The sequence below is a fragment of the Bubalus kerabau genome, chromosome 14, assembly GCF_029407905.1.
Source record: "Bubalus kerabau isolate K-KA32 ecotype Philippines breed swamp buffalo chromosome 14, PCC_UOA_SB_1v2, whole genome shotgun sequence".
Classification (NCBI taxonomy): domain Eukaryota; kingdom Metazoa; phylum Chordata; class Mammalia; order Artiodactyla; family Bovidae; genus Bubalus; species Bubalus kerabau.
In genome coordinates this window covers 4,032,483-4,318,059 of record NC_073637.1, presented here as the reverse complement: position 1 = coordinate 4,318,059, position 285,577 = coordinate 4,032,483, and the positions used below count along the sequence as shown (strand labels likewise).

Genomic DNA, 285,577 nt, shown 5'->3' with positions numbered 1-285,577 from the left:
CTGCCGAGTGGTCTTGGCCAGGCTGGGCTGCCTGTCCTCAGCGACGGAGGTAGATGTTAGCACTTCTCATGGATTCCTGGGTCTCCTCTCTTCCAGGCAGGGGTGGCCTCCTCTTCCCATCCCCCTGAGGTTGGGTGGAGCCACATAACTGGCCATGGTGGACACGCATTGTGTAGAGGGATCTGCGCCACGTACAGATGGGACTGTGTGCTTGTGGACTGGGAAGCCCTCCCTTCCCTGCCCTCAGCCGGAGCAGGCAGGATATTCAGAGTGGCAGCCATTCTATCAGCCTAGGTACCCAAGTTGCCAGGGTGGACAAAGCATCCTGCTGACCTGCAAGGGCCTGAAAAACAAATGAGGGTGGTTTGGGGCCATGGACACATGGGGACTGTTACCCAGCTCAGCTCAGCCTGTCTGACGGACACGGCTTCCTGTTGGCATGTCTTCTTACCATCTCCTGGCACCGCAGGGACAAAGCACCACAAACCAGGCAGTCCAAAACAACGGAAATGTAGTCACTCATGGGTCTGGAAGCCAAAAGTCTGAGCTGAACGTGTTGACAAGGCCGGTTCTTTCCAGAGGCTCTGGAAGAGTCCGTCCCAGGCCTCTCCTCCAGCCACTGCGCGTGCCCGCCATCCTCAGTGACCCTCATTTGCATCATTCAACGTCCACCACTGTCTTCACAGGGTCTTCTTTCCTCTGTGGTGTCTCTGTGTCTCTTTCTATAAGGACTCCAGTCATTGGGCGAAGGGCTGCCCTGTTCAAATTTAACCTCATCTTGACCAATGACATTGGCAAAGATCTTTTCTCCAGATACGGTCACATTTTGAGATTCCTAGAGGATATGATCCTGGAGAAGGAAATGGCAACCCATTCCAGTGTTCTTGTCTGGAAAAATCCCACAGACAGAGGAGCCTTGTAGGCTACGGTCCCTGGGGTCGCAAAGAGTCGGACACAACTAAGCAACTTCAGTTTCACTTTTCAGAGGATATGAAGTTGGGGACCACTAACCTAGCACGTTACCACATCCTAAGTTTAATTCAGGTCAGCAAATGTTTAAAGACTCGCCACATGTCAGAACTACTGGGGTGCTTCCCAATGAGACAGGAATGAAGGATTCCACAGCAAGGGGAGCACTGGAGATGATGGGCTGGTCTGAGTTCAGAGTCAGAAGGCAGAGGGGGCAGAGTTCTTGGACGGTCCTGACAGAGTAGAAGTGTGCTGTCATGATAGCGGCGTGGGTGGGCATCCCGCTGGCCAGTGTGGGTCCCTTCGAGCTGCTGAGCACCTGTGCCTCGCCTGCCTCTGCCTCCAGCACCCAGCTAAGGACGGGCGCCTGGCGAGTTCTCCGTAGCTGCTGGGTGAGCCATCGCTCACTCACACGTGGTGCCCGCCTGTCTCCTGCCATCCTCACTATTTGTGGAGCCCATCTGTGAGGGACACCGGGCCAGGCTGGCGTGGCGGCAGCCCAACTGGAAAGGCCCATGGCCTGCTCGGCAGCAAGGCTGGCCCGGGGCCCCTGGCTCTGGTGCTCTGAGCGGCTCTCAAGAGCACCCATGGGGCCCATCCATCATGCCAGATTCCCTGGTGTGTGTCAGCCTTGCTGAGTGGGAAGTTGCACAAACTTACAGCTTCCTCTGATTTCTGGGTGGCAACTTCAACTCTGGAAGGTCCAGGGCAGCAGGGTCTCCTGCTCTGTTCCTCCCAGAGATCACCACGAACCCACCTCCTTGGGGTTAGCTCCCCCGTCCTCCCAGAGCAGATGTTCCTACCTTCCCATGTGAGTCTAGAGACCACCACTGACCCCAAAGTTGCCTGGACTACTCTTTAAGCCCAGGGTGTGATCTGGGACCCACAGTTGAAGACGTGGACATACAGGGGATCCAGAAGATGCTGCATCCACGGTGCCACCCTTGGGAGCAGGTTCTCCAAGGCGTTCCAGGAGCTGTCACCCAGGTCTGCCCCCTCAATCTGAGTGGGAGGGAAGGGATGGAGCTCAACTTGTCCCACACAGCCCACTGTGCCCTTTCCCCAGGGGCGACCATAGGAAGCAAACCCAGCAGAGCCTTTGGGGGTACGACCTCAGCTTCCCGTCCAACTTGGGCCCAGGCACTCTTAAGCTGTGTGATCAGAGCCAGCAAATGAACCTCTCTGAGTCTGTTCTCTAGGAGGCAGATAATAACAGGACTCACTCACAGAGTGACAATTAAATGAGGTCTTCCTTCAGCTGAGTCCCTGACTCAACAACGAGGACAGTCATTATCCTGACGAGGCCTGGGGGCTGACCTGCTTCTGAATGCCGGGGCTCCCCAGGGCCCCTCTGCCTGGGACCCAGGCCCTTCTGCATGGGACTGGCTTGCCCTCAGCTCCCCAGGCCCCAGGCATGCTGCGTGGGCTCTGCGTGCCCACCTCCAGGCTGCAGCCCGAGCAGCTCCTCCATTTCTCGAGGTGCTCAGAACACTCTACCCATGGGCTCCACGGCAGGAACCCCCAGGGCTCATTTTTACCCTATGTGAGTGACCTGTGGCTGCCCAAACAAGTGACCACAAACAGGTGGGCTTCACACTACAGGGATGGATTATCTCCCAGTTCTGGAGGCCAGCATCTGACATCAGAATGTGGGCAGGGTCTCCCTCTGAGGCCCCAGGGAGAGTCCCATCTGCCTCCTCCAGCTCCCAGGGCTCCAGGCACCCATGGTCCCTCCCGTCTCTGCCTCAATCATCACTTGGCCTCTGGGAGTCCCTGTCTATTTCCTTTACCATCTCTTCTGAGGACACTCTTACTGAACTTAGGGCCCACCTGGATCCAGAAAGATCTCATCTCGAGATCCTGGACTTCATCACGTCTACAAAGACCCTTTTCCAGGTAAGGCTGGTCCCACGGCCCCTGAGCTCCATCTGATTCGCTGTGCTGCCACTGTCCATCAGTCCAGGTCTGACTCAAGTGGTCCAGAAACCAGACTGGGACATGGGCTAGAGTGAGACCCCGGGCCAGCAATGACCCAGAAACAGGGCAGGCCCCCGTGACCTGACCGCCCCAGACACCCTGGGAAGGCCTGACATGGGGTCTGGTGCAGATGACATACCAGGGCTTCGTGTCTCAGCGAGCCTCAGAGTTATTAGTTCTCATGAGTGGTCAGAGAATAAATTGCCTGAGAAGGGCCCCCTGAGGCAACAGGGCACAGTAGACACACAGCTGGGATCAGGCCTTGAAACCTTCCTCCGGCAACTCCTGGGAGTCACTGAGCTGACCCGTGCGTCCACGTCCACCCCCACCAGAGGCACCTGGCTGCCGGCCGTCCCCTCCACCTCCTCTGTCTTGGCAGCTGAGGAGTCCAGGGACACAGGACAGGTCCAGGCAGGCCTGGGGTCTCAGGCCAGCAATGTTCCATCTAAGTGGGCCACACTACGTCCAGGAGAACAGAATGATTAGGGGAAATTTATGCCTCGTGCCTTCCTGGAAGGAGCTCTGGCTAGCAGCATGGACGAATTTTAGATTACAGTTTTTCAAAAGAGAGGGGGACGTCCTTCAAATGGATCTTTCTTGTTATATCCTTTCCATAAAAGTCAGGACATAACATTAAATCATCGCCCTGGGAAGGAGGCATTTCGGAAAGGAGCGCAGATGATATAAAGCTGGCGCGTCGCGTTCTGCTGGTTTAACCCAACCCAGGCCACATCATTATCACCTGTTTAATGTCCTGGATCCGGGGACGGGAAAACAACTGCGTTAGATCCTAAAACACTTACTAGCAGGCAAGGGGCTTCATCTTTCTGTTTGCTGAGTGCTTTATTTGCTTTACAATGAAATAATAGGATTTTTTTTCCGATCCGAGCTCTCACTGGGGCACATCCATCCTGGCAGGCGGCGTGGCCATGTGTGCAGGGACACAGTACACACGTGTGTGCGATCACACGCTTCATCCTCAGCCCTTGGTGTGGGGTGCTGGCTGCGTCGATGAAGAAAAAAGCAAGGCCAAAGTTTCATCCATTCATCATCCTTCATTCATTAAATAAATACTTGCTTGACAGGTGGCTCAATCGGTAAAGAAACTGCCTGTAATGCAGGAGACCAGGGTTCAATCCCTGGGTTGGGAGGATGCCCTGGAGGAGGGAATGACTACCCACTCCAGTATGCCTGCCTGGAGAATCCCACAGACAGAGGAGCCTGTTGGGCTGCAGTCCATGGGGTTGCAAAGAGTTGGACACGACTGAGCGACTGACACTTTCACACTTTCACTCCACGTGGGTGCTTAGGTAGTGACACTATCCAGGGACACAGCCTCAACCCACATGGTGCATGTGAAGCGTGACCTTGTCTGCGACTTTGGAGGGCATGATGGCAGCCGCTGATCTGACAACCTGCCTCCTGGAACTTGGGCAGTCTGCTTGGCAACAGCTCCAGAGGTGCCCGTGTGAGCCGGGAGGATCTCCGCAGTGCAGTGGTCACCACAGTGCTCACCACGATGGCCAGCCACAACTGAAACGCCTGCACAGGACCTGGCCACCCCGGGGGCTCCACAGCAGTTCCCACGGAAACGGACGAGTCTCAGGCTCTGCTGGGAATGAGCTCAGGACAGCAGAAGCCACGTGGCAGTGCGTCCAGGGCGGTGCCTGGACCTGAACACACAAAGGCCGCCAGCAGCCGTGGCCCACGGGGACTCGTGAAAGTGGGAAGAGAGTGAGGAGCCAGGGGAGGGACCCCAGCAGACTCTCCACACACCTGCTCCGCCCGAGTGCTTCCTGATATGTCTGATCCCGGCTGCAGCCTGTAGGTGAGTCCCAGGGCCTCTTACAGGGAGGGAACCCGAGCACAGACACGCCAAGGACGCGCCAAGGTCACAGCTCCCCCAGGGACGTCCTGGGCCCGTGGTCTGCACCCTCTCCCCCAGGCCAAGCCGTCCTTATTTCTCTCTCCCTCTCCGTGCCTCTGGGTCTCCCTTCCTCTCTTCCTGCTCCTCCCCTCCCCACCACCTTTGCTCTCTCTCTCTCTCTTACTCACATACATACAGGCACACGCGCATACACACACACACACGTGCGCGCACGCGCGTGCATGCAGCAGTGACTTGGACAAGAACCACGAGGCTGTCATTGTCTCACCATCTCGTTTCAGGGCAGATATGCACTCAGAGAGCAGAGCAGTCTGGGCCATCAGGTCCTCACCACGTGCCCCCGGCCATCCGTCCCTCAAACCCCAGATGTCTCAAGTGGGCTCTTGGTAAGCACCGAGTCACTGTGGCATCGTGGGCTCCGTGCTGGGCGCCTGGAGTGCCACTATTCTCGGTGGTTGATTGAAGAGCGTGATGATCTGGGTTAATGATGTAGCAATTGCCTGAGTGATTGGAATCGGTGAGAAGATATTACAGGAGCTGACCCAATTCTCGCAACTGCTCTAACTGCACACTGAGCCTTGAGACAAAACGGGGAGGAGATGGGGCCCGGGCTTACGGAGCCCCTACTACGTGCTGGGCATCTTGTTGGCACCAGCCCCGTTCACGCTCTCAGCAAAACACCAGCAATGAGCAATGTTTATGGTGCCCACAGTCTGGACTGGGCCCCGTGCCACCACTTTGCAGGCCCCCATCAATCCAGCGAGACCAGAACCTGTGTTTTGACTCCTAAGTGTCTGAAATTCATGACAGAGACGTCTCAGCACCAGGGTATGGTCAGGATGGGGTGCGAGGAGGACAAGGTGAACAGACCATGCGTGGCAGGTCTGTCTGTGCCTGGTCTGTCCCCAACTCCTTCACTGCTCCCCATGCCCCAGGGAGCTTTCTCCCCCACTACCCCACCCAAGACTATTCCAGACCCTCTTCTCTTCTCAAGTCTAGGGACCCCATGGGGGTCTGACCACACTGGGCCATTTCAAACAACTCATGACCTAGAGATATGTGAAAAGAAGCTTGGATTCTCTGCTAGTGACATCAGGTGCTGTTATATGCACCCTGATTTCACGGTCAAATCCCTGACGCTCAGTGTGGGTGAAGACACGTGAAGAGTGGCTGTCCTGGGTGTACGCTGGGGGTAACACCCTTCAGCATGACTGCTCAGGTGAACATGCCTCTTGGCTGGGCTGGGCTCTGGGGCCCAGGCATTTGGTCAAGCACCACTCTCTGCACGGCTGTGAAGGTATTTTGGACATGTGATCAGTGGCCACAATCAGTGGACTTGGAGTCAAGCAGGAGACCCTCTGTGGTGTGGCGGGCCTCGTCTAATCAGTTGAAGGTCATAAGAACAAAATGGACGTCTCCTGGAGAAAAGGGAATTAATTCATCTTGGACAAGAGTCCTGCCTGAGTTTCCAGCCCACTGGCCGGCCCTGTAAACTTCAGACTCACCAGCCCCACAACCACAGAGCTTGTGACCTGGCAACACGTGTCATTAGCCCTAACATCCCATGTTGGAATCCAGTTCCAGGGATGGCAAAAGCTCCCATGTGCAGAGGTGTTTGTCACCAAAGCCTTCGTGGAAATGAGCGCCTGGAAGCAATGCAATGCCTAGCAGTCAGGGAGGGGGAACAGACCCAGGGTTGTCCCGGAGGAAGACAAGCATCTCACAGGGAGGACGGCAAGTGGCCGGCAGCAGCGTGGATGTAGCTTCCTACATTTACAAGGACACAGAGATGTGCGCATGTTGTGTGTCTATAGGGTGTTATGGTTGGAGACAGTCTGGAAGAGATGAACCAGCATGAACACAGCCCACATGGCATCTTCCCAGAAACTGAAAGCCACCCCCGTGCCTCCCATCCTGCCAGGGGGATGCAGCCGCCCTCAGGGCGCGTGGCTGCTAAACAAACCACAAGCTGCAGCTGCTCCCTCCCCCAGCCCTTTGTGCACTGAGCTCCACCACAGCCACACGGGGCTGTCCCGAAATAGTGACTCTGAGGTGGAACTGGGACTCTGAGTCATCGCTGTGTTTTTACTTACGCTTTTCAACATTTTCTAAGATTTATGCCCTGAGTGTTCGCTATTTCCTTATCAGAGCAAAATAAGCACTGGAAGCAAACCAGGACTGCTCGCTGCTCCTGGCTGCTAGCAGAGGAGGCTGAGGACGGCGCCCGCCTGGCCTGAGATCAGCCCTCAGAGGAGGCTGAGGGTGGCGCCTGCCTGGCCTGAGATCAGCCAGCAGAGGAGGCTGAGGGCAGTGCCCGCCTGGCCTGAGATCAGCCCTCAGAGGAGGCTGAGGGTGGCGCCTGCCTGGCCTGAGATCAGCCAGCAGAGGAGGCTGAGGGCAGTGCCCGCCTGGCCTGAGATCGGCCCTCAGAGGAGGTCGAGGACTGTATCTGCCTGGCCCGAGATCGGCTCGTGCCTCTTGGTGTCCCTCTGCCTCCTGCCCCCAAGGCCTCCACGGCCCCTCTGAAGCCAGACATTCCAGGGTCCTGAGCCCCCGATGCTTCATGGAGGGGTAAGGCTCAGACACGGCCCAGGAGAAGGATGATCTGCATTGACGCCACCTGACTGCCAGCTCAGTGTGTAGGAAGTACTGTCCCTTCCTCACTGGCCACCCACTGAAGAGGCCCACCCGGGCCCGCCCCCAGGCCCCTCCCCACGCCCCCAGCAGCCTGACTCTCTCGCGCGCACACGCACACACACACACGCCCTGGCTCTTACTCATCTGACTGTGGCTTGGGGCTCATTTCTTAGGAAGCCTTTCTGACTACGCATAACTGCCCACCACGTGTGCCTCCCACCCTCGGATCCCGTCTTTACCTCCTGGATGCTCCAGGACAGCATCTGCTTCCTCTGCTGTATGAGAAAAGCAGCCTCTTGACCAAAGGAATCATGGTTTGGATTTGACCAACTCATTCACTCACTTCTTAACTCCACAGACTTGTGCCAAACAGGGGCTCTGAGCCAGGCCCTGGGGATGTCACGTGAACAAGTGGACACCGAGCCCACCCTCTTGGCTCGTTGTCCACCTGAGCGGGCACACACCTGAACAACAGTGTGACAAAGAGAGATGTCTGTCTGCCACCCCGGGGACTTCCAGACTCACGCATGTCAGCCGTGATGGGAAATTCTGCTCATAAGCAGCCCTTGTCGTAAAACCGGAGGACCACAGAACGCCCAGGCCAGCAGGTCGCTGTACCACCCATGACCATCACTCCTTGTCACACTGCTGTTCAAGTGTGTCCTCTCGGGTGGACAACGAGCCAAGAGGGCAGGCTCGGTGTCCATCTGTTCATGTGACATCCCCAGGGCCTGGCTCAGAGTGCCTGTTTGGGACAAGTCTATGGAGTTAACGAGTGAACATTAATGAGTTAAAGGTCTTGTTCTGGAGGGTCAGGGCTGAGTGTGTGACCAGGACCAGGTCTGAGTGTGACCGGAGTCTGGGGTCAAGGTGGGACCAGTCAGGGGTCAGAGTGTGGCCAGAGTCAGGCCTCAGAGGAGTGTGACCAGGGTCAGGGCTCAGTGTGTGACGAGGATCAGGGCTCAGAGTGTGACCAGGGTCAAGGGTCGGTGTGGTACCAGGGTCAGGGGTCAGTGTGGGACCAGGGTCAGGGGTCAGTGTGGGACTAGGGTCAGGACTCAGAGTGTGACCAGGGTGAGGAGTCAGTGTGGGGACCAGGGTCAGGGCTCAGAGTGGGACCAGGGTCAGGGCTCAGAGTGGGACCACGGTGAGGGGTCAGCGTGGGACCAGGGTCAGGGCTCAGGGTGGGACCAGAGTCAGGGCTCAGAGTGGGACCAGGGTCAGGGCTCATAACGTGACCAGGGTCAGGGCTCAGTGTACAGCCGTGCTGGTCAGAGCACAGTGTGGGCTTGAGACTGGAGCTTGGTCTGGCCCGTGGGCAGGGCTCTCAGCCTCCCAGCTGTGGCCGCTGTTCCGACTCTGGGAGTCTCCTTCTGCCTCTAGCTCTGGTCCCAAGGTGGCCTGGCCTCTGGCCCTGCACACTTTTTCCTATGGAAATCCCCTTTGGCTTTAGTCCTAATTATGTTTAAAACCCCCATCCTGGCCAGGGGATCTCATCAGAGAGCAGGAGCCAGGAGCCGGGATGCTGCAGAGAAAATGAGGGCTGGTGGCCTGGACAATTCCTCCACAACCCAATCAGGGCGCCTGCACACCCGGATTTGCATAAACCCATAAGCCGATTAGAGGAGCATTCAGAGTAAGCAGCGCGGGTACGGAGCCAGCAAAGCCACCCTCCTCTCCGTGTAGATTAATTGCTCTCGTCCCAGCTGGTCCCAAAGCCCCGTTCATTATCTCTCTCCACAAACCGGCACCTCCTCCCAGCTCCTTCCCTGCTTCCCTTGGTGGCACCCAATTATAGATTCGAGTCACCCTGAATGCCTCCTCTCCCCTGTCCTCTGTTCAGCCCACCTTGTCTGTCGCAGCCCCTGCAGCCTCAGCCTGGCCCATCCCTCTGTCCCCACAGCCCCACGGGCCACCCTCTCAGGCTGCACTCCTGCCACAACCCAAGATGCCTCCGGCATCGGCCCTCCTCCTGGCCACGCCGGCTCCGAGCCCAGGACAAAGGCCCTCTCTGCCAAGGGTTGCACAGAAGGGCTGGTGCCTGGGCTTCCTGGGCTCTTGCTTCGTCCTTCTGAAGAGGGCGCTGCTCTGCACGTGGTCCGCCAGCACCCTCCCCACTCCCCAGCTGGGCACTGAGGCTGGGGGCTGAGCCTGGCCCGGGCACACAGCCCACACACAGCCACACTCGCTGCCCTCTGTGTGATCAATCGCCTGCAGATGGGCCTGCTCCCCTTCATTCCCACGGCCTGGTTGCCTACTCTCCCCATGGGCAGGTGCAAGCTCACGCCTTCCTGGCCTGGCTTCTACCTGCTCCAAGAGGCTCCTGCCCCTGTTCTGCTGCCCTGAGATGCTGGCGAGGACACCTGTCTGGGAAAGGATGGGGCAGAGGCCGTGATAAGGGTCAGAGGGGGCCCCAAGGGGCAGTAGGTGTCAGGCGGCCGCACCTGGTCTGAAGCCGCTCTGTTCCCCTCACCACTGGAGCGACACTCGGTGCAGCGGGCTGGGGTCCCCGGGGTACCCCCACTGCTGCAGCCCGCACAGAAACTGTAGGTGGGAGGGGGATGAACCAGGATCTCAACCCTGGCCCCCGTTGGGTCCCCTTGACCCTGTGACCCTGGCCAAGCCAGCCCCTCATTGAGAAAACAAGAAGTGGGTTGGCCGACCTCTGGGCATTGCCTCTTTGCAAGACTTGAATCTGTAAAATGGGCTCTGAGAGCTTTAAACCAAACAATGCCGTCTCAGGCAGCCTCAGGAGACTCAGGCATGTGTGTGGGGGAGGGGGTGTCTCTGCTTCAGACTTGCTCCAGATGTGGGAGGAACTCTTTTATGCCATGAGACTCTGCTGGATGTAAGGTCGCCATGGTCACCACCATCATCACCATCAGCCCTGTCAGGGCCAAGCCACTAGCTGGTGTGACCCTAGACTGACCCCTTCATCCTCCTGAGCCTTGGATGGGCCAAAAAGTGGGAGAAAAGCTTTTCCTTCCTTCACAGGGCCTTCGGTTTAAGAGGTAGGGGGTGTGGAGGTGCCCTGGAGGAGAGAGGTGAGACACAGGCTCAGGGTGGCCGTTCACAAGATGGTCCCAGGGCTGGCGAAGAAGCTGGCGCTGGCTCCTGATGCCCAGAGCTCGTGTGGCCCTGCCCCGGGCACCGAGCCGAGTGCCCTGTGGGCCCAGCACTCCCCACCCTGCTTGGGACCCACCACCTCCAGCCCTTCCCAGCTGGAGCCTGGAGGCCCCTCTGTGAGCTCCACACGCCCAAGAGAAGCCACTCAGCACTGAGGAGCCCAGGCCTCAGGCCCACACAGAGGAGGGCACAGGCACAGAAAGAGTCCTTCCTGGCTGCACCAGGCTGAGCCAGCTCTCCGTGTCCGGGACAGGTGTGGGCAGAGGTAGTTAGCGCCCCGCACCTCTCTGGTGCCGAGAGCGTCTCCAATTTCCCGGTCACAAATGGCAGCTGGCTGAGTCCTGGGCCTCCAGGGCCTGGCTGGGCTGGCGCTCTGGACGGCTGACAGCTGCTGCCGCTGTGACGAGCATATGCTCGCCCGACCCCACTCCCACCAGCCTGCCTGGAGCCAAAGCTGGGTCCCTCCGGTTCCCATCCGTCTCCTGCAAGCCCGTGTGGCCCCAGGCGCAGGGCGGCCGGGCCTGCTGTGACGTGGCTGACTGTTGGCTCGGGCACCTTCAGGGGCCGCACGTCCCCCCAGAGTCAGGGCCGGTGGTCCCTCCCCTTCTACCCTCTCTGCCATCCCAGCTCGGTAGAGACCTTGGGTCCCCAGGAGACAGGAGGGGCTGACACCTGCTTCAGGGCCTGGGGGGGCCCAGCACCCCTCACTGTCCACAGGAGCCCCCCTCTTTTTCAGAGCCCTCCTGGTGCCCAGAGCTGGGCTTCCCACAACGCCTCCATCTCTTCTCACCCTTTCTGCCCCAGGGGCCCGAGGGCCACCCAGGATCCCCGAGGGGGGCCCCCTGCACCCTGCGCGTGAGCCGGACCTACCAGGAGTGCGGCGGCTCTGACCTGCGAGGAGCAGGGGCCATCCCTCGGGGCACAGCTCTGGGCCACCTGCCCCAGGGCTCCTCAGAAGCCAGAGGCTGGAGCCCCAGCTGCCCGCATGGGGTCCATCTGGAAGACACGTGTCCGTGTGAGCCCTCCTCTGCCGCCCTTCACCCTCCCGGCCTCTGAGGCCTGCACTCCTGAGGCATCTTGCCCATAAAAGCTGCCCTCGTGTTAACCTCCGTCTCAAGTTGCTTTGGGGGATGGCAGAGTCAGCCCTCAGTCAGCCCTTCCCAGAGTGGGCACCCTGGCAGCCTCCTGTTGAGTGTGGCCTGGCCTCACGGCTTGACTTGCTACCGACCAGCAGAACATGGCAACGTGTTGGGACACGGCTTTGTGATTAGGTCACGGGAGAGCGGGTCCTCTGTCTAGCTGACAGACTCCCTCCTCCTGGCTAAACCACTCGGAGGGAAGTCCACACACCAAGGAAGAGAGGGCAGCCTCCATCATGGTCAGGGAGGAGCGATGGCCTTGGCCAAGAAGACCTGAGCAACGGACGCCCCAGCACCAGGTGGGCCTAACCCACCCTCCCCGGTCAGACCTCAGATGAGAGCCGGCCCCACTGACACCTGGACTGCAGCCTCTGAGAACCCGAGCAGAGGCCGCAGCCAGGCTGAGCTGGGGTGCTGATCACAGACGCTGAGCTATTAACATGCGGTTTCACCCCTGCAGGTGGAGGCCACGCGTGATGGAGTCAAGGCCAATATAGGACTCTGGCTAAGACACCTGTCCCACGCTCCCTATTTCATATTCTGATGCTCCTGCCCTGCACCCCCAGACCCCATGGCTCTCAGCAGCCCCTCCCACACCACATATGCCCTAGTCCTGGTCCCTCGTCCACTCTGTGATGCAGGCATCTGCACTGATGTCACAAGGGCCCAGATGAGTGCTTGCCACTGGGTGGGTGCTCGGTACTCATTAAATGAGGCCTCACGACAGGACACCTGGTGTTGGGTCCAGGGATCGGGCGGAGGTGGTGCTTGCCAGCTGGAGTGGCCCAGTCATGCACTGACCATGTGATTGTCCCCAAACCCCCAGTGATCAGATGCTCAGGCAAGCACCAGACCCGGGAGGCGCAGGCAGAGCCACCTGTGAGCTCACAAGAGCAGTTACCAGTGTGGGAATAGCCCACACTCCCCCACCGGCTCTCACTGCCGCTTCTGTGTTAGGACACAGTGAAGCTCCCCAGTCCCCAGCGAAGCCCAGGTCAGAGCTGGGGGATGGGTTGGGAGGCAGGTGAGCTGCGGGAGCCCCGGGGGCCGTCTGCGAGGTAGGGGCCACCCACCCATGGGAAGGTCAGTACACCACAGAAATGCCCTTCCAGACAGTTCCTGGACGATTGCAATCTCTCCCGCTCGTGTTTGAAACGCGTTTCTGCTGTGGTCTGCCCTTCCTCAGGGACAAATAATTCCTCCAGTGCAGAGGGACGCTGACAGCCAGCTTTCATTTATCTCTTTGAGATGCAGATTCCCTGACCCTGGCATCCCTCCCTGCCGATCGCTCCCCAGCCATCCTGCTGGCCTCAGATCAGCCTGCAGGGAGGCCAGCAGGCCCAGCGGCCCTGGACTACCTGTCTTGTCAGCCCCCGGGGCCCGTCTGCCAGCTGCCCACCAGCAAGGGACCGCAGGGGGCACGTAGCCTGGAGGGCTGTGCAGGTGGGCGGCTGAGCTCCCTGCAGCTCACGCAGCTCCGTTCTTCTTTATCTTTGTTCGGGAGGCGGCCCAGAGGACTCGAGCTCAGCCTGAACTTTTGCTGGGACGTGCCCTGGGTTCATCTCAGGTCCCACTGTTCAGAAGCACCCCCTGCTAGTTCAGGCAGACAGCTGACCGGGGGAGTCAACCTTGGCCTGAGGGTGCCCCCTCTTCCCTCTCCTCCAGACTGGGTGTCCCTCCCCGAGGGTGTGCTGAAAGCCAAGAGACGTCAGGCTACATGTCACCTAAGTGAGAGGTGACGCCCTTGATCAGAAGAGGAGGTTCAGCAGTGACATCCCAGGCATCCTCAGGGAGAAGTGCCTTGTGGGTGCCCCAGCCTCGGGGCCTCAGGGGGCCTCGGAGCAGCCAGAGAGCAATGACAGAGGCCACTTTACCTGCTGGTGGCTCGGGGGCACAGGCGATGGTCAGCGTCTCCGACCCAGTTCCTCCTTGCGTCTGCCGAGCAGATGGAGCCTCTCAAAGCGGCTTGGACCCTCCCTTGAGGTCAGCCCACACCACAGTCCCTGAGATCAGGCATGCCAGGCAGAAGTGTGCCACCAGCTTGAGGCTGAACTTCAAGCAAAGGGCAGACTTGAGGTTGGCTGCCACGGGGACCTAAGCACGTGCTGTGCTGTGGGAGTGGAGGAAACTGAGGACCAAGGTTAATGCGTCAGCAGAAACTGTGATTCCTTGGGCTGTGCTGGCTGTACCCTTGCTGGATGGCGTTCAGGGTGAGGGGCAAAGCCTCTGTGCTATCCCAGGAGTGTGCAGGGCATATGCCATTGTGTCCATGTGCTTCTGCTTGTATATGCGCACATGTGAGCGTGGACACACACACACGCCTGTATGCATGCATGCTTGTATGCATACGAATGTATCTGTGCCTGGGCATTTGTATATGTATATGCACATGTGAGCAAGTCGATCGCAAATGCTCATGTGTGTGCCTAAGTGCGTGTCCCTGTGTTCCTATATGTTCACGTGTGTGTGTGTAACTAGGTACCCATGTGTGTTGCAGGTGTGAGCCCATGTGTATCATATGCGTGCAGGCATACACACGTGTGTGTGCACTAGTGCAGACATGTGCACACACGTGTGTGAAGTGGGCCTCACCCAGTAGCACCAGGCACAACCTCAGCCTCTCCCTCAGTGCATGCTTTCACACAGATGGTTGCGCTTTCTGGCTTCAACTGCCCTCTTCAGCTCAATGGTTCCCAAACACTATCCCCAACTGACATTTCTCTTTGAGCATCACGCACACAGAGCTCACATGTTCCCTTTCACTTATTCAACAGAGCCACTGCGCACAGGAAAATGAGCCGGCGGGAGGGGAGCCCCGGGTGCCCGTCGCTGGCGGGTGGCTGCAGGGTTTGCTGCCCGGGGCTGAGGGCCCAACTGGAGGACTCGGCACCCAGGCAGCCCCCCGCAGGCTGACTCTCAGGCTGGTTTCTGGGAGGAGCCTGCCATCCAGCCTCACAGTCTGACCCTCACACTTCTAGCCGCTGCAAGGAATTCAGGACCGTGTTCAGAACAGCTTCTTGGGTGTGACTCCTGGCAGTCGTGGGTGGCCTGAGCTTCAGCATGACAACTCTTCCCTCTCCTCTCTGTCTTGAGGAGGGTGGCCACAGCCCAGCCAGGGGACAGGGCCTGAGCAGACAAGAGTGACAGGCACGGGCCAGCGGCCACGTTGCTGCTGCCCAAAGTGATGGTAGGAGCCAGGCTGAGTCCTGGGCCACCTGCTGAGCTCGGAACCTGTGCCAGGCCTACCGTCTGCCTCAGTCAGGCACCATCTGCTCCTCTGGCAGGTGGCATGGTGCTCTGGAGTGATGGCAAACCAGACCCCGGGGAGTAGCTGGTGCGTCCGTGGGGTCCAAAGGGCCCTTACTCAGGACCATGCAGCTCTCTCAGAACCTTCAGGTTCAGGCTCAGTTCCTCACCTGAGAACATGGGGTAGTAACTCTCTCCTTTTTAGAGCCAGGGAGTTAATTCAAGGCCTTCATTCACTCATTCATTCACTCACTCATTCATTGGGCCCAGCAACTGGTTACAGACCTGGGGACAGGATTTGCCACTGACCAAGGGCCTGGACAATGAGATGCATTGTTAGCAGTCCCCCCAGGCGACTCCTCACCACTCAGGCCCCAGGTCCAGAGTCCCAGAGACCCTTCTGGCTGGGACAGTTCCCGCTCTGCCACTGTCCAGCTACGGGCTCTTTCCCTCCCTGAAGCTACATCTGTGTGTCTGCCCAGCTAACGACTCTGAGCCATGGCCCCTGAGGGTGGCTTCCTGTCTGTCTGGATCACTGAAGAGCCACTAGATCACAGTAGGTGCTCAATAAGCATTGGTGGCGATGGAGGTTGTCCAGGCCGGGACTCAGAGTAGAAGTCAGGCCTTCAGACAGACCAGGGCTGGCCCCAGTGGGCACTCACCACTGTCCCGAGGATGGAACCAGAGATGGAAGGGCCTCCTGTCTCCAGTCGGAAACTCGGGCTGGTGGAGGGACCTCAGTTTCCCTTGTGTTGGTGGGGGAAGAAGGAGGACAGATGGCCAGGAAGAAGCCAGACAGATGCCTAGAGCCCACAGCCCTCTCCTGCTTCTCAGACCCTGGCAGCTTACCCTGACTGGTCATCTCTTTGAAAGCTTGAGGAAGGAAATTCTATCTTTCTGGAAACACCCTTCTTCTCTTGACCTTTGGGTCTGCGTATCCATCTCCAACTCTGATCACCCAGTGAATCCAGGAGTCTTCCTTTATTAAGAAGCCAGGGAAGCCAGTCCAGTGGAGCTGGGGAACAGGTGAGAACACCTTGCCCTGAGGAGGCCCTCTGTCTGAATGAGAAACTGACATCCAACCATCATTTAATTTCCAGTCCTCAGACACTGCTAGATGGCTTTCTTTCTCCCGGCCCCCCTTGCCCTCTGTCTGAAAGTCCTTCCAGCTCTACTTTAAAACAGAAAATCAAGCTTGTCTCACCACCTCTGCTGCTGAGTCTTCCACCTGGGAACCTGCAGCAGCTCCCCAATCCTGCTGTTGCCTCTGATGATGATCCATCTGAACACATGGGCAGAGGGGTTGCCTGTCCCCGGGGTCCCCCTCCTGCCATCTGTAACTGTGACCCTTGGCTGAAGACAGGGCAGCTGTTAGGGGTGGACTACAGGCCGTGCAAGGCTGCAATGCAGATCGAGCTCCTCAAGCGGAAACCACAATGTCCGAGATGAACAGTACATTGATCAGATTAAAGATGGATCGGGGAGAAAAGGTTAGTGACCTTGATGGCAAAGCAATAGAAGCTATCCAGAATGAAAGACACAGAGTCCAAGAATTTGCAGAGCAGCAGCAAGCCAGGGCCTCCCAGCAGCCCGATGGATGTGTCCACAGTGCTGAAGAGGGGAGAGAGACAGACCAGGATGGAGGGAGGACAGGAATCATATTCAAAGAAGTAAAGGCTGCACGTTTTCCAAATGTGATGGAAACTACAAACCTACAGACCCAAGAAGTTAAAAACACACAAACACGCGCACACAAAACACACACACGCAAGAAGAAACATTCACCATGACTCATCGAAACCAAATTACTCAACACCAGTGTTAGAAAATCTGGGGAAAGAAAAAGGCATGTTTTATATAGAAGAGCCAAGATAAGGATGGTAGGAGACTTCTCACTGCAAATGATGCGTAAGAGTCTCACGGAAGTACATCTTCAAGGTACTGAAAGAAAAAACCCATCAACTGAAAATTCTCTACCCAACAAAAATAGTATTCAGAAACAAAGGCATAACAGACCTTTTCAGACATAAAAAGCAAAAAATGTCACCACCTGCTGCCTCGCCCTACGAGAAATGCTAAAGGGAACCCTCCAGGCAGAAGGAAAAAGATGCCAGACGGGAACATCAATCAGATACAGGAGTGAAGAGCCCCGAAAATGGAAACTACATGGGCAAAGGGACAGGATTTCTTTCTTTAAGTCTCTCTAAAAGATTTTATCGGCATGGCCACGTGTGGCTGGTGGCAGGCGTTCAGCTACGGCTGGCGTTGGGCTCCGTAAAGGGCCAGTGTTGGGAGGTCAGCTTGGGGTTGAGGGCTGCTGGTGTCGGAGTTTCTCAGGGCCTGCATAACACAGCCCCCAGATGGGGAATTAAACAACAGGTGCATATCGTCTCCCAGTTCTGGAGATCACGCCATCAGCAGGGCTGGTCACCCCTGAGGCCTCCCTCCCTGGCACGTAGATGCCATCTTCTCCCAGTGACCTTGAGTAACCATCCCTCTGTCCATGTCTGGGTCCTGATCTCCCCTTATAATAAGCACGCCTGTCAGACTGGGCCAGTGTGACCATTTCCCCATGACCCCATTCAGCCTTAATCACCCCTTGGAAGGTCTGTTCTCCAAACACAGCCCCATCCTGAGGTCCTGGGGTCAGGACTTCAGCACAAGGATTCCGGGACACAGTTGGCGATCAGGGCCAGAGGCTGCAAACCATGAACTCAGGATGAACGCGGACTTCAGAGGGTACGGGGAGGAAGGAGGCTTCCCCGCCATCCGTGGTGGGTACTGTGGCCCCTGAGCTGGCTGTGCGGAGGGCCAGGGACCACCTGTGCCAGGGTGCTCTCAAGGGTCCTCACTGGCTCTGGTTGGGCTTCCTGGAAACAGAGCAACATCTGTTCCTGAAAGGGAATCAGCTGATGGGCTAGGAGATCCGAGACTGCCTTCGTCCTGGCTGTCTCCACTTTAAGGAAGACTGAAAAACAATACCAGTTTCTGCTCCTCATCAGGACTGGCCCTTTGTGAGCAGACCCCATATTAAATGCCTCTTGGGGTTTATTTCCTCAACTCTGACAACCACAGAAATCAGTGTTGCTGCTGAACTTCTGACAGCATTCTTTTATGAATGCTTTTGGTGTCTGGCTTTCGACCACTGGGAGCCTTCGACCTCTGGAGAGCAGGGTCTGTCTGCGGTGTGAGTGCATGCTTGTGCACACACAGGCCATACGTTTCTCTTTGTAGGAGGACACGTGTGGCCTGAGGTCAGTGTGAGCAGACGTCTGTGAGCACACTTCTCTGATCATGGGCTTGCGTGTGCACCTATCCTGTGCGTGTGCAGCCTGGCCACAGGGATATGCAACATGTAAGCCACTGGCAGCATGACGAAGTTCATGCCCACGTGTATGAGGGCGTATCCATGGTGCGTGCGTGTGTCACACTTATGTGTCCAGGTGTGTGCACATGCTCCAGGGGGTGGACACAGCCTGCATGCCTCATTTGCATCCATCAGTGTGAAAACAGACCCATGGCTGTAAACTCTTTTCTCTGATCTGAACCAAAAAAGAGGGAGACAGACAGAGTTATTTGCATCGCTTAGCCCTGGATGTGAACCTCATTTTGGTGGGAAATGAACACAGCAGGAGTCTGTAAGGATCCATCAGTCCCTGTTCCCAGGCCTGCAGATTCAAATAAGCCCATGAAAACCTGGTTGGTAAGTGACATCTCTCTTCCTGGCTGCCTGCCTGGGCTTTCTCCGGAGCCACATTTATCAGCAATGCCTGGAGAAGGAAGAGCAGCCCCAGGGTGTCCGTGGGCTCAGCATTTACCTGCTGAGCAACCCAGGACAAGCTGCGGAGCCAGGCCAGCTTGAGAATCTCACGTGGGAAAAGGGTTCACACGGGCCCCAGCAAGGCACGTAGGTCCCTCTCTCTGGCCCACAAAGGGTTGCACTGTGGATTGTGGTTGGTGCTGTCTTCTAGCAATGCCAGCCAGAGTCTTAGAGCAAGGCTTGGGTCACATGCCTCTACCCTAGACTGTTCCTTGAAAAGAGCAGACGGTGCGGCCAGTGTCTAGCAATGGCTAATGACCGACAGGCCCCGGAGGCACAAGGACCCTTGTGCTCAGTTGTGTAAGTCCTCTGCCTCTCAACTCCAAGGAGTGTGATTCACACAGTGTCCTATGTGAACACTTAAGTTGGCACTTCTTGAGTTGGGCAGTATACAACCTGTGTACCCATCCATGGTAGACTTACACACCTTGAGACTTGTAGCGTCACTGGTGAAGGAGTAGGTAAAGAAATGCCTCAATAAAAGCACGAGGAGACCAGAAATTCACACGCTCCCCCCTGACCCGCTAGCCGCCTCTTCTGTTCTTTGGGAACATTTTGTTGTTCAGTCGCTAAGTCATGTCTGACTCTGCAACCCCATGGACAGCAGCACGCCAGGCCTCCCTGTCCCTTACCATCTCCAGGAGTTCGCCCAAGTTCATGTCCATGATTCAGTGACGCCATCCAATCATCTCATCCTCTGTTGGCCCCTTCTCCTCCTGCTCTCAATCTTTCCTAGCATCGGGGTCTTTACCAGTGAGCTGGCTGTTTGTATCAGGTGGTGAACATTTATCAAGAATTAATTGAGACATTTTCCAAAGCCAGACTGAGTTGATACCCAGTGCAAATTGTATAACTTTTAAATCCTTGTTATTCTGCAGAAACATGAAAGTCACAACCCAGGAGAACAAACTCATTAGGGGGCGGTCCTCCAGGACCCATTCTGAAAGATGAGAATTACTTGTGATTAGTATGTGACTGGACACAAACAGCATTCCTGCACACGGTCTTAGTCTCAAAAGCAGATGAACGTCCCTCCCAGAGCCCCGAGCTCTCCAGTCACAGTGCCCAGAGGCCCCACAAAGGTGTGCCCTCCACCTCCTGCCGGGGATCACGGAGTTGCATGGTCTGAAGATCTAATCACCGCTTGTCCACACACAGCAGGCCCTGTCCTGGGAACAGAAAGCCCACAGGGTGGGCAAGATGCTGGAGATCCATGACCACAGGGGTGCACTCTCCAGGGAGCGGGACAGGCAGTAGACACCTGCACCCCACAGGTAAATAAGAAAACAGCCCAGAGTAAGGGATGCTATGAGGAAGGCATATTGGCCTAAACTCCTGCCTGGAAAGGGCCCAGGCTGCTCCCCAACCCCAAGCCCCAGAGTCAGCTTCCAGAGGACAGAGGAGCTACAGCTTCAGCATCTGAGGGCAGTGGGGAGCCAGTCTGCAGGGGGAGGGCCACGGCTGCAGCTGGGCAGAGGGTGGTCTCCCGCTTCTAGTCCCAATCTGGCTGTCCCCGTCCCCATGTGCCTTCAGACAAGCCCTGCCCATCCCACGTGCAGATGACAGCACGAACACCCCAGGGTCCAGCTTGCCCCCGAGACCCTCCCTCCGTGGCCCAGGGCTGGGAACGGCACCATGAAATCCTGCCCAGAAGTCTTCCCCGTGGGGTGATGGGACCCCCGGACCAGACGGCCTGCCAAGGCAGTGGGTTTTCTGGTGCTCACCTGGGGCTTCCTGCCTGGAGCTGGTCCCTCCCGCACGTCAGGCTCAGGGCCAGCCCTTCCCAACACCTGTATCAGAGCTGGATGGGAGGTAAAGGATTAAAAACAGATTTTTTGTTTTTCTCCGTAGTAAACTTCAGTACAGAATCAGACTCAACTCCGAATGCAGCAGAAGCAAGGCAAGGAGCAAGTGGGGGTGTGGATGGAAACTCACTAAGAGGAAACCTTAGGGATGATGGGAGGTGGTCTCTGTTGAAACAGACCCAACAGGCCTCTTGCTAAAGGCAGGCCAGGCGATCAGACCTGGTGTGAGAGCGATCAGACCTGATCACAGCTGATCAGGGATTTGACCAGATATCAAGGGAGGGGATGCTAGATAATCCAGCGTGTTTGTAGGATTGTTGTAGAATTCTTCCTACACCTGGGCTCTTGAGGACATGCGAAGTGCTTGCCTAGTGAAAGAAGGGCTCCATGGAGATGGACCAGTCTGGTCAAGGAGGGAGTCTCTGTGAGCCCCCCTACTTGTTCAAAGACGGAACAGACCCCTTCTTTGTTCTGCACCACGTATGCCCACTTCTCACTCGATCACCTTTGTTCGCGGAGCAGCAGTTGAACCCCTGTTAGCACTTGGTAGTGGAGGATGCTTGCTGGATGATGAGAGCAGTCAGGCTTCAGATGAGGAGTTTCCATGAAAAGAGAAAAATGCAGATGAATGGTTGGAACGGACTATTTTCTGAGTCCAGAGAACAGCCCGCAGTTTCCAGATGCTGGATTCAGAGCGTCTTAGCGGTGGAGTGAGGGTGGCGGATAACATCAGTTACTTGCCTAGCTTGAGACACCACATTCTCACGGGCTTCCTGAGTGGCCCGCCTGGTGCGATGATAAATCCTCAGATGTTATAACAAATCGCCTGGTTTCAGCATGCAGGGCTTCCAGAAAAGGGCAGTTTTTGTTCTCAGTGATGTCAACTTGGGAGGATGGGAGAAAAATGGAAACGGAACATCATTTTCTGACAAAATATGCAAGATGGCAGGATCCAGTTTACAAAAAGGTGAGAATAGCTCAAACGCAATGAATAGGATTAGATTCTAATAACCCACAGTGCAGATATTCATTTTCTACTGAAACATAAAATTTATCTCTACCGTCACCTGCCTTTTTGATCAAAGATAATCAACCCCGAATACTTGTCAGAAGGATTGAGGGCACAAGGAGAGGAGGGCATCAGAGGATGAGATGGCTGGATGGCATCACCGATGAAGTGAACGTGAACTTGGGCAAACTTCGGGAGATGGTGAGGGACAAGGAGGCCTGGCGTGCTGCAGTCCATGGGGTCGTAAAGAGTCAGACACGACTGGGGGACTGAACAACAAAAGTCAGAGTAATGTCATTTTTGTTTACAAAATTAGTCTAGTTTCATTAGATTTGGCCAGATTATTTGCAAAAGTGCTATAAGGATGATACAGTAGTAGTGTGAGTTGCTCAGTCCTGTCTGACTCTTTGAGACCCCATGGACAGTAGCCCACCAGGCTCCTTTGTCAATGGGCTTCTCCAGGCAAGAATACTGGAGTGGGCTGCCATTTCCTTCTCCAGGGGATCTTCCCAACCCAGGGATCAAACCTGGGGTCTCCTGCACTATAAGCAGATTCTTTACTGTCTGAGCCATCAGGGAAGCCCATGTACCAAGAATGGTAACAGATCACTAAAGCCTTTTCTGGCTCACTTTGCTGGAACTTTACATTATGAGTCTCAGATTGAACTTTTAAGTCTCTCAAGTCTAGGAAGCTAAGCCAAGAACCCATCACTAGATTTTGCCTGTGATGCCTAAAGGTTTGGGTGAATTTTTTCTCTTCTCAAGGTCTCCAAAATATCTTCAGTTTTCTGGGCTTGCCAGGAAGTGACCTCTCTATTTATCTGTAAGGCTGGGAGCTGTGTACACCAGGTACCCAAGAGGGCTTTGTAACCACTGGTCCATGAAGTCAGCTTTTAGGTCTTTAAAATTGTTTGGCCATCGTTTTCAGATACTACTTTCCAGTCAAAGCCTTTGTTATATAACCAATATTTCTACTTATGTCCTATCTCAAGGAGGACAGATTCTTACCGAACTTTCACAAACAATTAAAAGACTATGAAAATAAATGTACTGAATAGTAGCTTTGAATTCTGGAGGAGTCAGGCAGGGAGACAAGATAAATGTTTTATCTCTGTCTACAAAAATATAATCTATTCATTGATACAAGTATAGATAAGAAATAAGGGACAGAAGTTTCGTTTCTTATATCCAGAAAATAGAACGTCATAGAACCAGCTGCTGCTGCTGCTAAGTCGCTTCAGTCGTGTCCGACTCTGTGTGACCCCACAGACGGCAGCCCACCAGGCTCCCCAGTCCCTGGGATTCTCCAGGCAAGAACACTGGAGTGGGGTGCCATTGCCTTCTCCAATGCATGAAAGTGAAAAGTCAAAGTGAAGTCGCTCAGTCGTGTCCGACTCTTAGCGACCTCATGGACTGCAGCCCACCAGGCTCCCCAGTCCCTGGGATTTTCCAGGCAAGAGCGCTGGAGTGGGGTGCCATCGCCTTCTCCAATAGAACCAGCAGTGTCCCTCAAAGAACTGTAACCACCCTTTATCAGATCACTTAGTCCCATGTAATTAATTCTTGTTCTGCTTGCTCTTGACTTAGCAGTTATATAAGCCCATCTTCTTCTCCACTAGACTTCTGGAACTCCAGACTCAGTCCACTGGGCTGATCTCAAAGTTATTTAAGCAACGATATCAAAAGCTTGTCTACCAGAACACCTGCCATGGTTCTTTCCTTGGATCTCTGAGACAGTCCCTTTTTATGAAGATGGAGCACTCTGACTGCAAATGCTATCAGAGAATAGAGTAAAACAAAAACTATTTGTGGAGGACGGGACACCTAAAATGGTTGTTAAATGAATGAGAGTTCATTTGACAAGAAACTTTGGTTATTTCTGTGGCATGCAACGTTTGAAATAATAGCTGGAATGATGACTGATACCATTTACTGGAAATATGATAGAAAATGAGAGTGTTGAGGCATTTCTATGGACTTCAGTCATTGCTGAAAGATCTATGCTAATAACATTTTCCCATCAAACATAACCTAGGCAAGGTTAATCATCTCTTCTTATTTGACAATGTTTTTCAGGCAATTCAACATAATAAGTAAACCAAATTATTTTTATGAATTCCTTTCTTTACAAGCTGACAAACAGATCCTTCACGATTTTGGAAAAACCTGTTGGAAAATCTCAAGGACAGTTTGAAGTCAAATTTTCACTTAGGATTTGATTTGGGAAAGTTGTCAAAAAGGCCAAAAGTTTTGGACACAATTAAGTAGGACCTGTGATAACTATGAAATTACACGTAGCTTCTCTTAAGTAATCAAAGACATAGCAAGGTTAAAACAAAACACCAGAAATGATTCTGACAAGACCTAGAATCTATTTAGTATGGAAATTACTCAAAATGTAAAGAAAAACCATTTACAATCTCTTGTGAAGGACAGACCAGTAATCCAAAAAAAGATTGTTGTTACAACAAAGAAAACCAAACTCTAGTTTTATAGTCAGTAGACTATTGAGTTTATTTTTCAAAACCTTATAAACAAATTCATTCAAACACAGCTTGAACACACATAAAATTCTTTTTTGAAGAATCTTCTCTTAACACATTTTTCTATATCTATTCAGGTTTTGGCCTATGTTTTTATGATTTCTTATTTTGAAACAGCCAGTCATCTTACTTTAAAAGAAAATTACTCTCATTTTTTCATTAGCAAAATACATTCTATTTTTCCTTGTATGCTTAGAATACAAAGGTGTGCCCCTCACTATTTTTGGTAGCTTTGTTTACATATATTGAGGATAATTTTTTAACCATGTCACCTTTCTTTTAAAGAGAAAACTAAGAGGCAAACAGTTGTGAATTGTCTGTCCCATACCAGCATTCTGTAGCAGATAGGCAAATTTTATCCATACATCATCTCACAATTTTCATAGGCATGTGCTTCATTAAAGTACAATTTTCTCAAAGCGGCAAAAAGAGCTTGTTTATTAACAGATTCAGATCCATTTAGTCTCAATACCATATAAGAACCCCTAATGATAGTGCCATAAATTTTTACTCAGCAATGAATATTTCTGTGGTTCATCTCACTGTAGAATGATCTGGACATTATTTCAGGCAGACATAGCATGTTATTAAACATAACTCACCATCATCTTAAGTTTTTCCCCTGTTAACTATTTTTACAGCATATGCATTTAGACAAGCATCAGACAGCAAAAATTTACAAAGTGAATGTTTTATTTTTTCTTTTACTGCTATGCTTGATACATAGGAAGTAATGCACATCAAGCAATTCATTTTTATGACATCTTTACTTATACATTTGTTCTTCAGCTGATTTTATAATGTATACAATTTAAAATATCTGTTCCTGTTCTGTGCTTAGTCATTCAGTCATGTCCGCCTCTTTGCAACCCTAGGGACCGTAGCCCGCCAGGCTCCTCTGTCCATGGGGATTCTCCAGGCAAGAACATTGGAGTGGGTTGCCATGTCCTCCTCCAGAGAATCTTCCTAACCCAGGGATTGAACCCAGGCCTCCCGCATCGCAAGTAGATTCTTTACCATCTGAGGCACCTAACATTCCCTTACTTTAACTGCTGCTGCTGCTGCTAAGTTGCTTCAGTCGTGTCAGACTCTGTGCGACCCCATAGACGGCAGGCCACCAAGCTCCCCCATCCCTGGGATTCTCCATGCAAGAACACTGGAGTGGGTTGCCATTTCCTTCCCCAATGCATGAAAGTGAAAAGTGAAAGTGAAGTTGCTCAGTCATGTCCGACCTCAGCGACCCCATGGACTGCAGCCTTCCAGGCTCCTCCATCCATGGGATTTTCCAGGCAAGAGTACTGGAGTGGGGTGCCACTGCCTTCTCCATTACTTTAACTAGTAAACCCAAATAGAACAAAACTGTGTGCTCATGGTAATAATTCAGGAGACATACTACCTTTTATTAAGCCAGCAATATTAAACTAATTACATTAATCAAAGGTTACCCAGATCACAAACTTGGAAAGCATCTGGGTTAGTTTTTATGTTTCTGGGACTTACAGAAATATTTAATTTATATGTAAATGCTTACTTATCCCTAAGTCAACTGAAACAGAGCTCTCTTATGAGATTTTATGAATTAATTTGGTAATACCATCCAGAGGTAGAGAAATACCACATATACAGCATATATATATACACACAGGCAGGCAGGCAGGCACACGCAGGACCTTGTAACTCTCAGATTTTAGCCAAGAGTCAGGTAAACACGGTGATACAAAACTCACTAGCTCACCTCCACTTTGTATTTCTGTCTAAATTATGTTTTGCAAGTGAAGATTTCCTGCTCGTTTTGAGGACTAATGTGCCCCACCAGCATTTGTGGAGTGGAGATCAAGGGTGAAGTATGCTAGGTGACCCTTGGGTCTGGAGTCGAGGTCCAAGAGCACACAGAACAGGAAGCTGCAGCCCAGCCCCTGCCCCTCACCTCCAGGAGGAAGCAGTTCCCATCCGGAAGGAACTCACCTTCCCGGGACAAGAAACTGGGGGACAAGATATATGAAAATCCCCCCCGCCATCCCACGTGTAATCTCATGGAGGCTGTGGTCTAAGCCTTAGAGGACAGACTGAGGGACATCAAGCAGCCGTCAGGACGTCTCCAAGCTCACAGGTGGGATGAACATCCTGTCTCTTCCCCGCTGGCCTTTTCTCCCCTCCTTTCAGCCTCAGGCAGCTGCTGCCGCGGTCCCTGAGTCCCCTTCAAGCCCAGTGGAGGCAGGCAGCCTGAAGCTTTGGTGACTGTGAGCTGAGGGCCTGGAGGAAGCAGGAGCTTCCCACAACAGAGGACTCCAGGTGAGGACAGCCCCCCGAAGAGGCAGCCCCCAAGCTGGTCGTGAAGACCGAGGGTCACTCAGAAACTAAGGGGAAGAGAAGACCAAAGGCCAGGAGGCCACAGGTGTGCTGCTAAGACAGGCAAGCGGGCGGGCCCAGAGGGTGGTGGGTGAGCTCAAAGCCCCATGGTCTCCCCAGCTGCTCCTGTCTGGAGAATCCGGCCACACCCCTGCCCCAGCTGCCCCCAAGAACCCAAGAAGGTGGCCTCCGTAGGACCTGGTGCTAACTGCTACAGGCAGATCCCTGACCTGGGGTCACCAATCTGTGAGTGACCAGTGGCCTCTCGCCCACATGAGCTGAAGAGACACAGAAAGAAAACCGGGTAGGTGGCGACTGGACCTGGAACAGAAAGGCCAGTGGAGCCAAGGATGGTGCTGACTCTGGGGTGGCCAGCGTGATCACAGCAGAGACCCCAGAAACAGCCAGAGCATCTGGTTAGCTGGGAGCTGGGAGGAGGTGTCCAGAGGGGAGCAGCCAGGAGGCCCCCGCCATGCTCAGGCCCAGCCCGGGGCTTGGGGGTCACCCAAAAGGGCACCGGCTGGACCCCTGAAAGGCACTCTGGGTCCCAAGGTCTGGGGGAGGGCTGGGTGTTGGACAGAATCTGAATCATATTTAATAATCAGCCTGGACGGAGAGGAATGGGGGTGTGTGTTTGGCAGCAGCTACGGGTAGGGCGATGGAGACAGTGAGAGGCTTTATTTTCTTGGGTTCCAAAATCACTGCAGATGGTGACTACAGCCATGAAATTAAAAGATGCTTGCTCCTTGGAAGAAAAGCTATGACCAACCTAGACAGCATACTAAAAAGCAGAGACATTATTTTGCCAACAAAGGTCCATATAGTTAAGGCTATGGTTTTCCCAGTAGTCATGTATGGATGTGAGAGTTGGACCATAAAGAAAGCTGAGCACTCAAGAATTAATGCTTTTGAACTGTGGTGTTGGAGAAGACTCTTGAGAGCCCCTTGGACAGCAAGGAGATCCAACCAGTTCATCCTAAAGGAAATCAATGCTGAATATTCATTGGAAGGACTGATGCTGAAGCTCCAATACTTTGGCCCCCTGATGTAAAGAGCTGACTCATTAGAAAAGACCCTGAAGCTGGCAAAGATTGAAGGCAGGAGGAGAAGGGGACGACAGAGGATGAGGTGGTTGGATAGCATCACAGACTCAATGGACATGAGTTTGAGCAAGCTCCCGGAGATGGTAAAGGACAGGGAAGTCTGGTGTGCTGCAGTCCATGGGGTCGCAGAGAATTGGACATGTCTGAACGACTGAATAACAACAGAGGTGGGGCAATGCATTTAGAATCAGCCTTGGAAAGACAGGGCTTCACTGGTGGCTCAGACAAGACGGTGAAGAATCCACCTGCAATGTGAGAGACACAGGTTTGATCCCTGGGTTGGGAAAGACCCCCTGGAGAAGGAAATGGCAACCCACTCCAGGATTCTTGCTTGAAGAATCCCACGGACAGAGGAGCCTGGCGGGCAACAGTCCATGCACTTGCAAAGAGTCAGACGCAACTGAGCAACTAATACTTTCTTTCACACTTGGAAAGACATCTGGGGAGGGGTTGAGATTGACAAAGGAAGACCCTGCTCACCGTCCAGGCGCTGGACCCCCCAAGGGAGGACAGTGACCCAGGGGGTGTTGAGTTCAGTTCAGTCGCTCAGTCATGTCTGACTCTTGGTGACCCTATGGACTGCAGCACGTCAGCCTTCCCTGTCCATCACCAACTCCAGGGGGTGTTAGGACACCGGAAAGGAAGCAGTTTTGAGTGTCTCCCCTCCTTCTTCATCAGCTGGGCCCAGAGGACGAGGTTCAACATTCCATTCAGGTGCGTATCTGCTGGGAACTCTCAGAATTGTGACTCAAAAACAGAAGTAAATGAGGCTTTTTTACAAGCCCCGGTTACAACAGGCTGTGAAGAGAGCTTACAGCCCTCGTAAGGCGCAGTATAGTCCCGGCTTCTTATAAGCACCTACTGTGTGCTAGACCCAGGGATGGGCACGCAACCCTGCCTTGGCAAAGGTCAGTCATTAAGAAGCGGTGATCTTGAGGAAGTTCAAGGGTAGCGGTGTGAGAGGTCTGGCCCTAGCCCAGGGTGGGGCAGGCAGGAGCCGTGTCTGGGGGTTCGAGCGGTCCTCGCAGGAGAAAAAAGGCCTGATGTTCAGGAGGTTTTCTGAATTAGGGGGACCGTGGGGACAGAGAATTGCAGAAAAGCCCTGAACGTCACACAGGGACCCTGTCTGCTCCAGGCCACTGGGAGCCAGGAGGGGATTCAGGCCAAGTGTTTTCCCTGGCCCAGGTTCGCTCTGAATTTTTGATGATACCTCTGAATTAACCAGAAGGAAACTTGAATGAGATTTGCTCCCCCACCCTTATAAGGGCTTCCTACAGGCAAAGAAGGACCACAAAGCCCATGATCTGATACCAGAAATTACATTTCTATATGTCAAAATCATAAGCAAAAACTACATGGTGAAGGAAGGGCAAGAAACGTTTGTAGCAATTATAGCAGCGCTGACTTGTAATTATATAAAGAGCTCCTAGAAATCGATAAGAAAAATACCAAGTCCCATGCTGAAAAATGAGCAAAATGCATGAAAAGACACTCCAGAAAATAGGACTCACAAATGCCAGACACACACATGGAGATAAATCAGTTATCCTCCCAAGTAATGAAAGAAATGAAAATAGAAATGGCACCAAGATGCCCTTCTGCCTATCGAGTGTGTGTGGATTAATTATTCTGCTGGGCCCTGGGGGAGTGCAGACCTTCCGCTCCTCTTCCCAGAAGCAACTTGACAGTTCATGCGGACATCATCCTGATCAGAAGGGCTGACCCAGTAATTCTACCCCGCCAACTCTGTCAGAGGAGATGGTCTGAAATGCAAACAAAGCTTTTGAACAAATTTGCCCATCAAATTGGTCATAATCAGGAACGCAGGGAGCAACTCACCAACCCGACCGCATGTAACATGGGAGAATCGACCCAGCGCCACCGCCATGCTCTGGTGACTTCGGACCAGGCTCAAGGGGAGCAGATGGGGCGGGAGGCCAAGCACAGGAGTGTGCTGTGTGCACGCGTGCTCAGAGCAGCGCGACTCACAGACACCCAAAGGTGGAGCTGCCGCCTGTGTCCATCAGCGAGCGGGTGGGTGGGGCCCCAGCGCGGTCCAGCCACACGACAGGCACGACAGGAGGGACTCGGTCCCCTGCCACAACGTGGATGGACCTCGAGGACACTAGGCTTGTGAGATAAGCTGGTCGCCACGGGACAAATGCTGCACGGCTCCACTTACGCAAGGAGCCCAGAGTCCACAAGCTCACAGAGACAAGACACAGGACCGGGAGCGGGTGGGAAGCGAGAGCTTATGGGGGCGGAGCTTCAGTCTGGGAAGATGGAAAAGTTCTAGAGACAGGCGGGGAGTGCGTGGGCGGGACAGCTGCATGCACGACAACGCCAGGGTACTCAGTGCCGCCGACCGGTGCACTTAGAAGCGTTCAGGTGGTAACTTCGGCGTTACGTGTGTTTTACGACAAATAAAAAACAAACAAGCTCATAAATAAAAGAAGCCTGCCGAACGCACCCTGTGACACGTGTGACCACAGCTGCCATGTGCAAACCCCCGGGGCACGTGCTGGAGCCGGGCCGCGTGACCTCACGCTCACCAGGGCCCTTCCCTGGATTTTCCAGACTTTCTACCAGGAGTTTGCGTTAAGGAAACAGGAGGAAGGTATCTTTCTCAGTTCGTGTATTTACTGAGCATTCTGCCCCCTACAGAGCCGGGAGGAATGGGCCCACGGGTGTGCGGACTGCGCCTGAGCAGGGTCGTCTGTCACATCCGCCTCCGAGGTCAACCCCAGGCCCCGCCCGCTCCTGCCACGACCCTCACCCGCCTGTAGGATGCGTGGAGATGCGTGGCCGCCCCCGCCATTGCAGAGCCACTCAGCCCACTCCGCAGCCCCTCCCTCCCCGGTCCGGGCAGGCTTTCCCACCTGGTCTGCATCAGGTGGGCCTCGCAGTCCACCTGTGTGACGGTCGCTGGCCATGTGTCCAGGGGCACCATGGCATCTGCCGCGGGCACCTCCTTCGCACCCCGGCCCCGCTCCTGTGCTCTGCTCGTCTCCGACAGTGCGCTGGCCTCACTCTGTGCAGACCCCTCCGCAGACAGGAGGCAGAGCAGCCCCGCCAGCCCCTGGTCTGGAAATCACTCTGTTGGGGGCGGGTACAGTATTTGTCAAATCTCCTTCTCAGGGGGCCTCTGATGGGCTCCATCAGGAGCGCCTGGCACTCTGAAGCCCTTCTGTGTCCCTGGGGTCCCCCTGGGGGTCCTGTGAGAGTCAGGACCTCCACATTCAGACCCTCGAGGCAGAAGGACAGGCCTGAGAGCAGGGGCAGTGGGTGGAAGGTGAGGGGCCGCAGTCCAAGGGCAAGATGGGGAAAGAGTCCCATGGGCAGTGGCCAGGGCGCGGCTGACCAGCAGGGGTCCCTGAGCAGAGAGATGCCCGGGGCCCTGGAGGAGGGCTGGAGGGCAGCGGGTGGGTTTGCGGGGACTTGCTGGGGGGCAGAACACCAGCCTGCTTGTCCTCACGAGGGCCTTGGCGTTCCCAGGTCTGCCCCTGACCAACCCCGCTGGGAGCCCAGCCCCTCAGAGCCATGACTGGGCCACGTCCGCCCAGCCCCGGGCCTTGGGGGTGTGGCCCGCGGCTCTGAGCCGCTGTCTGAGCGGGTGTGCAGACCGCCGACCGCCGGGCCATTACAGGGCCGCAGGGCCAGAGGCTGGCCTGACGAGCGGCGGTGCGGGATTTGTCAACAGCCGCGCTGGATCCAGGCGGCCGAGGAGACCCTGAGGAGAACACAAGCAATTACATGAACATCTCAGAACGCACGGCTCCCGCCTGCTCAGAGGCAACAACCCGGCTTCATCTTCCCGATCGCCGCTGAAGCGCGTCCCTTCAACATGTCACTTTGCCAAACGAATGAAATGTCCCTTCATGTCCCAGGAGACCAGCTTTCCTGTTCCAAGTCCACCAAGGCTGGCCGGGAGCCGGCAGCGGGGCTTTGTCAGCCCCCCAGAGGGCCTCCCACGGGCTCCACGGGAGCAGCGAGACTCTTCCCACACCCCTACCGAGTGATGGACGCTCTCTCGGGCCCGCAGCCACGCGGTGCCCGCAGCCCGTCCTGGCTAGGAGCCAGGAGAGGCCCCAGGACAGAGCAGAGGCCCGGGTCTGCTCCAAGTGGCCAGGGCATAGATCCCCGCCAAGGGATGCAGGGTGGGTGTCCGCTCCCCTGCCTGAGGGCTGACTGCAGCCGCCCTACAGGAGCAGTAGGTGGTGGTGGATGGGCGTCTCTGAACCTGGGCAGCCAGCCTTGGGCTCCCAGCCTGGAGGCTGAAGGCAGAGCCGACTTCTGGGGAGGTCTCTGCCTGCCTCGGCTCACATTCTCTGCCTTCAGCTTCCTCACTTGTACCACAAAGACCACAGGCCACTGGGCCCAGAAAGTGTGTCCGAAGGCCTAACCCTGAACCCAACAGTACCGACAACTTCAAGGCCAGGAGCCGGGGGCCAAGGCCGAGGGGCAAAGCTGAAGCAGGATGGCTGCCCGGCTCCCCTGCCCAGGTAGGGAGCTGCAGGAGGCGGGGCACAGGTCCAGGGTACAGGGCTGGTGGAGGCACTTAGGACTTGCCTCTGAGACCCCAGGCAGGCTCGCTTTGCCCATGTGGGCAATGAGTACAATGTTCCCCGCTCAGGGAGGTGGTGAGGGTTAGGTGAGAGCCACAAGCAGGACTGACAGGTGTGAGCCCCCCGCCCCCTACCCAGGCACCCAGGAAGGGCTACCCCGGCTCTCCCTGTCCCAGCCCCCTGCCAGCCACGCCGTCTGGCAGTGAGGAGCTTGAGCAGAAGAGAGCTGCTGGGACACAGTGGGGAGGGAGAGGACTGCCCGCTCACACCTCTGTGAGAAGCCTGGTACCCAGCCTGGTACCCAGCCTGGTACCCAGGAGGTGCTGGTAAAATCATTCCACGCTGATGCACACACGAGCGCGCATGCACACAAGTGAAAACTCAGGTGTGCACTTCATGAAGGCACCCACTCCCTCGGGTGGGCCCGTGCCCTGTGACAAGGGTCTCCCTCCGTTTCCTCCAGCCCATGTCCGCAGGGGCCCTCCCCACAGGCGATGCCATTGAATGAGTGAATGAACTGGTGCTTGAGTGAAGCATGGTTCTCGGACGTACCTCGACCGCTGCAAACGCACACACGGCCGGGTGCAGACACCGACCCTGCCCAGAGAGGGTGCACCCCCAGCTCACAGGCCGGTGTGCCCACTCCCCCGAGCGCTTGCTCCCGGGACCACATCCCTCCCCTGCAGGCATTCACCTACCCAAGTGCGCGCAGGCCAGCTGGGAGAGGATAATTACGGGGTTTTATGAGGGCTTTCCTTTTTATTAAAAAAAATCACTTGTGCGGCATCTAAGTGCACTTTTCCGCAGCCCTCACATTTTATCGGCTCTAGAAGTGGTTCAGCTCCATGATGTACCAGCACCCCCGGGCTCAGATGGGAGCTGTCCCCCAGCGGGTGCCGGTGCATGGAGATGAGCCGGTTCCCCCAGGCTCCTGCCAGCAGGAAGGAGGGGCTCCCTGAAGCTCAGGGACCCCAAAGGCTGGTGGGAGGGATGCAGTGGGTTGAAGAGTGTCTCCCCCAATCCACGTCCACTAGAACCTCAGATTGTGACCTTTTTGGGAACAAAGTCATTGCAGATGTAAATAAGGTAACATCCCAAGATGGGACTCGGGGGGGCTCCAAACCCAGTGACTGGTGTCCTCAGAAGAAGAGAGACACACAGACATGGGCGGGGGTCACATGGAGACGGGGCAAAGACCAGAGTGATGGGCCGCAGCCACACGGACCCTCCGGAGCCAGAGGGGCAGAAGGACCCTCCCCTGGAGCCTCTGCAGGGAGCCCGCCCTGCTGACACCCTGGCTTCAGACGCCTGGCCTCCAGCGCTGTGCGAGGACATAGTTCTGCTGCTTTACACCCCCAGCGTGTGGCACTTTGTAACAGCAGCCCCGGAGCCTGATAGCAGGGGACACCAGGACGGCCACGCACTGATCCACGTCCAGCAGGAGAGCCCTGGGAACCCCGAAGCCCGTGAGGCCAGCTATGACCCTGGGGAACTGGAGCATCCTTACCCCTGCCCCTCCTCCCGCCACGCAGGGCTCTGCCCCACCTCCTTGGAGTGTGCAGAGAACCCGGGCGTGGGGGGAAAGCCTGGAGCCCTGCAGTAACAGGAACCAGGGCCACGGTTGCATTGCCGGTTCCCAGGAGTCCTCACCTGGGAACCTGCAGACCCTGCAGAGCTTCATCTCTTCTGGCCGAGCCCGCCTGTGACTGTCCACCAGGGGCTCCCCGATGCCAACCGGGACCCCAGCTTCCCTGAGGCTCCTGTAGATCCCTATTACTGGGACCCTGCAGCTCTGTCTGCCCATATAGGCCTCCTACCTGTGCTGGACAGACTCTAGGGGGCCCCTGGAGCTCTCCTGGTCCTCACATCCCACATCTTCCCCATTCCAGGGAGGCTGGCCCATGACTGGCCCTTCTTTTTGTTTTAAATGAGCATTGTTTTGGGGGCTAATTGCAGGTTCACATGTAAGAAATAATACACACAGAGACCGTGTGTGCCAGGATCATCTTACAGCATGGCAGCACAGTGTCACACCCAGAACATTCACACTGAAACAGGACTCAGGACCTTTCCAGAAGCATCCTTCAGGAAGTCCTTTATGCACCACCCCTTCCTTCCGCCCCCACCCCCTTAACCCCTAGAGACTGCTCATCTGTTTTCTGTTTGCGTTGCTGAGTTGCAACCCACGGCGTGGAAGGACCAGAGTGGATTGAATGTCACCCATCAAAGGACACCTGGCTAGACTCAGGCTTTCAGCCCCCACATCCACTACGACATCCACGTGCAGGCTTTGTGTGAACAAAAGTCATTGGTTCTCTGCAGCGCACGCCCAGAAGTGCCATCCATCGATGGCTTGGGTGGTGCTTGGATGTTTAAGTAGAGGACCGAACCGTTTTCCAGAGCGTCTGCCACCTTCCACCACCCCCAGGGCTGTAGGATCGCTCAGTATCTGGGCGTCCACTCCAGAATTTAATGTCCTCACTCCTTCATTTTAGCCACTTTGGATAGGTACGTGCTGATATCTTACAGTGGTTTTAATTTGCATTTCCCCAGTGGCTAATTATGTCGAGCATCTTTTTATGGGCTCATTTGCCATCTGTATATCTCTGTCTGTGAAATGTCTCTTCCTGCTTTGTCCGTGGATTGGTTGGGGGCTTGTTTTTTAGTTTTGAGTTCTGACAGTTTTTTCTATATTCTAGACACAAGTCGTTTGTTGGTTGGTTAATGCTGTTTTCAAAAATAATCTCCCACACAATATTTTCACTTTTCATCTTCTCGAGGAGAACTTTCACAGAGTCAGGTTTTAAATTTGGATGAACTTTAATTTACCAATATTTTCCTTTTATAGATTTTGTTTTTAGTGTCAAGTCTAAGAACTCTTTATCTAGTTCAATATCCTGAAGATACTCTCCTATGTTTTTTTCATAAAAGTTTTATAGTTTGGGGTTTTACACTCGAGCCCAAGATCCACATTGAGTTAAAACGGGAGTTAGAAGACGAGTCAGGCCATTATTACCTAGAGCGTCGCGGCCTTAGACAAGGACAGCTCTAGGCTGCAGTTACAGCAGCTTCTTGGAGCCACAGAAAACTGGCCGTCCCTGGTCTGCAGACAGGAGCATGGCTGCAGCCCCTGCCAGGATCCCTGCAGTCTCTCACTGGGCTCTGGAGCCTTCAGCGCTAGCTCGTCCTTGGGAAATATGTGCGTGTGTATAGCATGTGCCGTCCAGGGGCCTGGGAAGCACACAGAGGAGCTCCTGCCGCCACCTGCTCCAGGCGCCGGGTCTCAGCCCGCTGGGCTCTGCCCACAAGCTGCCCAGAAGGCGGACCCAGAGGTCGCCGCCAGCACCCATGGACCAGGCCTGGGAGGGCGCTGCCCCGAGCTGGGGCTCCCAGGACACAATCAGCCTGTCACCCTGGGACTTGCCCTACAGCCGAGGTTCACCTGATTCACTCACGCTTCCCCTCACCAGCCGCCAGCCCGAGCCCACCAGACAGACCCCGCGGGAGGGTTCGCGCTGCGTCCCTGACCCCTCAGAATGGGACTGTGTGAGACAGGCCTACGAAGAGGTGTTTAAGGCAAAACAAGATCACGAGGGCGGCCCTAACCCAATGTGACCGGTGTCCTTACAAGACATCAGGACACAGACACACAGGGACAATCATGTGAGGACACAGCGGAGACAGGCCTGCCCATACCATGGACCTCCAGGACACAGTGGGTGAAGGCTGTGAGATGCTCATGCCTGGCCCAGGGCGGGGGCCAGCTGCAGACCCCTCACCGAGCCCACAGGCCTCCACGAGGGCGCTCTGCCGGACTGCTCCCAGAGCCTCTCCTGCAGGCCCCCTGCCAGGCACCCCTCACCCCGCCTTCTCACCCCCGCCCTGGCCCGGCTCACAAAGATCAGATTTTTCATGAAGAGTTGACACCCCTGTCTCTGGAGAGCACAATGAGTACCTGGTTTTTCAGGAGGAGTTCCGTCATCGGGCCATTGGCAGTTGGGGTTAGAGGGTGGAGGGCAGCCTCCTAATGTGGGGCCTGAGACATGGCCAGGTTGCGTGACCCCAGACAGCCCTGGGAGCCAAGTGGAAAGGGGTTCGGGGGACCTCTGTTCGTGGTGATGACTGAGGATCCCAGGCGAGGCCAGAGCCGTCTTCCCGTGTGGAGGGAGGCGGCGTGGCTGGGCGCGGGCCGTGCGCCAGGCCCGGAGGTAGCACGCGGACTTTATCTCCCTCACTGATTCTTAGAAGCTACATCCAATTATCTCTTCTTTACAGACCAGGAAACCACGAGGAGGATGTAATTGGGCCAAAACCAATTTGGTCGAGAAGAAAGTGGCCAAATATAATTTGGCCCAAAACAAGCTAATTGCCGTAATAATATGTTAGAAGCTATTTAGTTAAAAATGAGTATTTGCTGTCGCTGATTGTGGACATGTTAAGTTGTGTGTGTTAAGAGTCAGTTTTTTGCGGCTGTAAATGAAGTGGCAGGCTCGTTTCCCATCACGCGTTACATGGCCTCTTTTGCGGCTCTTTGATTCCCATCTCTTTGTCACTCAATCCTTTCTCCTCTACCCTGTGTGTGAGTGGGGGAAAAGCGGAAGCCCTTCCTAGGTTTAGAGAAGCTAAAAACTGAGCAAGAATGTTGTTTACTGGCTGCTTTTGTTGCTTGCACTTATATTTCTTATTAGACGAGCTGCTGGCACTTCTTACGGAGACTCAGAAGCTGCGAGGAAACAGCAGAGTGCCTCTGTGTTTTCCCCATGCACAGAGCACCACTGACCGGCGAGTCCAGACGCTGTACATCGAGGGAAGAGAGATGATTGTCCTACAAAAGAGGCCTGAGCCACGCCGTGGCCTTTTTAGTCCACTGTGGCTTTTTGCTTCTCACGGGTGCCGGCAGTCTGGCTCTTCCAAATGTCCCTTGGAGGCTCAACGTTTGCTTTGCACAAATTGCTCTGGGCCCAGGGGACCCGTGCCCGAGTCTGAGAGCTGAGAAGTGTCCCTGCCCAAGGTGCCCCCGCAGGGCACGAAGCCCGAGGCTAGAGGACTCTGCTCCCTCCATGGCAGAGTTCCGGAACCTTCTAAAGCTTGGGCAGACTTCACTTTTGGAAACCTCTTAGCTGACTGAGCGGCTTTAGGGGTGTGCTGACATGGAAGGAGCCGTGGGAACTCCCACCAGGACAAGGGCAGGGCTCCTGGGCTGGGGTGGGGGGAGCTGAGGGGTCTGCCCTGGCCCCCCACCCTCAGATCAGCACTCCATGTACTCACGTGGTGGTGCTGATTCTTTTGAGAAGGACACTGCTGTTTCCTTAGCTTTGGAAGCCATGAGCTGCCTGTATGGATGAGGAAGGAAATTGAGGCATGAAACGCAAGAATTTAACATTTGCACAAGGTCCCGAGGCTTCGACCGTGAGTCCACCGAGGAGAGTGGGGACGGTGGGGACACTAGAGTCAGGGGCAGACTGTCTTTAAATACGTAAAATGTTTCAGAAGACACTGAAAGCCTGAATGAAAGGGAGAGGCACCATTTCTGGGGGTGGGTGAGCCCCACTGCAGTAAAAACCACTCCAGCGTCTCAGGGGCTTCGTCCAGGAAGAGCGTGGTCAGGCGGTGCTGGTCCGTGTTTAGCAACAGGCTCCCCAGAAAGTGGCTCAGATGGTAAAGAATCTGCCTGCAAAGTAGACTGGCTTTGATCCCTGGGTGGGAAAGGTCCCCTGGAGAAGGGAATGGCAACCCACTCCAGTATTCTTGCCTGGAGAATCCCACGGACAGAGGAGTCTGGCAGGCTATAGTCCATGGGGTCGCAAAGAGTCTGACATAGAGACTAACACATCCCAGAACCACAATAAAGTTTTTAAGCAAAATAAAGAGCCTTGCTCTTCAGGTGGGAAAAAAAAAAAAAGGTGCTGATTTCTTGCATTTTTATATTTCTGTGGTGTGGATATCCCCACCATGGTGGACTTTGAGAGAGCACCATGAATTAAACCAGCAACATCCTTCAACTCCGGCTCCCCTGAACTGTATGCGCTGACGCTGGTACACGACCGTGCATGGCTCACCCTCCCTGCCGATCCACTGTGGGCTGCAGTGCCCTCTCACCTCTAGTACTGGTGGTCCTGGTGCCTGCCAAGGGAGAAGGGAACCCTTCAGGGACACACTCCCCCCCAAGGTGCCTCACCCAGAGGGACACGAAGTGCCACACGCCCATTTCTGAAAGGGAGAGGAGGGATGTCCAGTGCTTAGCACCAGTGACCACTGCTCACACCGTGTCCCCGGACAGAAAGACTCAGGACCTATGCAACAGGACTTTCCCCCAAAGTAGTTTGTAGGTCATTCCATTAAAATCAAATTTCAGTGGGCATGTCATGGACCTTCCTGGCCAATCAGGAAATGGATAAGGAAAAGGCCGATGTGTCCATCAGAAGTCAGAGCAACAGCACCTGCGTCCATGTGTCCCTGAGACAGAAAATGGACCGGAAGCCAGTTTCTTTTCAGGTGGGGGTTTGAGAAATGTCAGGGGAGGAGCTGGCTTCGTGTGGAACACCTTAGCTGTGCACTGAATAGCCAGGAAACAACTGTTCTCCATAATATAATAAAATTAGATCCTCACTCATTACCAGACACAAAAATAAATCCCAGGTGGAGTAAATCCCTAATGTGAAGAACACGACTTTCAAAAGAAAATGTTAGATTGCATCTCTATAAACCTGAGGAAAGGATTAATTAGAGATAAAAAAGCCCGTGACCTTCAATGTAGAGTCGTTTTGACTCAATTAAAATCAAAACGTCTTCTACAACAAAAAAATCCATAAACAAAGGAAAAATACAGGGAAGAGATGTACAGTGCGTGTGGCTGACAAGGGATTAGAAAAGAGACACTGTAGTGAACTCCTACCAACCAGTGAGATAAAACCAGCAGTTTAGAAGCAAGGGCGGAGGGGGGGCAGGGAGGGGACAAGTCACAAAAGAGGGAATGTGAACAGCCAATAAATGTATTTTTAAACATTCAACCTCACTATTCATCAGGGAAGTGCAATTAAAACAAGAGTATCTCACCCTTTTACACCCACGAATTGAGCAAAATCTGTAAAGCTGATGATGTCAACAGTTAGGGAAGAAAACAGAGGTACATGCAGCCAATGGTGGGGGGGGGTGATTCAGTGCGGCCCCCGTGAGAGCCATTTGGTGATATTTAATGAATCTGAGGATATCTGTCCTCTCCCTCCCACGGCAATCCTACCTCAGGCTGCATCTCCAAAGAGAGTCACCCAGAGTTACACTGTGACACAGAGGGGAGAATTATTAGCAAAAGAAAAAGAAAAATGAGCTGGGACGTAGCCCCGCCCCCACCCCCACCCAGGGATCCAGGAAGCAGGTGCTGCTTCCCCAGGAAGAGACTGAACTCTCGAAATCAAGGCCGTGGCCCAGGTCAGGTGGGTACAGGTTCAGAGAGGCTCCAGGGAGCCTGGATACTGGACTCTGCCCTCCGTGTCCACTCACGCCCTCTGCCACGTGGGTTTGTGGTGTCCAGTACCAGGGAGGTCTTGGAAGTGTTTGCGTCGTTTGATTTGACCGCCTGTGCCTCTGTTTCATGGGCTGCGGGAGAATATGCCCTGGCAGCCGCTCTAGAACATGGGACCTGTGGGCCAAACCTGGAACCAAGCCCGCATGATCCACAACAAACCCTCCAGAACACAGACACCCACAGGCCTGTGAGCCAGAAACCGGTGTCTGATGCTAGAAGCCGCGGAGCCGTGGGCATGCGTCACACAGCGTCACAGCCGCGGGCAGTGGGCAGATGCAGGCAACGAGCAAGGCCTCGGCTCAGCTTTTGACGGAAGAGCAAGGATTGTGGTGTCGGACGAGAGAGCAGCCCTGGGAGGTGAACCCTACGAGGACCTCCAGAGCTATCTCCTGGGCTCCAGAAGTTTACAGATCAAAACAACACCAACTGAACATTCTGAGATGGGGAATTGGGAAGAGGGGACCAGGCATGAAGTAGGGGACTGCTTCCGCTGAACTGGGTGCTGGACATGAAGATAAATGACACAGCCCAGTCACCGAGAGAGCCTGGGTCCCCTTCAGGGACTGTAGACCCTGAAAAACCAAAGGTCTGCAGCAGCTCTGAGCCTAAGTTGCCGAGATGAGGCCGCCAACAAGTGGCAGCAACTCATATGATTTATTTAACATTGCCGTATTTTATACCTAATGGATTCCTCCGCCCTGTGGCTAAAATCTTAAGAGTGTTTCTACAGTTCAAACATCTCTCTGTTTGCCACTTTGGGATCTAAAATAAACATATGCCCTGCAGATAAAAGAAGAACTCTGAAGCTGAGTCTAATTGTACATTAATAGCACAAAAATGCACATGCTGGGGGCAAAAAATAAAGGATAAGTACACGAGTGCACAGGAAAAGAATGCAAACCAGCTATGGTGTGAGGATGGAGTGAGACCTGGAGCAGAGCTGTGCCCTTGCCCCACTGGACTCAGGGCCCCGCATGCTCTGATGCGGTCTCCCCGTCCCAACATGGGAGAGAGCACAGAGTTCTTTCCAGTTCTGACACCTTAGGGACATTGGTCTGAGATTCTGAGAGATACAGACTCAGCCCCCACACCTGTCGAGTAGAAGGCATATGAAAACCAGAGAAGATGTGTGTCACCCGGCGATGAATTCCTGCGGTATTCCTCTCTCCCTCCTGACTGTCTGGCTTGCCCTCCAAGGATGAGTCCCTGTTCTTTCTTCATCCCCAAGGTCAGTTGCTCTGGCTTACATATATATATATATATGTCCTCTACCAAAAAATATTTATTTATTTGGCTGTGCCAGGTCTTAGTTTCAGAATGCAGGGTCTTTAGTTGCAGCATGGAAACTCTTAGCTGTGGCATGTGGAATCCAGTTCCCTGACCAGGGGTTGAACCCAGGGCCTCTGAGCTCCCCTGGGAGTGCAAAGTCTTAGCCACTAGACTGCCAGGGAAGTCCTCCAGCTCTGATGTATGAACTCTGAGCTCTAAGTCACCTTCATCCTGTGCACTGAAATGTTTGCAGCAGTAAATCAGGGGAAATGGTGCTGCCCACGGTTGAGGTGCTGTGAGGCTCGATAGGGATGGTGCATGTGGAGGCACTCTGGACCAGGAAACTCTATGTACATCTGCACTCAAGACGTGCTGGGATGGAGCAGGGGGACCAGATCTACCCTCCTGTCCAAAGCAATACAGAAAAAGGCAAAACACGAGGTTTTCAAAACACTGGAGACCAGAGAATGAGGCCTGTGGTCCCTGGGATGGGAGGCAAGTGAGACAAATGTCTGCTTTTGTGGCCGAGCATCCAGGCAGTCGTGGAAGGGAGACCCTAGCTGAACCCAGAACCCCTGAGATGAGCAGACAGTGCTGTGGGCCTGTGGCAGCCACAGTGGTCCGTGGAGTGGGGAAGGGCTGCCCAGAGAGCACTCTGGGGGTCTCCATAGACCTCCCGGGCATGTGTAACCAAGAACACGTGTAAAGAAACTAGCTGAGGTCAAAGACCCACCAGACAGGATCCTAGGAAAAGGTGGTCCTGCATTCACATAGAGCCCAGATATGCAACTGTCCCAGCCAGCAGCAGGCAAGCCTCAACTATAAGAAAACAAAGTCCAGATAATAAATACAGAGGAAACGAAAGAATAAAAAAGAACCTCCACCAAAACTCCACGGTGACAATTGCTTTAGGCGATAACCAGTGATGAATGCTAAAATTAGAAGGTAGCGTTAAGAAGTGGGATATTTGCAAAGCCTCAAAGCATGTCTTCCAGAGTATTTATTAATTACTGTGTTATTCTAACATATGTCCACAAGCGCTTTGATGCGGCTCCCTCCAGGAGGTGCGCTTAATTCGGCTCCCCAGAGAGGGGGCTGCACTTCAAAGGTGTCAGAGCTGTGAACAAGGAGCGGCTGAGAAACCATAGGACAGGAGCGGCTTGGAAAGCTGGCAGCTGAGTGCAGTGGACCTTGGACTGCACCCCGAAAATGGAAAAGGGCACTTGGGGAGAAAACTGTTGAAATTGAGTCTGTATCATGTAGATGTAGCGTCACTCCTGGAGCCCCTCTGCCCACCTTGTCCCCCTCCTTCCACAAAGACAGGAGGGGCAGCAGGATGCCAACGTGGGCTGGGGGCAGCCTGGGATCTGGAGTGAGTCTCACTCTTACTGTTCTGAGCAGCTAGGCCTTCCGGAAGCTCGCTGTCTACCAGAAGGCAGTGATGCCGGCTCCAGGGGAATCAATGAGCCAGAGAATGCTCAAGTGCCCCGCACAGCTTCACTCTCAGCTGCCCCAGCCTCTCCTTCCTTGCTGTGGATGAATGACTCTCCCCAGGGCGGCCGGCACGGCAGCTGCAGGCCTCTGGCTTCTGAATCCCGAGCGTCTTCCTAGCGCCATCTGCATCGCTCTTGCCATCATGCATCCTTGGCTGCTGAGGCCCAGGCTCCAGAGCAGATGGTACTCGAGCTGCAAGTGCCAAGGGTACTCGGCAAACGCGACCAGCAGACGTAGTTCCCTGGACCCACTGCCCATTAAATACGGCTGGTAACCCAGCTGCACTGGGGCGACAAGGGATGGGGCAGCCTCCTCCTAAGAGCAGAGGCAGAGTCAGAAGCCAGCCATGGAGGCTCTCAGCTGAGCACCCAGTTCCCAGAGCCCATTACCTCAGCTCTGAGTTCTGCCCCCTACCTCCAGATGTGAGCTCAGGAGAATGGACATGAACCAGAAAGTCGATGGTTTGCACAGACCCTGTACCCACGACAGTGATTTGCTTGCAGGTAGCCCAGTGCCAATGTAGGAAAGGCAGGTTCGACCCCTAGTCCAGGAAGATCCCCTGGAGAAGGAAATGGCAACCCATTCCAGTATTCTCACCTGGAGAATCCTATGGACAGAGGAGCCCGGCGGACTATAGTCCCTGAGGTCACAGAGTCAGACACAACTGAGCAACTGAGCACGCACACAGCATATCCCCACTAACATGCAGGAGAGACCTCCGTGTCCAGATCTATCAGCAAGACCTGGCCTCCACGGGTTCTCACCAAGGACCTCCTATAAGCAGGGAGATGGGGCTGCCATCTCACATCCTTGCTGATCAGGGTGGAAGCTTGGGATGTGCAGACCTGGCTTCACCCATCAGGTTTCCCATTTTTTACTTCCCTATTTCCTACAACAATCACCAAAGGCATTTAAAACCCACTTAACAGATGACAAGACTGAGGCTCAGAGTGACTGAATCAGGAGAAACAGTATGCGTGCACACAGTTTTTTCATTGGCATTCTCAAAGTGAGTCTTTGATTAATTAGTAATTCCAGGAGACATCCCAAAGGAAAAGGAATTCCAGACTAAACAGTTCTGATAAACCAAGCATTGCCGGGGACCAGCCCCGGCTGATCCAGGGTATTCGAAGGAGAGACGGCTAGGCGAGGGTCAGGGAACAACTGCTTAATTACACTTTAATTAAGGATACAAAGAGTAATAGAATAAGGATAGCTCAGTAGGAAAATTCAGTGGAGAAAAGAAGCTGAGTGGCTTGGTTTACGCGGAAAATCAATATAACCCGTGACACCAGGTTAGCTCTGACCACGGAGGCCGCAGGCGCCCTCTCGAATAGCGGAAGGTGCCCCACCTTAGACACCTTCTCGAGTGGGTCTTAGAAGCCCAGGCAAATAAATGGTCGCAGAGGACATCCGCGCTCCAGATGGACGCTCAGCCGGAAGTTAAAGGGAAGAATGACATGGGGAGACCAAGTTTCAGTGAACAAGGCCCGCACTTTATTTTCCAAAGTAGTTTTTATACCTTAAGGTATGCATAGAGGATAATGGGGGAAGGGGTAGAGTCATGCAGCAAGCCAGGCTTTCTTCCTGCAAACTTATCATATGCAAAAGTTCAGGTGATTGACATCATCTTCTGGCCCGGAGGCCTGTTAACATTTTAAGAAACTTATCTTTCTCTAAAGGTGATTATTCCAAAGTCAGGCGCCAGCCTTCCAAAAAGCATTGGACAAAGCGGCATTTTACATTTCTATACACCCATTATATCAATCAATACACTGCCAAGGACACAGTAGGTAAGGAGTATGGAGACTTAGCAGCAAACATTGGCCCAACAAGTGAAAAACCCTTCACCAATACAATTTCTAATCAATCTTTTAACTACTCAAAGGAATCTGTGTTTAGGCAGTTTAGAACATCTCCTGCCTCTCACAGTTGGGAGGCTCTGAACAATCACATGTGGCCGGAAAAACCTATTCAGGCAGGCTAGAGGATTTCCAAAGGAGTTTGTAGGTTGAAACACTGTCACATCCAAGAATTATTAACTGGAGCCGTAAGCTAACTCTTTTTTCAGAGAGAGGTAGTGGGAGACGGCCCCCCGTAAAGTCAGAGGTGTAGGTGAAAGCACAAAGCAGAAAGTAGGCAGACTCTGGTTTTGGGGGTAGATGCTCGAGAATTTCCAGGGGGACTCCTGAGGCTCGATCCCGCCTTTGCGTATGCCGAGCCTCCTTCTTCATGACCTTTGTCATGGGTGGAGTGTCTCACGCTGGCTCTCAGCAGTGATAGAATTCCAGTTGAGCTATTCCAGATCCTCACTCAATATGCAATATGCCGGCTCCCAGCAAAGCATACTTATTGACTCTTCAGGAATCATTGCATGGGACCGATTCAAGGTTCTGAGACATTCTGTAGTCAAGAATATTCCTCCATGAAAGTCCATCTTTCTTTAATGACCTCTGCATGGACCACCCTGATCTACCTGCTACTCATCTGGCTATTTCCTTAGACTTCTGTGGTGTTTGTAAAACCAGTTCCTGGCAAACCAACAAGTTTGTGACTTACTTCTAATTAAAAAAAAAGAAAAAAAAAGAGCATAGAGGAGCACAAGATGCAGACAGACACCGTTCCCATTCAGATGCCCCCGTGTTCGTCTCCTGAGACAATCATTCCAACCATTTCAGGATTTAACGCTCCTAGTGGGTATCACCATAACTCCAAATCATAAACTTTGGTTCCTTCATTTTTCTAGATTGTTTCATCATTTATTGACACTGCAGGACTGCTGGTTTCAGGTCAGTGATGTAGAGAGCAGGCAAGTGCATCACTCCCACTCTTACAAAAAAGAAAAACTAGAAAACTGCAGGTGAGTGACTTTTGTTGAGCCCACCAGAGAACAGATGTCAAAAGACAACCAAGGAACTTGAAATCTGAAATAGAAAGGTGTCTGCAGGGAGAAACAGGACCCAAGATCTTTCCGACCTGAGACAGACACTATATATGCTAGTGAAAAGGTTTGGCTAAAATCTGTAATAAATGGATGGAGATCAAGTGTGGGCTACCATGAGAGTGTGAACCTCCACGGGCTGCAGAGGTATGGAGGGTTATATCTTCTTGCAGAATTTTCTTCCACAAATTCCACTCAGTGCCTACAGGGAAGATCTGGGATCTTGGAAAAGCTTCCTCTGCAGTCTGGCTGGAGAAAGATGTCAGCCGCTGCTGAAAATCTGCTTGGACCCATCCAGCCACCTCCCCTACAGGAAAAAAGTGCAAAATCTGTGGGAGGGAGAACAAAAATAAATTGTCATCAAGGGCATGGATGAAAACCCATGGAAACTAAGAGAAGAAAAGAGAAAAAATTAAAATAAAATCTCCAGCCCTGGGGGTGTTGCGGGAACATGTGCTATGACCAGAGCTACAGCTGCAGGATGAGCAAGAACCCTGTGAAGACCACACCCCCAGAATTTGCATCCCGTAATGTACCAAGAGCAATCACAGAAACAGTAAACCTCCATACCAGCCCACTTCCAGCCTAGATTGACACAGACCCGCACACTAAAGGCCCAGCAGAAGCTAAAGCATAAGCATCTCTAAGTGTAAAAAATATTTACCTCTGTATCTTCTGTTTTAAACAACATGTCCAGCTTCCAACCAAAATTTGAAGGTATGCAGAAAGCAAGACAAAACACATTCCCAACAGACAGAGCAATTGTCAGAACCAGACTCGGGAAGGACACAGAGGTTCTAACTATCCATCAGGGGAACTGAAGTAACTATCATTCATGTGCTAAAGGCTGTAATGGAAAAAGTATATAACATGCAAGGTCAGACGGGTAATCACAGCAGACAGAGGAAATTCTAATTGAAATGCTAGAAATAGAAAGCACTGTGGCAGTGATGGGAGAAGGCAATGGCACCCCACTCCAGTGTTCTTGCCTGGAGAATCCCGGGGATGGGGAGCCTGGTGGGCTGCCATCTATGGGGTCGCACAGAGTCGGACACGACTGAAGCGACGTAGCAGCAGCAGTGGCAGCGATGAAGAACACCTTTGATGGTGCCATCAGTAAGGCCGAACCTGAGAAAAGAATCAGTGAAGCAGAAAATGCATTCCTAGAAGTTACCTAATCAGAAGCACAAAAAGAAAAACAGGGACACAGGAGGGGAAAGACAGAACAGAGCACCCAAGAACCATGGGAACAACATCAAATATTTTAATATACACACAACTGGAATCTTGAAAGGGGAAGAGAGTCTGCTCAGAAGAAACATGTAAGGAATGAATGGTCATTTTTTTTTAATTAATGAAAGACATCAAAACACAGATTCAAGAAACTCAGAGAACAGTAAGCAGGATACACTACTCTTCTCCTCTCCCAAAACATTCAAACTTCAGAATACTAAAACTAAGAAAATATTGACGGCAGCCAGAAGGGGAGAACTCTGCATTCAAATGGATATATCTATCCTTGTCTCCTTTGCATTTAGTAAAAAGGCAGCTTTTTGCCAAGTTTCTTTTCTTAGCTATTTGTAAGGACTTATTTTGCCTTTTGGCATTTCTTTTTCTTGGGGATGGTGTTGATCACTGCCTCCTATACAATGTCATGAACCTCTGTCCACAGTTAATCAGGCACTCTTGTCTATCAGATCTAATCCCTTGAATCTATTTGTCACTTCCACTGTATAATCGTAAGGCATTTGATTTAGGTCATACCTGAATGGTCTAGTGGTTTTCCCTGCTTGAGCCACAGTCAGCTCCCAGTCTTGTTTTTGCTGACTGTATAGAGCTTCTCCATCTTTGGCTGCAAAGAATAAATCAATCTGATTTCAGTGTCGACCATCTGGTGATGTCCATGTGTAGAGTCTTCTCTTGTGTTGTTGGAAGAGGGTGTTTGCTATGACCAGTACATTCTCTTGGCAAAATTCTGTTAGCCTTCGACATGCTTCATTTTGTACTCCAAGGCCAAATTTGCCTGTTACTCCAGGTATCTCTTGACCTCCTACTTTTGCATTCCAGTCCCCTATAATGAAAAGGACATCTTTTGGGGTGTTAGTTCTAGAAAGTCTTATAGGTCTTCATAGAACCATTAAACTTCAGCTTCTTCAGCATTCCTGGTCAAGGCATAGACTTGGAGTACTGTGACATTGAATGGTTTGCCTTGGAAGAAAACAGAGATCATTCCCTGTCATTCTTCTAACAGAAGCAGAAAATATTAAGAAGAAGTGGCAAGAATACACGAAAGAACTATGCAAAAAAGATCTTCATGACCCAGATAACCATGATGGTGTGATCACTCACCTAGAGCCAGACATCCTGGAATGCAAAGTCAAGTGGGCCTTAGGAAGCATCACTACAAACAAAGCTAGTGGAGGTGATGGAATTCCAGTTGACCTATTTTAATCCTAAAAGATGATGCTGTGAAGTGCTGCACTCAATATGCCAGCAAATCTGAAAAATTCAGCAGTGGCCACAGGACTGGAAAAGGTCAGTTTTCATTCCAATCCCAGAAAAAGGCAATGCCAAAGAGTGTTCAAACTACCACACAATTGCACTCATGTCACACACTAGCAAAGTATTGCTCAAAATTCTCCAAGCCAGGCTTCGTGAAAGGTGAATTTTCAGATGTTCAAGCTGGATTTAGAAAAGGCGGAGGAACCACAGACCAAATTGCCAACATCTCCTGTATGATCGAAAAAGCAAGAGAGTTCCAGAAAAACATCTACTTCTGCTTTATTGACTATGCCAAAGTCAATAAAGATCACAACAAACCGTGGAAAATTCTTAAAGAGATGGGAATACCAGACCACCTGACCTGCTTCCTGAGACATCTGTATGCAGGTCAGGAAGCAACAGTTAGAACTGGGCATGGAACATCAGGCTGGTCCAAACTGGGAAAGGAATATGTCAAGGCTGTATATTGTCACCCTGCTTATTTAACTTAGATGCAGAGTATGTCATGCAAAACACTGGGCTGGATGAAGCACAGGCTGGAATCAAGATTACCAGGAGAAATATCAATAATTTCAGATATGCAGATGACATGACCCTTATGACAGAAAGTGAAGAAGAACTAAAGAGCCTCTTGATGAAAGTGAAAAAGGAGAGTGAAAAAGTTGGCTTAAAATTCAACATTCAGAAAAACTAAGATCATGGCATCCATTCCCATCAATTCATGGCAAATAGATGGGGAAACAATGGAAACTATGAAAGACTTTATTTTTTTTGGCTCCAAAATCACTGCAGATGGTGACTGCAGCCATGAAATTAAAAGACACTTGCTCCTTGGAAGAAAAGTTATAACCAACCTAGACAGCATATTAAAAAGCAGAGACATTACTTTAGCAACAAAGGCCCATCTAGTCAAAGCTATGGTTTTTCCAGTAGTCATGTATGGATGTGAAAGTTGGACTATAAAGAAAGCTGAGCACGAAGAATTGATGCTTTTAAACTGTGGTGTTGGAAAAGACTCTTGAGAGTCCCTTGGACTGCAAGGAGGTCCAACCAGTCCATCCTAAAGGATATCAGTCCTGAATATTCACTGGAAGGACTGATGCTAAAGCTGAAACTCCAATACTTTGGCCACCTGATGCAAAGAAGTGACACATTGGAAAAGACCCTGATGCTGAGAAAGATTGAAGGCATCAGGAGAAGGGGACGGCAGAAGGTGAGATGGTTGAATGGCATCACTGAGGCAATGAACTTGAGTTTTAATAAACTCCAGGAGTTGGTGATGGACAGAGAAGCCTGACGTGCTGCAGTCCATGGGGTTGCAAAGAGTCAGATATGACTTGAGCAACTGAACTGAACTGAAGAAGTGGAGAAAATGCATTACCTACGGAGGCGCTGAGATAAGAATTACAGTCAACTTCTCTTCAAAAGTAATGAGTACAAGAAGACAGTGGGGAAAAATCTTTAAAATGATGAAAGACAAAGCCTGTCAACCCCATATTCTTCAAAAAGTCCTTCAAAACTAGAGTAAACTGTCATGAAAGTTAGGGAAATTGAAACCTGTCTGAATATTTTATGATATTAAGAAAATATTGCTAATTTTTCATGGGCAACTCTGCTCATTTTTTAGGATTTTTAAATCCTTATGTTCAGTGGTTTATGGTCACTATCTTTTACACATACATGCTAATATTTTATGGAAGATATCATGTGCGTGATTTTCAGGAGGGAGTGGCAGGGTGGGGTGTAGAGGGCATAAGATGGGCCCAGAATTGATATTGTAAAAGGTGGGAGATGATTATATTGGGGTTCATTATACAACACCCCTCCAATTTTAAACAGGTTTTAAATTTTTACAATTAAAAAAAAGAGTGCATGAATAAATGAAGAAATATAGATTTTTCTCAGACAAATGAAACCTGAGGGAATTTACTGCCCATAGAGTCTCTAAGAAGTGATCAAGGCGATTCTTCACGGAAGGAATGGATCAGTCAGAAAATGTATTTACAGGCTTGTTAGAAATGAAATGAATGAGATAAAATAAAATTTACTTTTTATTTAGTTTTAATTGATCTAAACCGTGTGTGTGTTAGTTGCTCGGTTGTATCCGACTCTGCAACCCCAAGGACTGTAGCTCACCAGACTACAGGCTCCTCTGTCCGTGGGATTTTCCAGGCAAGAACAATGGAGTGGGTGCCGTTCGCTTCTCCGGGGGGTCTTCCCAACCCAGGGATTGAACCCAGGTCTCCCGCATTGCAGGCAGATTCTTTACCATCTGAACCACCACAGAAGCCCTGATCTAAACTAGGAGTCAGCAAATGTTTTCTTAGCGAGAAAGATAGTAAATATTTTGCGTATTGTGAGCCAGATGCTCTTTGTTCAACTACCTGACTGCACTCAACTCTGCCCTTGTAAATATGTAAATAAGCATGAAAGCAGCCCCAAATGTGAATAAATGGGTTGTGTGCCAAGAAACCCTTGTTTATAAATCAAGCCACTGGTCATGGCTTAACTGACCCCAGTTCTGAAAGATAACTGCCTAAGAAAAAAATAATAACAAGATATTGTGTGCATATAGAATCTGCAAAAGAAAAACAGAACAGAAACAAAGTGAGAGGGGATTGGGACTACTGTTATCAGATCTTTACAGTACACATGAAACTGAGTAACCGTATTTGACTCAGTTCCCTTAAAAACATACGTTGTAAACCCTAGGGAAAGCGCTGGTACTTTTTTAAAGAGAGATAAATAGTAAGACAACAGAGAGGATAAAATGGAATCATAAAATGTGTCCAATTAAATGCAGAAAAGCAGAAAGAGAGGGAAAGAGAAACGAAGTAGAAGGGGAACAAATAGAAAACAGCTGACAAAGTGGCAGATTTTAATCCATCTTAGTAATCACTTTAAACGTGAATAGTCTAAACACAGCAGTTAAAAGACAGAGATTGTCAGAGTCGATCTTAAAAAGAGCAAAACCCAACTCTATTCTGACCAGGTTTCAATATAAAGACGTGGATACTTTCAAGAAAAAGGACGGTGAAAGGTAGCAGCAATCACCAAACAAAGGGGGCTGAAGCAGGTAAATGAGCGTCGCACGAAGCAGATTCAGAACAAGGACGATAATCAGAGATAAAGAGGGACGTTACATAACAATAAAGGGCCCCGTTCAAAGGCAGACGTGCCTAACGACAGAACTTGACAATTCCAGAGGCAGGACTAATGGGACTGAAAGGAGAAATCCACAATTCAAGTCCTGACATCAACCCTCCTCTCTGCGTAATTGATAGAACAAGCAGACAGAAAATCAGTAGGGATGTGTGAGATCAGACAGCACTGCCCACAACCAGGTCTAGCTGACACTGATTGAACTCTCTATCAGCAACCTCAGAGCACATATTCCTCTCCAGCGCCCACGGAACACTCACCAAGACTGGCCTCGTCGTGGGCCATAAAACCAACCTTGACACGTTTAAAAGAACAGAAATCATACAGGACTGGTCCTCAGATCTTCATGGAATGAAACTAGAAATCCAAAACAACAGGTCCACACTGCAGAGCCAAGAGTCTGTGCTAAGACCCAGGGGAAGGCCCCAATTCGGACTCCAGGCTCTGGGGGGCACAGAGCAGGAAGGGGCTCTTGGCGGGTGCAGGCTGAGGTGCTGGTGGCGGGACGCGGGAGCCGCACGACAAGGCAGACCCTGTGTACTGGGAGGCGACAGTGTGGAGTTTGTGAAGAGGCACAGCGGGGAGAGGCGGGCCCACCAAGTCACGAGGGTGGCTGGGCCCAGCCGGAAGTGGTACCCACACCACCCCTGGCACAAGCACAGGAAGCTGAAGCACCAACGCCTGGAGTCAGCCCGAGACTCGGGGACAGGAATGCAGAGACAGAGGCCGCCAAAGACCAGCTCAGCCCCTCTCCTTCCGGAAAGTGAGACCTAGGGGGCTCCCCAGAGGAAGAGAGGTGAGCAGGAACCCCGTCCTGCCCTTCTAAGGACTGTGCCCCCTGCTTGCAGGCCCCTGCAGCCCTCATCCTAGGCCTCCTGCTCTGGTCTGATCCCACCCCCGTCCCAGTGCAGGCAGCCTTTTACTCACTCTCTCCCACCCTCCCACTCACCAAGGGGCTGCCCACCTCAGGCCCTTTGCACCTCCTTTCCCCTCGACTGCACACTCTTCCTGTAGATTTGAATCTTGGTCAAAGCATCCCCTGACTCGCCCGAAGTCTAAATCTGGACACCTGCTAACTTCTCTCTGAACCCTAGCACCACCATGCCCTATGCATTTGGCAGACACGGAGAAGCAGTAAGACAGGCAGGTAAGCACACAGCCCCACCAGCGGGCAGCCTGAGCGAGAATCCTGGCTCTTCCGCTGGTCGCTGTGTGACCTTGGGCCAGGCTCTTAGCTTCTCTGTGCCCTGATCTCCTGGTGTGTAGGATATGGGAAGGGATGAGGAAAGTATCTAATGAGTTCACACAAGTCCAGTACTCCCGGGAAGGGACCTCTGTGTGGAATACAACTCGTCTTTGATGTCTTCCTCCATCATCAGACAATGTGCCCTCAAGGGGAAGGTCGGCTCACCACTGTCTTCAGAGCTGGCCCATGGGGCGCCCCAGGAAGGAAGGAGGGTGGGAAGTAATAAACGCTGGCCCAGGGGTGACGGGAAGAGACTGGAAGAGATGGGAAGAGGCAGAGGCCCTGCTGCCTGTGCCCCGCCTCTCTGTCCCCGACCCTGCTCCAGCCTCTGGTCAGTGTCCAACACCAGCATGCTTCCTGGCAAAGCCCATTTAAATTCGTCTTGCAGCGCTGCAGGGTGTAGTGTGCAGGCCCTATTAAAATCTAATTAGCCAAATGGATAAATAATCACATGCAAGCTTAACTCTTTGCTGCAATCATGAAGCACGCTCCTTGGAACCAGGTGGGTGGCCGGGCCTCTGACCTAGTTTGGGCGGCTGTCCTGCCTGAACCTGGCGGGTCACCGAGCTGGCAGTGAGTCCGGAGACACACTGTCCTTTTCCCCGAGATGGTGTCAGTGTGACGAGCAGCAGGCCTGACCTTGACCGCTCCAGCCTTGTCACGAGGACGAGTCACACACAGAACCGCGAGCGCCTCTGCTCCCTCTGCTCGTCCACTCGGGGACATGCCTGTAGATCAGGGGTCTGAGGCTGACCTCAGCTAAGGAAACACATGTGTGGCTTTGCCTTCTAGAAACCCTTGATCTGATGGAGGAGACAGGCAGGTGAACAAGTGATTAAGATACAGGGAAAATGAAGCCATCTGAGCACAGGGCGTGAGAACTGAAGCCTGTCTGTGGGCATCACAACAGGTGGACATGTTAGCAGGGTTTTAGGGGATGAATAGGAGTTTGCCAGGTGGGGCATAAAGCCATTCAAGAAAATGGAACAAGGGAAAAAAAAAAAAAGAAAATGGAACAACGGCGTACAAGCTCAGGGAAGTAATATCCTCCCCACTGTGTTCTGTATATTCGTGGAAGAACCTCAGGCAGCTTGACACCGCTGGAGACGGAGGTGCAGAGGGGCGGGCACAGGCCGGGCTGGAGTCCAGCTCTGGACTCCCGTGGGGGCAGGCCACTGGGAAGGATGTCAGCGTAGGGTGAACAGGCCACAGGCCACGCAGCGAGGAGGCCGCTCGGATGGTCCAGTACAGGCTGACACACGCAGGCCAGTGGGGTCGGTCCATGCAGACTTACTGGCCTGTTGGATGTGAGGCTGAGAGAAAGGGTGGGGGAGGCAAGCAGGTCTCTGTGTGCCCTGGGTCCTGTTCCACCTGAGGACCAGGAACCCTGTGCCTGGGCTGCTGGAGGGGAGGCTCCCAGCGTGTCTCCTACGGGTGTGCCCACGGGGTCCCCTGGGCGAGGCCTGCAAGGGGAGCAGAGGCAGACTAGGGCTCGCAGGCAGACAGAGGAGGCTGGCTGCTGCAGAGAGGGTGTGAGGAGAGAGGAGGAGCATCCCTGACCCCACCCCAGCAGCAGAGGGGAACATGCAGGCCCCCAGGCACCAGACTCTCAGGCATTCCCTCCTGTAATCCTCATGAGGCCAATGCTCTTCAATGAGCCCCTGAGAGTTGGAAACCCAGGAGAGGGTGGAGTCTCAGCCCCCAGCCCTGGACCCTCACCCAGCCAGGGTTCTCTCGCAGCCCTTCGGCCTCACTGCTTGGACTCTGTAGGTGCCGCCTCCTCCAAGCAGTCTTCCAGGTGCTCTCTGCCTGCTCAACTGACTCCTCTGAATTCCTTGGGCAGGCAGGGGAGCTCCTGCCATCCTGGGCCCCGACACACAACACAGCCTGACTCAGGGTGACACTGTCCAGCACTTACAAAGAAAGCAGGAAATGGAGTGAATGAAGAGCAGTGAGAGCAAGCCCCACCAGTCCTGGCCTCCGGAGGGGACCGTCAGCACGAAGCAAAGGCTGCCCAGCCCGTCCTCGCCACCGGGAGACCTCTGAGTAACTCCTGGCAGGCAGGCAGCCAGGGACCAGCGGCCGTCACCTCCCCCCAACCTCCGCCCCCGGCCAGCGCGTCTCAGGGAGCCCAGCCCGTGTGCAAGTCCACACAGGGCCCTTCTCCCCACCGCTCCGCTGCTTGTCCTTGTCTGTCCCTTTCCACCCTACAGGTCATCATCTAATGGGCTTAAGGTGGATTTTTTTTGTACCATTATGCTCTGGCAAAATGTACACCGTGACTTGTGTCCATATTTTAAATTTTCATAAATAGCCTCATTTGTTGGCTCATCTGCTTCTCTCTGTGCTCTGTCCCCAGGGGTCACCTAACACCCGCCCTCCACTGGCCTCCGAGTGCCACAGGGGCTGCCCCAACCCCCCACCTCCCCCGTGACCGGCACCCGCGTGACCTCCAGCCCCACCTCACAAACAGATGCTCAGCCTGCCGCGAACCCAGGAGCGGACGTGATCGAGCTGGAGCCAAGCATGCCCCTGAAGGCCCGGGGGCTCCTCCTGACAGCAGCCCACCCTCCCAGCTCCCCCACTTGCCCCATCCTTCCACCACCCTCCTGCCCAGAACAGACACCAAGTACAAGTCCTTGTCACACATAAGAATTTAGTTAAGGTCTCCCAACAGGGCCCAAGGACATCTCCAGTGGACGGGCCCAAGCTTGGTAAGCTGGCGTCCCAGGGCCCTTGGGAGAGAAGCTATTTTACTCCAAACACGAAAGGAGTAAGGTCATCCTGGCTGAGCATCTCCAGGCCTCTGGATGGGGTGGGCGGTGGGGGTTGTACCTGTGTGTGTGAGCAAGTGTGTGTGCATGGTGCACGTGTACATGTGTGTGCACACATGTATGGACCACCCCATGGGTTAGAAATACATCAGTGCCTTTTCCCACCTGCAAGTCCACCCACCTGTGTCTCTAAACAGTGTGGCCTGAGTCCTCCACCCCTGAGACCTGACAGGGAACCCAGAGCTGACAGGGGGTCTGCTTTGGCCCTAAGCGAGGCCCTGGGCTGATTCAGGGAGCACAGAGCTCCGAGCCCCCAGGGTCTTTACCCTCCACTCACATGACTGTGATCAGGCCCTTCACCTGCCTGGGCCTCCGGGCCATGTCTCAGCCTCCCCATCAGCAGATCTGGTCAAAGTGGAAATTACCCAAGTGCCTGACATCAGAATGCTGCAGAGGCTGACCCCGGGCCCAGCAGCACTGCACACGGAGCCCACAGACATGCCTACCATGGCACCATGGGGTTAATGCAGGGAGAGAGGGGAGGGGAAAGAAATAAGGGAAGACAGACTGACTGCCCGAAAGGATGTCCACAACAGCATCTTCCACAAGAGCCGAGAAGTGCAGGCAACCCACGTGTTCATGCACAGTGACTAGACTAGAAAATGTGGTATGTGAGTCACAGTGGGATGTTACTCAGCCTCAGAAGGAAGGAAATCCTGCTTTTGCATCAGCATGGATGGGCCTTGAGAGCTTCATGCTGAGTGAGAGAAGTTACTCAATTCAGTCGCTCAGTCATGTCCAACTCTTTGAGACCCCATGGATTGCAGCACGCCAGGCCTCCCTGTCCATCACCAACTCCCAGAGCTTGCTCAAACTCATGTCCATCAAGTCAGTGATGCCATCCAACCATCTCATCCTCTGTCACCCCCTTCTCCTCCTGCCTTCAATCTTTCCCAGCATCAGGGTCTTTTCCAATGAGTCAGTTCTTCACATCAGGTGGCCAGAGTATTGGAGTTTCAGCTTCAGCATCAGTCCTTCCAATGAATATTCAAGACTGATTTCCTTTAGTATTGACTGGATTCCTTTAGGATTTCCTTTAGGATTGACTTTAAGATTGAGAGAAGTCAGAGACGAACAAATACTACTTAGATGTGGAGTCTGAAATACAGGAACCCACAGGAGCAAGGGGCAGGCTGCCGGTCGCTGGGGTTGGGGTGAGGTGGGGGGCAGGGAGGTGGTCAGGCACCAGGTCCTAGTGTGGGATGAGTGAGCCTGGGCTCTAAGGCACAGATGACCGGAGCTGGAAATACTGTACCGTGTGCTTGAAAGTCGCTGAGAAAGCAGATCCTCATTGTTCTTACCAAAACAAGAGAAAAAGAAGGAAGTGGTAAGACCCTGTCAGGAGATGGGTGAGCTAATTAGCTTGGTTGTGTGAGCATTTCACAGTGTTTAAATATATCATGTGACAGTAACTATGCACCCTTTTTATTTGTCTATTAGACCTTGATAAAGCTGGGGAGAAAAGAAGGGGGAGAGAAAAAAAGGGGGAGGAGAGGAGCCAGGATAGAGCGCTTGGGGTCGGGGGTGAGGCAGATCCACTGACGACAAGTCGAGAGAGAAGATGGGACAGCCAGGTGCTCTGCCCAGCGCAGCTGGAAGGCTCCTCCTGCAGGGGATGTGGTCTGAGGGCAGGGGGTGCCCCGGGGGAGCAGGACTGAGCAAGACGCGGGAGGGGGCCCAGCCGTGCATCCACTCTGCCCTGAGGGTCTCCAGGGTATGATCTGTCATCAGTGGTGTCCCTTAATGAAGCAGTAATTGGTCCTTTAAAGATATTTACGGACTTCAAGTATCTGTAATCAGACGTGTCTCACACAGTTGTAAGGTTATTAATTTTTAATAATTAAGTGATGCTTAATGACACAGGACTAACCAGAAGCTTCTCTTTGAGACACGTGACTAATATCTCCTTAAGCACCCACATCTCTTGCCCACCCAGGCCCCTGGCAGGGGACAAGCAGGCTGTGTCTGTGTTGTGGGGTGACTCTGTGAGTCCACGGGGTGTCTGAGATGAGGTAAGGCCCATGAACCCACGCCTCCGACCCCTCAGCACATCACCCAGGGGAGGGGCCCTCAGGGTGAGTTCATGAGATGGAATCAAATCCCTCTGGGGCTGCCTGGAGCCGGGCCCAGGCCTCCACCTCTTCAGCTCGGTCAGACCACGTCTGAGATGAGGAAGCAAGAGGCGTGGAGAAAGGACGTGACCTCACCCATGGCGCCCCGGCCAGGAGGGCCAGAGCTGGGACCACGGCCACACCTGAGTCCAGAGCTGCCCTGACCACCGGGCATACACTGCTCCCTTCTGAGTGGGCCGCTGGTCGGGATACCGTGAACCATCAGGGCCGGAGGAGGCCAGCCACAGCCACCACCCCGAGGAACTGACGATTTTCAAAATTTGAATTCTTATTTATAGTCAAATGCACTTGGAATAAAATTCAAAGGGAAGAAAAGTCCACTGTGAAGGTTGAAACACTAAACACCACACAGGAGATGGAGACCCTCTCTGAGTCTAAGCGGTCAGCATCCAGCCACACGTCCTCCTGGGCCAGGCTATCATTAATCACTTATTGATCCGCTCCCTCACTCAGTCCCAGACAGAACCTTCACGCCAGGCTCTGTTTTGTGCCCAGATGTGACCGAGAAGTGGGGAGAGCTGCACCTACTCCCACAGCGAGGTGAGAAGGATGCCCCGAGGGTGTGCGGGCTGGGCCTGGGAGGATGATGGGACTTTCCTGCCAGAGGCCCAGCTCCCCCGCACCCCCATCTCCAGAGGCCTGGTTCCCCCTAACCCCTTCTCCAGAGGCCTGGCTCCCCCACACCCTTGTCTCCAGAGGCCTGCGCCCACCACCCCCCATCCTGCTGCCTTTTCCGCCCTGGCAGATGCCCAGGACTGGCTGTGCCCACAAGATACCTGGGCTGGGCAGGGAGCGGAGGGACGGGCCGATGAAAATGAGACAACCCCTAAGGCGAGACAGCTGCTGCCTTCAGTGTCAAGGCCAGCACGTGTGCCTGCCTCACCCGCCACCCCCATGCCGACCGCAGGCTGGCCCTCGGGCCAAGGCGCAGGCCCTGCACTTTGAGTCAGTTCATCAGGCTTTGCAAAGGCTCGGGAGAGGCCCGGGCCCAGTGGTGAACACACTGCTTGCGCTCACGGGGGCACGCGCGCCAGCAGCTGGGAGCCAGGGCTTACTGCTGACCTGGGACGGGCCAGAGTCCCTGGATGTCCACTGCCTCATCTGGATGCTGAGGACCAGCCGCAGCCCTGCCCAGGTTACTAGGATGCTGCGGGATCTGACACCATAGCGTGGATAGCAGGTGAGGCAGAGATAGGGCAGATGAGAGCAATGGGGAGACCTCACAGGCCCCTACTGGCCAGCTCGTGGGGGAGGCTGCGCCCGGTGCCCACTCTCGGCTCCTCTCCGGTTTTCTCCAGGGTACCTGCCGCCCAACAAGAGGGCGTGTTGTCTCCCTGTGGGCTCAGAGTGCTCCTGTGAACTAGCTCATGTCCTCAGATGGGAGCAGAGGTCGTGACCTTGAAAGAGGGGCCAGACCTACTCCTCCACCCTTGTCTCCCCCACGTTGAAGGGTGGATGTGCTCAGTGAGAGCCACGCCTGAACGTGCCCCGTGCCCTGCTCCCTGGGCTTCCTTGGCTCACTTCTGCTGCACTTACACATGTTGAAGTCGCTCAAAATTCAGATTCTCCATCATGTACAAAGGAACCCATAGTCTAATAAATACACCAGCTGAACACACCTTTTTGTAAAAATTGTAAAAATGCCACCACATTCTGCAAACACAGTCCATTACCTACTATGACCACTTCATTTTAGAACACAAGCACCTCTGTGACCCAAGGCATCGTACGTGCGTGGAGTCTACCAGCTCCCCAAATACCCACGCGCTGTGACTCTGCAGGTCCCTGGTGACAGGTGGAGAAGTCCAGGCGCTGTTCATGGCTGATCTGCTTGTAGCCAAGTGCAGAGTACTTCCTCTTCACCCATTCATGCAAAGTCTCATTTATAAAATCGTTCTTTTGGACCAGAAGATCTATAATGCCTAAGATTTCTACGAGAGTCTATTAGGAAGACAGGCCTGACTTTATTTCCTGCTCCATTCACCTACAGTCACTAAACCAACTTACTTGCTTAGGTTCCATTTGTTTCTTTTCAGGAAGCACAGGCTCTGGGAACGAACTGGCTGGGCTGTGTGACCTCAGGCAGCTTCCTTAACTTCTCTGTGCTCTCCGTATAAACTGAGAATACTCTCCATTAGGCCTCTTGGAATTCTCTGGAGCACAAACAGAAGTGATAAAGCTAAAATGGACTTGACATGGCACCTTATGACACTCTTGTTATCAGTAAACTAGGAGCAGGAGTCATAGGAGCTGCTCAGTCATTCAGTAACTTCTTAAAAGGTCAAGCAGGTTCCTGTGCTAGGTGATGAAGGGTATGAAGACGAATCAGACATTGATCTTGCAGAAAGATGAATACTCAGGCAATTAGAGAATAAAGCAAATATAAAAATGGTGCCCTCAGACACATGCTCCAGAAAGCGAGATGCCGTGGCACTCGGGAGGAGGGGATCGATGTCGGACCAGATGACTGGGGAAGGCAGCCTGCAGGTTTATTGAATATGAGTTTGGGCCAAAAACGATAGAGAGAAGCTGGATACCTGAGGCTGGCTCTTGAAACCCTGCCCCTCGCTGATGCGGGCGTTTGGGCTTTGTTACTGGCTTCTGTCAGCTGCATGCTCTAACCTTCAGAGGAAGACTGGCAACCAGGCCTCAGTGGCCCTCAGACCACACTCAGGAAGCTGTGGGGACTCTGATAATCATAAAGGCAAAGACTGGAGGGTCTATTAGAAAGGTGAATTGTAAGTAAAACTAGATCATGGAAAACTCTTTGTGAGTCCTCTTTTTATCTATTACATGCTGTTTCTCCTTTTTCACCTCTCACTGGGCTAGATAATGAAACGGGTCCAAGGATTGGGTGGGCTCTATGTAATCTCTGCCCACTGCACCCAAAACTGTTGACCAAGCATTGAAGGACTCAGGACACTGTGTAGAGTTCTGTGCAGGGAAGAGAAAATGGTCCTGGGTCTTTGACCCAGTGACCTCACATTCCAGTGTGCAGACACCCATGAGGGGCTTCAGGATCCTGAGGGAAGGTACTTCTGGTCAGGAGGTCCCACGGGGCTGCCCTACAACCACAGGTCAAGAGGCACCCACTCTGATCAGGGCTCACAGTGGCCCCAGGCGCGAGAGAAGTTGTAACACAGACCCAGTGCCTGGGAAAGCAGATGGTTTCAGTACCATGGAGAGCTCATGGAGCCGCTTTCCTGGAGATAGACTTTAGCTTCTCTTTCTGCCCCTCTCCTGCCCTGGACTGTCCAGAAATCACAGCGATTCTGATGAGTCTTTCCCAGAAACCTGTCAGAGTCCTGGACATCGAGATTGGACGAAGGTCATGGCTCATTCTCCAGTCCTAGAGGGGCATCCGTGCCCTGAGCTCTCCAGGGACGGGTGTTCTGTGGGGGGACTGGTTAAGGGGTTCTGGGATACTCTCCAGCAGAGCCCAGCAGGTAAGGCTTGAGTTCTTACTGAAGATATAACATGGGTCTCCCCTCAGCCCCACCCCCACCCAATCCCAGGGTTTGCATCACAGCCTTCACGGTGCCTCCTGGGCGGTCTTTCAGCCCAGCCGCCCTGGGGACCCCGGCCACAGCCCAGGGTCAGACTCCGACGGACACTGAGTCCATCACCCGGGATCTGCCACGTGTGCTGCTCGCAAGAGTGCGACTGAGAACATCTGGATTTTCCCCTTTCAACCAGTTGGCTAAGTGCCTCTTGGCTCCCTCCAGAGTCAATAAAACCAAACCAGGCAACCACCCCCTCAGCCCTGGCAGATGCTGGTTGTCTTTGGAGCAGAAATCCGCCTGTCTTGATGCCATCCCTATGCCTCTCCATGGGCAGGTGCTGACCCTCCTCTTCTGACCACAGGGTACCTGGAGGGTAGGGCCCAAGGGGTCTCCAGCCTCTGTAAGACTGTGCAGCCCCCTGGAGGCTGTGGTTTCCCTGGGAGGCTGGGCTCTCGGAAGAAAGAATCTTGCCTTTCTGCTCCAACCAGGGAATCATGAAGACTAGAGATCGCATCTCCCACATCTGAGCAGCAAAAAGAGAGGCAGAGGGTCCCCCATCTGACCATAAGATTTGGCAGGTAGTATGTCCTGCATCTGACCAGCAGATGAGGAGATATATCACTCCCATCTGAGCATCAGGCCAGGGGCTATGGATCAGGGGCCGTATCCCCTCCATCTGTTCAGCAGATCAGGAACCGCCTCCTCCGTCAGACTGGATGACACCCTGAGATCAGGAGCTGTGTCTTCATGACCAAGCTGGGTACCTCCTTCTCAGTGGAGGGCAGAGCACACAGTTCCCTCTGTCAGAGCCCAGGCTCTCTCCACAGAGGGTGATGAAGGGTGTGTCACTGACCAGCAGATGGATGTGCTGGTCTCTGATCACTCTATTGGCCAGGAGCTTGGGACATCTGCTCTCGGAGGACTTATCTGAACAAATGAGTAACCCACACAGCTGAGCAAACAGAAGGAGACAGTGATGCTTCTTTTTTAAAGAAGAAAACATCGCTCACAAGATGAGCAGGAAATAGTGTCATTTATTTCAGTCTCGGTGCAATGGCAAATAAGTCAATTTCTCACCCTAGGTGCTCTGGGGGGGAGGAAACGGAGATGGATGGATGTTTGCTATGACAAGAGGGTGTTCCGGTTTTCCTCTTGAAGACACAGATGGGATGTGGGCAGAGCCCCACCTGCGGGCCCCTGTCCCACACCCCGCTCCTTGGTCCCAAGGGCAGAGCACTTTCCGAGCTGACTCAGAGCAGCAAGCTGCTCTTTCCTGAGCCCTCACGGTGGGCAAAGTGAAGCTCAGAGCAAATGTTCTGGAAAATTATTCTGATCCCCACTTAAGGCATGGCCTTGAGTCTGTAACTTCATCTTTTAGGAGCCAGCGATGTCACTTGTCAGAGTGGGACCAGGTTAGCTGCCTGAGGTCTCATCACCATCTGAAGACAGGGACGCTGCAGAATGCATCCCCGGGCTGGAGCGCCACGGTCCCCAGGACTCAGCTCTCTGCCATTACGACTACTGGATGCACGTGCTGGCCACTTGGCACTTCATAGAGCTCTTCACATTGTCCGTGATGAGAGCCTAGGACGAGAGACCCTGCCTGGGCTGGCCCTGGGCGCCTGGTCTTGCACCCCGTCCACCGCGTCCGCTCGCCTCCCTCACGGACACGCGCCTGCGAGTGCCCAGAGGTCATGGCCTCTGTGGGCCCAGAGGGAAGATTCAAAGGCTGTGCTCTACTTCCTCACCTCACTCCCTGCCAGTATAAAGATATTACCGTATCGATTAGTGAAACCACGCGGATTCATTCATCACTGCCTGCGGCTGGAAAGGAGGCAATTATTGGAGTTATCTGTTGTCCTCAGGCCACTGCTTCAGGCAAAAGCGGGGGTCACAGATGCCCCAGGCCCCTCCCAGGAGCAGATGGCTGGGAGAAAGGAGCGGGCGGCTCTGGGCTGGTCACCGCTCTGTGTGTAGCCCACCAGCCCGACTCTCATCTGAGGGGCCGGCTCCACACTCACAGATGCCAAACTGTGGCCTGAGAGGAGGGCCGCACCACAGCCACCCCGTCCCATCGGTCCCCCACTGTCCCTCCCAGCTGCCACCACGCTGCCCTCCCTCGGGCCTGTGAGCCTGCCCAGCGTGTCCCCGCCTCCAGACCGTTCACTGCTCTGGGGGACCCTTCCGCTCACCCTCCAGGGCCCTCCTCTGCATCCCCGGACCTCAGCAGGAGGGCCCGTCTTCCAGGGGCCCTTCACCAGCGCCACACCTCCGGGTCCGCTGCACCGTCACCATCCCTGCGTCTCCTCCCAGCAGTTCACTTGCGGGCGGTGACTCCTCATTGCCTGTCTGCCCACACCTGCATGGGGCAGGGCCCCACCCCCTGGCCTCAGCTGCCACTCACCTGGTCCCGTGCCTGGCATGAGGGAGTGACTCCACAAACACCAGAGAACAGACAGACCCGCCTGCCCTGGCTGGACCTCGGTGGGAATCGACTTCTCACGTAGCACATGGAGGCAAGCTGAGCAGGCAGGCTTCACAGGATCCAGGCAGAGTCCCCTGGAGCCTCCCTTCTCATGGCTCTGCTACCCAGGTCCTCCCAGGATCCACATCTGGCTGGAAGAAGGATAACTTGGGCCCCAGACCCTAAGTGAAGCTCACCCCTTCTGCTCACACCCGCTGCCTAGAGCATGGCCACGTGGCTATAAAGAGAAGTGAAGTCGCCCAGTCGTGTCTGACTCTTGTGACCCTATGGACTGTAGCCCACCAGGCTCCTCTGTCCATGGGATTCTCCAGGCAAGAGTACTGGAGTGGGTTGCCATTTCCTTCTCCAGGGGATCTTCCTGACCCAGGGATCAAACCTGGGTCTCCCACATTGTAGGCAGATGCTTTACCATCTGTGCCACCAGGGAAGTCAACCTGTCAACCTGGCCATACCTGGCACCAAAAGCAGCTGGGAATGATCTAATTAAGCCCCAGAAAGAGAGGAAGCAAGTTGCTGGTGAATGGGCAGCTGTCTGTGCTACAGGGCATCTTTTACCAGTGGTGTGTGGCTGGTGCTGGATGAAAAGAGGAAAAATCGGGTTAACGGGGTTTTTTTTTTTTTTTTCCCTAAATTGTACAGAACTAGTCCCCTGAAGTCAGGACATCCAGGGCAAGTACTGGTCAGAATACACATGTGCTTTTCATGCAGTCTCTCATAAGACATTTATCAGAAATCTGGTGATGTACAAGATGGGGAACCACAGGGCATCTTTGACCACACAGTGTAAACTCCCCATGCCCTGCCTCCTGCTTCCTCCCAGGGGCACAGCAAGCTCCCAGCGCCCTCTGCTGCCTGCCAGTTTCCTCACTGTCCTGCTGCCACAGGAACTGCGTGTTGAGATGCGACTGTCCTCTTCAGCAACCCCCTGGGGCAGCCATTAAAGAAAGGCATTATCTAAAGCACTGAGCTAGGGGTAAGGAGGACGGGTGAGCAAGAAGCATAATCAATTGTTTCTAATTAAAATGGAAATAATACAGAACATTACCACGGATGATGGGTGAGTTCTGCAGGCTCCAGTTATGGCTGAAGGCTGCTTTATGTAACTCAGAACCGGAGAAATACAATTGCTGATTCATGGTTCCCAGCAGGCCATGGCACCAGTTCCTGTCCTGCAAGCCCAGGCTTTCTCCTTCCTCGAGTGCTCCCTGACGCCGCCTGCTGCTGGACTGGCCATCTGGCCATGGGCGCACATCCTGGGGCACTCTGTCAAGGACCAGAGTCCACCCATGGAGCCTGTTTCAAGACCAAGGCCTCTGCCCACAGTACCTGTGACCACGGGTCACAGACCAGCTCCATCACCTGGGCAAGTGGTTCCCTTCTCCAGACCTTTCCTCCCCACTCGCCAGGCGCAGGGAGGGAATGCAGAGCTCATGTTCCTGCTCCCGGGAGGAGAGGAAACCCTCCACTTCTAAAACCTCATGATCCTGTGATTCCACTGCTCAGGCAGGTCTGGGGCCTGGGCTCCCCCTACACTGGATCCAGATCTAATCACATGGCTAGTTTTCTCCAATGAGGCTGCCCCCCGGTTGTCACAGTACAGTGCATAGCAGGTGTGAGTTTGGTGTCTTACAACGCAAATAGGCACATTCTCGAGCCTGGATAAACTACTCATTAATACTTGTGAGAGAAGAACTAGTGACTGAACACTGATCAGGCACCTCCTCTGGGCCAGGGTTGTGCTAAGGCCCTGGCAGATTTTATTTGCACTTTCGTCGTTTGACCCCCAACAGCTCTCCTAGGTGAGCACGCTTGTTATTCCATGTTAAAGATAAAGACACAGAGGGTTAGAAAAGGGAAGTCGGGAGGCCACGTGGATGCAACTTTGGAGCCCAGGGCGGTGGGTCCCCAGTCACGTCCCTAACAATCCCAGGGGCTGCGGACGTCCGTGCCTTCAGCCGCCAAGGCAGTGTCCCAGGGGCAGCTCAGCAGAGATGACAAGCAGAGTGGGGGGAGGCCCAGGAGGGCCAAAAGTGGGGGGCGGTCTGACAGGGCAGGGAGGGGCCCCTCCTGGGGACAGCCCACTCTGCAGCTCAGGCCGGCGGTTTCCCCCACGATGCCCAAGGGGTCCTGGGGAGCCATGCCGCTCCCCTCAGTGCTGAACTAGGTGCTTGGCACACACTCTGAAGGTTCTGACAAGGAAGGTGGATGCCAAGGGTCCCTGGCAGGTCCTGGGATGCGCCTCTGTGAGCCCTGGGTTTCCAGTCCAGCTCTGAGCCGATGGAGCAGCCTCTCCATTCGCCCTTCAGAGGCCGTGCAGGTCTCACCTGCTTTCCTCCCGGACCTGAGGACATGTCATGAGCATGTTAGCACTCCCACTTTCCACAAGGACTCCCAGGCTCCTCCAAGAAGTTTAGTGACGGGATGGACATCCCGTGCCGTGGGGCACCATCAGGTCTCCCCAGCGTCTGGCCAGCCTGGGCACTTTGTGTTATTGTTCATGAACAAATATTGGGCCATCAGAGAAGTACAGAGGGCAAGCCCACCCCAGACTAAGCTGATCAGAAAACCGGCTGCCGGGGTGAGCGGCCCGACCACCAGGAGAAGGGCCTGGTTCCCAGGAGCACAGAGCCGGGCAGCTCATCTTGTGGATGAAGGACAACAGATTCGATTAGAGAGTCCTGCAACCGACTTAGAATTGATTTGGATATAAATAGATGGTGTGAAACCCATCCCAGTACCGCAGGGGCCTGGCCCCTCCCTCAGGGTCAGGCTGAAAGACGCGTGAAATCACGGTCACTTCTAAGCCCAATTAGTTCTGTGACTCCTGACGCCCAAGACACAGCTGGCCGGGTCTCAGGACAGAGAGACTCAGCTGGACTTGGTCCCAGGTCCCCTCCCTGTCTTTCTCTCTGTCTTTTATCTATCATCTGTCTGCCTACCATTCTATTTATTTATCATCTATCCAGCTATCAACCTGTCTCCTTCTCTCCCCCTCTGTCAATCTGTCATCTATCTGTCTGTCTGTCTGCCAGTCTATTATCTACCTGCTATCTGTCTATCTCTCTATCATCTGTCTTGTCCGCACATCACGTAAACTTTCTTGCCCAGTCTCACTCCAAGGGGGAGGACACTTAATTATTCATCAGCTGCCAAGGCCTTTGGACCCATCGATTTTGTTTCTGGTTCCCCCTTGGATCCGGTACACAGATTCTGGTTTGAGCGCATTAAGTCTCTTGAATAATTAATATGGTAATTTAACCTGAGCAGAATGAACAAATGTTACCTTCTGCTTAGAGAGTGGGGAAAAGAATTTCCCTGAGGCAGTTTTCCCAGACCCCTTCCTGTCACTCTAGCCCTTGAGAAGTGGCATCTGTCCTGCAGAAGGAAACTTCCAGCTGTTCCTCCCAGACCCTTCCTGAAGGGAGGCAAAGGGCGCCTCGCGCGCTGCAGGGGAATCTTGGTAGCCAGCCTCAGGCCGGCTTCCCAGGGCGACGAGGACCCGAGTCTAGTTTCCCTTGGACCTGATGGCCAGGTCTTTCTCCAGAGGCCTCACCCCTGCCTGCCTCCCTCCCCATTGCATGTGGGACCGGGGAGAGTCTCAGGGCTGAGTGTCCCTTGGGGACCCCTGGTGGACCCTGCACTGCGGGCCCCATGCCATCCGTGGCTTGGATGGCCGGGTGGCACAGGTAGCAGGGAGATAGCAGTGCCCGACATGGTGACAGAATGAAAATTGCAACTCTGAGAGCCAGGAGAAAAGGCAGGAGAAACCGGTTAGGAAGTGGCACGGAAAGTCCCATGTGGGATTTGGGGAACATCTTTCAGATCCCGGGGGGCGTCATGAGGCTGTGTCTTTTCCACAGTCCAAGCAGCACCAGTCTGTCCCAGCAGGGGCCCACCACTGGTTGCCAGGGCAGCAAGAATCTGCATTTCCAGAGCCCCCATCCCCACCCCATCAATGCCAGTGGTGTCCAGGGCATAGATTCCCAGCCCTCCACGTGGCATGAAGCCCTCCAAGAAATTCCCTCCGTAATGCGGCATCATCTAGGAACCCACAGCTCCTGCAGACCTGGCATCCTGTCACCCTCGTCACAGGCTGGACTCCAGGACCGCCCCTTCCTGGTGCCCATGGCCTGCCACGCTCTCCCCTCCTCTGAGGACACTGCCCCAGCATCCAGCTCACCTCCACGGCCCTGCTCCCACTCTTGGGATGCCTTCTGCATATTTCATGGGCTGCGCTTGGCGCATCATACAATGGACACCTGCTTCTGTCTCCTGACCCCACTGGACTGTACGCCCAGGAGCGCTTTCTCTTCCCTGCTCTTGGTATTAGTTAGTAAATTTTTGAGTGACTGATGGTGGATAAATGCCAGTAAGAAGCATTAAGGAGGGAGGGGGCCTGGGGTCTGGTTGGGACCCCTCTGTTCTCCTGCTGAGGACTACCCCGCTGAGCACCATGGCCTGGCAGACCCAGAGGATGTGGGACCAGCTGCCGCGGCAGCAGGGACGCCTGGGGCCCTCCCAGTCCCGGTCAGCAGCTTCGCACGACGGGAGGCTGGGGTTGCGGCCTGTGTGCTGATTTCCTGGTACTGTCATAACAAAATATCGCCACTGGGGCAGCTTGAAACAACAGAAATTTATTCTCTCGCAGTCAGAGGCCAGAAGTCTGAAATCAGGGTGTCAGCAAGTTGGGCTCCTACTGAGGGCTCTGGGGGAGAGTGTTTCCCTGCCCACCCCCCAGCCGCTGGCGTGGACAGGATCCTCGGCGCCCTTGGGGAGTGGAGGCCTCCTTCCGGCCTTCCCCTGGTCTGCAGCAGCCGCCTCCCCGCGCCTGTCTGTGTTCCGATCGCCCTCATCTGACCATGGCAGGGTCACATCAGGTGGTGGCCGCCCCTCTCCCGTGACCTCACCTTAACTTCGTCATCTGCAGAGACCTGCTTCCAAATACGGTCACCCTCGCAGGTACCCGGGGTGAGGATTTAGATGTTTCGGAAGGGGGACACACTTCAACCACTACAGCCATGGTAGAGACAAAGAAACCAAGGCTCAGAGCGTCCAGGAAAATTTCCAAAGGCTGTGCCGTTCATGAGTGGCCCAGCCTGGACTCGGTCAAGCCTCACCCACTGCCCGGGCCTTTGCTGGTGCCCCTTCCTCCCCACAGGACCACTGGCGTCTCTGCATTTCTCCAGGGCCTGTCAACCATGTCATTGCTGATAGGAGATGAGCAGAAGCCTGTTTGCAGCCTCAACTCCTACATTTTAGGCTCTGTGCTCAGCATCCCACCAGTTAGATTTACTCTCCTGTTTCTCCAGGCGGGGGGACTAGGGCAGAGCTACCAGCCTTGTGGGCCCCCTGGGGGAGGCGAGTCTGAGAGGATGACTTGGAGTTCATGTTGGAGGGTGTCTAGGGCCAGAGTCCCCAAGTTCTTCATTCAACTGTCCCCACGAGAGGAAAACAGAACCCTGATCCCTGCAAGCTAGATGCGCCTGAACTCAGGCCACTGAGCTTCAGCCGTCACTTCACAGGAAAGCTGGAGTCCATGGCTACCTCAGGGCTTGTCGACTAATAACCGGCCCAGCCGCCAACCGCGTCCCCTGCATTTGCCACGAAAGGGTTTCATGTGCTAATATCATAAATGCTTGTGGGTTTTTTAATTGGCACTGATTATTCCTCATCCTGTATTTAAAAAAAAAAGATGATTAGACATATCTTTGAAGAAAATGCCCCACGTTACCTGTCTGAACTTCGGTAGCATGTGTGCTTCACAGCACTTAGAGTCCTCTAAGTAGCGGCATTAGGTGGACCAGACAGGACTCATGGCCGCCACCCTGTTTTCACGGGTGAGGACACGGAGGGACAGAGAAGCTGATTAAATCATGCTGAGGAACGGGGCAAGGCCTAGCGGAGCCCAGACTGGAGCCCAGTCCTGACCGCCACCTACATGCTTCGTACAGCATCGTTTGTCTCCCGTCTGAGGTCAATTCAGGGGCAGCCCAAGGGACCAAAAACCCATACCCACTGATGGCGGACACATACATGCCCAACTTCTCCCTTTCTTAATGGACAGCCACCGCGCCTGTGCTTCAGCAAAGCCTCAGAAGTTTGAGAATCTCACCTCTCATCTCCAATAGCTTCAGCCAAGCACAATTGCATATGTGTCTGGTCATGGAAGAGCCAACAATCATGGTTCCAGCTCATGAAACAGAGGACAATACAGCCAAAATGTGTGCTTCCCCTAATAAACCACTGAATAAATTGTGAGGATGGGCCTGAAATATGGTGGCCAAGCTCCAGCTGCTCACAGGTCCCTGGTATCTGATCTCTGTCACTCACCCAGAGCCTCTGACGGCAGACAATGCTTGGGCCGGGGCCAGGACGATGCCTGCACCTCGGAGAGGTCCTTCATCTCGGAAAAGGGCTTCGGGCACTGTGATTTATTTCAGAATTCCTCCGAATTCTGACTTAGGACCCAACAAAATCAGGGATGCACTGAGAATGAATCTCAATGGACCTGAGACAGTGTCACGCACACTCACACGTGTTCTGTGCTCACAGTGGAAGGAGCTGACTACTGATTTCTGTCTGGGGCACCAAAAAGAGTAAGGGGAAAAATGATCCGATCCAGATGTTGATCCACACACACACATATACATCCTGGTCTATCTGATGAAGAAACAAACTAGCTCACCTTTCAATTCAGCCTCTACTTAACAGTGTGACTTTCTTGGTTTCCTAACCAATCAATCAATAGGTCAACCAATCAGCAAGCACCTTCACTGACACCTTCTCTGCACCGGGAGCCCTGCCAGCCTCCAGTACGTGAAACCAAGTCCCATTCTGAAGGCCTTCCAGCTGCAGCGTCAGCTGAGGCAGAGTGGTCAGCCCAGGACCTCCCAGGCCCCGGCTCCCGTCTCCAGCGCTTGCTGACGCTTCCCTCCACGGTGTCAGAAGACACTTGGTAAATGTTAGCAGGACGATGAAAGCTGCTTCTGAACCAGCTCATTTTTCTGAGCCCCGAAGCGCCTGGGGCCTGGATGGGGAGTTGTCAGAGGTAATGAATGGATCATTCCCGGAACGAGGGGCCTGGGAAAGATGTTTTAAAATCGGAAGCATGGGGTTTTTATTTATTTATCTCTTTATGCCCTGCCTTGTTCAAAAAGGATTTAAGACAGCTTATGAAGATTCATAAACTAGAGCAAAGAAATATAAATGAGGGTCTGGGAGAGGGAAGCAGGGTTTCCCAGGCCAGGAGAAACCTGTGCCCCACAGGTGCCCCGCCACCCTCTGCCTCCCTGAGCCTTGGCCTCTGGGGACACTGCCAGGATCCCAGGTCACCGATCAGGACCTGCTCCACCATGCTGGAGATGCTGATGCTTGTGAGCTCCACATCACACATGTTCCTGGGTGTGCATACACGTGCACCCATCACACACATACACTGTGAATACAAGCTTGCATACGTACACACATGCACACACGGACATGCATATTCATATGCATATATCACACACAGCATGCAGGTATACCTACATACTCACACCAACAAACGTACACATGCCACTCACATACACACATGCACACACAATACACACACATACAACACATATGCACATACACACACAAGCACATCCCACAGAAGGACAAAGCCTCCGGAGGGGGCTGTGTGCTTTCTGCACAGAGAAGCCTGGTCAAGCAGAAAAGCCCTGAGATTTGGAGGCCCACAGGCCCAGCCAGGCGGGTGGTTTTGAGCTGGGAGGCTTGGCTGCGGTCTCCTGGGAGAAGGACCTTGTCCTCTCACACACATGCCCCAGGAGACAGATGAACCACCTGCCTTTTGTGGTTGTTCTAATTTAAGAGACGCCAATCAAGCCTAAGGTTAAAGCATCTGCCTGGAATGCGGGAGACCCGGGTTCGATCCCTGGGTCAGGAAGATCCCCTGGAGAAGGGAATGGCAACCCACTCCAGTACTCTTGCCTGGAGAATCCCATGGAGGGAGGAGCCTGGTAGGCTATAGTCCATGGGGTCGCAAAGAGTCAGACACGACTGAGTGACTTCACTTCACTTCACTTCAATCAAGCCTGATGCTCCCCACATGACCTGCTTCCATCCCTGTTCACACCCACCCTGTCTGCTCCCTCACCCACTCCCTGTAGTGGACAGAACGACCCCCCCAAGGTACACCCATGCTCCAAACCCCAGAAACTGTGGATGGGGCCTTGTTCAGAAAAGAGGTCTTTTCAGATGTAGTTAAGGGTCTCAAAATGAGATAATCCTAAATCAAGGGCCGACTCCTGTTTCAATGGTTGCTGTCCTCATAAGACACAGAGGAGAGGTGGACCCAGAGGGACACCCTGGGAGCGGGGAGGCCATGTGAAGACAGAAACACAGACTGGAGTGATGCTGCCACTGCCGAGAAACCCCGGGGGCCACCAGAAGCTGGGAGAGGCGGAAAGGACCTTTCGCTGGAGCCTTTCGGGGGAACGCGTCTGGTACACCTTGCTTTCAGACCTCTGGAGCTGGGAGAGAATGAATTCCTGTTGTTTTAAGCTGTCTAGTTTGTGCCAATTTGTTTGGTGGCCATGGGGAACGAATACACTTACTTCGTTATCTGTAAAATGCAATAAACCATCATAAACTCCTCAGCAGCACAGCCACGGCAGCCACCCACGCTTAACCCTTTGTCCTTCTGTGCCGTTCCCTTGCTCCCCCATCCAGGTGATTTTCATCTCCAATTCGTAATTTTTGCCAATTTAACAGGCACCGTCACATCCTCCAGAACTTGGACCTTCCTCCCCTGATGGCCAGTGACCAAGGCCACTTCCTGTCCTCACTGGCCAAGGGGGTCTCCTCTGGGCAGCGGTGCAAGCTGTGTCTCTGTATTCAGGACATGGACCTTTCCTTGCTTATATTTGCAGCAAGATAACTTGTCCCAGTTTGTAGCTAGTCTCTTGGTTTCTTCTGATGAACAGAATTTCACATGAGATGCAGGATTCCAACAAAAACATGAATGAGAGAATGAATGAATGAGTCAGTGAGTTGCTTTCAGCCCTGGCTTTTCCACCCATGACACTGAGGTCTCTGCAGTCCAACGGGTCCCAGCTTCCTTATTGTCAGCACAAGGGCCTGGGTCTCATTCCTGGCCCAGCCTCCCCCACCCGGCTCTCTGTTGCCACAGGATCCGCTGCACCGCAGGGGAACAGCCTTGAGGATTACTAGGAGCTTCTTAGACAAAGCAATTTCTAAGCCTCTTTAAATCCTTCCTGAAACATGCTGGCATATAAATAAATAAACAGCTCCAAAGCAATTTCCATCTGCCCTCCCCAAGCTGGGACTCTTCCAAGCCACTGGCCAAGAGTTTCTGAAACCGCCACGAGCCCCGGGGCTGGCCCGAGGGCGCACACGGAGGCACCCGTCCCCCCCGGCCCAGCAGCACCCTCTCTGAACGCCAGCTTCTCTGCAGCCGGGAGCAACTGGACTCTGCAGCCAGGAGCAACTGGACTCTGCAGACAAGTAATCTCTTTACGGCCTGTTTCATTGTGAATCGTCACCAGACAACTATTAATCTTCAATCATACTTTTATCAAGAGTTTATTTTTTTTCCTGTGTTTCTCCCCAAGACTGGGAATATCAATATAGCAGCTGTCACGGGTCGTTACCAACTGCACCTTCCCCGCTATTACAGCGAAATAAAGCCAGATAGCGAGAGACGGGAGGAACCATCCGATCGACAGCTTATCTGGGGATCCGAGAGCTGCCCAGCGAGATGACATTGCTCTGTCACATCTGGGCATGTATCTCCCCTGCAAACAGAGGACGCAGCAAACGGATGCTGTCACCCCACGGCGGCCCATGCCCAGCACCTGACCACGACCATCCCAGCCCAGGGGAGCGGGTCCCACTGGGGATAGATGGCAGACGGGGAACCGGAGGGCTAGGCAGTGGGATAGCCTCTGCGTTACCATTTAGACGGAGCAGGAAATGGGGACCATCATCCCTTGCTGCAAAGCTGCCACAGGGATCACTGGAACCCAGCCCAGGGCGCGGAGCACCAGCGTCGTCACCCCATGCAAGAGGGAGGGGATGCAGGCAGAGACAGCTGCGATGAGGACGGCGGTCCTGCCGGCCAGAGAGACCACCGGCAGTGAAGGCTGGGCTGGCACTGGCCCCTAGGGCTGCCACCAAATTCCCACAGGCTTTGCAGCTCTAAACAACAGAGGTCCGCCCCCTCAGGGCCTGGAGGCCAAAAGTCCGGAGTCAGGGCTCCTCCTGGAGGCCCAGGGGGAGGGCCGGCCCAGTTCCCAGGGGCGGCAGGCTGACCCTGGCCCTCCTAGGGCGGCAGCGCATCACGCCAGTCTCTGCCTTATCTGCACGTGTTGCTGATTCCCTCCCTGCCTGCCTGCCCAAGCTTTATCTTCTCAGGTCTTTGCATTAGGTCCTCCCTAACTCTGGGAGGTGGAGAAGGCGATGGCACCCCACTCCAGTACTGTTGCTTGGAAAATCCCATGGATGGAAGAGCCTGGTAGGCTGCAGTCCATGGGGTCGCTCAGAGTTGGACACGACTGAGCAACTTCACTTTCACTTTTCACTTTCATGCATTGGAGAAGGAAATGGCAACCCACTCCAGTGTTCTTGCCTGGAGAATCCCAGGGACGGGGGAGCCTGGTAGGCTGCCGTCTCAGGGGTCACACAGAGTCAGACATGACTGAAGTGACTTAGCAGCAGCAGCAGCAACTCTGGGAGGACCTCCCCTTCCTCTGATTGATTATGGCTGCAAAGTCTCTATTTCCAAATAAGGTCGCACGCACAGCTGCTGGGGGTTACGACCTCAACAGATGTTTCTGGGCTACACAAATCAGCCAAGGCCTGGAACCACCGGCCGGCCGCTGCGTGCTGACCCTGGAAGGGAGGTGTCCTTCCCTGTGGCCCCTTCACTGGGTGGCCTACGGCCTAGTGCAGGCAGCGCCTCTCCAGGGACCTCCCCCAGCAAGGAGAGGCCATCCTGGGCAGCCTGCCCCCCTGTACCCACTGTCCTTCACTGAATCTTCCTCTGTGTTCCTTCAGGGCACACCGGGGGACAGGCATCCAGACCCTTGCCATCAGTCTGGAGAGCGAAGCAGACCTTCTCAATCCCCTTCTCAATCCACACCCTGGGAGCCACAGACTAATCCGTGAAGTCACTGCAGTCCATAGGGACGCCACATCTGAGGCCAAACCCAGCCCTTGGATGGCCAGGCTGCAGCTCTCTTGGAGGGAGGGGTGGGAGGGAGGGGACAGAGAGGAAGGGGGGTGGCCGAGGGGAGGGGAGGGAGGGGGGAGGAGAGAGAGCTGCGCCACGGGGCGGGGTCTGCATCCCCCTTCTGTCGACCTCCAGATGTGAGCATTTGTGTTTGGAGCTTGGGCCAGACACCCAGAGAGAAGGTCCGAGATAAAATTGAACTGAAGCACGTCTGCCTCATGCAGGGCCCGTCCTGAGTGAGAGCCCCCTGCCTGTCACCTCGAGCCCACGTGGGGAGGCCTGGGCTGCCTCTCCTCTCCATGGGAGCCAGTCCTTCTGCAAACAGAAGCACCTGCTGGGCTCAGGGGCCCTTCCAAAGGTTCCTGGGAAGGGACTGGAGAAGGCGGAGGTCAGGAAGGGACTGCAGCCCAGATGCAGCCTCAGAACCTCTCTCAACCCCGCGCTCCGGGCATTGTTCACCAACTGGCCCACAGGTACGGTCCACCTGCCACCCCCGAGCCGTCTAGGGCCGAGGTGCGAACGGCAGGCAGGGGAGGCGGGATCCACTCTGAGGGGACTCTGTGTGCTGAGAGACTGGGTGGCCCCACCCCGGGACTCAAGCTCAGGGCGGGCGGTGGGAGCCAGGTGTGCAGAGCCCCGCAGGATCCACGCTGCTGAGGGAGGGGTCCTGTGTTTTAGGGACAGGCCGGCAGGGTCATGGGGTGAGACAGGAGGTGTGGATGGGCCTGATGGGCCCAGACGGGGGTGGGGGGTGTGTTCTGGGAAGGCTCGTGGGCGCCCCTCCAGGCCACCGGCTAGCAGAAATGCTGTGTTTGCTCCTTTCTCAGCAACCAAGCATGGCGTACCCCCCCTCCCCCCACCACTCCCTCCCAGAGGATCTCGGCCAGTGACAGTTCAGTTCAGTGGCTCAGTCATGTCCAACTCTTTGTGACCCCATGGACCGCAGCACGCCGGGTCTCCCTGTCAACCACCAACTCCCAGAGTTTACTCAAACTCATGTCCATCGAGTCGGTGATGCCATCCAACCATCTCACCCTCTGTCGTCCCCTTCTCCTCCTGCCCTCAATCTTTCCCAGCATCAGGGTCTTTTCAAATGAGTCAGCTCTTCACATCAGGTGGCCAGAGTATTGGAGCTTCAGCTTCAGCATCCGTCCTTCCAATGAATATTCAGGACTGATTTCCTTTCGGATGGACTGGTTGGATCTTCTTGCAGTCCAAGGGACTCTCAAGAGTCTTGTCCAACGCCACAGTTCAAAAGCATCGATTTGTTGGTGCTCAGCTTTATGGTCCAGCTCTCATATCCACGCATGACCACTGGAACAACCGCAGCTTTGGCTAGACGCACCTTTGGCGGCCAGTGACACAAAGGCCAACGCGCTGCTGCTCCAGACTGGACGCGCTCCCTCCACACGCTCGCTGCTGCCAGCACCATCGAACTTTAATTAACACGATGACAAGCAGCCCCGTGCAAATCAACGATGAAGGGTCTGACCATTCATAGCCAGCTAGCCTCCTGTTCCAAACGCCTCTGGCAGAAGGGCAGGCGCTGGGAAAGCCCACAGGATGAGGCTGGAGAGCGCCACGGGGGAGGAGCCTGGTCGCCAGTGGCCCCGAGTGCCACCCTCCAGCCCTGGTCCTCCGCAGCCAGTGGCGTGGGGCCAAGGGGCATGTCCTCATGGTCTCTCTTCCAGAAAGCGGGGGAGGTCCGACACTCACTGGGCTGCTGAGGGTGGGAACTTGCTTGTTGTGATTAAAAAACACAGTTTATTTAAACTGTTACTTCTCATAATTCACTGGATATTATTACAGGTCAGGATGGTCCCTCCGTTAACATATTGAGTACATCCATTAGTGTTGTAGAAAACTGTATATATAATTCAGTAAGAATTCGAAGTACAGTTAAGCAGACCGTCGGGGTACGGGAGGTCTCCGTCATGCGCCTGCAGCCTCGAGATCCTTCCTGCAGGCTCGGTAATTTGTGTCCTTGCTCAGTCCCCTGACTGTCTGGCCTTACAAGCGTGACGGTGTGTCTGCCTGGAGAGAGGCCCTGGGCTCAGCTCGGGGAGCGGGGAGCCAAGGCCGTCCAGGCAGAGAAAGGAGGTGGTCCTGGCTCAAAGAGGTGCAGCTGGGCCTCAAACTCACGTGGGTACCAAGCCTCTGTCCCCTGGGACACCCACTGCCTTCCCCAGGGACTGTGAGCACCCACGCGGACGGCTCTCCTTCCTACTCCTGGGGTACCTATCCCGGCTCCCGGGGTGCCACCCCCTCGGTGCCACACCACACGGGCACCTCCGCAGGCACCCACCACCTTGGGATCAGGATGCGGCTGGTTGCCCCCAGAAGACAGCGAATGCCGGGGACAGCGGCCACAGCTCGCTTGTCACACAGTAGGTCCTCGGAGAGGAAGCTTACTGCCTGAGCCACCCAGAGACCAAGCAGGGACGGGACCCCAGGAGGAGGCATGGCCACAGCCAGGGACAGGCCCAGGGCCTACAGGTGAGGCGGGGAGCTCGCACGTGGGCAGGCGGCCCTGTTCAGACAGACACCTCACTAGGTCCAAGCCCTGAGTCACAGATCGGGAACCAGCCTGCCAGGCGAAGCATTCCCCACTGACAGTCTGGAGGCAAATCGTGGGGCTGCCCACCACCCGACACTACCTCTCTCCCTCCTTCCCCCTCCCTCCATCTCTGTCTCTCCTCAACATGCACTCAAGTCTTAAGTAACTTTCCTGACAGCATTTCCATGATTTAAAAACAATGGACCTAAGACACTAATCTCAAACACTAAGGGCATGGTTATGAAGAAACTTAGACCTCAAAGTACAGTGTGGAGGTGAAAGCCGGCATCTGAGTGGAAGATCTCTGACTCCTCTTGTGGGAAGAAACGTGGTTATCTCTGATAAGTGACAGCTCCCACCTCCCCAAACTCACCCTTTCCTCATCTGTGCTGGCTCCAGGAATTGCAGGATCCACAACGTACATCCATCCACCCACCCGTCCACCCAACCACACTAATATATTCATCCATCTGTCACTCACCACAGGCCAATCTGTCCATCTGTGCATCATCACCCATTCATCATCCACCCACCCACCCATCCATCTACCCATTAATCCATCCATCCCCCTGTCCGTGTATTCGTTCTTCCACCCACCCATGGCCTGCCTTCCCCCCCTTTCACCCCAGCATGCCTCCATGCTTGTATCTGTCCTTCATCTGTCCCTCCAACCATCTGTCCATTCATCTTCCATCATCCACCACCCATTTTCCCATTCCAGCCTCCCAACTTTCATCACCATCATCATCCACCCATCCACCCATGCATCCACCCATCCTCTCATCCATCCATCCATCCACTCACCATTCATCCATCCATCCAGCCATCCATCTATCCACTCATCCACCCATCCATTCACCCATCAACCCATCCACTCACCATTCTTCCATTCATCCACCATCCATCCATTCACCCATCCACCCATCAACCCATCCACTCATCCATCATCCATCCAGCCATCCATCCATCCACTCATCCACCCATCCATTCACCCATCCACCCATCCACTCATCCATCATCAATCCACTCATCCATCATCCATCCACCCACCCATCCATCCATTCACCCATCAACCCATCCACTCACCATTCTTCCATCCATCCACCATCCATCCCTCCACCCATTCACCCATCCACCCATCCACTCATCCATCATCCATCCAGCCATCCATCCATCCACTCATCCACCCATCCATTCACCCATCCACCCATCCACTCATCCATCATCAATCCACTCATCCATCATCCATCCACCCATCCATCCATCCATTCACCCATCAACCCATCCACTCACCATTCTTCCATCCATCCACCATCCATCCCTCCACCCATTCACCCATCCATCCATCCACTCATCCACCCATCCATTCACCCATCCATCCATCCACTCACCATTCATCCATTCATCTACCATCCATCCATCCAGCTATCCACCCATCCATCCAGCCAGCCAGCCATCTAACCATCCACTATCCACTAAGTGAAGGCTAATTAAGCCCCTTAATATGCCCCGATGTACCAGGTACTGAGGATAAAGAAAGGTTAAAAAGTAGTGGTCCCTGCTGTCTGAGCACATTATTTTCCTATTTGTCTGTCAAATTAAACCAAACACGTGTGCCAGATGAAGTCATCCACTGCCAGGCCCAGGTCTTCCTGTCCAACCTCATCACTTAACAGCAACTTTACAGCCAATCTGTCCCATAACAAAACCAGATCACTCACTGTCCCTCAAAGTCCTGCTGCCCCTCTTACTTCAGAGCCACTGCTCACGCTGTGTCTTTTCTCTGTGATGCCCTTTCTCCTATCATCTTTCTCCACCAACATTCTAGCCCGACACCAATGCCCTGTTTAACACCCCCTCCTCCAGGAAGGCTTCCCTGATGAGCCAGCTTCCTTCTCTGACAACAATGGTAGACAGCCTGCCTCTGCCCTACAGAACACTTGGCTCTCATGTGAGCTGGAGGGTATGGCTGGGACAAGTCAGAGGACGGCTGGGAGCATTTTCTCTTCTTTCGGGGGGCTTCTCCTTTATCTCTCCTTCTGGAATGTTTATTTCAGCACAAATCATGTAGTGTTCAAGAGCAACTTCCATGCCCTTGACTGCACTGTGGCATCTTCCCTCCAGGTGTGCGGGGATCTCCGGGCCACCAATGCTCCAGAACCTGCCGGGGTGGGCTGCAATCACTGCCCAGTGTCCTCTTGTGGGGACAGCATGTCAGCCAAGTCTGTGTGACAGGGTGGGACAGAGTCTGCCCTGGGGCCCCTGGCCCACCCCTGGAATCACAACCCCAGCTCCTCCAGGTGGACGAGCCCCTCCTCTATCCCATCTGGAGCCTGCTCCTCCCCCCACGCTCATATGCCCAGGACCAGGGCTCTTTCATGTTGGCTGTGAAGGTCCACAGAGGAAATGCTCCCAGTTGTGCGAGCCTTCCTTTGCGGTAACTGTTCAGTGCCGCAGCTACAGCCCCAGAGAAGCCATGGCAAGCACAGGGCGTGACTGTGGCCTGGTACACCTCCATCCACGGGACTCACGAGGCCGGGCCCGCCCTCCACACACCCACCTGGCAGCTGGCAGAGAGGGCAGGGCACCCCCTTGCTCCCCCCAGAAGTCTCTGCTCACATGAGGGTCTCCATTCTGCACCCCGAGCTCTGGCCATTGAGGACTGTGGCTGAGTGTCCATCATCTCATCCAAAGCTGCCCAGCATTTACAGAGAGCTGGCATCACGACCCTGGTCCTTCCTCAGGGGTGTCACCTCGCCTGAGTGCTCAGGTGTGCGGGGACGGCACCTTCTGCCGAGTGGCAGACCCTGGGGGTGGAGTTGGGCTGCCACAGGGCCTGGTGCCCACTGCCCGCCTCACCACCTCAGGTCAGACTCTGGGGACAGATAGGGCCTTGAAGGAGATCACACTCACATGCTGCCCACTTCACAGTGGACGGCAGAGACCAGAACTGTTCCCTGAGCCCAGAGCATGTGGTGGTGGGGGCTGCCAGAGGCACACCCCATCCATCTCCAGGCAGGTGGATGCAGCATCTTCCTCCCACCTGGGCTTGAGCACACAGGCGCCTTGCTCAGGACACCCTCCCCGCCAGCCTGCCTTGTCTCAGTGACCCCCGACCCCGCCAGTCGCTGCCCCATCGCGCTCACAGGAAGTGAGGATACACAACCGCATCCGCCCCCCAGCCCCCGAGCTCTGCTGGATGAGCCTGAGTGTGCCTCCTCTGTGAGCCCTGTCCAGCCTGCAGTGATGCCCGTGGACGCTCGGTGACCACGTGGATGCTCAGTGATGCACGTGGACGCTCAGTGACGCACATGGATGCTCGGTGACCACATGGACGCTTGGTGACCACATGGACGCTCAGTGACCCACATGGATGCTCAATGACGCACACGAACGCTTGGTGACCACATGGACGCTTGGTGACCACGTGGACGCTCAGTGACCCACATGGACGCTCAGTGACGCACATGGACGCTCAGTGACCACATGGACACTTGGTGGCCACATGGATGCTCAGTGACCCACGTGGACGCTCACTGATGCCCGTAGACTCTCGGTGGCCACGTGGACGCTCGGTGGCCATGTGGATGCTTGGTGACCACGTGGATGCTCACTGACCCACATGTGCTGAGCTGACCCGCCGTCCACGTCTGCTGCCATCAAGACCCCCGGTACCAGCTTTGTGGTGTTACTATCACCTACAGCCACTTGCTGGCTTCTCTGTTGATTTTCTGTGCCCCTCCCCCATCAGACATCCGGCTCCAGGAGGGCAGGGACCCATGTGTCTCCAGCGCCATGGCCACCACTGGGTGGGGGATATCAAAGGTCGTGAAGGGAATGACAGTTCACAGGGTAGTCACACATGCTTAGCAACTGTGCGCGGGCCTGTCTCACTGGACTCTGTTCAAACACTCAGTCCCTTCAGCTCATCCATCAGCCTGACAGGACCCTGATTTAATTGCCCTGCAGCTGGATTGAGCTGACCTGCGGGGGCAGGCAGTACTGGTGGAGAAGGGCAGTGGAGGGGTGCCACCAGGTCCTGTCTCTGCAAGCCCCCTCTTGAACGGACACACACGGGCAGCTCTTCCCGACTGGAACACGGCCTCCCGCATCCCAAGCGGAGGGTCAGCAGTGCGGCTCTGCCTGCCAGGCGGGAGCCCCTGGGATGAATCCGGTGCCCCAAGCCCGCAGGGAATTGCACTAGGGGTGCGCCTCGTGGGTGTTCTGTGCATCTGACTGGCCCCGCACACCTCTTCATTTATGGCAGCTGGAGAGAGAAACACAGAACCCCAGTGCGGCCGGGAACGGGCACCTGCTTCAGCCCATCACGGAGCAGCTGGTGACCTGGGTGTGTGACACCCCAGCCACGTGGACACCTCCCCTCAGACCACTGGGTCCTGGTTTCCTCAGCTACAAGGGTGGCTGCCCAGGCCATATCCTTGTGAGGACGGAGGCTAGAGGAGCCTTCTGCAAACTCCAAGCTGGAGGCTGGAGAAGCAGCGGCTGGCCAAGAGCTCCAGGAGGTCTGAGCCGCTTCCAGAGTCGGGCTCAGACAGAATTGCATGAAGTTTTGGGCTTCCCTGGTGGCTCAGATGGTAAAGAATCTGCTTGCAGTGCAGAAGACCCTGGTTCAATCCCTGGGTTGGGAAGATCCCCTGGAGAAGGAAATGGCAACCCACTCCAGTATTCTTACCTGGAAAATTCCATGGGCAGAGGAGCCTGGCGGGCTACAGTCCATTGGGATCACAAACACGACTGAGTGACTTAAACACTTCCCAACAAAGCTACACTCACACTGTTACCTTAATGAACAATGACAACCGGGCTCAGAAAGGGTGAAGTATTTTCTCAGGAGTATAAAAGCCTGTGTGTGAGTCAGGTTTCTGCTACAATAATGTTTTGCAGCAAAACACCCTCCTAACCGGTAGTTTAGGAGGAGCGCTCCTTTTCCTGGCTCTCGGGGCTGCAGGCAGGCTGTGGGCACTGCTCCCGGCCCATGTGTGGTCAGCTGGCTCCGTGCCTCTGGGACCTGTGGCTACTGGGTGCACCTTTCTCACAGCAGATGACAGCCCAGGGTCCAAGCCTGTGTCCTGTCTGCTAATATCCAATGGCCAAAGCCATTCGATGGCCAAGCCAGCAGCAACGATCAGATAAACTGGCTCCTGCGCTGGTTTGGAGCAGGGCAAACTGGGCATGATTCCAAACACAGGCAGGAAAAGAACTGGGACGAAAGGCTGATTCCACTCTGACCACACAGCCAGTCCACCTCCCCATCACTTGGCTCCAAGGACCTTCTGTCTCCTGACCCAAGGACCCTGGGAATGTACTGGGCTTAACCTCCGCTCTCCTGATGCCCAGGGTCCACTCTGCCAGACCCAGAAGGACCCCACGGGCTGGTGTCACCATCCACGCTCACACTCTCCGCCTCTACTGGTGAGCGTGGTGCCCTCTCTTCTGACGCCAGACCCACCTCTGGTCCAGCCCTGCCTCAGCCCACCTCACAACCACATCTGGCCAGGCTCATGGGGTGGGAGCCAAGCAGGAGGAACCAGCTGACCTGCATGAAGAGGGAAGATGTCCCCGAGCCCCACTGACACTGTTCTTGGCACTGAACCGGCTCCTAACAGGCATTTTTAGAAAAATGGAAAAATACAGAAACAGGTCCAGAAAAGGAACCTTCAGCTAAATGTGCAGGGCAGAGCAGGTCTTCTGGCTCCCAGGGCCCTTTGCATCCTGCACGCCTCTCCCCCAGGGCTCTCTCCTCGCTGTTCTGAGGCCTTGGAGGCTCTGCTGTGCAGGCGTGTGGTGTGTGCAAGTGCATAGCATGTGTGTATGTGTGCGATGCCTGTGCTTGTGCGTGTATGTGTGATGCGTGCGTGACTGTGATGCCAGCATGCAATGCGTGTGTGTGTGTGACGTGTGTGTGCACAGGTAGTGCAGAGAGCAGGCGTCAGGGGTGCATTTGCATCTGAACAGTCAGAAGTCCCCTGCAGAGATGATTTAAGGGGCGACAGTGCCGGGGCTCAGCTAAACAAAGGGCTGGCGGATAGTCCGTGTTCCATCCGAATGCCTACTGAGGTATGAAATTAAGTCAAACGCTTCTACTCTGCTGGACTGATTACTGGCACTGAGGCTGCAGGGGACAAGCCTTGCTCACTTCGCTGCCCCCGCCCCCACCCTCACGAGGTGGACTTCATTGCCGGGAGCCTCCATTGCTCTCCAAGGGTCTCATGGACATCTTGGCTGCAGAATTCATGTTGTTGACAATTTCTGATGTGATGGGGCCCAGCTCCAATCCATATGTAATTTCCATTTCTGTCTGACTGTGCTGGACCCTGTGTTGGGGATTCGAGACGCACAGCGGAGAAAACCCAGCCTGCAGCCTCAGGGACCTACGCTCAGTCCATCTCCGACTGGCCAAGGTACTGCGGTGTGGCTGTGGAGCCAAAACAGAGGGCAACCGTGGTCCTGGCAGGGTGGTGGAGCTGAGGTGATGAACAAACACGGAGCAGCAATCACATAATACGTGTTACGATAACGTGTCTGCAGTGGGGATGGCGCATCGTCGGTGAACTCGGGGACTCTGGGTTTCTCTGGCCACCATCACCAATGTGAGCTTTCCCCTTCCACAAACCTTAGTGCCCATGAAGGGCCCCAAGTCATGCCGAGATGGGGGTGTGCTGGGGGCGTGGTCCAGAAGTATGGGGGTGCAGGTAGAACGATGGTGATGTGGGGGTGGACATGGCCTCGCTGACGCTGCAGTGCTGCACACAGGTGGGGCGGTTCTGAGAGGATGGCACCCTGAGGGCGAGGCTGAGGGTTGTTGTATTAGGAATGGCGGTGGAGAGCTATGAGCACGGGGACAGCAGAGCTGGAGGGGTGAAGGTGGTGATGGTGGTCACAGTGACACCAGAGCAAAGCTGGACGGGTGACCGTGGTGACGGTGGCCATGGAGATGGCAGAGCAAAGCTGGAGGGGTGACCGTGGTGACGGTGGTCATGGTGATGGCAGAGGAAGCCTTGAGTTCTCAGCACCATGACCCCATCCTCTGCCTCTCCCTGCAGGCTCCATTAATAATAGGGCATCTGTCATCCCGACAAGTCTAAAAGCAGAGGGAGTCTTCTCAGTTGGTGGTCCTCCATCTTCACCTCCCATGCCTGGCATGCCCTAGAGGAACCTAGGAGCCACCGTGGTAGAAATTTAAAAATTTCCCCCCAAATCACACTGGTCTGGGCTCAGGTGCTCTGCTGTTGTGTTTGGGGGACAAAAAGAGCCACAGTGGTGTGACTGGGGACAAATCCGATTATGGTGATGAAGTCTTGGTCGGTGTTTAGGGATCTCTGTATTCTATCTAGACATTTTTGTGTCCCAGCGGAGGCACGTCCACGCAGCACAGAGGAATCTGTCCTGCACAGGCTCAAACCACAACATCTGTGTGACGCATCTCACTTTGTGCCAGGAGGCAACACTCTGCAAAGTTGACATTTGTGATAATATATTATGTCAGGTGAAATAGGCAAGAAGTTAATTTAAGTCAGGGAGTTAATTAATGAGATCCAGTGCACATTAACGATCATTACCTCATGTGAGAAGAGTAATTAGTGGCGTGGCTGGGGTTTCCCTGTCCTCCTGGGCGGTGTGTTGACATGGCACATAAGTCACTCACAGCTGGAGGAGTATCTCCTCGTGCAGCAGCCGGGACAGCCGAACGTCATCAACCCCTGGCTTGGAAAGCTGCGTGACCCTCGTCGGACATCCGAGGAGCCACGGGCATCAGGGGTGGCCAGAGCCAGGCAGCTTCGACCGACGCTGCCTCCCACTAAGCCTCGGCCCCCTGCTCTGAAACAGGGGCTGATCACAGCCACCTTGCGGGACTGAGCCAACATTCAGCACACAGATGAAGGAACATGTGGGCAATGAGAAAGGCTCGGTAAGTCAGCCCGAGTGGGAACGGGCTCTGGGCCATCCTTGCACCCGCAGGGCCCCCATGTCGTGCAAGAGCTCTGTTCTGACCCTGCGGGGGGCCGGCGGTGGACCGGGGGGCAGTCACACAGGGTGTGAGGAGCGCCTGGGTGGGGTGGGGGAACCTGAGCTGGAGCCCAGGGCGGGTTTGGTGAGACTCAGGCCTGGACAGACCCTTGGTGTTTGGAGAATGGGGGAGACACAACCCCTGACCCCACTCAGCCACTGGCCCGCTGGTGGAGACATCGTGATGGTCCCAGAGCTTGGGCAGAGATGCTGTCCTCCGCTGGGGCCTTCCTCCCTGAGTGATGGGAGCACAGGGCCAAGTCACACTCCTGCGTCTGACAGGTGCCCCGCTGTGCAGGAGGGACTCTGTCTTAGGGGCGACAGTGCCTACCTTGGATGGGGTGGTGCCTGCCGGGCACCCCCAGCCCCTCACCAGCCTGGGGACAGGGCATGGGGGGCCTTGGGGGCGGGGGCGGCCACGTGTCTCCACACAATGTCTTCGAGTTCTGTCACCAAGCAGGACTCACTCGACCTTCATGTGACCCAATGCATCTTTGCTGACTGGGTACAGCCTGCCCTGCATGTCACAGACGGCCGCCTTCCTCCGGGCCCTGCCTTATAAAAACAGGGGCTGTGCAGTGACCGCCAGGCAGGCGGGGCAAGGACAGCAGCAGTCAACCCACCTCGCTGTGGCTGAGCCAACAGCATTTAAGCAGGGGGAAGAGAAGCACCGGAGCCCCAAGGCCGAGCAGCTGTAAGAGCCCGGAGAAGGCCCCGCAAGGAAGGGTGCTGTCCCAACGGCCCAGACCACCCGGGCCAGCTGGACTCTCTGGGGGACCTGCTCACACGGGGATGGAGGCTGATCCCGGGACTCCGAGCAAGGCTCGCCGAATTCACAGGAACTGGTGGGGCCAGCGGGGGCCGGATGGTGGGGCCCTGCCGCTCTAGCAGATGCAGACCCAGCTCAGAGGGCCCGAGGCACAGCGAGCCTGGCTTAAACTGATGACTGCGTAATGAATGATATCTGGTCACCGAGCCTCGCAAGAGGCATGGACTACGGAATTCTCACCAACAGTGGTAGATATGTGCCCACACCCATAAACACTGGGGCCTCGTGTTCTCTCGGGAAATATGGGCACACGCACACACATGCACAGACCGGGGCTGCACGCTTTCCCAGCACCTCAGAGGCCCCTGTCGTCCTGGTGGAACCCCAGGCCCTCCCCTGCTCCCTCCATGGTCCAGTCCGCAGGGCCTCCTGCTCCACCCTTGACCCTGCGCCCTGCCTCCTGGAGGAATGCGCCCTCTGGGCCCAGCTACGTCTCTGGGGCCTTGCTTCTCCTCTGCTGGCCTCAGTAGCCGCAGGACTGGGCCCCCTCCGCCAGCCTAGGGCCAGTCACCTGGGAGTCTGCCCCGCTGACCCTCTGACCAGAGCCCACCCTGCTTCTGCCGGCCACTCCCACCCAGCCTAGGGCTCAGCCCTGGTATCACCTCCCCTGTGAAGCCCTCCTGGCCTGGCTCCGTGTCCCTTGGCTCCCATAATGGGCCACATGCCCCATCGAGCTCTTCTCAGGGCTGCAAAGGGCCCTGTCCTCCTCTGCATCCCGCCTCGTGGAAGGTGGCCTGCCGTGGGGCTGTGGGCTCATCACCCGATGTCCAGGCTCGGGTCTGGCCCGGCCCACAGCCCCCGCCCCACAGCGGAGATTCTTCCCTGCACCCTCTCCGTCGGTGAACAGACAGTATGATGTGTTCCCAGGCCTCTGGCCCTGGTGCCTGTGCCTTCGTTTCTATGGGTCACCCTAATCTAGACTGACCTCGTCTCGGAGCTTCACCTTAGTTTCATCTGTGACCCCAGGGACTGTAGCCTGCCAGGCTCCTCTGCCCATGGGATTCTCCAGAGTACTGGAGTGGGTTGCCATTCCCTTCTGCAGGGCGTCTTCCTGACCCAGGGATTGAAACTGGGTCTCCTGCATTGCAGGCAGTCTTTAGCATCTGAGCCACGAGTAAGCCTGTAATTACATCTGCAAAGGCCCTATTCCAAGTAAGTGTGCATTCCCAAGGTTCTGAGTGGATGTGAGTTTTCGGGGACACCATTCAACCTACTCAGGCCCCAACAAGGGAAGGACACAGGCAGGGGCAAATCAGGTCCCAGGCAGGTCTGAGCTGCAGAATCAGGCTGGCAGTGTCCCTTCAACACAGCCCAGCACCAGGCACCCCTGCCCCCTGCCCTCAGAGTCCCCAGCGGCGGCCTCCGCTGCCCTAGCTGAGTGGCAGCTGTCCACGCCCCATGCCCCTCACCTGCCTGGCTCTGCTCTGACCCCTCGGCAGCCGGGGTGCCGCAAAAAGGGGCAGCCGGGAGGTGGGCCGACCAGGAGCTGCTGCCGCCACCACTGCCAAACACCCCCGGGCGCAGGAAGATACCTGAGGTCCAGGGAGTGCAGCCGCCCTCTGGCTGCTGGAGCCAGGGGTGCGGGCGGGTGGCCTGGGCCCTTTTTGTCCTCACATTTCAGAATGAGCATTCTGATCAAAGGCCAGAAGCCCAGCTTGGCACCGAGCTATGGACCGCCTCTCACTCCTGGTGTAATGGAATGGCCTGTCAGCCACCTTCTGAGGGTCCCAGGGAGTTCGGGTCTGTGAGGCTGGAGGGTCCTTGTCCTCACTGACCCCTGATTCTTGCTTGTCCTCCTTGCCAGAACCTACCGAGCCCACCCGGGTCAGGATCCTGCACTCCAGTTCACAGGAGCATCTCCTGGGCACTTCTTAACAGCGCAGACACGGGCCTGCCCTGGAGAGACTGATTCAGCTCTCTGGGCAGAGCCTGGGGCGGGGGTGTAAGGTTCCCCAGGCCTGAGCCATGGATCTAAAACTATGAGCCAACCTGGATGGGCGCATGCCTTGCCCATGGGGAGGCAGGTGGACCTGTGCCCACAAGTGTGTGCGGTTCACCCCAGAGGCAAAGCAGACAAGTGGCCGCCTGGCCAATCTGCGTGCCCATCACACCCGCAAAATGTTTAAGAAGCGTCCTGCTAGGAACTCCGGCTATTTCTGTCCCTAACACTGGAGAATGGAACATGGAGAGAGAAAGCAAATGCGAACAGGTGGAGAGGCCGAGTCCAGGGGCCCAGCTCCGGGCAGGAAGGACCCCGGGGTCCCTGCAGGCCCACCGTGCACGCCCAGGCCCGGCCTGCCCACCCCCAACCAGGGGTAACACAGAAGGAGGGACAGCTGCCAGCCGTGAAAGGGATTTTAAATTCTATGTTGCAGCGTGAAACGGGCAGCTCAACCCCCAGTCGTGTTTATTCTTTCCTTCTCTAGGACACACTCATGCATAGCCAAGAAGATTTAAAATGTTTATGCATTATGCGGGCTGGCATAAAACAAGCCAAAGCACTGCTATTGCCGGGTGCTCAGACTCATAATAAGCCACTCCTCAAGGAAGTAACAAAGAGAGCAAAGTTCACCGATGTCATGGGCACTTCAGGAAGGAGTGGAAGGGGAGAGGCGGCCCGGGCCCGTGTCCGCGGGACTCCCCGTCCAGAGCTGACCTCCGGGCCAGAGGCTGCAGCCTGCCCCTCTGCCTGCCAAAACCCGGCCTCTGGGATGGCAGAGAAGCCCCACGTTAGCCACCGCTTTCACAGACAGCATCTTCTCTGGGACCCACCACGCCTGCACATTTATAGACAAATGGCTGAGGCTCCAGGGGGAGAGGGGGCCTCCCTGAGGTCACATCCCGAGTGGCAGGGCCGGTCACACCAGCGACTCAAGCCCTGCCCTTCTGCTCCCCAGCCACCTCCGAGCCTCCCTTGTAAGGTTGATGCCTAGATGGCAGCCTGGACCCCTGGGAACCAGGCAGGAACCCGGAGAGGGGAGATCTGACCCTCGTCACTCAGAGAAGAAGCAGTCTGGGTCTGCAATGGCCCAGATGGCAGCATCAGACAAGGACAGGCTGGAGAGGTAGTGAGGTCCCTGTCACCATCAGGGCCCAAGGAAGCAGGAGAGTGCAGACTCTGATGTCAGAGAGAACCCTGAGAACCAGCTCTGCACCCAGCGGGAGACCTTCCTGGAGGCCCCTCATCCATCCCTGCCTCAGCTTCCTTGGCTGTGAAATGGGTATAGGCATATGACAGCTCCCAGGTAAAGAGTGTGAGGATTGGGTGAGCTAACAGTTTTGTGGTTGTGAACACCCACCACAGCCTGGCCCCTCATCAGTCCTCCGCTCCCCCAGCCCCCTATTGACGAGGCCTCTCCACACCAGAGGTGATGATGGAAGCCGAAATTCAATTCAGTGCCCTAACCCGACAGAGGAGACATTGTCACTCCTGGTTTTGTGTGTGCTGCTGTTTGGACGCACGGGTTGGGGCTCTCCCGGGGGCCTGGCAGGCTTGGACAGGAGGTGGTTGCAGGAGAAAGGAGACTTGGCCAGACCCTCAGGGGTCAGATCCCAGTCCTGCAGCCCCGGGATCTGGACTCCTCATCAACCACACTCACCCGGCCTCTGCCACCCCTCCTGCCTCCTAGAGGGAAGGGCTCAGCCATGCCGTGGACGGTCCCCCTGGTCTGGAGGCCAGAAGGGGGATGCCTTCCTAGAGGCCGCACCTCTGTCACCATGGTCTCCCCAGGGCCTCTTTCCCGCCTCTCAGGTCTCTCAAAAGTGCTTGAAAGGGTTAGTCCAGGAGGCTGAGTCCAGGGAAGAGCGTGGTCCAGCCTCATCCACCCCACCTTGCTCCTCCAGGTCCCCAGCTCTGGAAAACAGGAAGCACCAATGCTGGGATATTTAGGGTGCTGCTCTGGGGTTACTGCAAGCGTGTTGGCGCCTGCCAGATGCTGTCGGGGGGGGGGGATGGAGGCGGGAGGGGACGCCTGCACTCACAGCCTGCAGGATGGGCTGGGGCACTAGATGGCTGGAGAAATAGGGGCCCCTGCTGCTGCTGCTAAGTCGCTTCAGTCGTGTCCGACTTTGTGCGACCCCATAGACAGCCTCCTACCAGGCTCCTCTGTCCCTGGGATTCTCCAGGCAAGAACACTGAATGGGTTGCCATGTCCTTCTCCAATGCATGAAAGTGAAGTTGCTCAGTCATGTCCGACTCTTAGCGACCTCATGGACTGCAGCCTACCAGGCTCCTCCGCCCATGGGATTTTCCAGGCAAAAGTACTGGAGTGGGGTGCCATTGCCTTCTCCGATAGGGGCCCCTAGGACCATGGAACTCTGCTACTCACATCCTCCTGTGCACATAGGATGCTAAAACATACGACGCCCAGTTAAATTTGAGTTTCAAGCAAACAAGGGAGACTTTCTCAGGATGAGTATGTCTGATGTGGTATTGGTTGCATCTCCTGTCTTCCCCAGCTCCAGAGGGTAGGGGGCGGCTCTGACTGAGTCTCTTCCAAGGACCACAGCCTTCATCCTTCTCCTAGAGTCTTCCTCCCCTTCCTCCTCCTTCTCCTCCTCCTCCCCCTCCCCACCCCCGAGTGTTGGCAGAACCCACAGAAGGAGGGGGACGCAGCTCCTTGATGCATTCCATAAAGGTCAGCCTTCTAAGACACAGGATCAGAGGAGAGTGGACCTGAAGGGCCAGATGGGGGACATCCAGCCCAGGGGTGGGGTGGTGGCCACCACGGCGACGGCGGAGGTTGCGGTAACCATGGTGGTGGACCTGGCAGTGACAGTAACCATGGTGATGGTGGGGGTGGTGTTGGTAACCATGGTGACGATGGGAGTGACAGCGGCTCTGGAGACGCCCCCAGGATTGACGGTACTCATGACAACCATCAAGAGAAGTCGGTGGCCTTTGCCGTGACGGAGATGCTGTCCTGTCCCTCTCGATCCCCGAAACATTGCCGGCAGTGAGTGGGTCCTCTCCCGTCCACCTGGGGATCCCCAAGCACCACCCCCCCAACAGCCTGCTCAGCGTCAAGCGGAACGGTTTGCCAAAATGGGTCTTCAGCTTGGGCAAGCGCTCATAGCAAGAGACCGTGGGGGAGGAAGCAGGCAGGGCGTCTGGTGGAGGGGCCGGCCTGGCTGCCACACTAATTAAGCCCCTACTCCCCTCCCTTGGGAAGAACTGTCCTTTCCACTGGCTCCGCCAAGCTGTAATCTGGCGGCTGGTTAATTAAAGCCAATTTGCTTTGGATCCAAACACTGTTTGCTGTGACACACAGGCAGGCGGGGGACAGTGGGGAGCACCCCCGCAGCCCCCACGAGCAGAGGGCACGGATGCCGCCAGACGGGGTGCCCGGGCACCTGGGCCCCTCGTGGGGGCACCTCTCCCCGATTCCACACAGAGAACAGGAGAGGCTCAGCCCAGGACACACGCCCCACAGGTCCAAGCCCTGGCCGCCCACCCCAGAGTCTAGGGTGGTCCCAGGAGAGTCCCTTCACTCCAGAGCTCCTGAGTCCTCACACTCGGCGGGGATCCTGAGGGCCCCCACAGGCCCTCTGTGCACACGGAGTGAGTGACGCTGCTGCTGGGGGCTGCAGAGCCTGCGTGTGGGGCCGCCTCACCCCCCCAGAAGAGGCAATATCTGCAGCCCAGATGAAAACCACCCTGCAGCCATGGTCCTCTCGTCTGGTGAGCCCAGCCTGCCCCTAGCAAGGGTTATGGCCGCCCCGAAAGACTGAGGCAGGACCTTGGGCCCTAGGCCGCGCCCCGCAGTGCCCTGGGCCCGCTGTCAACCGATGAGCAGGACTGCTTACAGGGGCCCCAGCCTACCCGGGACTGGGGAGGAAATAGCCCAGCAGACTTATCTCCTGCTGCTTCTCCCCAGGATTTGCAGCTCATGTGGGGAGACCCACCTCTGTGACCTCTTGAAGGATGTGAGTCAGGACATAAATCTTGACTCAGAAAAGCAATGAAGCAGTCGGAGCAGGCTGCCTGGAGGAGGTGGCAATTCAGACTGATCCTCACAGAGACGGGATCTGTGGTCCTGGGGAAAGAGCACGGCTTCAGAGGTGGAGGCTGGAGCTCAAGCTGGGCTCTGCCACGTGCCTGCCGTGGGATTCATTCCTCCCAAGCCTCCGTCAACCCATTTGTGAAGTGGAAGCGGCAGTGTTTAAGCAGAGCGTGGATGAAGCAAGCAGTGCAGGACCAGGTCTTCAGCGGAGGACCCAGAGACGAGGCGTCACTACAGTGTGACGGAGGAGCAGGCCGAGGGGAGACAATGACCATGGTCCGCACCTGGAGTCAGCCCCTCTCGTGACTCACGTCCCAGGCTCTGGCCTCTCCAGAGGTGGAGACATAAGCCTCCCCTTCCCAGCGCTCCACCGCCAGCCCCTCCCTGCCTCCATCCATGCATCAGCCTGGCTCAGCTCACACCACACAGCTGGTCTGCTGTCTGACTACTGAGGTCACATCAGCTGGACTCAGGCTGGTCTGAATTCACGCCACGTGGTGCCTGTGTTCTGAGATCCAGCAGTGGACGGCCTGCCCTTGGGGGCTCCGACTCGGGGGTGACCATGGTGGGCCCCTGGGAAACCACAGAGGCATCACCACGCAGCGGTGAATCGGTGAATCAGTGCGGGGGCTGGGGAGCGGGGCATCTCTGGCCCGCCTGCAGTGGCCCGACTTCCCCCCAGGACAGCTGGGGGCCTTGGCTCCGAGCAGCAGGGATGGGGACTGAGCGGGCTCCTGGCAAGAGCCTCAGGGTCTCTTCCCTCGTGGGCCTCCCTGGTCTGGACCACTCTGGGCAGGAAGAGGTGCCAGCAGCGGGGGCAGGGCTAGGGGTGGGCAGACTCCCCGCAGCAGTCCCCAGCCTTAAGTCGGGCGGCCGCTCTCCTGGGCGTCTGGGGTGCATTTGGCCCCCAGGGCAGAGGGCCAGGCTGGAGGTGCCTGAATATTGGGATGCTCAGCCCCTCTTTTGAGTCGGGCGCCTGGAAATAATTTCATGGAGGTCAGGGCCAGGCAAGGGGAGAGCACTTAGGAAACAGAAATTACAAAATTCTGACTAATCGCCTCTTAAAAGCACTCTAAGGCCCTAGAGATGAGAGGTCCTCGGGTTTAATCGCTTCTCGGGCACTGGCGGCCGGCGAGGGGCCCTGGCCCTGGCTCCCCGGTCCTGTGCCTCCAGCTCCCGGGGTCAGGGGGACACAGAGCGCTCTGGGGACAGAGACCGAGCCCGGTGCGACACCCTCCCATGCATGGCAGCTGGCACAACTGCATGCCCAGGGACCCACAGGCATGGCAGCCACTCCCCTGCAGGGCAGCACAGCCAATGCTCCTCACGGCCAGACCCCCAGAATCACGTGTGGCCCTCGATCCCCTTTCCCCTCCAAGATGGGGCCCAGACTAGTGGCCTTCCGCTGTCATCCAGGAGCCGCAGCAAGGAGCAAGGAGCACCCTGAAACGAGCTCGGGTATGGGTGGTGGCTGCAGCCATGGGCGTCCCAGCCCCGGGACCTGCGGGAGGGACGCAGGCTGCATAGACCCCAGCTCGGCCAGACGGGTTGGACTTGGCCGCACGGGGTCGAGCCAGCCCTGCCCCCCGGGGCCCCACTGCCACCCCAGCTTTAAGGAGGGTGAGGCCTCAGGCAAGAGTGTCCCTGGGGGGCTCTGGGGGGCTCCAAGCTGCCTTGTTTGATCATTACGATGGAAAACTGGTGATGACATCGAAGACAATAATCATAAACCTAGTCAGGGTCTCGGTGAGCTGCAGGAAGGAGGTCAGACTCTGGTCCGACTGAAGGGACTGGGTCCAGAGGGTGCGAGGGGGGTGCCACACGAGGCAGAGCGCGGCAAGGGCGAGTGGTCACTCCTCGGCCTGTGAGATGTGCGGATAATGCGGGCCCTGGCGGCTCACGGGCTGTGGCAACTGAGGCTGGCTTGCAGCAAGGAAGGGGGCGACCTCCAGGGTCCCCACCGGGACATGCAGACAAAGCTCAAGGAGAGGGCTCTCACTGGGACGACACCGGGGCCTCGCTCCCTCCTGACCCTCCACAGTCTGCGGGCAGGGTCTCTGCAGAGGTGGAAACGCAGGACCGGGGAGTGGGGGACAGCGGGCTGCAGGCGGGGCGGACCAGGCTGTCCCTGTCCTGCCCCGCCGGAGCCCCAGGCCCGTCACTTGCGACGCCTGTGAAATCACACCGCTTGGAGCCCTGGGGGGTGATGGTCACGATCTGAGTCCTGTCTGAGCACTGAGGCCACTCTTGGCCCATGAAGTCCGGGGGAGCTGGCTCGGGAGAGGTTCACCCATCTTGGCAGGAAAGCGAGGGAGCAGCGAATGAGGACACAGCCCCACCTCCGCCCCCGCCGCCCACCAGCCTCAGTGTCCGCTGCTGGGAAATGGGAACGAGGGATGAGACCCATTCACGTCAGCGAGTGCGCGGGTCTTGGGCCTCGTGGTGCTCCCAGGGTGACCCTTGGGAGGACGCTGTGGTCCCGAGACAAAGGGCCCCAGGAGGAGGGCCCGCAGCTGCCCGCGCGGCTCTCCCAGGACCGGCCCCGCTGCCTGTTTCATCTGGCGTCTGCCAGGCTTCAGGCGCCGGGGTCACACTCTCCACCATCCGGGGGCAGCATCACACTCTCTGCCGTCCAGGGGCAGCGGAGCAACAGAGCCTGCTGCCCGGATGCTCCTGTTTGCAGCAGATGCTATCATTCCCCGGGTGTTGTTCCCTCATGGATCAGGCAACACAAATGTGCTGGTGTTCCCTTTGCTTTCTTTATTTCTTTATTTTGTTTTGTTACGGTTTAAGTTAATGCTATTAAGCAGTCAGATGCTGGCCCATCCTGGGGCTCCGGAGGACAGGCACCTCCTGGCTGCTGGAGAAGGGCGGAACCACACCCTGGCTTGTGCCCGCCCAGGATTCTGGCGCACAGGAGCCCGCCGTGATGGGCCCCACTGGCAAGGCCTGAGCCACCGCCTCCCGGTTCACAGCTGCAGGAGCCCAAGGAGCGCCTTCAGACACTGTGACCTTCACACGTGTGAGGACATGGCTGCCGCAAGTCACATGCTGGGTCCTAGGCAGGGGTCCCCTGGCACAGACAGAAGTGAGAGCCTGGGAGCCCCAGGCAGAGACCAGGGTGGGGGTGAGGGGCCGGGGTGTGGAGGAAGCCAGAGAAGCGCGGGCCATGGCCAGCGAGGCAGATCCTATAGCCTCTCTCGGACACTGAGACCCCGAGGGCAGGGGCCAAGCCTTGTCCACTTCTCTGCCCAGCGCCCAGCCAGCAGCAAGCCAGCAACAAGAAAGCTATTGAGAGGGTGAGCCACAGGCTCAAGGTTGCCCAGCCCCACGAGGTCACCTCCTTCCAGAAGCTCCACCGTGGGCTCCTTCTGCTTCTCGAGGTTGGTACATCAAGGGGGCCCCCTGGATTCCTGCCTCCCCCAGAGGAGCAGCGGGTACTGATGTGGGAGCCACACCCCTGCCCCGGCCTCCTGTCTCCACGCGGTCCGCTCAGGGAGGCGACAGAGGCTCAGAGGCAAAGGGCCTGGTGGACGCACTCAGACTCTGACAGCACGCGCTCCCGAGGGTGCGGCCAGCAGACCTCTGCACCCCCACCCTACTCAGCCTGGGACCCACCACACACGACCCTCAGCCCAGGACTGCATCCTCCCAGGGGCTCTCCCTGCCCCCGCCCAGCTGTGCTGCCCCTGCCTGGACACACCAGGCGTATCTTGTCCTCTTTCATCTTCCAGGTTATGGGGAGGAAAAAGAGATCATCAAACATCTAATGATTTAAGAAATTATGGACAAGTGAACAAATAACATGCTTTCTTATCTCGAGCATTTTCCCACGTACTTATTCACAACAACAAAAGTCAAACACCAAGAGGCAGAGTGGATAACTGTGTTAACAGTTTGGGGCTTTTTTCCTAGGCATTGTTTTTTCTTTAAAATAAATAAATCTTGCAATTATATTTAATTAAATCCCTTGGTGACTTTAATTAAATCCTTCCTGAGAGAACCTTTTCTGGAAGGAATCTGTGTGTCCAGTGTCAGGATTACATGGAAACGAGGCTGCCCAGGAGAGGCTCCAGCCAGCATCGGGCCTGGGGGTCCGACCCTCCCACGTTCACATGCCCTGGAGAATCGGCGGGCTTCGTCCCCAGTTGAGGACTTGGGTGCTGGACCAGCCGTGCGTCCCACTGCCTCTGCTGGGTCCTTCCCTGCTTCTCCCAGCAGTGACCGTGGCCCCAGCACTGCCCCCGAGACCCTGCTGACCAGGGTCGGTCACTGGGTACGCTGGACACCTGCATGACTGACCTCAACCTCCAGCCCCTCCGGAGGCGGAGCTGAGACTGTGTGGCTCAGGGGCCCCCCAAAATCACCTCACTAGCACAGAGAAGTCCCGTGGCCCAAGGCCCCCTGGGAACAGAGATGCTCTCGTCAGGCAGGACATTCAAGGGCTCAGAGGTCACCTCCAAGGAGCTGGCAAAGGCCAAACCTTTTGGCAGGGGGCAAATTTAATCCTTTATTGCATAAATAACAAATAAGATTTACTTCCCAAATATTGGATGGGTCATTCTTTTTCTTTTTCGCTGCACTGGGTCTTTTTTGCACATGGGCTAACTGCGGTGAGCGGGGCAACTCTTCTTGCTGTTGAGGGCTTCTCATTGTGGTGGCTTCTCTTGTTGCAGAGCTTGGGTTCTAGACACACGAGCTCAGCAGTTGCAGCCCCCGGGCCTCAGAGCACGGGCTTCAATAGTCACATCCACGGGCTTCGCGGCCCCACGGCATGTGGAGTCTCTCTGGGCCAAGGATTGAACCCATGTCCCCTGTATTGGCAGGTGGTTAAGAATCCACTGCACCACCAGGGAGTCCATGCATGGGACATTCTTTCTCTGAAAATTTGCCTGTCGCTGATCTGAAATTCCAGTTTGCCTGCGCGTCCTGTGTATGAATTGCTCCCAGCATCCGCCACACAGCTCGTCCTTGCAGACCTGCGGCCACTGGCTGGGGACAGGCCACCCCCAGGGAGCACAGAAGGGGGCACATCGATGTCAGTCCCATAACGCGGCAAACCTGCCCACCCCCAAGCCAAGATGCGCGTGGGAATAACTGTATAAGCTGGGAATCAAAGCGGGAGAGGACAGAAAGAAGTGACTAAAAACAACACATAAAATATTTTCAACAAGATTGCAGAAACCACACACTAAACACCAGGAAGCCGCTGCCGCGGCCCTCCTAAACACCACCATTGTCAAACTTCAACATTCTGTCCTCTGCCTCCGATCTCATTTCCTTTAAGAAATAAAATCTTAGGGATGAGCCCTCCCGGCTCCCTCCCTCTCTCCTCCCCCTCAGTCCTTTCCCAGAAGGACCCGTGCGGCAAGAGCTTCAGTTGAAACCTTTCATGTTGACACACACGCCGGTGCGTTGGTCACAAGAGCAGTTTCCTTCACATCAAACATGCAGGGCGTCTGGGTAATCCTCAGCATTTCAGCTTCTTTGTGAAACATCCAGACACGGAATACTCCCTCATTGTGAAAATGATGATACCTAGCTACAGCCTCAGACATGTGAGCCGGCTTTCCTGACGAGATCAGAGGATTCAAACAGAGGTGAGTCAGGACCCACGTCGCCAACACACGCATTGTCTGCCCTCGAGAACGGGAGAGGAAGTCACCCTGGGAGGGGGGCCATGGTGTTTTTTCTGGCCTATTGTACCTGCCTCTATTACAGGTTGACAAACTCACCTGTATTAATTTGGAGATGAAAAGTGGAGAGCTGGAGACTTCAGGGTTCTCCAGGTCCCGCTGGCTGAGGGTCTGAGTGCCCTGAGGGAAGCCCGCAGGCGGGGCCGCTCAGGAAGCCACTGAGGCCGGTCCCTGCAGACGCGCGCATCTCTGGGTCAGCGTGGTCTCAGCACCCCCAGCCCGCCCCCATCCCTGCCCCGGCAGGCAGGGAACCGGCAATGACAGCTCGGCCCCCTTAAGCTCGCAGTCCAGGCCAGGTAGGGGGACTCAGGCTGTGAGGCCCGGCCTGGGTGGACATGGGAAGACAGGTCATGAGCGTGGTCACCCTCCAGGGGGCCGCTCTGCCAGCAGGGTTGCTGGGCAGTGGGTGCTCCTGATGCTTTGAGCACTTGGAGAGGGCGCAGGGCCTCCCCAAACCCAGCCAGCTCAGGGCAGCTGGCTCACCCAGGCAGCCACGTTGTTGGCTGGGGTGGGAGGAGCCCCTCAGGGCCGACAGTCCTGGCAGGCATCCTGGCAACTGTCCTACAGCCTTACCCACTCTCAGGCTCAAACCACCCTCTCTTCTTGCCAGTGACCTAGTGTTAGAGCTTCTGGCCCGTCCCGTCCAGCCTCCCTTGGACCACAGAGGAGGCCAGATCCCCCTGGTGGCCGAGAGGCGACGGTGGCGGAGGTGTACTTGACGGTCACAGTCGTGTAACCGTGTCTGGGCTGGTGAGCGCCATGAGGTGACAGGTGGCTGGGGCGAGGGCAGGCTCTGAGCGCCGAGGTGACAGTGTCCTGAATGAGGTGGAGGGTGGTGACCAGGGCGACTGAGCCACACAGGGTCTTGGATGCCGCTCAGGGGAGCAACCAGGGTACCCCAGACCCGTTCTGCGTTGGCCAGGCCTGACTCTGACCACCAGTCAGTCAGTCAGTTCAATGGCTCAGTCATCTCTGACTCTTTGCGACCCCATGGACTGCAGCACGCCAGGCCTCGCTGTCCATCACCAACTCCTGGAGTCCACCCAAACCCATGTCCATTGAGTTAGCTATACCATCCAACCATCTCATCCTCTGTTGTCCTCTTCTCCTCCTGCCCTCAATCTTTCCCAGCATCAGGGTCTTTTCAAATGAGGCAGCTCTTCCCATCAGGTGGCCAAAGTATTGGAGTTTCAGCTTTAACATCAGTGCTTCCAATGAACACCCAGGACTGATCTCCTTTAGAATGGACTGGTTGGATCTCCTTGCAGTCCAAGGGACTCTCAAGAGTCTTGTCCAACACCACAGTTCAAAAGCATCAATTCTTCGGCGCTCAGCTTTCTTTCTTTTCTGACCACCAGGCAGGACTCAATACACCCCGAGACCGACGCCCAGGAAGGAGCCCGCACGGGGGTCAGGAGCCTCCCCTGCCAAGCTTCCCGGGATGCCGAAAGCATGAACAGCCACAAGGCGCTGATGAGATGTCTCCACGCCCTGCAAACAGGCCTGGACCAAGCACCCCGGAAGTTAACAGGGCAGGGAGCCTTCTCCCAGGAAGGAGGTGATGTGTAGAGATTGAAGGCTTCTTTGTCTTCAGGTCTCAGACACAGCACAATGAGAAGGCGACTGCTTCCTGAGCTTGAAAACTGTTGACACCTTAAATCAACCTGAACCTGTCCGCAGTCATCCCAGACGCCACCTGAAGGGAATTCATTGCCCTCGGGACCCAGGCGCCCCACCTCCGGGCCGGAAGCTGCACCCTGGCTGCTGAGTGGCTGCTTCCTTCCTTTCTTACTTCTGCTGTTGTTTCTCACCCCGAGTGGAGTGTGCAGAGTGCTGGGGACCTTAGACCCGTGGTCATCTGCCTCTTTCCCAACCCTCCTCCCCCCAACAGCCAGAAGCCTGGATTTAGGGGCCAGCCTGGGGAGACAGGCCCATCCATGACTGCCTATGTGGGGTGAGCTGCTCAGTCTATGCGTGCACCAGGGGCCACCAAGGTCAGTGGGCTGTGGTTTCTGAGTCTATGGGGGTGGCAGCAGCAGTGGACACGGCGCACTGGCCCCAAATGTGCACAGGCCAGGAAGGGTCCTTCCAGCCGGTCTTCCTCCGGCTCCTGGGAACGCACATACCCTGATTCAGGCAGAAAGGCGGGCCTGGGCACCTTCACCAACGGCAGTGTCCACCTATTAGCCCTTCAGCAAATGAGCAGACAGGGGCACGGAGGAGCCGTGTCCTGCTCTCGGGCTGAAAGGGCTCCCGGGAGAGAGCAGTGTGGTCGTTAGCGTATATTTGACACTTGCTGTGTGCCCAGCACCCATGGGTGAGTCCAATCACAAGTCCTCTCTGTCCACGTCTTCCTGGCCATGTGGTCTGGGAGTGCCCAGTCCCCCCACCAGGAACGTGGCCAAGATGCAGACCTTCCTGCCACACAGAGCCTGACTCCCTCGGTGACCAAAACATCAGCCGTTGTGTTTATCATCAAGACGAACTAGGCCCAGAGAGTCAGAGGCTCCCTACAGCGTGGACCACAGAACGCAGGGGCCCTGGGTCCCAGTCCCCCTGCCAGACGTCCTTGCCCCGGGCGACCCCCCGGCAGAGCCTGGTGCTGCGTGAACAGCACTGCCTTCCCCGCCCCTGCTGGCTGATGCTCAGGGCACATCTTTCGCACTGCCTGGTCTTGGTGAATCCTCCCAGTTCCCCAAGCCCCAGAGGGTGGGTGGGGAGATGAAATCTGCAGGATGCCAGCTCCATGCAGCCTTCCCGGATGAACGGACAGTGGGTAGAGAGTGGCGAGGAAGGCTTTGGATTCCTGCCCAGCGCCTCCTGCACCCAGCACAGGCCTGGCTGTAGTAGGAGCTCAATAAATGTTTGCTGAGCTGAACTGAAGGGGAAAATTGACTTTCTTCTGCCCAGTGCAGCCCAGAGGCCCCTGATCGATAGCAGCCTTCACACCTCCTGCTTTATAAAGTGGTCACACTGCTGTGTTCAGAGCTGCCAGAAAAACGCACAGGTGAGCCTTCAATTCTGGGGAGAGCGTAATGGCGTGGCCCTGCCCGTGGAGCCCGGCTGGTGGAGGTGGGGGTCACCCATGGTGAGGCAAGGGTGGACCCTCTGGGGTCCAGTCTGTGTGGCCGGGAGGAGCCGCCCCCTCCCCAGGGGTCTCTGTCATACTGGGGGACAGGCAGGAACAGAAGAGGCTCCTGGCCCTGCCTCTGAGCACCCCCAATCTGGGCATGGAGGGAAGGGGCAGACCCACATCATCGGAAATTGCAAATTCGAGGGAGGGAGCGGGCAGAGGGCGCTGTGCTCCACAGAGGAGGGCCCGAGCTGACGGGCAGCAGGAGGCAGGTGCTGGCCACTCCGGTCCCACCATCATACCAGCAGCCCCTGCTCTGGGCCGCCCTGTGCGGGGCCCAGGGAGCCCACGGGTCTGCCCGCCCTCGGACGGAGCGCTCTAGAGCTGGCCCTGGGCCTCCCCAGCCTCCGCGCCCAGCTGAGTGGACAGCTCCCCTGCCACACCGTCGGGGGACCCAGTCCTGGCTCCACCACCTGGAGGGGACTCCCCTTCCCCAGCAGGGACCCAGCCCTGGACACCCTGTGCCATTTCCAGAGGCTCCCTGGATGCCTGACGCCTCCACCTCGGCCACTCCTGCAGGAGAGGATGTCCTGTGGGGTTGGTGGGGGGCCCCCAAGAGCCCCCCTCCCAAGTCTTATTGGTTTTTCCCCAGCTGCCTCTCCCCCCAGAGACTTATGCAAATCCCGTTGCCGGATTGTTCTTTAATGTCAAGTGCAGGCGGATGAATGTCAGATTCGGTCCCAGCCTCAGTCAGTAACGACCCTTGATAGGGTAGATTGTAATTTCTTCCCAAGCCAGAGGGATCAGCTCTTTAAGTCCATCGCTCAACAAATATTTCCTCTCTCTCTGCCTCCCTGCTCGCCACCCTGTCCCCCTGCCTTGAGGACAGCTGCAAGGCTCTTAATCCCACACTCACACCCTGTCTGAAGCTCCTGTGCAACCAGGAACTGGGTGGTGGGATCAGTTCTGCTCTGAATCGGGGCGCATCGTGATCAACTGTAGCCTTGCTACCATCACCTCCCCCTCCATCAGCTTCATCAACAATGGCCCCCGACTCAGCCCCTCCCGCTCCCAGTCACTGCCTCCACCAGCACCCCCAAGCTCACTACATGCCTGGCGTCCATCATTCCATCCTGGCTGACCGTCAGAGTGGACCCAAGACACCAGCCACTGCCACTCAACCAAAAACAAATCACCCGTTAGAGACTGGGCAGAGGGTTTGAACAGACAGTTCCCCAGGAAGATATGCAAGTGGCCATCAGCTCAGGGAGACGTGCGCAGCATCACGGATCACTAGGGGATGCAAATCACACCACAGTGAGGGGCTGTCTCACACCCATCAGAAGGGCTACTATGAAGAAAGTGTCTAAAAACAAAACAACTGGTGTTGGTGAGGATGTGGAGAAATTGGAATCCTTGTTCACCTTGGTGGGAACATGAAAGGGGGCAGCCACTGTGGAAAACAGCACAGAGGTTCCTCAAAAACTTAAACACAGAATAACCATGCAATTCAGCAATTCCACTCCTGCGTAAATATCCAAAAGAAGGGAAAACAGGATTTTGAAGAGAGATGTGTATACTCGCATTCATAGTAGCATCATGCATGATAATTTTAAGATGGAAGCAAGCCACGTGTCTACTGATGGATGGACAGACAAACACGATGGAATATTACTCGGTCTTGAAAGGGAGGGACGCTCCGACACCCGTTAGAATACAGACGAGCCTTGAGGACATTAGGCCAGAATACTGGAGTAGTTAGCCTTTCCCTTCTCCAGGGGATCTTCCCAACCCAGGGGTCAAACCCAGGTTTCCCACATTGCAGGCGGATTCTTTACCAGCTGAGCCACAAGGGAAGCCCCGAGGGCATTATGTTAAGTGAAATAAGACAGTCACAAAAGGACAAGCACTGCATGATTCCACTTCCGTGAGATCCCTGGAGCAGTCACATCCCGAGACAGAGTAGAACAGTGGGTGGCCGGGCTGGAGAGTCAGTGTAAAGGGGGACAGAGTTTCACTTTGCAAAAGTGCCAAGAGCTCCGAGGAGGGTGGTGACGGCCGCGAGGGCTGCACGGCAGCGTGAGCACGCCTCATATTGTACTCATGGTGTTAGTGTTTGAGTGTGTTAAGTGCACCTTAAACATGATAAGCATACAAGTTTTGTGTCATGTATGAGAAGTGAAGTGAAAGCGTCACTCAGTCGGGTCCAACTCTTGAGACCCCATGGACTGTGGCCCGCCAGGCTCCTCTGTCCATGGGATTCTCCAGGCAAGAATACTGGAGTGGGTTGCCATTCCCTTCTCCAGGGGATCTTCCCAACCCAGGGATTGAACCCAGGTCTCTTGCATTGCAGGCAGACTCTTTACCATCTGAACCACCAGGGAAGACCTATGTCATGTATATTTTAACACCAATTTTTGTTGTTGTTTTTTTTTAGAGACAGAATGAATCAGGCCATCCTGCTACACAGATACATTCACAGAAATTACAAGGAAAACCCAAGTGAACGTCCAAGGTCAGCAGGCAAGGACAGACTCTGGAGGATCCAGGGAAGGAGAATGACACCTCAGTCCTGAGTTCCTTCAAGGCTCCAAAGTTCCGGACATAGCAGCCTGGGGCCCCCGAGGGGAGCCCACCTGAGTCCTGCCTCCTGCAGCCCCCAGCAGGACGTGACCTCCTGGGCAGCCAACGAGCTGCCCCAGATCTCATGCACCTGAAGCCCACATCCACCTGCCGGGGACACAACAATAATGCAAAGGTGTATTCAGTGAACTCTCATGCCCCGGACCCAGGTGGCTCCTCAGAGCAGGAGCGGGCAGCCAGGGACAGCCTGGCCTCCTTCTCAGGCCCCTCTGTCCACGGGGCAAGCCCCTGTCCTTGCCACTGTCCAAGCCTGGCTCTGCGCCCCCTGCTCGGACAGAGTCCAGCCTTGGCCCTCTATGGGACACAGCACCTCCGCTCCCCACCCCCACAAAGTGCGACAGATGCTTGTGGGGGATGAACCCGTGAATGAACAGACGCAGGAAGATACATTCAAGCCAGGGGTGGGGAGGATGTGGGGCCAGCCCTTCAGACAGGAGGGGTCCAGACCCGCAGGCTCCATTCCGCCCAGTCATCCACCCCCAGGCACAAGCCCTGTGAGCAGTGATCACACAAGTGCGTGTGTCAGTAAGTGAGAAGTGAGCACCCTCTGTGCGCTGGGCCGTGCGGGGCCACCAGGGTCTTGACAGATGCATGTGAGGGTGTGGCCAGCACACAGTCTCTGGGTTCAGACACACCTGCAGCCCTGCCACCCTCTAGCTGTGTGACCCTGGCCAAGTCCAGTGCCTCTTCGAGCCTCAGTTTTCTCCTCTGTACAATGGGGACAACAGCACCCACACCATAGGGTCGGGGAGAGAATTGAAGATGCTGGAAGGCCAGCTCCCTGCGGGACTCTACAGGGGCCAGCTCCGCTCAGTGTCCACATCAGGAGCCCCGTGGGGCAGAGAGGAGTCCGGGGGAAGGCCTTGGGCGCTGAGTGGGGAGCAGAGGCTTTGCTGGCAGTAGGGAGCCTCTGAGGGTGGTACAGCTAGAGAGCCACATAGGCAGCCTCTCCCCCAACACTCCCTGGAGGCCGTGGCCCCTGTGGGCACGTCCTGTGGACCTTCTTGCCTGGCCCAGCCCCTGTCCAGCACCAGGGGCAGCCCCTTCTAGCTGAGGTGAGCACCCCTGTTTTCCCTTCCCTGGAGCTCATGGTGCAGGGAGGCAGCCACAGCTCTGCAGCCAGAGCCTGGGATTCCAGGAGGGTGGGCTTCAAGCCTCAGTTTCTCACCAGTGGCAGCAGCAGACCAGGGGCCTGTTGGACGCAGTAAGCAGGCGGCTGACTCACGCTGTCCCTCCAGCCCTGCTCCCAAGGAGGGCTCAGAACAGGCCTGCCAGCTGCCCAGGGGAGACACCTGCCGTCGGAGGGGGCGTTGAGATGTCACCAGCCAGTCCCTCTCTTTCCCAGGGGCCATCAAAGCCTGGCAGGAAGCCAGAATTCACCCAGAAGGGAAGCTGCTAAGCAAGAAATGAGAAATAAAAATAAAAGCCCCCACCCTCATTTGTGGCATGATAATGAGAAATTAAAAGTAGGGGTGGGGGCAGGACAAAGCTAGCTGGGAGCTAACAGGTGGGATATTTATGGAATTCTTCAATAAAAGGCTGGGAGGGTGAATATACTTATGATTCAGATTGTCTGGCTCCTGAAACAATCAAGGTTCATCAGAAACAATGTATGCAAATTTATTTAAATGACTTGGGAGGGCAAGGCAGGGGCCTGGGAGGCTCTGCAGAGGGAGGGGAGGCCAGGGAGGCCTGCAGGCTTCCAGAAGCTGCCCCTGGGCCGGGGTCATACCAGCGAGGGACCAAGAGTGGCTGGTTTACCGTCCTCCTTGAAGTCTCATCTCAGGCCCACAGAGTGACCGCCAGTGACATTCAGCACGTCGTGGGCAGAGGGAGGCCTGGATTCTGCATAAAGGGGAGTCCTCTGGGAAGCCCCTGACCTGTTTGTGTCCTAGCATCTGTGAAAACCATTGGCTGGGCACTAACCTCCACCCTCCTAGTCACTATGTGCCCACTTGTCTCTTTGGTTCAGCCCTGAATCCCTGGAGGGCAGAACCCCTGACCATCCTGCCCTCTCCCCGCCTCCCCTGCAGTCCCTGCAGCCAGGATGGTCATTTACAACACAGGGACTCTGTTTACAGAACAAATGAGAGAGGGAAGGAGCCAACAGGAAGGACAGACGCCTAGGCCAGTCACTCATCCTTCAACAGAACCTCCTTGAATGAATGAGTGAATCATTCATTTACTCTCCAGAACAAAACTAATGATGTGTCCACTTTACAGGTGAGAAAACAGGCTCAGGGCCACACAGTGACTTCCTGGGGCTTTTGGTTTAGGGAGGCAGGGAGCTCACTGGAAAAGGCACCCGCTTTGGAGACAGACCTGCCTGCTCTGGTCACTTCCCTCTGTGGGGCCACCGCCCTGTAAACAGTGCCACGTGACTGCTGAGGGCTGAACTGCCTCCCCACAAAGATCACCCAGATCCAGCGAAATTCCTGCGCTGAAGCCCTGACCCCAGGACCTCAGGAGGGGACAGTGGGAATTAAGGGAAGTGGACACGGGAATTAAGGGAAGCCAGCTCATGAGGGCGGCACTAACCCAGTCTGACCGGCATCCTTGTTAGAGGAGATCAGGACACAGGGGGCTATCCGCGTGCGGACGCAGAGAGGAGACAGTCGTCTGCACACCAAGAGGAGCGGCCTCGGGGGCTCCCAGCCCTGCCGACATCGCGATCTCGAACTTCCAGCCGCGAGTTTCTGTGTTTCCGCCGCCCGGTGCGATGGTACTTATGACAGCTGGGCTGGTCATTACACTGGGCCGGGGCTTCTATTAGAGGAAATGACCAGGGAGAGAGGAGGGGTCAGAGCGGACACACGGAGGGAGGATGGAGCCAGGATGCAGGCCTCGCGTGTCAACCACCCCCTTCCGAATTTAATTTAAAATGAATTAATTTCAATTTAAGGAGGCACGTGTGGCTGGTGGCTGGCGCCCAGGACGGTGGAGCTCACAGATCCTTCTGGTGATGGCAAGGACAGCGTGGGGACAAGGGGGTGGGCTGGGGCACCCACTCCCTACAAACCTGAAGGTAAAGATCCTGCAGCCCCTTGCAGCCCCACCGCCCAGCAGAGCGAGGCCCAGCCCTGCAAGACACTCCTCCTCGCTGCCTGGTGTCAGATGACTGTCCCTGGCTGGCCCACCAGAAGTGGGTACCGGGGGCAAAGAACAGGGGCCGGGCAGGAGGAGAAAGGATTTCCAAGGCCGTTCTCACCTTGAACCCAGACAAGAGAGTCCAACGCTCTCTGCCGCTGACAGCTCCTGCCGGCAGCTGCAATTAACACAGAACCGTTGGCATCTAAATGATATAACAGTTATCATAAAAAATATGCGGCCGTGATGAAGATCAAGTTATTTATAAAAGAATTAATAATTGAGACGTGAGCGTGCTGTTGGATGAGATTCAGTGGGGACACTGCTCGGCTCCCTGATCAGAATTTCTGTGGGGAATAAAGAGTCCCCTTAAAAAGACAAAGACCTTGGCGTCTCCTCTGCTGTTTACAAACTGATTCCTGGCAATGAGGAAATTAATGTGGGGAGTCGGGCTGAGCTCCGGGGACTGGGGAGGGCAGGAGATGCATCTGGCCCTGGCATCCCAGCCCGGAGAGGACCACCCGACTTCTCAGCGGTTCTGGAACGCGGCTGATGAAGGGAGTTATTGGAACAAAAGATCAGACGCCACCCTCGGAACACAGATGTGCAAGGAGCTCTGAGGTGGGGACCCACTGGCCCTTTGCCACACAGGCCTCCTCATGCTCCTGAAATAGCGGGAAACTTGGCCGACCGGCCTGGGTTGGTCACCAGGGACCATGGGAGAGGAACCAGGCTGGCTGCAGGGCTGCCCCCTCCCCCAACTCCCAGCTACTGGGAGTGCTAGTAAACCAAGGGTTTGCCTCTGCCAGCCCTGCTTCCGAGGGCTGGTCCCAGGCCAGGGGCAGGCCGGAGCTTGGTCTCACCCAAATGGAGGCACTTACTGCTGGACATGTCTGATTTCTGGGGGCCACTCTGCCTCCAAGGCCTTCCCCGCTCCTCACCTCCCTCCCCACCGGGTCTCTGAGGCCAACTTACGTCATCTCAGTCTCCCAGGGCAGTCGTAACTAAGCCCCACCCAAGGGGCAGCTTAAGCAATGGTCTCAGGGCCCTGGAGGCCAGGACACCTGAGATCAAGGTGTGGAGAGGGCTCACTCCTTCCAAGGCCTGGAGGGAGAGGTGTCCAGGCCCCTCCCCCAGCTTCCGGTGGTGCCAGCACCGTGGCCTTCCCTGACTTGGAGAAGTCTCACCTGGCCTCTTTGTGTTCAAGGGGCAAACGTGTCTATGTTCAAATTTCCCTTCTCAGAAGGACCCCAGTCATGCTGGATGAGGGCTGACTCTGCCCAGTGTGACCTCATCTCATCTAATTATTCCTGCAAAGACCCTGTTTCCAAATACAGTCACATTCTGAGGTCCTGGGGGCTCAAGTTGCAACATGAATCTTGAGGAGATGCCATCTGGTCCAGGACACCCCATGGGCAGGTCTCCCTGGTGCAGCATGACCATCATTAAGGGCAGGAAACAGCCTCAGGATGAGCTGGCAGTCATGGGATGCAGGGAGGCCACCTCGAGCTGGACACCCAGGAGCCGCACACTCTCTGCCCCCTGCATGGGCGTGGCCCCCAGACAGAGGAGACTCGGACCCCAATTCCAAGCCATCTCATTCACTCATTGTTGTGCTTTTGCATACTGATTTGAAGGGTTGCTGTTGCCCAACCAGTAACACTGAAGAAGCTGAAGTTGAACGGTTCTATGAAGACCTACAAGACCTTTTAGAACTAACACCCCAAAAAGATGTCCTTTTCGTTATAGGGAACTGGAATGCAAAAGTAGGAAGTCAAGAAACACCTGGAGTAACAGGCAAATTTGGCTTTGGAATACGGAATGAAGCAGGGCAAAGGCTAATAGAGTTTTGCCAAGAGAACACACTAGTCATAGCAAACACCCTCTTCCAACAACACAAGAGAAGACTCTACACATAGACATCACCAGATGGTCAACACCGAAATCAGATTGATTATATTCTTTGCAGCCAAAAATGGAGAAGTTCTATACAGTCAGCAAAAACAAGAGCAGGAGCTGACTGTGGCTCAGATCATGAACTTGTTATTGCCAAATTCAGACTGAAATTGAAGAAAGTAGGGAAAACCATTACACCATTCAGGTATGACCTAAATCAAATCCCTTATGATTATACAGTGGAAGTGAGAAATAGATTTAAGGGACTAGATCTGACAGACAGAGAACCTTGATGAACTATGGAAAGAGGTTCGTGACATTGTACAGAAGACAGGTATCAAGATGATCCCACAGAAAAGAAATGCAAAAAAGCAAAATGGCTGTCTGGGGAGGCCTTACAAATAGCTCTGAAAAGAAGAGAAGCAAAAAGCAAAGGAGAAAAGGAAATATATAAGCATCTGAATGCACAGTTCCAAAGAATAGCAAGGAGACATAAGAAAGCCTTTCTCAGTGATCAATGCATAGAGGAAAACAACAGAATGGAAAAGACTAGCGATCTCTTCAAGAAAATCAGAGCTACCATGGGAACATTTCATGCAAAATTGGACTCGATAAAGGACAGAAACGGTATGGACCTAACAGAAGCAGAAGATATTAAGAAGAGATGGCAAGAATACACAGAAGAACTGTACAAAAAAGATCTTCACGACCCAGATAATCACGATGGTGTGATCACTCACCTAGAGCCAGATATCCTGGAATGTGAAGTCAAGTGAGCCTTAGGAAGCATCACTACGAACAAAGCTAGGGGAGGTGATAGAATTCCAGTTGAGCTATTTCAAATCCTGAAAGATGATGCTGTGAAAGTGCTGCACTCAATATGCCAGCAAATTTGGAATACTCAGCAGTGGCCACAGGACTGGAAAAGGTCAGTTTTCATTCCAATCCCAAAGAAAGGCTCAAACTACCGCACAATTGCACTCATCTCACACACTAGTAAAGTAATGCTCAAAATTCTCCAAGCCAGGCTTCAGCAATATGTGAACTGTGAACTTCCAGATGTTCAAGCTGGTTTTAGAAAAGGCAGAGGAACCAGATATCAGATTGCCAACATCCTCTGTATCATCGAAAAAGCAAGAGAGTTCCAGAAAAACATCTATTCCTGCTTTATTGACTATGCCAAAGCCTTTGACTGTGTGGATCACAATAAACTGTGGGAAATTCTGAAAGAGATGGGAATACCAGACCATCTGACCTGCCTCTTGAGAAAGCTGTATACAGGTCAGGAAGCAACGGTTAGAACTGGACATGGAACAACAGACTGGTTCCAAATAGGAAAAGGAGTTCGTCAAGGCTGTATATTGTCACCCTGCTTATTTGACTTATATGCAGAGTACATCATGAGAAACGCTGGGCTGGAAGAAGCACAGGCTGGAATCAAGATTGCCGGAAGAAATATCAATAACCTCAGATGCAGATGACACCACCCTTATGGCAGAAAGTGAAGAGGAACTAAAAAGCCTCTTGATGAAAGTGAAAGAGGAGAGTGAAAAAGTTGGCTTAATGCTCAACATTCAGAAAACTAAGATCATGGCATCTGGTCCCATCACTTCATGGCAAATAGATGGGGAAACAGTGGAAACAGTGTCAGACTTTATTTTTTGGGGACTCCAAAATCACTGCAGATGGTGATTGCAACCATGAAATTAAAAGATGTTTACTCCTTGGAAGGAAGTTATGACCAACCTAAGTAGCATATTAAAAAGCAGAGATATTACTTTGCCAACAAAGGTCCGTCTAGTCAAGGCTATGGTTTTTCCAGTGGTCATGTATGGATGTGAGAGTTGGACTGTGAAGAAAGCTGAGCGCCAAAGAATTGATGCCTTTGAACTGTGGTGTTGGAGAAGACTCTTGAGAGTCCCTTGGACTGCAAGGAGATCCAACCAGTCCATCCTAAAGGAGACCAGTCAAAGGTGTTCATTGGAAGGACTGATGCTGAGGCTGAAACTCCAATACTTTGGCCACCTCATGCGAACAGTTGACTCATTGGAAAAGACCCTGATGCTGGGAGGGATTGGGGGCAGGAGGAGAAGGGGACGACAGAGGATGAGATGGCAGGATGGGATCACCAACTCAATGCACATGAGTTTGGGTGGAGTCCGGGAGTTGGTGATGGACAGGGAGGCCTGGCATGCTGTGATTCATGGGGTCGCAAAGAGTCCGACACGACTGAGCGACTGAACTGAACTGAACTGTTATTGTTCAGTCACAAAGCTGTGTCCAATTCTTTGTGACCTTGTGGACTGCAGCACACCAGGCCTCCCTGTCCTTCACTATCTCCCAGAGTTCACTCAAACTCATGTCCATTGAGTCAGTGATGCCATCCCACCATCTCATCCTCTGTCGCCCCCTTCTCCTCCTGCCTTTAATCTTTCCCAGCATCAGGGTCTTTTCCAATGAGTCAGTTCTTCATATTACATGGCCAAAGTATTGAGCTTTAGCTTCAGCATCAGTCCTTCCAATGAATATTCAGAGTTGATTTCCTTTAGGATTGACTGGTTTGATCTCCTTGCTGTTCAAGGGGCTCTCAAGGGTCTTCTCCAGCACCACAATTCAAACGCATCAATTCTTCGGTTCTCAGGTTGATCCTCAGAACAGAGATCCTTGACACAGCCTGGTCCAGAATGGCACCAGAGTCATGACCCTGTCCTCTGCAACGTGCCACCCAGCGCTTCAGGGACACAGGGCACTCCCTCAGAGACAGGTACGAGCTTGTCAGAGTCTGCTCCGTACCCAGTGCCACAGGCGGCTCCCACTTTGCTCTTCATCACCCAGGGAGGCCTCATCCCTCTTTTGCAAACGAACAGGCCCAGAGAGGCTGAGGGGCGGCCTGCGATCACACAGCCAACCGGGACAGGCCGCCACCAGACTCCCGGCTACACCCCGCCTTCCTGCCTCACTGTCCGCACTTACAGGCGCCCTTTCTCACCCAGGACCAAACTGCCCCCCCAGACTGGCCCCGACTCTGCATCACCTGTAACATGGGGTCTCCAGAGACCCACCTCCCTTGGCTGGCTCCATGACGCAGCAAACGCAGCGCCCGGCAGTGGTGGGGCCAGGCCATCATCAGCTGTCTCACCCCAGCAGCCTTTCAGAGACGCTAAACCTGCCCGGAGAGTCACCTGCAAACCCGCGTCCCTGCCAGGGAAGGTCCGCAGCAGGAACACTCGTAGGGCTCCTCCGCAGTGTGCTTGCAGGGGGCTGCCCCTCCCTGCTCTCCGCCCCGTCTCTGATGCACTCTCGGCCCCTCTTGGGGGGCTGCCAGCCTGGCTCCAGGCTCTATTTCTGCTCCCAACATTCATAACCGCATCTAAAGCCTGCTGCCTTCTGGAGCTGGCCTGCTTCACGTCCCCACAAAGCGCCGGAATACTAATTGAAAAGTGATTAATTGCATTCACGGCGACGTCTCCGTGCAGGAGCTGGAGGCCGTTCCCCACACTTCCTGAGTGGGCTTAGGACAGCGGGGGACCCATGCTTTTGTGTTTTTAATGCTGAGCTGTTTCTAGTCTGATTTAATTCTCACAGAGAGAGCCTTATACCATGAGCCTGACTCAGCGATGGGGTCCCGTCCACCCCCTCAGAACCTCCTTTTCCTCCTTTGAAGATGGGGCTGCTAGCCCCAGGGACGTTGGGAGCAGGCTGTCCGGGGCCAAGTCCCGGCACCCTGTCATCACCGTGGCGGAGTTTGAGCCGGTGATGTCAGCCTCCTGGCCCCTTTGCTCCCTCCAATACACTCACATTCCCCGCATCTACCCACTGCCCACTCCCCAAGATTTTGCTCAGATGTCACTTCTTCCAGGCAGCCTGCCAGGAGCCTTCCTCTCTGTTCCACCAGCACCTGGGCATCTCCCCACAAGAAGCTGTTGTGGTTGCCGGTCATCCACTGGAGAACAAGGCCAGTATCTGGCTACTCCCACCCCCACACTCACACCTGGAGACACACCCAAACAAGTGCATTACCCACCGCACTTGCTTGGGCGTGTCTCCATGTATCTGAGCCCCCAGGATGGAATCCAGATTGAACGAGGCATCAGGACGTAAGAACCTCACACACAGCAGGTGCTCAGGCACCGATCAGCCAGTCAGCCTCTCCCAAAGCCTAGGGTAGCCCCTCATGCCTCTCTGGGCCTCCATTTTCTCAGCTGTGAGAGGGGGTGACTGCCGGGGCCTCCCTGCAGGACTGCGAGGGTTAATGAGGCCACGGGCGCCGAGCACAGGGCGGGCTGGTCTAGATGCTGAGTGTCTGCACCCCATTTCCAGCCTCCAACCTCCGGGACCCAGGGTTTCATCAAGCTGGTCTCAGTGCAGGTGACAGGCTGAGCCCAGGGGACCTGGGGGAGGACCAGGGCACTGCCGTGAGAGGCCCTGACCCCTCTGACCCCAGATGAGTGGGGTCTTTAAGTGGAGACTGGATGCTCATGATGAAGTACGTCTTCCTGGATGCAGGTGGGAAGCCTGGGCCAGGACAGCTCCATGGGGAAGCACAGACAGCCCCTCCCGTGGGAGTGTCAGAGCCACCTGGAGAGGCTCCACAGGTCGGGGAGAGGGTGGGGACCCCTCAGGGGTAGGTGGGGCCAGTACCCAGCTCCGCCCTCCTTCCCCTGCAGGCGCTCAGGCCGCTGGTTGACCCCTCCCGCCCTGGGCTGTGCGGGGACACCCCTCACTCAGTCCGAGCCTTGGGTCCAGCCCACACTTGCTCCGCCTTGAACAGCAGCAGAGGCTCTGGTCCTAGCTGGAGCCGGCAGCCCTGTGGGCACATCCTTGGGCTTGGCTGTGAGAGGATGACATTTAGGGGAGAGTAACCCTCTGGTGAGGACAGGGCGAAGGGGGCTTCAGTGCCGAGTGCAGGCGAGCTGGTGGGATTTCCATGGGCGGTGCCTCTTGTCCTGGGTGCCAGGCTGTCCCCACATGGGGCCACACGTGGAAAAGTGGGAGGGGGATGGCAGTGGTGGAGGGGGAAGGAGGTGTTGCCAGGACTTCAGGGGCCACTGGGTTCTGGACACGGGGATGTGATCTGACCCAGATGCTGGCGGGACCCTGGGAGGCGCTGAGAACCCACAGTGACAGGAGACCAGAGGGGCCACGTGGACACCTGGGCAGGGCCAGACTCCAGTCTCCTCTGAAGACGGGGTGGACAGCATCTGCCAACAGACAGAGGTGAGGGGCCAGCAGCCCAGCCCTGAGCTTCTTGGGGGCAGAGCAGCCAGCGGCGGACGCAGAGTCCACGGGAGGAGCTCTGGAGCTCAGGGTTTCCCGTGCTGAGCTCTGGTGACTGTGACCCCCGGGCAGAGGGCGGCGGCTGGAAGTGGGAGTTCTGGAGAGGCCTGGCTGGACACAGGCCCCGGAGAGCCTCTGAACGGCCGAGCACAGGGCGGCGGGAACAGGGACCCAGGGCTGAGGCAGGGGCCCAAGCCTCTGGATCACTGCTGACGTGGAGCCGGTCTGGAGGTAACCACCCTGCCGGCCTGGGGCAGGCTGCCAGGCCTGACGCCCCAGCTGAGTCTGAAGCTGCCCAGGGGTGAGAACGGAGCTCGGACTGGCCCCCAGATCTGGTGTTCCCATAAAGACCCATGCGGGCCGGGCCAGGGCCGGTCTTAGGAAGAGCAGCCCCATGCTGGTGGCTCCTTCCCGGAGCTTCACTCTGGAACGCCGGTTCCCAGGCTGTGCCAAGCACACTGAGAGCTTACTCACTTGTTACTCAAGAGCTTCCTTACTTGTTTTTCCCCCTCCTTTGATAAAATTATAGATTAATTAATTCTCACCAAGCAATATCTGACCTACATCAGTGCCTCTGTAAGATGGCAGAGCCAGAAGCAAGAAGCATTCGGCTATATAAAGACAAGAATCTATTTTAAAAGAGGCCCGTGTGCGGAGAGTCAGCTGCTCCGACGACGCCTCGTTACATAAGGCTTATTTAAAGGCGCCACACACCCGCTCGCCCGCGCTCGATTCGCCGCCGGGGAGCTCCGAGCGCGGGTTAATTGCCTGATTCAGTCTGGACGCAGCGGAGGGGCTCTGAGCGGGGAACGGTCCTCCGCGGGTGGACAGTTTCGGGGGGCACGGGCACCGGGGCCAGAGTGCCTCCCCTGCCTCCTGCCCAGCAAACACTGGTCTCCTCATATTTCGGCTGCAGGATCCTCATCGCATTCATCTTGATCTCCTGCAACACCAGCGCGATCTCGGGAAGTCGTCGGAGGCATCACCGCTGAAGAATTAGGCTGTGATGTGGCAAGGGGCCGATGAGGCCCCGGAAGCGGCCACCTTGCTCTGCCGCGCACCCGGCGCTCTGGCCAGCTCATGGGTGCACAATCCTTAATCACCGCGGCTGCCCAGGGAGGACGGTCCCCCTGCAGTGGTGGCCGCTCCTGGTGCCCACGCCCCGAGCCGCCCTTCCCTATGCGATGCAGGACTCCCCACATTTGTAAGGAACAGAATGGGCAGTGGAGATGGGCGTCCCTTCTGAGATTGCTCTCTCTAGCTCTTCGTGGGAAGCCCCTGTCCTGTTGGGAGGCAGCGCTAGGCAGAGGCTCCCATGACAAGGGACTGAACCCTCCAACACGACTCAAGGGAGCTTGGAGGCCTCCCACGGTCCAGCCCCCAACCCCCCTCTCCTGCCCACTATCCAGCCCTAAGAGGAGACCACAGCCCCGGCCCACAGCTCGACAACCACCTCGTGACGGTTGGCACCTGACTCCTGACCTGCCAACACCATGAGGGGATAACTGCTGGCCATCTAACCCACGTGCGCCTGGGAACTTGTCACACAGCAGACAGCCGACACACCGCTCACTGTAGGATGGGAAGCTGACGCTCCGAGCCATGGACATGGCTCAGGCCACACTCAGGCAGCCAAACCCGGGTTCAACCCCCGGTCCACCCGGCCCTGCATAGCACACAGATCTGGCCCCGAGATTATAGGCAGGGGGCCAAGCCCTGGCCTGCTGTGCTCTGTGGGAGGCAGTGGAGGGCCAACCCTAGGACCCAGCAGAGGGGTCCATCACCAGGGTCTGCCTGCTCCATGAAGAGCCCACCATCCCCTCCACCACTGCTCCCCATGCCCCTCCCGATGCTTTTACCCCCAAATTTCCCTAGTTCAGGCTCAGCCCCTCCCACAGGAAACTCCTCATCTGCTTCAGCCAGGAAGCAGGCCTGACCACAGGTCACCTGAAGAACCCTAGGAGGGGCCGTCCCTGCCCCAAACCCCAGTCTTCTGCGGGGCCGTGTCTGACCACAAGCTCAGAGGGCAGTGACTGGTGGCCCACAGGCTGTGGGGCATGAGTCCACACTGGGTGTGGCTCTGTCCTGGTGGCCCCGTCTTGACTTGCTCATAAGATGGACCAGCGGGTGAGCCCCTGGCTGGTACGCTCACCGCCCTCACGCCAGCCACAGCTCAGCGGCCGCTTCCAGGCTGGTGCTGGGCCCCAGGTGCAATGGGATAGGGGCTTCCCAAGGGCCTTCCCATCCCTGTGACCTGCCCCCCAGTTGGGCCAGGCTCACATCGGGGCCCCTAACTCAGCGGGGGGCATGGTGACCTGCCTCATGAAGGGGCCTGGGGGCCTGCCTGGTGGGGAGGACATTGCCAGGAGGTGGGAACACCTCCCAGTCCTGCTGGTTCAGCGTCCTGTCCGTCAGGAGCACTGTGCCACTGGCTGGGTGGTTGGGGTGGGCATGGGGTTGGGGGGAGATGGCTCTGCAGGATCAGGGAGACAGGGGTCAGTCAACTCAGAAAAGCCGCCCTGTACGCTCCCCACCCCCACACCCAGATTCCTGGGTCCCGGGGGTCCGTGACACCCCTCCCCAACCAAGCACAGGCTGAGGGTAATGTGGGGCTGGCAGAAATCTCCCCACCCAGGGAGTCCTGTCCACTGACCCCTTCACTCACTTTATCGTGCAGTCATCTTCTGGGCAAGCCCCTTGCAGCCAACAGCATGGAGACCTGCCCCCTGAAGCTCACAGTCTGGCCGGGGGGAGGAATAGACCATGGAAAGGAAACCAGCAAACACCCACAGGTCAGGGGAGGAGCAGCCTCTCGGACCAGGGGCCTGTGGACGCTGGACCTTCAGGGGTGAATATGGAGTCTCTGTGCCAAGGGGGTGACAGAGGATGAGACAGTTGGATGGACATGAGTTTGAGCAAACTCCAGGAGACAGTGAAGGACTGGGAAGCTAGTATGCCGCAGTCCATGGGGTAGCAAAGGGTCAGACACGACTGAGGACTGAACAACTAGTAGCCCTTCGGGTCCTTCGGTCCCCGGGGGAAGTGACTTCTGGGCTGCTGTCAGGACAATCCAGCCACTCAGGAGAAACAGCAGCTCAGACAGAGGAGGGGGGCCGCTGGACAGGGCCAGGCCTTCTCGGACTGTGGGGCAGGGAACTTCCCTGAACCCGCCAGTGTGGACGGGAGGGGTCTCCCCAGGGAGAGTATGGCCACCAGGTGACCCTAAACATCGCTGAGTCCAGTCCTCAGGAAGTTCCCTTTTCTTTTCTCCACCCCTTATCTTCTGGATGTTCCCAGCAGCCCTCCAGCTGGGACGCCCCAGTGTTCAGCTGAAGAAAACACTCCAGCTCTTCTCACTGCGTTAAGTTTCACAGCTTCCATTTATTTATGGAGAAGAAAAAAAAAATCTTTCCCCTGTAGCCAGAACACAGGCATTCCAGGTAAAAGAAAAGCATTTTGGTTATGTGCATATCTGCGAAGACTCCAGGGCAGGTGGGCCCTCCATCCACCCACTGTAGGGCTTCCCCAAGAGCAGTGGGGAGACCAGACGTGAGCCTGGAATGGTGGGCCCTGAGCTGTTCGCTTCCCAAGCCCAGCCCAGGGGCCCAGCACCCAGGAGGCAGCCCCTCCTGTGCAGGGAGCCTACGGGGTGTGGGGGTTGACGTGGGGGCTCCCCCAGCTCCAGAGCAGCCTTCCCGCCGTGCCCAGACGCCACCTGGACAGCCGGCCCGGTGCCAGGCTCTGCACCCATTTCCTTCTAGGCCCTCCCTCGAGTGCTTCCTAATGCAGCCGTAAGAAGGTTTCTCATCTCCGCCTCACTGTTAGGTTCCCAGGGACTTTCTCTTAGTCGTTTACTTCTCCACGCGTTGACTGCGCTCTGGTATTACTACACTATAGTATCAGGTGATACTGCAGCTGGGTATTACACGCACTGAGCAAATGAGACAGGGGTGGTGCAGGGAGGTTAATTCACTTGCCCCAAGACACACAGTAAGAGAGGCTGGGCTGCTACCTGCAGCTCCGGCCCTTGGCTCTCTGCAAGCCCCTCCAAGCAAAAGCCAGTCTCAGACTCCATGTTGCAAATCCCAGACGCCTAAAACCCAAGCCCGCTCTTCCCAGCTTTAGAAACTGCCCACGCTCTGCAGTCTAACATGGCAGAGAGTCAGGAAAAACCGTACCACCCTCTGGGCCCCTCATTAGCTGGCTAGGCGGCAGGCAGCCTGAGGACCAGATGGCCAGCGTCACCTGGGGGCCTCAGGCTCACCCAGGCTCGCCTGGTGAAAAACTGCCTGTTAACCAGATCCTTGGGCAACACTGAGCCCCAGGTTGGAAGAGCTCCCAGGCAGGGCTGTGGAGGGGAGCACTCACCCCGCGGCCCCGCTGCAAAGCCCCACCAGTGGCGTACTGTCTGGCAGCAGGGACTCGGCAGGGGCCCCAGAATCAGCTAATATGACACCCAGCGGCGGCCTCCTCCACCGACCTGGAGTGCCAGCTCGGAGGGCGAGCCTCGGTCAGGGTGCTCTGCCCAGGCCTGGACACTCCCGCAGGCCACCAGGCTCACAGGCCAAGCCAGGCTGTTGATAGAGTCTGGGCTCCTGTCCAGAGATCATCTCTGGCTTTGACGCCGCTTAATGTTCCTTCGATATATTATTCACCCCCGTGAATTGCAGAGCTCACTCTTCAAAGCTTAGACACACACACACAGCCTGACTGAGCACTCAACACTTGTCCCCACTCTATCTCCATCCACATTTGACCCCCACTCACATCGTCACCCCACCCACCACAACCCTTCCCCGCTTCTCTCCCTGAACTCTGTCCACAAAGACCCAGGACTGACTTTCCAGTATCCGGACTCCAGTTTGGAATTTGCTGTGTGGCCATGAGGAAGTGACTTTGCTTCTCTGGACTGGACCTAAGTTCTGAGAATCCCAGAAACTCAGGGTTGGGAGGAACCTTGGGGCCCTCCAGCGGGGAGTGGAGTATTTCCTGCCATATAGTAAACAAGGATGTCAGAGTCATCAAGCGCTGCGGTCCTCCAAATTTGAATTCCTCCAGAAGGGAAAGATACCTGTGTGATCCAGCAGCCGCCAGGCTGCAGCCACTCCTGTGGTGAGCCCTGGGGAACTCAGGATGTGATAACACACGGGGTGCTGGCCCAGATAGCTGAGATGCGTGTGAGTGGACCGATTTCAGCAAGCTCAGACTCTTGCACCTTCCCAGACACAGAAAAGCACTAAACTCCTTAACTGGAAATATCTGGTTCCCTTTAATTCACAAAATACTTTTTTTTTTTTTTTTAAACTTTACATAATTGTATTAGTTTTGCCAAACATCAAAATGAATCCGCCACAGGTATACATGTGTTGATGTTCACACTACCTGCCCTTTGTTGAAAACGTCTATGTAAACTGACTCCTCCCCTGCCTCCTCCTCACAGCGATTCCCTCAGGGTCACTTGAGATGCTGTCTCCCGGGCTTGAAGTCCTAAAAATTCCCACCGAATAAAACATAACGCTCAACTTTTAGGTTGTGGCTCTTTTTTAAGTCAACACCTGGGTCATCAACCATAGAAGACATGGATCTTGCAACAGCATCTGATCCAGGAGGACACGCATGGGGTGCTTGCACACCTCTGGGGATGGGGAACCCACTCTCTGAATAACGTCAGAGGCTCAGCCCAGGTAACTCAGCCCCTAGCTGTGTCACTTGTGACCCTGAAGCCCCTCCCTCTTGCCCTTCCTTGCTGTCCAGAGCAATATTCAAAGGTGGGTGAGTTGCCACAATACCACATAAAATCAGGATGATGGGTAAGTGATAACAGAATTGTTGATTGGCTCTTATCCTTTTTTTCCTTTTTGACACTTCAATTATTTCAGTTATGACTTTTTCATAAAACAGCTCATAGATTGCAGGGGAACAAGTAACCTTTAAATCTCCCATTTAGCGTATTACAATAATTTCCTTGGAAATGTATTAGAATATCACAGGTGCTCATGCTATATGACCTACCGCAGGCTCTCCATCAGCAAATTAATGTCGAGGTTAATTCAAACTTTGGGAGAAAGTGCAAGCTTGACAAAGACAAATCTAGCCATTCCCAGTAATGACAAGATGGCACAGATAGGCGGCTGGTGGTGGCGTTCCTGGAGAACAAGCTCGGGAGGCAAGTGAGCAGCTGTGGTTTATCAGAAGTTTGGGTTAAAAGCAGGTGTTCCGAGGTCAGTGTCCTGAGTTCAAACTCTGACTCAAACACTACTAGAAGTCATGGAGCCATGCATGAGCAAGCCACTGCCCATTTCCGGATCCCAGTCTCTTCATCTATAAAATGGATAGATACTAGCATCTGTCTCATTGTGTGGATTACATGAGTTAATAATGCATGCAAAGTGCTGGAGCCACTGGTTATTTAAGGTCAACAAATGTTAACTTTCACCGTTCTCTTCATCATTACCATCATCGTCACCATGATATTCATCACCATAGCCATCACCATTCACACTGTCATCACCAGCACCGTCACCACCACCATCACCACCGTCAGCAACACGTCACCCTCATCACCACCCTCATCACCATCGTCATCACCATCAACACCACCATCATCACCATCATCATCACCACCGTCATCACCATGGTATCACCGTACCCGTCACCATTCACACTATGACCATCACCAATGTTACATTCATCAGCATCACCTCCATCACCACCGTCATCAACACGTCACCCTCATCACCACCGTCGTCGTCATCCCAGTGAGTCCTGCAGATGCCTGGCCCACCAGAGCCTCACAGGCCTGGATTCAGGACCCAGCTCCAGGACTCCGTCCTCAGAGAAGCCTCCTGAGACCTTCAGTAGCATGGTCCTCCCACCAAGTGTCTTTAACCCACTCCAGTGTATTCACAGCACCTCTTCGATGGCTTGTTTTCTGTCTACCCTCTTGCCTCTTTGTCCCAGTAGGGGGAGAAAACCCAGGACCTAGAACACCATACCACAGACAAAAGCTGTTCAATCGAGATTTTTAAATGAATGAATTAATAAAAGAATGAATGGATGATTGAACAAGTAAGAAATCCCATTGCCGATCTGGGCTGAAGGCCTGCCTTGCCTCCCTGCCCTACCCTTCCTGGAGGAGAAGGAGCAGGGAGCCCCAGGTCAGCGGAGCCCCAGCTCCCCCATGCCAGCACCTCCCCAACTCCCTCAGGCGAGCAGCAGCCCAAGGAGCCCACTTCACAGGAGAGGAAAGTGAGGAGGTGTCCGGGGGGACCAGGGCTCAAGCCCATCACTGAGAGCTGCGGAGCCAGGATGGGAACAAGGTTCTCCTGACCCACAGCTGCCCTTTCTCCACCTAAGGGCCCCTCCCCACTCCCCTAAACCCCAGAACCAGAGTCACTATCAGGCTACCCCTCCCCACCCCCGCTCTGCCGCCCACCCACAAGCCTGGGCTCTGAAAGCCTCCTCAGACCTTCAGGAGCCCACCTCTCCCCCTCGGGGGCTGTGACTGCCCCACCCCAGGGAGTCCCCAGGTGGGGGGAGCAGGATCCACCTCCTCCTCCCCACTGAGCCCCACTTTCTGCACCCAGCCCAGCACCCCTGTCTCCTTGTCTGCTGCCATCCAGGTGGGCTCTGCCGATGGGGCTGGTTGTCACCCATCGTGTACCCTGCACACAGCAGGTGAAAACTGAGTCTCGGAGGGAGGCTCTTGAATTGTCCTGGACCCAGGGTGGATGTGGAGGGGGTACTCAGACACAGCACAGTAGGGATAGTGTCACCCTGGGTGGGTGTTTCTGGCTGTGGAGGTGGGCGAGGGTGCTGGTACCCAGGATTCTGGCAAAAAGAAGGGAGCCCCAGCCAGGGAGAAGTATCGGAAGGACTGGTGGGCCAGGCAGGGAATCCCAACCCAGCCTGGGCTCCCCAGTGCCCAGAAGCCCAGCCTGAAAAGCTCAGCAGACCCTCAGCCCACTGCCAGCACACTCTGCAGAGGCAGGAGTGCCCTTCTCCTGGTCCTGGGCCGCAGGACAACGGGCTCCTGGGGATCTCTGCGCCTTGAGGTCGTGGCTGCCTGCTCATTGACAGTTGCCCGAATGGGCTCACAGCTCTACGCCAGAGAGGGAGCTCGGCTTCCTGCCTCCCGCACAGGAAAGGCAGATGGCTGGGCCCCTCACGTGGTCACCCACCAGGGGCTCAGGCCCTCGGGACACTGCTGGCCAGGCCAGGGAGCTCCTGCTGCCTGCAGTTCCAGGAGGGCAGAGTCCGCACATGGGCAGGGACCCCGGGGGAAACCACAGGATTAACACAAGCGTCTGCGGTGGGTGAGGGGGTGGGGAGCAGGGAGGCCCCCATCTTCAAGAGGGTTTAACTTGGAGACTTGGGAGAGGGACTGGACTGTCTGGTGGGGTTGGGCTGGGCACTTTCACAGTCCCTTCCACTCTGCGGTCTGACTCCCAACGGTGGCCCAGGTTCTATAGCGTCGGGGCTGGGTGGGCCCATCCCCAGCTCAGGCAGCCCCTGCCTGGCCCAGCCTCCATCTGTTCCTTTCTTATGCCAGATGCTGGGCTCCCCCAGGGCTGGCTAGGGTCCACTGCGTCTCCCCAGGGTGGCTGGGGGTCAGCTCTCTGTTGGGAGGTGGGAGCAATTATTTACTAAAGCTTCCTTAGGGGCATAGGGAGAAGAGTATTTTTAGCAAGTAAATAAAGTCCTTCATGGAGAAAAAAAAATACTAACGTTGGGATGCAGACCCAGGAACCAGAGACAGCCAGGCTGGGTGCCCAGAAAAGCAGTCAGACACACTGGGCCTGCGTCAGGCTCGTCCCGGGGGGCGTCTCCAGAAAGGGGCTGAACCTGGAGCTTAGCAAGAGGCTGGGGCAGAGGCCACCTGAGCTGGACCACAGGGGCCCTGGACCAACCCCTGTGCAGGGAGAAGCCTGGAGGCGCCCCCACCCGCCGTGTCCACCCTGCAGCTCATCCGTGAGAGCGTGGACTCAGCAAAGCGCTCACCACTCAGCAACTCCCCACACAGCTGCAGGATGCAGCATGTGCTGCGGCCAGTATCTGGGCCAAGGACCCCGGAGATGGCGCCCAGGCCCTCCCGCCACGAGGGCTCTCCGAGGGGACAGCAAAGGGCTCACAGGGCTTGGTCGGGTTTGTGCCAGGACCCCCACCTGGCTCAGGACTTGCGGCTGATGGCCTGCTGAGAGTCAAAGGCCCCTCCCCAGGCCCCGGAGGCCTGATCTGGGCAGGGGGTCTCCCCTCGCAGACCCCACCCACTGGAAGACCAGGCTCCTCCTTGTCTCCTCTGGGTGGGGGGCTGGGGGTGAGATGGGAGGGGGATGGGCCCCCACAGGCCTTCAGTGTCCCTGTTCTAACCCCTCTCCTGTCCCAACCTTGCTCCAGGAGAGGCGACGAGGCCAACCCCCCAGGAAGATCAACTTGCAGGCTCGTGTCACAGCCCTGCCTCCCACTGGAGCGATCCCTGAAGACTCGAGACGAAGCTGGAGCATGGCTGCGGTCGGGGAGGAGTGGGTGCTGTGCTGCTGGGCAGGGAGGCCCACACGTCTGCACTAGGCAGGTTAACTGAATGTACACTCATGGGCACACACACCACACTCAGGCGCAGACTCACATGAGCACATGCACACAGAGCCACACGTATATGTGCACACATGCTCGCTCACACACATGTGCAAGCATGTTCGCGCACACACACACCAGGGTAGGCCCCCAGGAGCCGAGCTCGGGGCCTGGGCCTGGTGGGAGGGCTGGCCCTGGTCGCCCGTCCCGCCCTGAGCTGCTCTCCACTGGCCCGCACCAGTCTGGGCTGGGAGAGCGCGGCCGCCCATGCGCTGTCAGCTGGCGCCCGGCTCGCAGGGCAGCAGATGCCGGCAGCCTGGTGACCCGCCGTTCACCCTGTTCGCACACCGGCCCCATCCCAGATGGCTGGAGACCTGGCCTCCTCTCCAGACACCACCTGCCGTCAGCGCCCCCATTAGCAAAAGTGCTTCCACTCAGAGGTCAAAGGGATGACGTTTGCCCCAGACTCCTGGACGCGGGGTGAGCGCACCGTGCCGCCGGGCTTATGACTTCACTTTCTGGCAGGAGTCGGAGCAAACCAAGAGTGAGTGTCCAGTGGCCTGGCTGGTGCCAGCCCCGAGCAGGACCTCGGCTCGCAGGACGAATCCCCTCGCTTTCCCCCAGGGCAGCATCACCCCCAGGCACCCACAGCCTTATGTCTGATAGCCTGTCCTGCCCAGGGCCACACACTCAGCAGGGCACAGCTGGTCTGTGAACTCTGAGCCTCACACTGTCCCACCGGGGCCACCTGGAGAAGGACAGAATTGGCACGGTCACCCGGCCAGGCCTCTAACATCATGCACACCCATGGAGGGCCACCGAGCTGGGCTCGGGCCCAAGTCGGGTCTGCGTGGACTGGCACTCGGGCTAAAGACGGGGCCTGCCCCGTGGCGACAGGATGCTGCCACTACAGCATGGGGTGTCCATGACCTCTTCTCAGCTGCCCACGCCAGGCCCCGGCCCTGCCTGGACACTCCAGCCACCCCCCACCCCAGGGCGGCCCCTCACCCCCAGGCTGAGGTCTGTCCCTCCACCTCCGCTCATTCTGAGCCTCTGCAGACAGCCCCGATCCCTCACCCCCAGCCCCAACTCCTCCCTTCCCAGTCTGCACTTCTGCAGGTCCAGCAGTCTTAGCTGTCCTTTTGGCTTCAAGAAAGGATGGTGGGCACTTGTCAGTGTCCTAACAGGAGATCTCACAGAGGAGGGGTCATTTGAGCTGGGTTTTGAAGGATGGGGAGGAGTTCACCAGCTGACCGAAGGGCAGGTGAGGTGCACTTTGAGCGGACACAGAGGTGTCAGATATCTGAGGAGGAGAGGGATTGGCAGGACTCATGTGAGGACTTGGGGACGTGGGACTTGATGGAGGTGATTTAACCTTGTGGGCCTTGAGTGCTTGAGTCCCAGGGCCTTGAGTGCCAGCCAGGGCCACCGAGGGTAGGGGGAAGGCAAGGGATGAGAGGGCCATTCAGGAGGCAAAAATAAACGGAATACTTACTTTGGTGCCTTTTATAGATTCAAAGTCACTTTGTTAACTTAAGAACATAAAAATGTATAATGCATGGCTTGATTTGTTCATAAAATTACCATGTTTTGGTCTATTTAGAGAAGACAGCCTGAGGGAGGGAGCCAGTATGGGGGTGGGGGAGAGGAGTTCCTCAAAGATTTGTTCAACTTACTTTTCTCCGGTCTTTGTCATACGGGTAACTTGTCCATCCGGCATTGCTCCAGCATGTCAGGGGTCAGAGGTGGGAGGTCAGCCTAGCAGGGAGGCAGAGCCTCTGGTCCCCGCAACAGCACAGAGCGCCCCTCCCTGGAGGCCCGGGCCAGGGGAGCAGGTCTCAGTAGACAGACGCAAAGTTATCCCGGGAGGGGGGCCGTCTCCCTTCCATAGGTGCCAACACCCGAGGACAGGGCGGCCCTGCCCACCCGCACACCCAGGTCCTGATGGCCTTGGTGTCTGACGGCGGGCTGGGGGAGTCGTGCTCTAAAGAAGCAGAAGGGAGCCCACCTTGGGCCTCCGCTTGTTCTCTCCACCTGGAGTGCCCTGCCTTGGGGCTCCTCACCCTGCCCTTCCCGGCTCTGCCCCTTGGGGCTTTTCCTGGGGGCTGTGTCTGATTTCCCCAGGGAGCCTCCGCCTCCCACACAGGGCCCACCTGAGAAAGGGGCAAGTGCGTGTTTGCTGAGTGACTTAACGAAGGACCCAGGGGGCTGGGCCCAAAGTCCCAGGCAGGACGGCAGGCCCTGGTGGGGGTGAGGACGTCAGGCTCCTCAACGCTCGCTGGGCTCTGGAGCAGAGAAGCGAGGACCGGGACTCACAAGGGAGCGAGTGAGTGGGAGGAGAAGAAACCCAAGTCCAGAGGCAGGCCCTGGGGGAGGAAGCAGGAACTGAGGCAGACGCATGGGGAGCCACCTTCCTGGGGCCCCTCCGGCAGGGCCCCAGTTCCCAGTTGGGAGCACCTCAAATGCTCTGCTCCCTCTCCACAGAGCCACAGTCCAGACCCGTCCCCACACTGAGGAGCTGCCTGCGTGTCAGGGGAATGAGGAAATCACTTGCTACTGACCATTATTCTGTTGCAATTTTTTTGTTTTTTTTGGGCTGTGACTCAGTGGAAACTTGCCTGCATAGCCCATGGATGGGGTGAGCTGACCTCCATGACCCCAGTCCCCTACGTACATACGACACAGCTCCTGCCTTGACCTCAGGGGCCTGGGGCTCCTGGAGGAGGGGCCCACCATACCCCTCCCCTTACCTATCCCCCTCCTGGACTCCTGGGACTCCGCCCGTCTGCAAAGACCAAGTCAGAGCCTAGGTCCCCTCAGCTGCCCAGAAGAGTTGAGGGTTATTAAGCAGAAAAGCCATAAATGCCTTTGTATTCTGCTGGCTCTCTTGCCAGCCTGCAGATCGATTATTTCCGGTTTATGGACAACATACCCAGGATGCTGCTGGAGTCCGCGATGCCCCATTGGTTTGTCTCTGCCTCCCCCGCCTGGGGACCAGCGTCAGAAGCCTGAGGTGCCGTGGCGGATGGTGCTGGCCAACGCAGGAAGCAAACGACGCTCCCGCCAGCCGAGGGCTCATGGTGCCGGTGGGGGGCGGGGGGCCCTGGGAGGTGTGGATGGTGCTGCAGGCACCAGAGGGGCACTGCCAGCTGAGAGGCCGTGGGCTCTGCCTCTGCCCAGGCTCTCACCCTCCCGGGCTGCTGGTCCCAGGAAAGCGTCCTAACCGCTCTGGGCCACTAGCTGTGGCTGCTCCCCCGCTCCACTGGCTTGGGGTGAGGGTCAGTGTAGAAGCTGGGTATCCTGTGTACACATTACCGTGGCCCAGGAAGCATCACATGGCACCTGTGCCATTGGTACAGGCTCCCCATGGGCCAGGTTCTTGGATCCAGAACTCTCTATGCTTGTGCTCATCTATCTCAGCTTCAGGCAGCCCTCAAGGTGGGAGCTTGGCTCTGCTTTACCCAGGTTCCTGGGTACAGGCAGCCGGTGTCCTGGACTCAGGCCCAGACCCCGCATGTCTGAGCCTTGCTTTCCCCAGGCAGGGCCGCGGAAGCCGAGCCGCAGACACAGCACGCAGCCGGCTCCACCAGCAACCACCTGAGCAGAGCCGCCCCGCCTGGACGCTGCCCGTTCTCCCGGGAGCTGGGGGTGGCCCTGCCTCCAGGGGCTCCTGGTCACAAGCGCCCAGAGGCTGGCTTGGGGCACACGGCGGAGCCCCCGGAAATGCAGGCTCCTCCTCCTTCTCCGCTCGGCCTCTGCCCTGCGCTCCTTCCCGTGAAAGGCTGCAAGTCACACACCTTCCCGGAACTTCTCAGGGACCCTGGGCAGCAGGCCAGGAGCACGGTGGACGCCCGGTCCAAAAAGAGAGGAGGGAGGCTCCAGGCCTTGGGGGACCGGATGCTGCTCATGGTCACCCAGCTGCCAAGTGGGAGACCTGAGTGAATCCACACCTCCCACTGATGAAGGAGCCCCAGGAGCTACTCTGGAAGCAGCCAGACTCCTCCTTCCATGTCTCCAGCCTGGCCCCTGCCTCCTTCCCTAGAGCCTTATTTTGCAGCATGACCAGACCGCCCCATTATTTAATAAAACTGTCAGAACCACTGATTTGTGCAAGGCACATGGCTCTCTCCTTCTCCCGCTCCTTTCTTTCCAGATTCAATAAACCCTGAAGTTGTTCCAAGAAGACAGGAGAGTGATGGGAAGTATCAACGACGCATGAGAAAATGGGGCCGTGCAAGCAGGATGCCCTTTGCCTGCAACACCCACCTGGACCAGGTAAAGCACCCCCACCCCAGAAAAGGTCAGGCAGCTACTCAGGGCAGGGAAAGCAGGCTTGGGCAAGGGCTGGAGCTCACAGGAAGCCCCACCAACTCCCCCACCCCCCACAAGGGGCGGGAGGAGCTGCGTGGGGTGGGCACAATCTGGGGAGACTTCTTGGAAGAGGAGACACCAAGACCTCATCTTGAAGCATGAGCAGGAGATCCCCCTTGGAAAAGGGTGCAAGGGGATTGCTCCCCAGTGGAACATTGAGAGGGCAGGGCTGTGTGCAGCAGGGCAGGGCTATGAGAGGGCACTGGGGTGACAGAGTGTGCGGCATCTGGGCCAGAGCCTGTCTGGGGCCTGCTGCCAAGATGAGGTCCTCCATGTCCATCTTGGGGTGGCTCATGGGCCACAGGAATCTCAGGAGGGAAGCTGCCATAGGCACTGGGCCCAGGGAAGGGGCAGTGCCCCAGTCCACGAAGGGGGAGACAGGACGGGGAGCCCTGGTGCCTCCTCACCCAGAGGGCAGAGCCCCCACCCGCAGGCTGCCCCGCTGCTGCACACCCAGGCCTGGCGGGTGCCTCGTGGGTAGCTCCCGGCCTGCCGTGTCGAGAAGGCTCAAAAGGGTGATTGCCCAGCTACCCGGCACCCCAACCTGTAATCACAAGGGCCTGCAGGGGGAAGGCAGGAGCCAGGGTGACGGCGAGCAGAGACAGACTGATGCCTCAAAGGCCCAGGGGTGCAGGCCGCTGGCTCTGGAAGATGCAAGCAAACGTCCCAGAGCCTCTGAGGACCCAGCCCTGCCCGCGCCCGGACGCCAGACCCTTAACACCCACTCGCTCAGGAATCAGGGCTTTCTGACCCCCAGAGCCATAACAAACGAACAGACATTGTCTCTAGCCACCAAGCTGGGGATCTGTGACAGCAGAAACAAGAAAACTAGCACCAGGCTTTGCTCCTAACTTCTCACCTCGGCTCTGTTCTTCCTGAAGGTCTCATCACAGACTCCTCCAGCTGTGGGCCTGGGGCGGGACCCCTGCCCTGACACAGGGGCCCAGGGGCGAGGACGCCGAGCTGCCACCCCGAGGGGCCACAGCCCCGCCAAGGCCTCCGCCGCCGCGGCATTGCTGGCAATGACTAGGGGCTTCCTGCTGAACGTTAAAGATATTTTACACGGGAGATTTAATACGGAACATTAAGAACCATTGAGATCACTCATATCAATTGAAGATATAATAATTGAACCCCATAAAGATCGCGGAGAAGCTGGTGGAGCTATAGGGAGAGACATGAAGAGAGATGAATGGGCCCCCGTTCCTCTCCCCGCGCCCCCCACCCCGCCAGAGGTGCTCATTAGAGATGCTCGTGGGGCCTCCATCAGCGGCACAAGCCTCAGCCGGGAGACGGGCCCAGGGCTCCAGTCTCAGAGGGGCCTGGGCAGATCCAGAAAGTCCTGTGCATCTCACGAAATTCTTGGTCAAATATTCGGCTAAGAGGTGGAGCAAAGGCACCAAGGAGGTTAGAAATCCGATCTCGTGTGGCCCAAGACCCTGCATCCCGTCTCCGTGCTGTGCTGTGGGCCGCAGTCACAGACGCAGAGTGAGCCCTGACCCTGGTCGCACTCCAGCCGTGACCCTGGTCACGCTGACCCAGGCAGGTCTCGATCCCAGAGATGGAGACCTGCCCTGACCCCCGCCCCGTTCATGCACTCAGCCCCTCCCTGCATGCTGGCTCTGCTTGTCTCTAGAAGGTTCCATGCCCTTGGGGAGGTTGGTCGGGGGAGACAGCTGGGGAACAGCCACGGTCAGCCAAGTGACCCGAGACGTCTCAGCAGGGGGCAGTGACCTGCCTCGCCCCCCACTTCCTGTCCCCAGCTCCGACCCCAGGGGCCTCCAGTCTTTGTGTCTCTGGGAGTGAGGCCCTCAGGCAAGCCAAGCCCGGCTCCTGGGTCTCTCCTCACTGACCCTCTGTGTGGGTCCCTCTTCTGATCTGAAATATGCCAAGGCCAAGGTCACAGAGACCAAGCACTGGGGCTGAGCCGGGACCCTCCACCACGAGGGGCCCCACTCCTGCATGCTGCCCTCACCTAGCTCAGAAGAGCTGACCAGGAAGAGAGAGGGGTACAAGTCAGCCTGGCTTTGAAGTCCTTGTCTGCTCCTTTGCTGTGTGACACAGGGAAGGCCGCATGACCTCTCTGATCCTGGCCTGCCCACCGGCAGTGGGATCATGGTACCACCAGACTGCTGGGTGTGAGCTGACCCCCAGCAAGTCCCTGGAACACGCAGCCCTCTGACGTGGAATCTCCCAGGTCCCTGGGGCCCGGGTGTGAGTCCAGGAGTGGAAATGGTGCTGGGTGAACAGCTGGTGCCCCAGCCACCCAGCCTGAAACAAGTCCTTCCAGGCTCATAAATCTGCCCCATTCCCCTCAAGCTGACACCCAGCCCAGCCGTCTGCATGATCCAATATATTTCTTTTACAAGCTAGTCTATTACCCGATTCATAACCGATCTGTCACCCTGAGGGATCAGTGCGTTCACGGGGCGCCACATACATAACACCTGGTGTGGAATTGAATCCAGGCTCCCTGGCATCTCACTGCACTGTACGTGCCCCTCGGGAGCCATCGCCACCCCCACCCCCACCCCCAGCCTGGGGCGAAAGCGCAGAGAAGGGGCCTCCCGGCCCCAGCTCACGGGAACGAAGTGTGATCTTAAGAGGACTTCCACGGTCCTAAGCGAGCTGGGTCACTCCCATCCCTGGGGGGCCTTCCTTGCATTCTCTTTTGATCCCCACTGAGCAGGCCTCTGGGCCCCCTCTGCCAGTCTCCCAGGCCTGGGGTCTCATACCTACCCCCGTGACGGGCACTCACTCTCTGGCCCAGGGCCACATTCATCAGGTACATTCCTCGAAGCGCCAACGTCAGCTGCTCAACACTTTTAGAGAAAGGTATTATCTTCCCATTTTACAGAGAAGGATGCTACGGTTGAGAATGACTTTCCCAGGCTGGCGTGTGAGAGCTGGCTCTGAGCCCATGCCAGGACCCCCGGCCGGGCCCCGACCACCTGCACTGAGATGACACTGACCCTCTTCCCCAGGAGGTCAGCAGGCAGAGGGCCGAGCGAGGGTGGGCCCCCACCAAAGTGAGACTGAGCTTTTCACTGGGGTTTGTGTGCGATGGGGGTGCCGTCTCCCTCAGGGCGGCCTATCTGGGGAGAGAGACCCCAGTGGCTGGGCACAAGCCTGCCCCACGCCCAGCTGTGGCCCTGCCGCTCTGGCCCATGTATCCGGCTGATTGCCCAGCCCAGGGGCTCCGCCACCCCGGCTGGTGGCAGCTCCAGTGAGGTCCGCAGTGGCAGGCTGGGCACCCTCCGCACCCGACCTTTCTGGAAGCCTGTGCGGCTGACCTCCCAGGGCCGAGCTCAGCGTGGCTCGCTCTTCCCCACCCCACCTTCTCGCTTCTCTGTTACTGATTCTCCTTTTCACAGACGTGGCTCCCTGATGGAAACGGCGTCCCGCCTTCTGCAAGGATTCACATATCCCCAAAAGAGCAGAAAGTCCCCATTGTGTGAGAATTTCTCCACAAGGTGGTGCAGAATGGGGCTCTCGGGCTAGATTTCCACAGCGACCTGATCTACGGGCACCTCCATTCCCAGGGCGGCCAAACAAACCGGCTCGAGGCCCGGGAGCCATCCATCTCCCCAGCGCCAGGACGGCAGAGGCGGAGGGCACGCTGAGGCCGGAGGCCAGGTCTGGGCCCCCAGCCTTAGCTCCGTGTCTGTCACAGGCAGGGGACTAGGCCCCGCTGCACGCGCAGGTGAGGGTCGGACAGCATCTGTCACCCGTGAAAGGCCACGCGGACATCCCTCATCCACACCACACATCACAGGTAAGAGACAGGCCCGAACAGGAAGGGAGTTAGGTGCTCCGGGCTCCAGTCGGGCGGGCTGGGCTTGAGCCGGGACGCCTCAGCGCCAGGCTTTGAGGATGGACACACAGCCACATGCACACACACCCAGAGGCTGCTGGCATGTTCAAGGGGGTAGCCAAGGGGTCACGGAGCTTCCCAGGTGGCCCAGCCGTAAAGACTCCACCGCCAATGCAGGTTTGATCCCTGGGTCAGGAAGATCCCCTGGAGAAGAAAATGGTAACCCCCTGCAGTATTCTTGCCTGGAGAAGCCCATGGACAGAGGAGCCTGGAGGGCTACAGTCTACAGGGTCACAAAGAATCTGACATGACTGTGTGACTAAGCATGGGGTGACAGCCTCTCAGGCCCTGCTGGCCTTACCAGCAGGTCACCACCTGGCTGCCTGGGCACCTGGGGAAGTTCCCTCCAGCGAGGGCAGGGTGCAGGTGTTCAGGCTCAGTCAACCAGCACAGAGTGCGTGAGGGGCTCTGGGAAGGCTCCCCCTGCCCCAGCAGCCCACCTGGCAGGCCCCCAGGGAAGCAGAGGCAGGTGTCCCCAGGCGGGCGGCGGCCCAGTGGGGGAAGATCCAACCCCTGCTCCAGCACTGCCCAGGGGGTGGGGGGGGGGCACTGGGCAAGTTCACAGCCCACGTGGTCCCTCTGAGCTTCAATGTCCCTCCTGGCAAGCGGGGTGGGGTGCCCACCTGCACCCCAAGTTGGCCCCAGGACAGACCCCAGAGTGGATGGTCCCCCTGGAGCCTATGACTGTGCATCAGGACTAGAAAGGAGGAGGCCGGGGACAGTGGGGGTGGAGAGGTGGGGAGAGAGGGCGCCTCTCACAGGTGGGGAAACTGAGGCCCAGAGGGGAACAGAGGTTTGTTCAGGAGCACCCAGCAGGAGCAAAGCCATCGAAGATGGAGGGAGGGGGCGGGAGCACCTTCCGGCTCCCGGGCGTCCCATCCTGAGCGCCCATCCTGGCGATGACAGGAGACGCCGTTTGTGGGACCTTCCAGGCCCAGCCTGGGCGGTCTGAAAGGGACAGAAGACTTCGGGGCCAGAGCCCTGGGGGCTGGCAGTGCCCAGCACAGCCTCTGCCCGAAGCCATCCACTATCCTTCCACAGCTAAGGAGGAGAATTGCGAGGACAATTAGTCTCAGAATTACCGGTGGAGGAGAACGTTAAGGGGGAAATAAATTAAAAAGAAATCCATTCAAGCTGTAATTGTAATACAGTGTATCATAGTCAATTGAATCGCAAATACAAGCTGGTCCCTTGTCAATTGATTTCAGCAAGTAAACAATTTGGGTATTTAAATTGGAAATTCACCGCGAAGGGAGTGGGATTTGGTTCAAGGAGAACTAAAACTTCAGCTCTAAGTTGGCTCTGGGTCTCCAGCGCTGGTTGGCCTGGTGACTCTGCACTGGAGGGAGGGGACACGTTCCTGCCCTGCCTGCCACTTGGGGGTCACCTCCTCAGGACACTGTCCTAGCCCCCAGCCAGAGCACATGGCCGCCTGCTCTGGGCCACCTTTGCTCCTAGGTACTTCTGCCTCTGCCCATGCTTCCCGCAGCAAGCTGGGGCTTCTCTGTCACATGGATGAATCCCCCTCCGCACTAGGGGCTTCCAGTGGGCAGGGGTCCTGGTTTACTTCCTGAGCCAAGCCCAGGTGAGAGGGCAGTGCTTGGACCATGCAGTTGTTGAGAGAATAAGTGGGTGAGTAATGGCTGAGGGGATGGACGGGTGAAAGAATGGATGGACAGATGGACAGGCAGGTAGATGGGTGGGTGGATGATAGGTGGATGGGTGGGTGGATAGATGGATGGATGGATAGATGGATAGGTAGGTGGGTGGGTGAGGGGATGGATGGATAGATGGATAGATAGATAGGTAGGTGGGTGGGTGGGTGTGTGGATAGACGGATGGGTGAATGGATGAATAGAAGGATAGGTAGGTGGATGGTGGATGGGTGCATAGATGGGTAGGTAGGTGCATGGATGGATGGGGTGGCTGGATGGATAGGTGGATGGGTGGGTGGATGGATGGATGGATAGATGGATAGGTAGGTGGATAGATAGGATGGGTGGATAGATAGGTATGTAGGTGGATGGATGGGTAGGTAGGTGGATGGATGGATGGATAGATGGATGGGTAGGTGGATGGGTGAGTGGATGGATGGATGGGTGGGTAGATGGATAGGTGGATGGATGGGTGGATGGTGGATGGGTGCATAGATAGGTAGGTAGGTGGATGGATGGATGGATGGGGTGGCTGGATGGATAGGTGGATGGGTATGTAGGTGGATGGATGGATGGACAGATGGATAGGTAGGTGGATGGGTGAGTGGATGAATGGATGGGTAGGTAGATGGATAGGTAGGTGGATGGGTGATTGGATGAATGGATGCGTGGATGGATGGATGGGTGGATGAATGGATAGGTGGATGGATGGGTGGATGGATAGGTAGATGGATGGGTGAGTGGATGGATGGATGGGTGGGTAGATGGATAGGTAGGTGATGGGTAGATGGATAGGTAGGTGGATGGATGGGTGGATGGATGGATAGGTGGATGGGTGGGTGGATGGATAGGTAGATGGATAGGTAGGTGGATGGATGGATGGATGGGTGGGTGGGTGGGTGCAGAGTGGCTAGAAAGATGCGTGAACAGCTTAGCAAGACTGCTGGATGTTTCTAAGCTAATCAAGACAAGTGGCCACTTCGTTGAGAAGTGCCTTTCTTATTCCTGAGCCTTTCTTACTTTCAACCAAGAAACTGTTTTCAGAGCAAAGCAATGCCTGTTGCCTAGAGGATTTACAGGTATCCCCGTCGACTGAAGCAGCTGGCCTTGAGCACAATGAACAGCCCCTGGACGACCCCTCCAGGAACAGCACCCATAAGGAGAGGTGCACTCCTGCGGGGCGGGGCATCTGCAGGAGCCTGTGGAGGTCACGCCTCTCCAAGTTACCTCCCCTGCGGGGTCACACAGTGTCCACCCCAGGGTCTGCCTGAGCCGGCACCAAGGACTGCTCCCCTGGCGGTCTCAGCACCGGCTCTGCTGCAGTGAGGCTGACAGGGCCACCTGTCCAGGGCCACGGAGTTAACAGGCTGAAAGGACATGGGAGCCGTGGCCGAGGGCTGGTGATCTGAGGGTGGGGGCAGGGCAGAGAGGACGGAGCCGAGAGGTCCCGGAGCAGTGTGTGTTCCCAAGGCGTCCACGGCAAGCAGGCCCTCCTTACTCTGACGAAGAGTGAAGTCACGGCACAGCAAGCGAAGAAGGAAGTGAAGGGGGACGGGGGCAGGTTGTACTTTCCAGAGACGGCCACGTTGCCACTCTTCCCAAGAGGTGACGTCTCCCTCCCTGCCCGTGAACCTGGGCGGGCTCAGCCTTGCTCACTGCAGTCCCAGTGATGCTGCGTGACTTCGGAGATGAGGTCTCAGACTAGGATGCCGTTTCTGCTGGGCTCTCCCTCTGGGGCTGCTCCCTGGAACCAGCGGCCAGCCGCACGGAAGCCCGGACCACAGGGAGAGGCCACATGCTGGCTTGAGGCCGGCGACCCAAGCTCAGATCCCAGTCGACAGCCGGCACTGACCAGCAGGCCTGCGGCTGAGCAAACCTGCGGGTGATTCCAAACCAGGACCAGAGACGAGCTGTCCCTGCAGGGCCCCGGCCTAACCGGAGGGTCCGTGGTGTTGTCAGGGGCTGTTTTGTTCCAAGGTCATGACAAGTACTACAGACGCTAGCTGAGTCTCCCGCTCTGCTGTCTATTTAACGAGTCCCCTCCCGGTTTTCTACTCCCCCCGCCCCATCCCCGTATCACTCGGGCTGCCTTAGAGGAGGCTGTGCTTCTTACTGAGTCCATAAACCGCAGGACTTGGCGATGGCTTCACGACGGCGCTAGAAAACATCTGAGAGCAACGGTGCCTGGTGGACATCCCCTTAGGGAGAGGAAGGCACTCTTTCTTTTTGTCCTCTGTTTTGTTTGGTTGTGTTTGGTTGTCTGCCTGAGTTGTGTCCTGTGAAGTGGAGGAGTTGCTGAGATTGTATGTGGTTGGCAGTGTACACACGGAGTGGAAGGACCCCTTGGATGCGGCCCCCCACTCAAGGCTGGCTCAGCGGAGGGCTCTTGCAGGTTTGTGGCTCAGGGTCCGAGGGGCCCTGAAGTGCCGGGTCCGGATCCTGGGCACGGGGTCCCCACAACAGGGTCCTCTCGGGCTTCTGCAGCAAGCAGGGAGCAGGCAGGGCACGGCCAGCGCGGGGTGGAGCCTGAGCCCCGGCCTTGTGCAGGCCTGGCTCCCGTCACCCTCCCGCTGGAGACTCTAACAGTCCCATTCTACAGACAGGAAACCGAGGCTCAGGGGAGGGAGCCGTGAGTGCCCCTGGGCTGTGACCGACATTGAACAAATACCTCTCTTCCACCAACTCGGTGCTGAAGGCAGGTTCTTCCCAGCACCCACATGCTCTCCAGAAGGAAAGTTCAATGCAGCCAGCCTCTGGCTTCCCGTGACTCGTGTCTGGCCTGGAGACGTGAGACTGATTCCAAGTCTGGCTCTGCTGCCGCGTACTGTGGGACTTCAGGGAGCCTGGTCTCTCTCTGGGCCTTCCCAGGAGAGGAAGGGACAGAGTGGGGGTGCTCCCCGCATCCCGCTGGCTCCGGGAGGGCACACTGGGTACTGCCGGTCATAGCGGCCCCGGCCCATTCTGTGCAGGCACCAGATGGGCACCTACTGGCCGGCTGCTCACTGTCTGGACCCAGACAGCTGGCCCGGCTCTTGACCTCCCTGCCGCTCCAGACAGCAGGAGCCCAAGGTCACCCTGGCGCGTCACTCTCCAGCAGGGAGGCTCGGAGTCCGGCCAGGTGGTGGCCACTGCTGCCACCAGCCCTGCCCTGGGCACCTTCCTCCTGGCCCTGCGCTGCCCTCAGCCCGTCCACGCCAAGGCCTCGCCCCAGAACACCTGCTCCTCTAGGGTCAGCGAGTGGTGCTGGCGGGGTGGCAGGGGGTGCTGGGGTCCCAGCAGCCCCTCCCACACCCCCACACCCCCAGATACTCCAGGGTTTGGTGGCCGAGAGTGAGCAGATGCAGAGTCTGTGCAGGCAAGCCAGGGTCCCCCGTGCTCAGGCGTCCAGGCGGGGCGCGGGGGACTGGCCAGCCGTCTCCTGCCCCTCCGCCCCTACGCCCAGCCTTGCTCCACCCCAGGCTGCCTGCCTCAAGTGCCTCCCCTCTGCAGCCCACCCCCGGCCTGGCCAGCAGAGCTGGGCTGTGCACTCACACGTGCCGCCCTCCCGGCTCCTGAAGGCCCAAGGCCTTGCACCTGCGGCCGGAGGTGTAAAATCCAATTTGCGGCCAACACCTCCTTCAGACACCCTGGGCCCGAGCAGCCAGCGGCCCCACGGCTGCAAAGCTGAGGACACAGCTGCCGCCCCCCACCCAGGGGTCTGCCCACCACCTCGCCCCTCAAGCCCGTCTTGCCGCCGTGCCCACACTGCCGCAGGGTCGCATTTCCCAGGCCCTGGGGAAGAAAGTGTCGAGAAACGCAGAGCTTCACAGGATCGTTCAACCTGAAGCTGTCTTTGGGGCAAAGCAGCCAGGGTCCGGAATGCTTCAGACCCTCTGCAGCAGAAGACGGACTGGGGGGTGGGGATGGGGGGCTGGAGAACGAGGGGCCACTGAGCAGGAAGCAGCCTCCTATAGACCCTTCTGGAATTCTGAGGCCATGGACTCTGCCTGTCCTGGGGCCTGGTGTGTGCAGCCCCCAGCCCACAAGGTCCTGAGCTCTATGGGGGCCTGGGAAGGGCAATGCTGAGTCCTGCAGAGAGGGGTTGGGGTCTGCCTGCACGCCCTCCCCACGGCGGGCGGGGGCGTCTCCCGCTCTCTTCTACCCACAGAGGCCATGCACTCCCAGTGGCCTCTCTGGCTCCAGCCCCTCCTGGGTAGGAATGCCTCCCCCACGCCTCACTCCTGCAGAAGACGGGGACCCACGGGCAACCTGGGCTGGGCTCTTCCCACCTGGGACCCTCTTCTCCGTGCCCAGGCCCTGGTCGCGTGCCCAGAAGCAGAAAAGCTGTGACATCACTTCGGGAGCTGGAGGGGCCGCAGAGCTGCGTGGGGGAACAGGGTGGTGGGCTGCCTGCTGGTCCTTGGGGAGGATGGGGCGGGCCACCGCCGGGCTGGGCTCCCACGGTTGGTGGAGGCCCACCCCCATCTTGCATTTCCTGCCCACGCAGCCATCTCAGCCACGCACTCACACACTCACACACACCCCCGCCACCCCTCCCACCCAACGCAGCCCAGGTTCCATCTCTGGGGTCCCAGAGCCAGAAGCTGCCTCCCGCTGACGGATGACAGATGGAGACCATTGGCCCTGTAGCTGGCTATGATGGCAGTTTATTGGGCGGCTCAGCCAGGGGCCGGCACAGAGGCAGGGGGTCGGCACGTGGCAGGCAGGTGCAAAGCTCTGCGGGTCCATGCAGGCCAGGCGACAGCATCAGCCTGCAACACAAGAGGCTCCGTCAGCTCCTGGCGAGAGCCCGGCTCAGCCGCGGCAAGAGCAGGCAGGGAGGAGGCCCGGGAGCCAACGGTGGGCGAGGGGTCCTGCCAGCTCCCAGGCCTGGGTCTCCCCAACATGCCAGCTTCCTTGGGGAGCCGAGGGTCTTCCCTTGGGCAAGGCTGTTGGAGCTGGGGTCCCTGTCCCTGCGACCCTGGGGGCAAGACGCTGGGCGGTGAGTCACAAGATGGCAAGGAGGGTGGGCCCTGGCGACCAGCCTCCATCTCACAGGTGAGAAGGCAGAGGTCCCGGGAGGGGAGCCGCCGTGGCCGCAGTGCCGGCGTGGACCACCCCCACCCCCCTCCGCCGCCCCGGCCCAGGTGAGGCTTCCCCAAACCTCGCTGCCCTCCCTCCACCCCTGTCCAGCCCGTCCTCACCCGCAAGTCCAGCCTGGATGCCCTGCTCTCTAGTGCCTCCAAAGCCACACACCTGGAGCTGTCCTCGACGCCTTCTGGCCCCCGGCCTCTCCCTTCCCGGAACGTCACAGCTAGCCGGCCCCTACAGCCCCGAGGGCCCCGCTGACCGCCCATCCTCCTCCTCTCCTGCAGTGCCGCCCACATGTCCTCCTCGGAACCACAAGGACTGCGGCCACGCACGTCTGCACAGGCTTGGGGCCCCCCGCACCATCCTGGAGCCACGAGCCAGCGGGTGAAAGGCAGCTCCTCAAACGGTGCCTCTTAAGGAGGCCCCAGAGCGCATGTTGAAAATCACAGCCCGCCATGGCAGGCACAGGCCAGGCCCCTGAAAAGGCCCTGAGGAACGGGACCCCTACCAGCCCGCGCGCCCCTTGCACGTGGAGGTCTCCAGGCGTGTGCCACCTCCCTCGCCTCCCCACAGCCCCTCTGCCCTAGCCAGGGCCCAGCAGCAAACCTGAGGACCACAAGGAACCGCCGCTGGTCTGTGCTTCCCTCCCTGCTGGGCAAGCTTGCCCACCCTCCTCCCAGAGGGTATGCTGAGTGCCAGGAAGGGGAAGGCAGGGAGGGGAGCAGCAGTCCCTCCCCAATGTGCCCCCAGACACAGGCCTAAAAGGGTTACCGAGGCTCAGCCCACATGGGCGCCCTTCAGAGCTGTGCCTGCCTCAGCCCCCACCAGAGAGCCCCCGGCACCTGCGTGCCTCCTCTGCGGCCTCACCCGCCTTCCTGTCCCCGCACCCCACCTCTGTGCCTGTCACCTCCTCCCCAGGGTCCCTCCCAGGAGGCCCTCTCAATGCCAGCTTCATGGGAGACCCCATCCCGAGAGCCAGCTGCGGGCCTGGGCCTCTAAGCTCCATCTCCTGGTTAGTAAAATGGGGCTACAGTCAGCTGGCACCCCCAAGCTGGCTTAGCCCTTCCTGGAAGCCTGGGCACAGGCTCTGGCTGGCAGGATGGTGAAGACTCAGCACCCCCCTGCCGACCCCAGCCCCCAGGCCTGTGCAGACCCCATCCGGCCCTCTGCAGGTGCGTCTCCACCTACATGAATGGACTCAAGTGGGGCCCCCTGCACCCAGCACGCAGCCCCCACCCCAAGTGCCCCGCCTGCCGCCCCGTGCTCTGCAGGTGAGCCTCAGCCACACGGTTCTGACACGAGGCTATGGAGCAGACCTTTGGGTCTGAACAGATGGGACGCTGACGGGATCTGAAAGGCGCAGGGGACAGGAGGCCGCGGCCTGCAAGGCTGAGCCCCCGGTGCTGGGATCTCCCCCAGGCTGGGGTCCGCAGGGCCTCCAGGGAGGGCACCCACAGGTCCACGGTGCGGAGACTGGCTCTCAGGGTGCTGGGGCTGGAGGGGGCCATCTTTCCGGGCTTCGCATAACCTGCAGCCCTGCCCTGCCCTGCCCCCATCCCTGCTGCACCCTTTTCCTGCCCCGGCCAAACTCCTCAGTCCCCATCTCCTCAGGGTGGCGTCACCTCGGGGCCACAGGGGCTTCACACACCCCCACCCCATCAAGATGGTGCCCGGCTCCAAACCCCCCTGGGGTCTCAGGGACCCTGGATTGATTTAGACCCATAACCTGCACTGACCACCTTCTCCACCTCACCATCAACTTCATGTAGCAGACACACTGTGCCTGCACCGTGCTTTCTCATCTCTTAAGAGCAGGGTCAGGGCCGGGTCTACAGCCAGGATCAGGTTCAGAGTCAGGTCCATCACATGACCAGAGCAGGACCAGGGTCAGGGCTCAGGGTGTGACCAGGGTCAAGGCTCTGAGTGTGACCAGGGTCAGGGCTCAGGGTGGAACCAGGGTCAGGGCTCAGTGTGGGACCAGGGTCAGGGCTCAGGGTGTGACCAGGGTCAGGGCTCTGAGTGTGACCAGGTTCAGGGCTCAGAGTGGGAGCAGGCTGCCCTAGGGTCCGTCTGGAGCACCGTCCTTTGACTATCTGGGGCTCAGATCACCTGTGAGCTCCCTGGGCTATGGGGTGATAGGGAGAGGCCTTCTCGAGGTGCAGGTACCACAGAGGCTGGGCTTGGCTCCCATCCTCAGGTCACTGACAATGTCCCTCAGACGAGTCATTTCTCATCCACTCACCACTCTGCCAGTGGTGCGCCCACCCCCTTGGCGGCGGGCAACTTCAGCTGCCTTGGGGACCCAGGCCCAGACCCCTGGGCATCCTCCTCCACTGCTGGGCCTGATGCCAGTCTCGTGTGCCCGCTGGCCGGCTGACAGGCCAACTGACGGCACAGTGAGCATTGCCCCCTGGACCGAGGCTGCATGAGGGTTAGCCCTGCCCTGGGAGGGAGAGTGCGGGGGCTGAGCAGGAGAGCACCCAGCACAGATACAGTCTGCTGGTCCTCCCTAGCGACACTCTCTGAATAGCTTATTAGAAATTAATATTTAATTCTCTTCTGTGGATTTAGCTTAATTATTCAATTTATTATTGCAATTACTGAGAAGTACCCAGAAGCAAAACTGCTAGCTTTGAGCAGGGAAACAGTCAGGGGTCGGGGTGGGGCGTCTTGCGAAGCGCAGCTGACCCTCAGAATGCTTGCTTCGTAGACTTTGGCCCAGGGATCCCCCTGGCCCCCTGAAGTCCTCGTTCTGCAGTGAAGCCCTCTCTCCTCTGTCAGGCCTGGCGGCTCCCTTCCAAGTGCCTGCCCTGCAACTGGGGCCTGGAGCCCTCCTCTCAGTGGGTCCCCGAGGGCAGGACCTCACCGGCCGCCTCCTGCGTGGCTCTGGAGAAGCCAAGGGGAGGAAAGTGGCCAGGCCCTCACCCGCCCCACTGGGCTGATTGACGGGGCTCCTGCAGGAGCCCCCATGACCGCGCAGCCCTGTGTCAGGGCAGGGACTGTCCCCCCTCACGGGTCTGATACCAAAGCTGCGTGGAGCTGGGGATCTGCCTCTGCCCCAGGTGGAGATGGTAGGTGGGACCCAAATCCAGGGCCATGCCACCGCACAGACACGCTCTCGCCCAACCCTTGGCCTCAGGCAATGTGTCCTCCTGCCGCCTGGTGAGTGGGGTCATCACAGTGGACACAGGACTGGATGGCTCAGCGGCCTGACCCTGAGGTCAAGGTGGGCATGGGGGATGTGGGTGGTGCCGAGCTTCACCTTCCCCTGCTCAGAGGGGCCCTGGCTGGCATCATCAGGTATCCCCACTCCCGTCCTGATGTCGCTGAGGGCTTAGGGCCCTGGCACAGCCTGGGATTCTGTGTGTCCAGTGGTCACTCCAGGGACAGTGTGACCTCTGGACAGGTGCGGACCCAGAGCCAGGAGTCACAGAACCAAATCTGAGGCCAGTGCCAGCTGGGGAAGGGAGGGGGTCGGGGAGAAGGGGATGGTGAGGGCGGGGGCTGCCCCAGCGACACGGAGGGCCATGGCCGTCTCCCCAGGAGCTGGGCACACAGGCCTCAAGCGCCCCTACCCCCCATGATGGGAACAAAGGCCTGGGGCTGGGGTCTGAGTGAGGTTCCCAGCCTGGGTTACAGGAGTCATCGGGGAACCCGAACTCCTGCTTCTGGGGAGGTGTGTGGTCGGGCAGGTCGGCGGCCAGCTCGCAGGAGAGGAAGCCTGTGCGTCCCCGTGGGCACCTGGGGTGGCTGGGACTCGAAAGGCTCCAGGCCATTCCACCTCACCCCTGCCTAGTGGCTGGCAAACGCTGCCACACCATCCACCAGCCCTCCCGTCTTCTCACTTCTGTGCGGCCACCGGCACTGGCGTGCTTCTGTTCTTTTCCACCTTTGTCCTGGTGGAGGGCATTCCCACCAGCTGGCTGGGCCAGCCCTCCTCAGGTGGCCATCTGCCCAGCCTGGGGGTGCCAAGGGGTGGGGGCATCACATGCAAGGGGAAGGGGGCCTGCTGGGAGCGAACACTGCTCCTGACAAGCAGCCCCAGGAAGCCTGGGGGCCTCCTGAACGCGGCCTGGCCTGGCTTTCGCTGCCGTGCTCCACCCACAGTGACCCCAGGCCTTTGCTGTCCCTGCTCTCAGCCCCGCGTGCCCACCTTCTTGTTTGATGGAGGACCTCATACCCACCTCTCAATCCTCAGCTCTCAAGAACCACCTCCTCCAGGAAGCCCTCCCTGCAGAGCTGCGCCCCTTCCGGCTTCCACTCTGCTCCTGACAGGTCAGAGCCTCAGGGGCCTGCCTCTCCCCTGAGGGAGCAGTGCTGGGTCTGCTTCCCACTGGCAGGGGCGGGGGTGTTCACTGAATCAGAGAGAGGCATCGCCGACCTCTGGGCTGCTGGGACTTGTGCCCGTGTGTCTGCCCGAGGTGACCGGGAGGACAAGGCCCGGCCCTGCTGGCTGGAGGGCCACACAGGAACATCAGAGAGAAAGGCCAGCTGAGTGTCCTGTCTCCATGAACAAGAGCAGGCTCGTGACAATAGTAACACCATTGTGAAGGTGATGGCGTGGTGAGGAGACAGACTGTCAGGGAGGGCGGGCCTCCTCTGGCTGGACATCCGGCGGCCTCACCGCTGATGCCCACGGTCACTGCAGAGGCAACACGGACGACCCTTCATAGATCGGGGCCATGATGGGGGCCACAGCCCCTCCCCTCCTCCTGCTGCCCCCAGCCTCGCCCAGGGGTCTCTGCCCACCTGCCTGCTGACCGGGGGCTCTGGGAGGTGGGCACTGGGTCCCTGGGGGAGATTTCCATGCATAAATGCCCAGGGAGCCGCGTGACCTTCAGGGAGCCCTCCCAGCACCCCTGGCAGGCACGCTTACCACTGAGGCAGGGCGGGCAGGGCTGCCCAGTGTCACCAGACTGCAGGTGACCAGGCCACCAGGCCTTTTGCAGGCTCAGCCAAGAGCGGTCATCTGAGCCACCTTCACGAGCACGCCAAGAGGACAGCGCCACTGACCACCAAGGCCACGTGGACGACCCGCAGTCCCCGCACCACCAGACCTCAGGGTTGCGCAGACCTGAGCTGTAGACTGGCCCCACACTCCCGCTCTGTGATCCTGGACAGCCACTTGGCCTTCTGGGCAGTGTTTCCCTGGCACTCTCAAACCCAGAAGGCTCACCCCTCTGTGCTGTCCCCTCCGGGTAAGTCCCTTCATCTCTCCATGTGTCAGTTTTCTCATCTGAAAAATGGGGACACACCAGCACCTCCTTCATGGGGCTGTGGAGAGGATTAAGTGAGGTTCTCCCATGTAAAGCTCCTACTGATGGAGCGCAGTCATCTCCTGCCCACCCGGACGCCACGCTCCATCCACCACCGCAGCCTCTGGGGAGGGGGAGCGGGCAGCTCAAGGGGGGGGTCTGTCCCTCCCTCCTGACCTCATGCATGTGCACACTCATGCAGACACACACATGCGCACACAGAGAGATGCACGTGTGTACACACAGACATACATGCACACAGAAAGACATACATGTACACACAGACACACGCACACAGAGACACACATGCACACAGAGACACACATGCACGTGCCCATGCATGTACATAGACACACATGGACACACAGAGACACACACGCAAACACACAGATACATAGGCACACACATGCAGACACACATATACACACACAGATACACGTGTACACACATACATGCACACAGAGACACACATGCACAGAGATGCACGTACATGCATGCACGCATGTGTACACACATGTGTACACCGACACACATGTACACAGAGAGACACACGTGTGCACACACATACATAGGCAGACACACATGCAGGCACATGTGTGCACACACACAGATACACGTGTACACACAGACATACATCCACACAGAGACACACATGTACACAGAGACACACATGCACACAGTGACACACATACACACACGCACGCATGTACAGAGACACACATGTACACACAGAGACACCACGCACACACAGACACAGAGGCAGACACACACGCATGCGCACACACAGATACACGTGTACACACAGACATGCATGTACACACAGAGACACACATGTACATACACATGCACACACAGAGACAGGGAGCACACATACACACATGTACACAGACACAGGTGTACACACAGAGACACACATGCACACGCACAGACACACATGCAGATGCACACAGAAACACACACAACACACATGCAAACAGAAGCGCACACGCACACAGAGCTGCAGACACGCACGTGCACAGAGGAGCCTGGAGATGAAGACCCCACCACTCATTTCCCAAATGGAAATCAATGGCTTCGAGGTCGATATTCCACAGCTTTCAGAAAACATTAAAAACGTGATTTGCTATGAGCCTCCGTTGAGCCCCTTAAATTTTTGAGCTCGTGAAAAATGCTTCATGGATTGTTGCCCAGATACTGGAATTTCCTATTTGCTGAGGCCCAGCCTTGTGACCCCAGCGGGAGCAGGCGAGGACAAGCCCTCCCTTGCCCTGGCCCCCTGCTCCCTCCTCCAGCCTCTCCCCCATCCTGCACCAAGCCTTGGGACCCAGAGAGCCCACAGGGAGACACAGACAGACCCACAGAGAACACAGCTGAACATGGAGAGAGATCCTGAGGGTGTCAGCACCAAAGCTGTAGGTCCCCAGGAGGACAGGGGACGGGGAAGCCCCCCACATCCAAGGACTCAACTCCTACCGGTTCCACCAGCTCCTTCCCCTTAGGAGCCTCGGCCGAGACCCGGGCAATCCTGCTGCCGGCCAGTTGCCCTGGGCGCTGGGAAGCCAGCCCCCTGCAGCCTGACACCCTGCCCCATGTCCCGAGAAATCACAGGGGCACATGCCCGGGCCCTGGGCCTTGCTGGGGACCCAGAGTCACCACAGCTTCCTCTGCCTGGCTTCTGGGACCGCATCCCTGAAAACCAAGGTTGACCCCAAACCTTCATCTCTCAGATCTGCTCAAAGCAACTGGGCTCCGAGGTACTTCTGGAAACACCACTTTCCAGAAAGGCAAGGGGGTCGGATATGAGACGAGGAGCTGGGGCAGGAGCTGGGCTTGACCAGGACAGGCACCCTTGCTTCTGCTCCTGTGTCATCCAAGGTTCCTACCAGGGCTAAGGAGGCTCAACCCGGACCACAGACTTGGCCCATACCCCGGTCACACTATGAGGTCGACCCAGTCACACTCTGAGCCCTGACCCTTGTCACACTATGAGGCTGATCCCAGTCACACTCTGAGCCCTGAACTGGTCATATGCTGAGCCCTGATCCTGGTCCCACTCTGAGCCCTGACCCTGGTCCCACTCTGAGCCCTGACCCTGGTCCCACTCTGAGCCCTGACCCTGGTCCCACTCTGAGCCCTGACCCTGGTCCCACTCTGAGCCCTGACCCTGGTCCCACTCTGAGCCCTGACCCTGGTCCCACTCTGAGCCCTGACCCTGGTTCTGGACAAGACTTCATGCTGCTGTAAATTGAGTGCAGGAGCTCACAGGTGAGCAAGGCCTGCTGAGCTAGGTAGGGGGTCCTTCCACTTTGGAGAGCTCCAGGTCCTGACCTGCCCCGCCCACAGACCCCCAAGCCCCAGCCCATAAGGACCAGGCAGAGATGGGCCTGCAAAGCTCAGCAGCTGGGAAGAACTGAGCCTAGGGGAGTCGCAGCCCCAGGAGTCGGCAGGGGCCCTTGAGGGGTGACCTGGACAGTGGGGTGGGGGTGATGTAGGGCCACAGCCCCTCCTTGGGAGACCCCTGGAGGGCAGGGCCTCGCCCGACACACAAACAGAAATGGGCACGTGAGGCTGTGGGTGTCAGGGAGCCCCTCCCTCACGGCCTGTTTTTTCTGCAGAAGTAATAACCCCCTGCATTTGAATAGAGCCTTTTCCTTCCTCAAAGTACTGTTTATATTTAGCCATTATCTGCCTTTGTCCTCAGAGCAACTCGGCAGCAAGAGAGAGGCAGACGGCAGCCCCACGGCTCTGCAGAAGCCATGCCCAGAGCAGGTGGGCCTCCAGGTCCCGGGGCCCCTGACGCATGGCCTGTGGGTCACAGAGGGCGCCTGAGCACAGCAGGCTGGGGTCTCTCCTGGCTTGGTGATGCGCCAGAGATGAGGTGTCCCTACAAGGATGGGGTCAGGGCTCCCCCGGTCCCATGGTGCCCAGGGACACCCACACCCCCAGAACCCCACCTCCCCCTGCCGCGGCCTGAGGCCTGACTCCCAGCTTGTCCTACCAGGGTCTGAGCTGCCCCAGCCCCAGGCCCTCCCCACTGTTCATCTGTAAGGTGCTAGGAGCTGGAGACCCCTCCTGTCCCCTGAGTCCACGGGCCACTAAGGGGCCACTGGCTGGCCGTGTGGCCTGCGTCTCAGCCTCGCCTTCCATCTTCCCAGGAGACAGGCACAGCTCTGGTCAATCCGCTCCAGCCAGGGAGCTCACTAAAGGCGGATCAGCTGTTCCCGCGGGGTCTGCGTGCCTGGCCCGAGGACGCATCCTTGGGTTCCCTCTCGCAGTGGGACGGGTTCAGGGTGCAGCGTTGCCCAGCCCTGGGGCGGGGTCACAGCTGGGTGTGCAGTGGGGCGGGAGGGGAAGTGGGAGGTCTGGGCGGCCCTCTGAGCAAAGGAGGGCAGTAGGAAAATCCAAAGGAGTGGAGAGGCAGCTGGAGCGATCGGAAGGCCCGGGTGGAGGGAAGCCCCTCCCCTCTGGTCCCTCAGCGCCAGGTACTATCCCCGCCCAGGGCCCAGGAGAGCGGGAGGCCCCGTCATCATGGGCCCTCACCTCCAGTGTTGGAGCCCAGCCTGAGACATGGCAGTGCCCTGTGTACTACCGTGGACCTCAGTCTCCCCTGCTGGATGGTGCTGATGATGACCGTCCCACCATTGTGAGCAGAATGACCCAAGTAGCAGGTGTGTCGCCCCCAAGGGTGACATCTGGAGCTCTATCTACGCCCTGGGCTGCCGTCACAGATGACCACAGATGGGGTGGGGTGTTCTCCCAGATCTGGAGGCCAGGACCCAAAATCAAGGGGCAGCAAGGCCTTAGACCCTCTGAAGCTCCAGGGAGGGTCCGCTGCCTGACTCTGCTCACCACTGTCCCAGGGGACTAGTCAGTCGTGACCTTCTGGAAGTCAGTGCTTACACAGGGGTCTTCAGGAGAGCCTGCCCTGGGCTGTGAGCTCCAGGCACGTGGGCTGCCCTCTGCCTTGTCACCACTGGTCAACAGGGCCCAGCCGTGGCTGACACATTGGAGGATGAACGGATGGATAAGTGGACAGGTGGGTGGACCAGAGATGGGGAGACGAGTGGATGGATAAGTGATGGGTGGTGGATGGGGGTGGGTCAAAGGAGATCAGATGGGTGGCGTGGGGGCAGGGACAGCACCTACCCAGGGCAGCATCACTTTCGGACAGAGGTGGCGACGATGAGGACGATGACCAGCAGGATGGTGACACCAGCCGCCAGGAGGAAGCACTTGACCTTGCGTCTCCGGAGCTGGACAGAAAGACAGAGGCTGCTGTCGTGTGTTGGGCGCCTGGCCTCCCATCCTGGGGGACACTGGGCGTGTGACTGCAGGGGGCTGGGCCCACCCGAGGCCAAGGCCCACACAGACCTTGTCCCTTGCAGGGGACAGATGGCACATACTCATCCAAGAGCCGCTCTGGGCTGGCCCTGGAAAGGAGGCAGGAGAGCCAGTGAGGCGCCGGCAGCTCCAGAGGCAGCCAAGCCTGGGAGTGGCTCCTGGTTTGCCCTCCTCCTTAGCCACGCCCCTTCCTGGGACCTTGGATTCTTCTTCAAGGATAAGATGATGCCGTGGACTCCAGGAGCCACTTGGAAGACTTCATAAGATGACGCATGGCAAGTATACGCCATGGAGTCTGACAAATGCCAGCCACAAAGTCCTCCCCAGACACTTTTCTTATTCCTGTATGTTGTTGTGGTCACTATAAATTTACAACTTGCAGGCCCACCATCAAAGGCCTCAGGGCGGGAAGACACACAGATCGGTGCTGGAGAACTCGTCAGGGAGGGTTCTAACTCTCCAGGTCCTGAGTGCAGGGGGTGTGACTCCCCAGGCATGCCAGCCGGTGGGAGGTAAGGGACCAAGGTGGAACCTGGGGCGAAGCGAGAGCTTAGAATAGCCTGGGAGGTCACCAAACAGTTCAAGAGGGTTGGTGACAAGCCCTCCAACTTCACAAGAGTTAGTGGCTTAGGAAGTAATTAGGAGGATGGGGAGGAGAAGGAGGACCAATCCCTGGAAGGACAAAGGCCTCAAACAGAAGGGGAATCTGAGAGGATGGGGGCAAGACCAGGAGGGGAAACCTCAGAACCTGGCTGTGACGGGCTGCTCAAGAGAAGGGAAAGAGGTCAAGGATGAATCCCCCGACAGCTCACCTGAGCCATCAAGTGGATGTTGGGGCTGGCCCTGCATTCATCCATTCATTATTGCACTCCTTCCATTGTTCCATCCATCACTCATCCATTCATTCCACTGACCCACCTGCCTGCCAGTCCACACACCCATTCTTCCATCTGCTCATCCACTCATCCATCCCCCCACCCCTCCACCCCTCCAGCAACATGATCACACACACACACACACACACACCCCCAACAATCCACCCATCTATCCACCTTTCTGCCCTTCCACTCTCGCAAGGTGGCTCTGGTCTGTACAGTGGACATTACAGTGGAAAGCTGACTCAGCCATGGGGAAGGGAAGAGCCTGGCAGGGACAGGGTAGGTGGGGTCCCTGGAGTAGGTGGGACTGAACTCTGCTTCAGGGCAGTGTCTCAGATCTGCAGGGTGACGGATGGATGACCAACCCCATCCCCATCTTCACTGCCTCAGTGTTACTCCAGCTGAAGACCAGCCATCATCAGAACAGCCCTGCCTCCCAGGCCTGTGGACAAGTACTGTCACGCCACGTCCTGGGCCAGCACTCGGCTCAGAGAGGTTAAGTGACCTGCCCCGGCCTCAGAAATGGTGTGCTCATCTGAGGTTCAGCCTCTCTGTCCCGCTTCCCAGCTCTCACAAGTCACACTCTGCCCTGGCATGCCAGCTGTGTGGGGGAGGGGCCAGAGTGAATCAGACACAGCCTTCAGGGAGCCCACAGCTGGGGGTGGGGGAGGTCGGAAACCCACAGCCCTCCTGGCAGGGAGGGCTCCGAGGGAAAGGGTCTCCAAGCCAGGGCCCCTGCAGGACCCTGGACAGCGCCCGCTGTCCGTGTGCAGCAGGACAGCCCCCCTTTGAAAACTTGCGAGCGCCCAGCGTCCCCCACAGGCTGCCTGGACTCAGCCCCTCCCCAACACTGACCGGCGGGTCCTGTCAACGCGTCTGCAGACAAAGAGCCACCAGCTCACGAGCTGCAGTCAGGATTCCAACCCAGCGCCCGTGGCAGGCCTGTGTGTGCGCTCCACGTCCCCCACAGAAGGGCCGACGGGCCCTGTGAGCTCTCAGCACCCCTCGCACACCCGGGCCCCCACACGAGCATGGATGGGGACCATCTGCGGGAATCTGGACGCCCGTGAGAAACACAGCTGCCAGGGTTGGGCAGCGCTGGCTTCCACGACCTGACTGTGTGGCTGGGGCACACTGCCCGCCTCCCAGGCTCCAGAGGGTCACAGCAAGCCGCTGTCCCAGCTCTCCCATCCATGTGGCTCAGGCACAGCCCAGCTGGGACCAGCCTGGCCTCATGCTCGCCACCGGCAGGAGGAGTGTCCGTGCCCGGCCCGGCCCGGGTCAGCCTTCCCGGGACCCTCAGGCTGACCTTGAGCTGGACAGCAGCTGAGCACCTGCATGGGTATGATCTATGCCAGGCCCGTGCCTCCCTGGTGCCCCTTTGTCCACTCTCCACACCTCACTGCCACATCGAACAGAGCAGGGGAAGGGAGGCAGTGGAGCTGGGAGCCATGCCAGCAGCCCAGGGGCCTGCAGGCAGCATCCCCAGGCCCTGCCAGCCCTGCCAGCCTCCACCAGGCCCACCCCTTCTTGTCCGTCCTCTCCCTGCAGTGAACCATGCTGGGCTTCTGCTCCAACTTCAAGGGGAAGAGGCGGGCAGGTGATGACAGGTGGGCCGGGGGCCGCCAGATGCTCAGGTAAAGACAGATGGAGGAGCAGAGCCAGGCTTTGATGAAATGCTCTGTAGTCCCTGGGGCCCCCTCCCATGGCACAAGGCAGAGCCCTGCCACCCCCTAGCCTCTGCTCAGCCCCGGGCACCTGCACCCTCGCCCGCAGGGATGGAGGCAGCTTCTGCGGGTCTGGGCTGGCCCAGGGACAGAGGCCACACTGGGCTCCCCAAGGAGCAGCCAGTGAGATGAGAGCCCCTCCCGGAGCTGCAGGGAGCAAGAAGCCGCCCTGGACACAACCTCGACTGATGGGCTGACCTTTCCGGCTCCCAACGGAGGTGTCCTGACCGCATTCATGACCTTCCAGTAAAGCGTGGAGGAGACGTCCTTAAGGAGGCATGATGAGATTTCCTGTTAACACCACTGCGTCTGACAAGGGAGACGGGCCTGGAAGGGCCCCTCAAGGTGCTAAGAACTGGCGCACCTTTTTTGCACGGAGCTAGAGCCATTTTTAAAGGCAGGAGGAGCCCAGGGACCCAGGCTGAGGCTGTGGGAAGGATCATAGGGGCCTAGGGCCCCCGAGCCCCTACTCTCCAAGCTGGGGGGGTGGGCACCCTCGTCCAAACCAAGCTCTCATAACCCCACACTGTGGGCACCACCCTGGCCCCCTGCTGCAGGGACCCCAGGACACAGACCTGGGAGGCCCAGGGTTACAGGCTAAGCTGAGTTCCCGAGAGAGACGCTGAACCTTATCCAGGACCTCAGAGCAGGGCCTGAACAGGAGACAGGCTTTCATGGAGGCCACTGGGTTAGAGCAGGGTCCTCTGACCAGATCCATGGGGAGAAGGCCATATGAACATGCAGACGGCCATCTGCAGCCCAAGAGGGAGGCCTGGAGCGGAGTCCCCCTCCAGTGGCAGAAGCAGCTGGCCATGCCGACATCCTGATCTCGCACTTCCGGTCTCCAGAGTCTTGAGACTGTAAATGTCCACTGTTTCCGCCGCCCATCTGTAGGGTCGGTTATGGCAGCCCGCACTGACCACAGGCCAGGCCCTGACCCATCTCCTCCGCCGACCCCAGGGAGCAGCTGCACCCCAGTTGCCAGAGGCCTTCAGACAAAGAGCTCGTGGGTCCAGCGGCATCTTGGGCCTCATCCAGGCCCGCCTTGGGCACCCCACAAGAGCACCTCCACCCTGCTCACCAATGCCCTTGCTGCCCTGGGCGCCCTCGGGCCCTGTTCCTGCCCCCCTCCAGGAGCCAGGCGTAGGACATGGGGGTCAAAGGCCAGTGGGGCCACAGGTCCCTTAAGTCCATCACATCCTACACAGGAGGGGGTGGCCTCAACGAGGATGCTCACAGGGCTATGGTCGCCTCCGGAGGTGGAGAGCTCTGCACTGGGCACGTCCGGGCAGCCAGGACCAGAGGTCACCATCTGGAGCAAGGGTGGTGGGCTGCCCAGAGCCCTCACCCTTCGTCTGGGGCCTGTTCCCATGAGGCAGTCGTGAGGCCCCTGGGGAACAGGCTCCACACAGAGGCTCCCAAGACACAGAGCAGCCCCTTCCTGGTGTCTGCTGCCTCAGTCCCCTCAGAGAGGTGCTGGGTGCTGCATGCTGACAATGACCCTCAGGACAGCCCTGCAAGGAGCCCAAGCGCACCCATTTCAGAGGTGCAAACACTGAGGCTTGGGAAGTGCAGTTCACCCACGCCCGTCAGTAGTGGTTGGGGACACAGCTGCCCAGGGACACAGGAGGGAAGGAGCAGGAGAGCATGCTGTGGGGACGGGACAAGTGAGGCCGGTAGGGGGACCCCCGCCCTGCCTCCCCGCCTGCCCCTGCCTGGCTCCCTATGCCCCGGGTGCCCCGGCTGTCAGTGTCAGCTGATTAATCACTCTTAAACGGCAGCCCCACGCTGAAGGAGTCTGATGGGGGCTGGCAGCAGGGAGCCAATTAACCTGAATTAGGCTCTTGATTGGGGCCCAATTAGTGTCGGCCGCATGGGGTCAGAAGCAGTCCTGGTGCAGTAATTGTTGAATTAATTCCCTGGCTGGGGAGGGCTGCACCTCCCCGCCCTGGCCTGGGACACTGACTGGGTTCCCATAGCTTCAGTGAAGCTGCAGCTTCCACCCCACCCCACCCTCCCACTGCCGTCCGGCCCCACCCTGGCCTGGCCCAGCCCACTCACCCTGTGGGAGGGGGTGGCCACATGACGGTCTGGGAAGGGGGCTTGCTCAGACAGCCCCCCTCCACAGGGCCTTCCTATGTATCCCTCCTTCTGCAGCGCTTCACTCAGAGAACAACTCACTCTTTAAAACCCACCTCCAGCATCACCACCTCCAGGATGTCTGCCCAGGTGCTCCCTGGTTGCACCAGGAGCTGTCTCTGGGGTCCCCGGCCCTGCTTCCCTCTGCTCAAAACTTGCCTCCTTCTGGCTACAGCTGTTGAAGGTGACCACAACCCTGCCCCAAGGTTGGCAGGACTCAGCGGAAGCAGGATGAGCAAGAGGAGCAGACCAGTCATCCCAGCCTCGGGGTCCAGGGATGGGCTCTGCGGACACATCCTCAGGCCACCTCAGGCTCGTGTCCACGGTAAGGGAAGGTGGACACTGGCCGGTCGGTCCAACGGGCTCACAGAGCTGCCACCCTCTGGCTGCCCCTTACTCACGAGAACGAAGATCCAGAGTGTGCAGTTTGGGAGAGACAGCAAGGGTGAGGCGGCGAGGCTGGGGTTAGTTGTCGGGGGTGGGCCAGCCTGAGCAGGGCAAGGGGAGGAACCCCTGGGGCTGCGGAGGGGTGCAGCCACTGTGAGAAGCAAGGCCCCAGCTCCCACGGCCCCGAGAAGCAGTGTCCCCGAGGAGGGGAGGGCACTGACTTGGAGCCCCGCGGCCCCAGGCCCCTCCCCACCCCCAGGGACCAGGCTGCTCTCTGGGGGAGTTGTCTGAGTGCCTGAGCTCTGGGGCTTCAGGCCCGGTGAAGGGCGCAGCAGCAGAGGATCAGAGCAGAGCTCAGGGTGGAGCCCCAGCTGCCCAGGGAGGCCGCGACCCCTGTAAAGCTCACGGCGGCTCACACCTTTCGAAGCCCCTTCCAGCCAGCACGTGTGTGCACCCCTTCGGGACCAGCAGGGCTCGTTTCTCTGTCCTCTCAGCCCCCAGTTCAAGGGCAGCCCCTGTCCCAGGTGTCCCAGGCCAGCAGGGCCCACGAACAGCAGGTGCTCACTGAGGCCCGAGCCTCCTCCAGGGCCCACGTGTGCTGAGACTGCAGCCTGGCCCTCTGGGTCCTTCTGGGCTTACCGTCCCCTGAGGAGTGGGCCAGAAGGGCTCAGGGCCCTGGACTCCCCATCTCCAGCAGCCAGGGGCTCTGTGGGGGAGGAGGGAGCAGGGAGGAAGGAGGGAGGGGCAGGTGAGGAGGGGCCAGGGCACTCGGGCATCAGATGCCGGCTTGGGACTCAGTGGGACCAACACGCACTCTGCCCCCACCCCCGACACTGGCTGCAGGGAACATGGGGGCTGTCCTCGAGGCCCTGGGGAGCACGAAGCCCAGAGAAGGCTGATGGCGCACCAGCGAGCAGAATGGTGAAAGTTGAGTTACCGACCTTAAACGAACGGTGGGCCCATAATCTCTGTGTCCTCGGTCTCCAGCCCTCGCCCCCTGCCCCTCCCGTCTGACCCACGGCCCGGCATCCCCTCCTCAGAAGCCATCAGGCTCCCACTCTCTTCCTCAGAAGCCGCTTCTCATGCAAATGTATTCAGAATACATGACATTTCAGAAACATCTATTTGTATATATTTAGACTCCATTTCAAAAGAATTATTCAAAATCGGAGCCATTTGGATGGATGGGTGTGGAACGGATTGTTTCTTAAGTGTGAGCATCACAAACACCGTGTTTTCTAAGTGGATTACAGATTCTGTAATTATTGAAACATTCGGCTGGGGGGAAATTCCACAACTGTGACTTTTGAGTCGGGGACTCTGTGTCTCAGGACGGGGGCTCAGGAGCACTCGTCCTGAAGATGGAACCCGAGGGTGGCTGAGAGCTCCCGGCTTGTCTGCTGCTCTGGCAGAGGCTGAGGTCCCCATGCCAGGCAAGGTCCTGCACGGGACATGGGCCTGTCCGCTAGGGCCTGAACCATCCACGTCCACCCTCCGGCTGACTCACATCCTGACCTGAAGGCTGGGTCCAGTACCTCCGGGGATGGAGCCCCACGCCATGCCTGCACACCACCCCCCACATCAGAACTGGTGAGCTGGGCTCCCTCCCCCAGCAGCACCTGGGAAGGAGCAGTCATTGAGTCATCCGAGGGGGGCTGGTCTTCCAGGAACTCTCTGCTTCAGAGAGCAACCCCGAAGAACTGGGCAGGAGAATCAAGTAAGCAGGGCTGAGACGTCCAGCAGTCAGCTCGGTCCCCACCTCCTGCAGGGAGGGAGGCCAGACCCCACCGACGTGGTTACGGATGATGCAGAAGGGCCGTGGCGGTGGGCAAGTAGAATTCAACGCTCTCTGGATGAGAAACCCCCAACTCCAACTCAGTCAAGCCACGGACTCGGCATCAAACATCATCAAATGAGGAAGGCAGCAGCATCAGGAAACAGATTAGACCACCGAGACTGTAAAAACCCAGGGCAACGTACGGGTAAACGTCTAAAGAATGAAGAATACGGTCATTGAGAGGCAACCAGGGACTATTGAGAACGAACAGAAGATCTGGAAAAGAAATGAACTTCTGGAAAGAAACACGGTTTTTGAAGTGAAAGACTTAGCTGACAAGTTCAGCAGAAGACGTGACCCAGCCTAAATCAGAGAGACGCATCTGAGTGAACTAGCCGTCATCCCAGGGGGAAGCAGACTGGAAAGCAGGAAGGAGATGGTCCAGGCTACAGAGACGGCAGGAGGCCTCTAAGCCAGGCCCCGCTGACGACGGGCCTGCAGGGAGCACGGGGACAGGCCTACGTAAGGGGTGACGGCCGCGGTCTCCCAGGTCCACACAGGCGTCCACTGACCCAACAGCCATAAAGCAGAAGGGGAGAAGTCCATATCTGGACGTACCTTGGGAAAACCATAAATTCTAAATACAAAGACAAGCTCTTCAATTGGCCAGAGGGAAAAAAAAACAAACAGATCCCCAAAAATAAGAAGAAGAAGAAGGCAGGAGGACAGTCAGGAAACACCTTGGTAGCCGAATGGAGCCAGCTGGCACCGGACGGAACTCCTGACAGCAACACCCCATGTGAAGACGTGGGCAATGCGGCAACAAAGACAAATAGAACCCGTCCACGTGGAACTTCCCTGGGGGTCCAGCGGTTAGGACTCTGCACTTCCAATGCAGAGGACACTGCTTTGATCCCTGGTCTGGGAACTAAGATCCCATATGCCTTGTGGCTAAAAAAAACAAAAAGAAACTGTCTACATGATCACCAAGACTGGTCCCAAAAAGTGACTTCAGGAAGGAGAAAGAGCCCAGAAGATCTGAGATAAAAAGAGCCACTGGTGCCCAGTACATGACACAGTGGATCCTCACTCACACCAGCTGCAAAAATCACAGCATCCCACCGGGGAGTCTGTGAAAAAAAGAACTGAGGATGTTGGGGGTCCAAGGCAGGGGCCTGAGCTCACACATCCATCGGCTCCATGTGTCCATCAGGAAGGGGCAGCAGTCATGTCTGCCTTTAGACTTTGCAGCCAGATCGCAAGGGAAACAAATGAAAGATGGAAATAAACTGCAAGAAAAAAAGGAACTAATTTCTAAACACTCCATGGATTAAAGAGATGCGACTAAACCCAACAAACAAAACTGGTTTAGAATCCTGGAGGTTAAGAACATTATTGGAATCATCGCTGACACCTGAATGGAGTCAATGATTCGATAGTCACATCTGATGAGTGTTGATTTACTGGTTTGATGGCTATCCAGAAGCACCTCCTGGCCTTCAGTAATTCCATGCTGAGGTATTATGGAGCAACATTGTGGTGTAAGTGATTCTCAGGACAAAGAAGTGCCAAAGACTGGGGAGCATGGCTTAAAGAGATGCAGGAACTCTGAGTCCTAGCTCTGCAACATTCATGTAAATACGCAATCTCTATCAAAATAAAAAGTTTACAACTTAGAACTAAAAAAGCAGTTTTCAAAAATAAAGATAAGTGGAAATCAAAAAGTAAGATGAGAGAAACGAGGGCTAATACATCAGCCGTGGCTGAAGCTCAGTCAGGACAAGAGCTAGACTGTCACTATGGATTTTCAAATCCAGCTCAATGTAGTTTACGAGCAACATATCAAAAGCATAAAAGAATAGGAAAATATATTGTGAGAGCATTAATCAAAAGGAAGCAGAAATAGACCCATTGAGAGCAGACAAAATGGGTTTTAAGATAAAAGGCATCATGTGGGATAGGAAAGGTCACTTCGTAACGCTGAGTTTCAATTTACCAAGATGATACACCCACCCTAAACTCGTATGCAACCCAGAAGAAAAGAGCCATAGAATATATAAAGCAAACACTTATAGAGCTACAGGGAGAAATTTCCAAATCTAGCAATGTGGTATAAGATTTCAACAGACTTCTCTCAATTCATGATGTCAGGCAGACCACAAAAGGGAAAGATACAGACTATCTGAATTACCTAGCTTGGTTTATTGGACACTAATAGAACTTTCCATGTCTGTGTATTTAAAGAATGCACATTCTTCTCTCATACACAGGGAATATTTGCAGAATTGGAAAGCTCTAAGCCATAAAGAAAGTCTTAACAAATTTCACATAAAAGAAATCCTCTAAACAAAATGCGACTATTAGAAGATAATAGAAAAGAGCAAATTTAAAATCCCCATGGATTTAGAAATCCTACCATTCATTTCTAAATAACTCATGGGTCAGAGAAAAAAATCATAATAGATAAACTATTTTAAATTGAACGATAATGGATATATGATATACCACTACGTGGAGCCACAGTAACCATGGCCCTTTAAGGGGGGTTGTAGACTCAAAATGCTGATGTCAGAAAACAAGAGAAGGGCTGCAACCGCATGGGCTGAGCACCAGGCTGTAGACGCTGGGAGGAAGAGCAGCCACACAGGCAGAGAAAGAGAACCAGGAGATGGAACAGCACAAGAGAGAACAAAGGACCAGCATCTGGAAAGAGCGATCAGGGCAAAAAGGAACTGGACCGATAAAGTAGGAATGAGAGAGCTACAGACCGCAGATGGACCGGACACTGTGCAGTAATTAACAAGCTTATTAGCACCTGGAGCCTCCACGCCGAAAAATCGAGACAAGTGGATAGACTCTTAAAACAGGTAGCTTACCAAAAGAGTCGAGAATAAGAAAGAACCTGAATGGTCTGTGAGCACTCTGAGAACTCAGAGAACAGAGGAGACAGGGCGAGAACACACCCCTAAGCTTCATATGAAGCAGACACAGACGTGCCACTAAAACGGGACAAGATCATCACGGGCAGGGGCGTGCAGAGGCCACACAGGAGCGACAGTCCCAAACAGACCAGCAGCGAGAGCGAGCCCACATCACCATCAGTTGCTGGTATCACTCACTCCGCTGAGAACGCAAGAAGAGCGACACGCACCAAGTTAACAGAGCAAAAGAAAAACAAATAATCATCTTAACAGATAAATATATACACGATGTAATTGGACACCCAGCCCTTACTTTTTCTAAAAAAGCTCTTGTTGAGCCCTTAGCAAATATCCTTCATCTGACAAAGAGTACAATAAATCTAAAATTAACATTCTTCACAGGCTAAGGTTGCAAGCATTCCTTTTTAAAACTAGGAACCAAACAAGGAAGCCCATTTTCCCTCCTTCTAAGTCAGGACTCACCAGGGCTCCCTGCCTACACAGAGATCAGGAAAGAGAAATTAAAAGGCATCAGGATGGAAGAAATAAAGCTGTTATTATCGATAATAACAGGATTATCTTCAAAGGAAACCTAACAGAATCCTTAGGCAAAGTATGAGAAATAATTAGACATTAACATCTGGCTGAACATAGACTCAATTCACAAAAATCACACACATTTCTACATACCAGCAACATGCTGGTACATGTACCATTTATAGAAGCAAACAAACAAATATGTTTAGGTATATACCTCTTAAAAGATATGATATTTATGTATATGGAGACAGTCATTGTTTAAATGTATTTTAAAACACTTTAAAAGACATAAATAGATACACACTGTGGGCTTCCCTGGTGGCTCAGAGGTTAAAAGCGTCTGCCTGCAATGTGGGAAACCTGGGTTCGATCCCTGGGTCGGGAAGATCCCCCGAAGAAGGAAATGGCAACCCACTCCAGTATTCCTGCCTGGAGAATCCCATGGACGGAGGAGCTTGGTGGGCTTCAGTCCACGCAGTAGCAAAGGGCCGGACACGACTGAGCGACTTCTCCTTTTTTAGATACACTGTATTCACAGACGGGAGTCCCCGTACCATGAGGATATCAGTTCCCAACTGGAGCCACAGGGGCAATGCAATTCCAATAAAGATTGCTGCCTTGGTTGTTTATGGACACGGACGAGATTCCAAAACATACACAGGAGTGCAAAGGGCCAGGGAGACCGAGGGCAGTGCTAGAAATAATAAGGGTGGGTCCACCTGCCAGGGAGCGTCGCTCAGCACAAAAGCGGAGATATGAGCACAGGGAGGCCGTGATGTGGGAAGAGGCTCGGCAGGACCAGAAGGGACCACGCGGAGCCTGCACGGGACTGGGAGCAGGGCCGAGACACGAGGAGGGGTGTTCAGACGTGGTGAAGGCAACTGAACCCCAGAGCTGGAACGTAAGAGGCAGTTGGAGGTCTGCAGAAAGAAAGAAGAACCCCTCCCGGACACGGGGTGTGGGGGACCCAGGAGTGGGCACGGACCCCCGTTGTCCTCAGGAGACTCCGCGAGGCGGGGAGAGTGGTGATGTTGGCGGCGGGGCCGGGCGCACAGAGCAGTGCCGCCCAGGTTGGAGCGCGCACACGTGTGCATACGTTCCGCAAATCACCGAGGAGCACAAACAAACACACCAAGTGTTTAAATGGGCAAAAGGCATGAACAGACTTCACAGCAAAGGAAACACAAATATAAACATACAAAAATTCCAACTGCGTGAGTAATCAAGAAAATGCAAATGAGGACCACAATTACACACGATCTCACTCCCACCAGACTGGCCGAGATTAGAGAAGCTGACGATATCCAACACTGCGGGCAGAGCCCACACGGCGCTGGGGGGAGTGTGGTGGTCAACACCCATCTGGTCAGGTTGAGCCGTCCACGTGCCTGTGACCCAGCAGCCCTGCTCCTGCGCCGTGACCCAGAAAAAGCCTTCCCCACCAAGCGCACACTCGAGGGGAGCACCTTTCCGTCCCGAGGAGAGGGGTCACGCGGCCTGTGGCAACACTCACCGTGTCACATGGGACCAGTGAGATGTGTGGGCCAGAGCCATGCACAAGCACACGGCGGGTCCTGCAAATGAGGCTGGATCAGAAAGGCAGCCAGTCCTGGGGAAGGAAGGACAGTCTGGCTTGATTTTTATGGAGATAAAAAGCAAGCGCAACTGGACAACCCACACAGAGCAGTTCGGGGGCAGCGGGTGAGCTGGGGAGGGCCCGAGCTGCCCCCTGGGCACAGGGGCCATCCCAGTGGCCTGCTGAGGGGGCTGGTGAAAACCCACCGTACCGTCACACTTTATATCATTAAGTATGTGAGGTGTACAACTTGTGCGAGTGTCAAACACTCTATTAGAAAAAGGCCATAACGATGACAGTGTGGGGGCTGGCGAGCGCTCCACAGCCAGCTAGCTGTAGCCATCGCAGCACTCAGGCCCTCCCCCAGGGCGCTGAGACCTGTCGGGGTCAGGGGAGGGCTTTGGGGGGGCGAAGATATAGGGATGCAGGAGGGCTGGATGCTCCCAGGCAGAGAAGTACAAGGAGGGCCTGGGGGGCCCCCTGGATGTGCCCCAAACCCCGGGGACCAGGGGCCCAGACCAGGCAACATCTTCCCTTGGGGGTGGACCCAGCCGCCAGGGAGAGCAGGTCCAGGAGGTGAGAAGGGAGAGCAGGTCCAGGGGGTGAGAGGGGAGAGCAGGTCCAGGGGTGAGAAGGGAGAGCAGGTCCAGGGGTGAGAAGGAAGAGCAGGTCCAGGGGTGAGAAGGAAGAGCAGGTCCAGGGGTGAGAAGGGAGAGCAGGTCCAGGGGGTGAGAAGGGAGAGCAGGTCCAGGGGTGAGAAGGGAGCAGGTCCAGGGGGTGAGAAGGGAGAAGGTTCAAACCCGGGCGGGGGGTGGGGGTGGTCACTGAGGTTAGTGTGTGTCTGTGGTGATGAATCCCCAAGTCCAGGGAATGGAGGAGCAGGGTGGTCAGTCCCCAGACCCCTAGGGAGGGCAGGCCTGGCCTGAGGCCACGAGAGGAGGGGACAATGGAAGTTGGGGTGGAGGCAGCTTGCTGGGTGTAGAGGTGCGATTCTGAGCAAGGGGAGATTTGGACCATTGCTCAAAAACGCACAGCCATTCTCTTGGGCTTCTCCCTCCCTCCCTGAAGGACCACCCACTGCAGCCCCGCCAGCCCCGCTCTGGCCTGTGAAGGGCCCAGTGGGTGCAGCATGGCAAAGGGTCACTTGCTGCTCCCAAGCAGACCCTCAAAGCTTCTGCTCAATTCTTCCACTGCTCTCATCTGCCATGAGCCTGGCAAGGGGAGGCCACCCACCAGTCTGGATTCCAGAGTCAAACACAAGAGCAAAGGCACTTCCATCCCGCTTTGGGTTGGCAACACAAGCAAGAACCAAACTCAGCCTTGGGCTCATTTATTACTGCAGCCAAACAGCCTGCGCTGACTGATACAGGGAGGAACGGGATGAGCCCTGTTTAACAAAGGGATTGGAAATCCTGCTGCTAGCCAGCCATGTGACCCTCGGTGGCCCTTGAGGCCTCTCCAGCCTCTCACCCCCTTCTCCAAAGCGGACAGCACAGCCCAGCTGGTGCCGAGGCTGGCAGCTTGGTGAGGAGTGTGTGCTGGTCTGTAACTTGGGCAGGCCCTGAGTTGACCAACCCCACCCAGAACCCTCAGGCTCGCAGCCACGTACTCCTCTCTGGTTTTCACATCTCTTCTGCCAGCAGCGAGAGTGTTCTGAGGAAGATGCAAACCCGGGGACCAGGAGAGCTCTGCACAGCTGACACCGTGCCAGGGCGAGGCTCCCTCCCCAGGGCAAGAGCAAGCTGAAATCCTCCAGGTGCCGATGCTTCCGGTGTGGGGGCATCAAGGTGGAGCGCCAGACCCCTTTCCCGGCAGACGGCAGTGCAGGCTGGACCAGCGGAAAGGGAAGCAGCCATCAACGCCGCTGGCCGTCTGCGCAGCAGAAGGCTTGCTCACGGTGACAGCACCGGGATGGCTTAACAATCCAGGATCAGAGCCGTCCCCTCGCTTTGGGTTCCTCTTCTGAGGCTTTTCATCAACCCTGTTGACAGCATTACTAATGAGCTGTCATTAGATGTTCCTGAAGCCGCGGTGAAGAACCGGGGCGGGGGTGGGGGGGAGGGAAGTGGGGAACACGGAGTCGGTGAGCCCAGGACCTCCCCGATGTGTGAGATCGGGTGGGCCACTGGGCGCTTGTGGTGAGGTAGGGGTTAGCCTAACTGCCACCCCTGCTGCTTCTGTGTGCACAAAGCTCCGACCCTGGGGCCTCAGGGAGGCACACCGGGGAAACAGGTGGAGCCTCTTAAGGGGAGGGACAGTGCTTAGTGACTGTCCTTTCCCTCCCAGGGCCCCGCAGCCTGACGAATGTGAGACACTGCCCCCTGGCCTGGGGTCTGAGCCTGTAGAGGGTGACCCGGAGTCCAGCCACCCTGCCTCTGTCCATGGTGCTGACGCTCTCGCCTGACACTGCTGCGGCCCATTCACAGGCTGGGGACACCAAGACCCGGGCACACACAGAGGGCCAGGGATGGGGTCAGACCCATCAGACTTCTCACCCACCCTCACCTCAGTCAGATTCTGAACCCAGACCTCCTGGACTCATCCGACAGTGCCCACTTGGGGCTTCTCGGGGCTCATGGTTCCCACCAGCTGAGACTGAGAAGGAGAAGCCAACCCCCCAAAAGCCACAGTCGAGAAGGAGAGCTGGGCCTCACTGTTTGGGAAGAACAGGAGGCTGGGGGCAGAGCATGGGGACCGCGGGTCCTGCTTACACCCCTCCCTGCCCCATGCGTCCGGGACAGCCAGCCAGCAGCTGCTGCCAATCAGGACACCTACCCACCCTGGGCAGGCTGCCTGGCGCCCCTGCCTGCTGAAAGCATTGGTTAGGCTGGACCGCTCCCACCCTGGAGACAGGCAGGCCCATGATTCGCCGGAGAGACCACGTCCTCAGTCCCAGCAGCCATGCTCCATGCCCATCCTTCCATCTGCAGAGCACGCGCTCGGAGGGAGAGCTTGTTTGATGTCTGGGCGGTTTGTTTGGTTTAATTTTGTTGTTCACCATCTCTGCTGTCAAGAGGTAAACAGACACGCTGCTTGTCTTCCAAGGAGGGCCGGATTAATAATGCATTGGCAGCAGGTAGAGGAGTACGGCCAGGACTCAGGCACCAGGTTTTCCATCCGGGCTAGGCCCACGACTGGCTGAGTGACCCAGGCCAAGGCTCTGAGCCTCTCTGGGCCTCTTCTCTCCTCACGGATAGTCTGAGGCTGGGGTCCTGCCCTCCACCCCCACGATGGTGCTGGTGGAGACAGTGCTCGCTGCAAGAAGGCCTGCCTGTGCTGGGTTCCCGACGGGAGTTACTGGCAGTTTTCCTGGGCAAGGGGATTCCTCCAGACAAGGACGGCTCAGAGATTGTACGAGGCCTCGTCAAAGTCACACAGCAAGTAATTAACGCAGCCAGAACTCAGGCTGGGCCAGTTCTAAGCTCCATTCCTTCCCCGGGAGGAGCTGGTCAGGACCAGCCAGCCCTGCAGGCACCCCCGTCACTTACTGTCACCACTGCCGCCATCACCCCCACACCAGGCCCAGGGGCGGCCCCAGCATCGCATCCCCATTCGGGGATCTTCCTTGCACTGGGTGCCCCCCAACCATTCCCCACACCCCAGCTGTCTCTTCTGTACAGCGGGCACACTGCCTCCTGCCTGCCCCGCAGACGGCAGACGTGAGGACTGGCTGAGTGAAGGGGGGGTGCACAGAGCTGGGACACAAGCCCCCTCCACCCTGCCCTGTGCCTCCTGCCCTGGAGGACAGCGTCTGAGCCCTCACACAGACAAGGAGCCCACACCCCTTCAGACCTGAGGCTGGCCTGGGATGGGGCTGCGGTAACAGCTGAGCCTGTTCCAGGGACAGCAATCAATTCCACGCAGATACTCCCGGCTTCTCACTGAGGGGGCTACAGTTCTGCCTCCCTCTCCCCTTCTTTCCCAGCAGAAAGCACAGGACAGCAGAGGCCTGGTCCCGTGGGCCTGGTAGCACTGAGGTTTTCAATGAAACTATCTATATCTGTTTGCGGAAGGCAGGGCCCAGCCAACTGGATTCCTCTGGGATCCAAGCCTTGGGGCTGTGGCCAGCCTCCAGATGGCCCATGTGTTCTGAGGCCTGGCTTGGAGGCCTCCCCCTCACCCCAGCCTTGCCCCTCCCTCCACTGAGGAGCTGCTCCCCCCAACCAAGCCCACCACCCTCTCCAGACCACCTCCAGCAGCTCGAGGTGATGGACAGGACAATTATTCCCTGAGCTGCCAGAGCACTTTGAAGCCCTGTCTGCACATGGCAGGTGGGGTGGGGGCTGCCCCCCCGGACCCTTGCACCCAGTCTCTCTGCGGCCATTCCCCCCCGGTTCCTCCCACTGCCAGGTCCTTCCAGCACGACACTCATCTGGTTCGGTCAGAAATCCTGAGATGCGCGGGCAAGCCTGGGCATCAGAGACCTGGATTCGAATTCTGACCCCGCCCTGTCCCCAGCCGCACGATTTGGGGCAAGTGCTGGCTTTTCCTGAGTTTCAGCCCCACATCCACAAAGCGGGCAACAGTGGCTATTTGTCACAAGAGCAGGATGAGGACCGGCCATGCTCTGGGGCTCCACATGCTGTAGCTCCATCCCCTGACCACCCTCACTGCACGGTGGGGAGCACAGCAGCTCCTCCGCAGGTGCCTGACACTCATGCTGCACTTGGCCTGTGCTGTCGGCCAGGAGGGTAGAGATGCACATGTGCCTGCCCGGGGAGCTGGAGGCCTGGGGAGGCAGGTCCCAGAGGCAGGATGACAGCGGGGTGGGGGCACAGCGGTGCAGAGGAAGGAGCGGGACCTGGGGCTGCCGTCTGCACCGAGGACAGGGTGTGTCCTGTGGTGGGGGCAGGGGCAGAGGGCCAGGAGCGCGCGCCATCCTCCCTGTGCTCCCCACCCCCACCTGCACCAACCTCCTGGCACAGCAGGGCCTCTGGAAAGGAAGGTCCCCAGGCCAATGTCACAGCCACCCTAAGTCAGGCATACTGGCAGCCCCAAAGGGCAAGGCGGCAGTGGAGGCATCGTGGAGAGCAGAGCTCCTAGGGACAGAGGCCTCCAGGGGTTGGAGGGTAAGGACACAAGTTAGGATGTCAACCCCACCTTGGGGAGGCCTCTGCAGACAACCCAAGCATCTCACAGACAGAGATCACTTTCTTCTCCCTTCTCCCAGCTTTGGTCCCAGACCTGTTGTGGAGGACTTGCTCTTATCTCCATCACCACCACTGCCACCACCACACATCACCACCATCACCATCATCACCACTATCACATCACCACCATCAACTTCACCATCACCACCACCACATCACCATCACCATCATCACTACCATTGCCACCATCACCACTATCACATCACCACCATCATCACCATGACCACTATCACATCACCACCACCAACTTCACCATCACCATCATCACCAATCATCACCATCACCACCACCACCATCATCACCACTATCACATCACCACCATCAGCAACTTCACCATTATCACCATCACCACCACCACCATCATCACCACCATCACCATCATCACCACCACCACCACCACCATCACAACCACCATCATCATCACCACCACCACCACCATCACCACCACCACCACCATCACACCACCACCACCACCACTATCACCACCACCACCACCATCATCACCACCACCATCATTACCACCACCACCATCACACCATCACCACCATCATCAACACCACCACCATCACCACCACCATCATCACCATCACATCACCACCATCATCAACTTCACCATCATCACCACCATCACCATCATCACCATCACCACCATCACCACCACCATCACCACCACCACCATCATTACCACCACCACCACCATCATCACCACCACCACCATCACACCATCACCATCATCATCAACACCACCACCATCACCACCACCATCACCACCACCATCATCACCATCACATCACCACCATCATCAACTTCACCATCATCACCACCATCACCATCACCACCATCACCACCACCACCATCACCACCATCATCACCACCACCATCATTACCACCACCACCATCATTACCACCACCACCATCACCACCACCACCATCACCACCATCATCACCACCACCATCAACTTCACCATTATCACCATCACCACCACCACCATCACCACCACCACCACCACCACCACCATCATCACCACCACCATCACCATCAAATCACCACCATCAACTTCACCAGTATCACCACCACCACCACCATCATCACCACCACCACCATCACCATCAAATCACCACCATCAACTTCACCATTATCACCATCACCACCACCATCATCACCACCACCATCACCACCACCACCATCACCACCACCACCATCATCACCATCACATCACCACCATCACCACCACCACCACCATCACCATTATATCACCACCATCATCACCATTACATCACCACCATCATCACCACCACCATCATCACCATCACATCACCACCATCATCTTCACCATTATCACCATCACCACCACCATCATCACCACCATCACCATCATCACCACCATCACCATCATCACCACCACCACCACTACCATCACCACCATCATCACCACCACCATCATCACCATCACATCACCACCACCATCAACTTCACCATTATCACCATCACCACCACCACCATCAGCACCACCACCATCACCACCACCATCATCACCACCACCACCACCACCATCACCACCACCACCATCATCACCACCACCATCATCACCATCACATCACCACAATCTTCACCATCACCACCACCACCACCACCATCACCATCACCACTATCACATCACCACCATCATCACCATCACCACTATCACATCACCACCACCAACTTCACCATCACCATCATCACCAATCACCACCATCACCATCTTCACTACCATCACCACCACCACCATCATCACCACTATCACATCACCACCATCACCATCATCACCACCATCACATCAACACCAACTTCACCATCACCATCACCACCACCACCACCACCACCATCACCACTATCACATCACCACTATCACCATTTTCACCATCACCATCACTATCACTGTCATCATCACCATCTTCATCTTCACCATCATCACCATCTTCACCATCATCACCACCACCACCATCATCACCCTCAGCATTCCCACTGTGTCAGTCAGCTCAGGTGCCTGTAACAAAATACTATAGTCCACACCACCATCACGACCATCACTACCATTACCACCACCACCACATTCCTCACCACCATCACCATCACCATCACCACCACCACCATCACCACCACCACCACCACCACCATCGGAACAAGTCACCGTGTTAAGTGCTCCCCAGGCAACCAGCATTACCAGTTTGTGTTTTACAGCCAAGGAAAACAAAGAGCAGAGAGACTCAGCGATGTGCTAAGTCATACACGGGTAGTCACTGCAGAACTGGTACTAGAACCCAGTCTGTTGGACTCCAGGGACCGTCCTCACATTACAGAAGCAGCAGTGTCCCCTAGTCAGCCCGGCTTCTGAAGAAAGGGGTTCTTGCTATGCATGCGGACAGGATGCTGGGCTGATCTGGTTCTCCAGAACCCCATTTCCCTGGGCCTCTCCTGGGTACTGGAAGGGAGGCAGGCTCATTTGCATTCAATTTGCATACAGCTGCTGAAAATGAGCCCAAATTCCCTACCACTTCAAAACTGCATTGTTTCTGCCTTGAAAGGGACCTTCCCACGCACACAGCCATCCCCGTCACCCCACCGAGGGGCGGTGTCCCCTCGTCACCTCTCCGGAGGAGCCAATTCCCCACTCCTAGCCCAGCCCCCACCCGGGGGTGACCACAGCCTTAGCCTCCTTCCTCCTTCCTCTCCAGGGGCTACAGGTCCCCACAGCCCTCCCCACAACACAGCGGGCAGGGGCAGGGGCAGGAAGGTCCTGCAGAGGAGACGCTGGGGCCACTGGCATGAGCCGGAGTCCTCTGTGAGCCCGGCACCCCGGACAGCCAGCCGGTCAGTCAACACCAGGACTGGGCCGGACGTCAGGCACTGCCTCCGGGAGCCTCCTACCTCCTCCAGACCATCATCTTTCTGTGGGACCCCTGGCCCCTCATCTGCCCACCCTGCCCTCAGATGCTCAGCTTGGGACTGTCAGCCCAGGAGGAAGCTCTGTTAGAAGGGCCGCCTGGAGGCTGGGGGTCAGGGGCGCTGTGGACAGGGCCTGGGCTCTCTGCAGACCCACTCTGGAGAGGGCCTGTCTGACCAGGGGCCGGGAGCTGTGAGCTGCAGGCCGGCGCCCTGCCTCCTCCTGGGGCAGGGTGGTAAGTGCAGAGGCTGGAGGCCTGGCCCCGGGCGTCCAGCTCTTCCTCTGCCCAGAGTCCAACTCTCTCTTCTGCCTCCTGCAGACCAGCTGCCTCCTGGAGAAGCTCTTCTGCACACCTGGCGCCCCATCCAGGAAGTGGACCACGCCTATCTCCGGGCTCCCAACTCTGTCCAGGAGGCAAGCTAGGGGCACACACCTCTGCACACCAGTGCACAGGCACATACAACACACACGTGAACACACATAAACTCCATGCACAGCACAACATGCCTGAGCACACGCACACAACGGGCGCCACCCGAGGGCCTGCCCACCCCCGTGCCCCCCCCCGGGTTGTGAGCAGCGCTGGCTGTGTGTCTTGGAGTCTTGGACGAGCCTTCACCATCTGGCCTCATGGGGTTCATCTGAGCAGGGGTTGAGACTCTTCTCATCTTGGGGGCTCAAAGGTACCCCTCAGGGTTGGAGGGAAGCAGGAAGCAGGCACTTCTAGCTTAAGACAGTCCCACCACCCCTCAGGGGCTTCCCAGGTGGCTCAGTGGTAAAGAATCCACCGGCCAGTGCAGGAGACAAAAGAGACAGGGGCTCAAACCCTGCATCAGGAAGATCCCCTGGAGAAGGAAATGGCAACCCACTCCAGTATTCTTGCCTGGAGAATTCCAGGGACAGAGGAGCCTGACAGGCTACAGTCCATGGGGTTACAGAGTCAGACATGACTGAGTGACCGAGCATTGCACGTACCGCCCTGAGACACTTCCTTCCCCCTTGGGAGGCTGTGGGGATTTATCCTCCATCCAGGTCTGGCCCACGGGGCTGGCATTTCAGCCATCTCTGTAGCACTTCCTCTAAGGCCTCAAGGACATCCCTGACCCTGGTCTACAAATCGGGGGCGTGTGCCAGGCTGACCGCCAGCGCCCGGCTGGACTCCTACACTCAAAGGGAGCTCTACTCGTGAGATTAGTGCAGCAGGAAGAACTCGGGAGGGGGTCCCAAATCAGGGCTGAGCCCACCCCCAAGAACAGGCTCACCTCCCCTGAGCAGACTTCTTCCCGGGTCAAAAAAGGGTGAGCGGGCCTCGCTGGGAGAGGCCCACAGGAGCTCAAGGCTGCAGTCGCCCACATTGGGCCCCAGGAAATAAGCTACTCCCTCCTGCCTGTGGGCTCCAACTGCCCCCCACCCAGGTCTGGTCCCCACGCCTGTCGGAGAGCTGGGGCGGGGGGGGGGGGTTCGGTGGCGGGTAGGGACAGCCCACAGAGTCGCGCTGAAGTTAGGCCACAGGCTTGAACGCAGACCCACCCAACCTGAAGCTGCTCCGAGTTGCCAAGGACACGGGGGCAGGTGGGGCACAGCGGGGTGCAGGGCTCCCCAGTTTCTCTGTACTATGCCCGTGACCTCTGCCCATCCACCCAGGCGCAGTGAGCCCAGTAATGAGCAGACAGGTTTAAATGTTTGCTGGGGTTCTGTCTCTGCTGGCGATCACTTCGAGAGGGACTGGAGGAGCAAACAGAGCAGGGTGGGAAAGGGCCCGGCCTGGGGCCCAGACCAAGGCCCAAGTGAGGGCCACTCTCCCGCCCCCAGCTCTGTGGCCCCGCCAGCTGTCCCTCCCCGCACCTGGAACCCAACTCACATTTACATTTCTCAGCAGACGGCAGGGAGAATCTATAACAATGCGATTATGAGAATGAGATTCTCCAGTGTTCTCGGTACCCAGGGGCTCGGGCCTTGGCAAATCCAATCGCTGCTTATTTACCCAGCTCACCTCCAAATTAAAAGGCAGCTTCCCCTCCCCCAGGGTGGGCTCCCAGCCCGGCCAGGGCAGCAGGGCTCACACCCACTGCCCGGGCGAGGCCTCATGGCTCTCAGGTCACTGGGGACAGGACAGAGGGCTCCGGCTTGGGAGTCCCTCCTCGTTCTCCCTGGAGGCTCCGGGCCTGGGCCAGGCTTCCCGGAGGGCCCTTCGCGAGTCCTGCCCTTTGCTGGACTCGGATGAGTTCAGGTGCCCTCGCTCCTCAGGCCTGCAGCGGACACCGGGCCCGGCCTACTGGAGACCTCCCTTCTTTCTGCACCTCTAATCTTCCTGATCAGAACCACGCCCGTTTTGCCTCCCGGTGCCTCTGATGCCCTGGCCTTGTCCACACCTGGGCAGCCAGGAGGTGCAGGAGCCACGCGGTGTGTGCTGACCAAGCACGGGCTCGTGCTGAGCACTGTCCTGGGGGCCGGGGCACCCAGAGCCCAGCCTCGTGGAGGTCACCTGCCCAGGAGGACAAGGACTCCCAGGGCACGTGTGCAGGCGTGTGGCTGGGAGGGTGAGAGGGATCGAGGATGCCTCTGAGGAGCACATGTCTGAGTGAAGACCTTCAGGGAAGGGGCAGTGAGGACGTGGAAAGCATGCAGGACAGGAGGTAGGGAGGCCAACCTCCGCTGAGCACCCAGGAACCAGGACAGGCATTCTCGCTGTCTGCTGCCCATCAAGGGCGGGGGACAAGGGAGCTGTTCTCAGCTCAGCATTGTCCATCATCTGCCCCCAGAAGCAGCACCCTGGGTGGGGGTGGGAGGACATTATTTTCCCCAAAGCCACTGGGTGCTTCCGGGTTTCCTGCTAAACCACCAAAAGGCAGGCCACAGGGCTCAGCATGGTCAGCGCATGCTGTGCTCCAATGGTCTGTGTCCACGAGACAGACAGGCCTGTGATGTCCCTCTCCTGAATGTATGTCATCTCTGATTCGACCTACTGTTACAGATTTAGGAATTTCCCTTTTTCCTGTGGTCCAGGAGCATTTGTACAAGACTGGATCTCTGCTCTGAAAGTTGGTTAGAACATACATCAAAGGCCAGTCTCCACAGTGGAGGGGGCTCTTCCTGACCCATTCCATTTCTTTAATGGTTACAAGGACCACCAATCCTTTTACCCTTTAGTTGGTGTTGACAAATTGTACTTTTCTAGAAATCGGTCCATTTGCCCGTTTCCAAACTTGTTGGCCTAGGCCTACTCACAGAATTCTCTCATTACTTTGGAATATCTGTTCCTTCAATGTGCGATCAACCTTACCAGTGGTTTGTCCATTTTCATGGTCTTTTCAAAGAGCCAGCCCTTGTTGTTCTCATTCAGTTGCTCTGTCGTGTCCGACTCTTTGAGACTACATGGACTGCAGCACGCCAGGCTTCCCTGTCCTTCACTAGCACCTGGAGTTTGCTCAGATTCACGCCCATTGAGTCGGTGATGCCATCCAACTGTCTCATCCTCTGTCGCCACCTTCTCCTCTTGCTCTCAATTTTTCCCAGCATCAGGGTCTTTTCCGCTAAGTCAGCTCTTCACATCAGGTGGCCAAAGTATTGGAGCGTCAGTAATAAATTCTGCTTTGTCTCTATAATCTTCTTCTTTCTAATTTCTCAGGGTTTATTCTGCAGTCATTTTACTCTTATTTAATGTCTTTTTAATATCTTAATTCATTAATTTCCAGCCTTTCTCTTTTTGTTGTATAAGCATTTAAGGCTATTAATTTCCTTTGAAGTACCCCCACAGATTTTGACATGCAGTATTTTCATTATTATTCAATTATGTATTTTTACATATCCGCTAATGATTTATTCTTTTTCGATCTCCCAATTATTTAGAACTGTTTAAAATATTTCCCAACATACAAGGAAATTTTTCTTTATTTTTGTGCTGATGCTATCTAATGAGAGGATTTTCCTAATTGCATTTTTGAATAATTGCAGTGTTTCACCCATTTACTGATCCTTTGAAGTTTGCTGACACTTGGTCTTCGACCTAAGTCATGATCAAAATCCAGGCGTCCTGGAGAAGACTGGGTGTTATCTGCTGAGTGTTACTTGTTTGAGGGTCTGGTGAGTCAGCTGCTGGTTATCAGTGAAACCTGCACCATCTTAACCAATTCCTGCTCTGTGCCCATGCTGACACCTTCCACTCTCAGGATGGACTCCCTCTGCAGGCAGGCAGTTCCGGCTTTACCCATCCATTTGGAGCTTGTTTTAAGTGTACAGAGATGCAGGATTTTTTGTCTTTCTGAAGAGCTGAACCGGCCATGCTGTCCTGTTTAATATATTGACATTTACTTATATGAGTGATGTTGATAGGGCTAGCCCCTCACGCTCTTCCCAGCTCTGACTGCCATGTCTTTCTCTACACTTTCTCACCTTCTTGTCCTTATGTTTCACTGGATTAGTTTTAAATGGCAAAGAGATGTTTTTTCCTACACTCTGTTGAGTCTCGATGTTTAATGGGCTCTTTGATCCATCCACATTCCACATTAACCTGTTTACTGAATGTGATACCAAAGGTTTGCCGCGGGTTTTCTATTTATCTTATTGTCTTCTATATTATTTTAATTTCTCTTTTCCCCTTTTTTATTCAGTAATGAGTTTTGTCTGCTTAGTTGCATTCTTATTCCTTTTTTCCTATTTATGTATCTTCTTTGGTGAAGGATCTGCTCGAATCTTTTGCCCAAATTTTCTAATTCAAGTGTTTGTTTTCTTGTTGCTGGATTTAGAGAGCTCTTAATATATTCAGGATACAAGTCCTATGTCAGATATGTGATATACAAACATTTTCTCCCAGTAAGTAGCTTGCCTTTTAATTCTATTAACAGGGTCATTTGCAGAGTGTAAGTTTTTAATTTCAGTGAAGGAATCCTTGAGTTTTTAACCACATACAGCTACTAACAGGCACCAAAATTAATGTAATCACCCTTTACGACCAACACACTGTCACTGCCCCCCTGCTGTTCCGTCTTTTGGAAACACTGACCCACGCAAATCAGACAGCACACTCCAAGTCCACTGCTTGATATGAAATGGTTTCACCATCAGTCCTGTATCGACCAGCTTCCTGGCTCCCCGCCCGTGTCACACACCTTCCTCCTGGGGCCATCCTGGAGTCCGCCCGTCAGAAGCTCTTCTTGTCAAAGTCTCTTGGCAACAGACCCTCACGCTTTCAGTCCTCTTTGTCCTGAGAGGTGGCTTTGCCGGGGGCCTGATTCCAGGTGACAGTCCCTCTCTGGGCCTGGTCTCCCCACGGCCTCCACAGCTGAGCCTGTGGCTGAGCTGGTGGGGGTGGGGCTGCCGCTCTGTCCCCTGTCCTGAGCCAGCCTCCCACTCAGGGGCCGAGGTTTCCCAGCACATGGAGCCACCCGGTGCTGTGCGTGCCCCGCACCCCCGTCGGCAGGATGGCGGGTCAAGGGGTCACACACCACCTTTCTTCATTCGATTTTCTTCTCCTGGGACCCTGCCAGACCCAGGCTGGATTTCTGGTCCTCTGCACCCTTTCATCTCTCTGTCACCCTTCCCACCTTCTGAGGTCCCCTGTCATGTTGCTATTTCTCCAACTAAGCCTCAAATGTCATCTGTGACCAAGGATGCTTCCAGGCTCCCCGCCGAGTTCTTTGTTCTTAAAAGTTGTCACTGGCCTTTTCCAGACATGCTGGGTCACTTCTGATCATGTTACTACTACTCATCTTTGTGACTTCACCTCATTTTAAAAATATTCCTTAGAAACTATCTTACGTTAGGTATCTGCTTGATTCCTCCGGGGTCTGCACGGGCCAGTTACAGCTGCCTGCTGAATCAAATAACACAGACTCGGCAGCTCTAACAGAAATGCAACCCCCGCCCACCCCCGTCCTGGAGGCGGGAGGTCAGAGACGAGGGTGGACAGGCCTCTCCCCCGGCGTGTGGCTGGCCACCTCCTCCCCGGTCCTCACACAGCCATCCCCCCGCACGCATCTCTGTCCTCATTTTTTCTTCACACTGAGATGGAAGTCACCCCAGGGATCCCACTTCACCTCGATCCTTTCTAAAAGCCTCAACTTCTAACACAATCACCTGCTCAGGTCCCGGGGTGCAGACCTCTGCACCTGGCGGGCCTGAACCTGTTATTCTGCGATGCTGGCCCTCCTGCCCCCTGCAGACTACGTGACAGCTGCCCATGGGCTCACGTGATGCTTCTTCCTCCCTCTGAGGGTCCCCCAGAGGCCTGCGGGACCCTCCCCCAGCCAGAGAGACCCGTCTGCCAGGAACCCGGATCTCAGGGCTGGCCTCAGAGATGCCTCCAGCTCAGTGCTGGGGTAACTGGTGAGGTGAGGGGGGTGCAGGGAGGGGACAAGCCTGGCTATTTCGCTTCTCCCTGCAAACCAGCAAAGCCTTTATAACCACAGCTTTTTCCACATTAATCTGTTTCCCGCATGGGCTCCTAGTAAAAGTAAAGTCTCTCAGTAGTGTTCAACTCTTTGTGACCCCATGGACTGTAACTTATCACTCTCCTCCGTCCATGGGATTTTCCAGGCTAGAGCACTGGAGTGGGCTGCCATTTCCTTCTCCAGGGGATCTTCCTGACCCAAGGATTGAACCCAGGTCTCCGGCATGGCTGAAGACTCTTTACAGTCTGAACCACCCCTAACCTGCAGTTTATCCACCAAAAGCAGACCTGAGATACACCCAACCTTTGCAGGGCAGCAGGAAAGGCCACCCTGGAGAACACCCGGTGTCGTCTGACCACAGGGACGAGGAGGCTGGAAGGACGCTGGCCACGCTGCAGAGTGCTGGATGGGCCACTAAGCAACCTGGGCGCTTTTGTGGACGAGAGTTACTGACTCGCCGCTGGCTCCGCGGGGAACAGTGAAACCACGAAACATCCCTCCTTCCGTGTAGGTTCCACCCTGTGCTCAGCTCCTTCCGAGCTGGCCTGCCCCGGGAGCCTGGGGGTCAGCTCACTGTCCGGTTCCTGCCAAGATCTCAGCGTCCTACTTCCAGAAAAGGCTGTTATCACAAGTCCGGAGAAGGAGGCAAAAGGAAAGCCAGAGTGGAGCCCGGCCTCAGGGCCATAAGCGCCCCGACCACCACCGAAGCGCGTGGCCGGCCATGAGCCTGCCTCCTGGGGCTGCCCCGAAGGGCCGCCCCGTCCTAGGGTCACAGGCGAGGCAGATCGCAAGCGCAGGGAGGGCTGAGGGCTGCCTGCGGGGAAGCACAGGGGACAGACCACCACCAGGACAGACCGGTTGCATCTCATTTTCTGTCAGCATCACCCTCATCACTGTCTGCTTTCGTTTTGTTATTTTATATTTATGTAAGAAAAATATTTTTCCAAAAAAAGTCAGTAGGTATAAAATGGCACCCCACCCCAACCAGTACCAAGGAACATGTGTGCACACATATATCTCACATCATAGACATAAACAATGACCGCAGGCCCTCAGGCGTGGGTCCCTTGGGGCAAAACCAAGAAGATGCAGGGGCCCAGCCCCCACCCCAGTCTGTACACCTGCAGAGCAGCGGGGCTCCCAGGAGTCACTCCGGGGCACACACTGGGCGTCTTCTGGGTGCCCGGCTGAGGCACACTTCCAGGGTCTACGCGCCAGGTGGTGGTCTGGAGGCGCTGTGCCTGCGTGCACGTGCCGGATGGGAGGGTGGGGCTCTGCCATCCCCCACATTGTCCCTGAGCAGACCTCATTCCTGTGCTCCCTGGGGTCGCTGGGCCCACAGGCAATGGCAGGACAGAAGGGGCATGCTGGCGATGTCCCGTGTCCTCTCCGGCTCCGCCGAGGGCCCATGGGGCTCGGACCCTAGGTTTCCTCCTCCACTTTCAGGATCATCCCTGAGAAGGCCTCTGGACCGGTGCGGCTGCCCTGGGAGGCTCTGGCCTGCCTGCAACCGGTCCCGCCCCCCGGGGAGCCGCCTGGGCTGGTGGGTGAGGCGCCCCGGGCCGGGAGGGCCTCCACCAGCCTCCCAAGGGTCTGGGTGAGCGCCTCGACGCCATCGGCCAGCCGCTGGCTCTGCTCGGTCAGCCGCTCCAGCAGGAGGTTCTGCTGGGCCATCAGCGTGCTCTGCTGCTGGGACCAGGCGCTGAGCAGGGCGCCCTGCCGCCGCTGTGCGTCCAGAAGCCGCCGCTCCAGCTCCAAGGCCTCGGCCCCTGCAGCCTTCCCAGAGGGCTGGGATCCTGCCAAGGTGGGCGGTGAGAGCCGGGGGGGCCCAGGAAGTGCAGCTGCTGGGGGCGCTGAGCCCGGGGAGGCAGGCGGGGAGGGTGAGGAGGCGGCCACAGGGAAGGCTCCTCGGGGGTCCAGGGGGTCGGCTTCGGGCGGGCTTGGCCCATCCAGCGTCCGCAGGGGGAGCCACAGGCAGCCGGGGGCCTCGTCCTCCTTGTCAGCTAGCAGGGGGAGACAGGAAACATGAGCCTTCGCCAGCCAGGACTGGGGCAGTGCAGGGAGGGCCCTCAGTGCACGAGGCCCTCTGCACACACAGCGATCTCGGCCTCTCTCAGGGCCCGTGGTCAGCAGCAGCGCCCTCACAGGACGCTGAGACTCAGAGGGCAAAGGATGTCCTCCAGGGATGCTGAGAAAAAACTCCAACCTGGCGGCTCCAAGGCCAAGGTGCCACCGCTAGGTTGCCATCTGTCTGTCTGCTCACTCAAGCTGGCCATCATCTACCCACTGTCCTGTCTGTCCATCTGTCTACCTACACGTATCCAACCACACATCCATCCCTTCATCTGTCTGCCCGTTTGCTGGTCGAGCATCCACCTGTCCCTCCATCAGCCCACCTCCTTTCTTCCGTCCACCCATCCATCCGTGTGCATCTTCCCGTCCATCCACTTCATCTCTCAGCCATCTACCCATAAGCCAGCCCACACACCCAGCCATCATTCACCCACGTCTCTGTCTGTCCAGCCACATGCTTGTGCTAATCCCCTTCCAGCCCTTCAGTCCACCTGTCCATCTCTCCAACCCTCCATTCATCTGTCTGTGCAGCCAGCCATCCGCCACGTGGACGACCAGGAAGATAAGCAGAGTGGACATAACAGCAGCACTTCTCCAGGAGAAGCTGAGACCTGGACCCCTACACGCTGGACTCCAAAACCAGCTCCGCCTCTTGGGAGCCGTGTGATGTGGGACGCCCTTCTCTCCTCTGGGTCTCAAAGCCCTGTGTGCACGTGGAAGGCCAGAGGCCGAGATGCCTGTCCTGCCGACACTTCCCAGCACGCTCAGGCAGTGGGCGGGAGCCGGAGGGCTTCCTGCGTGGTGGCCACCGTGGGCTGCACCTCCTGGGCGGAGCCCCCCCTCGCCTCACCTATGGGGCAGGGTCCCACCTTGGGAGGGTAGCATCACCCCAGAGCACCGGGCCCACGCGCCTCTGGCAACAGGCAGGCCAGGTTCCAAGCCTGCTGCATCCCAGGCACGGGTGGCCGCCCGCCACCGCCTCCTCGTCCTCCTCCTCCTTCCACAGTCCAGGCTCGTGCTGATCCTTCTGACCCGGTGGCCCCTGGGGGTACGAGGGGGAGCCAGCTGCCCTGCCGACTCGTTGCTTCTCTCCTCAGATGAGACTTCGGGAGTGAGGCCCTCGGCGGGCAACGTCCAGCTCCGTATTCCCGCGGCAGAGGCCAGGCCGGGCTTCCGACAAGCCCGCCGTGCTTGTCAGTTCCGGCGGTGCCCTCTCTCTGGAGGCCTGGGGGGACCAGGCCCGGAGAGCCCGCCGTGCTTGTCAGTTCTGGCGGTGCCCTCTCTCTGGGAGGCAGGCTGTGTGGGCAGAGGGCGCCGAGCCGCCACCAGATGCCGCAGCCCTGCCCCACCCCACCCTGCAGACGCAGGCCACCCCCGGCGGCCACACCAGCTGTCACGTGCGCCCAACCCTTGCCCTGGCCGAGGAGTCAGGGGGCCCCGATGCAAAAAAGCGGCGGCCAGCAGTGGGCCCAGCGGGTGCCCCCACTATGCGCCCTTGCAGAGTCCGATGGCCTCCAGGCTCCCCACCAGGGGAGGCCTGGGGATGGAGGCTCTGCTGGGAGGGGCCGCTCTCCCCTATGGCCGGCCCCACCCTGCGCCCCTCCTCCCCAGAGGCACCCCGAGTCCCTCTCCCAGCACAGTGCTGACGTCCCAAAGCCCCCGGGGAGCACGGACAGCGTCTACCACCTCCCCGGCCCCTCCCTGGCTCCAGTGGCACGGCCCGCACAGGTCCACCCCCTGGCCGCGGCACCCTGAGCCTGCCTGGGCAGCCCCTTCCTCGGCCTCTGCCCCGGCTCCTGCTCGGCACGCCCCGGGAAGCCCTCCCTGCCTCAGCAGGCACAGGGCCCCATGTCACTGGACTGCACCATCCAGCCACCCCACCCCTAGGACGCGAGCTCTGGGGGACACAGGCTCTGAGGGCTCCGTCTCTGAGCGAGGGCCCGGCACGGAGCAGGGGGCCTGGGGGCAGGCGGCAGGTGGAGGACACTCACGGCGCCCACTTCCTGCTGGACCCAGGCCCGGCCAGGGGCTCACGGCTGTGTCGCGGCTGTGTCCCCAGAGCTGCCTGATGCCCCACCTCAAGCAAACGAAGGTCAGACATTGGTCCTTACTGCCCTGGAGCCAGCCGACACATCCCAAGCAGCGAGGCCCCGCCAGCTCCAGCCCCGCGCCTGGCCCGGGGCAGACAGGGAACCCTCTCCATAGCACCCCAGTCCAGGACAGCCGAAGCCACCGGGCCTCCTGTCGGGGCAGCCAGGTGCTACCCACTGGGCTGGGGAGCCGCAGCCCCGCCGATGCCCACGGCAGCGAGACCCACCCCTGGGAGCCGCTCACCCCTCACCCCTGCACTCTCGCTTGCTGAGCCGGGGACAGAGGCCTGGGACACAGCCTCGGTGGGGGTGCAGACGGGGCAAGCAAGGCTGACCGCCCTGGGCACGCAGCCCACACCCCTACCTCTCCCCTCCCCCATAGCAGTCGGCTTGGGTACAGAGAAGACCCTGCGGGCCTGCCCCTCCGGTGCGGGCAGGGGCGGAGGGCCATGCCCTCACACTGACTTACTTGGTGCCGGCTGGCTCCAGCGAGGAGCTCACTGGCCGCCTCTGTGTGCGAGGACGCAGCCTCAAGACCGGCTTCAATACTATCTGCAAATCAAGACAACACAAGCAATTACAGAGAGGAGACCCTCCGGTCACCCAGAGCGGGGGCGGGGGAGGCACAAACGGGGAGTCCGGCCTCCAGAGGTCAGAGGCTGCGGGGATGGGCACCGCCCACCCGCCCGGCGTGAGCCCTGGCCCGCCTGAGTGTCAGGACAGAGAGCCTGGCACTGTCTGTCCTTGGGGCCTGGCAGCCCCTCAGAATGGGTGAGTCCAAGCCGGGAACAGCTCTGCACACAGAGAGCCACCATGAAGATGGCCATCAGGGTCTGGGAACACCACTGCCCCCCAGAACACTAGCACGTGCCGGCCGCCGGCGTCCCCGCACCACGCAGCTGGTTCTGACAACCGTGCAGCTCCGAATGGGGACCAGGGGCTTCAAGCAGGGGCCTGCTGGGTGTGTCAGCAAAGCCCCCAAGACGTCACCCCAGCAACACAGCTGAGCCACCCTGGGACACCAGAAGACACCCCTCCGCGGCACCGGAGGTGAAAAGGCGGTATCACGTAAAACACCCGCAAGTCCACCCTACCCTGCAACGACGCGTGGCCAGGCTGGCGGGCACAGGACAGGGGTGAGTCAGGACCAGGGCTCTCAACCCGGTAGGAACAGGGCTGGAACCCCCGGAAGCACCAGGGCAATTCTCTATGCTGTGTCCTCTCCCCCCAAGAAGGACCCGGTGCTGCCCAGACAAGCGGGCAGTGACCACAGCTGTGGGCACAGCCCTTAGGAGACACCAGCTGGTGCTCTGTGGGCTGACCTGTCAGATGCAAACACGCATCAAGCCAACTCTTAGGAAGAGAGGACGAGCCTCTGAATTCACGCATTTTGGTGAAAACTCAGAGGTAGAAATGGCTACATGCACACATCTCCCCTGATGCTGGGAAAGACTGAAGGTGGGAGGAGAAAGGGACGACAGAGGATGAGATGGTTGGATGTCATCACTGACTCAATGGACATTAGTTTGAGTAAACTCCAGGAATTGCTGATGGACAGAGAGGCCTGGCATGCTGTAGTCCACGGGGTCGCAACGAGTCGGACAAGACTGAGACTGAACAGAAGTGAACACATCTCCCTCGACCGCCCAGGGCCTGAGGCAGAGACGGCACCCATAAACACAGGTGCAGCCCGGGCACTGAGGGCTGCCCCAGTGGGCGAGAGCCTGAGGGTCACGGCGGATGGGGGACGGGGTGCCGGCCCACCAGGGCGGGTGGGATGTCTGGGCTGAGCTGGGCCTCATGGCGGAACTTGCAGAACCAAGAGTCACGCACTGGGGCCACCGAGCTCCTGCCCCGCTCCCAGGCAGGGGGCCGGCAGGACGGGTCTGAGCACCCAGGGCCCTCCCGCCAGCTCCCCTGCACCTTAGAGTGTGCCCACCTGCAGCATCCCAAAGCCGGGCCTGGCTCTGCCGGTAGAACAGGCGGCCTCCCCACGACTGACGGGCAGGCCCTGCCCCGTCGTCCAGGCCTGTGACGGTCCAGTTCAGGGCACGGCTGTGTCCTGGGTGCGTGTACATCTCTGACCTGCCCCCACCTGTTTGGTGCAGACCCCCTGAAAAGGTCTGCTGGGGCCTCTGCTGGGGCATCGACGGCCCTGCTGTGCCTGCAGGCCCTCCTGCTGTCCGCTCGGCGGCCCTCAGGACGCAGCTGGTCCTGCTTCCAGCTTCTCCCTCAAGTCCTTCCAGTAGCTCCCCAGGAAGCGGGAGGCGAGGGTCCGCGGGGCCCCGCTTCAAGCTGTGAGTGGAGCCAATGCTACTGAGGCGAAGGGCGCTGTGACGGGCTTGCAGAGGTGTCTTGAGAGGAGGATGAGGAACAGGAGGAGGAGGAGCTGGAGGCGGCGGCCAAGACCCAGCTGGGCTCAGGAGCGGCCGCAAAGGCAGCCGGCGGTGGGCCTGGGGCTCTGGGGTCAGCGTGCCCTGGGAGGCTGAGGGCCCCTGACGCTGCCTGGCCTGGCCTGCGGCTGAGTGACGTGAGCGAGGGGTGCCCCTCCCTGGCCTGGAGCCTCGGCCTCCCCATCTGGACGCAGAGCGGGCCTTGCTGGAGGCTCTGGGCGGGCTGTGGGGAGCCACTTACTTGGCAGGGGCTTGGCGGCACGGCCCTCCCCGGGGGCGCCAGGGGCCGCGAAGGTCTCAGCCACCATGCGCTCGACGGGCGTGAGGACGGCGGGGGTGCGGGGGCACTCGGCCAGCTTCCGGCGCACCACCCCGCGCAGGTCGCGCCACTTGTGCTTGACATCGCCCAGGTCCCGGCGGCAGTAGCCCAGCGCGTTCACCGCCTGCAGGATCTTGCTCCACACCCGGTGTTTGCGGGCGGGCGGGCCCCGCAGCGTCCCGAACAGCAGCGGGTAGTGGCGCGTCACCCTCTGCACCAGCACCTCCGTCTCCTGGGGGCTGAAGTTGGGCTTCCGCGTTTTGGTGCGTGAGTGGGGGCCTGGCCCGGGCAGCAGGGCTGCCACGGCCGGCTCGGGGCTGGAGCTGCGCCCACACAAGGCCTTGCTGCTGCTGGACCCTGGAAAGGCACCGGAGGCTGAGGGCAGCAGGCTGGCCCCACTGCCCCTGCTGGGGGACGTGGGCCTCACCGACACCTGCCGTCCCGGGGACACCCACTCAGGCACGCAGCGGGGTCCCAGGCTGTGGCTATTCTGGGCACTGGGGCCCACCCCTCCAGCAGGCACAGCACTGGAGGAGGTCAGTCCTTGCCAGCCCCCCGCCTGGCGAGAGCAGAGAGGCCCTCCTCATTGGCCCATCACTGGGACCGAGTGACCATCTGGTGACCATCCGGGAAACACCTGGGCGTCCATCTGGAGCGTACAAAGCATTCTGCACACCCACCCTGAGACAGTCACCCACAGAGGTTATCAAGCACGTGGAGACAGGGAGGGTCCCAGGAGAGGTGCCGTGAGCCGGGACAGGTGATGCCCAGAGCTGCCCACGGCAGGAGCGGGGGTCCCGTGGGCGCCCAGGCTTGCGGACCCGTGAGGGGCTGGCAGGCAGCATGGCCCAACCCCCTCATCGCTCTGCTCCTGGGGATGCAGCACACACCGGGGGTGGGGGGCTGGGCTGCCTCCTGGGGAGCAATACACGCCTGCGCCTCAGCACGCCCCGGCCTCCAGGCTCCATTGAGGTGACGACTCAGCCCGAGATCTGGGTGGAGAGGGGCGTGGGGAGGCCTGGGCCCCGGCCACAAGCTGCCTGTTAACCAAGTGGCTCTGGGCACTGGAAGCCACCTCGCTCCTGAGGGCCGCGGGCTGTGGCCCAGCACCGCCCCAGGCACCCGGGTACAGGGGGAGGAGCAGGAAAGCCTTGCGGCCACACAGCTAGACAGCTGGGCTGGTGGGGCGGGGGCCCTCGCGTGGAGGGAACGGAGCCACCGCAGGGGCAGGACAGCTCTCCCCGCACAGCCAGTCCCCACCGCACACGCTCCTGGGAGGAAGGCGCAGGGTGAGGGGCAGGTGGCCCGGACGCTCCCACGAGCAGGAAGAGGGGCCCGCCCCTCAGGGGGCGTCCCCGGGCTGGCCTTCCTGAGGGGCTGGGCCGACCCAGGGTGGTGGGGAGGGCATGGAGAGTGGCCAGCAGAGGCTCGGACCGCTGGAACTTGCCCAGGCCCCACTGTGTGCCAGGCAACCCCACCAGACCATGCCCACCCCTCCCTGGGGCAGTTGCTGGAAGGACTCGGGTCGAAGCCAGACACAGGGCATCCCCGAGGACGGCCTGGGGCGGGCGGGGCAGTTGGCTTGGCAGATGCTGTGGGTACCCACCAATGGCCTCTCCTTGCTCTGAAACCATGGAGGCCAAGTCCTTGATGATCTGGTTCACATCTAACAGGTCGCTCTGTGGAAAGAAGAGGACAGCCGTTAGGTCCCTGGGGCCACAGTTCAGAGGTCAAGGGCACAGCCAAGAACCAGAAATGAGCCAAGGGCGACCCCTCAACTCAAAAACATTGCTGGGATCTGAAGCACTGTCCCCCAACGCGAAGGTCAAAGCCCACACTGAGCATCCCGGGGCCGTGAGCGCCCTCCCTGGGTGCAGAGGACCCCGTGCTGGCCCCTGGAGGGTGCAGTCTTCTGCAGAACAGCGTCCCCAGCACTGACCCACAGGCCTGACCAGAGGAGAGGAGGATGTCCAGAGTAGAGGGCTCAGTGCACCTCCCGCAGTCCCCTCAGTCCTGTAGACACCTCACTCCTCGTCCCCTCCTGCGGCTCCTCGACTGAGGGGCCGTCCTGCCCCTCTCTGTACACCTGGCACCCAGCATGGCCGGCACACGTGGGTGGTAGATGGTGGATGGATGAATAGTGGATGGTAGGCAGGTGGATGCTGGGTGGTGGGTGGACGGATAGTGGATGGATGGATGCTAAACTGGATGGGTGGATGAACGGAGAGATGAATAGTAGATGGACAGATGGATGGCGGATGGAAACGAAACTGATGGGTAGATGGCTGGATGGACAGAAGAATAGTGGACAGTGGATGGACGGAAGCCCCTCTGCTGTCTGAAGACTGAGGAACTTCTTGAAGCTAGTGAGTGGGGTAAGAAGCAGAACTTGGACCCAGAGACTCTGGGGTACATCCCAACCCTGCTCATCGTGCTGGCCGCTTGCGTTCTCCTTGCCACCCTCCTCTATCTTAACTCCACTCGCCCAACAAAGCAGAAGTGATGTGAATGAAGGATGCGGGCATGCCACTTACAGAGCACACACCTGGGGCTGTGCCAGGCGCACTGAGGTCACAGGGGTTCAAGAAGGGCCTCTCAGAAAGGGGGAGGGCAGGGATTGGCACCAATGCCCGCTGACTTGAGCCCCTTCCCTGCAGGAGATGGCTCCTCCACTGGCCAGCCAGGTGACCCTGGGCAAAGCTGCCCACCTAGGAGTCGAGTTCCCACACCTACCACCCAAGCGGCCCACCTAGGAGTCGAGTTCCCACACCTACCACCCAGCAAATCCAAGCCTCCTCCATCGGTGCCGGGCGCGTGGCCAGGGTAGAGCCAGGAGGGGAGGCCCCTCCACACCTCTGAGATGCAGGCACCATGCCCCTGCCCCCCGTCCACCACCCTGCAGCCCATCAGGACCCTGGATTCATTCCCACCAGGGTCATTTCACCCCACTGCTAAATATCGCAGGGAGATTCATTTTCTTTTTAGGAGTGTTCTGGGAAATGAAGCAATTAGCATGATCTTAAACCGACAAGTACTATCAATCGCAATTCAATTTCTGGGCTTACACACAGCAGAGGCGGTGGCTCTGCGGGAACCGGGCCTCGGCCGGGAAGGTGGTGATGAGTGCGGGGCCTCGGGCAGCCTCTGGCCTGGACCCACTTCTGGGATCTGCATCCCCACAGCCCTCCCTGGATAAGGCTGCTGGTGGGAAGGCCGAACTCAGGTGCAACCCGAAGGTCCAGACCCTGAGGCCACCCGTGACGGCCACGGCCTCAGCCAGACCTCAGGGAGATAAGCCCACCTCCCCACTCTTCCAGGTCCCTGCCCCAAGGTGTCTAGATGGCGAACCTCGACCTCAGCCACTGAGCCCACACCATGGGCAGAAGCCTGGGGGGGGTCCCAAGTCTTGGACTCGGGGGCTCCAAGGGGCCTTTTAGGGTGCTCAGTCTCCCCAGGCTGCATGAGGTCACCACCGGGCAGGCAGGGAAGCCGGCACCAGAGGTTAAGGGGCTCTCCTGGGACATCCCTGCTCACCAGGAGCGGGGCAGCCCCGGCAGTCCGGACCCCTAAACAGCACCAGGGACGGCAGGCTCACTCCTGGGAGGCCTTGTGCCCCAGCCGCTGGTGAACTCAGCATGCGTGTGGTGGACCCCTTCCCTCGGGCACAGGGACAGTGTCTCAGGGAAGGAGAGGGTGGGAGGGGTGGCAAGCAGGAGCCACAAGCCTGGGGCTTCTGGGGGCCCAGGACCGCAGGCTGCCTGCCCAGGTGTGCAGGTGCGGAAGCTGGAGCAGAGGCACATAGCCATGGCCCGGCTCTGACGGGGACACACGGCTACCGGGGCAGGTGCTCCCTGTCCGAGCAGCACTGACCCCGAGAACCCGGGACTGCCTGGATGGGACAGCAGGTCCCCACTCCAGCTCCCTTCAGGGCTTTGAGAGAGGCCTCCCACTTCAGGAGATGCAGTGGCCAAAGCTAATCTCTAACTGCTGCAGACACATGGGGGCCACCCCCTCCACGGTCCCTCCCCACATCACGCTTCTGTAGAAAGCAGCCCCCCGAACACCGTCAGGGCTGCGGCTGCGGATGGCGGACAGGAGCCAGTGCCAGCCCAGCCTCCCAGGCCCCCTCCACCTGCCCTCCACACCCGCCATGCCCGGCGGCGCACGCACGGGGTCGGTCTGGAGCCAGGTGGCTGCTGCCAGAGTGCTGGCTGCTCCTGGCTGGCCCCGCAGAGCAGCACTGACCTGGCCCGCCGGCGTGACCCGAGACGCCCCCAGCGCCCCAGATGCACCGGGGAGCCTCGCGTGGGTGACACTCCCCTCCCCCCGCCCACCAGACAGCATGCCAAGGGCACGGCATCCCGTCTCCAGAAGGTTGTCGTCAAAAGACCGCTGCCAGGGAGGTTTCCATTCACCAGCCTCTTGGACGTGGACGTGATCTTTGACACTGGCACCCTTCTTGGTTCCCAGCTCCCCTCCTTGGAGAAGGGAATGGCAACCCACTCCAGTATTCTTGCCCGGAGAATCCCATGGACAGAGGAACCTGGCGGGCTACAGTTCATGGGATTGCAGGAGTCGGACACAACTTAGTGCTATCTTTTCTTTTCTTTCCCTCTTCTGACGATGCCTGAGACTCTGACGCTGACTTGTGCCCACCTCTCAGCTGACACAGAGGAGCACGGCGTCCCATGTCCCCGGCAGGCTGTCCTGGGGCCCCGCTTCGCCCTCAGGTCTGTGACCCTCTGAGTCGTCCAGGGATGAACTAACTACCCTCTGGAATAGACGCTCAGGCTGGGCTCCTGGTCCCCTCTCTGTGCCCCGGGAACCGCCTACTACAGAGACCCCTTCCCCACTCACCTCCACCACCAACTCCCCCGGTTGAGGGGGGCCCACACCCCTAACACCCGCTCTGTGCATTCCCGTGGTGAGCCGAACCAACCGCTGACCGGCCCCCTGACCCGTCAGGATGGGAGGCTGCTGGCCGAGTCTGAGCTGGCTCCTCTCAGAACCCGGGCCGCCAGGACACGCCCCAGGCCAGAGCCCTTCCACTCTGCTTCCCCGCCCCCCATCCCTGCAGAAGAGAGCGGGAGTCCCAGCGCTCCAGGGTTCGCAAGTCTGTCACAGCGTTCTCCTGGCTCAAGAGCCCCCCAACCACTGGAATTATCTTTTACCCCAGCCCTTGCTCAAGAAGTAAGGAAGCCACCTTGGAGGGAATAAGGGGAGTGGGGGTGTCCCAGGACCCTGGGCTGCAGCCCGTCTCCGCCAGCTTGGCGGCCAAGGAAGCAAGGGTGGACTCGGGGGACACCGCCCCAGCAGCAGGCTGGCCCGTGGGCACACCTGAGGCCTGACCCCCAGCCGTGAGCCGCTGTGAGGGGTCAGCAGGGGGCACCCTCCAGGCAGAGCAGGCCAGACTGTGGGGAGAGGGTGGCAGGCGAGCCTGGGGTCAGACCCCTCCGGGACCCCCAGGCAGCAGCCTCCTAGGTGATCTCAGAGTCGACCAGGCTGGCTCCAGGGCGCTGCTCAGGGATGGGAGTTCAGGGTCCCAGCTCCCAGGCAGATCAGCCTGTGGGCACACAGCCCCCGCCCTCCAGGAGGTCAGGGGCAAGGAGCCCCACCACAATGGCCCAAGAGTACAGAACCGGCCTCGGTAGTCCGAGGCCACAGTCCCACCCCAGCCCCGGGCCCTCTGCCCGTGGAGGCCCTCCTTGGCCTGCAGCTCCCCCTCCAGACCACTCCCAGAGCCCAGGGTACGCCTGTCGGGGGAGCTGACGGTGGGCACGCAGGGGAGTGGCCTGCACGCTGAGCAGCAGCGTCAGGACACAGGCAACCAGCAGGGACGCGTGGTCACTGTGCTGGGCACCTGAGCAGGCGCGGCTCCTGACGGAGGGTGCTGAGGGCAAGGCGGGACGTGCCAGAGCCCGCACCCACCAGGAGCCAGGTGGAAGGCCAGGCCTCAGACCCGGAGCCAGGCGGAAGGCCAGGTGGGCCACGGGGGGCCACGCCAGAAGCCCAGAAGCCTCTAGAGCCACAGGGATGGAGCCCCCGAAGGCAGCCAGGAGGAAGGCCAGGCCTCAGGCCCGGGGTCTGATCTCAAGGCCAGGCGGGCCACAGGGGGCCATTCTGGGAGCTCAGAAGCCCCCAGAGCCGCCAGAATGGAGCCCCTGGGGGCAGCCAGGCAGAAGGCCAGGCCTCAGGCCCGGGGTCTGAGCTCAAGGCCAGGCGGGCCACAGGGGGCCATGCCGGGAGCCCAGAAGCCCCCAGAGCTGCCGGGATGGAGCCCCCAGGGGCAGCCCCAGCTGTGGCGCATGAGGGCAGCAGGGACCGGGAGCCGTGTGCCCAGGCGTGGGCACCGGGGAGCGGGAGAGACGAAAAAAACACCTTAACTTAGTAAATGTTTAAATCATGCAATTATTATCCTGATTGCTTCTAAAACTAGAACTCATTAAAAGCTCTCACGGAATCTTCTCTCCTCTTTTACTGGCACTGAGGAATAACAGCCTTGCACAGGACATAATAAAACCTCGGTGCGCGTGTCTGTGTGTGCGTGTGTGTTCCCTCCACTTTTAACCACGAAAGGAAAGAAAATACCGCTGCATTTTTCTCTACCACGCAATCTCTCCTCATAATTAGGATCTTGGCAACCATCCACCTACAGAGACAACTGTTCCAGCTAATGGAACAGCCAAACTTTGTTTATTGATTGATTCCCATATTTATAGCTAGATTCTGGCCAGATCATCCTCCCCCTGGGCTTCGGCTTTACCACACCAGCTACAGGGAGAGCGGCCAGGCCCCCCCTCACCCCTCCTGCTCCCTCGGCCTGCCAGGTAGCCATGGCAACAGAGCAGCTGGTGAGCAGCTGCACACCTGGGTCAGGTGGCCCAGCCGCCCGGGGGGGGCGGGAGCGCAGGGCCGCGCAGGCGAGCGCAGGTGCGCTGGGCTGGGCAGAGGGGGCCCGGGCAGGGCAGGCCGCGGCAGACCCTACAGGGAGCCCACACGCAACTCTGGTCCACCCCAGGTGGCCAGACCAGTGCCTTGGCAAGTCCGCTACACGCTGGCAGTGGCTGGGGGCACAGTCCCGTCTCATTCAACCTCCTCCTACCCCTGGGGAGACCCGGCCCTGCCCTGTCCTCCAGAGAGCAAGAACCTGCCTCGACCAGAGCTGAGTGACCATGTGGGAGGCAGAGCTGGGCCTCATGGGCGGGCTCCTGGGCTCTGGGCTTCACACAGGAGGCCTCGGGCCCTGCCACACCCTCCGCCGGGAAGAGACGGCAGAGCACCGCCGTCAGGACAGCCCCGTTCTCAAGCCGGGCGCTGGCCACAGTCCTGGCTCCGCCTCACACAAGCTGCCGGGCTCAGCCAAGTGACGCGCCTGCTCCCAGCCTCCACCTAGGCTTCAGTAAATCTGAAGCACAGGGTGCTTGCACTCCCAGGCTTCTGTGTGGGCTGCAGATGCACATACGTACAGGCAGCAGAGCCCTCTTATTAAAACACAAATCTTCAGTGGAGTCCCAACACATAAAGCTTCTCATTCAGTTGCCACCCACCCACCCTCAACCATCCACCCACCCCTCCCCCATCCTCTCCCGCCATCCATCCATCCATCCCCCACCATCCACACCCCCACCATCCATCCATCCACATCTGCCAACCACTATCCACCCCTACCATCCACCCTCCCCCACCATCCATCCACCCCCCACCATCCATCCAACCCCCACCATCCATCCATCCATCCATCCCCATCCATCATCCACCCCTACCATCCACCCATCCCCACCATCCATCCATCCACATCCACCAACCACCATCCACCCCCATCATCCACCTCCTACCATCCATCCATCCATCATCCATCCCCCAATAATCATCCACCCCCACCATCCATCCACACCCCCACCATCCACACCCCCACCATCCATCCATCCCCCACCATCCACACCCCCACCATCCATCCATCCCCCACCATCCATCCATCCCCCACCATCCACACCCCCACCATCCATCCATCCATCCATCCCCCATGCATCCATCCACATCCCCATCCATCCATCCATCCCCCACCATCCACACCCCAACCATCCATCCATCCATCCACCCATCCCCATCCATCCATCTCCCACCCATCCATCCACATCCCCATCCATCCATCCCCCACCATCCACACCCCCACCATCCATCCATCCATCCACATCCCCATCCATCCATCCATCCCCCACCACCCATCCATCCCCCCAGCCCCTCCCTCTGTCCCAGAGAAAGGCCCTGAGAGTCCAGGCAGTGCCAGGCATCCTGCAGGTGCAGGAACACAGCCAGACTAAGATAGCCAACACCCCTGCCTCCATGGGGCTTACAGTCTCCTGCAGGAAAAGGAATGGTTAACAAGATAATTAATTACACAGCATGCTAAACAACGCAAGGAAATGAAACCTTAGATACGGAACACCTGAGCCAAAACCTGAAAATAAAAGGGAACGAGGTGCTGAAGTGTCAGCAGGGTCCAGGCTCGGGGCGGGGGCGGAGGGACGCACTGGCCAGGTCCTGGCCCAGTGACCTTGGCCCCACTGAGGGGGTCAGACAAGGGAGCCCACTGAGGGGGCAGCGAGGAGCCCAGGTCTGCGAGGCAGGGCCACACCGCTCCAGGGCTGGAGATGGCCGCCCCCCAGAGGACCCGGGAGGATGTGCCCGAGAGCCAGCCAGAGGGCGGCAGGAGCACGGTGCCCTGTGGGGCCTGCAGAGTGGGGGGCGGCCTTGCGGGGACGGAGCGGGGGTCACCCGTTAGCATCTGGCCAACAGCAAATGTGCCGAAGGCCCACTAAGCGAGCCGGCTGCCGCGGTGGGGACACTGGACAAGCTGCTGGCCAGAGACGTCCTTGCCCCTGGGAGAAGGCCATTCTGGAGGCCGTCCCCGCCCTCTGGGAGGGTGGTCTCCCGGGAAAGGGGACTGGCAGGCACACCCCTGCCGCTCGGGAGCGGCCCACCCTGTCTCCCAGCCCCCATCTCGGCCTGAGCTGCAGGAGTCGCCACGGTGGACCGGGATGCCCCACTTTGTCTGCCAAGCACCCCCAGCCCGTGACCTGAGTGTCCCCCAGTGACACCTATACCCTGACCCTCGGGGCCCTGGGAGTTTTGGGATCCATGTGCTGACTCACCTGGGACCAACGTCAGAGAGGGGCCCTCGATTGGGAGGCCAGAGAGCAACTGAGTCAGGGCGGGAGGAGGAGCCCCAGAGGCGCCCCAGAGGGCCCTGTGCGCACCCATCCCTCACAGCGGCCCGCCCGCAGGCCTGGCTCCTGCGGGCTCCGAGCTCCCCTCAGCCTGGCACAGGAGCCCAGCACGGGAGTTGGGGGGCCTGCGGGGCAAGAGGGGAGAGGGCGGCGGGGGCATCTCATCCGCCCACAGACAGAGAGCCCCTAGGGGGCCTCGGAGGACACTTGGTGCTGCCAGGGGATGGGCTGCCCCAGGAGGTTGGGTGGAGGTCTTCAAGGTGCCCACCCCCCCAAATAACAAGACACCCTCGTCTGAAACCTAACTGGGCAGGTCCAGGGGCCACTGAGCCAGGCAAGGGCCCAGAATCAACAGTGGCCCCAGCAGCCCTCACCCTCCTGCCCACTCACCACCTGACCCCTGGCCCCAAGCCCAGGTGCCCTGACCCACCCGTTTCACAGAAGCAATGACCGAGGCAAGCAGCCTAGCTTGCTAGACCAGCCGGCTAGCGGAGACTTGGACCTAAAGTCAGGACAAGGCACCCGAAGCCTCATTTTGTCCAGAGGGTGACCTGGGGGAGGAGGGACAGGGAGTGGACCCATCAGTCTGCCCCCATCAGCGCCAGGCTGTTCCCGGCCTGGCACCCGCCATGAAAACACCCATCGTGGGCCAGGAGGCAGAAAACAGAGAGGAACACGAAGGGACGCAAGGCGGCGAGCCTCTGGCTGCGACTGTAATCCCACTTTTCGGGCCTCGGTTTTCCCATCTGTCCACACCCCTCCGCCCAGCCAATAGGTAGGTCCCTGAGGGCAGCCCAGGGCCTCCAAGGGGCTCTGGGACCACAGGTCTCCCTCCATCCAGCGATGCTGTGCGTGCATAAACCACACATGTGCAGTGCCCCCTGGGAACGTGGGGGCAGAGTGGGGGTGCAGGAAGCAGTGGCCACATGGAAACACTGCAGTGGCCAGGGAGAGAAATGTCCCACGTGTCGGCCCGACACTGCTCCCACAGCCCCTCCCCAGGGCTCTGCTCACGGCAGCCTGGCCCTGCAGACCCAGACGGACAACCTCGAGAAGCCTGGGCAGTGGGGCTCAGGCGCCCCTGGAGGGGCGAGGGCCACCACCCACTCCGGGACGGGCTTCTGCTGCCACAGGTAGGCGCCGGGCTGCCTAGCCTCCTCCCAGACCTGTGTGCTGGTATCAGGACAGCTGCAAACCTGGGGGGGGCTGTGTGATGGCCAACGACAATCTGTTTTTCCCATTTTCAAAGATGACGGGGCGGGGGTAGGGAGGGGAGGAGGGACGAGGGATGCTGACCGCAACCCCAGGCCATCACCCTCCAGCTGACGCGTCACCCACACACAGGTGAGGACACAGCGGAACGGCAAGGCTGGCCTCAGGTCCTGTCCACGGCCCCCGTGAACCCACCGTACTCACCGCTCAGACGAGGACGGGCTGGCAGCGCCTGGGCCTCCCTAACCCCACCCTGGGGTCCCCTCCTGCAGCATGTCAGCCATGAGAGGCCGTCAAGGCACAGGCAACCCCCTGAGCAAACCAACCCCACGACCTGCTGGGCCTTGGATCTCAGAGTAGAGCCTGCCCCTGCTCAGGAGCTCCCATTTCCAGGGGGTCACCCCACCCCACCTGTGTCCCCAAGCTGGGCCCTGTGGTGGAGCCTGCACCTCTGCATCCTGCACGCCCGGACGAGGCCACGTCAACCCTGGAGCCCCTCATCCCACCAAGGCGGCCTGACCCCAGTGTGGCGGAGGGTCCTCCTAAGAGGGCTTCAGTTCTCGAGCTGAAGCAGCAGCGGGTCCCTCTCGCCACAGGCCTGCCAGCCCCCGGAGCTGTGGCACAGGGGCCCCTGACTGTTCTGAGCTCTCGGGGAAAGCAGGTCTCGTGTGCCAACAGCAGGAAAAGACGTCTGTGTGTCCAGTCCTTCCTGGAGCAGCTCGGCAGGAGAGGCCTGCCTTCCGAGATGGCCGTACGCTGCCTTCCTCTCTAGCAGTGGAGTGTGGTGTGGGGAGGGGGAGCTCTGCTGGGCAGAGTGGGCCAGGGGGCAGCAGTAAGGGGGGCGTCCACCACCCTCAGGAGTGCAGACCTGCCCACTGCAGACACAGTGACGGGTCCTCAGCCAGTGACTCAGTTTTTTAGCCCAAGTTCCTGTTTTTCTAAAAGAAGCTGCTTCAGGGAAACTCTGTTCCAGAAACACAGCTCCTGGGGTCTGGGGGGCAGGCAGGCCCCCAGCACCTCCTCCTGCAGGTAAAACCGAGGCCCTGAGGGAGAAGGGAACACACGCTCAGGGGCTCGGGGCCACCACCAAGAGAACCGAGCACCCCGAGAGCCACGTCCTAATAAACACACTTCCCACAACGGGAGACAGGCCCCGGTGCACACTCACACCCACTAGCTTGCACACTCACCTGCACACCTGCTCCTGCACATCCACTCATACCCTCGCACACCCACCCAGGGGCCTGCACACCTCTGGCAGCTGTCAGAGACCATACCTGGCGAGGGGAATGTCTGGCGGCATGCATTACACACACACCAAGAAGCGGAAGAAACCAGCGGCCCTGCCCCCGCCCCAAGGTTGGACCCCCAGCACCACCGCCACCTGCTCGCAGCCCCACCAAATCGCCAGTTCAGTTCCGGCAGTTTGCTCGACCAAACGCTATCCTTAGGGAACTGTTCTGGGCGTCGAAGGGCCTCATCAGAACAAAATACCCTCTGGAAACCTCCGTGTGCAGTGATGGAGGCAGCCCTGGGGACTGGCTGTGCCCCCCAGGCACGGGCTCCAGGCTCTAGGTCAGACGGCTGCCCCCGCTGGTAAACACAGGCGGGCGGGGACAAGACATGCGCTCCCCGGACTCTGTGCCCTCCATGGGTGGCCCGCGTGGCCGAGCTCGGGCGAGGCCCAGCGAGCAGAGGTCCCGCGCCCTGGACTCAGACGGGAACAGGCCTCGGTGTGCTGGGCGTGGGCCAGCCTAACCCCCACTGGCCACGGCCAGGACTCAGGGGCATCCCGTGTGCACACGCGCGTGCGTGCTTGCCTGTGCACGCAGCCGCACCTCAATCTGTAGGATGGCCTCCTCGCGCAGCCGGATGGCCTCCAGGTCCTCCTCGGTGATCTCGGGAAGCAGCGCCTGCTCGTGGCCCGGCCACACACCATCGCCCCCGTTGAAGATCTTCTCGTCGTCAGCCAGCTCAGCAAAGGCGGCCTGGGGGCTCTGCCGAGACACAGACCAATTACTGCACAGCCTACTGCTGCCGGGCCAGGCCCACACCAGGCACCCGGGAGCCCCCAGCCAGGCTCTGCGGGGGCTGGACCCCAGCCTGTCAGTCGGGGCTGCCCCACAGGGCCGCGGGTGCTGGGGCCACCGTGATGGGGGGGCAGACACCGGGCCCCTGCCCGCAGCCTGAGCGCTCAGCTCGGGCTGTCCCAGGCCTGGCTGCAGCAGGCCCCAGGAGGGTGGGCGTGCGCCCATGGTCACAGGGGCGCATCCACATGCAGCCATCCTCCTCCCAGAGCCAGTGCGCTCCCTCCAGACCACGTGTTCACCTCATCCCCAGAGCCAGGGAGGCCTTTACATAAATAAACACGTGGATGGATGAATATAAAATAAAAGATCTAAAAACTCTGTTGACGAGCACTTCTCGTCCAAGGTGGCAATTATCACCTCCCTTCCCGCTGTGGGCGGAGGAAGCGAGCGGTGCCAAGCGGGCAGCAGCTGGTGGGGGCTGGCCGGGGCCAGGCCGCATGCCCACACTTCCTCCTCTCTGCGGCCCCAGCCCCGCCTGGGCTGTGGGGCGCATCAGGTCAGGCCCGGAACCGGCCCCGCCGGAGGCCCAGGCCCGTCACGTGTACTCAGCCTCGGCCTTCTCCTCCACCAGACGGGAACAGCGGCCCACACCTGTGGTCCGCGGCCTGTGTCCACCCCACCCCTGCCGGGCACACCCGCACTCCCAGCAGGAGGAATGGCACCTGGGGCCCCTCACGGACGGCACGCCCCAGGCCCCCAAGGCGAGGGGACTGGGAGAGCTCAGCTCTGCTGATGAGCTGTGTGACCTGGCTCATTCTTAACTTCTCCCACCTCAGCCTTCGTGTCCATGTGATGGGGCTGTGTCCAAAGCCATGGACAGGGTGGATGGGGATGAGGGCGAGGCCCCGACCAGGAAGCATGTGTGAAAGCCCCAGTCACGGGCCATGGGGTGCCGGAAGTCCCCATGCGAGTGAGTCATGGGGCCCTGGGGGCCCTGTGCCTGCAAGGGACCCCGACAATACACCCCTCCCTGCAGCAGAGGCTGCTCCAGAACAGGGCACCTGGCCCTGAACTCCACTGATTCCACTGACCTGGAGCACCTCCCGTGGGAAGAGCCCAGGCCATGACCCCGGCGACTGAGGCATGGACACACCCTCAGCAGCCCTGCCATGAGCAGAACCTGGCCAGTATGGGCTGGGAGCACAACCAGGAGCGTGGGCGGGCCAGCGACAGTGACTCAGACGCACGACGTGAGCAAGTGCACAAGGTTCCACGTCTGGCCGCCTGGAGTCTGGTTCCATGGAAGCCCCCGGAAAGCACAAGGAGAGGGGGCCAGCCTCCGTGCAGGCGAGGGTGCGCACCCTGGCCCCCACAGGTATGGCCCGCCCTCCCCGAGCGGCTCAGGACAAGGGACCAGGGAAGAAGAGGCAGCTGGCCCTGCCCAGACCCCTCCTGAATGATTAGAAAGCACCCTGTCTTCTTACAAAGCCTTGGTCTGGGTCTTGAGCTCTGAAGCCAGGATTAGGGTTTGCTGGCAGGGCGCTGGGGCTGCAGCGCAGGACACAGCCGGGGGATGGTTTTCCAGCTCACCAGGCAGCCAACAAAGGCGGCTTTCTCTTCGCTCCAAGGCCAAGGGCTTGGGTCCTGCTCTGACATGTCCGTTTCACGCCCATGATCCAACAATCCAATGTGACTGCTGGGTGGGAGGGGGGCCAAGCAGTTTCCCGTGAGAAAAGATGGAGCCCAGTGAGGGTTCGAGGAGGCCAGTGAGTGGCCAGGCAGGACCCAGGGCTCTCAGGAGCTCTGGGAAACAGGCCACTGTCTCACAAACTCTGACCCAGGGGTCTGCATGGGAGTATCCATGACCCGGGCAGGAGGGCAGGGGTCAGGACGAGAGCTGGTCTCACTCTTGGAAAACACAGCTTCTGTGCAGCAGCCCCGAGACTGGTCATCCATTCCTCCAAACAGCAAAGGCTGTGGTCAGCTGACGGACATCTCTGGGAGCTCTGCAAGGCCCGGAACAAAGGACTGGCGAGACGCTCAATCCTTCCCCGGCCCTGTGTTAAGTAACGGAGCCACCGCCGGGGTACAGCTCTGAAGGGGAAACACGACTAAAGAGCCCCCTGCAGATGTGCAGGTGAGGTGGTCTCTGCTGCTGTAGCCCGGGAACACGGGGCTCCGGGGACCGCACGCCGCACTGGCGCTGGCAGTGCACGCTGGAGAGCCTTCCTGGCGCGGGACGGGCTCCGCCCTGCCTAGGGACAGCAGCCGGCCCAGGAGCCCCCAGGGGCTGCCCACCGGCTGGGCCTGACCCGGGTTGGAGGCTGAGCCAGAAGCCAGTTGAGGTGGCAGCCAACACAGCCAAGGTCGACCTGCTCCCAGCCACACCGGCGCTCGGCTTGGAGAACAGGTGGGCACCCCTACTCCTGCCAGGACCACCAGCCTGCAGATGGCCGCCCCAAAGTCTGGAGCATCAGCACAGCATCCCCAGGCTGAATCTGCAGTGTCAGCTAATCCACTACAGCTTGCGAAAATTTCTGGAAATCACCTTTCATAACTTCTCAGAAGCATGTTGGCCGTTCTCTTCCCCTTTAGGAAACATTCTACTGAAACAGGGCACGAGCAGTTGAAGGCACAAATCATACGTGGACAGGTCTGTGAACTTTAACCAAGGAAAGACTTCCAGGTCAAGATATACATTCCAGGCCCCTACTCAGGACACCGCCCCAAGCAAGGGCTGTCTGGCTTCCGACTCTGCCTGTTGCTCCAGCCCGTTTGGACCTCTGTCCTCTGCGCTCAGCACATGTCTGAGAGGTCACCAGGACTTGCTGGCCACGATCCCCTCTGCTGCCAGTCTTTCACGCACGGACTCAGCACAAATGCTCTGGGCTGGCTCTCCCCCAGGCATCAGCTACTGTGTGTCGCGCTGTGCTCAGCGTTCTTTGACGTGACTTTCCACTGGGTACACACCTGGGAGGAGCTGCAAGGCTGAGGCAGGAAGACCTTTCACTCCACAGACACGTTCAGCGACCAGAGTAGGGGCGCCACGCACACTCCCGTCCAGTGCGTGAGCTCTTCAGCTGCTCCACAGCTTCCCGGGCACGCGGCCTTCTCCCAGGTTTTCACCTGTTCTTTTCAGCTGTGTTGGTGGGTGCAAGATGTGCAGAGATGAAGCACCGTGGGTTCACTCTGCGTGATTCCAACGACACACGCTAAGCATATCCAAGTGCTCATCAGCCATTCCAACGTCCCATTTGCAATGTGCCCCCCATGGCATTCGCCCTTTTATGTTAGGTAAGCAGCCATTTGCACTTATAATTTTTAAGAGATCTGTACACATTGTGGACGTAAATCCTTCTCAGATGTGCATTGTGCAAGTGCCTCTGCTCGTTCTATGGGCCGCCTCTTCACTCTCAGGGGTGTCCAGACTCTAACAAGGTCAACTTTACCACCTTTTCTTCACAGTAAGTGCGTTTTCATCTGTGCAAGAGGACGACAGCCTCCGAGGGCAGCTTCCAGACACTTCACTGCCGTACTGTTCATATCCAGATCTGTGATCCCAGAAGGCGGTCTGAGCCGGGCAAGCTGAGGGGAAGGATCTGCTGGGGGTGGCAGCCTGGTGCCCAGAGTCATCCAGTGCCTCTCCAGCCACAGAGCAATGGCCCTGGCCTGGAAGGTCTGCACGGCCTGAGCCGGCTGCCACCTGCATGCATGTCTGGTCCTGCATGCTGCTCCCCACCAGCTCCGACACAGAGACCAGAGGGCGGTGTGTTTGGACCTGTACTTGCCGTATGCCCGACAGGACCCTCCCCAGCTCAGCCATCAGCCAATCAGCATCAAGCTCTGTGCAGATCCTGCATCTCCCACCATGCGGCAGTGCTCCTCACGCTGCCCAGGCAACCACGTACGTGTGCATCTGCGTCCACACGCAGCTCTGCTCCCACCGGTCTGTTAGCTTAGCCGTTGGCAAATACCACACTGTTTTAATATCTGTAGCTCTAGGTTGTGTTCTGATACCTGGGAGTGTAAATCCTCCACTTCTGTTCTTCAACACTGTCTTCATTATTTGGGGCCCTGTGTATTTCCATGTACATTTTGTAATCAGCTTGACAATTTACACACACATTCAAAACCTGCTAGGCTTTTTATCTGGATTGTGTTGAACGTATAGACCCACTCAGTGAGGACCAACTTCTTTATACACCAAACCTTCCAGTCTACACACACAGTGTGCCCCTCCGTCATTTAATCTTCTGTAATCTCTCTTCAGTCATGTTTTGCAGTTTCCTATATAGAGGCTTAAACAACTGGTCATACGTTTCTTCCTAGTTTTGATGCTATGGTAAGTGCTGTCTCTTTTTAACATCATTTCCAAATTGTCTTCTGCTGGCACCCACAGTATTTTCTTGCACATTAACATAGTAACAGAAATCCTGTTACATTCACTTATTAATTCTAAGTTTTGCCAGATTCATTCAGATTTTCTAGTTACACAATCATGTTGTCTGTGGTTTCTGCACCTTTTCTTTCTTTCTCCTGTCTTACTGCAGTGGATATTCCCTGCAGTACACTGAAGAACAGAAGCAACGGTGCTGGACACCATGTCTCACCCGCTCTCTCAGGAGCAAAGATTTTAATATCTCACCAGTAAGGGCACTGCTGACTGCTGGACTTTTGAAGACATGCTTTATCAGATTAAAGGCATTCCTATTTAGTACTCGTTTGTGGAAAATTTTGCATCTCCCTAAGTGGATGCTGAATTTTACCAAATGCTCTTCCATGTCTATTGAGATGATCAAGTAGATATTCTTACTGTAGTAACATGATAAATTATTCTGATTATTTCTGAATGTAAACCAATCTTGCACTCCTAGAATAAATTCCATTTTAGAATGGTGTATTATCTTTCTATGCATTGCTGCTGCTACTGCTGCTGCTAAGTCACTTCCATCGTGTCCGACTCTGTGTGACCCCATAGATGGCAGCCCACCAGGCTCCCCCGTCCCTGGGATTCTCCAGGCAAGAACACTGGAGTGAGAAGGAACCCATTGGAGTTCCTTCTCCAATGCATGAAAGTGAAAGGTGAAAGTGAAGTTGCTCAGTCGTGTCCGACCCTTAGCAACCCCATGGACTACAGCCCACCAGGCTCCTCCATCCCTGGGATTCTCCAGGCAGGAGCACTGGAGTGGGGTGCCATCGCCTTCTCCGATGCATTGCTAGACTTAGTTTATTAATACTTTGGTTAGGGGACTTCCCTGGTGATCCAATGGCTAAGACTTCACGCTGCCAATGCAGTGGGCCTGGGATCAATCTCTGGTCAAGGAACGAGATCCCACACGCCACGGCTAAGACCACTGCAGCCAAATAAAGAATTTTTTTTAAAATATTTTGGTTAGGAGTCTTTGCTTCTAGGCTTATAAGACATCTTGTTTTCTTTCTTGCAAAGTCCTCATAAGAATTTGGAATTAAAATTTACTAGCCTCATAAAGCAAGGTGAGAGGTATTCTCTTTTTATACTGTATGTAAGTGTTTGTATAAACTGGTATTACTTATTCCTCAAATATTTGAGAGAACTCATCACTAAAGCCATCTGGTCTAAAGTTTCATTGCTAGGATGTTTTTAAATTATGGATTCCATTTCTTTAATAAATACTGCACTTTCCATATTTTTTACACATCTTGGTAAGTTACATTTTTCTTTAAAAATTTGTATTTCATTAAGTTGTTAAATTGATAGGCATAAGCTGCTCATATTATCTTATTACTTTTTTCATTTTTAGAAGCTTTAGTAACATGTATTTTCATTCTTGATACTAGTAATTTGTATTTTCTCTCTGTATTTTGATTAGTCTTGTAGGACTTAATTTCATTACTCATTGTAAAGAACTGACCTTTCGCTTTGTTGAGTTTGTCTGTTGTGCATCTATTTTATATTTCATTGGTTTCTGCTTTTTCCTACGTATTTTCTTTGGATTTAATTTTTTGTTGTTATTCTAGCTACTTGAGATTGAGAATTGGATCACTGATTTTCACACTTCCTTTCTCACATACATATTTAAATCTATGTATAGAATATAGCTCTCTGTGCTATACAGTAAGAGCTTGGTCCTCCCTGCCCTTCCCTGGAGTCCCAAGGGCATGGATTCTATGCTGTCCCCTAACACCCACTAACCACAGTAAGTACTCAGCACCTACCTGCTGCTTGCCGCCCCTCTGTGCCGTGGGAAGCAGCGCTCTGGACTTCTCTGCAATTTTCTGTTGGATAAAGTACAAGAGGAGGGAGGTGGGGAGAACACAAAAAGTGGGGAAGAGAGAAGAAATGGTCAGATAAACACAAAATACTGGACAACGATCAACAGTGAAGCACTTTCAGCTGCAGGAGAGTGGGGCTGCCCAAGGGCTCCGCGGACAATCTGCTGCCCAGGGCTCTGCGGACAATCTGCTGCCCGAGGGCTCTGTGGACAGTCTGCTGGGCGGCCTCTTCCCATACAGTGGGCGGGGGCAGGAGCACAGACACACCTGTCTTCCCACCTCCAGGGGGCTCTTGTGAGGACCCTCTGGGGCAGCAGTCCAGAGGAAATGTCCCTCACTGCACACATACTGAGGTCATACCAGCCGGGTCCTGGCAACCATCAAAGGTCTGCAAGGCGGCGCCCTGCTGCTTTGGAGGATGGGACTGTCCCAGGCTGGCCCAGGGCAGGTGCTCAAGGCATCTGCTGGGGGCCTCACCTTCTGCACCACTCCATAGTGCTGGACGGCGTCTGACAGCTGAGTTTTCAGGCGGTCTAGCTGAAGACGCTCCTGCTGCAAAGAGACAATGGAGCTTCAACAGTCAGCCAAGGCCGCATCCCGTCCCTGCCGCGCCTCCATCCCTGGGCACACTCCCGGGCCCCTCCCAGCCTGCCTGGCACCTGCACCACATCCACCCCCAGCCTCACGGGCATCTCTACTCCCTCCGTCATTAGAGCTGGGCTCACCCCGCCTACTTTACCACCACCTCCATCCTCTCAAAGGCCAGCAAAGGCTCCAGGGGACAGCCAGCATCACCACGGACACCACCTCCACCCAACCCACACACGCACACACACACACGCACCCCGCCCGCACTAACCAAGAGGACACACACACACACCGTCCGCACTAACCACGAGGACACACACACACACACACACACCGTCCGCACTAACCACGAGGACACACACACACACCCCGCCCGCACTAACCACAAGGACACACACACACACACACACCCCGCCCGCACTAACCACAAGGACACACACACACACACACCCCGCCCGCACTAACCATGAGGACACACACACACACACACACACCTCACCCGCACTAACCACGAGGACACACACACACACACACCCCGCCCGCACTAACCACGAGGACACACACACACACACACACACCCCACCCGCACTAACCACGAGGACACACACACACACACACCCCGTCCGCACTAACCACGAGGACACACACACACACACACACACACCTCACCCGCACTAACCACGAGGACACACACACACACACACCCCGCCCGCACTAACCACGAGGACACACACACACACACACACACACCCCGCCCGCACTAACCACGAGGACACACACACACACACACACACCCCGCCCCCACTAACCACGAGGACACACACACACACACACACCCCGCCCGCACTAACCACGAGGACACACACACACCCCCCCACACCCCATCCGCACTATCCACGCGGCCTGCAGCTCTCACATGCTATGCCTGTCCGGTCCCCAGAACAAACCACTCTGGGGAGAGGTGTTACGCCCCCTGAGAGCTGACCTGACCTGACAGCTCAGGAGGTCTCAGGCCCGAGCTGAAGGTCACGTAGGGGGCGGAGCCGAGCCCTGAAGCACCTAACCGCAGGTGAGGCTGCATCTCACACCCACATCAGAACCGCAGGCAGCAAACTGGCCATCCGCCCCCCAGCACCTCAGCACTCACACACGGCCTCTGCCCTCCCGATGGAACGAGACCTCGTCTCCTGTTCACCTCTGCACCCTAGTCTCAGAATGATGCCTGGCACAGAGCCAGTGCTCAGGACATACAGATGAACGAGGAAACAGGAAGGCAGGCCCTAGATCCTGGCACTGCCGGACCACCAGGAGCCCCACCCTCTTCTCAGCAGGCAGCGTCGGCACCACCGGAGCCGTGTCAGTCTCAGGCCCTGGAACCAGGACTCAGACACAGGCTCCCAGGCCCCTGCAGCCCCAGCGCCTCCCATCAGCTGCTGGGAGGGCCGCGACACTCACCAGGCCCTGCATCTCCAGTCCCAAACCCAGCCTTCACTGCCACCACGCCCCACGCAAGCCCAGAGGCAGGAAGGGGCTGCGGGGCAGCAGCAGGCCAGCCACGGCCGCTGAGACCAGCTCTGCTAGGCCTGCCCCTGAGGGCGCGTGCCTGGGGCCACCAGGCGCCCGCACCACTGTCCAGCCTGCGCTGGTGCCCAGCGAATGGTGGCACCCGCGCTGTCTGCCCGAGCGGCCGCGTGTTTGGCATCCTTCGCCCCACCCTCTGCCCAGGCCCCTGCAGCCCTCCAGTCCCCGGAACGTACCTGGGGGCAGCCCCGCAGGAGCTCGGCCGTCTGCTTCAGGGCGCCGGCGCTGGCCGCGATCGTGCGGTTGGTCTCCTGCTGCATTGTGCGCCTGGGGGGGCGGGCACGGGGGTGCAGGGGGAGAAGATGGGGGAGGGGCAGCAGGAAAGGGCAATGACACAGCAGGCAGCAGGGTGGGCAGGGGCTCATGGGGGGAGGGGGAAGCCAGGCAGAGCAGCTGGAGCGGACGGGCCCAGGGAGGGGCGGGCGAGAGGGAGCAACCCGACGGGGCAGGTGAGCCGTGGAAGACGTGACGCTGTAAGCTCAGGCCAGTGTCCCCAGGCCCCCAGGGCCCCTGCACACAGCCGCAGCTCCTGCACCCCCTGGGCCTAGCCGTGAGCCCTCCCTATGCAGGGGCCCCTGGGGTCAGCACTGGTTGGGGCCAAGAAGCAGGGTGGCCGCAGATACGGCCCCAGGCCCAGCGCTGAGGACAGCTTGTCCCTCCAGGGGCCACAGTGAGAGGCCCAGCTCCAGATCCAGGAACACGGGAGCCCTGGCCCAGGGTCTCTGCCAGACCTCCAGTTTAAGATTCTGAGTGTGACCTCAGAGGGTTGAAAAGACCAGGCTGACCTCAGGCCCTGTGGACAGAGTGACTCTGGGCAGACCCCGTCCACAGGCGTCCTGCGGGCTCACAGGCCCAAGCAAGGGCAGGGCCCTGGCCTGGCCCCAGGGGCAGACACCAGAGAACCCGCCAATTGGAAGTATGCAAAGCAACTTCAGAAAAGATGGGCAGTGCTGGAGGACGTACACGCTGACATTAGACTCCACAAGCTTCAGTGACTGAGACAACACAGCGCTGTCTCAGGACAGTGACAAGTGAAACAGAATCACCCCAAATGCACCCACGTGGAGAGCTCGAGTAAGCACTGAAAAAGGTGCCAAGGTATTCAAAGGTCGGTCTCTTTGAGAAGTGGCATAATCGTATTTAAAGAGTATCAGCCTCGACTCCCACCTCACACCCTCTGTGTCCAGGGAGGGGCTCTGAGGCCAGATACACAGGCAGCCCAGGGCCCAGCGCCCCAGCCTGGCACGTCTGCAAGAGGAGGGGCGGGCTGGCTACAGGTGGAGCCGGGGCAGGGTAGGCAGGCCATGCCAGCAGTGGCATCACACACAAAGGGGGTGATGGGCAGCGGCGGCCGTGGAGGGAGGGCTGAAGGCTCGGTTGCAGGAGCTGACCCCAACCAGGAAAGGGCCCAGCCATGCCACACTGAGGAGCAGAAGGCAGGAATTCGGCATGTAGCTGGACATGGTCCAGCGGAGAGCTGAGGCCACGGGGCAGACCTCCTGCCCGGGGCTCCTGGAAGGACCATCCACTCAGCAGCCCTTCCCGAGGGGCCCAGCAGTGCCCTGGGCTGACGCCGACAAGCCCCACCATCACTAACTGGGCCACCTCGGCCAGTCCGGGAGCCCATGCTGGGGGCGGCACCAGGCCACTCACAGCGGGCGACAGGGATGACCAAGCCCACCCCTGTCTCATGTAAGATGAGGAAAACAGGTTCAACCCTGTAAGCCTCTTGTGAAACTACCTATACTTATTCAATCTGAAAGACTGTCTTTCCTCCTGTGATCAGATCCCAACCACTGAAATGCCTTTTTTTAATGGCACAATGGATGATAGTGTACTTGTTTTTTTTTAATGTCCTTTTTTGGGCAAAAAGAGCTGGCAACTGTCAACGTGGAACAAACACAGACTTGAAAACCCTGCGCTGGTCTCAAGTCCTCTGGAAATGCTAATGGTCCAGAAGATACACAGCTTCCCCCAGGGCAGAGGTCATGGAAGGCTCTGGAAGGCCAGGACCAGAGGGGTAGGCAGTCTGGTCAGGGGCCTCCCGGCGGGGAGAAAGGGTAAGAGGGCTAGGGGACCTGGGGGTGCAGGCGGCCAGGAAGGCACGAAGCAGGTTGGGGACCTGGAAGCTGAGGCTGCGTGGAGAGCCAGGGGTGTCCAGGGAAGGGCCCGTGCCCTTCTCCAAACCACCAGTGATGACACCCTCCGGCCACTGGGCCAGGGTGGGGAAAACCACCCGCCTGAGCCCAGGGACACCACCCCAGGGGCCCCCAGGCGGCAGCACAGGAGGCCCACACTTTCTCGTGGCAGTTCCTGATGCTGAAGATGGAGGAGCCCGAGCGCCTCAGCTCAGCACCATGCACGCTGGACAGTGAGTTTGCACCCCTGAGGGGCGTGGTCCCAGTGTGTGACGGGGGCACGCGCACCCCCAATCCCCAGCGTCAAAAGTGGGATCTAGAACACTATTCACTTAAATGCGATTCTACAAAACGCCTATGGACTTGAGAGGCTGGCAGGAAACAGCAAAACACTCTCACAGCGCTTCCTCCGATGTCCTGGGCGTCCAAGTTCCCACAGGGAGCATATGCTACTTCCACAATCGGAAAACAATGCAGGCTACTTCAAAAAGGAAACTCCAAGACTAATTTACAACAGAATTGCACACAAAATCTGCCAAGGGCCCTCGGGTGCCTCATTCTGGACCCCGAGACTGGGCGAGGCAGTCCCGGCCTGCAAGTGTGGATGGACGGCAGGGAGGACAGGTGGACTGACGGAAGGGAGGATGGAAGGGTGGGCCGGCGGGCAGAGAGTGGGCGGGGCAGTCCCGGCCTGCGTGCGTAGACGGACGGCAGGGAGGATGGGTGGACTGATGGAAGGGAGGATGGGAGGACGGGCAGGCGGGTGGGCAGACAGTGGGCGGGGCGGTCCCGGCCCGCAAGCGTGGATGGACAGCAGGGAGGACGGCAGGGAGGACGGGTGGGTGTGTGGGGCCCACTGAGAGGTGCAGCGGGTGTGTGGGGTGTGTGGGGCCCACTGAGAGGCGTGGCCTGGCCCTGTGTCCGGTCTCAGCCGCAGAGTGCTCCTCCGTAAAATGGAAAGAACACTGCCTGCCCTCCTCCTCTCCAGGGTGTTGGCAGGATGCAAGGAGCCGAGGGCAGGTATGAGTCCTGCCCTGAGGAAGTCCTGTTCTGCTGCCATAACTGCTAACTCCGGAGCATCAGGAATCACCAGGGCAGAAAACACTGAGCCCACAGGTGACCAGCCCAGACCTCGGAGTGCAGCCAGGCGCCCGTCCAGGATCCCCCAACCGTAAGATGCCCTGCGAGGGGCCAGCCAGGGATCTCAGGGACATGGGGCAGCTGCTGAAGGCAGGCAATTGCTGAGACCCGACAAGGAGGCATCTGCAGGCACTGGCCCCTGGGGTTCCTGCTCCCAGGGACCAGCCATCAAAAATGTCACCACAGGACAGGTTCTCCTCTGGGGGCCCCGGACTGCTCGTCTGGCCAAGAGCAATGGTGGGGGTGTCGGGGAGGCCCCACATGGCCCACAGACTACAGGGCAGCCTCCATCCCAGGAGCCCTGCAGAGCAGAGGGTGGCGGTATGGGGGGAAGGGGGGCTGGCAAAGCTGGACAGCCATGGAACAGAACTAGGAAGGTCCTTGGGTCCAGGCACAGTGCTCAGGGGATAGGTCCTTGCATCCCTCCCCTGGGGCACCAGGCTCAGCTCGGCCCAAGCACCCAGCCTCCCCAGGACCTACAGGCCCCAGTGCCTCCTCTGAGCTGGACAGGTTTAAGATGGAGGCCGCCCGGGAGAGAGGCCCTGGCCTCTCCCATGGATGCCAATGCCAGGAAGAGACACACGGTCCTGGCAGCAGCCTGCGCCCCTCCCAGCTCTTGCGGTCCACCACCCCCAGCATCCCTTCCCACGCAGGATGGCTCAGGCAAAGGGGTCAAGGGCTCAGACGCAGGCCTCCTCCTTAGGCAGCCCCCACTCCAAGCCATGCTGGGATCACAGCCCACAGGGCTCCAGGGTGGCCCCCACGGTGGCCTCCAGGATGCCCTGAGAAGGACCTGGCAGCCTTGGCCATGCTGGCCAGGCTGGACCCCTGCAGAGACCTGCTTTCTCTTCCACAGCCCTGACCCTGAGGGAGCAGAACCTCACCCCAGAGCAGCCCGACACAGCCCAACCCAGTCTGAGAGAAGAGCCGGGGGGTCCCCAGAGGCCACCCCAAGCACACAGCCCCCTCCTGTCCAGCCTGCGTGCCCACCACCTGTACACTGGCCGTGCCAAAGGCAGCCTGCGTCATGTAGCGTCCCCACAGGGGTGTTCACAAGTGTGCTCTGGTGTGTTGTATGCAAGTGTGGGGACAGTCAGTGAGGCAAAGGGTGAGCGAGGGATGTGACCCCCCACCTGGAAGCACACCTGTGCACAGGTGTGTCACACGGGTGTCACGGGACGTGGCTGAGCCCCTGCTGGAATGACACCAATGCGCCCACCCAGCTGAGGGGCTGGTGTGCGGAGAGGGTGGTGTGCTGGGCGGTGCAAGGCACACCCGTGCACACCCACGGGCACTGCACACACTCACAGGCTGTCCCGCAGCTCCTGCGTGTCACCCGGCGTCCCCAGGGACTGGAGGCTCTGCTCCAAGGAGGTCACTGCGGGAGAAGGGGCCAGGGTCAGGAGCAGCCAGGGCTCCACCAGGCGGTCCCCACTCGGGTGCGCCACCCACCCTGCCTCTGCCCAGGGACGTGGGTGCCAAGGCTAGGAGTGACCCTGCACCTGCTGGAGCCAGGATGCCAAGGCCTCAAGCCCGCCACCCCCACAGCATCAGTCACACTCCAGCAGGGCCCAGGCCAGCCTTCTCCCCAGATAGTCTGGGACCAGGGTCCAGGCCCGCGTAAGGCTCAGGGGCTCTGTGGAGCTGCCTTCAGGAGGCTTCCCTGGGTCTGGGGAGGGGGCTGCCGTCCTCCCGGGGTCAGCACTCTCTGACCTGGTAGAGCTCAGGGCTCGGGACAAACACCAACCCTTGCCACGAGGGCGTGGGGAGCCCTGCCTGCCTCGCATCCACATCTCTGTGTCCCTCGGGTTGAGGACAAGCCCAGGCCTCGTGGGGCATGGCTCTCGCCCCACCCCAGCCCCGGTGGCCTGTGAGTGGGCCCTGCTGGCCTGAGGGAGGCTCTGACACACTGCCCCCGGTCGGGCAGGTCACAGGCGTGAGATGCAGGAGGGAAGACGGGGGCGGAGGGGCACCTGCCAAGGCCACAGCCCGGCCTGAGACCACAGCACTGGGCTCACACTGCACCCCGCCTGCGGTCCTGAGTCACCCGGGCCGGGAGAGGGCACCTTAACAGGCTTGTCCACCACCCCATGTCACCCTGACCCCCTGCAATACACGTGGCAGCCCGGACAAGGGCAGGGCAAGGGCCAGGCACAGACTCACCATTGGAGTTGATTTGGAAGATGTTGGCTGACGTCTCTTGGAACAGCTCCTGGAGGTCACTTGGGTCCATCTGGGTGGCTGCAAGGAGACAGGGGAGGGGGTCACACCTTCACTGTGCAGCCTACAGGAGCCCAGGGCCACCGTGCTCACAGAGTCACCTCCTCCCAGCTCTGCCCGCCAGGGGCCTAGCAGAGCCCCAGAGATGCAATAGGGGCTGCGATGCTCAGCGGGGGATGGAGGGAAAGACAAAGAGACCAAGCCCGCTCCCCAGAAAAACAGCAGCCTCAGAAACCATGGAAGCCGAAGGACCATGGAATGACACCTCTAAGTGCTGAAAGAAAGGAAAAAAACCAGTCAACCCGAATTCTATACCCAGTGGAGATACATTTCAAAAACAGAGGCAAAATAAAATTGATTGTCAGGCAAAAAATGCTGAGAAGCTCTTCCCGCTGGAAAGAGATGCAGGACAGGAAATGTTAAAGGGAGTCTGTCAGGTCAAAGGGGCCCTGGATCTGCGGGAGGAGCAGAAGGCTGCGGTGGGTAAGCCCAAGGCAGGCAGAGACATCCTGTCTCGTTCCTGGTCTAGTAAGGGGGCAGGGGCCGCCAGGAACACCGTGTCAGCCAGTGTGTGTGTGCAGCGGGCGCAGGTGGGAGCCCGGGGAGGCGCTCACACACCTGGTGGAGGCCAGGCTGCTCCGTGAGGGGACGCTAAAAACACCTGTCATGCACTCCAAGCCACCGCCATCAGAAACACCCGTGAGCCCACAGCAGAGGTCACATACAACACTACACTACACTCTGAAGAAAGGAAGGAGAAGAGAGAAAAGAAATAAGAACACAGGGGAAACAAAGCAACCATCAAAGTGGCAGATTCATCCCTAAACACACGGGTTTCAATACCAGAGAGAAGCCACCTACAGCCGGCCATGTACCACGGCCCCGCATGGCCAGCAGGCACCACAATGGAGCTCAGGTTCAGAGCCACTCCATCGTGCCCTAAAGGTCAGGGACAGCTCTGCTGCCCCCGCTCAGTCCACAGGAGAGACGTCAGATAGGACAGAGGCAAACTCTACAGACAGCATGCCAGACACAACAGGCCCAGCTCAGCTCAGCGCAGTTGCTCAGGCATGCCCGACTCTGCGACCTCACGGACCACAGCACCCCAGGCCTCCCTGTCCATTGCCAACTCCCAGAGTTCACTCAAACTCATGTCCATTGAGTCGGTGATGCCATCCAGCCATCTCATCCTATGTCATCCCCTTCTCCTGCCCTCAATCTCTCCCAGCATCAGAGTCTTTTCCAAGGAGTCAGTTCTTCTCAACAGGTGGCCAAAGTACTACAGTTTCAGCTTTAGCATCAGTCCTTCCAATGAATATTCAGGACTGATTTCCTTTAGGATGGACTGGTTGGATCTCCTTGCAATTCAACAGACCCTCAAGAGTCTTCTCCAACACCATAGTTCAAAAGCATCAATTCTTCGGTGCTCAGCTTTCCTCACAGTCCAACTCTCACATCCATACATGACTACTGGAAAAATCACAGCTTTAACTAGACAGACCTTTGTTGGCAAAGTAATGTCTCTGTTTTTTAATATGCTGTCTAGGTTGGTCATAACTTTTCTTTTAGGAGCAAGTGTCTTTTAATTTCATGGCTGCAGTCACCATCCCCAGTGATTTTGGAGCCCCAAAAAATAAAGTCTGACACTGTTTCCACCGTTTCCCCATCTATTTCCCATGAAGTGATGGGACCGGATGCCATGATCTTCGTTTTCTGAATGTTGAGCTTCAAGCCAACTTTTTCACTCTCCTCTTTCACTTTCATCAAGAGGCTTTTTAGTTCCTCTTCACTTTCTGCCATAAGGGTGGTATTATCTGCATATCTGAGGTTATTGATATTTCTCCCAGCAATCTTGATTCTACCCTGTGCTTCTTCCAGTCCAGCGTTTCCCATGATGTACTCTGCATATAAGTTAAATGAGCAGGGTGACAATATACAGCCTTGACGTACTCCTTTTCCTATTTGGAACCAGTCTGTTGTTCCATGTCCAGTTCGAACTGTTGCTTCCTGACCTGCATACAGATTTCTCAAGAGGCAGGTCAGGTGGTCTGGTATTCCCATCTCTTTCAGAATTTTCCAGTTTGTTTTGATCCACACAGTCAAAGGATTTGGCATAGTCAATAAAGCAGAAATAGATGTTTTTCTGGAATTCTCTTGCTTTTTCCATGATCCAACAGATGTTGGCAATTTGATCTCTGGTTCCTCCGCCTTTTCTAAAACCAGCTTGAACATCAGGAAGTTCACAGTTCACATATTGCTGAAGCCTGGCTTGGAGAATTTTGAGCATTACTTTACTAGCATGTGAGATAAGTGGAACTGTGTGGTAGTTTGAGCATTCTTTGGAATTGCCTTTCTTTGGGACTGGAATGAAAAGTGACCTTTCCCAGTCCTGTGGCCACTGCTGAGTTTTCCAAATTTGCTGGCATATTGAGTACAGCACTTTCACAGCATCATCTTTCAGGATTTGAAACAGCTCAACTAGAATTCCATCACCTCCACTAGCTTTGTTCATAGTGATGCTTTTAGTAAAAGAAAAAACTCACCAAGGAAATTAGAAAATATTGTAAACTGAATGAAAAGATAGTTATATAAAAATGCATGTAAATAAAGTAATGCGGCAAGCCTAATTTATAGCAATAAATACTTACATTAGAAAAGAAGTCCCCAGTCAATGATCCGACAGAAACACATTAACCCGAATGTAGGAAGGAAACATTAAAGGTCAGCAGAAATCAATTAAATTGGCATGGGTAAGTAGAGAAAATTGATGATGTCAAAACCTGGCTCTTTGAAACAATCAATAAAACTAATAGACTTGCAGCCAGATTAGAGAACAAATAGAAAAGACACCAATTAGCAACAACAGGAGGGGAGAGGAGCTCTCACTACAGGTCCTACAGGCGTTCGGACGACAGGACCTTCAGGAACATGTGGAGCCAGCACCTCTGTCAACTCGGGTCAATGGGCAAGGCCCCGGAAAGACACCCGAGCGTGAAGCTCGCTGCCGCAGAGCAGGCGGCACAGGCTGCTGAAGGGACCGTGCTGACACTCTTCCCACAGAGAAAGAATGCCGTCTCGGATGGTGGCCACACAGTTAAGGGCATAATACCAATTCTACAGAAACCCTTTCAGAAAACAGGAGGAGGAAATGATCACTCACTCAAGACTGACTTATAGTTTCCGTAATCAGACAGCGAGGGCTGAAAAAGCAGTGACACAGATCAAGAGAAACATGAGAACGGGGCTCCGGCTCATTCCGGGTTCCTCCAACAGTGCCAGACCGGATACCTATGGAACCTCGACCCCAAACCCACCAGGCTCAAGCATGAACGCAGCGAGGATCCACAGGGGGTCTGGTGGATCCCTTACCTCCAGAATCAAGACTGAGCGGCTGCACACGACGGGCCAGGAGAGGGACGCAGGGGTCAGCAGACACTGCTTGGAAGAAGGTCAGACGGATGGACAGAAAGCGCAGGACGAGCCCCTGCCTGAAGCAGGCTGACACTGCAGTAAGGGCCCTCCCCCGTCAGCCCAGGGAGGCGGGAATCAGGGTGACCACCAGCAAGGACGCAGAGGCCTGAGCTCATACAACTGCTGTGGACGACGGGGCAGCAGCTTCTGACAGCTGAACTCACTCTCACGTGGGACCAGCAATCTGACTCGGGAATTCATCCAAACCCCCAAGAAAGCAAGGCTGCGTGTCCACACACAGACATTCCCATGCTCTTCCTCCGACGGTGAGGAGCCCGCCCCCAGCATGGACGGGACACGGACTGCCAAGTATGCCCTCCTGAGTGTGGGTAGGATGAGCTGCCAACACCCACACCTCTGGTCAGTCCTCAGCACGGTGGCATGGGGAGGGAGACGGCGCTGAAGGACAGCAGCCCGCAGACCTCACATGGGCTGGGGGCAAGAGTGGGCTGGCCGGTCTGCAGGGGGCCTGCACCCGCCACCGCCCCCACTCCAGCCAGCCCAGCCCCAGGGCAGCAGGAGACGTGACCGCAGCAGGACCGGCAGCGGGACTGGCAGGGGGACCAGGCGCCCTGCCCCTCCTGGCCCCATGGCTGCAGCCCCAACGGCCTCACACAGCCATCCCACGGGGGCCGCAGGCAGTCGGGATGGCGCCCGTCCACACTCAGCGCGGCCCCACTGCTTTCTGGGCACCAGGCAGCAGGCCTGCCCTGACCCCGGCCACCGCCCCCAAGCGCTGGGCCCAACGAGAGCAATGCCCCGGAAAGGCCAGGGCGGGCTCTGCCCGGGAGGATGGAGATAACCAGGGCCTCAGGTCCCCACCTGCCCACCCTGATGCCTCGGGGCCAGCCCAGCCCGGGCAAGGCCTCTCCTGGACGCCAAACCAGCAAGAGGGAGAGAACTGGGGAGGAACCGGGGTCAGCGCTGCCAGGACGCTGCCTGGAGGACACATCTTTCTTGCTCTGGGTCATGACCCGAAGGCAGGAACTCGGTGCCCTGCGGAGAGAGCTGCGTCCTGTCTGTGCCCGGCTCCCCTCTGCAACCCTGAGGGAGGGACGAGCCCCTGGATGCCCGGAGCTTCCAGGGGCCCATCGGGCGGCGGGAGTGAGGAGCCGAGGATGAAATACAGAAGGATCCAGAGATCACAGGGAAGAGGGGAGGAGGGCGGCAGCCATCGGTGGCCACGAGCTTCCTGCTGGCCGAGCTGGGCGAGGAACTCACCTCTGTGCGGCTCAGGGCCGAGGCCCTCGGAGGGCGGGGCCTGGCAGGAGAAGGTCTTGGCCACGGCCTGCTCCAGGGGCGTGAGGGCCAGGGCCTGGGGTGCCCCCGGCAGCTCGCCCAGCTTGCGCCTCACCACAGCCCGCAGGTCCCGCCACTTGTGCTTGACATCCGCGAGGTCGCGGCGGCAGTAGCCCAGTGCGTTCACCGCCTGCACGATGCGGCTCCACACGCGGTACCTGCGGGCGGGCTCGGCCCGCGGCAGCCTGCTGCCGAACAGCAGCTGGTAGTGCTTGCTGACCTTGGCCACCAGCACCTCCGTCTCCTGCGGGCAGAAGTTGGGCTTCCTCTTCTTGGCCCGGGTAGTGCTGGCCACATGGCCACGGGCCCGTGCAGCCAGCTCCTTCTGCGGGCCAGTGGGCAGCGAGGTGGGCTCTGGCGTCCCACTGCCATCGGGCGTGACCCCTGGCCCTGGAAAGGCACCAAAAGGCGGGTGTTTAAGGCCCTGGCCAGGGCGGGGGCGGCTCCTGGGGAGCCTCCTCTTTGGCTTCCAGTTCAGAACAGTACTTGCTTCCCTACTGGGTGTCCAGAGGCGTGGGTCTGAGTCCTGGCCCTGCCACTGCCTGGCTGGGTGCGGAGCTGTGAGGGACCTCGCTTCTGGGCCATGGTGCCCATCTGTCTCCAGAAAGGCCCTCCCCGGCCCTACTGCCTCCAACAGCTGATGTCAGGTGCAAGGGGTGAGAAGGCAAGGCAGCCGTTCCATCACAAGGAGCAGGCCCTCTGGGGCCAGGGCCAGGGCTTACCCGGGGACAGCAATAACCGCTGACATGCCAGACGTCCTGACCAAGAAGACGACTTCAGGTGCCGCTGACCTCTGCACAGCTGGCTGAGTCCTAGCCATGGCTGCCCCTCCCACACAGAGGTCCCCTGAAGGGCACACCAAGGCCCCTATACTCTCCTGCCAGCCCCCCAGCCACCCCTGCAAGGCAGATGCAGGCTCTGGGCCCAGGGGCCACAGGAGTTGGGCCAGCCCTTGCCTCTCCGTCCTGCAGCGCCAGCCTCCTCCCTGGAGCCCACAGGGCCCTGACGGCCTGGCAACATCCCTGGTCCAGCCCTGCCACACCATCAGCTGTCCTCGGGGAAGGAAAGGGCTAGTGCGGGTGAAGGTGGAGACGAGCCGGGACCCCTGCTCCAGCTCCCCATCCTCCCCGGCCGAAGCCCCTGGGAGTCCATTCCCCACCCACTGACCCTCCCACCTTAGGGCTCGGCATTTCTGCGTGGCCTTCCCTGGGACCCCAAGACCCAGCATCCCAGCAGAAGTACCTCGCTTCCTGGCCCTCGGGCCTCTGGGGGTGCCAGCTGGCCCCAGGTCACCGTCCCCATCCTCACCCACACAGGGGTCCTGCAGGCTGCTCTCTGGCGATGGGCAGGGGAAATGGCGGATTCCATACTTGGTCCAACATTTTGCGCACTCTACAGACAGCAAGGGACAGTCTCGGTTAAGCCCCCCTGCTCGGCTTGGGGCACCTCTGGTGGAGCAAGGCTCTCACGCAGGACAGCAGCTGCGCCGGGCCCTCCAAGCACCCACACCAAGAGCTTGCTCAGACCCACCTCCTCCAGGAAGCCCTCCCTGACTGCCACACTCCCCAAACACCCGCTTTTGCTGAAAGCCAGCACCAGGTCCAGAACTTCAGATATTCTTTCTCTGCACCCAGGTTCTTCTGAAAGGTGATTCCAAGCCAGTATGAAACTCCTTACAGCAGAGCCTCAGGTGTGGCCCCCAACCAGGCCAGGACTTTGACCAGTGCAGGGCAACATGCAAAAATGGAGAATAAGGCCTTGGGAACACTGGCGGCAGTTTGACAACTCCGAACCAGCAGCACGGGACCATGCCACTGTATTCTATAAAACCATCGTTCACGGTGCATCAGAAGTGAAAATGAAAACAAAATCAGTCCCCTTGATACTCGCTGCCAAGCCGAGGAGCAATGGTGGGCCCCCAGGGAGGACAGTTTCCTCTCTGATAATTTTCATTTATTCAGAAATACTTCCTGGACAGGTCTGCTAGAATTCCTGAGCCCGAAGACATGTGTCGTTAAGACAGACGGACACCTCTGGAACCAAGCTGCTTCCTGTGCACAGCTCTTCGGAATCAGAAGAGGCGGTGGTGCCAGGCCGAGACCACGTACCACAGCCCAGGCGCTCGGAAGGGGCTGCACTGTCCAGAAGCCTGCCTTGGAGGAGATGTCTGACCATGTCGAGGGCAAGCGAGGTCCAGAGCTTCAGCGCTGAGCTCCTGCAGCAGCAGCCTCTTTGCAGAAAAGGCCTCCCATGGAGCGTGTCTGCGGGTCCAGGATGGCCGGGCTCTCAAGAGGGCACAGCCTGACACGTCCGTCCCTCTTCCCCAGGGCTTCCGGGAGAGCCTGCGGGCAGGGCCTCCCCCCCAGGCACCTGCCCAGGCTCCCCTGCAGGCAAACAGCCCAGCCCCAGGGACTGCTGCCTGGGAAAGCGCTGTGTAAGGAGGGGGCACAGAGGCCCAGGCCCCGCCACGGGGCCACCACCGGCTTCATGGGGTGCAAGGGGCCAGAGGCGCTCGATGCCCTCGCTACACTGGCGTCCAGTCAGCACAAGTCCAGGCCTGGCCCACCTCCCCCCAATGCCCCGCAAGGTCCCCAGACACCCGTGGAGGAGCCAGTCTGGTCTGCTCTCCAGAATCATGTGAACTCTGAACTCTGGGGGCACAATGTAAATGCAAATGCAGGCAATTATTACAGAAAACAGTAAAGATCATCTACCACCACGCATCACGAGGGAAACTCTATCAGCACTCAGGGGTGAGGTCTCAGGCAATGAGAAGCCCAGACGGGGGATCTCCTGCCTCAATTGCCATGTCCATCCCATTCCACTGGGACGCGGGTGGGCACCCGGCACTCTCCAAGGATCCGCAGGATGGCCTCATGCCCCATCCCAGACCACAGCCCATCACACTGTCTCCCTGAGCTGGGGAGCAACAGCATTTCTGCCTCACACCCCCTGCGGCAAACATCTCTGCCAGTATCCCTTGATGGTTCCCTTACAAAGAGGCGTGGCAGGGCCGAGACAGAGGGAAGGAGGGGGTCCGGAGGAGGCAGGGAGCAGGGTGCCCTCCCCTGCAAGTGAGCCCACCCCCACCCCTGCCGCTGAGCCACAGGAGAAGGGCAGGTTCACACCCGTCTCTCCAGGTACCTCCTCACGGTCTGTGAGCCGCCCCTCTCTTCACAGACTTGGCGCGTCCGTATGCAGATCTGGGAGCTTTCCTTCCATTTATGTGAGTTCTTCACATGACAGTAACTTCCCACGTGGCTTTTTGCTGCATTTGTGATGGGACTTTACGGCAAGAGCCCACCCTAATCTCTGCATAATTAACTTTACGGTCCCCGAGTAACCCGTAACACTCAGGGCTTGGCACGCGGCAGGCAGTGGCAATCGCAGCTGCTCCCACACCTGGGGTCTCAGTGGAGCCCCTTCGTCCTGGCCTGGAGCCCCAGCCTGCCTCCCTGGCAGCCCTGCTGGTCACCCCCAGAATCACACCCAGCACCCCAGAAGCAGCCCCAGTCTCAACAGCTGTCAGCAAATGCAGATACTTTTCTGACAGAAATGCAATTAATATAGAAATCAGTTTCAAAAGAGAACTAGGAAGAAATACACATGCTTGAAAATGAACTACAATTCTAAATAAATCCTGGGTTAAAGAAGAATTCACAAGGGAAATTAAATATTTACAACTAAACATTAATTTTAAAATGCTATATATTTTTGAATTGTGAGATTCAACTAAAACCATGATTATTTGGACATTTATAATGGTAATGCTTTAACAGAAATGAATAAAAACTGGATATGAATGATCTTAGCAGTTAGGAAAATGAAACAGCATCAACTCAAAGAAAGAAGGGGGAAAACAGTAAAAATGTGGGCAGAAAGAAATCCATCAGATTTTAAAACTAGCTTTTAATAGAGATTCAGAAAATTAAGTCAGCCCTTTGGAGGGGTTTATAAAGCTGCCACGAGTCTGTCGATGTTGATGACAAAACAAGAAAATTGGGAGCAACAATTAAACAACATTAGGAATAAGAGGGGGCCGAGGGGGCCGAGGGGGCCGAGGATGCTGGCGAAAGGACAGGGCAGAGCTCAGCCTGTTAATTCGCTCGGTTCCCCCCGCCAGAGGGGAGCCTAACCCTGTCCATTTCCCGGTGGTCGGGGCCCAGCTGGATCGCAGCAGAGCAGGCGGTTGGAACCAGGGCCGCTGCCCTCGTGGCCGCGCCCCTGGCCACAGAGTGACGCTGCCTAGGTCCCACTGGATAACATGCGACTGCGTATCGTGCTACTTCAATCAACGTGAACATTCAGAAAAGTAGACATGCACCCACAGAAACACAGCAAGCTGACCGAAGAAGAAGCAGAGAGCCTGGACAGCTGTCACAGACGGCATGAGTAACAGGCAGTCCACAGAGGAGCTCCAGGCCCTCCCGGGGGAGGTGGTTTCACAGCGAAATCCCAGACACCAGACAGGAGCAATCTCGTTCTTCCAAAAACTTACAAAGAACACAATCAGTGGGACTAAGACCCCACATGCCACACAACACAGCCTAAAAAAATATAATAATAATAGAAAAGGGAACACAATCTCTGGGACTTCCCTGGCAGGCCAGTGGTTAGGAATCCATGCCCCCAGTGCAGGGAGCATGGGTTCTATCTCTACTCATGGGACTAAGATCCCATAAGCCGCACAGTGCAGCCTGGAAAAAATAATAGAAAATAAAATAACAATAATAATAATAGAAAATAAAATAACAATAATAGATGAGAGGCCACAATCACCATTTCTACTCAGAGTTGAACTGGAGCTTCCAGCGGGCTCAGGACAGAAGGAAAAACACAGAAAAGATAAAAGCGCTGACACAGAAGAGGTGAACGCTGTCATTATTCATAAATGACACTGTCTATACAGAAAACTCAAGACCCAACAAATTATTACAGTTAATAAAAAGACTTCAGCATTTTGATATTTGGCAAATCTAATACAGTTATGTTAAGTTTAAAAATAAAATAAAATTAAAAAAAAAAAAAAGAAAAAAAAAAAAGACTTCAGCAACGTGGCAGGACCTTTCGTCAGTGACTTTGTCAGTGGACAGAACTCAACTACGTTCCACAGGGAAAAGCTGGCTTCTTCAAGAAATCAAATCCAGGGACAAAAGGAAAACTAAAAGGGAAGCATCCAGAAGCCTGGAAAGACGGGAAAGGCACCATCAACGGGGGCCCAAACACGCCGCATCTCTGCGGGGCTCCCGGAACTCGCGGGTGGGAGGAAGCCCCAGCTGCATCTGGACAACATCTGGGCACGGATAGGAGGCCCGCCCTGAGACGGTCACACAGGAGACGTGCTGATGTCTGGGGGAGGGGGTCACGAGCGCGCAGGTGGCACTGGGCCAGCTCGGGGCATGACCCCCACGCCCAGCGGGCCAGTGCTGGGTTCATGATGCCACTGTGTCTACTTATCTCTTTGGAATTTCCCACATTCAGGAAGTTTAAAAATAAAATGTAAATATTACATAAAACCTGCACTTTCCTTCCTAGAACAACCAGTCGTGCGTGCACATTTGCACCAGCAACAAAGACTCGGAATGGGTGCTGCATTCCATTAATGCGCGTGCGTGCTAAGTCGCCTCCGTCGGGTCTGCCTCTTTGTGACCCTATGGACAGGCTCCTCTGTCCACGGGGATTCTCCAGGCAGCAAGAATACTGGAGAGGGTTGCCATTTCCTCTTCTGGTGGATCTTCCCCACCTAAGGATTGAACCCACATCTCTGATGTTTCCTGCATTGGGAGGCAGGTCTTTTTTTACGACTAGCACCAGCTGGGAAGCACCTGTCCCATTAATAATGGTACTATTTACAAAATTAGCAAAAAAAAAAAAACAAGTTTTCATTTTTGTTAAAATCAACTTAATGAAAGATACATAAAATATTTATGGAGAAAATTACAAACTTTGTGGAAAGACATTAAAGAGCCGTCAACAGAGAGGCCTACAGTCTCGTGGGCAGAAGACTGGTGAAGATGGCACGGCTGAGCCTCACAGTAACACGGGGTGGGGGCCAGTATCAGCCTGAGTGACGGGCGGGGCTCTGAAGTCCATGCAGCAACAGAGGCCAGAGTGCCCAGGGCGCCTAAGGGGCAGCAGTGGAGCAACCTGCCCTGAACAGTATCAACAGTTAGAATGACTGTGGAAATCAGGGTGCGACTCGGCACAGAAACAGAAAAACTGACCTAGAGAATCTGCACAGGTACCGTGCTTATTGCACCTGGCACCGCAGGTCTGTAGAGAGGGAATTTTCAGTTAAGTGCCCGGGGACAATCAGTCATATCACTCCACCCTCCCCGTATACAAACATCAACTCCAGGTGATTGCAAGACTTTAATACGAAAAACAAATTGTATAAGCTTCAGAGAAAGTAAAGGCAAAACCATTACCCTTGTGCTAGAATTTATTAAACAGGAAAATGCACATTTTGACAAGAAAGACTGATGAACACAGAGGTGCTGTAGTTAAAAACCGGCTTTCATCAGCAGCACCACAAGGAGCAGCCAACACGGTGGGAGCGGAGCCTCCAGACACGTGGAGGCCTTGCCCATGGACAAGAACAAGACAAATGGGAGGGAAAACACGCAGGGTTGCCTGAGACCCAAACACCCAGTGACGGGAAAAACTGATCCCACCAGATACCAGGGAAACGCAAACTGAAACCAGAAGACGCCCCTCCAGGCCCATGGGCGGGCAAATAGCCAAGGCCACCACCCTTCGGTGCCCACCAGACAGGGCCAGGCCAGCATGACCACCAGGCACTGAGCTGCCCACCCCACCACCACCCTCTCGTGGGGGCTGTCCTGACAGCGCCAGTATCCAACACAGGGCCCAAGACAGGCGCTCCGACGGCCCGTCCCCCGTGGAGCCGCTGTGCCTGCCACGGCCTCGCACATGACTGAGCACCCAGAGCAGGCAGAGGGAAAGGCTGCCAGGCGGATGGCCGTGACTCAGGGGCAAAACCAGCAAGTCGCAGGCTGATCCAACTGTGCAAAGTCAAGAGACACACACATGCTCACAGGGTCTGCTCAAGGACATGACATGGCAGCAAACCTCAAGGACAAGCCGGGAAGCCGCCATCCACACCCCAGGGAGGGGAAGGCGGTGGGATCCACCCCAGGCGTCTGCCTCTCCTTTCAAGGGAAGCCGCCATCCACACCCCAGGGTGGGGAAGATAGTGGGATCCAGCCCCGGGAGTCTGCGTCACATTTCAAGTCCGTGAGCACACATGCTCACAAACACACTCACTGAGTGTCAGGTCTGCCAGGGATCCCTAAGGACCTGGAGTCAGTTTCCCAGACACAGGTCTGGCAAAAAACCCCTCTGTAGGGGGATGGGAGCTAGGGGGTGAGCAGACCGCAGAGTCAGCCCATGGGAAGGGGCCCAGCACCCTGAAAGCAGAAGCAGACCCGCCCTGTGGAGCCCAGGATGCCGCCCGTCACCCATGGGCCTCCGTTCCCCGGCTGTGCCCCACACGCAGCACCTGGTCCACATGGGCACCTACAAGGCCATCCGCCAAGTACCCCAGCGCCTGCAGACTCCAGGGGACACCGCGGACGCCTGGACCTGCCCCCAGGCAGGGCAGCATCTCCCACTCTGCTCTTCCCGGGTGCTGACCCACGCCAACAACCCTGGCCCATCTGGGGCCAGGGTCACCCCTGATCCGGGGTCAAAGTCAGAAGGACAGAATCCGTCTGCAGTTACCATGGTTACCAAGGTAACACAGTGGAGACGCGCCCCCTGCCGACCCCGGCTGCCCGCCACATGCCCGCGCTGCCCTTACCTAGGGGCTGATAGCCTTGTCGGGAGGGCCCCCCGAAAGGGCCGCGGCTCCCCAGGCCGCTGCTGCCCGCGATGGATCCATAAGACATCTTCTCACAGGACGCAGGGCCGCACCTTCCTGCAGAGGAAACAAAACAAGGTGAGGGGAGAAGGGGAAGGTTAGAGCTGGAACTCAGGTTTCACTCCGGCTCCGCCCACCCCGCCCGGCAGCCTAACCCCTGCGACCTCACCTTGCAAGTCAACAACTAACGTCTAAACGTGGAAACAAGATCGAGCAGTGAAGAGCAACACAAGTGTTATTCAGAGTGTCAACAGCCTCCTAGACGACCCTAAGCAGCCACGGGATGGGAGGAAGGCGACTGGCAGGGGTGGGGGGACTTCTCCCTGAATAAAGCACGCAGCGCTCCTTCTCTCTCTAAATTTCATGCGTGGAAACTTTTAAAACATTAAAGCTTAATTTGCAAAATCCCAGTGAAATCCTCCTCCAGAAGGCTCGGCCTGGAAACACAGCTGCATGGGTGTCTGGCTTGAGCTGACAAGACCCAGGGCCCCCAGCATTGTCCTGCGCGGCCAAGAGACTCGGGGCGGGCAGGGACCAGGACAGCTGTGCACCCGCCGTGCACCAGGCGCGCGTCCAGCGTGGGCAGGAGGGCTGGCCCCAGGAACCTGGCCATGTGGGTGGCAAGGGCTCCCACAGGAGCTCTCAGAGACCCTGGGGGTCCGCAGAGCTCAAGCAGGAGCAGGGAGCAGGGGCCAAGCCTCTGAGCCACAGCTTGGAGAAAGGGGCAGGGCAGCCCTGGGAAGACAGAAGGGGCATCCGGTGTGAAGCGGTCCCTTGGCCACAGGCGGAGGCTGCGGGCAGCTCTAGGCACCCGCCGAGCCGAGGGTGCACCCAGCGACTGGTTGCAGGCGGGCAGCTGGACAGGACTGCGGTGACCAGCCAACAGCACAGGTCACCTGAGGGGCAGAAACAGGCCAAGGGGCTGCCACCAACGTCCAGGCAGCTGAGGGGTTGTGGGCAGTCCTGGTCTGAGATGGAGGGAAGACCCCCAGCCTGCCCCTCATCTAGCCTGCGGTCTCCCACGGCCTGTGCTTTTTCTCGGAGACTGGGAGATGGAGGCCACCCACTGCAGGGACCACAGAGCCAGCCCGGCCGGAGGACACCCAGAGCGTGTCCTCCACCTGCTGCCCAGGCCCCCTGGCAGGGCTCTGGGCTTCAAGGGCCTGGGCGCGCGGACCCCCGGGGCTCCCCCCGCACCCCTCACCTGCCCTGCGCCAGGCTGCACCCTCGGCTCCCGTCCACTGTTCCTGCCCACCCTGCACAGCCAGCTCACGGCCGACTTCTCCACCAGAGTGTCCACACCACGAGGCCAGGGAGAGGGCAGCCACGGGGGGAGGAGCAGAGCTGCTGGCAGCCCAGCAGGCGGGCGGAAGCTGCAGCAGGGCCAGGCCGGAGGGCCGGCGGATGCCGCTGAGCCAGGGTGCCCAAGAGGAGCCCCGGGCCGCCTCAAAACTGCCGGGCAGACTCCAGGGAGGGATGCCCACTCCCCAGGAGGCCTTCTCCGGAGCAGCTTCCGTGACCGCCCACCCGGGTGGCCGGCCTCCTCTGCCTCAAGCCCCTGGCTCATGGTGGCGCCAGGCTGTACCCTGGACGTCAGCCCCCTGCAACAGCCTGAAGAGAACTGTCTGTCCCTGGACTGCCCAGATCCTGCCCCCTGGGCACCAGCGGAAGCGGGGGTGCCAGAGAACGCCCCAGCAACGCAGCCCTGCCCGCAGGACAAAGTCCCCAGGCCCCGGAGGAGGGAGCGGCTGGCCAGCAGGACACCACAGGATGCCAGGCTGGAAGGGGCGCCTGGACACAGCCCAGGCTGGGGGCCAACGACCCGGCTCCAAGGCCAGTGCCGAGGCTGCAGTAGGGGGGACCCTGCCTGTGACCTCTGCCTGCAGCTCTCTCTTGCTGGCCTGGGGCTCACAGAGGCCAGGGGCCCCCCAAGACCAGGGCGGACCCTCCCAGCAACAGACAAGGAGTGGTATTGTCTACGCGGGGGCATCTCAGCATGGGCCCTGCCCCCACACTATACCAGAGGGACCCCAAGGATGGACAGCGGGTCCCGGCGGGGCCCGGCACGAGCCGCTCTCTCATCTCTGGTCCCGCTTTCTCCTCTGAACCGGGGCAGCACGCCCGCCCGTGGTGGATCAGGGTGCCGTGTCAGAGACCTCTAGGAGCTTGTCTGTGAGCCGGGGCCCTGCGGCGACGCTGGACAGCAGCACCCCTGTGGGAGGCCGAGGCCTGGAGGCCAGAGGGGGTGCCCCAGGGGCAAACAGGGAGGAAAAGGATGGGCTCTCCCTCCTGCCCTCGGACTCCCGGAGGCCTGAGCTGACCCAGAACAGGAGAAGGGCACTGGGACCCTGCAGCCCCTCTGTGGGGGAGAGCTGACCTCCCCAGAGGGCTGCACTGTGCCCAGCATCTTGCTCCTGCTGCAGCCTCGGTGAGGTTCTCCCAGCGTGGTGATGGACCTGACCACAGCAGGTGTCCTCCCCGTCCAGGACGCCTCCAGCCTTGGCAGAGCACACGGTTGGGTCCCCGGCCTGCCCCACCTGGCCGGGTACCCCCGTCCTGAGCCGGAACCCAGTCTCCCCCCCTATAGAAGGTACCAAAAAGGGAGCCCCAGGGAGGGTGGTGAGTCACACCAGAGGAGGCGTGCGGAGGAGGCCACCCTCAAGGCACGCGTCCTCACACTGAGGGCCCCCTGCACACCTGCTCCCACCCGAACACTCACAAGCCCCAGAGGGCCACAGCGAGGGCTCCCAGCCTCCCTCGCCTTGTCCACCCCCGCGTCAGCCGTGTCAGGGCCGGTGGCCCCAGACACATGGGGGAGAGGCCCGAGACCACCCAGTCCAGAAGAACCCCGGGGGCCGGGTAAGGAGCGGGGCCCCCAGGTCCGCAGAGGGAGGTGCGTCCAGCCTTCCTCCCGACCAAGCCCAAACCTCCCGCCACCCTGGTCTGCACCCCTCGGAGTGCCCTCGGCACCAGGCCAGAGGCGGGGGTCTGACGTACCCATTTGGGAGTCCCCTCCTCCAGTACCTCGGCTCCCATCCAACCCTGGCCATGTCCCTGCCAACAGCCCTCGGGACCTCACCCTCATGGCCGAGCTCGGGGCCCCAAGCCCCTGATCCCCAACCCAGCGCCTTGGGGTCACCCTCCTTCCTCCTCTGTCTCCCCTCCCCGCCCAGCCCCGAGCAACCACAGGGCTCGGTCCTGCCCCCCCTCCCCAGCACACACAGCCCTGGTGGAGCCAGCTGTGGTGGCACCTGGTGCCCCTGGTGGCACCGTGGGACCCAGGGGTTGGCATGGGCTGCAGCCTGCTCGCCATCACGGCCCAGTGCCCCCCAGACACGGCCACCCTTCCTCCGGCCACACGCCAGGCCTGGAGACACAGACACAGGGCCAGGCTGAGGGGCTAAGATGGCAGGTCCATCAGCCCGACTCCAAGGGATGCGACTCTCCTGTGCGGTGAAGTTTCTGCGATTCACTGAACCAACACAAGCAGAGGGGGTTGGGGCAACAGGACTAAACGCCTGACCTGGGCCAAGAGCGGCCGCAGGCCTCGCAGGGCCCGCTCCGTGTGAGGCATGTGGGAAGGCTCCCTGGAGGAGGCAGGCCTGGGGAGGAAGAGGCTCTGCGGGCCGGGCCGGTCAGAGGGAGAACCAGCCACGGCCTGCCCCCTACCCAGACGCCCTCCGCTCACCTGGTCCCAGGTGCGCTGGCGGGGAGGCTGCCGGGGAGCCCTGCCCTGCTTCCTTCTGTGCTCCGCTCCACCCAGGCGGCGGCGGCTTCAGGGAGGCAGGAGGCCCCAGGCTGCGCTACTCAGAGACCGAAGCGCTGCCCTCGGGGAGGACGGAGCAGCAGCAACACCGATGCCCAGTCCCACCCACATCTCTGCGAGGCAGGCCCAGTGGCCCAGGCTGCTGCCCACTGAGGGCCCGGAGGACACTGTGATCCACCCCACAGCAGAGCCCTCCCTGGGCTAGACCCAGGCCTCCCTCCACTGACCGCTACCCACGGGCCCATCTCCCTCCACTGACCGCTACCCACAGGCCTATCTCCCTCCACTGACCGCTACCCACGGGCCCATCTCCCTCCACTGAAAGCTACCCACGGGCCCATCTCCCTCCACTGACCGCTATCCACGGGATGGTCCCGCCTCCCTCCACTGACCGCTACCCACGGGCCCATCTTCCTCCACTGACCGCTACCCACGGGCCCATCTCCCTCCACTGACCACTACCCTCGGGCCCGCCAGAGTGGCTTCATACGGTAGTATTCTGGAGCCAGAGCAGCTAGGAGACCCTAGGATGAAGAGCAGGGTGTCAGGGGAGACCCAGCACACCGGGCCCCACGCCTGCCGTGTCCTGGGGAGAAGACGTCGGGGCCACAGGGCCTCAGCTGCAGCACGTGGGCTCCTCTACCTCCACTGGGACGCGTGGGATCTAGTTCCCTGATCAGGGGTTGAACCCAGGCCCCTACATCGGGAGCACAGAGTCTTAGCCACTGGACCACCAGCGAAGTCCCTGAGACCCTACTTTTTAAAATGAGAAAACTGAACTCAGGGAGGGGAAGCAACTCACCCATGGTCTCACAGACAGACGGGTCGAGGTCAAGGCGCTCCCTCCGTGGCGGAAGTGCTCCCCACGCCTGCCCCAGAGCTCTCTGCCGGTCCTCCCACAGCCCACGGCCACACCTCCCGCACCACCAGGCCCCCGCGAGCACCCGCCCGCCAGCTGGAGCTGGCAGGCTGCGTGTGGCCGCAGTCTGCACCACGCACAGACGTGTGTGGGCCACTCGCTCACGTAGCTGTGAGCGTGACGATCACCCTCCCGGCCTTGTCCCCTAAGATGGCGTGATGCTTCAGACCAACGGGAGCACATGTTTCTCGGTTACAAACACCATTCTTCACAGACAGGAATTAAGACTACTTGGAGAAATGGCTGATCCCAGGACTGGGGCAGAGAGAGTAAAAGGTAAGCCTAGATCATTCTGTTACATGAAAGAGCAAGGAAGTGATCAAAGCAAGGCAGGGCCATCGCCAAAGGGCCCAGAGGCCAGTCCGAAAGGCTTCCTTCCACTGGCCAACTCTGCGACAATTTGAGCATGAAAAATGACGATGGTAATAAAAGATTGTAACTTTTATTTATTATAGCCTCTAAAAAACACCTATCGTGTATTGATTTATCTGGCTGCATCAGGTCTCGGTGGCGGCACAGGGGGTCTTCCATCTTTGCCGCGGTAGCTTCCTGACCAGGGTGGAACCCAGGCCACCTGCATAGGGAGCTCAGTCTTAGCCACTGGGCCCCCAGGCAAGTCCCTGTTATAGCCTTGTAATAAAGAAGTAAAGTGAAAGTCCATGAGTCCATGTGGTTGTAAACACACACAAGGAAAAAGCTCTTCGTCAGAGCAGACGCTGACAACTGGGAAAGCAACGTCCTTACGAGGACTGACTCATACGGAACACCCCAGTCACACAGCAACACAAGAGAGGACAGACAGGTCAAGGAATGATAGTAACTCGTTCAGGCAAGAACGTCCAGCGGGCCTGAGAACTGCTGGGTGTGAGTCCCATAAACAGCAGGATATCCATACAGTCTCAAAGAACCTTCCCCAAAAAACTAATTAAAAGTGGAGGAAGAACAGCTCTGCAGAGGAGAAACTTCACGGATGTCGGCTTGACCCCAGGACCTGGGTCATGCAGTGGGGGACAGGTCAGACCTCACTTGCCCCTGCCACCAGACACCGAGGAGGAGACAGCAGCCTCTCCAGGCCCTCCTGCCAAAAACGAAGGACCACATGGACAGGAGACACACCCGGCTAAGCGACGGCCCGCAGAACAGCCGACCTGCAGCCTTCTCCCGTGTGAGCGTTGCAGACAAGGAGAGACGGAGGACCTGACCATCCAGGTTCAAGGAGGCCAAGGAGATGGCACCCCCAAAACGAAACGGGATCCTGGATTTCATTTGGTGGAGAAACGTGTCACTGGGCTCACTGACGAGGCCTCTCCCGGGAACACCAGGAAGACCTTAGGCCCCAGTGCTGGCCGCTGTTAACGCTGCTGTTGACACCAGCCCTGGGGTTACACAGGGAGTCTGCATTCGGGGGTCAGGAGCATCGTGTCTGCAGCTTGCCGGGCGGTCCAGAGGATCACGTGACAAGCCCATGAACACAAAGAGGGAGGGGAGGGAGCAAGCACGGGATAACGGCTACACGTGCAGAACTTGGTGGAGCAGAGGCTTCCTCTTAATACGGCGACTGTTCTCAAAACTAGAGTTACTTTGTCCAGGAGTTTTAAGTTCAAAACAAACTAATAACTCTACTAGAATATTTTTTAAGGAACATATTCAAGAAAGGTGTAAGATCTGTATATCGAAAACTGAAAACGCACATTACTAAAAGGAAGTAAAGAAATCGTAAATGAGTGATGGGCCACAGCAAGCTCGTGGGGGGCACTGGGACCCCACGGCTATGGGAAGCAGCTCTAACGCGCCGGCATCGGCAGGGAAATGACACACACAAATGCTTAAGGTGTTTTCTGAAACTAAGAAGTTCCTCCCATCTCAAAAACAATCTATTAGACAACTCTTGAAGAAAGAAAAAAAAATTAAACTGAAAAAATTCTTTTAAAAAATAGTGAAAATATTACCTATGAAAATCAGCAGAGCGTGTTTAAAGCAGTTACCAGACAAAAAGTCAAAATGCTCAATATTTCATGCATTTAAAAAAAAAAGGAATCAAATGGACTTCATTCTTAACTCAAAAGTTTGGAAAAGAGCAAAAAATTCAGAAGTAACCACAAGGAAAGAAGAATATAAACAAAAGTTAATATTAATGAGGCGGGAAACAGAAAAACAATAGAACTAATTTACAAATTAAAATCCTGTTTTCCATAAAGTACTAACAAAAGAGACCACCAAGAGCTGAAAGAAAAGAGGGGAGAAACCAGAGACACAGTATCAGCAATGAAAAGGGCGGCGGGTCACCAGACAAACGCCTGAGGGACTCACTAAGGCCCTGCTTTCAAACCTCTATACACAGAAACTGTAAAACACGGTCGGGACGGACAGTATCTGAGGGACACGGAGCTCACCAGAGGTGACGCCCTGGAGACAGAAAGCGTCAAGAGACAAATCTGGATAAAAGAAATAGAAAGTTTTCATAAAAACCACCCCACAAAACGCCAGGGCCAGAGGCCTTTGTGGGGGATCCTGCCACGTTTCCAAAGCCGAGCACTTCCAGAGCTCCATACATTATCCCAGGGTGCTGACGGAGCAGGGCAACCTCCAGACCCTTGTGTGAGGCACATACAGTAACACCAATACAGAAACCTGATGAGCACAGTGCAGGACTCGGGAAAGTTACACACCAGCGCTGGCCTCGCATATGCTGCCAGACACTAAATGCCACACCAGGAGACAAAACTCAGTCCTGACCTGCTCATCTTTCTAGGGATGCAGGGCACGTTCCGCCTTAGGAACCCATTAACATGACACCACATCCACCCAAAGGAAAGGCTACACGTTTCCCCACAGACGGACACTAAAAACAGCATCAGCAGAATCCCTGATGAAGACAATCAAAAATATTTCCTAAAATGGGAAACACCCGCTAATCCTAAAACGAGCGTTTGCTCCGTGGGAAACAGAAGTGGGGACTAACGGCACGACAGCGATGGAAATGCCAACACAAGTTAAAGCTCGCAGAAGCAACGAGCTGGGCAAGCAGCTGCAGGTAAACTCACCGGTGCCAGCTGGAGGGGAACCCCAGTCACCAGAGCAACCCGAGCGAGGACAGGTCCAGGAACGAAGGCCACACGAGACGGCGGTCCCTCCGACGACCGAGGCGGAGCGGATCATGTGGACAGCACCCCCATCCTCAGACAGGACGGCACTGCTCACAAAGACGTCGCTCTCCCCTCCAGGTAAACCCCAGCCAGCCCAGAGCGTCCACACAGGAAGACACCACGGAAACAAGCAGATAAGAAGCACCAGAGAAAGAAGGGCCGACACCGCTACGACACGGTGAATCTGGAAATGTCTCGCTGACTGAGGGGAGCCGAACGCAGAGGCCACACACCAACGCCCTGTTTCTGTGAAGCGCCCACGACAGGCGGGTCTGCAGGAGCGGGACACGGACAGTGACTGCTCGTGGGCGTGGCGCTTGGTCCAGCGTGACCAGAGGTCCGGGCTTTGCTGGCGGTGATGGAGGGTCGCCCCGTGAGGAGCCTGAAAACCACTGGAGCACACACGTCGGAGTGGGATCTGTAGGGGACGTGAGCTCTATCTCGACAACGTGAGCTCTATCTCGACAATGTGAGCTCTATCTCGACGACGTGATCGTAACACACACTAGAAAGTCTCTATGATTAAAACCAGGCAGGAAAACACAGACCAACGGAATAAAAAAGTAAGTCTAAAATGAGACCCACGTACGTATGGACATTTAGGATAGAATTTGTAATAAACGGTGCTGGGATATCTGGTTAGCCGCGTAGGAAAAGAGTGGTTCATGCCTAACATAGTGAGAAGAGCCTGCGCCAAAGCAGAACAGTCACCCAAGTGACAGAGAGAACAGTCTGAGGAAAGTCAAGCTCCCTTGAACCCTCATGAGGGACGGTTTCCTGGAGAGGACTCAGAGCCAAACGCTGGGAAACGAGAGGCCCACACGCGCCCGCTGCCCCGCCCAAGCCCCCCACCTGGTCTCCCCCTCCAGGAACTAGGCCCCGTGACACGGGCCCCCGCGGGCGGGGGAGGTGCAGGGTGGGGGAGCGCTCCCACCTGCCCCGGGTCAAGGGGGCACATTGGCACCAAGGCCACTTGCAGTCTGCGTTCTTCCCCTGCGCCTCCAGGCAGCTCTCCCCGCACCCCACATCCAGACCCCAGCATTTCCCCAGAGCCCCCTCCCTCACCAGTCTACTAAGACCTCTCCTTCTCTGGGACTCAGAGAAAAGGCCGGCAGGCCCCCAGGACTGGGCAGGAGCACGCAGAGCAGGCTGGGGACTGAGCAGGACGCCCTGGGGAAGGAAACCATCTGGTCTTTGAAGGAGCCGCAGGGCACAGACCCAAGGCCCTGGGAGCTGGCTCAGGCCAGGCACAGGCACCTTCAAAGGACAGCTGGGCGGTCTCAAAGGCCTGTGAGCAGAGGGCCTGGCGCGGCCGAGCTCACATCCCACCCACGGACAACCTAACTCCGCCCCAACACCTCCCCCTCAGCTTGCCCAAGAAACCAGGATGCAGGCCGAAGACAATTCAGCACTCCATCCTCCAGAGCAGCCCCGGGGCGCCACCTGCACTGGCCCTCGGCCACCCCCAGGACCTGCCCCAGGCCACTGCAGCCTGGGTGGGTGAGAGGTGGGGAACCCTGAGGGTGGGGACCCCAAGACCACCAGGCAGCAGAGGGGCACTGACCCGGCTCGGAGGAGAGGCCCTCCCCCCACTACACAGGGAGGGGCCCCAGGCCTGCGCTCCTGACCACGGGCTGGCCAAGGGGAAGCTGGGCGGAGCCCAGGATGGGGTTGGGGGTGGGGAGGACAGCCCCCAGCCCGCCAGGCTCCAGAGTCTGAGAGCCTGGGCTGAGCTCACGGCTGTCGGAGCCCAGCAAGGACCACGACCCACCCAGATGGAGACGAGGGAGGCTGGAGACAGAAGGGAGAGGAGGGAGGAACACGACCCCACCGGACAGAAAAGCAGCCGGGACAAGCCGCCTGGCCGCCCCTGCCCCTGTGAAGGCGCGGCCTGCATGAGACTCTCGGCACAGACTCCAGGGACCCCGAACGCCGGAGCTCAGTCACTGGGGACTCAGCTCCGAGCCGTCACTTAGGAGTGGGAAATCCACGGATTACAGGCCCCTGGAGGGTTCTCGCAGATGAAAACGCCTGAAATGGAGGGAGGCACTGAGGCGGAGGGGGGGCAGGGAGGGGCCTGGCAGCGGGGGAGGCCAAGCCCAGGCGGGCTGCGAGGGCCCCAAGGCTCGCCACCCGCCAATAGACGGCTCAGTGAGACAGACCCACACAGGACAGAAGCTTCAGGCGCCCAAACACCCAGAGCTCCCGGTCCCCGGCCCCCAGGGACGTGATAGGCTGAGTGGGAAGACGCCGCCCAAAGTCACAGCACGGGGACTTCCCTGGTGGTCCGGACGTTAAGACTCAGGGCTTCCGCTGCAGGAGGCACGGGTTCCATCCCTGCTGAGAAAATCCGCACATGGGCGGTACAGCCAAAAAAAAAAAAATCAGCACAGTTGGAGTGCCTCCCACCACCCCGAGAGCAGGCCCTGTGCCCCCAGGGTCCCCCAGCGCCCCGGGAGAGCAGATAGGCAGGGCTGCAGCAGCCCCGGCAAACCACGCCCTGCACCCACCCGAGAGCTCTGCGCTGAGGAATCAGACAGGAAGCACTCGGGAAGCCAGAAACACTACAAAATAAAAACACAAAGCCAGAAACAACCAAGATAGCCAGCAATAAAGAATTAAATACATCGCGTTAGGTATCTAAATAGAGTATGACGCAGAGAATTTAAATAGTGTTAAAAGCATATATTCAGTTGTGGGGGACATGCTCCCACACGACACTAAGGGGAAAAATGACGCTAGAAAAGCACAGGACACAGAGTTACCCTGAGGAGTGCGTGTCCTGGCCGCGGGGACAGAGGAGCGCCACTAGGTCACCCCACTCCTGGGCCATCGTCACCCATTCCTGAAGACAGCCCAGACACACACCAAGTAGGCCGGGACCCGCTGGAGTCCTCCGTCTGCTCGGGCTGCTCACGTTAGTGGCGCACAGGACACACAGGACCCACACGTGGAACACGAGAAGCAGGACAGAGCCCGCAGGCGGCGGCGTTTGTGCAACAGCAGAAGGGACACACGGCGCCTCGGGGGTCACGGCCAACCCACCTGCACGCACACACACCCCGAGACAACGCAGACGCACAACAGGGCTTCGAAACACCACGGCGGGGGGGGGGGGGAGCTGCCACGGAGGAGCACGCAGTCGGGGGTGGGGGGAGCTGCCATGGAGGAGCACGCAGTCGGGGGCGGGGGGAGCTGCCATGGAGGAGCACGCAGTCGGTCCTGAAACACCACAGCGGGGGCAGGGGGAGCTGCCACGGAGGAGCACGCAGTCGGTCCCGAAACACCACGGCGGGGGCGGGGGGAGCTGCCACGGAGGAGCACGCAGTCGGGGACGGGGGGAGCTGCCATGGAGGAGCACGCAGTCAGGGGCGGGGGGAGCTGCTGTGGAGGAGCACGCAGTCGGTCCTGAAACACCACGGCGGGGGCGGGGGGAGCTGCCACGGAGGAGCACGCAGTCGGGGACGGGGGGAGCTGCCATGGAGGAGCACGCAGTCAGGGGCGGGGGGAGCTGCTGTGGAGGAGCACGCAGTCGGTCCTGAAACACCACGGCGGGGGCAGGGGGAGCTGCCACGGAGGAGCACGCAGTCGGTCCCGAAACACCACGGCGGGGGCGGGGGGAGCTGCCACGGAGGAGCACGCAGTCGGGGACGGGGGGAGCTGCCATGGAGGAGCACGCAGTTAGGGGCGGGGGGAGCTGCTGTGGAGGAGCACGCAGTCGGTCCTGAAACACCACGGCGGGGGCAGGGGGAGCTGCCACGGAGGAGCACGCAGTCGGGTCCCGAAACACCACGGCGGGGGCGGGGGGAGCTGCCACGGAGGAGCACGCAGTCGGGGACGGGGGGAGCTGCCATGGAGGAGCACGCAGTCAGGGGCGGGGGGAGCTGCTGTGGAGGAGCACGCAGTCAGTCCTGAAACACCACGGCAGGGGCAGGGGGAGCTGCCACGGAGGAGCACGCAGTCGGGCCCCGAAACACCACGGCGGGGGCGGGGGGAGCTGCCACGGAGGAGCACGCAGTCGGGGATGGGGGGAGCTGCCATGGAGGAGCACGCAGTTAGGGGCGGGGGGAGCTGCCATGGAGGAGCACACAGTCGGTCCCGAAACACCACGGCGGGGGCGGGGGGAGCTGCCACGGAGGAGCACGCAGTCGGGTCCCGAAACACCACGGCAGGGGCGGGGGCCGGGGCGGGGGGGGGAGCTGCCATGGAGGAGCACACAGTCAGGTCCCGTCCACGGGAGACAAACCCAGTCGTCGGACGAGGCCCGGCCACAGGAGATCAGAGGTGGGAACGGCAAGTGGTCGCCAGGGGTACAGGGTTTCTGTGCCGGTGTGAAAAAGTTCTGGAATCAGGTGGCGATGGCCACACACCATCAAGAACGGACATTGCTAAGGCGCGCTCTGTTACTGTATAAGACGACACGTGAGTCCCATCACAGAACGGCCCAGAGTGGGTGGTGGGTCACAGGAGGCTACAGGCGGACGAACTGCCTTAGTGCGGGCCAGGGCCTCCCAAGTGTCTGCCAGGCCCACATGTCACTCTTACGATCAGGAGAAGGAAAGATAAACGTGGTCCTTGAGCCCAGCAAACACACACGCTAGCACTGCTGGACGCACGGGCCGGCAGGCGGCACTCCACCAGGCCCGAGCAGCACGCGGCCGCGGCTACAACTGTGCCCAGGCTGGACAAGCGCACAGCACAGCCTCAGGCAGTCTGCCAGCATATAGACCCATGGCACGCCAACACCACGCTCGGCCACCTGGGGCCACGGGAGCTGCCCAGTGACACCCATGTCTGCAGAGCACACAGCCAGGAGCCTGCCCAGGATCCTCAGCAAACGGGCACGGCCACTTGCCTTCAGGTCACATTGTTAATTTCTGCAGCCTGGTGGAGGCTGAAGGCCCAGCCGTCCACAGATGGGTCTTCATCCCCAGCCAACCCCAGCCTGGCCTGGGAGGAACCCAGGCTGACCCTCGACCCGGCCACAGCTGGATCAGGCCAGGGCACCCAGTGGCCCCTGACCCTAGCCACAGACCAGCCTGCAACCTAGGAGTCCCCGGTTCATCACCTCCTAGCTAAGAGAACTTGCACCTCCTGGCACCTGTGACAAGGAGACAAGGCCACAGACCTACTTCACGTGGCTGAGTTAACTCCTGGCAGCGCGTCAGCTGCACAGCCGTGCTCACTGCTCCGTCCATGTCCCAGCCCTGCAGCACCCACCGCCAACGGGAGACCCTGAGACACAGAGCCGGCCAGGCCACCTCTCACCATGCACGCACTCCTGGGCCAGACCCCAAGGGCCCATGCACGTGTGCCTGTGTGCGCAGAGGCAGAGGAGGGGCCGGGGGCTGCAGTGACATGCAGTGGAGTGTTGCTATAGCAACTTGGATTCCACGTCAAACACAGCGCCAGCCAGACACCCCAGGCACCCCGAGAATGGTGCCCAGAACAGCCACGGAGAAGCAAGGATTGCTGACAGCACCAAAGGGTGGTTAGGATGCTGGGCACACAAGCCCTTCCCCAGCCCCACCTGCCACTCCGCCCCCACCCCAGCCCCTCCTCCCGCCCTCCTGGGAAAGGCCACAGGAGGCCCGGCTTTGGGGCCTGGCTCTGCCTACCGCCCTGCTGCCTGCCCATCAGCCAAGCCCTCACCCAGGATGGCGGCAGGCAAGGAGCATGGAGACTGGACCTGAGTCGCGGGGGCGGCAGCCCACGGCACAGCTGCAGGGGCCAGGAGTCATGCCCTCCGCAGACCCCAGACTTCCAGGGGGAGTCGTGGGGGTGGAGGAGGGTCATGGTGGAAGCGGGAGCTGGGGGCCCCATTCTCTCAGGCACGACCCGCTCGGGAGGGGAGCCAGCCCGCTTTCTGGGCACAAGCCCCCATCAGGCCCAGGACTTGCAGCCCGCAGCCACCATGTCATTTAACCTTGGGGAAGGAGCCTTTGCTTTTACACGTCACAGACAGGAGACTGAGGCTCAGACAGGTTAGGAACCTCCCCAGGAAGGAACCTGCCCAGGAAGCCCAGATGACCTGAGACAAGGTGGGATCCAGACCCAGGTCTGTCTCCAGACAAAGCCTGTGCTGCACCGCCCCCCTACTTGGCCATGGCAGTGGACACACCAGACCGGAGCTCAGGACATGCCTGGGTGTCTCAGCCCAGCTTCCCCAGCAGAGGCCAGCGACGCAAGGACAGCCAAGGTCATCCGACGAGACAGCCAAAGCCCCGGGACTCTCCCCAGCCCTTCGTGGGGGGCCACCGACCATGATGAGGACAGGCCTGCTGAGAACACCGCCGGCTGCAGGGAAACAGGGCAGGCACATACCTGCCACCTCGATCCCAATGGCAGAGGCTTTATGCTCCTTCTCCCTGTGGGGAGGGAGAAGACCCCCACTGTCCCGGACGAAGACAGGCACACACTCACTAAGTTCATGGAGGGCCCCCGGTGTGGGAAGGCTGGGGCCCCACGGGGAAGCCCCCACCGCACAGAGGGAGCGGGGAGGCATGGGCTCAGTGTGCTGGGAGCCAGGCGTGCTTCTGGAAGCACCATCACCACCATCACTGCCTAAGTGTCCCGGGGCGGTGGCTCCCTCCCAGCCTCACCCATGCTCCCTCCCAGCCCAAGGTCACATCACCCACCCTCAGGAGCAGCACCAAGAGCAGCATGACTGGACAGGAAACTCCTGCCCTCCCCCACCCCTCAGCCCCCATTCATGGAAGCAGGGTGTCCTCCATGAGCCACCAGCCCCATGGCGACCCCCAGGTCACAGCCACCCCCTCCGCACAGACAACAGGACACAGCCATGCTGAGGAGACAGAAGCTGGGAGACAGCTGCTTTCACGGAAGAAACTTCAGCAACTTAACTGGCTGAGGACAAGACCCCCCACCACAGGAGGGGTGGGTGACAACAGGAAGATGGGGGTCCCCCTTTTTGCAGACGGCAAAGGTAAATCACAGGTGTCACTGCCCAGAGTGACAGGCAGGGGCATGGGCTGGACCCCCAAACCAGGAGCTGAAAGTGCAGACCCAGCTGGAGGAGCCCCTGGGGAAAGGAGAGCTTGCCCTCAAGCCCTAACCCACAGCAACTCCCTGCAACCCCTCCCCTGACTGCCCACCCACCAATGCAGGGCCGGCCGGTGCCCGCCCTGCCCCAAGGCCTGCAGGGAGAAGGCGTCCATGGGTAGGATGGGCTGGCAGGACGGAGCCGCCCGTGGAGCTGTCCGTGGTGCTGAGCACAACGGGCCCAGAGACAGTCTGGCTGGCCCTCAACTAATGCTGCTGCTGCTGCTGCTGCTGCTGCTGCTAAGTCACTTCAGTCGTGTCCGACTCTGTGACCCCAGAGATGGCAGCCTACCAGACTTCCCTACCCCTGGGATTCTCCAGACAAGAACACTGGAATGGGTTACCATTTCCTTCTCCAATGCATGAAAGTGAAAAGTTAAAGTGAAGTCGCTCAGTCGTGTCAGACTCTTAATGACCCCAAGGACTGCAGCCCACCAGGCTCCTCCATCCATGGGATTTTCCAGGCAAGAGTACTGGAGTGGGGTGCCATTGCCTTCTCCACAACTAATGTTAGTTAAAGTCAATTAATGTCAATGATAATGTCAAATAATAGAAGGGGAAAGACTAGAGATCTCTTCAAGAAAATTGGAGATGCAAGGATGGGCATGATAAATGACAGAAACAGTAAGGACCTAACAGAAAGAGAAGAGATTAAGAAGAGGTGGCAAAAATACACAAAGAACTATACAAAAAAAATTCTTAATGACCAGGATAACCATGATGGTGTGGTCACTAACCTAGAGCCAGATATCCTGAAGTGTAAAGTCAAGTTAGCCTTAGGAAAGCATTACTGTGAACAAAGATAGTGGAGATGATGGAATTCCAACTGAGCTATTTAAAATCCTAAAATATGATACTACTAAAGTGCTGCACTCAATATGTCAGCAAATTTGGAAGACTCTGCAGTGGCCACAAGACTAGAAAAGGTCAGTTTTCATTCCAATCCCAGAGAAGAGCAATGCCAAAAAATGCTGAAACTACAGCACAATTGTGCTCATTTTGCATGCTAGTAGGTTATGCTCAAAATCCTTCAAGCTAGGCTTCAGCAGTATGGTAGTAAACAAAGAACTTTCAGATATTCAAGCTGGGTTTAGAAAAGGCACAGGAACCAGAGATCAAATTGCCAACATTCGCTGGATCATAGAGAAAGCAAGGGAATTCCAAAAAATTACTTCTGCTTCATTGACTACGTAAAAGCCTTTGACTGTATCAGAACAAACTGGAAATTCTTAAAGAGATAGGAATAGCAAACCACCTTACCTGTTCCCTGAGAAATCTGAATGCAAGAGAAGAAGCAACAGTTAAAAACCTTACATGACTGACTGGTTTAAAATTGGGAAAGGAGTACATCAAGGCTGTGTATTGTCACCCTGCTTATTTAACTTCCATACAGAGCACATTATGCAAAACGCTAGGCTGGATGAATCACAAGCTGGAATCAAGACTGCCTGGAGAAATATCAACAACCTCAGATATGCAGATGACACCACCCTCATGGCAGAAAGCAAAGAACTAAAGAGCCTTTTGATGGGGGTGAAAGAGGAGAATGAAAAAACTGGCTTAAAACTCAACATTCAAAGAACTAATTAGGTCATGGCATCCAATCCCATCACTTCAAGGCAAATATAAAGCAGAAAAAGTAGAACCAGTGACAGATTTTATCTTCTTGGGCTCCAAAATCACTGCAGTCGGTGACTGCAGCCACAAAATTAAAAGACACTTGCTCCTTGGAAGGAAAGTTATGACAAACCTACACAGCATATTAAAAAGCGGAGATATCACTTTGCCAACAAAAGTCTGTATAGTCAAAGCTATGGTTTTTCCAGTAGTCACATAGGGATGTAGGAGTTGGACCAGAGAGAAGACTGAGTGCCGAAGAACTGATGCTTTCAAACTGTGGTGTTAGAGAAGATTCTTGAGAGTCCCTTGGACTGCAAGGAGATAAAATCAGTCAATGTTATAGTAAATCAACCCTGAATTGGAAGGACTGATGCTGAAGCTGAAGCTCCAATACTTTGGCCACCTGATGTGAAGAGCCAACTTATTAGAAAAGACCCTGATGCTGGGAAAGAATGAAGGCAGGAGGGGAAGAGGCAGACAGACAATGAGATGGTTTGACAGCATCACTGACTCAATGGACATGAATTTGAGCAAACTCTGGGAGACAGTGAAGGTTAGGGAAGCCTGACATGCTGAGTCCATGGGGTGGCAAAGAGTTGGACACGACTTAACAACTGAACAACAACGTGAATGAGTTTAACCTCTCCAGTCAAAGAAAAAATGACTCTCAGGTTAGACGGTAAAGCAAATCCAATCTCATGCACATGTACAAGACACCCATGAAGGAAGCAGGAGGCGGCAGACAGAAGGATCACACACGCACACAGGCACGTGGAGGGGTTGGGGGCGGGCAGCACTTTGTGACCCAAAGCTGGGAGCACGGAGACGAGGCGAAGGGCGGGGCTGAGGGTAAACATGGTGTTGGTCCACAGTCGCCAGCAGTCGCAGGAGACACGGGGGAAGGGACAGAAACAGACTCTCGCAGGAGTGCAATTCACTTCTCTGTCAACGACAGAGCAGGCAGACAAAAATTAAGACACACATGACCCACACACGCATCGGCCGCTGACGCCCAGAAGACAGAGCAGAGCTCCTCTCCAAGCTCCTGTGGAACACTGAAAGCTGACTCCATGCTAGAAACACAAGAAGATCCTCATGAAACCGGAAAAGTTCAAAAGAGAACCACTGAAATTCTCTGACCAAAATGCAATTAAAATTAGAGTAACAACAAAACCAAAAAATCAAAAGATGCTTTTAAGACTTACTCCTCAACAACTCTTGAACCAGAAAAGAGACTGCAAACCAAAATGTCAGCCCTTCCAGACAGCACTGATAAGGAAAACGCACTATCAGAACTTAAGGAAGAGCCTTTAAATATTAAACACTTTTTTGAAAAGAACAGAAACAGATTAATCAATCATCTAAACACCTAGAGAAAAGAACAATAAGATAAACTGGGAGAAAGAAAAAGAAATTAACTATAAGCAAAAAGCGATGCATTAAGAAGCAGAAAACAAGGACGATTAATTTAGTAAAAATATCCAAAAGGTGAATCTTTGAAGAAGAAAAAACCCTACAGTGCAAACAAATAGCCAATCCAACCAAGAAAAAAAAAAAAAAAACACAGAGCAAATACAAAGGAAATAATCACAGGAACCAAGGAAATTAAGAGAATAGTAAGCAGTAACTGCACTCGAGTCTACATGAATAAATCTAACAACCTGGATGAAACTGATAATTTTCTAGGAAAATAAAACATCTATAACTGACCCCCAAAATAAGAAAGAAAAATATTAAAGGATTTTCTTCCTCCAAACAGAAACAAAACAGAAGAGCACCAGATCCCAACGGTTTCACAAACTCTGCCAACACCGTACAGACCAAACGTGCATGAGCCTGCGTGCCAGGCGCTCAGCTGTGTTTGACTCTTTGCAACCCCATATAGTTCAATACTATTCAACAACTCTACAAACACATCAGAAAGAAAACATCTAAATGATGTCTATGAAGCAGGTGCAACCCTGATGCCAAAACCGAAAAGAAAGTACACACCAAAAAAAAAAAAAATGACAGACCCAGCTTACTTATGAAAAGCAATACAGATGCTAAATTAACCAGCATAAAGTATCCAGCAGCACCTTCGAGGAATTCCATGTCAGACCAAGTGAAGGGCATCCCAGGAACTCAAGAATGTCTCAGCATTAGCAACTCCCGTGAGTATAGTTCATCATGTGACTGTATCTAAGGAGAAAAGTCACATGATCATCCCATAGGTGATTAAAAAAAAAAACAACTAACAAATTCAACAATAATTCTCCATTTTTATTACAAATAAGATGCTCAATGAAATGGGCAGCACAGGCTCTTCCCTGACATCTGGAAGGCATGTGTCTCATTCCAAACCCATGTCTGCCCCACAGGGAAACCCCAGGGGTGCCTGGCAAGAGATGCCCAACAGCAGCATGACTGCTCCCCAGAATGCCAGAGGATCTGTTCACACGAGCAGGGACAAGAAGGAGCCCAGAATACAACAACTGGAAGGGAAGTTTAAATATCACTATTTGCAGCTGCTAAGATTGGATACCTGGAGAACCCAAAAAAATAAACTAAAAAATAGCAGAATTCAACAAAGTAGCACGGGACAAAATAACGTGAAGCAATCAAGAGCAGTCATATGTGCATACATAAATGGAGGATATGCAGAGGAGACTCCTAACCACAACATTTAAAAAGACGTGGGACTCGCCCAGTGGTCCAGTGATTAAGACTCCCTCCGTGTTTCCACTCCAGGGGACATGGGTTTAATCCCTGGTCAGGGAACTAACACCCCTCAAGCAATGCGGTACAGCAAATAATAATAATAATAGATAAAATTCGTGCAAATAAAGAAAATGTGAAAGCATTACAGGAGACCTAATAAGCAACTGAGAAAATACAACACCTTAAGAAGAGAGACTCAGTATCATAAAGATGTCACTGTCCCTAATCTGTACATTTAACACAATCCAATCCAAAGCCGATCAGGTTTTAGGGACTGCAAATATGTGTATGTGTGTGTCTGGTGAAGGGACTGAGTAAAGAACAGGCAAGCTAATTCAAAGTTCATATGTAAAGATAACCTAGAACAGGCAAAAAAAAAAAAGTTATGACAAAAAAGCAATGAGTTCTTTGAGATGCTGAAACACAGCATAAAGTGAAAGTGAAAGTGACATCGCTCAGTCGTGTCTGACTCTTTGCGACCCCGTGGACTGTAGCCCACCAGGCTTCCCTGTTCCTGGGATTCTTCAGGCAAGAACACTGGAGTGGGTTGCCATTTCCTTCTCCAATGCATGGAAGTGAAAAGTGAAAGTGAAGTCGCTCAGTCGTGCCCGACTCCTAGTGACCCCATGGAATGCAGTCCACCAGGCTCCTCCGTCCATGGGATTCTCCAGGCAAGAGTACTGCAGTGGGGTGCCGTTTCCCTCTCCAGGGGATCTTCCCGATCCAGGGATCGAACCCAGGTCTCCCGCATTGCAGGCAGACACGTTAACCTCTGAGCCACCAGGGAAACCCAGCATAAGGCCTTACTAATTAAAATAGAGACAACTGCACAGAGGGACAATGCAACAGCTTGTAAGCAAGCGTCATCAATCCTGAGAGGCAGTGACGGTGGACACGTCACACATCCTGACTTCAGCGCACAGTACAGAGCAACAGCCACTGAAAGTGCGCCACCGGCAGGAGAGACACGCAGACCAACGGGACAGCACGGAGAGCCCAGAACACAAGCACACACAGACAGCAGACGGACCTGCCGAGGGCGCCAGGAACACACACGGGGTAAGGACGGTCTCCGCAACGAACGATGCCAGGAAACTGAAGCTGAACCTGGAAGACAACGAGCTTGGATCCTACTGTACACCACAAACGCACGATAACTCAGTCAATTAGAGACTTAAACAGAAGACCCCACATTGTGAAACTCCGAGACGAAAGCACATGGACAAAGGTTCAAAATGTTGGTTTTGACAAAGATTTCATGGATGTAACACCAAAAGCTCCAAGTAACAGAAACAAACAAACATAAAAAAAACAGCTGAGTGGGACTACAACAAATAAAAAAGCTGCTGCAAAGCAAAGAAGTAACCATTGGCATGAAAAGGCACCCACAGAACTGGAGGAGATATTTACAGGAAGATCTTCCTTGACGCACAATGGGGTTACATCCTGATAAACTCATTGTAAATTGAAGATGAATTGAAAATGCATTTAATACATCAAACTCAGCATAGGTCACAGCTTAGCTTGGCCTTCCTGAAACGTGCTCAGAACAATCACATTAGCCTACAAGTGGGCAAACCATCTAGCACAAAGCCTATTTTATACTAAAGTATGGACTGTCTCTTCCTGATGGTTCAGTTGGTAAAGATCGCCTGCAATGCAGAAGACGTCGATTCAGTCCCTGGGTCGGGAAGATCCCCTGGAGGAGGCCGTGGAAACCCACCCAGTATTCTTGCCTGGAGAATCCCATGGACAGAGGAGCCTGGCGGGCAACAGTCCATGGGGTCGCACAGAGTCAGACAGGACGGAGCAACTAAGCACAGCACAGCACAGATGGACCAGCTCATGTAACAGACTGAACACTGTTGAAAATGAATACAGAACACTGCCAGGGCACCAGCTGTGCACTCCTGTGCTCTCAGGGCTGACGGGGTGCTGCCCGCCGCCCAGCGTCATGAGAGAGCACCATCCACCCTGCATCACTGGTCCAGGAAAAGATCAAAAATTCAGAATGCGAAACATGAATGCATATCACTTTCACATCGTGAAAAGTCAAAAACTGTAAAGTTGTTAAGACCATCATAAGTAAAGCCTGATGTGTATCTAATACGGGGTTAATCTCCAAAACATATAAGGAACTCCTACAATTCAATAGCTTAAAAAAAAGAAAACTAATAAATCACCCAATTATAAAATGGGATGAGGACTTGAACAGACATTTTTCTAAAGAAGACATACAAGTAGCCAAGAGGAGCATGAAAAGATGCTCAGTGTCACTAATCATCAGGGAAACGCAGATCAAAACCACAGTGAGAAGTCACCTCACCCCTGGCAGAACAGCCATAATCAAAAACAAGACAGTGTGAGAGTCAGCGCTGGCGAGGATGTAGAGAACCTGGAAGCCGGCACACTGACAGCAGAGATGCAACATGGCAGCTGATACAGAGAACAGCATGAAGCTTCCTCAAAAATTAAAAGCAGAACTACCGTACGATTCAGCAGTCCCACGTCTGAGCATTTGGAGAAGAAAATGGCAACTCACTCCAGTATTCTTGCCTGGGAAATCCCATGGACAGAGGAGAGCATGGTGGGCTACCCATGCTCCAGGGGGTCACAGAAAGTCAGACACAACTTGGAAACCAAACCAAAGGGCTTCCCTGGCGACTCAGTTGGTGGGGAATCTGCCCGCAGTGCAGGAGCGCCAGGTTCATCCCCTGGGCCAGGAGGATCCTCTGGAGAAGGGAATGGCAACCCACTCCAGTATTCTTGCCTGGAGAATTCCACAGACAGAGGAGCCTGGTGGGCTACAGTCCACGGGGTCACAAAGAGCCGGACACAACTGAGCAACTAACACAACACATACGAATCAGTGATCCCATTTCTGAGCATTTATTTGAAAGAATTAAAATCAGGATCTCGGACAGATGCCCCCCATGGTCACCTCAGGGTCACTCACAGCAGCCAGACGTGGAGACAACCTCAGTCCCATCTGCAGATGAAGGAGATGAGGTCCACATGGTGGACACACCGCAGACTTTAAAAACAACCACATTCTGCCGTGTGCGATGACATACGGGCCTTGGGGACATCGTGTAAAGTGAAATAAGCCCGTTACAGAAGGACAACACTGCGTGACTCCACCTGTAGAAGGCGTCTATGCAGTCCAGGCACTTGCCTGCTGGGCCAGTGGTTAAGAAGCTGCCTGGTAACGGAGGAGACCCAGGTTCAATCTCTGGTCAGGGAACTAAGATGCCACACGCCACAGGGCAACTAAGCCCGCAAGCCACACAGAAAAGATCCATAATGATCCAAGGAAGATCCCAGGTGCCACAACTAAGGCCCAACATGGCGGAAGAAAATAAACGAATAAATTTATAAAAAATAAATAAATAAAATAGTCTCATTCAGAGAACCACTGAGTAGAACAGTGGTTGCAGGGGCTGGGGCCCGGGAGGAGGGGAGCTGCTAATCACCAGGGAGAAAGCTGCAGGGAAGCAAGACGATGCAGTTCCAGAGCACAGCTGGCAATTCTGCACCCGGACAACAGGATGTGGCGCTCGTACTGTGCATACAGTACTTGTACTGTGTATACAGTACTGTACCAGGCACACAGCACTTGTACTGTGCATGCAGTACTGTTCTGTGCACTTCAAACTGTGAAGAGGGTTCAGTTCAGTTCAGTCGCTCAGTTGTTTCTGACTCCTTGCGACCCCATGAACCATGGCATTCCAGGCCTCCCGGTCCATCACCAACTCCCACAGTTCACCCAAATTCATCTCCATAGAGTCGGTGATGCCATGCAACCACCTCATCCTCTGTCATCCCCTTCTCCTCCTGCCCTCAATCTTTCCTAGCATCAGGGTCTTTTCCAATGAGTCAGCTCTTCACATCAGCTGGCCAGAGTACTGGAATTTCAGCTTCAACATCAGTCCTTCCAATGAACACCCAGGACTGATTTCCTTTAGGATGGACAGGTTGGATCTCCTTGCAGTCCAAGGGACTCTCAAGAGTCTTCTCCAACACCATAGTTCAAAAGCATCAATTCTTTGGTGCTCAGCTTTTTTATAGTCCAATTCTCACATCCATACATGACTACTGGAAAAATCATAGCCTTGACTAAGATGGACCTTTGTTGGCAAAGTAATGTCTCTGCTTTTTAATATGCTGTCTAGGTTGGTCATAACTTTCCTTCCAAGGAGTAAACATCTTTTAATTTCATGGCTGCAATCACCATCTGCAGTGATTTTGGAGCCCCCCAAAATAAAGTCAGCCACTGTTCCCACTGTTTCCCCATCTATTTGCCATGAAGTGATGGGACCGGACGCAATGATCTTTGTTTTCTGAATGTTGAGCTTTAAGCCAACTTTTCACTCTCCTCTTTCACTTTAATCAAGAGGCTCTTTAGTTCTTCTTCACTTTCTGCCATAAGGGTGGTGTCATCTGCATATCTGAGGTTATTGATATTTCTCCCAGCAATCTTGATTCCAGCTTCTGCTTTATCCAGCCCACCGTTTCTCATGATGTACTCTGCATATAAGTTAAATAAGCAGGGTGACAATATACGGCCTTGACGTACTCCTTTTCCTATTTGGAACCAGTCTGTTGTTCCATGTCCAATTCTCACTGTTGCTTCCTGACTTGCATACAGCTTTCTCAAGAGGCAGGTCAGGTGGTCTGGTATTCCCACCTCTTTCAGAATTTTCCAGTTTATTGTGATCCACACAGTCAAAGGCTTTGGCATAGTCAATAAAGCAGAAATAGATGTTTTTCTGGAACTCTCTTGCTTTTTCCATGATCCAGCGGATGTTGGCAATTTGATCTCTGGTTCCTCTGCCTTTTCTAAAACCAGCTTGAACATCAGGAAGTTCATGGTTCACGTATTGCTGAAGCCTGGCTTGGAGAATTTTGAGCATTACTTTACTAGCTTGTGAGATGAGTACAATTATGCGGTAGTCTGAGCATTCTTTGGCATTGCCTTTCTTTAGGACTGGAATGAGGACTGATCTTTTCCAGTCCTGTGGCCACTGCTGAGTATTCCAAATTTGCTGGCATATTGAATGGAGCACTTTCTCAGCATCACCTTTCAGGATTTGAAATAGCTCAACTGGAATTCCATCACCTCCACTAGCTTTGTTCGTAGTGATGCTTTCTAAGGCCCACTTGACTTCACATTCCAGGATGTCTGGCTCTAGGTCAGTGATCACATCATCGTGATTATCTGGGTCGTGAAGATCTTTTTTGTACAGTTCTTCTGTGTATTCTTGCCACCTCTTCTTAATATCTTCTGCTTCTGTTAGGTCTATACCATTTCTGTCCTTTATCGAGCTCATCTTTGCATGAAATTTTCCCTTGGTATCTCTAATTTTCTTGAAGAGATCTCTAGTCTTTCCCATTCCGTTGTTTTCCTCTATTTCCTTGCATTGATCTCTGAGGAAGGCTTTCTTAGCTCTCCTTGCTATTCTTTGGAACTCTGCATTCAGATGCTTATATCTTTCCTTTCCTCCTTTGCTTTTCGCTTCTCTTCTTTTCACAGCTATTTGTAAGGCCTCCCCAGACAGCCATTTTGCTTTTTTTCATTTCTTTTTCTTGGGGATGGTCTTGATCCCTGTCTCCTGTACAACGTCATGAACCTCTGTCCATAGTTCATCAGGCACTCTATCAGATCTAGGCCCTTAAATCTATCTCACTTCCACTGTAGAATCATAAAGGATTTGATTTAGGTCATACCTGAATGGTCTAGTGGTTTTCCCTACTTTCTTCAATTTAAGTCTGAATTTGGCAATAAGGAGTTCATGATCTGAGCCACAGTCAGCTCCCGGTCTTGTTTTTGTTGACTGCATAGAGCTTCTCCATCTTTGGCTGCAAAGAATATAATCAATCTGATTTCGGTGTCAACCATTTGGTGATGTCCATGTGTAGAGTCTTCTCTTGTGTTGTTAGAAGAGGCTGTTTGCTATGACCAGTGCATTTTCTTGGCAAAACTCTATTAGGCTTTGCCCTGCTTCATTCTGTACTCCAAGGCCAAATTTGCCTGTTACTCCAGGTGTTTCTTGACTTCCTACTTTTGCATTCCAGTCCCCTATAATGAGAAGGAGATCTTTTTTGGGTGTTAGTTCTAAAAGGTCTTGAAAGCTTTCACAGAACCATTCAACTTCAGCTTCTTCAGCATTACTGGTTGGGGCATAGACTTGGATTACAGTGATATTGAATGGCTTGCCTTGGAAACGAACAGAGATCATTCTGTCATTTTTGAGATTGCGTCCAAGTACTGCATTTTGGACTCTTTGTTGACTATGATGGCTACTCCATTTCTTCTAAGGGATTCCTGCCCAGAGTAGTAGATATAATGGTCATCTGAGTTAAATTCACCCATTCCAGTCCATTTTGGTTTGCTGCTTCCTAAAATGTCAACGTTCACTCTTACCATCTCCTGTCTGACCACTTCCAATTTGCCTTGATTCATGGACCTAACATTCCAGGTTCCTATGCAATATTGTTCTTTACAGCATCAGACCTTGCTTCTATCACCAGTCACATCCACAACTGGGTGTTGTTTTTGCTTTAGCTCCATCCCTTCTTTTTTCTGGAGTTATTTCCCCACTGATCTCCAGTAGCATACTGGGCACTTACTGACCTGGGAAGTTCCATCTTTCAGTATCCTATCATTTTGCATTTTCATACTGTTCATGAGGTTCTCAAGGCAAGAATACTGAAGAGGTTTGCCATTCCCTTCTCCAGTGGACCACATTCTATCAGACCTCTCCACCATGACCCTCCCATCTTGGGTGGCCCCACACAGCATGGCTTAGTTTCATTGAGTTAGGCAAGGCTGTGGTCCGTGTGATCAGATTGGCTAGTTTTCTGTGATTGTGGTTTCAGTCTGTCTGCCCTCTGATGCCCTCTCTCAGCGCTTACTGTCTTATTTGGGTTTCTCTTACCTTGGGAGCGAGGTATCTCCTCATGGCCGCCGCTCCTGACCTTGGACATGGGGTATCTCCTCCAGCTCACCGCTCCTGACCTTGGACGTGAGGTATCTCCTCTCCACCGCTCCTATGCCATGCAGCCACGCAGGTCTTAGGTAAAGTGCTCTTATCCCAATAAATACATAATTTTAAACTCTAAACACAAATGGCAGTTTGGAGCATGCCTAGCCCCTAAAACCAATAGGGGAAGAAATGGACTTTTTAATAACCCGGACAGGACTATCGATAAATCATCCGGAAAAAATTAAGGTCGGATCCGTATCTCACACCATATGCCAGGATAAAATACAAATGAATAAAAACTTTAAAAGCAAAATCAACAAGAATGAGAAGAAAACACAGGATTTCTTTTTAACCTTGAAGCAAAGAAGCCTTCATTAACTACACCTCAAAATCCAAGTGCCACATGTGAAAGCTGACAGATCTGATGGCAAGAAAGTGGCAGAACAGTGAGGACAACAAACGGCAGCAGCAAATGCCCTGAATCCAGCTGACGCTCAGAGAGCCCACGTCCACAATCAACAGGGAAAGCAGAATCACCACGCAGCTTTCAAAACACGAGCAAAGTCAAGGAACAGAAAGCTCACAAGGAAAATACAAATGGCTCTTTGATACATAAAAAAGTACCATGTTCATTCATCACATAGGCAAGGCAGACTGTCCCCCCGTGAAGCCTGATCACACTCAGCGTGGGAGCGGCTGGGGGACAGGCACCCACAACTCCCGAGGGGGTATGGATTGGGGCACCACTTTGGCGGGGGGAGCTGGCAGTGTGCCCTAACGAGGAAGGTCTGAGTCTTCCGACCCGGAGCATACAGCCTACATACACGCGTCAGATGACATACAAACCAGTCATTCGTTCTGTCATGATTTCTATCAACAACAGACTGTGTTAAATTGATTCTGAAATATCCATATTTGAACCATTCTGTAGTTGTCAACAAGGAAAAGAAAAGCTCTCTGTACTGACGGGGGAAGACCTCCAGGACTTTGTGGTTTGTGGCGGGGGGCCGGGTGGGGGGCACCGATTTCTTACTCGGTTGGTAATCACATTCTTATATATGTGGAAGGACAGGTAAGAGACCAGCAGCAGGTCACGTGTGGAGACATGGACCTGGCCCGCTGGGGTGGGGAGACCTTCACCTCTCTACTGCAAGCTTCCTCGTGTGTCTCTTTAATGTGTGTTTCTGGATTCATGCAGTTACTCACCTGGTGGCACCAGGTTTCAGCTGCGACTCTCGGGATCCTCCCTCTTCGCCGTGCCACACACGATCTTTGTTATTCTGTGCGACCCTGTGGACTATAGCCCACCAGGCTCCTCTGTCCATGGGATTCTCCGGGCAAGAATACTGGAGTGGGTTGCCATTTCCTCCTCCAGGGGATCTTCCTGACCCAAGGCTAAAACCCGCATCTCCTGCATCTCCTGCGTTGACAGGCGGAATCTTTACCTCCGTGCCACCTCGGAAGCCCTGGCTGCAGCACAGGGGAATCTTTACTCATGACATACAAACTCTCAGATGCAGCATGTGGGATCAAGTCCCCTGACCCTGAGTTGAGAGTGTGGAGTCTTAGTCACTGGACAACCAGAAAAGTCCCTTCCTTATACGTTTCTACTTTTGAACTATATAAACTTTTCAAAAAGCACAACACACTGAAACCGTTAGACTGTGGTCCATTCACACCATAGCACGGCAGACCCAGGGGCAAAAAGAAGCAAAGTACAGATATGTGTGACAAGCAAGAAAAACCTCCAGGGAATTATACCAAATGAAAAGAGTCAGTCCCCAAGGGCCACATACTGTCTGATTCCATTTGTATGAAATGACATAAGGAAAAAGGAGGACAGGCCGGGGCTTCCGAGGAATTCAGGGGGGCGAGGGTAGCAGGGAGGTGGGCATGACCACCAGAGTGACGCCACGTGACAGAAGCAGCCTGCATCCCCACTGCACCCTCGCTGGTGTCCTGGGTGTGACTGTGCTACAGCGTCCTGAGAAACCAGGTAAAGGAGCACAGGCGGCTCGGAATCAGTTCCTACAACGTGAACACACAACGTGGCCAAATGTAAAGCTTAATAACGAAAAGAGAAAAGACACGGGGCTGCTGGTGTCCATGCCCGAGGCCGCCAGGTGGACAAAACAGAGGACGCATTCAGCCTGGCCTGGCTCCTGAGCGCCGGCCCCCTGGAACGTGGGGACCTTAGGAGGGGAGCCCCGCCACAGCTCACCCTCTTTCTGGGCACAGGGCAGTCCCAGGAGGAAAGGGCAAGCAAGGGGAGGAAGGGCGCGCGCCCTTCCCAAGGCACAAGCCGCCTCGGGGCTTGCCACTGCCGGCACCTGGCGGGTGCTCGGTGCTGCAGCAAGGCCTACCCGACACTGCCAGGACTTCCGCTCACCCAGTCCCACCCATGCCTGCCTGACTTCACTCTTGCCCAGGTGGCCGTCCTGGCTCTTAAGACAGAGCCCTGCCCGCGTGCTGCCTGTGGGGCCCCTCCTCCACAGGCCTCCAAGCCCTCCCACAGGTGGGCAGCAGCACACAATGCCAAACAGGAGGCCAGACAAGGCTGCACCCCACAGCAGCAGGCGGCTCAGGCCTCAACCACCCCCTCCCCAGTGTAAAACAAGGGCAGAGCCAGCTTTAGAGCTTTCCAGCTGCAGGATCGTTTCTTCAAACACAATCATCCCCAGAGAGTTCACATAGAATGGAGGAGACCAGAGCTGCTCTGTGTGAAGGGAGAAGGAGCAGGCAGCTGGGGTAACTAGAAGCCTCCAGTTCCGGGGGGTCCCCTCCACTGGTCCAGCAGCTCTCCACAACCCCACACTGATGACACTGTGGATAAAGCCCAGGCTCTGGGGCTGGACTCACGGTCCTGCTCCCAGCCTGCCCTGCACTTTGCAGCCTCGGGAAAACAGACATCCCCTCTCCCCGCCTCCCTGCTCTGACCAACAGCTCTAAGACCAGGTGGGGTTGGCGCCCAGCCATTCCAGCCAGCAGGGCAGCAGAGCTGACCCCAAAAGACAGGTCTGGGCAGCCGAGAAGTCAGCCCAGCGGGTCAACCAGAGGCTGAAAAGATATCCAGGTCACACTGCCAGAGCTGCAAAGGCCAAGTGCAACAGGCAGCCTGATGCTGCAGACTGGCCCCTGGGCAAGAAAAGCCAGGACACTGAGAGGGGACTGGGGGTGCAGGGACCAGCTGGGACATCAGCCCTGCAAGTGAAGCCTTTCTGGACCCTGGCTCTGAAGCCCAGGCCCGTCTCCTGCCCTCGCGAGCTCATTAGCACCCTGGCAGGAGGAGGGCAGGCCGGGGCAGGGATCCAGCTCCTCATTAGCACAGCCACCGAGAGCCGGTGCTGAGGGCAGCCAGGCCCGGGTGGAGGCTGCTGGGCTACCGTGGGAGGGACTGATTCCGGGCTGCTGGTGTGAAATTAGTCCCTTTCCAAACACTTGGCAGGAATGGATTATGGATCCCGGTGGAGGGCAGCCAGAGGTGGCTGGGCGGGAGGCGGGGGGCTGCCCCCGGCTGGCGCTGACTCCTGAGCAGAGCTCTGACACCCCTTCATCTCCCGAGGGGCCTGCCCTCTGTCCTCCCCAGGCAGCATCCCGCCCCCACCGCCACCCCGCACCCCCAATATCCAGCTTCCAAGTCGGTGCAGGTGCAGTCTGCACCCCCCAGAGGCCACATCCAGGGTCTGGCTTGGGCATCAGAGGACAGACATGGACAGACAGGTGCCCGAGCACAGCGCCTGGTACCAAAGCCCTAAAAATGCTTGACTAGACAACTGGACACCTTTCCACAGGACCTGGAGAGCAGCCGTGGCCAACGGTGGGCTCACTCTAACCTCCTTTCATCCGCCACACTGGGAACCAGAACTCCAAGTTCCAGGCCAGCCTCCCCCCAATCCCAGCCGAAAACACACTTCCAGACCTGGGCTCCTGATGCCCTCAACCCTTGCCTGGCTCTGCTTGAGAACATCAGTTCAACACTGAGGGGAGTCCGGGATTAAGTCTTTACCAGGGTAACCACCACCATCACCACAGACGTCCTCCAAGGGACAGGGCATCCTCCGGGGTGTAAGCACCCTCCCATCCGTCCTCCGGGAGGCAGGAGAGCAGGAGTGCTGGGCGGGCAGGGCGGCAGAGTGGTGAGCAGGCTCAGGAGCCAACGGGCTGAGATCAAATCCCGGCTGCTCACTTACGGGCCTGTGACTCTGGATAAGCTACCCAGCCCTAGGAAGTGTCCTGATCTTAGGAATATAAGGAACTCAGCAGCTGCCTTGGAGAAGGCAGTGGCACCCCACTCCAGTACTCCTGCCTGGAAAATCCCATGGATGGAGGAGCTTGGGAGGCTGCAGACCATGGGGTCGCTGAGGGTCAGACACGACTGAGCGACTTCACTTTCACTTTTCACTTTCAAGCATTGGAGAAGGAAATGGCAACACACTCCAGTGTTCTTGCCTGGAGAATCCCAGGGACGGGGGAGCCTGGTGGGCTGCCGTCTACAGGGCTGCATAGAGTCAGACACGACTGAAGTGACTTAGCAGCAGCAGCAGCTGCCTGGCAGACCCCAGAGGTCCATAAGCGGTGGTGACCATCACAGCTATGACACGAAGAGGGTGACAACGGTCGCTTCTCCTGTGTGCCCACTAGTGCGCCGCACAAGCAGGCCAGAGCCAGCTCTCTGGAGCCAGAGGGCTGCTCAGAGTGGGGCGGCCACACCAGCCTCCCAGGCACTCCCTGACCCCCACAGCCCCTCCCAGGGCCTCGGTGCACACGCCTCGGCAACGGCACTTCCAGCTCACCTTCTATCACTAGTGCTCAGTTCTCTATCGCTCCACTTAATTTTCTGCATAATTAACTCAGATGACCATTATATCTACTACTGCGGGCAGGAATCCCTCAGAAGAAATGGAGTAGCCATCATGATCAACAAAAGAGTCCGAAATGCAGTACTTGGATGCAATCTCAAAAATGACAGAATGACCTCTGTTCGTTTCCAAACCAAACCATTCAATATCACAGTAATCCAAGTCTATACCCCAACCAGTAACGCTGAAGAAACTGAAGTTGAATGGTTCTATGAAGACCTACAAGACCTTTTAGAACTAACACCCAAAAAAGATCTCCTTCTCATTATAGGGGACTGGAATGCAAAAGTAGGAAGTCAAGAAACACCTGGAGTAACAGGCAAATTTGGCCTTGGAAAATGGAATGAAGCAGGGCAAAGGCTAATTGAGTTTTGCCAAGAAAATGCACTGGTCATAACAAACACCCTCTTCAACAACACAAGAGAAGACTCTATACATGGACATCTACACATGGTCAACACCGAAATCAGACTGATTATATTCTTTGCAGCCAAAGATGGAGAAGCTCTATACAGTCAGCAAAAACAAGACCAGGAGCTGACTGTGGCTCAGACCATGAATTCCTTATTGCCAAATTCAGACTTAAATTGAAAAAAGGAGGGAAAACCACTAGACCATTCAGGTATGACCTAAATCAAATCCCTTATGATTATACAGTGGAAGTGAGAAATAGATTTAAGGGCCTAGATCTGATAGAGTGCCTGATGAACTATGGAATGAGGTTCGTGACATTGGACAGGAGACAGGGATCAAGACCATCCCCAAGAAAAAGAAATGCAAAAAAGCAAAATGGCTGTCTGGGGAGGCCTTACAAATAGCTGTGAAAAGAAGAGAAGCGAAAAGCAAAGGAGGAAAGGAAAGATATAAGCATCTGAATGCAGAGTTCCAAACAATAGCAAGGAGAGTTAAGAAAGCCTTCCTCAGAGATCAATGCAAAGAAATAGAGGAAAACAACGGAATGGGAAAGACTAGAGATCTCTTCAAGAAAATTAGAGATACTAAGGGAACATTTCATGCAAAGATGGGCTCGATAAAGGACAGAAATGGTTTGGACCTAACAGAAGCAGAAGATATTAAGAAGAGATGGCAAGAATACACAGAAGAACTGTACAAAAAAAGAGCTTCACAACCCAGATAATCACGATGGTGTGATCACTGACCTAGAGCCAGACATCCTGGAATGTGAAGTCAAGTGGGCCTTAGAAAGCATCACTACGAACAAAGCTAGTGGAGGTGATGGAATTCCAATTGAGCTACTTCAAATCCTGAAAGATGATGCTGTGAAAGTGCTGCACTCAATATGCCAGCAAATTTGGAAAACTCAGCAGTGGCCACAGGACTGGAAAAGGTCAGTTTTCATTCCAATCCCAAAGAAAGGCAATGCCAAAGAATACTCAAACTACTGCACAATTCCACTCATCTCACACGCTAGTAAAGTAATGCTCAAAATTCTCCAAGCCAGGCTTCAGCAATATGTGAACCATGAACTTTCTGATGTTCAAGCTGGTTTTAGAAAAGGCAGAGGAACCAGAGATCAAATTGCCAACATCCACTGGATCATGGAAAAAGCAAGAGAGTTCCAGAAAAACATCTATTTCTGCTTTAATGACTATGCCAAAGCCTTTGACTGTGTGGATCACAATCAACTGTGGGAAATTCTGAAAGAGATGGGAATACCAGACCACCGGATCTGCCTCTTGAGAAATCTGTATGCAGGTCGGGAAGCAACAGTTCGAACTGGACATGGAACAACAGACTGGTTCCAAATAGGAAAAGGAGTACGTCAAGGCTGTATATTGTCACCCTGTTTATTTAACTTATATGCAGAGTACATCATGAGAAATGCTGGACTGGAAGAAGCACAAGCTGGAATCAAGATTGCCGGGAGAAATATTAATAACCTCAGATATGCAGATGACACTACCCTTATGGCAGAAAGTCAAGAGGAACTAAAAAGTCTCTTGATGAAAGTGAAAGTGGAGAGTGAAAAAGTTGGCTTGAAGCTCAACATTCAGAAAACGAAGATCATGGCATCCGGTCCCATCACTTCATGGGAAATAGATGGGGAAACAGTGGAAACAGTATCAGACTTTATTTTTGGGGGCTCCAAAATCACTGCAGATGGTGACTGCAGCCATGAAATTAAAAGACGCTTACTCGTTAGAAGGAAAGTTATGACCAACCTAGACAGCATATACAAAAGCAGAGACATTATTTTGCCAACAAAGGTTCGTCTAGTCAAGGCTATGGTTTTACCTGTGGTCATGTATGGATTTGAGAGTTGGACTGTGAAGAAGGCTGAGCGCTGAAGAATTGATGCTTTTGAACTGTGGTGTTGGAGAAGACTCTTGAGAGTCCCTTGGACTGCAAGGACATCCAACCAGTCCATTCTGAAGGAGATCAGCCCTGGGATTTCTTTGGAAGGAATGATGCTAAAGCTGAAACTCCAGTACTTTGGCCACCTCATGCGAAGAGTTGACTCACTGCAAAAGACTCTGATGCTGGGAGGGATTGGGGGCAGGAGGAGAAGGGGACGACAGAGGATGAGATGGCTGGATGGCATCACTGACTCGATGGACGTGAATCTGGGTGAACTCCGGGAGTTGGTGATGGACAGGGATGCCTGGCGTGCTGCGATTCATGGGGTCGCAAAGAGCCGGACACGACTGAGCGACTGAACTGAACTGAAAACGGTCCTATTTATTACGGCAACAGGAATGTTATCTGTCAGGCTCACTACTGTATCTCCCAGACGATAGTGTGCACGAATATTTGTGGTATGAGGGACTGCCCTACACAGTTACCTTATCCACATTTCTTCTCTGATTCTCATATCTGGCTTCAAGAAAATCTGTGAGTGGTATTTGCTTCCTCTGCTCTAAGGCACCCACGCAGGACAAGGACATTCAGAGCAGAGGGCAGGGACAAGTGCAAGGACCAGCATCAAACACCCCAGGGGAACATCGCTGGAGGAGGCAGAACAGGCCCCTTCACTCTGATCTGTTCGTTCTCCCTCCACTTTAGTCTTTCATCGCCCACTCCTCCATTTACGGATCCAGCAAACACTTACGAGCCAGGCAGTGCTGGGTGTTCTGGCAGAAAACAGCCAAATCTCAGAGGCCGCTACCTTCACAGCCCAGCAAGTCCATCATTACTACTGATGTCACAAATCACAATTCAAATAACAGAAAGAATTATGGCTGGACTGAGCCACCCAGATTAAATTCCTCTTGTAGCAAATAATACAATCAAAACAAACCCAGCAACCACAGACATGCCTGTGCGCATTTAAAAAAAAGAAAAAAAAAAAAACAAAACAGGTCTAACCAACAGTTCACTTCTCCCAAACACTAGTCCAAATACTAGTCAGAGAGCAAAACTCTCAGTAACAAGCAGGGTGCTGTGTGCTGTGAGCCATGGGCACAGACATGGGTGAACCAACCCAGGGGAGGTAGGGGACAGTCAGAGTAGAAGGCATTCTAAGAGGAAGACACAGACAGCCTCATACCAGTGAGAAAAGACATGGGATGTGCAGGAAGTAGAGCGTGTGCCCTAGCGGGCCACACGAAGCAAGTGGTGGAAGATGTGGCTGGAGCAGAAGGCAGGAACCAGGTCCTGACCAACCATCACCTTACAGGAGGGGACTTAGGGACTCCTGTCTGCCCACAAGACCCAAAACCCCCAGACAGCAGTGCCTGTGCCTAGGTGCCCACCTCAGGGCCTGCAGAGGAGCACCCAGGGAAGGCAGTGGGGATACAGTCAGGGCAAACAGGCCAACAGAGGAGGAGAGAAATGTGCAGGGGGCCAGGAAGCTCCACCTCCTCCAGGAAGCCTTCCTGGACTGCCACTTTCCCACAGCCACTCCTGGGCAAGCATTTGCTGAACCAGGTTTCTACTGAGGACCTGTGGCGTATGAGGCTGAGCCACTAGGAAGTATCACTGTAATAGACCGAAGCACGCCAATACTGACATGCTTGCCCTGGTTCTCACCCTGACACTGTGTCCACATTGGGGCTACAGTGAGGAACAATAGCAACCCCTGCCTCACGGGGACCCAGGATAAAGCAGAAAAGACGCAAACAAGTGAGAAACACAAAACGTGAAGCGCTGGGAAGGAAAAGGGAAGGGACCTGAACCAGGGTAGTGATCGGAAAGGGTGGTCAGGAAAGCGGGCTGAGACCCACTGGAAGGACGGTGAGGTGCCATCCAGCCAGGAACCAAGCCGTGGGCAGGAAGAGGGCAGGGGAGAAGACAGCCGGGCGTAGCTGCCATGGCAGAGGCCCCTCTAGTCCCGCTGCTTCACCCTCAGAACTTTCTGCCGTGACCGCAGTATTCCAGGCCTGCGCCTCTCTAGCTAGTGGCCGCCACAGCGGACGCCGCGCGTGGAGCCCAGAGGGCATGAGTGAGACTTGAGTCTCCCGACAGGAGGTCCCCGAAGGGAGTCCACTGAGGCAGCACAGATCGGGGTCAACAGAAGGGCAGGCGGGAGAGCCCTCATCCTCGGTGCCCAGGAGGCACGTTTCAAGCCAAACGTGGAGGGAGAGCAGGAAGGCCCGGAGAGGAGGCACGCAGGGCCGGGCTCTCCCTCGACGGCTGCCTCCCACTCGAGGGCGATGAGGACCATCCCGGCACCGGGGCCCCTGGACAAGCGCTCCGGCACCGGGGCCCCTGGACAAGCGCTCCGGCACCGGGGCCCCTGGACAAGCGCTCCGGCACCGGGGCCCCTGGACAAGCGCTCCGCCCCCGAGACCCGCCCCCAGCCTCAGCCCACGGCAGCCCCGCCCCTCCCGGAGGCCCCGCCCGCCCCGCGCGCGCCCCGCCCCCGGCCCCGCGGGCTCCGCGGGCCCCGCGCGCCCCTTTCGGCGTCGGCCCCGCCTCGGGGAACGCGGCCCCGAGCCGACCCAGCCTTGCCCCGCCGGTCCGCCGCCGCCGGCCCGGCTCCGCCGCGCGCAGCCGCCTCACCTGGGCCTGGGTAGCTCGCGGGCGCGCTCCGTGCGCTCTAGGCGGGCGGGGCGGGGAGGGGGCGGAGCCAGGACCCAAATATCACGTGACGACCCTTCCGCGCGGCGAAGGCCGCGAGGCGCTCCCGCCCGTCGCACAGCCCCGACGCCTCAAGCCAGCCAATGGCCGCAGAGCCACGGACGCGCAAAGGGCGGTGTCCGACTCGGAACTACAAGTCCCAGAGGGCCCCGCGCGGGTGCGGAAACGGCCTGGGACGGCGGCCGACTGGGCCAGAAAGCCTGCGCCCGGCAGGCGCACTTGCGGTCGCCGGGATGTGTGGTCCTCGAGAGCCACGAAGTACCGTGCATCAAGTAGCGGCCTCGGGGCCGGCTTACTCGCTTCTCCGAGGCTATGTCTTCCCATCTGCGGAGCAGGGTCACTTAGACACGAAGTGGAAGGACTCGCTTCGGAGGCCCAACCAGATCTCAAGGATCTGAGAGGCAGTGCCGCTGCGACGCAGGGACCACGCAGGGCCTGGACTCGAGAGCCGAGGACAGAAGGGTCGGCGCCCAGGTCTAGGACGGCCCACGGGGACTGCCGAGAGGAGCCGCGCCCCTGGACGCCACGCCTTGATCCGCACCTGCTGGGGCGCAGACCAAAGCCTTTCCGCCGAGGGCCTTATGGGGACGGGTCTCCAGAGCGCGCGGCTGTGGAGCTGAAGGTGCGGGGCCACGCCCCGTGCTGGGGGGTGGAGGGAAGGAGGGGAAACGGGACCACACCTCCTCCAGGACGACCGCCTGCAGAGTGTGCTTCCTGCCGACCCAGCTCCCCAACCCCCAACAGGGTAGTCTAGCGGCGTCCCAAGCTGTTTTGGCACCAGGGACCCGTGGAAGACAATTTTTGGGGAGAGAGGAGAATGGTTTGGGGCTTTGCATTTATTGTGCACTTTGTTTCCGTGATTATTACATGAGCTCCACCTCAGATCATCAGGCGTTGGATCCCAGAGTTTGGGGGACCCTGGTCTGGTGCCAGCAGGGCCAGCCCAGAGCCAGTGCTGAGTACCTGCTGCTTCCTCTTTATCTGGGGCAAGCCCTCTAGCGTCCCACCCCACCCCCCAGAAGCAGTAGCGCGGGCCCCTCCATCAGGACCTCCCCCTGGGAGAACCAGGAGGGAGGCTGGGTAAAGGGGACGTCTAAGAGACACCCAGAGGAAGAACGGAGGGAGGAAGCTGCCGCAGACCCCACAAGATATCTGTGAGTCGCATCCTCCCCCTGTGCCCCGCTTCTGGAGGACCCTCTGCAGCGCCCACTAAAGCTGACCTCAGACACGCACAGGGCCGTAGTGTTCACTCAGTGTCCCCACAGAGCCTAGTCTGTTCTATCACCACACCTACACCTGTGTTGCTGGGTGATGTTGAGCAGTGACACCTCCTCTGGGCACATTTTCCAAAGCGTTGATGTGGGAGCCTCTGAGGCCGCAGAGTGCCAGAGCGCAGGGGAGGGGGGCATGCCATGTCGCCCCTGTCACCTGTGTGTGGGGGGCAGTGTCACAGGGGGATGTGTGCTGGGAAAGTTCTGGCACAGGCCCAGCACCCCGCAGGGGTCTGACCAAGAGAAGAATCTTGCCCCCAACCATTCAAGAGCAGTCTCATCACAGCCCCAGGCTCTTAGAAAACTGACTCCAGCATGAAACTCGTAACAGCCTCCCAAGGTATTTATCACCAAGCAGGAGTGGCAAAAAAAAAAAAAAAAAGTAAAAGAAAATCCCAACAGGAGCATTTGAGTGTCATCTTTGCTAATCACATCCTCTGTGAAGGAAGAGTTTGCCGCCCCTCCTAGGAAGTAGCAGAGCCTGCTTCTCCATCCTTGTGGGAGGAGGCATCTCCACGCCCCAAGGAGCCATCTGTCTGTTCCACACCCACCACCCAGGCTTGCTACCTGGCACAACGTCCAGACTCCTCTTGCCAAATTTTATCCTGTTTGTCATCACTTATTCATTCAACAATCTTATTTCCAGTGTCAGGCAACATACTAAGCCCTGGGGATGCCATACAATTAGTTTTGGTTGCTAATGACAGAAAATTCCAATAACAGTGACTGAAATAAGATCAGTGTGTACTTTCAGTATTACACATTCTAGCCCAAATAGGCTGTAAGGCTGGGAGGGCACCCCTCACAATCATCAGTATCCCAGACTGGTTTAATCTTGTTGCTTCTCTGATCTTCAAAATGGGCCCTCTGCCTCATGGCACAAGGTGGCTGTGTAAGTGCCAGCCATCACATCTGCTTTTCAATAGCAAAAAGGAGATCTGGACAATGGAAAGTCACTCATCCCCAATCCCATCCTTTTAAAGACACTTCCTAGATATTGTACACCTGCTTACACCACCATCCCCGCTTGGCCAGAACTGGGTCCTTTGGGTACTTCTAGTTGCAAAGGAGGCTAGGAAATGTCTTCCTCCCAAGGATTATGTTCCCAGCAGCCATCAGGGCTCTTGCACCAAGTAAGACGGTGACAGTGGGGCCTACCTAGCAGCCTCTGTGAAGACACAGCCCTTGTCGCAGTGCTTGTGGTTTGTTTAGCAGGTGGGCTGCAAGTCACACAGATGTGCATGGGAACATGGGTGGAGGCTGTACAGGAGCAGAATGGGGGTGTGGGGACCCAAAGGGGGCTGAGGGTCAGGGAAGGCCCCCTCGACGAGGACGCCTAGCATGGGGAAGTCTTGAGGGATAGCTGTCCATCCTGACCGTGCCAGCTGCTCTGACCACCTCTTCTCTCCCTCAGCCACGGGGGGTGGGGGGCAGGGCTCTGGCCCTGGTGGGGACGGGCACCCGCATGTCCCAAAGGGCCTCAGTGGCTCTGGGGGCCCAGGCCTGTCGCTGACACCCAGCCAAGGCCCCACCTCCGCATCACTGGCGCCCCTTGGGGCTCTCAGCCTGTAACGGCCGCAAGATCACGGGCTGCAGAATTGAAGAGCACCTCTTACCTTCCACTCCACAGCACGCAGTTCGGCCTGAGATTACGGTTCTCAGTGTACGCGCTGTGCGGCGGTACTTGGACCCAGGTGAAGCTGGGACCCCGTGAGGGCAGTGAGTGTGCCGGCCGCGCCGGGCCACGGGGCAGCCCACAGTGCTCCTGTGGGAGGCGAGAGCCGGAGGAGTGGGAAGACAGACATCGGAGGGGACACCTTTGGGACCAGCCGAGGCAGCCAGCGCTCCCGGGTGCTTGCTTCTCTGTCTTGGACACAGCCACGTTCTGTGGCCCCCCGGGCAATCTGGTGGCCCCATGGCTGGCCCTGGACACAGGACCAGGAGCAGCAGTGAAGGACGCCCCTTTCCAGCCGCCATGAGCCAGCCCCACAGTCCTGCGTGCGTCCCCCTTGTCACCAGGACGTGGAGGGCTCCGCCGGTTTGAGGGCCCCCAGGTATCACCGGACAAGCCCCAAGAGGGAATGGGCCCAGGAGAGGGGCCGTCTCATCTGCAGGTGACCGAGTGTGAGAGGAGAAGGCAAGGTCAGGAAATGGACAGAGGAGAAGGTACCGCCTCTGCAGGACCCTGAGCCCAGACGATCAGCCCAGCGCCGCTTCCCAGGGGCCCAGGGAGTTGGGGTGAGGAGATGGCAAGTCTATGAGGAAGACAAGTAAACAGCAGGGGGCAAGGAGAGGTCAGGGTTCTCCCAGCACCCAGCAAGGGTCTGGCTCACCCCCAGGCAGGGCACCGGGAGCTGGGCCTTTGGTTTGAGTTCCTCTGGGGGTAGCATGGTAAGTTCTCTCTGCCGAGGAGCCTCCACACCAGGATCAGCGTAGCTCCTGCCTGCAAGCCCCCTGATTTCCTCACAGGTGCTCTGTGCCCCTGTGAGCATGTGAGCACGTGGACAGCACCTGGTTCTTTCGTTATCGGGTCTCTTTTTAGGGACAAACAGCCTCCTTCTTCCCTCCCTCTTCCTCTTCTCTCTCCAGTTGGGCCACCAGACCAGTGGCCACGGCCGCCGACTGCCCAGCCTCCCACCAGCCCTGCAGCACATCCTCCCAGCTCTACCACAGGCCCGCAGGGTGGCAGCGACTCCGAGCCTTGGCTTCCTCAGGCCTGTGACACGGACCACAGTGTGCCCTGCTCTGCGGGCTGACGCGAGGCTTGTGTGAGCCGGCTCCTGCCTTTCCAGCCCTTAGCCCAGACCTGGCCCGCTGGAGCCCCAGGGCACGTGTGAGCACGTGGCCTGTCTGATTTATCACTGAATTTTGGGTGGTGTCAAGCGCTACTGCCAGGCGCCATGTGGGTGCTGCCCTCGGCGTCTCAGAGGAGCAGAAGGAGACAGAGAGGCCCACAGAATCACCTACTGGGCGCTAAGTCTGTTGTTTTTCATTATCGTCATTCAGTCATGTTCAACTCTTTGCAATCCCATGGACTGTAGCTCACCAGGTTCCTCTGTCTCTGGGATTCTCCAGGCAAGAACACTGGAGCAGGTAGCCATTCCCTTCTCCCGAGGATCTTCCCAACCCAGGGATCAAACCTGGTTCTCCAGCATTGCAGGCAGATTCTTTACCTTCTGAGTTAGAAGGTCACATTTGGAAACAGTACATTTTCCCCAGGGTGTTGGAAAGATTTCCCAGAGAAGGAGCGTTTGGACTGGGTGCTGAAGGATGAGTAGGAGTTTGCCAGGCAGGACTGGTTTGAATCTACCGTGGGTGCTGCAGAGGGTTACCGTGTCCACCTACTGGGTGGAATTCTGTCCGAGCTCCTCTAACCCGTGGGCATTTGTCTGGGCTCCCCCATCTCCCCTCCCCTCCTCCCTGCACACACTGGCACAAACACAGTCACACACACTCATATGCAGTCACACACACTCTCACACTCAGAGTCAAGAACTGGTTTCGGTGCACTATCCCCCATCCCCACCAGCACGTGCAGGGAACCGCGGTAACAAGATGCTAATGACAAAGGTAAAGCTCAACGAGAAGAACATTTTACAAAAACACAACTGTGTGCTTCCAGGGCTCCCTCCCTGCAACCCAGAGAGCTGCTGAACCTCACGACAGTGCTGCCTGTGGGCGGAAAGCCCGCCAGCCCCACCTTCCGGGCTGACGCAGGGGGTCCGTGGCGGGGCTGAGTGGGAGCACCCTCCCCAGGACTGGCTCCACAGTGCCCCTGTTCTGCCAGCTCACCCACCTGGTCTCATTTGGGGGCGTGAACCCCCCATTCAAGGCCCTTCCTGGGCCACCATCACCAACCATCACATCCAAGTGCCTTCAGGATGCCGACCCAAGCCCACGGCACCAACTCTCCAGGTGTGCCCTCTCACCCTTGCCCGGTCAGTCCCCACCCTTCAAGGCTGGCCCTGCCACGGAGTTGCCCCTCCAAGCTGCCCGGCCCAGGGCTTGGTCTTTCACAGCACTGGAGCCTGAGCTCCTGGCTACGGGTCCAGTGCTCATCTCTCTCTCTCTCTCTGCTGACTGCCCAGGTCCCCAGGGCTGGAGGCTCTGCTGTCTGTCCCTTTCCCTGGGGTCCCCACGACTCCTCAAGCTCTAAAAGTCTCTCTCTCAGCCCAGATGCCTGACTATCCCTTCTCCCTCTCAGATACCTGCCCCCTGGCCAAGCTGTGGGCTCTGAAAACAGGTGGACAAGGGGGCTTGAAGGGTATGGCTGGGGACTTCTCCCTGCAGCCAGCAGGCCCTGTGCGCCTTTACCCTTGAGAGTGTCCGGCACGAGAACAGACGGCGTCTCTGGCCCCTCATAGGTGATGGAGGCCGAGAGAAAGGGAATCCAGGCTGGACCACAGTGGGCTGCTTCCTCAGCCTGACTGCAGGGAGCGCCCAGGGCTACGAGGCGGTGGGATGCGGGTCTTGGAGCCCTGCAGGCAGTACAGGGTGACTGGGTGGCGTTACCCTGGTGTTGACAGCTGAGCAGACCACCCAGGCAGGCATCTCCCTTGTTTCCATCAAGGTGGGTGGTGATCAAGGCAGGCATACCAGCTGAATGAGGGTCCAGCATGGGGACACACACCCAGGCCTCTGCAGTGCCGGCCGGGCACAGGAATGGTGGTCCCTGCAGTGAGATCAGGGAGGACCAAGGCCCACCCCAACCATGACCCCCTGTGTCCCTGTGTCCTAAGCCACGTTGGCATTTCCACACATTCTTGCTTGGGGGCACCACCACCTGGGGGGGCAGAGCAGAGTCTCCCAGCTGGGGAGCACACCCACATTGGCTTTATGGTTTCGTGAGCCCCCCTTCCCCTGCCCCTGCCTGGGACTCCCCGACCAGTCCTCCAGGTGAGTTCCTAAGCCCCTCCTCCCTCCATGTCTTGACAGATCCAGGGAGGACTTGCCATCCAAGAGCAGTGGCTGCCTGGAGGTAAAGGGGGCGTCCCCTGATAAAGCACAGTGGAGTGGCTTGCGCACTGCACGAGCCCCTTGGGTTCAGCACTTTCCGGCCGTTAGTTCATGTCATTCATCCGTCCACCCTCTCAACTTTCCATGCATCTGCCCACCCACCCAATCCTTCCATCCATCATCCATCCATCCATCCACTCACCAAACAAATATTCACAAAGGGTCTTGACCCAAGCACAGGGCAGCAGAGACTGAAGCCAGAGAAACCCCAGTCCCCTCCAGGAGTGGGCATCGGGAAAGGGGAGACGACAACGTCCAACCTCCACCTGGGTTGTCATCCCTATTTCTCTGATGGGAAAACTGAGGCCCAGAGGCTCCAGAGAAAGAAAACATCCTGTTTCCTTGGCACCATAACCAGGAAGCAAGAGGGGCGGTGCCAACATGCCCCAAGTGGAGGGGATCTGGGGTCCGTCCCAGGCCTGCCCCACCTTCCCAGAGCCTCGGCTCTCTGCCCCTTGGCCCTGGGTGCCCGCCGAGTGGGTGGGCAGCCCTGACGGCGGGAGGCCTCGGGCACATTGACTGTACTTGGCGATCACTGCAGTATTTATAGGGCTCGACGGGGATAAAAATAAAGTGAGGGGGCGCTGCGGGAGTCACCGCGGCACTGTGGGCCCTGCCTCTCCTGCCAGGAGTCCAGTCGGGCTGGGCGCAGAGGGGAGGGGCAGCAGCGTGTGGGCCCCAGACAGAGCGTGGACTTGCCGGCGGAAGTCACGCAGCTGGTGCCCAGCTCAAAGCAGGATCCCCACAACCGCCGCCCCCCTGCTTCTCCTACCCAGGCCTCCCCACAGCCAAGGACGGGATCCCTAGACTGTCCAGCAAGGCGGGGCTCAGACCAGGCTCAGGGCCGCACCTGCGCCTGAGGCTGGGTCTCCGCCTGGCCCGGAGGCAGGAGGTCCCCCCTGGGGCTGAAGCCCTGCGTGGAAGCGATGCTCAGGTCCCATCTGGGAACCTGGGGGCCTGGGAACGTGTCCTCGTCCAGCATCCGGGTCTGGACCCCGTCCGAGTCACTCCCTCGTGAGCCCCTATAGGCAGCAGGGCGGTTCCGTGCAGAGGAGGCACCTGCAGCCCTGCGCCGTCTAAGGCCCCCACCCCCGGCCCCCAGCCATGAAGCTTCCCCTCCAGCTCCATCCCACCTTCTATTGTTTTTAATTCATGTATTTTAATTGGAAGCTAATGACTTTACAATATTGTAGTGTTTTTTGCCATACATTGACATGAATCAGCCATGGGTGTACATGTGTCCCCCATCCTGAACCCCCCCCACCTCCCTCCCCATCATCTACTTTTGCTTCGAGCTCTGCTGCTGAAATCCAGCTCCAAGAAGTCACCGCGTTGGGAGGAGCAGGGTCAGCGGTGAGCAGGCCTGGCCCCTGCCCCAGGCCCTGGGGCTCACGGCGGCTCCGGGGGTGGGGGAGCAGGCACCCCTTTCTCCTTCAGGCCAGGCACGGGCTCCCCAGCACTGCTGCCAGCCAGCACCAGCTCGCTCTGTGCCACCAGCCTGGCTGGAAGGAGCCTCCTCACGTCCACTGCAGAGCAGCCCACAGCCCAGGCCTGGTGGGTGGACGCTGCAGGGGCCGAGCCCTCACCCCAGGCTGGGGCAGCTCTGCAGGGCCGTCCGTGCTCCTGCGGGGCTGGCGGGCGCCCCCGGGACGAAGGCGCCCAGCACAGCCTCTCCCCCACCCACCCCAGAAGCTGCTCCGGTCCACTCTCCACAGTGAACTGCCAGCAGGCCCGTCTCTCAGGACCCAGGGACAGGACTCTGGCTGTGGGCACCACCTCCCTGCCTCCCACCCCGGACTGGGTCGGGGTCTCACCCGTGACAGCTCACCCCACTCCGCCGTCAGCAGCGGCGTGTGCTCCACCACCACTCTGTCTTGCTGCCACCGTGGGAGCATGGACACCTCCCGTCCCCGCTGTCACAGCTGTGTGTGGTGGCCACGTCCCCTCCGCAGGGCAGGCGTCAACACTCAGCCCCACAGTGGCCCCATCCACCCTCACCGCTCCCCCACTCTGGGGAGGCCCACCAGCTCTCAATCCCGAAAATGCTGTTTGCCTAACGGAGGCTGGTTCTTCCATCCATTTAGTGACAGAAGAGGATGAGAACTTTGGAACAAATGTCTCTGGGCAGCTTTCCTGGTGGTCCAGTGGTTAAGAATCTGCCTGCCAGTGCCGGGGACACAGGTTCGATCCCTGGTCCAAGAAGATCCCACGGGCCTTGGGGCGATGAAGCCAATGTGCCACAGCTACTGAGCCCATGCTCTAGAGCCTGAGAGCTTCGACTACAGAGCGTGCATGCTGAGAGCCTGTGTCCCACAGCAAGAGAAACCACCGCTGTGAGAAGCCTGTGAACCTCAGTGAGGAGTATATACCCCGCTTGCTGTAGCTAGAAAAAGCCCACGTGCAGCAACAAACACCAGCACAGCCAAAAATAAATAAGCCTCTAAAAAGAAGTCTAAAGGCTCAGAGGGCCAGCATCTCATAGGAAGATAAAGGCTTTTCTCAAGAGTCGAAGAGGGAAGGTTACTGTTAGGCAGTGTGGGGAGGGTCCACACATCTTCAGAAGGTCAGAGGACGATGCTCCTGCCCACCCACCCTTCCTGAATTCAGGGTGACTCAAGAGATGGGGAGCCGTGCTCGGCCGAGTGGTCAGTGATGGCTTTGGACCTTGCCTGCCCCATCACGTGGCCCGGTTACCTTCACCCTGGCCTTCTGCATGTGGGGTGATGCTTGGCTTGGCAGGTCAAGCCTAGACCCTCCCTCGTGTCCCAGATGGAGGGTCTGTGACTCCCCCATGTTGGAAACACAGATAATTAAATGGGGGGACCCATCCCCTCTTACCTTCTCCCATTTGAAGATAGGTGGCGCCCCAGTGGGCCTCCCAGGTGGCGCTGGTGGTGAAGAACCTGCCTGCCAGTGCAGGAGACGTGAGAAATGTGGGTTTGATCCCTGGGTCAGGAAGATCCCCTGGAGAAGGGCCTGGCAACTGACTCCAGTATACTTGCCTGGAGAATCCCATGCACAGAGAAGCCTGGTGGGCCACAGTCGACAGGGTCACAAAGAGTCGGACACGACTGAAGCGACTGAGCGCACGTGCACAGACACTCTGGTGGTTGAGGCCATAGGGCGGGGAGATGGGTGTCAGTCTCTGGGGTTCGGTTCTAGGTAGGACGGTGCAGGCACACACACCCCCTCACGGAACATGGCTATGAAACCTGGACAGATCACACAGAACAGCTGCGTGAGGACTCTGACGAGTGAAGGCAAGCAGGTGCCTGGGAAGAAAACTGGACTTTGAAGCACCCTCAACTCACTGGCAACTTCTCCCCTTTGTCCCTCGGGTCCTGCAGCTTAGTCTCAAGGCAGGCTCAAGTCTGGAATAGGCATCAGAGCCACCAGAAGAGTTCAGAGAAAATCCCTCCAGTTATGGTTCAAGGAAGAGGGTGGAGAGATGCCCAGCTTATTTTTCTTTTCTCTGTCATCACCCAGCCCCCAGGCAGTCCTCACAGCGGCCAGCTTGGCTTCAGCTGGCGGCGGCAGTGGGCCCGCGGGCGTTCAGTGCACAGTGGAGGGAGATGCCCTCTCCAACTAGAAGCTGTGCGCTCAAGAATGCCAGTTCTTTCTCACATTTTTTTCCATCACCCCCTCCTCACTCCACATGGTCCTGGGTATGGACACAGCCCTAGGAAGTACACAGCAGAGCATTCTAATGAAAACCCCTCCCTTTGGCCAAAGACCAAAAGGAAGGCATCCCAGGAAATGAAGGATCAGAGAACACAGAGAAGGGGTGTGGGAAAGTGACCCTTACGTGTGTGTGATTGCCAAGGGTCAAGCTAAGCGGGTGTGGACGATGAACGGTGTGCCAAAAGTCTAAGAAACGAGCTACAGGGTAGACACTGCCCAAGCCCAGAATGACCGCCGGATGCTCACACAGGATAGATCTGAAGAGCAGCAAAAGGCTCTAACGTCTGACCTTATGCAGGAATCCCAGCCCCTGAAGACTGGTCAGAGCCTGCAGCCTGAACGCGACTGGTTAGATTGTCTGCTCCAGCCTAAGTATCTCCATCTCCATGGGACTCAGACAACATCCAGAGCCTATAAAGTAGTATTCAAGATTTCTAGGATGCAATCCAAAACAATTTGGCATACAAAACAGGAAAATCACAACTTGTGTTTTGCATGGAACAAAACAATAAACAGGAGCCAACTTGAGATAACACAGATGTTAGGATTACCAAACAAAATTTAAAAGCAGCCATTATAAAAATGTTCCAATAAGTATGGGCAAACACTCTTGAAATAAAAAATATAGAAACCTCAGAAAATAAAGACAAGAAGAGGAAACAAACGGAAACATGACAACTGAAAAATATATAAACAAGGGGAAAAGTACTGAGGGGTGGAGTCCCAGAGAAGAAGGGCGAAAACAGAAGAAATCACTAGTGAACATGAACACAGGTCAAAGTCTCTGCTACGAGCAGGAGGAGAGCTGAGATTAAGAGAAGAAAAACATAGCCTCTGGGACCAGAGGGATACTATCAGAAGGTCTAATGTTCCCAGACTCGGGATCTTAGAGAGAGACAAGAAAGTGTGACGCAGAAAAAATATTTGAAGAAAAAATGGCTGAAGATTAGTTAAAATACATAATCCTACAGGCTCAAGATCAGTGAACCGAAGAAATTAATTGTCAGATACATCGAGATCAAACTGGTAAAAACTAAAGACAAAGAATTAACTCATGAAAGCGCAAAGAAAAATAACGAATTATTTGTAAGGGGAAAATTATCCAAATGACTTTGACTGTCTCATCAGCAACCACGGAGGCCGACAGAAGGGGCTCACTTGTTTGCCAAGTGCGGTTCAGACTGCTATGTCCAGCAAAATACCTTTCAGGAAGGAAGGTGAAATTATGACATTCCCAGATGAAGGACCTCTCTCTCTGTGCCAATTTTGCAACTTCCTGTGAGTCTATTGGGCTTCCCTGGTGGCTCAGTAATAAAAAACCCACCTGCAATTTAGGGGATGTGGATTTGATCCCTGGTTCGGGAAGATTCCCTGGGGGAGGGCATGGCAACCCACTCCAGTATTCTTGCCTGGAGAATGCCATGGACAGAGGAGCCTGGTGGGCTACAGTCCATGGGGTCACAAAGAGTCAGACACAACCAATGACAACAAATGTCTGGGGCGAGGGCCTCAGAGCTGGGACGGGCGGGCCCCGGGGGCACTCTGGGTGGGGCAGCAGCCCGCAGCCAGTCCCTGCCGTGAGGCTGAGACAGACCGCCCCTGGCCAGAGTGGCCCCGCCCTCCACACTCATCTGTGGCTCCCCGGCTCCCCCTTTCTGCCTCCTCCCCCTCGGTGTCCCATGTTCCCCACCTTGGCACTCTGAATGCAGCGGGGCCCTGCCCCATTACAGTGGAAATAAGAGATGGAGAATGGCACTTATCGGGCACCTACTGTGTGTGGGTCCCTGCTGGTCGCTGACACACCACACCCGTGAGGGGGACACCTTCGCCCCACTTCACAGATGAGGCATCTGAGGCCCAGTTGGAGGTGGCAGTGGGCACAGGAAGGGCTGGGATTTGAACCCAGGGCCGCCTGAAGCCAAGGGCCCCACTCCCACGGCACAGCTGGTCCTGCCTCTGCTTCTGCTTTGCCCTCTGGTCGCTCTGCACCGACTGTCCACCACCAAAGGGGAGGGGCAAGGGGCAGCAGCAATGCTGGGCGGGCCTGGAAACCACACAGGGACTCCTGTCAGCTCAGGGTGACTGGGGCTTGGGCACCCACAGACCTCTGAGTGGGAGCCTGGCCCAGGCGCCTGGCTGCCAACGACTCTACTCACGCCGTCAAACTGGGTTGTGCTAAAAACTGCCTCCCGCTGCAGGAGAGGACTTGTTAATTAATTAAATGACACTTTGGCTCCCTGCATGGCCAGTGAGTGAGAACGGCCCCCATGGTTTGAGGATCTGGGGCGAGGCAGGAGGGCAGGAGGTGGGCGGCTTGGGTGGCAGGTCAGGCCACCAGGGGCTCGCTGGGCAGAGGCCGGGCCCTTCTGCAGGCCTCGTAGCCACACGCAGCCCTCGGAGGCCGGGCGGGCACAGGCACGGGGTGGGGGCAGTGCCATCCTGCGCACCATGCCCACCCCCTCCTCTGAGGCAGGCCAGCCCATCTCCTCATCTGGATGGTCCACCTCTGAGTGGCTGTTCCCAGTGGGTGGTCTGCCCCATGCCCGGCCATGGGGATCTTCCCCGTCTTGGCCCACGCTGCCTCCTCCCTTCCCAGAGCAGGCATATGTCTGACCATCTCCAGTGTTCCCCGTCACCCCTGACCTGGATCTGAGGCTTATGCCCCCAGTGATCTGTGGATGACCAAGGGAGGTCACCCCTGGGCCATGGCTCCCACGGCGGGTACGGCTCTGCTTGCCAATGGGTGTCAAGTTCTGGCTGAGGGCTCGGTCCAGGCGTGAGGGCAGGCCCTGTGCTGAGATCACCTCAGCACTCCTGTAGCCACGGGGCCCAGGCCCTCATCACCCAGTGCCCCTCATTCCTCGGAACAGAGCCCTGGGTCTGCAGGGGTGAGTAGCTGCCAGAATAAAGACTTCACTGTAGGGCAGCCCGAGTCTACTTTCTGACCAACAGGATTCATAGGAAGTGATGTGAGCAACTTCTGGGAAGCACCTGTAAAGAGCAGAGCAGACCTCTTTTCTCTGCTTTGCCTTCCTGCTAGCCAGAAGACAGACGCAACAGCTGGAGCTCAAGCAGTTACCTTACACCATGAGGTACAAGATGTGTGATGAAGAAGACTGTGTGGGCTGCAGGTGAGGATATGGATGCTGATTCACCCTGCTCTGTGAAGAGGGCCATTGTGAAGGCAAAGTCAAGGCATGAGGAGAAGGCAAAACAAGGAGATTTCAGAGAAGCCAAGCTAGAAACTTGATCACAGTTTGCCTGAAACCCATATTGTCTTCATTTACAGGGGTCAATCCATTCCCTTTATGGTTTAAGCCAGCTGAAATGGATTTCTGTTACTGTCCTCCCACTGAAACCTTCCCAATAGATACTGTGGGGGAGACAAGTGCTGTGAGAGAGACGTGCGGCTCAGTTGCCCTCCATAGTCAGGGTCCTGAGGAGGGAAAGGAGCCTGGGGCACTCAGGGCAGGCTTCCTGGAGGAGGAGGAGCACTTCCGGGCAGTGGGGCGAGGGTGTGGGGGCTGGGCATGGGGTGAGCAGCCCTTCAGACGGGGGCAGAACTGGTGTCTCCTGGTTGCCAAGCCCAGGACGCTGCCAGTCTCCATTCGGCCCAATTTAAATTTTGCAGATAGCACCTCACACTTTCCCTGGAGCTGTGAAAAGCACAGCATGACCTTTATACAATCCGAGCAGCTTTATTCCTCGGGCCCCCCAGATTCTCCAGGGCAGACAGGCTTACCACTCCCCCCTCCTCCGGCCACACGCACATGCCAGGCGGGCACGCACACACATGACAAAGCCACGCGCCTGTGCTCTCATGCCCATGGGGTCTCCACAGGTGTCCAGCGCTTGCGTTCACGTTCACACACACGAGTGCCCTCGTGTGTGACCTGTGCGTACACTGGTGCACCATACCCATGGCCATGCCTCCGTGTGCATGCTTGTGTCCTTGGGGGTGCACACACTGACACAGGTGTGGTGTGTGTGTGCATGCACGGGCTCTGTGCACACATACACACACACACCAGCATACACACACACATCTCAGCGCCTGCGGGGGTCCCAGGAGCTCAGCACCTCCCCTCACTCTTGGCCAGGTGGGTCCAGGCCCTGCTGGCTGTGCCAAGAGGTGGGGGTGCCACATTTTAGGGGGCCACGGGAGGTGAAGGTGAGGAACCATCCCCCACCCTCAGATCAGCGCTTGGGCTCCAAGGGCAGGGAGGGGCCAGGGCAGGGAGAAGTCCTGGGTCTTTTCTCCTTGTATTGGTTGGGAAATAGCCTTCCCCACCTTCTCAGGGCCTGGGGAGCTGAAGATCTTCACGCATCTAAATCTGGGGCCGGCAGGTCGCGGGCGCCATGGGCACAAAGGAGGTCAGCCCAGGAGGGACAAGTTCCACAGCCCTGGCCCCGTTTGTGACCCACATCGCCTGCCAGGGCACTCGGGGCACCGCCAGAGTGAACGCTGCAGTGAGGTTCCAGGGGTGGGGGTGAGTGGGGTGTGCTGAGACTAGACTCCCTACACAACACACACGCATGCACACACACACATACCCTGGCCCGCTGTCTTTGTAAACACCCCCGGGCAGGCCCCCCAGACCCTCTCCCTTCCCTCACCTGATCCAAGAAGCTGGGCTCTGGCCCATCCTGGGCAGGAGCCAGACTCCATAGCTCCTCATGCCAGGCCCCGGGTGACCCCAGCACGGAGCCTCTGCTTCATCGCCCACACTGCCCTCTGACCACCAGTGGCACCAGCGCCCTGCCCCGCCTGCCACGTTCCATCCCACCCCCAGCTTCGGGGAAGAATCTGACTGCAGAAACGGGAGGTCAAGGAACACGGACGGCAGCAAAGTGAAGTGACTGGCCCCAGGCCTCAGGAGCTCGAGGGTTTGGAGCTGGCGTTTGGGGCCGCCTGCCCGCAGACGCACACGCAGGGCTCCCATCCCAGGACGCCGGCATCCCTGGCCCCTGAGTCCACCGGTCCTCACCACCAGCCACCTGCACCACCCGTCTCCTTGGTGCCATGCCCTGCCCCTGGTAACCAGTGGCCCGCTCTGCCAGCCCAGCACCTGGCTGTCTGTGGGGCCACACGCCTCCCGGGACCGGAACTCTCCCCCGGGATTCAGGTCCTCCAGCACATGGCCTCTGATCGAAGCTGCTGGGCCCTGCTCCGGCATCAGGCACGCCTCGCCGGGACCTCTGGGCTCCTGCTCGTCCCGCCTAGTGCCCGGCCTCGTTCGGGCCCGACTGACCCCTACCCAGGCCAGCTGAGCTGGCCGCCCATCCCCTCTTCGGACGGAGCAGTACCCAACCCTCTTGGCTGCCTGTTTATTTCTTCCCTCTTTGCGTCTCACTCCTTTTTCTCCCTCTGAATTGGCGCGGAGTGGGGAATTCACCCTCCCGGTTCCCAGCCCGGCACACGCGCCTCTCTGCGGCCTTAATTATCTAATTTGTAATATTTCATCTCCCCTCCCTTTCATCTCCCTCCAAACACCCCGACCGGTTAAAATAAATATGTATTTTTAATTCTGAGGCGCCTCATTTAATCTGGCGGCAACGTTCCGCCACTCGCTGGTATGCATCTCTGGCTGAGTCACACTCCAGCCCACCAGGCACACCGGCCCCCCGCCTGCCCCGCCAGGGGGCTGCGTGGAGAGAGGGCTCGGGGCCATGTGCCCGGGAGGCAGGCCCGATACAGGCCGGCAGCGTGCTGGCCCAGAGGTGGCCCTTCCCGGGGAGGCCACAGGACACCACGAGGAATCCCAAGGCAGTGCCTGGCCGTGAGCACAGGCCCCAGAAAGCCAGCCTGGGGCGTCCAGAGTCACTCCCCTGCCTCCTCCCAGGGCCTGGTCAGGCGCACGGGGAGGGCCTGTTGACTGGTGGGGAGAGGCGCCCCGGCCGGAAGCGTCTGCCCCTTCCCCTCCGTGGGTGTCTCCGGCTGCTCCTCCCTTTCACTGGGCTTGGTCAGCAGGTGGACCTCACCCGGGGTGGCTGCTCTCAGGCCATGCGGAGGTCATGGCCACCCACCCTGGAGACCCCCATCCCTGCCCCAGCCTGGTCTGCCGCTCTCCTCTCCCCACCCACCGAGCTCCACGCGTCAAGGTTGACAGGGGAGGGGTGGCACCTGGCCTGGCACCTGGCCTGCCTGCAGCAAGGGTGCCCGGGAGGACAGGAAGGCAGAGCCCCAGCCCTGCACCCCGTGGCCAGGCCCAGCTCTGACAGGGCTGGAGGGCTCATCCAGGGGCACCCAGACCCCCACTCTCCCAAAGGCCTGTTGGCACACGCTGCCTCTAAGCTGTTGGCTGAAGGTGATTTAACGTCCTTAAGTCAGTGGGCATCTTGGCTCCTAAGTGAAGTCTTCCTGGCTAGTTGGTTTGTTCATTCACTCACTCATTCACTGGTTCATTTGTCCACAGAGAGTCTGGCTGGCAAGGAAGGAGGGCCCCAGGGATTCAGGAATGAGCCGTGTTGGAAGACGGGGTCTGAACCAGGAAGGCTGGGAGCTCAGGGCTGAGGCAGTGGGCGTGAGACAAGCCCCCACCCTGGATCTCTCTCAGGCCCCACAGCTGCCGCTCCCACTGGTGCTCAGAGCAGGAGCCGAATCCAGGTTACACCCAGACCCGGGCCCAGCCCCCTGCCTTCCTGCTGCTCCCAGGGGCCGGTGGGCAGCAGGTCTGAGTCTCTCCAGGTCTACTCCACTGACCCGCTCCAGCTGACCTTTCCCTTCTCCCTTTCCGCTCAGCTTTCAAGGTCAACGGGGTCACCTCAAGGACCGGGAAAGACGAATGTAAACCACAGGAGATGCCCATCTGTGCCCCTAGGCAGGACCTGCGCCAAGGACAGGAGAGGTGACAGCCAGCGCCCCTCAGGTGCTGGACAGGTCAAGCTTCCAGGGCTGGACAGGTCAAGCTTCATGTGCCCTTTGACCCAGACCTTGTCTTCCTGGATACACGCCCTGGAGAAAGCCCACCCCATGACCCCCAGGGGTCACCAGCAGGACAGGCCTCACAGCTTGATGTGGAGAAAGCAGCAAGGCGCTGCTGGAAGTCCGTCCACACGGCCACATCTGGGCGAAGAGAAGCTCTGGGAATGCGGTTGGGACAGAGGACAAGTGAAAAGCCCGAGGCCTGGTCCAGGGTGGAGCACCTCACAGCGGGGAGGACGAGGAACCATCACTTGCGTTCACCCTGCAGACAGAGTCGAGCTGATCGCTGAAAGGAGTTAGCCTGGGACACCGCCCACCCGTGTCACCACGCACATGATGGGCATGGTTTGGATCAGTGCATGCAGCCTGGAGACGTAAGGGAAGACGCAGAGGCGTGATCGAGTCCAACACGGGCAGAAGAGGGCATGCTGGGAGAGCCACAGAGAACTCGCCCATGTTGGTGAGGCTTTCTCCCCCTAAAGCCAGAAAGATCTCAGGAAAAACACTGAGCTCTGCTGAAGCTGGGTCCTGGGCTGGGGTCCCCCATCCCTGTTGCCCCCATACTTATCAGCATACTTACATAACATTGCTTAAGATATATATGTTTTAAAAGAGAAACGGCATCCATTACCTCTGCAGCATGAAGATGTAGAATGCTGACGACTCAGCAGCCCTGGAGGCTCCCGTGGGCACAGTGTCCCCCAAAGGGAGCAGGGGTGTAGGAGACCCTTGCGGCACCTTGACCATCAAGGGTGGCCACCACAGAGTGGGGCCCCTCTTGGACCCCCTGCAAATGACTTGGCTGGCTGGTTCCCAAGGCCGCCATTCTACATCTGAGCCCCTCTTTAGCGTTCAGGGAGCCTCCCCAACCTGCCCAAGGCCCGCGGGTCCCCCTTTCTCTCTCCCTGAAGCACTGAGCCCACCAGCTCCCAGGGACACTGAAGTTGGTTGATTCTCAAAGGTTCCTTTGCAGCCTCAACTCCCTCCCTGGGAAAGTATGAGCCCGGCTGGTGACACCCGTCAGGAGGGGCAGTACACTGTGCGAGCCGGGGTGCGTTGAAAACATCCACACCAGGCAGACCCATTCTCTACACCATCAGAATCACCACTGTCCTTACCACACCATCACCACCACCACCATCACCACTGCCATCTCGACAGCGACCACCACCATCACCAGCACCACCACCTCCCGCCCCACCATCTCCCCCAGCGCCACCATCTCCCCCAGCACCACCACCTCCCCACCCACCACCATCTCCCCCAGCGCCACCATCTCACCCAGCGCCAACATCTCCCCCAGCGCCACCATCTCCCCCAGCGCCACCATCTCCCCACCCACCACCATCTCCCCCAGCGCCACCATCTCCCCCAGCGCCAACATCTCCCCCAGCGCCACCATCTCCCCCAGCGCCACCATCTCCCCCAGCACCACCACCTCCCCACCCACCACCATCTCCCCCCCCACCCCCATCTCCCCCAGCACCACCATCTCCCCTAGCGCCACCATCTCCCCCAACACCACCATCTCCCCACCCACCACCATCTCCCCCAGCACCACCATCTCCCCTAGCGCCACCATCTCCCCCAGCACCACCATCTCCCCCCCACCACCATCTCCCCCCCCACCACCATCTCCCCACCCACCACCATCTCCCCCCACCACAATCTCCCCCCCCACCACCATCTTCCCCCCACCACCATCTCCCCCAGCGCCACCATCACCACCACCAGCACCATCTCCAGCATCTCCCCCCACCCACCGTCTCCACCACCAGCACCATCTCCACCACTCCCCTCTTGTATTAGGCTCTGGGTAGAGGGCCCTGCTGGTCAGGGCAGGCAGTTGGGAAGAGCTGGAGGAGGTACAGGCCTGAGGTCCTGCCGCAGTCTTTGCATGTCGCGTGAGCTCGCACAGCTGGCTTGCCATCTCTGAGCCTCATTTTCCCCACCTTTAAGAGTAGGATTATGCTCCCTGACCTGTCTATTTTTCCATGTTGCTTTGAGAGTGAAATAAATTGAACTATCTGAAGGTGTTATGTAAATTTTGAAGTGCTGAGCAACTGTTATTCTTTCTTCTCAATATATAAAGACCATTTCCCTCTCTTGGCCCCCCTCCCAGCAACCACATACTTGCCGGGTCTTGGGAGTGCTGCAGTTCCAGGAACCAACTCCAGGAGCTGGAAGATGTATGCCACCTTTGACTGGAATGCAAACAACATGCAAGTGAACATGCGAATCCCCCGGGAGCCTCTGGGAGCGCCGCACTGGCCCTGGTTGGGCTGCCCTGCCCTGGTCTGGTTCAGGACTGGCGGGGGGGAGGACAGGGCTGCAGGGGTCCAGGGGGCACAGGGCTGGGCGGAAGGAGAGGCTTAGAAACCTCTGCCTGTGACAGAGAACCCAGCAGGTCAGTGTGCTCGCCACGTCTCTGCTCCACCTGGTATCCACGTGTCTTCCGGAGGTGCCAGTCTCCCTCCTTCATCTCAGATGTGGCATCCGTCCCACTCCCCGACCCCCTTCTCGCTCTTCCCTCTGCCCTCCCAGCACTTGCCACAGGGGCCCTGGACTCTCTCTCCACCGCCAGCACTTGGGCTCCGAGAGCGAGACCAGCAAGAGCCCACACCCGCAGTCCCGTCTCACAGTCCCAGGGAGTCACCCGATGGACTGGGGGTCAGAGGCCACTCCCTGAGAGGCCGCGGTGTGGAACTGTGCGCCTGCCGTCCTCCACATGCCTGTCTGTCGGGCCGTGCAGCACCCGGGCTGGAGAGTCCTGCGGTGCCCAGACCAGTCCTCCTGCCCAGTGGCAGCCGGAGCTCGTGAGGCCTCCCGGTGAAGCCATGGTGATGGGACTTTGGGGGCTGCAGGGAGGACCCATGTGGAGACCTAGGTGGTGTCCAGGTTCTCTGTGGACACCAGGGCCTCCTTGGCCCTCAGAGGCGGTGAGAGCTGGGGAGTGTGCCTGTCTCGGGGACCTGGGCAGGGTGCTGGGTCGTGGGGGAGAACTCGGCCTGTGACCCAGAGGAGTAAGGGGGCTGAGTCATCACCCATGCCACTAGGAGCCCGCTGGGCACCACGTGTGGTGGGCGAGCATGCAGAACCGGCCAGGCCACCTCGAGCCTTGGCTTCGTCAGCTCTGTGATCTCTGTTATTGTCTGTATTGATTTTCACTGCACTGTTTATTCAACGCTTAATCTCCGTCCACTGAAAGCCCCTAGAACAGTGCCGTGTCCGCCCTCCCAAGGGCTCGCTCAGCCCAGGGGAGGGCCTGGCGGAAGCCGGGTGCTGCTGGCCAGCCTCTCTGGGAACCAGAACTGCAGGGCTAGGGCACACAGGTGCCAGCCTGTAAGAGGGGTCCAAGAAAACCTGTCAAGTGGCCGCAGTGGATGGTCATCCTCAGGGTTGACCAGGGAGGGTTGGGGCTCAATCAGGATGGTGAGGACTGGAAATGGTGCTTTGGAAGTGTCCAGGGTTCGAGCCAGCAGCTACACGTAAGGACCCCACCTTCCCTGTCTGCACTGTCAATCTTGAAGACCCTCTCTCTTTTTGAAGAACAAGTCCATGACTCTAGGTCCCACCTGGTCAGAGGAATGACTTTGGTGTCAATCCTGGCTGTCTGAGCTCGGGCCAGTCACACCCCCTCTCTGAGCCACGAGATTTCCCATTTCCGAGAGGCACCACGCCCTGTAGTCCCTGGAGGTTGCAGAAGGAGACAGAGAGTGGAGTGGCCTTGGCAGCATGGGTGCTGCGGACATGTGGGGAGCATGGCCACCAGCTGCCCACTTGCCGGGTCTCAGAGACTCTACGGGCTCCCCAGTTGGCCCCAGCCCGGGACCCTTGCAGCAGCAGCAGCAACGCCTGTTATGGGCTGGAGCCTCCTCGCCTCTCCCTGACCTGCATTTCCTTGGCCCTGCTGCCCACAGGGGTGTTAGGAAAACCCGCCAATCGCGCCCGGTTCTCACCCAAGAGTTGTGAGAACGAGTGGTTGAAAATAGCCCGAAACTACCCCGGCCTCCTCCTCCCCTGGGAGGGCAGGGCGGGCGAGGGGTGCCAGGCAGGGCACTCCGGTTACATAAGCTCGGTGTCCCGGGCTCCCTGGGAGAAGACCGAGGACTCTGCACCATGGCCAGGAAACCAGGCATCCAGGGCCTGGGCTGTGGGCCCCCTGAGGCCTGAGGGCTGGGTGGAAGAAACTCTTCAAGCACTTTGTCCCGAGTCCCCCAGACAGAAGACCCATTCCCCCCAGAAGTCTGCCTGGGTCCTGCCTGATGGGCTCAGCCGGGGCCTTCACCTCTCCACGCCTTCCCTGCAGAAGGGCAGTCCCGGCCCCGAGCTGGGCTCAGCAGAGTCCAAAGTGGGACTGGCTGCTCCCCCACTCTGCCCCTGCCCGTCTGCTCCCTGCTCAGGAGGCGTGGGCCCCTCCTGGATACCCACACCCCAGTACGACCTGGGCTTTGACACCAGCCCGGGAAGAAAGCGCCTTGCCTGGCTGAAAGTGCCCTGCCAGGGTGCCTCCAGCTTTTCAGCCTGGTGTTCCCCGCCCCAACTGCCAAGTGGACCCCTCCATCTGAGATTTCCTCATCAGGCACGCCTGGCGTTAGGCAGAGGTGGGGAGCTGGGGTCAGATGGAGGGCCGGGGTCGGGGCTGCAGCAAGAGGGCTTAAAGTCAGGTGCGGGAGGAACTTCCAAAGGGCAAGGGTTACAACTGCTGGAGTCGCGGGCAGCTTTCCCCCCACCTCCTGCCCTGCCAGCCCCGGGCCTACCACTCAGCCCAGGCGTGGGTGGTGGCTGGGGGCCCATGGGGCAGGGGCACACTGAGGGCGTGCACAGTGGTCCATAGGACACTGGTTCCGTGGTGCTGAGGCAGGTGGCAGGAGCTGAAGGCCCTGGGGCCAGAGGGGGCGAAGCCGTGGGCAGCCGACCGCCATCTGCCGCCGTCACGCCCGCTGACCCCGAGCGCCTGGAGGCAGGGGTCCCACCCTGCAGCTGCGCTGAGTCAGTGCGGAGAAGCAGGTGGGAGGGGGCAGGAGCTGGGCCCAGGCCAGGAGGTTTGGCACCAGAGAGCAGGAAAACTGGGGCTCTGACGTGGAGCGCACACCTCCATCGGAACTGGCCATCTGTGCCAGGCCCGCCTTGATTTACTCACTCGATCCTGACAAAGACCACACAGGGGGTGCCATTATTGTCCCCGGCACACAGATGAAGCGGGCACAGAGGAAGCAGTTGCCTGAGGTCACACAGCTGGAAGCTGGGGCCGTCAGGATACAAACCAGACCCTGGTCTGGCTGCAGCCACTGTGCCGACCTGCCCTGAGGACTCCCCACTCTCACCTGGAGCCTGACGTGGGGAAGGGGAGATGCCAGGCGGCTCACCAGCTCTGCTGTGGAGCCTGGAGCCACAGGTCGCGTGCTTATTGGAGTCCAGTTAATGACAACTCCCAGGCCGCCTCCAGCCCAGAGCCCTCCCTGGGGGGAGCCTCAGGACTCCTAGAGGCCAGTCCCCTGCGGGGAAGACAGGCCACCATGCAGTAGGGCAGTCCCCAGCCACACGTGGTTATTTAGGTGAAACTAGTGAAAAGTAAGTAAAATTAAAACTTCAGTTCCTCGGGCACACGAGCCACATTCCTGACACTCAGTAGCCAGTGGCCAGTGGTGGATGCGCTGGTCAGCCCAGCACAGAACATGGCCACCACCCAGCTCTGTAGGGCCATCTGGAGACCAGCCTTCTCTGCCCTTTGCCCCCGCCCCCACCCCAGTGCCCCTGGGCCAGGAGTGAGCATCCTGAGCAGGGTGGGTGTGGAGGTCAGTCCCCGGGGGCCTCTCACTGCTGGACTCTGGCTACTGGCGCTGATTCTGGCCCTGAACTTGGTCTCCAGGACACAGACCCCAGCTGGGTCGCTGCTGTGTGTGCAGACCTGGCTGAGGCTGGGGCAGGACGATGGTTCCCGGAGGACTGTGGATGTCTCGGAATGGAAGCTGACTGCCCACCTGCCCGGGCCCACCTATGCTGGCCCCGCCGCCCAGCACCCAGCTCTGGGCTGGCCGGGGGTGGAGGAGGGTTGGTTGCCGTCACTGGGCCCAGGGAGGGCCTTGGCCTGTCTGCTTGCAGGTGGGCTGAGATGTCTGGGGTGTTTTGGGGGCCATGCCTGCCAAGGGGAGATCACCAGAGAGGGGGGCTTCTTGGAGGAGGGGCCCATGGAGCCTGTGGCTAGCCAGAGGAGCTGGGAGCCCTGGGCTTGCTTCCTTCCTCTCTGGGCATCCCTTCTCTTTCCATCTCCTCACAGGCGCGTAGCCTGGAAAGTCCAGGGCTGAGCGGGTGGGCAGCAGGGGAGCGGGAAGGCAGAGCGGCCACAGGGCGGGGCCTTGTTCTGCTGAGCGGCAGTGCAGGCCCTGCGTGTCCTGGCTGGGAGGCTGACGCCGGCGTGTTGCATCCACAACTAATTACATGCATGTGAATCAGCCAATTACTCACTCTGCTCAGCACCCCCCACCCCCACCCTCTGGCTTACAAAGTCCACCAAGTGGCTGGAGAGGGCCACGATGTCCCCAGGCTGGGACCCCTGCGCTGTGCCCTCCAGCCAGCCCCCAGGTGGCCTCTTAAGGCTGGAGAAGGGGTGCCAGGTGCTGCAGGCCCTCGCTCAGCCTTGGTGCCAGGAGGCCGGGTGGGGAGACCAGGACTTGGGGGGCTCAGCTCTAGACCATCCCAGCTCTCCCCCTGACTGCAAGTAAACCCTCACGTCTTCCCCAGAGAGGGGCTGGTCCTGTGTGAGAATGGTTGGAAACAGATAGGACTCTGAAGTGGGCTTCCTGCTGCTCCGCTGGGGGTCCTCCTAGCCCCCCAACACAGTTTCTGTTTCTCAGTCCTCAGGGATGCCTTCGCGTGCACACTCAGGCTTGGGAATAAAGAGCTGAGTGGGTAAAAGCGCCAGGAGGACAAGGCTCAGTGGGGCCAGTCTGGGGCTTCAACATGTGACCAGGGGCAGGACTCAGTGTGTGACCAGGGTCAGGGCTCAAAGAGGGACCAGGGTCAGGGCTCAGAGAGGGACCAAGGTCAGGAGTCAGGGTGTGACCAGGGGCAGGACTCATTGTGTGACCAGGGTCAGGGCTCAGAGAGGGACCAGGGTTAGGGCTCAGAGTGGGATCAGGGTCAGGGCTCAGGGTGTGACCAGGGTCAGGGCTCAGAGAGTGACCAGGGTCAGGGCTCAGAGTGGGATCAGGGTCAGGGCTTAGAGAGGCACCAGGGCTCATTGTGTGACCAGGATCAGGGATCAGGGTGTGACCAGGGTCAGGGCTCAGAGAGGGAACAGGGTCAGGGCTCAGTGTGGGACCAGGGTCAGGGATCAGGGTGTGACCAGGGGCAGGATTCATTGTGTAACCAGGGTCAGGGCTCAGAGTGGGATCAGGGTCAGGGCTCAGAGTGGGACCAGGGTCAGAGCTCAGAGTGGGACCAGGGTCAGAGCTCAGAGTGGGACCAGGGTCAGGGCTCAGAGTGGGATCAGGGTCAGGGCTCAGAGTGGGATCAGGGTCAGGGCTCAGAGTGGGACCAGTTACAGGGCTCATTGTGTGAATAGGGTCAGTGGTCAATGAGTTGATGGCTGTGGTCAGGGATTGGTTTATGGCCATGAAGTTTAATATCATGCTCCCTCTGGGGCCGAGTGAAGAGGTTCCAGGACTTGGTGCCCGGCTGGATAGGGTTGGCCTAGCATGGGTCCATCAGTTTCAACCTCCTGTGCTGAGGCCACCTTGGACTTCTACAAGCTGTGGCCCCACCCTCCGTGTCAGTGTGAGCCATCGGGATTGTACAAGCTTTGGTGGAGAATGCTGGAGGTAAACTGGGAGCAAATTTCAGGAACAGTGGCCCTTGGCTCAGAAGTGTAGAATCCTGGGATGTTTGGGCTGCAAGAAACCTTCACCCCCTTCTGTCACGGTCCCCATGGCTGCTGAAGCCCCAGTGGGGCCAATGCAACTCTGTTTCAGGACTTCAGCTGGGTATGGGCCTGGGGAGTGGGTAGAATTCCCTGTGCAGCGATCCCAGGGCCCTGTTGACTCTGCTCCCTCCTTGAGGAGCAGGAGGCGGACGGCCTCTCTGCCTCCAGGAGGGGAACTGTCTGGGGTCTGGATCAGGAACTGGGGTGAGGAGACCCTTTTCTAGAAAGGACAAAGAGTGGAGGGAGGCGAGGAGGGGTAAGCAGGGCCCCGCTGAGAAGTCCCGTCTCAGGGGACACCACTTCGCACCAGATGGCCTGAGTGGAGGGGACCCCAACCTTGCCCTGGGAACCCCCGGCGGGGGTCCCAAAGCAGAGGAGTGTGAGATGGCTGCTATCCTCCTCCATGGGTGCAAGGAGGGCTGTGGCAAAGCGGCAGCTGAAATCCTGACTCAGAGCTGCAGGCACCCTTGGCGCGATCCATGGCCTAATAGCAAAGGCCCCCTGGTGGCCACAGGCTGCTAGTGCAGAAAGGAGAGGGAAGCAAAGGCTGAGGCCCTGAGGGTCTGGGCCGGGAAGGGTGGGAGCCGTAGCCCCCCAGATGCACCGCCTCTGCCTCCTCCCTCAGTTCAAAGACTCTGGGTAGAAGGTCCTCTCCCCGGGGATGAAGGGGGAGAGATACAGCTGCCCTGGGGGTGGACTGGGAAAGGGGCCTCCTCTGCCCTCCGATTGCCTTGGGGACCGTGTCTCCCTAGCTCTTCCGACCAGCCCTTCAGGATGCCCCCGATAGAGGCTCAGTCCACAGGCTGCCCTTCCCAGAGGGACTGGTCTGCACGGAGCTGACCCTGATGAGGTGAGCCACGTGCCGTGGCCGGTGATGGCGCTATAGAGGTCCTGCTTGGGGGTTACGGTGATGGCCATGGGGAGAACCGTGAGGGGCTACAAGCTAATGTTCAGGCTGAGAATGGTGGCAGTGACTGTGAATTAATGGTTGGTGGTGGCAGTGATGACACCCTGACGGAGCCTTCTGGGAAGAAGCTAAAAAAAGCCGACAGTTGGACCAGATGTTGGGCTTGGGCCGCAAAGGCATTGGTGGCTGGCTAAGATGAGAAATGTGTATACTATTCCATATTCAGGAAGACTCAACGAGGATTTTGCATTCAGAGTGGACCGCAAGTTATGAAAAAGAAGCAAGGGGCTGGGAGGCATAAACGTCCTAGTAGAGAAGGACTCTGAAGTTATCTCCCTGAGGTCCTTTCTCCAAGATGCTGTGTTTCATTTTAGGGAGGCCCCCTATGGGTATCTGGCCAAAGGCCTCAGAAGAAGGGGGACTATGGTCACTTTAAGATGAGAGATGAAGCAGCTAAAGGGGCATCTCCCCCAGTTTATGGACAAACAAAGCCTGCGTATGGGACTGGGATGCTCCCACTGTCACCAAGTCAAAGGAGGGTGTGTGGAGGACATGAATGTGGGCAAAACGACTGAGGACGCCCCTCGGGGAAAGTGGTGCTTCTAACCCTCCGGGCTCTTCTCTCGGGCCCCTCCCTCAGTGCCTCTCAGAACAGAACCCCCTGAGGAAAGACTGGACAAACCCAACCTGAGCCGTTCAAGCTGGGCCTCCCCGTGTCCGCCAACCTCTGAGCCTCACGGACACGGGCCTGGGTCTGCTCTTCGGCTTCTGTCTTCTGCGCTTCCCTCATCCCATCTCCCCTCCTGCACCTATCCACGCACCTTCCTTGCAACTGCATGGCCCAGCCATCTCTTCCGCCCTCCACTCAGATGCCATCCGCCCAGTTATGCCGCCACCTCTCCTGCCCGTCTTCTTCCACCTGGTTCTTCCATCCATCCATCCACCCACCCTCCATCCTTCCATCCACCACATCGCCCATCTCTCTAGGCATCTGTCCTTCCACGCATCCCCTCCCGCACCTCCTCGACCGAAGCCCACTTACCTCATCCGCCCTTCCACCCAGCCCGTCCTCTCTGGCACCTCTGCGCCCTGTCGGGGCACAACCCCGTACAACTTCCTTCCCTCCATCCATCTGCCCTGCCTGTCCATCCACCCACCCGTCAGTCCACTCGCCCAGTCGGCCCGCGGCAGCCACTCCTCGGCTCCCGGGAGAGGCAGAGAGCTGAGACCCAACTCCTGGTGTTGCTGCTGTATGGGGCGGGCGCCGGGCTTCCCCCGGTGCGCGCGTGTGTGCGTTCATCCGTACCCCCCACCCCGCCCCACCACCTCTCCCCTCCCCCACACCCCGCCCCCCGCTCGCGCTCCCCTCTCATGTGTGATCTGGAAGCTCTAGAAAGCCTGATGTAATCCGTAATGCAGTCTCTGGCTCCCGATTCGGGATCCAGTTTCAGAGCGAGAGATTGGGGAGCGCCGGCAGCCCGGTGGGGGAAGGAGCCCGCCTCTCTCCTCCTCCTTCTCGCCGTCCTCGGCCTCCTCCTCCCCTTCCCCGCGCCGCCCCGCCCCCGGCTCGGCTCGGCTCGCCCCCCCCTCAGGAAGGGGAAAAAAGGCGAGAGGAGCGGGCCAGGAGAGAGGAGCCGAGCGGCGGCGGCGGCGGCCGGAGAGGGAGCGGCGGGCGCGGCGTTGGCGGCGGCCCCGGCGGAACGAGCGTGGAGCCGGCGAGCCAGGAGCACAGGCGGCCGCGCCGCGTTCTGGCCCGGCCCGGGCCCGCGCGCCCCGCATCGCCCGCAGCCCGGGCATCCGGACCTCCCGGGCGTCCGGGGGGCGCCGGCAGGCGGGGGGAAGGGAGGGGGCCTGCGCGCGCCGGCGAGTGTGCTCCCGGGGGCGTCCCGGCTAGGCCTGGAGCGGGCCGGGGGTGGCGGCGGCAGGAGGAGCCCCCGCTCCGGTCGGGCGCCCGGCTCGGCCGCCGGCGACGCGGGGCGCTCCTGGGGATTTGCAACTCGCCCGATCAAGTCTTCGCCAGCGGGGCCGCTGCTGCCGGGGAAGGTAAGGAAGGCTCTGGCGGGGGGCTGGGGACTGGGGGCGCGGCGAGAGGGGGCGCAGCGAGGGTGGGAGGGGGGTCGGGGGAGGGGCGGACGCCCGGACTTCCTAACTTCGCCGTTTGGGGCTTCGTAGCTCCGAGGTTGGCGCTCCGAGCTCGGACGCCCCCCCCCCCCCCCGCCGCCCCCGCCCCCTGCCTCCTCCGGCGGCGGCGACGGAATCTGGCAGGTCTCCGCGCGCCCGCACCGGGCGGGTTGAGGAGGGGGCGACCTGGACGTGGGAGAGGTTCCTCGGCGCTGCTCGGCTCCCCCGAGTCCACACACCCGCAGCCTGGCCGGGGTGGCAGGCCAGGCTGAGGAAGACAGCCCTCCCCGTCACATGCACAGAGCCAGGGCCGGCTGGGGAAGGCGTTCCCCTTGTGTCCCCGACCCACACGGGCGCTGGCAGGGGTCTCGGGAGCCCCAGAGGTGCCCCGCAGCCACACACTGACCCAGGTAGGTTCAGGAGAGACACCCCGGTGTGTCCCCCTTCCCCTCATCACACCCAGAGCCCCTAAACCCCTGTAGGGGCCCGAGATGTCCTCCCCGCACGCACAGGCTCTCCCTCGCAGCCTCCGGTAGACGCGGCACCGGCGGCGGACACTCCCTGGAGGTGCTCTTGCCCCCAGATGGTCAGAGGGCTACCCTAGCACCGTCCGGCCCCCTACACACACACACACACACACACACACACACACACACACACACACACACACGAACGCCCTGACTCGTTCCATTCTAATCTTTTCCACTCGCTCGGACAGGCCGCGCGGATAAGCGGATCCGAACTTTGGGTCGGCCCTGCGCCCTCTACGCGCGAAGCGGCGAGGCCGGGCGCCGGGCACTTCTCGGTCCCCATTCCCAGCGGGCCGAGGCCGCCGGTCCTCGTCGGCCGCCGCGCAGCTGCCTCGAGGAACTAGCCTGGCCCCCGCCCCCTCCCGGGCAGGTTGGGGCTCTGGGCCCGGCCGGCTGCCCTCTCCCGCTAGTCTCCGCGGCCCCCTGGGCAGGGCACAGCGCGCCTCGGGCCTGCTTCGGGAGGGCACGGCGGAGCTGAAAATCGCCGCGAAGCTTGGTGGCCGGGAAGGCTTGTCAGAGGATGCGGCTCCGAGCCCGTGGACCGCTGCCGGGTGCGGCGGCTCCCGCTGGGTCACTTCCCAGGCAGCTCAGAGGGAGCGCCCGTTCTGGCACCCTGGCCCCGGCCCTCTGGGCACCTTACCCTCCCCACTTTTATTTTCGCTTCCAAGTTTCTTGGCGTGCAGGGAGCCAGGATGGACCCGGACAAGTCCTAACCCACCCCTGCTTCAGCGCCCTTTCCCTCCGCGCGCTCCCGTTACGTCCCTTTCATTCCCCCCGGTCAGGGCCGAGAATTCCTTAGCAGCTACTCCCGAGGAGTTGAAATGTGTGCCGGTGTGTGGGTGGGCAGGGGGCGCGCACCCCCCTCCCCAAGCAGCCAATTGGCAAACGTGTTGGGAAGGGGGCTGGGAAATCTGCGCTCCCAACCCACCCTCGGGACCTAAGGGGACCCCCAGCGCCTTCCCGCACAGACACAAACACACGCCCCCTCCGAGCAGCGGCCGCGCGGGCGGGATGGGGGCGAACGGGAGGCCGGGGTCTCTTTTCATATCCGA

The 285,577-nt window shown here is 57.2% G+C and overlaps 1 protein-coding gene across 5 annotated transcripts; it reads right to left on the bottom strand.

Annotated features, from left to right (window-relative positions):
* Positions 1-137,660: 137,660 nt before the first annotated feature.
* On the bottom strand, positions 137,661-256,469 carry TSNARE1 (t-SNARE domain containing 1). 5 transcript variants are annotated; one of them, XM_055545682.1, is made up of 15 exons: positions 256,073-256,469; positions 219,993-220,109; positions 213,413-213,562; positions 212,093-212,560; positions 207,344-207,421; positions 206,489-206,558; positions 202,079-202,169; positions 200,211-200,285; positions 199,677-199,736; positions 193,290-193,448; positions 182,619-182,691; positions 180,935-181,369; positions 178,770-178,852; positions 147,535-147,641; positions 137,682-137,814 (listed from the first exon to the last, which is right to left on the bottom strand). In XM_055545682.1, the coding sequence occupies exons 2-14, from the start codon at positions 220,078-220,080 to the stop codon at positions 147,546-147,548; spliced, it is 1,926 nt and encodes a 641-aa protein (XP_055401657.1). In that variant the 5' UTR covers positions 220,081-220,109; positions 256,073-256,469; the 3' UTR covers positions 137,682-137,814; positions 147,535-147,545. The 5 variants fall into 5 exon arrangements, with proteins under 5 accessions (XP_055401658.1, XP_055401657.1, XP_055401659.1 ...); XM_055545684.1 differs by lacking the exon at positions 180,935-181,369 and having other exon boundaries at positions 256,073-256,468; XM_055545683.1 differs by lacking the exons at positions 178,770-178,852; positions 180,935-181,369 and having other exon boundaries at positions 137,661-137,814; positions 256,073-256,468.
* Between the last annotated feature and the right edge of the window lie 29,108 nt (positions 256,470-285,577).

Bases quoted from the DNA above. Each gene is read 5' to 3' on its own strand.
- TSNARE1 (XM_055545679.1), bottom strand. From the start codon at position 220,080: ATGTCTTATGGATCCATCGCGGGCAGCAGCGGCCTGGGGAGCCGCGGC. The intron at 207,422-212,092 runs GTGAGTTCCTCG...GTCTCCTTGCAG, and splicing joins CGGCCCTGAGCCGCACAGAG to CCACCCAGATGGACCCAAGT. The intron at 202,170-206,488 runs GTGAGTGTGTGC...CCGCCCCCCCAG, and splicing joins CAGGAGCTGCGGGACAGCCT to GCGCACAATGCAGCAGGAGA.